Here is a 288,358-nt window from a genome sequence, read left to right as displayed (position 1 = left end):
AAGACCCTATACAATTGCAGTAAGACCTTCCTGCTCCTATACTCAAATTCCCTAGCTATGAAGGCCAACATACCATTTACCTTCTTCACCGCCAGCTGCACCTGCATGCCAACTTTCAATGACTGATGAACCATGGCACCCAGGTCTCATTGCACCTCCCCTTTTCCTAATCTGCCGCCATTCATAGAAACATAGAAACATAGAAAATAGGTGCAGGCCCTTCTAGCCTGCACCGCCATTCAATGAGTTCATGGCTGAACATGCAACTTCAGTACCCCATTCCTGCTTTCTAGCGATACCCCTTGATCCCGCTAGTAGTAAGGACTGCCTCTAACTCCTTCTTGAATATATTTAGTGAATTGGCCTCAACAACTTTCTGTGGTAGAGAATTCCACAGGTTCACCACTCTCTGGGTGAAGAAGTTCCTCCTCATCTCGGTCTTAAATGGCTTACCCCTTATCCTTAGACTGTGTCCCCTGGTTCTGGACTTCCCCAACATAGGGAACATTCTTCCTGCATCTAACCTGTCTAACCCCGTCAGAATTTTAAACGTTTCTATGAGGTCCCCTCTCATTCTTCTGAACCCCAGTGAATACAAGCCCAGTTGATCCAGTCTTTCTTGATAGGTCAGTCACGCCATCCTGGGAATCAGTCTGGTGAACCTTCGCTGCACTCCCTCAATAGCAAGAATGTCCTTCCTCAGGTTAGGAGACCAAAACTGTACACAATACTCCAGGTGTGGCCTCACCAAGGCCCTGTACAACTGTAGCAACACATCCCTGCCCCTGTACTCAAATCCCCTCGCTATGAAGGCCAACATGCCATTTGCTTTCTTAACCGCCTGCTGTACCTGCATGCCAACCTTCAATGACTGATGTACCATGACACCCAGGTCTCTTTGCACCTCCCCTTTTCCTAATCTGTCACCATTCAGATAATAGTCTGTCTCTCTGTTTTTACCACCAAAGTGGATAACCTCACATTTATCCACATTATACTTCATCTGCCATGCATTTGCCCACTCACTTAACCTACCCAAGTCACTCTGCAGCCTCATAGCATCCTCCTCGCAGCTCACACTGCCACCCAACTTAGTGTCATCCGCAAATTTGGAGATACTACATTTAATCCCCTCGTCTAAATCATTAATGTACAGTGTAAACAGCTGGGGCCCCAGCACAGAACCTTATGGTACCCCACTAGTCACTGCCTGCCATTCTGAAAAGTCCCCATTTACTCCTACTCTTTGCTTCCTGTCTGACAACCAGTTCTCAATCCATGTCAGCACACTACACCCAATCCCATGTGCTTTAACTTTGCACATTAATCTCTTGTGTGGGACCTTGTCAAAAGCCTTCTGAAAGTCCAAATATACCACATCCCTTGTCCACTCTACTGGAAACATCTTCAAAAAATTCCAGAAGATTTGTCAAGCATGATTTCCCTTTCACAAATCCATGCTGACTTGGACCTATCATGTCACCTCTTTCCAAATGCACAGCTATGACATCCTTAATAATTGATTCCATCATTTTACCCACTACCAATGTCAGGCTGACCGGTCTATAATTCCCTGTTATCTCTCTCCCTCCTTTTTTAAAAAGTGGGGTTACATTGGCTACCCTCCACTCCATAGGAACTGATCCAGAGTTAATGGAATGTTGGAAAATGACTGTCAATGCATCCACTATTTCCAAGGCCACCTCCTTAAGTACTCTGGGATGCAGTCCATCAGGCCCTGGGGATTTATCGGCCTTCAATCCCATCAATTTCCCCAACACAATTTCCCGACTAATAAGGATTTCCCTCAGTTCCTCCTCCTTACTAGACCCTCCGACCCCTTTTATACCCGGAAGGTTGTTTGTGTCCTCCTTAGTGAATACCGAACCAAAGTACTTGTTCAATTGGTCCGCCATTTCTTTGTTCCCCGCTATGACTTCCCCTGATTCTGACTGCAGGGGACCAACATTTGTCTTTACTAACCTTTTTCTCTTTATATATCTATGGAAACTTTTGCAATCCGTCTTAATGTTCCCTGCAAGCTTCTTCTCGTACTCCATTTTCCCTGCCCTAATCAAACCCTTTGTCCTCCTCTACTGAGTTCTAAATTTCTCCCAGTCCCCGGGTTCGCTGCTATTTCAGGCCATTTTGTATGCCACTTCCTTGGCTTTAATACTATCCCTGATTTCCCTTGATAGCCACGGTTGAGCCACCTTCCCTTTTTTATTTTTACGCCAGACAGGAATGTACAATTGTTGTAGTTCATCCATGCGGTTTCTAAATGTCTGCCATTGCCCTTCCACAGTCAACCCCTGAAGTATCATTCGCCAATCTATCCTAGCCAATTCACGCCTCATACATTCAAAGTTAGCCTTCTTTAAGTTCTGGACCATGGTCTCTGAATTAACTGTTTCATTCTCCATCCTAATGCAGAATTCCAACATATTATGGTCACTCTTCCTCAAGGGGCCTTGCACAACGAGATTGCTAATTAATTCTCTCTCATTACACAACACCCAGTCTAAGATGGCCTCCCCCCTAGTTGGTTCCTCGACATATTGGCCTAAAAAACCATCCCTTATGCACTCCAGGAAATCCTCCTCCACCGTATCGCTTCCAGTTTGGTTAACCCAATCTATGTGCATATTAAAGTCACCCATTATAACTGCTGCACCTTTATTGCATGCACCCCTAATTTCCTGTTTGATGCCCTCCCCAACTGTTTGGAGGTCTGTACACAACTCCAACTAATGTTTTTTGCCCTTTGGTTTTCTGCAGCTCTACCCATATAGATTCCACATCATCCAAGCTAATGTCCTTCCTAACTATTGCCTTAATCTCCTCCTTAACCAGCAATGCTACCCCACCTCCTTTTCCTTTTATTCTATCCTTCCTGAATGTTGAATACCCCTGGATGTTGAGTTCCCAGCCCTGATCATCCTGGAGCCACGTCTCTGTAATCCCAATCACATCATATCTGTTAACATCTATTTGCACAGTTAATTAATCCACCTTATTCCGGATACTCCTTGCATTAAGACACAAAGCCTTCAGGCTTGTTTTTTTAACACCCTTTGTCCTTTTAGAATTATGATGTAGTGTAGCCCGTTTTGTTTCTTGCCTTTGTTTACTCGGCCTTCCACTATTAACCTCCCTGTGTGCAGTCTCATCTGTGTTAGGAACACAATAACTGGTCATGAGTAGACGAATCCAATGCAAAGATGCAGCAAACTGTGGGCATCCTGGAGAAGTTCTTGGAGGGTGAGGACTGGAAAGCCTATGTTGAGCGGCTAGACCAGTACTTTGTAGCCAATGAGCTGGACGGAGAAGGAAGCGCTGCAAAATTGAGAGCGGTCCTCCTCATGGTCTGCGGGGCACCGACCTACAGCCTCATAATGAATCATCTAGCTCTGGTGAAACCCACAGATAAGTCGTATGAGGAGCTGTGTACATTGGTTCGGGAGCATCTTAAACCAAGGGAGAGCGTGCTGATGGCGAGGTATCGGTTCTCCACGTGCCAGCGATCTGAAGGTCAGGAAGTGGCAAGCTACGTCGCCGAGCTAAGGCGACTTGCAGGACAATGTGAGTTTGATGGCTACATGGAGCAAATGCTCAGAGAATTTTTTGTACTGGGCATTGGCCACGAGACCATCCTACGAAAACTTTTGACTGTTGAGACACCGACCCTCAGTAAGGCCATTGCAATAGCACAGGCGTTTATGTCCACCAGTGATAACACCAAACAAATCTCTCAGCACACAAGTGCTAGCATTGTTCATAAATTAACTGGAACTGTGTTTGTGAGCAGAAATGTACAGGGCAGAAACCTACAGGGCAGAAACCACGAGTCTGCAACTGCCAGCAGGCCTCAGGTGACCCTGATGAATCAGAGTCCACAACAAAAGCAAGGCAATTCGCACCTTGTTGGCGTTGTGGAGGCTTCCATTCAGCCTATTCATGCTGCTTCAAAGGGTATGTTTGCAAGAGCTGTGGAACAATGGGGCACCTCCAACGAGCTGCAAGCTCTGCAAGACCTGTTAACCACCATGTGGCAGAGGAAGATCGGTCCATGGTGGATCAAAGCAATGTCGAGCGTCAGAGAGAGGAGGCAGATGCTAAAGTGCACAGGGTGCACACATTTTAGGCAAAGTGTCCACCTATAATGCTAAATGTAAAATTGAATGGCTTACCTGTAGCCATGGAACTGGACTCTGGCGCTAGCCAATCCATCATGAGTAAAAAGATGTTTGATAGACTGTGGTGCAACAAGGCACTCAGACCAGCGCTGAGCCCTATGCACACGAAACTGAGAACATACACCAAAGAGTTCATCACTGTCCTGGGCAACGCCATGGTCAAGGTCACCTATGAGGGCACGGTGCATGAACTGCCACTCTGGATTGTCCCGGGCGATGGCCCCACACTGCTTGGAAGGAGCTGGCTGGGTAAAATCCGCTGGAACTGGGATGACATCCGAGCGCTATCACATGTCGATGAGGCCTCATGTACCCAGGTTCTCAACAAATTTCCTTCCCTTTTTGAGCCAGGCATTGGAAACTTTTCTGGGGTGAAGGTGCGGATCCACTTGGTCCCAGAGGCACGACCCATTCACCACAAGGCGCGAGCAGTACCTCACATGATGAGGGAGAGAGTGGAAATCGAGCTGGACAGGTTGCAACGCGAGGGCATCATCTCCCCAGTGGAATTCAGCGAATGTTCCAGCCCGATTGTTCCAGTACTCAAAAGTGATGGCACTGTCAGGAATTGCGGCGATTATAATGTAACTATTAATTGTTTCTCGCTACAGGACCAATACCCGCTACCTAAGGCAGACGACCCAGTGGCTGCGAGAGGCGGCAGCAGATCGGAGGCAGGAGCTCAAGGTTCATGTTGAGGCCTACAAAAGGCGCAGCGGCTGCAAGAGGCGGTGGCAGATTGGAGGAGGGAGCTCGAGGTGCGTGGTGAGGCCTATACAGGCCCAGAGCCGTGCTTGTGCAGCTCCAGCCGGGAGAAAAAGTGAAAAAGAAGTAGAAAGGAATCAAAAGGTGACGTCACAGCCAAAGGGGTAAGTGATTGGCTGGTGATTGGTGAGTAGCTTTTCTTTTTCCTTTTTATATCAGTAAGTAACCTGTTAACATTGTTGTCGCCAAATTAAGTGTATCTAAGGGTTAAGTCATGGCAGGAGAGCTCGGTCACGTGATATGCTCCTCCTGTACCATGTGGGAACTCAGGGACGTCTCGGAGCGGGTGCGGGACATTCTGAAAAGGGAGGGAGAACAGCCAGTTGTCATGGTGCACATTGGTACCAACGACATAAGTAAAAAAAAGAGATGAGTTCCTATGAGACGAATTTAAGGAGCGAGGAGCAAAATTAAAAAGTAGGACCTCAAAAGTAGTAATCTCGGGATTGCTACCAGTGCCATGTGCTAGTCAGAGTAGGAATTGCAGGATAGCGCAGATGAATATGTGGCTTGAGCAGTGGTGCAGCAGGGAGGGATTCAAATTCCTGGGGCATTGGAACCGGTTCTGGGGGAGGTGGGACCAGTACAAACCGGACGGTCTGCACCTGGGCAGGACCGGAACCAATGTCCTAGGGGGAGTGCTTGCTAGTGCTGTTGTGGAGGAGTTAAACTAATATGGCAGGGGGATGGGAACCAATGCAGGGAGACAGAGGGAAACAAAATGGAGACAGAAGCAAAAGACAGAAAGGAGATGAGTAAAAGTGGAGGGCAGAGAAACCCAAGGCAAAAAACAAAAAGGACCAATGTACAGCAAAATTCTAAAGGGTTAAAGTGTAATAAAAAGGCAAGCCTAAAAGCTCGGTGCCTCAATGCGAGGAGTATTCGGAACCCAGGAGAGGGCTCTGAGCTAGTTAGAGTGGGTGAGAGCGCAGATGTACAGGACCCCAAGAAAGAATGCAAAAGGCAGGAGGCAACAGAGCAGAGTCGCACTGAGGTAAGTGTAAACCACAAGGTGATAGGAAGGGACAATATGTATGAATATAAAGGAGCTGCAGGAGGGGTCAAAACTAAAAATCATGGTTTAAAGCTCGTATTAAAACACTTTAACTCAATGCACGCAGCATGCGAAATAAAGTAAATGAGTTGACGGCACAAATCATTACAAATGGGTATGATTTGATGGGAATTACAGAAACGTGATTGCAGAGTGGCCAAGACTGGGAATTAAACATACAGGGGTTTCTGACAATTCAGAAGGATAGACAAGAAGGGAAAGGAGGTGGGGTAGCTCTGTTAATAAAGGATGATATCAAGGCAGTTGTGAGAGACGATATTGGCTCTAATGAATAAAATGTTGAATCATTGTGGGTGGAGATTAGATATAGTAAGGGGAAAAAGTCACTGGTGGGCGTAGTTTATAGGCCCCCAAATAATAACTTCATGGTGGGGCGGACAATAATCAAGGGCATAATAGAGGCATGTGAAAAAGGAATGGCAGTAACCATGGGGGATTTTAACCTACATATCGATTGGTCAAATCAAATCGCACGGGGTAGCCTGGAGGAGGAATTCATAGAATGCATATGGGATTGTTTCTTAGAACAGTATGTTACAGAACCTACAAGGGAGCAAGCTATCTTAGATCTGGTCCTGTGTAATGAGACAGGAATAATAAACGATCTCCGAGTAAAAGATCCCTCTGGAATGAGTGATCACAGTATGGTTGAATTTGCAATACAGATTGAGGGTGAGGAAGTAGTGTCTCAAACAAGCATACTATGCTTAAACAAAGGGGACTACAGTGGGATGAGGGCAGAGTTAGCTAAAGTAGACTGGGAACACAGACTAAATGGTGGCACAATTGAGGAACAGTGGAGAACTTTTAAGGCCCTCTTTCATATTCCAGTGAAAAAGAAGGGCGGTAAGAGAAGGGATAACCAGCCGTGGATAACCAAGGAAATAAAGGAGACTATCAAATTAAAAACCAATGCATTTCAGGTGGCCAAGGTTAGTGGGAAACTAGAAGATTGGGAAAATTTTAAATGACAGCAAAGAATGACTAAGAAAGCAACAAAGAAAGGAAAGCTCGATTACGAAAGTAAACTTGCGCAAAACATAAAAACAGATAGTAAAAGCTTTTATATAAAACGGAAAAGAGTGACTAAAGTAAATGTTGGCCCTTTCGAAGATGAGAAGGGGGATTTAGCAATGGGAACTGTGGAAATGGCTGAGATCTTAAACAATTATTTTGCTTCGGTCTTCACAGTGGAAGACACAAAGACCATGCCAAAAATTGCTGGTTACGGGAATGTCGGAAGGGAGGATCTTGAGACAATCACTATCACTAGGGGGGTAGTGCTGGACAGGCTAATGGGACTCAAGGTAGACAAGTCCCCTGGTCCTGATGAAATGCATCCCAGGGTATTAAAAGAGATGGCGGAAGTTATAGCAGATGCATTCGTTATAATCTACCAAAATTCTCTGGACTCTGGGGAGGTACCAGTGGATTGGAAAGCAGCTAATGTAACACCTCTGTTTAAAAAAGGGGGCAGACAAAAGGCAGGTAACTATCGGCTGGTTAGTTTAACATCTGTAGTGGGGGAAATGCTTGAAGTTATCATTAAAGAAGAAATAGCGGGACATCCAGATAGGAATAATGCAATCAAGCAGACGCAACATGGATTCATGAAGGGGAAATCATGTTTAACTAATTTACTGGAATTCTTTGAGGATATAACGAGCATGGTGGATAGAGGTGTACCGATGGATGTGGCGTATTTAGATTTCCAAAAGGCATGCGATAAGGTGCCCACACAAAAGGTTACTGCAGAAGATAGAGGTATGCGGAGTCAGAGGAAATGTATTAGCATGGATAGAGAATTGGCTGGCTAACAGAAAGCAGAGAGTTGGGATAAATGCGTCCTTTTCAGGTTGGAAATCGGTGGTTAGTGGTGTGCCACAGGGATCGGTGCTGGGACCACAACTGTTTACAATATACATAGATGACCTGGAAGAGGGGACAGAGTGTAGTGCAACAAAATTTGCAGATGACACAAAGATTAGTGGGAAAGCGGGTTGTGTAGAGGACACAGAGAGGCTGCACAGAGATTTAGATAGGTTAAGCGAATGGGCTAAGGTTTGGCAGAAGGAATACAATGTCAGAAAATGTAAGGTCATCCACCTTGGGGAAAAAAACAGTAAAAGGGAATATTATTTGAATGGGGAGAAATTACAACATGCTGCGGTGCAGAGGGACCTGGGGGTCCTTGTGCATGAATCCCAAAAAGTTAGTTTGCAGGTGCAGCAGGTAATCAGGAAGGCAAATGGAATGTTAGCTTTCATTGCGAGAGGGATGGAGTACAAAAGCAGGGAGGTCCTGCTGCAACTGTACAGGGTATTGGTGAGGCCGCACCTGGAGTACTGCGTGCAGTTTTTGTCACCTTACTTAAGGAAGGGTATACTTGCCTTGGAGGGGGTACAGAGACGATTCACTAGGCTGATTCCGGACATGAGGGGGTTACCTTATGATGATAGATTGAGTAGACTGAGTCTTTACTTGTTGGAGTTCAGAAGGATGAGGGGTGATCTTATAGAAACATTTAAAATAATGAAAGGGACAGAGAAGATGGAGGCAGAGAGGTTGTTTCCACTGGTCGGGGAGAATAGAACTAGGGGGCACAGCCTCAAAATACGGGGGAGCCAATTTAAAACCGAGTTGAGAAGGAATTTCTTCTCCCAGAGGGTTGTGAATCTGTGGAATTCTCTGCCCAAGGAAGCAGTTGAGGCTAGCTCATTGAATGTATTCAAATCACAGATAGATAGATTTTTAACCAATAAGGGAATTAAGGGTTATGGGGAGCGGGCGGGTAAGTGGAGCTGAGTCCATCGCCAGATCAGCCATGATCTTTTTGAATGCCGAAGAGGATCGAGGGGCTAGATGGCCTACTCCTGTTCCTAATTCTTATGTTCTTATAACCTATTTGCGACGCTGGCAGGAGGCAAGACGTTCACCAAGCTCGACCTGACATTGGCCTACATGACGCAGGAGCTGGAGGAGTCTTCGAAGGGCCTCACCTGCATCAACACGCACAAGGGACTGTTCATCTTCAACAGATGCCCGTTTAAAATGCGGTCGGCTGCAGTGATCTTCCAGAGAAACATGGAGAGCCTACTCAAGTCAATACCACGCACGGTGGTTTTTCAGGACGACATATTGGTCACGGGTTGGGACACCAATCGAGCACCTACAAAACTTGGAGGAGGTCCTCCAGCAACTGGATTGCGTAGGGCTGCGGCTGAAGAGGTCGAAATGTGACTCCATGGCAACAGAAGTGGAGTTTTTGGGGACAAAGATCGCGGCGGATGGCATTCGGCCCACAGATGCCAAGACAGAGTCTATCAGGAACGCGCCCAGGCCACAGAACATCACAGAGCTGTGGTCGTTCCTGGGACCCCTCAACTATTTTGGTAACTTCCTACCGGGGTTAAGCACCCTCTTCGAGCCCCTACATGTGTTATTGCCTAAAGGTGAGAACTGGGTATGGGGAAAAAAACAAGTAATTGCTTTTGAGAAAGCCAGAAACATTTTATGCTCCAACAAGCTGCTTGTATTGTATAATCCGTGTAAAAGACTTGTGCTAGCATGTGCTGCGTCATCGTACAGAGTCGGGTATGTATTACAACAAGCTAATGTTGCGGGGAAGTTGCAACTTGTTGCCTATGCCTCCAGGAGCTTGTCTAAGGCCGAGAGGGCCTACAGCATGATTGAGAAAGAGGCATTAGCGTGTGTGTACGGGGTAAAGAAAATGCATCAGTATCTGTTTGGCCTCAAATTTGAGCTGGAAACCGATCACAAGCCCCTCATATCCCTGTTCGCTGAAAACAAGGGGATAAATACTAATGCCTCAGCCCGCATACAAAGGTGGGCACTCGCGCTATCAGCGTTTAACTATACCATCCGCCACAGGCCAGGCACTGAGAACTGTGCGGATGCTCTCAGTCGGCTACCATTGCCCACCACGGGGGTGGAAATGGCGCAGCCTGCAAACTTGTTAATGGTCATGGAAGTGTTTGAAAATGATAACTCACCTGTCACGACCCGCCAGATTAGGACTTGGACCAGCCAAGATCTTCAGCTGTCCTTTGTAAAAAACTGTGTACTGCATGGGAGCTGGGCCAGCATCCCCGTTGAAATGCAAGAGCTAATCAAGCCTGTCCAGCGGCGAAAGGATGAGCTGTCCATTCAGGCAGACTGCCTGTTGTGGGGTAACCACGTAGTGCTACCCAAAAAGGGCAGGGAAACGTTCATCTCGGATCTCCACAGCACACACCCGGGTATAGTAATGATGAAGCGATAGTGCAAGGGGGGGTGAGGGGTGTTTGGGGTGTGTTGTGGTCTCTATGAGGGGGTCAGGTTCCTATTCTGACCAACTTGAGCAGTTTTGAATCGCTCCCACTCCCTTGGGTTCTGTACTCTGGATTTATTTGGGGGGTGCGACAAAAGTGCAGAGGACACTGGTTTGATGCAAAGAACTTTGGTTTTATTCCAGTCAAAGTAATACAGGCTTATTACTCTAGTCAGAAAATATATGGCCTAACTTACAATCACTCTAACAAAGAACAATAGAAGGAAAGGTACAAGGTCAAACTTATAATCACTCTAATAAAGTACCATACACTACACATTTAAATGGGGGTTGCAGCAAAATTATACCTCCCACCTCCAAATACCTAATTCTAGCTAGGATAGTCTCCAGGGCAGGGACTTATGCTTACCAATCCTTTTGATAGTTAATGGTAGATGGTGATGTTCTTCCTTCCTTCAGGACTTCAAGACTTCAAGGCTGGAGGAGTTAGTTTTACAACTGTCACGTTGGTTTCTCTCCTTGTCTTGATGAGGTATTGGTGACTACCTCTCTTCCCCACTAACCTCTCTCGAAAACAGGGGCAGTTATACGATTTCAGTGTTCTAATCTTGCCACCCAATCTGTTCACAATCCTTTGTATAATTTTGGCGGACTTGGTTCTTTGTAATATTTTGTCGGGCTCATTAAAGTTGATATGTCTTGGGTGGATTGATCTTCGAAAAACTGTTTCCTGATGGAAATATCAGTTGGGTAATTGCAATGTCCTTTTGTGCTTAGTCTTTCGCATACAGGCTGGATTGGGCCTCTTTGTGATGTATATGCTGAAAATGGTTTCTCCACACCCATGTTGATGGGGAGCTATCTCTAGGTGACACTGTGATGGTAATGGCTCTTGTGGAGAAAGATTTCCAAATACTGATTCTTCCAGACAGGTTACCACAGTCCTCACAAACAGAGAGTTCCAATAATCAAGTGGGCTGCCCTTGTTCCCTAGGTCCGCCCACAGACTTGAATTTGTCTTGTTAAAGTTCATAACTCTATTAAAGTTCGTAGTTTCTTCCATATGTACTTTAGAGTTCCAAATTTTTCAGTTGATAGTCCCAAATTAAATTTCCTTTCGAATGAGCCCAAACACAGGGCAGGGTTCGGGTGAATTTTGCTCTCTGCAGTCCCCTCTATTGACACTCTACACTCCTTGAGTGTCAATCAAGGTAAGCAAAATTCCTGCTCCCGAGAGTCAACCTTCCCTGCATTTATACTAGCTAAACATTACCCTGCATCCCCCGTTGAAATGCAATGCAATATACAGGTGAATACAGTCGTTACAATTCAGTTATAGCATAGAGGGGGTATGATGTTCCTTTTTTCCTCGGTTTTCACAGTAAAATGACGGTATACAGTCATGCACAACTTTGAGTAAAGTAAAACAAAGCAGACAGTCGAAACACATTCTCAAATCGCATAAAAGGTTCATAGTCAAACACGTTTTAAGTTCAGTAAAATAAAGGTACATAGTCAAAACATTTAAGTAACACTCTTACAACACTCACGATGTTGCGGTTTACAGCAGGTAAAATCAAACACAAATTAAACATGGTAGTATAGTGTCACCCCTCCCTGCGCGACTCCCAAGTTCGGTCAAGGAGCGTAGCACCCTTTGGTGCCTAACCTGACGGCCTCTGCGTTTCACTCGGCAAGTGAGACACCATAAGTAAGGTATAATCGCGAGTTGACAAATAACTAAAGTGTGAGAAGCGATTCGGATCCAGACTGGGACCTCTATATTTCTGAAAAGGTCCCACCAAGGTGGAATGGTGATCTCAAGAATCTTTTTCCCTATCTCAATGGTTTTCTGTTCTAGAGTATAGAAGTGTTTTTGTGAGATAATTACAGCTTTTAGCAGAGCGGTAAGATGTTCGGGTAGAGGGGGAATTGCATAGCCAAAATGGACAACATAATCCTGCAGGTTTGTAATGTTTTCCTTCACAGTGAGGTGGACAGTGGAGGGTTCAGGAATGGGGACAATCCGTTCCTGGACCACTTGAACTGATGCCTCAGGTTTGAAGCAAAAACTGCTGTCACTCACCGGACACCAGACGTGTCCATGTTGGTAGTGGGGTGCACTGGTGGTGACACAATATGTCCCTCCCCCCTATGTATATTACCTGTGGAGGGACCTGGTCTTGTGCCATTACCTCCATGGTACAGTTAATAGGCTGTGCACCAGCAGCTTTAAACCCACACTGTGACTTTGAATGGGCACTCAAGTACTGGGGACACAGTATTATGTGTGCATCCCGGTTCCGGCACCTGGAAAGGTCAGTACCCGTTACAGCGTGCTCCCACTTTATGACATAGGGTGGGACTGCTGTGAAATGAATGTGTGTACCTCCCTGAATAACTCCAATGTTTTCCACCTGATATACTGGTGCAGGTCGGGCTGCCCCACCCATGATCAGCATCCTTAACACTATCCCCATAATAGTGTGGTTATATTTCCCACAGTCTACTGGGACAGGGTAGGCTTCAGAGGCTAGGCGGAGCTGGCACGGGCTTAGTGAATTGCTGTACGGGTAGAGGGCTGCGAGGTGCTTGTTCCTGATCCAAGAGGGGACTACACCTTGTTTTAAATCCTCCAGGTTGTTGCGGCCACTATTTTCCAGCTCAGCAACTATTTCTTTTAAATGGACAGTCATAGCCTGGTGCTCGTGTAGTTCTGATCCTACTACGGTATTCTCCTGTTTCAGGATTTTTCTCAATTGAGTCCTTAAACTGTTTATATGTGTTTGCAGTTCTATGTCATCTAGGCTATTTATTTCAGAGAATGCTGTATTGTAGGCAGTGAAAACGTCATTTATGATTCCCCTTCTAGGTCTTCCTGAGCCCATGGTGTCCCTAGCATTTAGGGTGTATAGGTCTGCTTTGTCTACATTTCCAAAGTCTAACTCATAAAATTTCTTGAACATGTCTCTAAGTAGGGCCTGGTATAGCAGCTCTGTTTCCTTCGGACACCATGCAGGTAGGTGTAGTTCGGTAAGGTTTAAAATTACTGAAGCTACTGCATAATGTACCCCCTGGTATAACACCTTTTCGGTCGGTACCAATACTAATCCGTTCCCAGGTCCCTTGGTGGTGGTAGGACACCTTTCTATTACTGTGCGTATTGGCGGGGTTGTGGGCAGGGGTTTCTAATATGTGCTCTTAGTTCGGTGGCGTTAGTTGGGAGTGGGGAGTGTGGGACCACGCACCCGTGTAGGCTAGAGTCCCACCCCATCCCTTCCCCTTCATCTTGCCATTGCCTGGCGAAGGTGATCGGTATGCCTGCGGGACAAATACTCTCTGATCCCCACATGCAAACATAAATTCCTTGTTCGGATTCCCACCATTTGTCCCAACACACTTTTACTCCCCCCCGTGTCCCCGTGATGGTGCGGTATGTATCATTACCGAGTCTTTCCCAGTCCGATTCTTAGTCCCATGCGTCCTTGCTGAGTTTTCTGAGCCACCACCATCTTCCCAGGGGAATGTTCCCTTTGCAAGTCAAACACACACGCTTTCCCTCTGTAACACTGACTCGGGCAGTGATGATCCGCATCCGGGGGCATGGAAGTGAGGCCTCCCCATCGGTAAAACCTTCCTGGCTGGAGTAACGGGTAGAATTAGATCCCAGCCACCCTGACCATCTTCCCTCGTGGGCGTAAACGCTGAGTTCTTCCACGTCACGGGGGCCACCCCCGGCAGTTACAATCGGTGCTCTTCCTCCTGAACACCCGTAAATGAGGGATTCTTCCACGTCTTCTTGGTCGCTGCTGCTCATCCTGATCAGGGCGAGCAGGAACAGGATCCTTCTCATGCTGCTCTCTTTCCTGTAGGGGCACATAAAACAGATTGTCTAGTCCTGAGAAAGCTCTCTGGATTGACAAAGGTGACTGAGTTCCAAATTGGGCTCATAGTCTTTAATTGACTGGCTGTTTTATTCAGTTGCTTGTGGACTGATTGCCTTTAACCTTATCTCACAGTCGTTCTGCTTGTTATCTCACCGTTGCTTCCTTAATAACCATACCGGTAGATACTTCTTACTCCCGGGGATTATCCGGCCTGTGCCTCTCTTAACAGCTGCACAGGTCGATTCTTTTCCTTACCCCAGTTAACTAATACATATATACTTATCATTACACAGATAAATCTTACACTATTCTAAACTTATTCACTAAACATACTTAAATTCATATTGCTAAACATCCTTAAATTCACATCGCTATATATATATACATCTGCCACCCATCTCCGGGTGGCCAGGTTAATTCCTGCCTTCTCTCTTTCTTCTTCTTCCGCTGGGTGTCCAGCGAGGTAGGTGATAGGTCGGTCTGCATCGCCTAACCCCAAGTACCCTGACCGGATGTGGGTTTGAGTCCCACAATATCGGGGGAACGTCCCCTCTGGTGCTGCAGCACACCGCTCCTTTGGGGGTGGCTGCCTGGTTCCTTTCTTCCCCTAGGGGTTCTGCCTGGTTGAGGGCTACAGGCTGGGGACTCTCACTTGGTGGCTGGTCCACCGCTATCCCTTCTGGGGGTCCCTCATTGCCCGAGGCTACTGGCTGGGTGTCCCTGCTCGTGGGCTGGTCTCTGACCTTAGGTGCCTTTTTGCGGCTGGTCCCTTTCCCGGGGCTGAACCATTCAAATTGGAGCGCTGGTGACCACGGTGTCTTTGGCCGTGGCGTGCGGGGAGTCCTTCTTAAAGTTCCGGTTGCTGGGGTGTGTCCGAGTTCCAAATGATTGGGGGGATAGCTCCTCCAGTAACACAGTCCACCGCCCCTCTAGGTGCAGTCTGTGGGTCTGCCACATCCCCTGTGGGATTTCCAGGGGCTGTTGGCTGGGGGTCCCTGTCTTTTGTGCGGTTTACAGTTTTTGGCTGTCCCTTACGTTTAGCAGCTGCCCTGGGGTTGAAAAGTTTGTACTGATTTATGTGGAACCACTTTGTTCGGCGGGAAAATTTTATGGCAGAGACCATGGGGCTTGCCTTGTCGACAACGTGGTACAGTCCCATGTACAATGCCTCAAAGACCCCTACTCGAGCGTAGTTTCTCACCATAACCTGGTCCCCTATCTCCCACTCATGGTGCTTGCGGGGTTCTAGCAGCAGTCGGTTGCTCCAATGCTGTTTTCCCATGTTGTTAGCAGCCTGCCAGTGAATCTGTTTAAAGTGTTCAAACAGATTCCTGACAATGCTGTCCAGGTTCGCTTCCCTAAGCTGACCTTCCGTGAGTCCCGGCGCTAACACATGGGTGGGGGTTCACATGGCTCCGCCGGTCATGAGCTCGTATGGGGAGTACTCCGTGCTCTTTGACTGGCTGGCCCGGATCCCCTTGAAGACTAGTGGTAGGACCTCTACCCACCCCTTGGGTGAGTCCCCTGTCTCTTTGCGCAGCCTTTCTTTGATGGTACGGTTTAAACACTCCACAGGCCCGGATGACTGCGGGGTGTGAGCGACATGCCATTTCCCTTTGATGCCAAGTACCTTAAGGGTCTCCTGCATCACCTGCCCGGTGAAGTGACTCCCTTGGTCGGACTCCATGTATTGTGGTAGTCCCCATCGAGAGAACACTTCTCTGACCAGGATCCTAGCTGTTCCCAGGGCAGTGGCTGTTCGGCATGGGAAGGCTTCCACCCGTTTGATGAAAACATCCACCAATACTAGGCAGTACTTGTAACTTCCCTGGGCAGTGGGTAGGGGCCCGATGTTATCGATTTGGATCGACTGCCAGGGTCCCTCTACCCTTCTGATATGTCCCATAGACACCTTTCTTTTCTGGGGGTCGGGGTTGTTGGCCGTGCACACCAGACAGCTAGCACAGAACTCGCGGACATCTTCCCCAAGTCCTGGCCACCATCCAGCCTGTTCCACTCATTGCCACGTAGTCTCAGGTCCGGTGTGTCCTGCTCCTGGACCCTCATGGGCCAGCTGGAGGAATTCTCTCCGGTGTTGTTGCGGTACTACCCATTGCTCCCCCCTGAACAGCATGCCTTCTTTAATGGCAATTGCTGCGGTGCCATACGGGCCGTCTATCCTTTCCCCTTTAGCTAGCGTGTTCAGGACAGTTTTGAGGACGGGGTCTTGGGTCTGGACTATTTTTAGGTCCGGGGGCAAAGCTATCCCTGCCTTCCCTGCCGACCCTATCCTGCCCCTGACTGCCGCTATGGGTCCTGAATTGTACGAATCCCAGAGCTTGCCCGTGCGGGCACCCTGCTTGGCTAACATGTCAGCCTGCTGGTTTCCCTCGCTACAGGGTTCAGTGGTGGAATGTGCCTTCACCTTATGTATGTAGATATTCCCTTCCTCCCCTACGGCTTTCATGATCTTTTCCAGTAGGGACTTAATTGCCAGGGGTCTCCCGTCTGCGGATATGTATCCGCGACAGGACCAGATATTCAGGTACTCCACTTACGAATTGTATGTGAACATACTGTCCGAGCAAATTGTGTATGGGGTAGGGAATTCTTCGGAGTGTGTGACTACATACACCACTGCAGACAGTTCAGAGTGCTGGGCGCTCATAGTACTGGGGAGTTTAATCGCCAGGGCAATGCCTGCATCGGGGTCATAAACTCCGCAGCCTGTGAGTTGTTCACCCGCAGATACCGTGCTTGAACCGTCCACATAGATCTCTCGGCCTTTGGGGTGTAACCCAGCCTGAAAACCAATGTTAATTTCCCATACCCCTTCTATCGAACACCGGTGGGCTGTCCCTGGATAAATCATGTTGCTTGCGAGTCTTGGCTCGCAGAGACCCTTTACCCTTAGGTCCATTTGGGAGAGGAGCAGGGTCCAGCGAGCAATGTGAGCACTGCTCACTGTCCCGTCCTTGATTCTCCCGTCCAGGAGCATTTGGGTAAGGAGTGTGATAGCGGACCCCCCTGTGAAGATCAGTGATCTTTTCACAGCCCAGTGAGTGGCTCGGATGTGCCACTCACAGTTGGAGTATCCCTTTTCCACGTCCGTGAGTATCCTGGCTGCCACCTCCAGGAAAAACTCTTTACACCCATCGATGGCTCTTACATCTGACGCAGTCTGCAGGTCTTTCTTGAGTTGGATAAATGCTGCCTCGCAACCTTTGTCCTATTCCTACTCCACTCCCTTGTGTCGGAGTCGGAACAGAGGGGCTGCTGTGGCTGCATAATCCTCAATGAAATCTCTGCAGTACCCAGTTAGCCCTAGAAAGATCTTACTCCTGTTACTGTGTTGGGGGCGGGTAACTTCTGCACTTCTTCCCTTCTAGCTTTGTCAATGGCCCTTTCCCCAGCGCGCACAGCCAGTCCTAGGAATTTTACTTCCTTCAGGCCGATCTGTGCCTTTTTGGGGTTTACTTTAAATACTTCTTCTTTCAGCAGTTCCAGCAGTTCAGCCAGCAGTGGGCCATGCTCCTCCCCCTCATCGGTGAACAGGAGCAGGTCATCTACATACCGTACTAATTGCTGGGGTCTGCTGAAACTCTTTAAACAGTTGGCCAAACACTGATGGAAAATACTGGGGCTGTTGTGGAAGCCCTGAGGGAGACAGTGTATTGCTGTCCTTTAAAGGTAAAAGCAAACTTGTACTGGTCTTCCCTTCTTATGGACCAGAACCCGTTGGAAATTTCCAGCACCATGAAGGTGGTCGCGGAGGCTGGGATACTTCCAATGAGGTTGGCGACAGTAGCAATGGTGGGTGCACAGGCGGGGATGTTATGGTTGATTACTCGATAGTCCACCGTGGCTCTCCAGGAGTTGTCCGGTTTCTTAACCGGCCACAATGGAGAGTTCACATGGGTAACTATTGGTCTCAATACCCCCTGTTTAACCAGCGAACCCAAGGCTGTTTCCATGTCTGCCTCCGCCTCCCTGGAGAAGTTGTACTGTTTCTGTGGTCGGGTCATGGGGTCCCCATCTATACTAACCTCGACCTCATTTATTCTCCCGCAGTCATGTTTGTGAGTGGCAAAAGCTGTAAGGTTTTTCCTCACATACTCTTGATATTCTATCGGGGTGTTACTGACCAGTGATTCAAGGTCATAACCCTCCCTTGGCTTCATGGTGCACAACGTCCCTTTTCCCTGTTTTCCCGGGACAACCATCACCTCACTCTCCTGTCCCATACAGACTGACCCCCAAAGACAGTGGTTTCTTAAATCCACCAGGATCCCGTGGCCTAGGATGAAGTCAGCCCCCAGGATCCCTCTCCCTTCCTGTTCCCACTTCATCAGGACACAAGTCCACTTAGTGTGGAGTGTACCTAAATGAATGGAGAGCGGAACGGAGAATGAGTCAGTCTGTTCAGTGCCTGTGAAACCCACCAAGCTGTACGGGACCCCGTTAGACAGAGGTGAGGCGGCGGGGTTAGCTGCATAGACAAGGGTGCTTGAGGCACCGGTGTCCAGCAAGTAAGTCCCTTTCACCTTTTCTACTTCCATCTGTACGGTTGGTCTCCCCTATGCATCATACTCGAGGGCACACAGGTGGACAGGCTGCGCCTGTCCTAGTCACGGTTTTGGTTGGGAGGGGGCAGATGGGATTTCGGCACGGGTGGCGGTGACGACCTTCCCAGGGCCATCTAACATGGCTTGGAGCGCAGTTAAAAAGGCATCAAACAAGTGGGGAGGGACTGGCTTATCTGTCTCGGTCTTTTGGGCAGGGGCTGGAGAATTCTTTCCTGTGCTATTTTTCCAAGGATTTTTAAATCCCTTCTCCAGTGCCCACTCTTTCCGCACCCAAAGCAGGTACGTTTTGTATCGGAGGAGTTGCCCCCCTCGTGGCGCCATTCCCTCTTATCTTGGTTAGGTCGGATTTCGTGAACCCTTCCCTTTTGTGGATGCTCTTCTGTCCCTCTGCCGTTTCTGTAAGCTAGGGTCAGCTGCCTAAGCACTCCCTGTCCTGTGGCTTGGGGATCTCTGGGGTCGAACCAGGCCTCAGCCTTGGTTCTTATTCTGGACAAACTGTTAGCTACTAGGCTTCGGAGCCAGTGTGCTAATTCGCCCGGATTTAAGTGATCGCTGTCTATGTCCCCACTACAGGCGCTTTTGTACACCGGCCACAGTCGGTCTGCGAAAGCCTGTGGGGTTTCTCCTGAGAGCTGCACCGTTTTCTCTACTCTAGAGAAGGGACTCCCGTCATTGCAGCCCATAGCTTCTAAAATGTCTTCTGGATGGCAGCAAGTGTTTTCTGTCCTCTTTTTCTCTCAGTAGAGAGGGACTGGTACAGTTTGCTGTCTAGAGATAGGAGAAGCATCTTTGCCATTTCTGCATCATCGCCCACCCATTAATATCCCCTGCCTATTCGACTTCCACAAAGTGAACCGAGGGGTCTCCCTTTGGAGTTAGCTTTCCCAAGTGGCTTATCATAGCCCTAAGCTGGTGGGGAGTGTGGGGGACCACAAACTGACTTTCCAGGGGCACTGGACCCCCATTAAGGGTGGGCGGGCCAAACTTCTGTTGCCGGACTGGGCACATTGGCCCTGGTTCTGGCTCTCCCTGTTCTCACTCGCCTCCCTCTCCTCCCTGTGGCCAAGTCGAGCTGAAACTCAGTGCTACAGGTGGTGGTGGTTCACTGTCCCTGTCCGACCCGCAACTGATTTGCCTCTCCTGCTGCTGAACCGGTGTAGTCACCGGTGCCACAGACAGTGGCCAGGTAGTTTCTTCCTTCTCTTCCAGGTTTACCTGGGGTGTACCCAGGTTTATTGGCTTGGACAGAGCAAGGTTTAAACTTTTAATTTGTTGCTGGCAGGGACCGTGGTCTCCCAATTCAAACCCATTAGTGCTAGTTACTTTATACGCTGCTTGCACGTTTTTTAATCATTCCTGGAGCTCTTTTACTTGTAGGGTGAGGCGAGTGCTTTCCTCCCTCAGTGACTTTTCATTACTTTTGGCCTCGGTAACCTGACATTGAAAATAGTCCTGACTGTTTTTAAACCTTTCCATTATTTGGGTCCTTTCCTGTTTTAGCTTACGAAGTTCTCCTGATAATCTTTCTTCTGACATAACCCTTTCCTGGTAGCTCTCTGCACATTCCCATAACCCTGCCTGTAATGTTTCATTCATTCTGTCTAGCTTTCGGACCTGTCGCTGTAGACAAACCAATCAAATTGCTTTCTCTACTGCTTCTTTGTGATCTTTACTTGCTGTCCACTGGGCTGCAGCGTCAGCTGGACGCTCAGCGCGCAATAGGCTAAGCACCCATTCTTTAGTTACATCGACCTTATTATACACATAGGAGGAAATCCCCTCTTCCATTTTGATTCTTTGCCCCAAACCAGCACTCTCCACATCGCACCTCGTCTACCAGAGTCGTGCCACGATCACCATTTTTGTAAGGGGGGTTGTTTGGGGTGTGTTGTGGTCTCTATGAGGGGGTCAGGTTCCCTTCTGACCAACTTGAGTGGTTTCGAATCGCTCCCCCTCCCTTGGGTTCTGTACTCTGGATTTATTTGGGGGGTGTGACAAAAGTGCAGAGGACACTGGTTTGATGCAAATAACTTTGGTTTCATTACAGTCAAAGTAATACAGGCTTATTACTCTCGTCAGAAAATACATGGCCTAACTTACAATCACTCTAACAAAGAACAATAGAAGGAAAGATACAAGGTCAAACTTATAATCACTCTAATAAAGTACCATACACTACACATTCAAAGGGGGTTGCAGTAAACTCATACCTCCCACCTCCCAATACCTAATTCTAGTCAGGTTAGTCTCCAGGGCAGGGACTTATGCTTACCAATCCTTTTGATAGTTAATGGTAGATGGTGATGTTCTTCCTTCCTTCAGGACTTCAGGACTTCAAGACTTGGAGGAGTTAGTTTTACAACTGTCACGTTGGTTTCTCTCCTTGTCTTGATGAGGTAGTAGCGACTACCTCTCTTCCCCACTAACCTCTCTCGAAAACAGGGGCAGTTATATGATTTCAGTGTTCTAATCTTGCCGCCCAATCTGTTCACAATCCTTTGTATAATTTTGGCGGGCTTGGTTCTTCTTTGTAATATTTTTTCAGGCTCGTTAAAGTTGATATGTCTTGGGTGGATTGATCTTCGAAAAACTGTTTCCTGATGGAAATATCAGTTGGGTAATTGCAATGTCCTTTTGTGCTGAGTCTTTCGCATGCAGGCTGGATTGGGCCTCTTTGTGATGTATATGCTGAAAATGGTTTGTCCACACCCATGTTGATGGGAGCTATCTCTGGGTAACACTGTGATGGTAATGCCTCTTGTGGAGGAAGATTTCCAAATACTGATTCTTCCAGACAGGTTACCACAGTCCTCACAACCAGAGAGTTCCAATAATCAAGTGGGCTGCCCTTGTTCCCGAGGTCCGCCCACAGGCTTGAATTTGTCTTGTAAAAGTTCATAACTCTATTAATGTTCTTAGTTTCTTCCATATGTACTTTAGAGTTCCAAATTTTTCAGTTGATAGTCCCAAATTAAATTTCCTTTCGAATGAGCCCAAACACAGGGGGAGGTTCGGGTGAATTTTGCTCTCTGCAGTCCCCCCTATTGACACTCTACACTCCTTGAGTGTCAATCAAAGTAAGCAAAATTCCTGCTCAACCTTCCCAGCATTTATACTAGCTAAACATTATCCTGCATCCCCCGTTGAAATGCAATGCAATATACAGGCGAATACAGTCGTTACAATTCGGTTATAGCATAGAGGGGGTATGATGTCCCTCTTTTCCTCGGTTTTCATCGTAAAATGACGGTATACAGTCATACACAACTTTGAGTAAAGTAAAACAAAGCACATAGTCGAAACACATTCTCAAATCGCATAAAAGGTACATAGTCAAAACATTTAAGTAACACTCTTACAACACTCGCGATGTTGCGGTTTACAGCAGGCAAATCAAACACAAATTAAACATGGTAGTATAGTGTCACCCCTCCCTGCGTGACTCCCAAGTTCGGTCAAGGAGCGTAGCACCCTTTGGTGCCTGACCTGACGGCTTCTGCGTTTCACTCGGCAAGTGAGACACCATAAGTAAAGTATAATCGCGAGTTGACAAATAACTAAAGTGTGGGAAGTGATTCAGATCCAGACTGGGACCTCTATATTTCTGAAAAGGTCCCACCAAGGCGGAATGGTGATCTCAAGAATCTTTTTCCTTATCTCAATGGTTTTCTGTTCTAGAGTATAGAAGTGTTTTCGTGAGATAATTACAGCTTTTAGCAGAGCGGCAAGATGTTCGGGTAGAGGGGGAATTGCATAGCCAAAATGGACAACATAATCCTGCAGGTTTGTAATGTTTTCCTTCACAGTGAGGTGGACAGTGGAGGGTTCAGGAATGGGGACAATCCGTTCCTGGGCCACTTGAACTGATGCCTCAGGTTTGAATCAAAAACTGCTGTCACTTACCGGACACCAGAAGTGTCCATGTTGATAGTGGGGCACACTGGTGGTGACACAATATGTCCCAGCCCCTATGTATGCTCCCTGTGGAGGGACATGGTCTTGTGCCATTACCTCCATGGTGCAGTTAATAGGCTGTGCGCCAGCAGGTTTAAACCCACACTGTGACTTTGAATGGGCACTTAAGTACTGGGGACACATTATTACGTGTGCACCCCAGCTCCAGCACCCGGAGAGGTCAGTACCTGTTACAGCATGCTCCCACTTTATGACATAGGGTGGGACCGCTGCAAAACGAATGTGTGCACCTCCCTGAATAACTCCAATGTTTTCCACCCGATATGCCGCTGCAGGTCGGGCTGTCCCACCCATGACCAGCATCCTTAATACTATACCCATAATAATGTGGTTAGATTTCCCACAGTCTACTGGGACAGGGTAGGCTTCAGAGACTAGGCGGAGCTGTCACGGGCTTAGTGAATTGCTGTACGGTTAGAGGGCTGCGAGGTGCTTGTTCCTTATCCAAGAGGGGACTACACCTTTTTAAATCCTCCAGGTTCCAATAATCAAGTGGGCTTCCTTTATTCCCTAGGTCCGCCCACAGGCTTGAATTTGTCTTGTAAAAGTTCATAACTCTATTAAAGTTCGTAGTTTCTTCCATAAGCACTTTAGAGTTCCAAACTTTTCGGTAGATAGTCCCAAATTAAATTTCCTTTTGAATGAGCCCAAACATAGCGGGGGGTTTCTGGTGAATTTTGCTCTCTGCAATAGCCAGATCCCATATGTGGTGGCCCGGTATCGACTCTGACTTCGAGTCCTGTGTATGGCAATGCAGCGTGTGTGCTCAGTTGAGCAACGCACCCAAAGAGGCACCACTAAGTTCGTGGTCCTGGCCCTCCAGACCATGGTCGAGGATCCATGCCGACTATGCGGGCCCATTTCTCGGTAAAATGTTCCTGGTGGTGGTGGATGCTATTTCAAATGGATTGAATGTGAAATAATGTCGGGAAGCATTGCCACCGCCACCATTGAAAGCCTGAGGGCCACGTTTGCCACCCACGGCCTGCCTGACTTACTGGTCAGTGACAACGGGCCATGTTTCACCAGTGCCGAACTTAAAGAATTCATGACCCGCAATGGGATCAAACATGTCATCTCAGCCCCGTTTAAACCAGCCTCCAATGGGCAGGTAAAGCGGGCAGTACAAACAATGAAACAGAGCCTCAAACGAGTCACAGGAGGCTCACTCCAAACCCGCCTGTCCCTAGCATTGCTTGGCTACCGCACGAGACCCCACTTGCTCACAGGGATGTCCCCGGCTGAGCTACTCATGAACAGGACACTTAAAACCAGACTCTCGTTGGTTCACCCCAACCTGCATGATCAGGTAGAGAGCAGGCAGCAGCAACAAAATGTAAACGATAGTCGCGCCACTGTGTCACGGGAAATTGATCTGAATGACCCTGTGTATGTGCTAAACTATGGACATGGTCCCAAGTGGATCGCGGGCACGCTGATAGCTAAAGAAAGGAGTAGGGTGTTTGTAGCCAAACTAGACAATGGACAGATTTGCAGAAAGCACCTGGAGCAAACGAGGCTGCGGTTCACAGACTGCCCTGAACAACCCACAGCAGACACCACCTTTTTCGAGCCCACAACACACACCCAAAGGATCAACGACACCACCCCGGACCAGGAAATCGAACCATCACGCCCAACAACCCAGCAAGGCCAGGCTCACCCAGCAGCCCTGCAGGGCCAACAACACGCCAGCCCAGCGAGGGCACAGCCAACACACCCGAACAGACATTTGTACCGAGGCAGTCCACCAGGGAAAGAAAGACTCCCGACCGCCTCACCTTGTAAATAGTTTTCACTTTGATTTTGTGGGGGAAGGATGTTGTGTATCTGTAAAGCATGCACTCCCATGTTCCGCCACCAGGGAGCGCATCCCCTGAAGTCCCAAGGGATCCCAGCATCCCTTGGGAGCACTGTATATAAACCGGCCCCTAAGGCCTGTTCCTCACTCTGGAGTGTCTTATTAAAGACTGAGGTCACTGTTACTTTAACCTCCCTGTGTGCAGTCTCATCTATGTTAGGAACACAATAGAATGCATTCAAAATAGTTTTCAAGATCAGTATGTCAACGAACCAAATAGGGAACAGGCTATTTTAGATCTAGTATTATGCAATCATCATAAGCAGTCCCTCGGGATCGAGGATAACTTGCTTCCACTCTTAGCATGAGTTCTTTTATGTGGCTCTACAGTCCAATACGAGAACCACGGTTTCTGTCACAGGTGGGACAGATAGTAGTTGAGGGAAAGGGTGGGCAGGGAGCCTGATTTGCCGTATGCTCCTTCCGCTGCCTGCGCTTGATTTCTGCTTGCTCTCGCCGACGATACTCGAGGAGCTCAACGCCCTCCCGAATGCACTTCCTCCACTTAGGGCGATCTATGGCCAAGGACTCCCAGGTGTCAGTGGGGATGTCGCACTTTATCACGGAGGCTTTGAGCGTGTCCTTATAACGTTTCCTCTGCCCACCTTTGGCTCGTTTGCCATGGACGAGTTCCGAGTAGAGTGCTTGCTTTGGGAGTCTCGTGTCTGGCATGTGAACTATGTGGCCTGCCCAGCGGAGCTGATCAACTGTGGTCAGTGCTTCAATGCTGGGGATGTTCGCCTGGATGAGGATGCTAATGTTTGTGCGTCTGTCCTCCCAGAGGATTTGCAGGATCTTGTGGAGACATCGCTGGTGGTATTTCTCCAGTGACTTGAGGTGTCTACTGTACATGGTCCACGTCTCTGAGCCATACAGGAGGGCGGGTATTACTACAGCCCTGTAGACCATGAGCTTGGTGACAGTTTTGACGGATTGATCTTCAAACACTCTTTTCCTCAGGTGGCCGAAGGCTGCACTGGCGCGCTGGAGGCGATGTTGGGTATCATCATCAATTCCTGCTCTTGTTGATAGGAGGCTCCCGAGATAGGGGAAGTGGTCCGCGTTGTCCAGGGCCACGCCATGGATCTTGATGTTTGGGGGGCAGTGCTGTGCAGCGAGGACAGGCTGATGTAGGACCTTTGTCTTACTGATGTTTAGCATAAGGCCCATGCTTTCATATGCCTTGGTAAATACATCGACTATGTCCTGGAGTTCAGCCTCTGTGGGTGCACAGATGCAGGTGTCATCCACGTACTGTAGCTCGATGACAGAGGTTGGAGTGGTCTTGGACCTGGCCTGGAGATGGCGAACGTTGAACAGCTTCCTACTGGTTCTGTAGTTTAGCTCCACTCCAGCAGGGAGCTTATCAACTGTGAGGTGGAGCATGGCAGCGAAGAAGATTGAGAAGAGGGTTGGGGCGATGACGCAGCCCTGCTTGACCCCAGTCCGGACATGAATTGGGTCTGTGATGGACCCGTTGGTAAGGATCACGGCTTGCTTGTCGTCATGGAGCAGGCGGAGGAGAACGCTCCATAGACCCTCATGGTTGACAGTGTCAAAGGCCTTTCTTTGTAAGATCGAAGAAGGCCATGTATAAGGGCTGGCGCTGTTCCCTGCATTTTTCCTACAGCTGTCGCGCTGCAAAAATCATAGCCGTTGTGCCCCGGAGGGGACGAAATCCGCACTGCGACTCTGGGAGGAGCTCCTTGGCCACGGGGAGAAGACGACTGACTTTCCCAGTGGTTGATAGCAGGGAGATTCCTCTGTAATTGCCGCAGTCGGACTTGTCCCCTTTTTTAAAGATGGTCACGATCATTGCATCTCCAGGATCTCCCGTCATGCTTTCCTGCCTCCAGATGAGAGAGATGAGGTTGTGTATTCGCGCCAGTAGTGCCTCTCTGCCATACTTCAGTGCCTCAGCAGGCATTCCATCCGCTCCCGTTGCCTTGTTGTTTTTTAGCTGTCTTATGGCCTTTTCTACCTCGTGCAGTGTTGGAGTCTCATTGAAGTGGTGGCGGGTTGCATGCTGCGGAATGAAGTTGAGAACACTCAAGTCAAAGGCAGAGTCTCGGTTGAGGAGATCTTCGAAGTGTTCCTTCCAGCGGGCCCTGACAGCCTCGGTGTCCTTGAATCTTCGCACATCATGGCTGTCGGCCAGCTGCTGTATCTGCTTTGCTTTCTCCATCTACCACCTGTTCTTTAGGTCCCGGGTTTTTTGTAATGAGACAGGGTTAATTAATAACCTTGTAGTAAAGTAGCTTCTGGGGAAGAGTGATCGTAATATGATGGAATTTTATATTAAGTTTGAGTGATTTAGTTAAATCTGAAACTAGGGTCTTAAATCTAAACAAAGCAAACTATGTAGATATAAGATAGATTGGAAAATAAGATTAAAAGATATGACAGTACTTAAGGGATCCGGTGAGCAGAAATTTAAAACGTCAAACGGAAAGGAGAAGGCTAAAGTGCAGGGTAGCGATAGAGGTAATGATAACCAGAGTGTGACAGAAAGGGACAGAGCGTATACACATAAGACAAAATTAAAAGCTCTATATCTGAATGCACAAAGCATTCATAACAAGATAGATGAGTTGATGGCACAAATAGAAATAAATGGATATGATCTGATTGCCATTAGAGAGATGTGGTTGCAAGGTGACCAAGGCTGGGAACTGAATATTATGGGGTATTTGCGATTTGGTAAGGATAGGCAGAAAGGAAAAGGAGGTAGAGTACCTTTGATAATAAGGATGAGATCAGTGCAGTTGTGAGAAATGATATTGGCTCAGAATATCACAATGTAGAATCAGTTTGGTTGGAGATAAGAAATAATAAGGGAAATAAATCACTGGTGGGAGTGGTCTACAGGCCCCCAAACAGTAGCCACACTGTAGGACAGAGTGTAAATCAAGAAAAAATGGAGACTTGTAAGAAAGGTACAGCAATAATCATAGGCGATTTTAATCTTCATATTGATTGGACAAATCAAATTGGCAAAGGTAGCCTGGAGGAAGAGTTCATAGAGTGTATGTGGGATGGTTTCTTGGAACAATATATTGTGGAACCAACCAGGGAGCAGATTATTTTAAATATGGTAATGTGCAATGAGTCTGGATTACTTAATGATCTTGTAGTGAAGGAACGTCTGGCAAAGAGTGATCATAGCATGGTAGAATTTCAAATTAAGTTTGAAGGTGAGAAAGGTAGGTCTCAAACTAGTGTCCTGAACTTAAGTAAAGGTAATTACAAAAGTATGAAGGCAGAGTTGGTTAAAGTGGACTGGGAAAATAGATTAAAAGGTAAGACTGTGAAAAAGCAGTGGCAAACATTTAAGGAGATACTTCATAACTCTCAGAAAAGTGCATTCTAATAAGAAAGACTCAAAGAGAAGGATGAACCACCCCTGGCTAACTAAGGAAGTAAAGGATGGTATTAAATTGAAAACAAAGGCATACAATGTTGCGAAGAACACTGGAAGGCCAGAGGATTGTGAAATTTTTAGAAACCATCAAAGGCTGACTAAAAAAATTATAAAGACAGAGAAGATAGCTGGAGAGTAAACTAGCAAGAAATATAAAAACAGACAGTAAGAGCTTCTACAGGTATATAAAAAAAGGAAACGAGTAGCTAAAGTGAATGTTCCTCCCTTAGAGGATGAGACTGAGGAATTAATAATGGGAAACAGGGAAATGGCAGAGACTTTGTATCATCTTCACGGTAGAAGGCACTAAAAACATCCCAATAATTGATAATCAAGGAGCTATTGGGGCGGGGGGGGGGACAATCACTATCACTAGAGATAAAATATGAGGAAAACTAATGGGACTAAATGTGGACAAGTCCCCTGGACCTGATAGCCTGCATCCTCGGGTCTTAAAAGAAGTGGTTGCAGAGATAGTGGATGCATTAGTTGTAATCTAGCAAAATTCCATGGATTCTGGAGAGGTCCCAGCGGACTGGAAAACCACAAATGTAATGCCTTTATTTAAGAAAGGAGGGAGACAGAAAGCAGGAAACTATAGACCAGTTAGGCTAACATCTGTCATTGGGAAAATGCTGGAATCCATCATTAAGGAAGTAGTAGCAGAACATTTAGAAAATCATAACGTAGTCAAGGAAAATCAGCATGGTTTTATGAAAGGGAAATCAAGTTTGAAAAATTTGCTGGAGTTCTTTGAGGATATAACGAGCAGGGTGGATAAAGGGAAACCAGTAGATGTCGTGTATTTGGATTTCTAGAAAGCATTCAATAAGGTGCCACATAAAAGGTTACTGCACAAGATAAGAGTTCACGTGGTTGGGGGTAATATATTAGCGGGATAGAGGATTGGCTAACTAACAGAAAACAGAGAGTAGGGATAAATGAGTAATTTTCAGGTTGGCAAACTGTAACTAGTGGGTGCCAAAGGAATCAGTGCTGGGGCATCAACTATTTACAATTTATATTAATGACTTGGATGAAGGGACTGAGTGTAACATAGCCAAATTCTCAAACCAGTGTCCTAAGCTTAAATAAAGGAATCTACAAAGGTATGAAGGCGGGGTTGGCTAAATAGGACTGGGAAAATAGATTAAAGTGTGGGACAGTTAATGAGCAGTGATAAACATTTAAGGAGCTAGTTCATAACTCTCAACAAAAATATATTCCAATGAGAAGGAAAGAATGTAAGAGAAGGGATAACCATCCGTGGCTAACTAGGGAAATAAAGGAGGTATCAAATTGAAAACAAGGGCATACCAAGTAGCAAAGACTAGTAGGAGGCCAGAGGATTGGGAAACTTTTAAAAGCCAACAAAGAACGACTAAAAAAAATGAGGGGGAAGATAGATTATGAAAGGAAACTAGCACGAAGTATAAAAACAGATAGTAGTAGTTTCTACAGGTACATAAAAAGGAAAAGGGTGGCTAAAGTAAATGTTGGTCCCTTAGAGGATGAGACTGGGGAATTAATAATGGGGACACGGAAATGGCAGAGACTTTGAACAAATATTTTGTATTAGTCTTCACGATAGAAGACACTAAAAACATTTTAATAGTGGATAATCAAGGGGCTATAGGGAGAGAGGAACTAAAACAATCACTATCGCTAAAGAAAACGTAGCTGGTAAAATAATGGGACTAAAGGTGGACAAGTCCCCTGGATATGATGGCTTGCATCTGAGTGTCTTAAAAGAAGTGCCTGCAGAGATAATGGATGCATTGGTTGTAACGTACCAAAATTCCCTGGATTCTGGGGAGGTCCTAGCAGATTGAAAAACTGCAAATGTAATGCCCCCATTTAAAAAAGGAAGCAAACAGAAAGCAGGAAACTATAGACCAGATAGCTTAACATCTGTCGTTGGTAAAATGCTGAAGTCCATTATTAAGGAAGACGTAGCAGGACATTTTGAAAAGCATAAATCTGTCAAGCAGAGTCAGCATGGTTTTATGAAAGGGAAATCATGTATGACAAATTTGCTGGAGTTCTTTAAGCATGTAACGTGCAGGGTGGATAAGGGGGAACCAGTGGATGTGGTGTATTTGGATTTCCAGAAGACATTCGATAAGGTTCCACATAAAAGGTTACTGCATAAGATAAAAGTTCACGGGGTTGGGGGTAATATATTAGCATGAATAGAGGATTGGCTAACTAACAGAAAACAGAGAGTCGGGACAGAAATGAAGTCAGAAATGAGGAGGAATTTCTTCTCTCAATGGGTCGTGAATCTTTGGAATTCTCTACCCCAGGAAGCTGTGGAGGCTGGGTCTTTGATTATATTTAAGGACAATTTTTTGAATAATAAGGGAGTCAAGAGTTATGGGGAACGGGCAGGGAATGCAGTTGAGGCCAGGATCAGATCAGCCATGATCTTATTAAATGATGGAGCAGGCTCGAGGGGCCACATGGCCTACTCATGTTCCTATTTCTTACAATCTCAACAATGGCAAACATTTAAAGAAACAATAATTCACAACAAATATAGATTTCCTTAAGGAATAAAAAACCCCACGGGATGATTGGTCCAACCGTGGCTAACAAGAGAAGTTAAAAATAGTATTGGATTGAAGGAAAAGGCTTATAATGTTATCAAAAAGAGGAGTAAGATTAAGGATTGGGAGGATTTTAGAATTTAGCAAGGATGACCAAGAAATTGATAAAGAAAGAATAATGATAATATGGGAGCAATCTAGCAAGAGACATAAAAACAGATTGTAACAGCTTCTATTGGTATGTAAAAACGGAGAGATTAGCAAAAGTAAATGTGGGTCCTTGACAGGCAGAGACAAGAGAATTTATAGATCGCTGAGGCCGGCATTGGTGACATGTGAGGAACGCACTCCCGGCTCCAGCCCATCCTCTCAACACAATCTTACGTTAATAGGACGTGTTAAGCCTGCCCAGCGAGGCTCCCGGTCAATTAACTGTAAACGGCTCTGATGATATCATATGATGATGGGTCATCAGCCGGTTTCCTTAAAAGGGACAATGACCAACTTTTTTTGATGGTTGTGCTGTCAGTGTTCTACAGCATTGAGGTGCTGCAAACACTGACAAACACTGCACAAAGGTGCACGGCTGCACCCAGGCTCTTCCATGACTCCCTCCAGATGGTTTTGGTGGGAGTCACAGCATGCAGGGAGGTTCTCTTCCGTTCCAATGGAGGAAGAGACCTCCCTGTATTTTATAGGGCTAGAACCTCCACTTTTGTGCCTATCGCCCAGCATGGGCGGTAAAAAAGGGTTTTCAGATCGCCGGATTCTCGCCCATTCTCAAAACACCTCGCTTACATTTTTGAAAATGGGCGTTACTGTGAGTGGTATCAAATGGGCGGTAGCATTAAATTTTTCTGACCTTCTGCCGTAAAGTGTGTCTGTCCTTCGCAACAGCAAGACAACGCTCGATTCCCACGATTCTGGAGGTCAAGGGTCACCATGACATGCGCAGAAGAGGAGACAGGGAGCTCAGAGGGACTGAAGGCGTGGCTGGGTGTGATGTGGCTGCTTTGGGAGGAAGGAGGGAGACTTTAAAGCTTCACAGCAAGTAAGCAAACAAAAAAACGAATTTGGCCTATAATGGAGGGAGAGGAGGAGGCATCACAGTACGCTGTGGAGACTGATACTGGAGAGAGCAATGAGGTGGGAGAGGAGCACATTGGAGGCCGCAAAACAGCCAGGAGCTTCTCGGATGAGGCCTCCCTCCTGCAGGAGGTCAAGTCACGCTCGGGTGATTTGACACAGGGAGGGCGTGGGAAGCCCACACTAAAGGCCGACCAAAGGATATGGACCGAGATAGTAGAGGTGGTCTGATCGGCGACCAACCGTCGGCGAGGGCAACCAATGCTGCAAATGATGGAATATTGATTTACATGTACTTATGTATTTATATAATTTGATTTGTAACAGTCATGAGTGACTATCAGCAGATGTGAGGTCTTGCACTTTTACCGGGAATGTTTTACTCAAAGCCTGCGGTCACAGTGTACGTCTTCAGGTAAAGAATGATAATCATCATAATAATCATGATTACATCTGTCGGTTATGTGTTGTATCAGTCTCTGTGACAGTACCTAGCAAGGATATCACGCAATGATCTCATGCCATGTCATCCTGTCACCTTTTACAGAAGAAGCTATCGATGATGAGGTCCTTACAGAGGCGAACGGGTGGGGGGCCACCAGTCCCCAGTGACATCACAGAAGTGGAGGAGTAAGTGCTCGCACTCGTGGGGAAGCATCCCCGGACAGCCACGGATGCATCTGCAGACCCTGAAGTGATGCCATGTGAGTAAACCTTACACCATTGCGTGATGTAGTCAATAGATGCCACATCAACTCATATCCGAACAATGGTATATGATAGATGATTTCTAAAAGTGTCATAGAAATAATGCTGGTCTAATGAAAATCATTGCAATGCACAATGTGTTGATGGTCGTGAAATGTGCTGTCTGCAATGATTTTGAGAGTATTGGTACTTTTGTCGTGCATATGCTGTGTGTAGCGCTGGACTCACCTTGTCACCCTAGCACTCCCTTCTCCTCTAATAACCTCATTTGTGTTTTGCAGCTCAACCAGCAGCACGGCCCCAGGCAAGGCCACAGTGGCTAGAAGGTGGGGGCGCGGGGCAGGAGTCGGCGGACGATCCTACTACATCTGGTGCTGAGGAGCTCCGATTGTCGCCCGCCAATCCGCTGGGTCTGTTCTCGATGGATGAGAGCGTGGACTTCGAAGAACCTGCATCCCAAGGCTCCAGAAGGCATTCCACCCCAAGGCCATCTAGTGGTTCTCCGGTCATTCCCGCCTCCACTCTTGTGGTACCGGCCCCAAGCATCTCACCACAGGACACCCCATTTGTCCCCAGGATGGCGCCGACCCCACGGAGGCCTCGTGGATGCAGCAGGTCTGTTCCACGAATGCCACATGACAGCAGAGAGATGGTACAGTTGTCCAGGAGGACTGTAGACATTGGTGACCAGCTCATCGAAGCATTGGGGGGCATATCCCGACACCTGGCCACCATGACCGAGTACATTCCATGCATGGCGGAGTCCTTGGATGCGATAGCAAGGAACACTATTACCACAGGCCTCCCAGTGGTCGCAGAGCACGGCACTCCACCCCTAGGCTCTGCACCACCACTGCGAATGACAGATGAGAGCAAGGACCAAGATCTTGCTTCTGTATCAGAGAATGTTGCCCTCTCAGCATCTCCCTGCTCCTGTACCCGTGCAACCTGCATTTGCCTTCATCCCCCCCAATGAGGCACCACCTGAGGTGCTCCTCGGCCAGACACCATGGAGTAAGGAGGGGCAGGGGTAGAGGTGGGGAGAAGGAGAGGGGGGGAAGGAAAGTGAGGTGCATGTGCGCGGGTGATGGCTGTGTTATATCTCCATCTGGGTGTATGCAATTTGTTGCAATGTATGGGGGCTGGGGAACACGCTCCTGCTTTGCCTTTGTATTTGTGCTGGTAGATATGTTGAACATGTGACTTATGTCAATGGTGGAAAAAGTGGGGTGTAAGCGGGGGTTGAGTGTTATTGGCTATGATACTTATGATTTCAGACCAATGTTGGTATTAAACTTTTGTTATTGAACATAACCTTGTTGCGCATTGTCTTAGATAGCTGGACCATTACACACTGGTGATTCCTTACCATGAAAGGGTTAAATACAACTTAACATCAATCAACATAAACTTTAACTGGCACCAAGGTGATGGGCACCATTGATGTCTGAGCTGCACAACACAGCAGTGTGTCAGCGTTGTCATTTACATCAACGCTCTTTCAGGCAAATCTTTCCGATATCAGCTCCTCACGTAAGAGTGGGATTTAACAGCCACACCGCTGGCGTTCGTTCTGGTTAGTTCCATTTTTTGGGTGGTTTTTTGAGCGAGCGATATTGTGGGCGATATGTGTACGAGGTGGTGAAATTGACGATGGGCAATCTTCATGGCCGCTAGTTTGGGTAAATATGCTCTTTATGACAAAAAACAGTGTGTGAGTGTTTATATTGAATCTCGGCGGCGTTAATTCCGTGCAAAAAGTAATGCTGGGCGATATTATGGGCTTTGATTTCGCCCATTCTGCTGATTTCCCCCCCCCCCCAAAAGTGGGCATGCGGTAATATTTTTTCCAGGTGTTAAGCCTATTGGGAAAATAGCGCTCGACTATAAGTCTCCTAAAAAAGCCCATCAGTTTCCATTTTGTGCCAAAATGGGTGAAATATGGGCGTTATACGTCATTTCAGTGGTAAAATGGGCATTAAGTGGGTGTTAAGAATGCAAAAAAAAGTGGAGGTTCTAGCCCATAGTCTCTTGAACACTCTTGAACACTCTTAGTTCAACTTAACGCTATTTATTTGGGAGATCTCAGACAGCCATGTGGAGCTTTAAGATGGCATTCCTTCACAGATCCTCTCACTCAATCCAGCTCCCTATACCTCCTAGCTAGAGGGCGCTATACATTATATTGACACCTCCTACCTGGACAGCACTATGCATTATCCAACTTAACTCTATTTATGTGGGATCACACAGACAGCCATGTGCAGCTTAAGATGGCCTTCCTTCACAGACCTCTCTCTCAATCCATCTCCCTGTACCTCCCAGCTAGAGGGTGCTATACATTATATCGATATCTCCTAGCTAGAGGGCACTATACATTATCTCATTACACTCCCCAGGATATACATGCAGCCTGGTTGCATAATGCACAGGAGGAAACAAGCAGGGATGTCATCAGAAGGACCTAGCTGCAGTGGCGCAAGCCTTTCAATTATCTGAGTAGATCATGAAGCCACACTTAAGCTAATCCTGCTATGCCACTTATCACATCCCCATCTCCATTATCTACCCTACTCTGCACATCCTTACCCTCACCAACTGACCTTGCACCTCCACCTATCTCTCTATATCTACATTATCACTTCCCCATCTCATGAGCCATCCCTCGCACTCATCCTCAACCTTATCCAATCATACTAACTAACATCACATAAGGGTAGACACTTGGGTGTTTTAGCCAATATACATGTAGAGTTTCTGCTAATGCATTGTCAAACATTGAAACATTTATTTTGATCACTTTGGGCTAGAACCCCCACTTTTGTGCTTATCATCCAAAAATGGGCACTATTTCTGGCGTGGGCGGTAAAAAAGGGTTTTCAGATCGCCGACTTCTCGACCATTCTCAAAACACCTAGTTTACATTTTTGAAGTTGGGTATTACCATGAGCAATATCAAATGCATTACATTTTTTTGACCATCTGCCATAAAATGTGATCGTCCTTAGCAACGGCATGGCAACACTCAATTCCCGCGATTCTGGAGGTCAAGGGTCACCATGACATGCGCAAAAGAGGAGACAGGGAGCTCAGAGGAACTGAAGGCGTGGCTGGGTGTGGTGTGACTGCTTTGGGAGGAAGGAGGGAGACTTTAGAGCTTCACAGCAAATAAGGAAACAAAAATTAGCTGTTACCAGCCACATATTTGCCCGAATTTGGCCTATAATGGAGAGAGAGGAGGAGGCATCACAGCACGCTGTGGAGACTGACGCTGGAGAGAGCAGTGAGGTGGGAGAGGAGCACATTGGAGGGTGCAAAAGAGCCAGGAGGTTCTCAGATGAGGCAAATTTCTCCCTCCTACAGGAGGTCGAGTCATGCTGGGGTGAGGGAGCTCAGAGGCACTGAAAGTGTGTGTGGCTGTGGTGTGTGCTTGTTTGGATGTTGTGGGACGCACAAGGGAGATTCACCAGCAGCAAAAAGCCCACTAAGCACCAAGAACATAGTTGGCACCGAGTTTTTGTCCAACAAATAACATATAAAATGGAAGGGATGGAGGAGGCCCTGGAGCTGGTAGCCAGGAACACTGGTGGCAGAGGGCTCCCAGTGGTCCCGGAGCACCACACTGCACCCCAAGGTGACGCACCCCCATTGCCAACCACACATGAGAGCCAGCTGCAACATCTTGGTTATGGCTCGGATCACGCTCCCACCTCGGGACCGCTTCAGCCGTCACCCTCCCTGCCCCGCCAATGAAGCATTGCCTGAGGACCTCCTCAGCCAGGTGGCTTGGAGTCAGGAGGGTAAGGGAAAGGGTTAGAGGTGGGGAGGAGAAGCAGTGGGTGGGGGCGGGGGGGGGAAGGATTGGTTTGTACAGAAATACTGATGATTTCAGACAAATGTTCAGTTTAAGTGTTTTTTATTTAACAAAACCTTGCAGTACAATGGCTCAGATAGCTGCACCATTACATGCTAGTGATTCCTTAACATCAAAGGGTATAATCACACTTAACTTCAATCAACTTAAACTTTAACTGTCACCAAGGTAATGCCCACCATTGATGTATGACCTGCACACCCAGCAGTGTGTCAGCCTTGTAAATAACACCAACGTTCTTTCAGGCAAAGTGATCATTGATGAGCTCCTGACGTAAGGCTCTTGAAGCTATCATGCCACCATGGGCCCTTTCATGCGGCCTATAGGGGGCGGAGGCATGGCTTCTGACTGTCTGGGCTGATGTCAGCGTCCACTCCTCATCCTCCTCTTCCTCTCTCTAGTGGGGTGGACTGTAAGACTCATCAGGCAATTTTTGTCCCCTCCAGATAGCCAAGTTGTGTAGCATGGAGCAGACCACCACAAATTGAGCTAACTGCTCAGGGTGGTATTGGAGCTCGCCTCCTGAGTGGTCCAGGCATCTGAAATGCTGCATCAGCACACCAATTGTTTTCTCGATGATATTGCGAGTTGCTCTATGGCTCTCGTTGTATCACCACTCGGCCTTGGTGTGGGTGTCACGCAGGGGGGGTTATCAGCCAGGTGGCAAGGCTATATCTTTCGTCCCCAAGCATCCAGCATTGGCCTTGTGGCTCAATATTAAATAAGTCAGATACAGTGCTCTCACGCAGGATGTGCGCATCATGGTAGCTGCCCGGAAATTGAGCATTTACTGCCAGTATAATTTGCTGGTGGTCAACAACCAGCTGGACATTCAGGGAGTGGAATCCCTTGCGGTTCCTGAAAACCTCAACATCCTGAAAAGGTGCCCGCATCGCGATGTGCGCACAGTCTATTGTTCCCTGCACCTTGGGGAGGTTTGCAATTCTGGAGAAACCTAGAGCCCTCTCACTCTGTGCCTCCCTGATCATAGGGAAGCTGATCAAGTCCCTCCTGTGTGTGTGCAGTGACCTGTCTAATGCAGTGATGTGTAGCATGCTGAGAAAGTTGCAAATGTCGCCAACTTGTGGCCTGAAAAGAACCCGAGGCACAGAACAACAGTGCCGCGGAGACTTTGACCTCGACGGACAGTGCAGTTCTGATGGTGCTGGCAGGCTGCAGGTCTGCCCTTATCAGCTGGCATACCTCAGTGATAACCTCTTTGTGGTAGCGCAGACTCTGAAGGCAGGCGGTGTCTGGCAAGTCGAGGTAAGAATGCTTCTTCTTGTAATTGCGGGGAGTGTAACGTCTGGTCCTCCCCATCTGTCTGTCACTTCGTACATTGGGCACATAATGCAGTGGAGCATTCCTTCGGCAATGTCGAGTCTGCTGCATGTATTTGCTACTGATTGCACACAAACAAGGTGATATGTCCTTACTATACAGTATAAATGCACACGAGGCCCATACTTGAGAGAAGGTCACTCTGTGACCAGTTACCTTTATTACCAAGACCTCAAGTGATGAAGTGGGTGGAGCTCCCACTTTTATACCTGAAAGTCCAGGTTAGCAGTGTCTCCCACAAGTTCACCACCTAGTGGTCAATGTTCTCAAGGTGTACAACTTAGGTCAGTTTATACATGGGTTAAAATGATAGTTGAATACATGACATCAACTCCCCCCCAAAGTCTTATTGGGATCACAGGTTAAGTCTCTCTGGTGGTTTACGCTGCCTGAAAGAGCGCCTGAGTTGGGGCTCCGGTTGTTGGGTGCTGGCCTGAGTTTCTGCTGTTTGCGGTGCCTCAGGCCTGTCTGGACTGTCCACAGTGACTGGACTCTCCTCCACTTGGTTCCGGTGTTCGGTCACCTGTGGTGGAGTAAACTCTACGTCGTGTTCTTCCTCTGCTTCTTCCATGGGGTTGCTGAACCTCCTTTTAATTTGATCTACATGTTTGCGGCAGGTTTGTCCACTGCTAAGTTTAACTACCAAAACGTAATTTCCCCTCTTTGGCAATCACAGTGCCTGCAAGTCATTAGGGCCCCTGCAGCATAATTAAGGACAAAAACAGGGACATTGACATCAATATATCGCGCCCTCACATTCCTGTCATGGCAGTCACATTGTGATGACGCTTGCTCTCAACAATTTATAAGGGATAACCTGGTTTTGAGTGTCCTTTTCATTAGCAACTCTGCGGGTGGAACCCCTGTGAGCGAGTGTGGTTGGGATCTATTGGATAACAGGAGGCGTGATAAGCAGCTGTGTAGGGAGCCCCCTTGGATTCTGAGCATCCCCTGTTTGATTATCTGCACTGCTCGTTCCGCCTGGCCGTTTGAGGCCGGCTTGAACGGTGCCGTTCTGACATGGTTGATTCCATTGCCTGCCATGAAGTCCTGGAATTCAGTGCTTGTGAAGCATGGGCCATTGTCTCAGACCAAGACATGGTCGACCATGGGCGGCGAACATTGCCCGTAGACTTTCTACCATGGCAGAGGATGTGTTTGCATTTAAAATGGCACACTCAATCTATTTGGAGTAGGCGTCGACTACAACCAAAAACATTTTTCCCATGAAAGGACCTGTGTAGTCCACATGGATGCGTGACCATGGCTTGGCGGGCCAGGACCAGGGGCTAAGGGGGGGCTTCCCTGGGTGCGTTGCCCAGCTGGGCACATGTGTTGCACCTGCGAACACAAAGTTCCAGGTCTGCATCTATCCCTGGCCACCAAATGTGTGACCTGGCAATTGCCTTCATCATGATAATGCCTGGGTGCTCATTGTGAAGTTCTCTGATAAACACCTCTCTGCCCTTCTGGGGCATGACTACTCGGTTTCCCCACAGTAGGCAATCGGCCTAAATCAAGAGTTCATCCATGCGCCTATGAAACGGTTTAAATTCCTCAGGGCATGCCCCGTACGTGGCTGCCCAGTCCCCATTCAGGATACATTTCTTAACTAAAGACAGTAGCGGGTCTTTATTTGTCCAGACTTTAATCTGACGGGCTGTCACAGGTGAGCCTTCACTTTTGAAAGCTTCAACAGCCATGACCATCTCAGCATCATGCTCAGTTGCCCCTTCAGTGGTGGCTAGTGGGAGCCTGCTGAGTGCATCGGCACAGTTTTCAGTGTCTGGTCTGTGTCGAATTGCGTAGTCATAGGCGGCTAACATAAGTGCCCACCTCTGTATGCGGGCCGATGCATTCGCATTTACGGCCTTGTTGTCGGCCAAAAGGGACGTTAGGGGTTTGTGATCTGTCTCCAGCTCAAATTTCCTGCCAAACAGATACTGGTGCATTTTTTTTACTGCATATACACATGCTAGCACTTCCTTTTCTACCATCCCGTAGCCCCTTTCTGCCTGGGACAGACTTCTGGAGGCATAAGCTACCGGCTGTAACTGACCATTGGCATTCACATGCTGCAACACACACCCAACCCATTAGGTTGACGCATTGCACATTAACACAAGTTTCTTACATGGGTCATACAACGTTAACAATTTGTTGGAGCATAACCAATGACGTGCTCTATCAAAAGCCCTTTCCTGGCTGTCCCCCAGACCCAATCGCGACCTTTGCGTAGGAGCACGTGTAGCAGCTCTAACAGCGTGCTCAATTTGGGAAGAATGTTGCCAAAATAGTTCAGGAGCCCCAGGAACGAACGCAGCTCCGTCGTGTTACGGGATCTGGGTGCTCTCTGGATTGCTTCCGTTTTGGACGCAGTAGGTCTGATCCTGTCTGCTGCTACCCTCCTCCTCAGGAATTCTACCTCTGAGCTAAGAAGACACACTTCGCCTTTTTCAGTCGCAGCCCTACCCGGTCCAGTCTGCGTAGCACCTCCTCCAGGTTGTGGAGGTGTTCTTCAGTATCGCAACCCGTGATAAGGATGTCGTCTTGAAAAACCACCGTCCTTGGAATCGACTTGAGGAGGCTTTCCATATTTCACGGAAAGATCGCAGCGGCCGAACAAATCCCAAACGGACATCTGTTATACTCAAACAACCCCTTGTGTGTTGTGATGGTGGTCAGCTTCTTCGACTCACTCGTCAGCTCCTGGGTCATGTAAGCTGAGGTCAGGTCCAATTTTGAAAAAGGTTTGCCACCGGATAGCGTCGCAAAGAGGTCCTCCGCTCTCGGTAGAGGGTACTGGTCTTGGAGTGACACCCGATTGATGGTGGCCTTGTAATCACCACATATCCTGACCGGCCCATCCGCCTTGAGCACCGGTACGATCAGGCTCACCCAGTCACTGAATTCGACTGGCGAGATGATGCCTACCCTCAGCAGGCGGTCCAATTCGCATTCTATTTTTTCCCGCATCACATACGGCATCGCTCTGGCCTTGTAGTGTACTGGCCTGGCATCCGGATTTATGTGAATCACTACTTTGGTCCCCATGAAAATGCCGATGCTGGGTTCAAATAATGAGTCAAATTTGTCCAGGACCTGTGAGCATGATACTCGCTCCACAGAAGAAATTGCATTGACATTGCCCCATTTCCAATTCATGACAGCAAGCCAACTCCTCCCCAGTAGTGCGGGACTATTCCCCAGGACAATCCAGAGTGGCAACCTGTTCTCCGAATCTTTGTGGGCCATGACTACCGTGGTGCTGCCTAGCACCGGAATGATCTCCCTTGTATATGTCCGTAGCTGTGCGTCAATCAGCAATAATTTTGGTCTCCTGGCCTTGGACACCCACAATCTTTCGAACTGTTTGATACTCATCAGGGACTGGCTGGCCCCTGTGTCTAGCTCCATTAATACTGGGATGCCATTGAGGAGCACTTTCATCATTATCAGTGGCGTCCTGGTATATGAACTGTATATGTGCTCCACATGAACTCGCTGAACTTCAGCTTCCAGCGATTTCCCCCAGTATTCATTTGGCCTCATAGGGCTTACATCGGGCCCGTCCTCCTCGTACATCAACCTGGCTGCAGGCTTCCTGCACATACGCGCCAATTGACCGCTGACATTGCAGTTTCTGCAGGTATATTGCTGATACCTGCAAGCTCTGGCTGGGTGTTTGGCTCCACACCTCCAGCATGAGCTGGAGGTCCCGTTGTTGGAAACAAAAGGTCCTATACCAGTCGATCGTCTTTGACTGTCTCTGTAACTGTCCTTAAGCGCACCATTAACACTTGTTGACGGCCCCATTACTGGCCGCATTGTCCAATGCAATGGCATGAATTGCCGTTCAGCTAGCCATTGTCTCTGTTGAGTTCCCCCTTTGGGGTCAACTACATGCTGGGGCATGTCCGATTGCCCTTGTCTGCCTAGAGAACTGTGTGCCGCGTTAACAATGTTGACACCCTGGTCATTTACTGCATTTGAGCCAAGATTTTTGTCATTCATCATTCTGGTCTCTTCCTCCCCTGAGATAAATGTCTGGGTTATCAGAGTCGCCGCTTCCAAGGTCAAGTCTTTGATCTCAATCAGTTTCCTGAAAACCCCAGCGTGCCTGATGCCCTCAATAAAAAAGTCTTGCAGCATCTCTGCTCTGCATGCATCTGGGAACTTACAGTCGGCGGAGATCTGCCACGAAGTCTCGAACGCTTTGCCCTTCTCGCCGCTGGTGTGTGTAAAACCAGTGTCTCGCTATGTGCACGCTGGTCGCCGGTTTAAGGTGTTCCCCGATCAATTTACTGAGCTCTTCGAATGTCTTGTCCGCTGGCTTCTCTGGCGCTAGAAGGTCCTTCATCAGGGAGTACATCAGGAGATGAGCCCTGCGTTTGTCAGCCGAATCCTGTCCCATCCATTCCTTAGTGACAAAACTTTGCTGTAGTCTCTCAATAAAGTCGTCCCAATCATCACCAACACAGTACCTCTTTTCTGTGCTGCTAGTGGCCATGCTCGCGTGGTTGAAATCCCAGTTTCTCATCGCCAATGATATGTCCTTACTATAGAGTATAAATGCACACGAGGCCCATACTTGAGAGAAGGTCACTCTATGACCAGTTATCTTTATTACCAAGACCTCAAGTGATGAAGGTGGGTGGAGCTTCTCCTTTCATACCTGAAAGTCCAGGTTAGGAGTGTCTCCCACAAGTTCATCCGCTTGAGGTCAATGTTCTCAAGATGTACAACTTAGGTCAGCTTATACATGGGTTACAATGATAGTTGAATGCATGACACAAGGAATGTCCCGACGAGCACACCTCTTCAATTCCAATCGGTCACAGTGTGGTCAAGATGTTTTCAGAGTTGTTCACATCAATTCCAACGACCTGCAGAGTACATCCAAACTCCGCCGAGGTTGAAGCACTGCAGCCTTTAAAGGGACGGGACATGTGATCTGCAACATGGTATCCATAACGCTGTGATTCATTCTGGTTGGTTCTACTTTTTGTGGACGGTTTTTTGAGCGCGTAATATTGTGGGTGATATGTGTACGAGGTGGTGAAATTGACAATGGGTGATCACCATGGCCGCTAGTTTGGGTAAATATGCTCTTTATGACAAAAAACAGTCGGCGGACGCTAATATTGAATCTCAGCGTTAATTCTGTGTGGAAAGTAACGCTGGGCAATATTATGGGTGTTGCATTCGCCCATCCTACTGATTCCGCTCAAAAAAAGTGGGCGGGCGGTAATATTTTTTCTCGCCATTAAGCACATGGGGAAAGAAACGCTCGGTGATAAGTTTCCAAAAAATACCACCAGTTTCAATTTGGGCGATATCTGGGCGTTATACGTCATTTCAGCGGTAAAATGGGCATTAAGTGGGCATTAAGCAGGCAAAAAAAGTGGAGGTTCTAGCCCTTTGTGTTCTTGGACAGCTTTGTGTGCACCTTTGGAAGTGACTTAGTGAGTTGTCGTAAATGGTTAGACATAAGGGTACCCTGCACAATGGTGATGAGTGTGAAAGGAATGAATTGGGCATTGCAGGGATGCTTTATGGTGCTGGTGTGGGGTGGTACAACCTGACATTGTGTAGCAACCAGGATGCACAGCTTCAAGTGAAGGAAATGTGACCATGGTGAGGCCATCCCTGGCCTCCTGGACATCAACGTGGTCAAGTGCTGATACTCTGTGTTCTGTGCAGCATCAGAGGATTACAGAGAAGGTTGGCATTGGTAATACTGCTGCGTTTAGTAATGTTGGTGTTGGGGCTGATCGTGGTGGGATTCTGAGGAACAAGGTGAGAGTTTTTTTCAAGGGCACTGATGCTACTGGTGTAAGGGGTGGTTTTCAGGGGGTCAGCTTTCCCTTCTGACCTTATATGAGCGGTTCTGAATCGCTCCCATACACTTGGTTCTAGACACTGGAATTATGAAGGGACTGTGACAGACTTGGACAGACAATCGGTTTCAAGGTAGGAAGCAGGTATGGCTTTATTGTGTTTAAAAAGAAGTAAAAGGCACACCTTTAATAACACACACAGACCAATACACACTGAGGGGTACAACACATTGAATAAAATGTCAACTTACAGCCTGTGAGGAAAAGAATACAGCTTAAACTCTAAATGGGGTAAAGAAGAGAATGCAGATACATTTACACAAGTTATCCCAGCCTCCCCCCTCCCAATAACCCTAACTAACTAAGTTATAGCTCTGAGGGTTCAGGGGCTATGCTCAACAATCCCTTTAGACAGTTGCTGGTGAATTGCGGTTTCGGGGTTCGCTGCCTTCTAGGCGAGCCACACCCCGGACGGAGGAGAGGACTTCGGACTGCGTAGTCTTCAGTTGGGGTGCGTCCGTTGATGCGGTAGTTGCGTTTTGGATGTATGGGGTAAGTACCCACTTTCTTTGGTTAGGAATAGTTTTAGTTAGTCCCTTTTGGTAATTTCCCACCCGTTGGGTCGTTCAGAAGTAGATTGTAGAGTGGTTGTCAATTTGGTTGCTGACAACCTTCCGTTTCGTGGGCCTCGTGTTCGATCAGTTCTTGATGAGTTCGGGTAATTTCCTTCACTATTCCATTTCTTCACTGTAGCAGAAGCAGGCTGCTTGTGTCTGTGTCTGTATTCCAGTCTGTGTCCTTGTTCGAGTCTGTGTTCTGTTAGTTTTTCCTTGTAAAACTGGGGGATAGATATATCCCAAAAAAGCTTCCTTATCTCCCCCCCCCCCCCACCACCCACCCCCGAATCTTGCCCAGCTCTTTGTTTCGATTGTCCAGCCCAGCTAACTGAAACTTGATTAAGTGGTTTTAATCTGCCGTTAATAGGCTTTTCGAAGTTGATCAGCTCTCGTCCATTGTGCTAGTCTGGCCTGAGCCAGATATTTCTATGCCTGTTGAAAAGGTGTTGGAATATGTATGTGACATTTGGGTCCTCTGGGTGGGGTGAAACTGTTTCTTCCATTGTTTGAATGCTAATATTTTCTAGGGGCAAGTTTTCGAGAGTAAACAGTTCCCAGACAATTTGATTAGCTCCAATGTCCAAACTGGCCCTTGAGAGATGGACCCCACCCCTTTTCTTGCCGACCCAACATCCATCTTTTAAAAATCCCAAATTTGATTAAAGTTCATAGTTTCTTCCATGTGCACTTTAGGATTTCAAACTTTCTGGTAGATAGTTCCAAATTAAATTCCCTTTCCTATAAGTCCAAACACTGGAGGGGAGGGGGGGGGGGGTCTCCATGAATGCATTTTAAAAGTCCAGAAAGGGGTTCTTCTCCTCTGCAGGGGAAAGGTACCAGGAATCTTTGCGAAATATTGGTAAATTCTACACTGGAATAGATGGCAGGTGAGGTTGAGATGGAGAAGCAATCCATCAATGGTGAGAGAGGTTGCTCCGAGGAGGTGACAGTGAATACAGAGTTCACTGCAAATACTTACAAACTGCATACAGCTCAAAAGTTTTTTCCAAATCCTGAAGGCTTCAGCTTCTGAAGTTGAAAAGTGAACAGCTGTGAAATCGTAGCTTTTACACTACTTCTGTAACTGTCAACTAGCCAAAGCAATGGAGTCACTGAGAACCCTACACACTTATCTGGCGTGAAACCCAAGGGATGGTTAACTCATTGAAAAATTAGTAAAATGATAAGTGCCTGTGTAAAATCCTTTTAAATACCTTTAAATTACCTCTTAAGCATTCTAATTGAGTGGCCTGCCACTTACTGTTGGGCCTGTGATCCACATGCAGATCCAACAGTTGAGAAACTAACACGAAGATGGGTTCAGAGCGGACTTCTGACCCGCTGTCAATCATGGCCATTTTGACAGCGGGGACACCTTCAAACCCGCAGGGCTGGGAAGATTCCAGAAATACTAGGGGACAGAGTATCTAGCGCGAAGGAATAAGTGAAGGAAATCCTTATTAGTCAGGAAATTGCATTAGGGAAATTGAGGGGATTGAAGGCTGATAAATCCCCAGGGCCTGATTGTCTGCATCCCAGAGTACTTAAGGAAGTGGCCCCAGAAATAGTGGATGCATTGGTGATCATTTTCCAACAGTCTATCGATTCTGGATCAGTTCCTATGGACTGGAGGGTAGCTAATGTAACACCACTTTTTAAAAAAGGAGGGAGAAAAGGAGGAATTATAGACCGGTTAGCCTGACATCGGTAGTGGGGAAAATGTTGGAATCAATTACTAAAGATGAAATAGCAGCGCATTTAGAAAGCAGTGACAGGATCGGTCCAAGTCAGCATGGATTTATGAAAGGGAAATCATGCTTCACAAATCTTCTAGAATTTTTTGAGGATGTAACTAGTAGAATGGAAAAGGGAGAACCAGTGGATGTGGTGTATTTGGACTTTCAAAAGACTTTTGACAAGGTCCCACACAAGAGATTAGTGTGCAAAATTAAAGCACATGATATTGGGAGTAATGTATTGACCTGGATAGAGAACTGGTTGGCAGACAGGAAGCAGAGAGTCGAGATAAATGGGTCCTTTTCAGAATGGCAGGCAGTGACTAGTGGGGTGCTGCAGGGCTCAGTGCTGGGACCCCATCTATTTACAATATACATTAATGATTTAGATTAAGGAATTGAGTGTAATATCTTCAAGTTTGCAGATGACACTAAGCTGGGTGGTGGTGTGAGCTGTGAGGAGGATGCTAAGAGGCTGCAGGGTGACTTGGACAGGTTAGGTATTGGGCAAATGCATGGCAGATGCAGTATAATGTGGATAAATTTGAGGCTATCCACTTTGGGGGCAAAAACACGAAGGCAGAATATTATCTGAAAGGCGGAAGATTAGGAAAAGGGGAGGTGCAAAGAGACCTGGGTGTCATGGTACATCAGTCATGAAAGTTGGCATGCAGGTACAGCAGGCGGTGAAGAAGGCAAATGGCATGTTGGCCTTCATAGCAAGGGGATTTGAGTATAGGAGCAGGGAGGTCTTACTGCAGTTGTACAGGGCCTTGGTGAGGCCTCACCTGGAATATTATGTTCAGCTTTGGTCTCCTAATCTGAGGAAGAACGTTCTTGCTATTGAGGGTGTGCAACGAAGGTTCACCAGATTGATTCCCGGGATGGCAGAACTGACATATGAGGAGAGACTGGATCAACTGGGCCTATATTCACTGAAGTTTAGAAGAATGAGAGGGGATCTCATAGAAACATATAAAATTCTGATGGGACTGTACAGGTTAGATGCGGGAAGAATATTCCCAATGTTGGGGAAGTCCAGAACCAGGGGTCACAGCCTAAGGATAAGGGGTAAGCCATTTAGGACCGAGATGAGGAGAAACGTCTTCACTCAGAGAGTTGTGAACCCGCAGAGAGTTGTTGATGCCAGTTCATTGGATATATTCAAGGGGGAGTTAGATATGGCCCTTATGGCTAAAGGGATCAAGGAGTATGGAGAGAGAACAGGAAAAGGGTACTGAGATGGATGATCAGCCATGATCTTATAGAATGGTGGTGCAATTTCGAAGGGCCGAATGACCTACTCCTGCACCTATTTTCTATGTTTCTATGTTTCTATGTATCTGTCATAACAGAAGAAGACACAAAAAATTCTGGAAATAGTGGGGAACCAAATGTCTAGTGGGAATGAAGAACTTACAAAAATTAGTATTTGTAAAGAAATAGCGCTAGAGAAATCAATGGGACTAAAAGCCAACAAATCCTCCAGACCTGATTGCCTACATATTAGCATTTTAAAAGAGGTGGCAACAGAGATAGTGGATGCATTGGTTTTGATCTTCTAGAATTCCTTGGGTTCTAGAATGGTCCCTGCAGATTGACAGGTAGTAATGTAACCCTGCTATTCAAGAAAGGAGAGAGAGAAAAATCAGGGAGCTCTTCTCAGGCAGTCCCTCCAAGTCGAGGATGACTTTCTTCCACACTAATATAAGTTCTCAGGTGAGTCCAATGTGGGTCCGACAATTGGAGGGACGGGTATGTGGGGTGCTTGGGTTATCGTATGCTCCTTCCGCTGTTTGCGTTTGGTTTCTGCGTGATCCTGGCGAAGAGCCTCGAGGTGTTCGGCGCCTTCCCGGTTGCTTCTCCTCCATTTTGAGCGGTCTTGGGCTTGGGATTCCCAGGTGTCAGTGGGATGCTGTATTTTTTCCAAGGAGGCTTTGAGAGTGTCCTTGAAGTGTTTCCTCTGCCCACCTGGGACTCGCATGCTATGTCAAAGCTCTGAGTAGAGCGCTTGTTTTAGGAGTCTAGTATCGGGCATGAGAACGATGTGGCCCGTCCATCGGAGCTGATCGAACGTGATCAATGCTTCGAAGCTGAAGATGTTGACCTTAGCAAGAACACTGACATTGGTGCGCCTATCCTGCCAATGGATTTGCAGGTTCTTGCGGAGGCTGCATTGGTGGTACTACTTCAATGCTTTGAGGTACCTGCTGTACATACTCCATGTCTCTGAGCCATATAGGAGGATGGGTAGCGCTATTGCTCTGTTGACCATGAACTTGGTGCCGGGTTTGAGGTCCTGGCCTTCAAACAGCCTTTTCCTCAGGCAAATGAAAGCTGCACTGGCACAATGAAGGCAGTGTTAGACTTCGTCATCGACGTCTGCCCTTGTTGACTGTAGGCTACCGAGGTATGGAAAATGGTCCACGTTGTCCAAGGCCTCATCATGGATCTTGATAATCGGGGGGCAGTGCTATGTGGCAGGGGCAGGTTGGTCGAGAACCTTTGTCTTACGGATGTTTAGTGTAGGGCCCATACTCTCGTACGCTTCGGTGAAGGTGTTGACATGGTTTGGAATTTGACCTCTGAGTGTGCGCAAATGCAAGGATAGTCTGCGTACTGTAATTCAATGACAGAAAATGGGATGACCTTGGATCTGGACTGGAGGCGACGGAGGTTGAACAATTTCCACTTTGTTCTGTAGATTAGCACCCTCCAGCGGGGAGCTTTTTAAGGGTGAGTTGGAGCATTGCAGCAAGTAAGATCAAGAAGGAAAGAGAAGGAAATAGAGAGAAACATAGAAACAGAGAAACATAGAAACATAGAAAATAGGTGCAGGAGTAGGCCATTCGGCCCTTCTAGCTTGCACCGCCATTCAATGAGTTCATGGCTGAACATGCAACTTCAGTACCCCATTCCTGATTTCTCGCCATACCCCTTGATCCCCCTCGTAGTAAGGACTTCATCTAACTCCTTTTTGAATATATTTAGTGAATTGGCCTCAACTACTTTCTGTGGTAGAGAATTCCACAGGTTCACCACTCTCTGGGTGAAGAAGTTCCTCCTCATCTCGGTCCTAAATGGCTTACCCCTTATCCTTAGACTGTGTCCCCTGGTTCTGGACTTCCCCAACATTGGGAACATTCTTCCTGCATCTAACCTGTCTAACCCCGTCAGAATTTTAAACGTTTCTATGAGGTCCCCTCTCATTCTTCTGAACTCCAATGAATACAAGCCCAGTTGATCCAGTCTTTCTTGATAGGTCAGTCCCGCCATCCCGGGAATCAGTCTGGTGAACCTTCGCTGCACTCCCTCAATAGCAAGAATGTCCTTCCTCAGGTTAGGAGACCAAAACTGTACACAATACTCCAGGTGTGGCCTCACCGAGGCCCTGTACAACTGTAGCAACACCTCCCTGCCCCTGTACTCAAATCCCCTCATTATGAAGGCCAACATGCTATTTGCTTTCTTAACCGCCTGCTGTACCTGCATGCTAACCTTCAATGACTGATGTACCATGACACCCAGGTCTCTTTGCACCTCCCCTTTTCCTAATCTGTCACCATTCAGATAATAGTCTGTCTCTCTGTTTTTACCACCAAAGTGGATAACCTCACATTTATCCACATTATACTTCATCTGCCATGCATTTGCCCACTCACCTAACCTATCCAAGTCACTCTGCAGCCTCATAGCATCCTCCTCGCAGCTCACACTGCCACCCAACTTAGTGTCATCCGCAAATTTGGAGATACTACATTTAATCCTCTTGTCTAAATCATTAATGTTCAGTGTAAACAGCTGGGGCCCCAGCACAGAACCTTGCGGTACCCCACTAGTCACTGCCTGCCATTCTGAAAAGTCCCCATTTACTCCTACTCTTTGCTTCCTGTCTGACAACCAGTTCTCAATCCATGTCAGCACACTACCCCCAATCCCATGTGCTTTAACTTTGCACATTAATCTCTTGTGTGGGACCTTGTCAAAAGCCTTCTGAAAGTCCAAATATACCACATCCCTTGTCCACTCTACTGGAAACATCCTCAAAAAATTCCAGAAGATTTGTCAAGCATGATTTCCCTTTCACAAATCCATGCTAACTTGGACCTATCATGTCACCTCTTTCCAAATGCACTGCTATGACATCCTTAATAATTGATTCCATCATTTTACCCACTACCGATGTCAGGCTGACCAGTCTATAATTCCGTTATCTCTCTCCCTCCTTTTTTAAAAAGTGGGGTTACATTGGCTACCCTCCACTCCATAGGAACTGATCCAGAGTCAATGGAATGTTGGAAAATGACTGTCAATGCATCCACTATTTCCAAGGCCACCTCCTTAAGTACTCTGGGATGCAGTCCATCAGGCCCTGGGGATTTATCGGCCTTCAATCCCATCAATTTCCCCAACACAATTTCCCGACTAATAAGGATTTCCCTCAGTTCCTCCTTCTTACTAGACCCTCCGACCCCTTTTATATCTGGAAGGTTGTTTGTGTCCTCCTTAGAAAACAGGGAACTACAGACCAGTTAGCCTGACAACAGTAGTAGAGAAAATTGTAGAATCTATTATTAAGGATGTGATAATAGGGCACTTGGAAAATTAAAATATAATTGGGCAGAGTCAACACAAATTTAAGAAAGGAAAATCATGTTTGACAAATCTGTTTGGTGTTGATACAAAGCTAGGTGGAAAAGTAAATTGTGAGGAGGATACAAAGAGGCTACTAAGAGATATAGGCAGGTATAAGCGAGTGGGCAAGAACATGGTAGATGGGATATAATGTGGAGAAATGTGATGGTAGCCACTTTGGTAGGAAAAATAGAAAAGCAGAATATTTTTTAAACGGTGGAAGATGTTGGTATTCAGATGGACCTGGGTGTCATTGTAATCACAGAAAGTTAACATGCAGGTACAGCAAGCAACTAGGAATGCAAATGTTATGTTAGACTTTATTACAAATTGATTGGAGTATAAGAATAAATAAGTCTTACTATAATTATATAGGGCATGGTGAGACCACATCTGGAGTACCGTGTCATCATCATCATCATCATCATCATCATCATCATAGGCAGTCCCTCAGAGTCGAGGAAGACTTGCTTCCACACCAGGAATGAGTTCTCAGGTGACGGAAGAGTCCAAAGCGGGGCCTACAGTTTCTGTCACAGGTGGGACAGTCGGTGGTTGAAGGAAGAGGTGGGTGGGGGGCCTGGGTTGCCGCGTGCTCCTTCCGCTATCAATGCTTGGCTTCAGCTTGCTCTCGGCGAAGAGACTGAAGGTGTTCAGCGCCTTCCCGGATGCTTTTCTTCCGTTTTGGGCGGTCTTGGGCCAAGGATTCCCAGGTGTCTGTGGGGAGGTAAAATTTTTTCAAGGCGACTTTGAGGGTGTCCTTGAAATGCTTCCTCTGCCCACCTGAAGCTCGCTTGCCGTGTCGGAGGTCTAGGTATGGGCGCTTGTTTTGGGAGTCTCGTGTCAGGCAAGCGGGTGAAGTGGCCCATGCAGCGGAGCTGATTGAGCGTGGTCAGTGCTTCGATGCTGGAGATATCGGCCTGAGGAAGGACACTGACATTGGTGCACCTATCCTGCCAATGGATTTGCAGGATCTTGCAGAGGCAGTGTTTTGAGATGCCTGCTGTACATGTCTCTGAGCCATATAGGAGGGCGGGTATCACCACTGCTCTGTAGACCATGAGCTTGGTTCTGGGTTTGAGGCCTGATCTTCAAAAACTCTATTCCTCAGGTGACCGAGGGCTGCACTGGCACACTGAAGGCGGTGTTGGACCTCATCGTCATTATCTGCCCTTGTTGATAGTAGGCTCCCGAGGTATGGAAAATTGTCCAAGGCCTCGTCGTGGATTTTGATAACCGGGGGGCAGTGCTGTGTGGCGGGGGCAGGTTGGTAGAGGACCTTTGTCTTATGGATGTTTAGTGAAAGGCCCATACTCTCGTACGCCTCTGTGAAGGTGTTGACGATGGCTTGGAGTTTGGCCTCCGAGTGTGCGCAGATGCAGGCATTGTCTGCATACTGTAGTTCAATGACGGAGAATGGGACAACCTTGGATCTGGCCTGGAGGCTGCGGAGGTTGAACAGATTCCCGTTTGTCCTGTAATTTAGCTCCACTCCAGCGGGGAGCTTGCTGAGGGTAAGATGGAACATTGCAGCAAGAAAGATTGAGAAGAGCGTTGGTGCGATAACTCAGCCTTGCTTGACCCCGGGCCGAATGTGGAATAGGTCTGTGATGGATCCGTTGGTCAGGATCATGGCTTGCATGTCATTGTAGAGCAGGCGGAGAATGGTGACAAACCTTTGAGGGCAGCCGAATCTGAGGAGGACTCTCCATAATCCCTCATAGTTGACAGTGTCGAAGGTTTTTTGTGAGGTTGAAGAAGGCCATGTACAGGGATTGGTGCTATTCTCTGCATTTCTCTTGTATCTGTCGAGCAGTGAAGATCATGTCCATTGTGCCCCTTAGTGGGTGGAATCCGCATTGCAACTCTGGGAGGAGTTCTTCAGCCACAGGAAGAAGGTGATTCAGGAGGATTCTTGCAATGACTTTCCCGGTAGTCAACAGCAAGGAGATTCGTCTGCAGTTACCGCAGTCGGACTTGTCATCTTTCTTGAAGATGGTCACGATTACAGAGTCTCTGAGATCTCCTGGCATGATCTCCTCCTTCCAGATAAGAGAGATAAGGTCATGGATCTGCGCCAGTAGTGCTTCTCCGCCATGTTTTAGTGCTTAGGCGGGGATTCCATCGGCTCTTGATGACTTGTTGTTCTTCAGTTGTCGGCTGGCCTTTTCAACCTCGTGCCGGGTTGGGGTTGTGCTGAGATGGTGGCGGGTGGCATGCTGTGGGATGGAGTCAAGGACACTCACGTCGAAGACAGAGTCTCGGTTGGGGAGATCCTCGAAGTGCTCCTTCCAGTGGGCACTGCCTACTTCTCTGTCCTTGATGAGCACCTCTCGATTCTTGGCCAGTATTGGGGTAGGGCCTTGGGTGCTTGGGCCATAGGTCGTCTTGATTGCACTGAAAAATCCTCACACATCGTGGTTGTCAGCTAGCTGTTGGATTTCTTGAGCTTTCTCCATATACCATTTGTTCTTTAAGTCACGGGTTTTCTGTTGAACCTCAGCCTTCAGATGTCTGTAGAGCTGCTTTCTTGCCCTCCAGTTGTGTTGCTGCTTCCAGTCCAAGAATGCCTTGCGCTTGCGGCATATTAGCTCCTGGATCTCCTGGTTGTTCTCATCGAACCAGTCTTGGTGTTTCCTGGTCGAGTGACCAAGCGTCTCTTCGCAGGTGCTGATTATGGAAGCCTTGAGGGTTACCTAAGGAAGGACATACTTCCCTTAGAGGGAGTGCAATGAAAGAAAAAAATAAAGACTTGCATTTATATAGCGCCTTTCATGACCACTGGACGTCTCAAAGTGCTTTACAGCCAATTAAGTACTTTTGGAGTGTAGTCACTGTTGCAATGTAGGAAACGTGGCAGCCAACTTGCACACAGCAAGCTCCTACAGACAGCAATGTGATAATGACTGGATAATCTGTTTCTGGTTATGTTGATTGAGGGATAAATATTGGCCAGGACACCGGGGACAACTTCCCTGCTCTTCTTCGAAATAGTGCCATGGGATCTTTTACGTCCACCTAGACAATGAAGGTTCACTGGACTGATTCCTGGGATGGGGGGATTGTCCTATGAGGAGAGATTGAGTAGATTAGGGCTGTATTGCAGAATGTTTAGAAGAATGAGAGGTGATCTTATTGAAACGTATAAAATTCTTAAGCGACTTGACCAGGTAGATTCTGGGAGGATGTTTCCCCAAGCTGGAGAGTCTAGAATGAGGGGCCACAGTCTCAGAATAAGGAGTTGACCATTTAGGACTAAGATGAGGTGAAATTTCTTCACTCAGAGGGTTGTGAATCTTTGGAATTCTCTACCCTAGAGGGCTGTGGATGCACAGTCATTAAGTATATTCAAGACAGAGATCGCTAAATTTTTGGATATTAAGGGATATGGGGATAGTATGCGAAAGTGGGTATAAGATCAGCCATAATCTTATTGAATGGCGGAGCAGGTTTGAAGGGTCATACGGCCTACTCCTGCTTATATTTCTTATGTTCTTATGTGTGGTCTAACCAGAGTTTTGTAAAGCTGCAGCATAACATCTGCCCCCTTGTATTCTAGTCCTTTATATATAAAGGCCAGCATTCCACTAGTCTTTTTGATTATTTTCTGTACCTGTCCATGACATTTAATGATCCATGTACATGGACTCCCAAGTCTCTCTGGTCTCCACTGTTGCTAGCTTTTTACCATTCAGAAAGTACTCTGATCTATCCTTTATAGATACAATGTGGATGACCTCACACTTGCCTATATTGAAATCCATTTGCCACAAATTTGCCCATTAATATCTCTTTGTAATTTTATGCTTCCATCTACACTACTGATAATGACCCTTTTTGTGTCATTGACAAATTTGGATACGTGGCACTCTATCGCATCCTCTAGAAGTCATTAATAAATACGGTGAATAGATGAGGCTCTAACACAGATTCATGTGAGACACACTAGTCACATCCTGCCAATTAGAGTACCTGCCATTATTTCTACTCTGTATCCTGCCGCTCAGCCAACTTCCTAATGAGGTCAATAATTTGCACTCGGTTCCATGTGCTTCATCTTTAGCTAACAGTCACTTATGAGGGACATTATAGAATGCCTTCTGGAAGTCCATATAAATAACATCCATGTTATTTTTCTGTTCAATAATGCCTCAAGATTCCCACAAGCTATAAAGTCATCGATTTCCTTCTAAATACCAGATAAACAGTAATGCCTGTAATGAAAAGTTAGTTGTAGAAATGAAACTCTGAAAAGAACACCCAATTAAGTAGATGGCCAACTTCAGGTAAAGCAGATCTGTATCATAGCCTGCAAACAGTGCTGCTTCCTGCAGCTTATGTTCCCATAACAGAGGAAGAGCAGAAGAATTAGGAGGAGTAGGACATACGACCCCACGAGCCTGCTCTGCCATTCATTAAGATCATGCCTGATCTTCGACATCAACTCCACTTTCCTGCCATATCCCCATATCCCTTGAATCCCCTGGTGTCCAAAAATCTATCTATCTCAGCCTTGAATATACTTAACGATTCAGCATTTACAGCCCTCTGGGGTAGAGAATTCTAAAGAGTCACAACCCTCTGCATGGAGAAATTCCTCCTCATCTCAGTCTTAAATGACCGAGGTGGGGGGGGCGGTCAATGACCAGGGGGTATAGATTTAAAGTAATTGGTAGGAGATTTAGAGGGGACATGAGGGGATATTTCTTCACTCAGAGGATGGTGGGGGTCTGGAACTCACTGACTGAAAGGGTGGTAGAGGCAGAAACCCTCACCACATTTAAAAAGTACTTGGATGTGCACTTGAAGTGCTGTAACCTATAGGGCTACGGACCAAGAGCTGGAAAGTGGGATTAGGCTGGATAGCTTTTTGTCATCCAGCGCGGACACGATGGGCTGAAATGGCCTCCTTCCGTGCTGTAAATTTCTATGATTCTTTATCCTAGTTCTCGACTTTCCAGCAACAACAACCTTTCAGCATCTACCCTGTCAAGCCCCCTCAGTGTCTTATCTGTTTCAATGAGATTGCCTCTCATTCTTCTAAACTCCAGAATGAATAGGCCCAATCTACTCAATCTCTCCTCATAGGACAACCTTCTCATCCCAAGGATCAATCTAATAAACCTTTGTTGCACCGCCTCAGATAAGGAGACCAAACTGTGCCCAGTACTCCAGGTGCAGTCTCACCAAAGCCCTATACAGTTGCAGCACGACCTCCTTACTCTTGTGCTCCAACCCGCTTATAATAAAGGTCAATGTGCCATTTGCCTTCCTAATTGCTTGCTGTACCTGTATGCTAACTTTCTGTGTTTCCTGTACAAGGACACCTAAATCTCTCTGAACACCAACATTTAATAGTTTCTCACATTTTTAAAAATATTCTGTTTTTCTATTCTTCCGATCAAAGTGAATAACCTCACATTTGCACCCCTGCCCCCCTCATTATACTCCATCTGCCACTTTATTGCCCACTCACTTAGCCAGTCTATGTCCCTTAACAGGCTTTTTGTGTCCTCCTCACAGCTTACTTTCACACCTAGCTTTGTATCATCAGCAAACTTGGATACATTGCACTCGGTCCCCTCATCCAAGTCACTAATATAGATTGTAAATAGCACTGATCCTTGTGGCACCCCACTAGTTACAGCCTGCCAAATGGAAAATGACCCATTTATCCCAACTCTCTGTTTTCTGTCCATTAACCAATCCTCTATCCATGCTAATACATTACCCCCAACTGCATGAGCCCTAATCTTATTTAGCAATCTTTTATGTGGCACCTTATTTAATGCCTTTTGGATTGGAAATCCAAATATACTACATCTACCGGTTCCCTTTTATCTACCCTGTTAGTTACATCCTCAAAAAACTCTAAGTTTGTCAAGCATGTTTTCCCTTTCATAAAACCATGTTGACTCTGTCTAATCATATTGTGATTTTCTAAGTGCCTTGATACCAGTTCCTTAATAATGGACTTTAGCAGTTAGCCATCCTAGGTTGTAGGCTGTCAGGTCCAGGGGATTTGTTGGCTTTTAGTCCAATTAGTTTCTCAAGTACTTTTTCTACTACTGATATTTATTACTATAAGTTCCTCACTCTCATTAGCCCCTTGGTTCCTCCCTATTTTTGGTATGCTTGTTGTGTCTTCTACTGTAAAGACTGATACAGAATATTTGTTTAATGACTGCCATTTTCTTGTTCCCCATTATAATTTCTCCTGTCACAGCCTCAAAAGGAACACTCCTTACTTGTGCTACTCTTCTTTATTATATACTTGTAGATGCTCTTACAATCTGCTTTTATATTTTTTGCTAGTTTAAACTCATATTATATTTTCTCCCCTTTTATCAAATTTTTGGTCATCCTTTGCTGATTTCTAAAGCTCTCCCAATCCTCAGGCTTATTACTATTCTTTGCAACATTATAAGCCTCTTCTTTTAATCTAATACTATCCTCAAATTCTTTAGTTAGCCACAGATGGATTACTTTTCCCATGGAGTTTTTATTTCTTAATGGAATGTATATGCGTTGAGAATTTTGGAATATTTCTTGACATGGTTGCCATCTTCTCATCATCATCTTCCTCTTAGGGTGCCAGGGCCTGTTGCTGGTCTTCACCTTTGTTGGAAAATTGACCCAGGTTTATTCAGCTTCTGAAAGGGTTCATATTTAATTCATTCGATAGAGGGAAAAAATGTGGTTCATATCATTAGAGTGAGAGAGAAACTAACAGATTTCACTTGGCAAAAGCTGGTGATTTACGACCAACCAGCCTTCGATATTCATAATACTTACTTTCTCCTCTTCCCTTACTCTTGTCCCTTTTCCTTTCAGATACCCAGGAACTGCAACCTGACCAGGCAGTGAAGGAATAGAATCATAGAAGTTTACAGCACGGAAGGAGGCCATTTCTGCCCATCATGTCTGTTGTGTATGGAGAAAGAGTCAAACTGAACATTGTGAGCTCAAAGTAAAGTGTGACCTTAGTCTTTTATTGCAGGTCTCCAGAGTGCCTGTCCAACCTGTGAAGCCTCCTTAAACACCTGTGCTCCCAGGGGATGAGCCCTCTGGTGGCTGTAGAGTAAATACAAGTATACATATATAACAACACTCCCCCGCAATGTCAATAGTGTAACTATTTACAATGTGAGTCGATCTGGGCACTTCTTGCTCTGGTTGATCATCTCGGTGTGAAAGCTGGTGTTGTTGAATCATTTGTTGGGCCCTCACTGGGCTGCTGTGCAGCTGGCCTTGCTGGGCTGCCTGATGTGTTGGGATTTGCTGGGCTGCTGTGGATGATAGATTCTGCTTCGTGGTCAACCTTGGTGCCGGTTGCCACTGGTGTGTATGTTGGGGGAGCAAAAAAAGTAGGGTCCAAGGTGGGTTGCTCAGGATAGTCCGTAATTCTGAGTTGGATTTGGTCCAAGTGGTTCCAATGAATGAGTCCAGTTGAAAGTTTGACCCGAAACAGCCTGCTCCCCTCTTTGGCCACGACAGTGCCGGGAAGCCAATTGTGATCTTGTCCATAATTTATTACAAATACAGGATCATTGATTTCAATCTCGCGTGGTACATTTGCGCTATCATGGTATGCACTTTGTTGAAGCCGCCTTCTCTCTACCTGTTCATGTAGATCAGGGTGAACTAACGAGGTCTTTGTCTTAAGTGCCCTTTTCATGAGCAGTTCAGCAGATGGGATCCCAGTGAGTGACTGGGGTCTCGTGCGGCCGCTAAGCAGGACTTGGGATAGGCGAGCCTGCAGTATGCCTTCAGTTACCCTCTTCAAGCCTTGCTTGATGGTTTGCATTGCTCTCTCTGCCTGGCCATTGGGCATGGTGTAAACAGGGCAGATGTGACATGTTTGGTCCTGTTACAGGTCATGAATTCTTTGAACTCAACACTGGTAAAACATGGCCCGTTGTATCTCACCAGGACATCAGGTAGGCCGTGTGTGAAAAACATGACCCGCAGGCTTTCAGTAGTGACAGCGAACGTGCTAGCCGACATTATTTCACATTCAATCCACTTGGAGTACACGTCTAAGAACAGAAGAACATAAGAATTAGGAACAGCAGTAGGCCATCTGGCTCCTCGAGCCTGCTCCGCCATTCAACAAGATCATGGCTGATCTGGCCGTGGACTCAGCTCCACTTACCCGCCCGCTCCCCATAACCCTTAATTCCCTTATTGGTTAAACATCTATCTATCTGTGATTTGAATACATTCAATGAGCTAGCCTCAACTGCTTCCTTGGGCAGAGAATTCCACAGATTCAAACCATCTCGGAGAAGAAATTCCTTCTCAACTCAGTTTTAAATTGGCTCCCCCGTATTTTGAGGCTGTGCCCCCTCATTCTAGTCTCCCCAACTAGTGGAAACAACCTTTCTACCTTTATCTTGTCTATCCCGTTCATTATTTTAAATGTTTCTATAAGATCACCCCTCATCCTTCTGAACTCCAACGAGTAAAGACCCAGTCTACTCAATCTATCATCATAAGTTAACCCCCTCATCTCCGGAATCAGCCTAGTGAATCTTCTCTCTACCCCCTCTAAAGCTAGTATATCCTTCCTTAAGTAAGGTGATCAAAATGCACGTAGTACTCCAGGTGCAGCCTCACCAATACCCTATACAGTTGCAGCAGGACCTCCCTGCTTTTGTACTCCATCCCTCTCGCAATGAAGGCCAACATTCCATTCGCCTTCCTGATTAACTGCTGCACCCGCAAACTAACTTTTTGGGAGTTTCATGCACAAGGACCCCCACGTCCCTCTACACCGCAGCATGTTGTAATTTCTCCCCATTCAAATAATATTCCCTTTTACTGTTTTTTTTCCAAGATGGAAGACCTCACATTTTCCGACATTGTATTCCATCTGCCAAACCTTAGCCCATTTGCTTAACCTATCTAAATCTCTTTGCAGCCTCTCTGTGTCCTCTACACAACCCGCTTTCCCACTAATCTTTGTGTCATCTGCAAATTTTGTTACACTACACTCTGTCCCCTCTTCCAGGTCATCTATGTATATTGTAAACAGTTGTGGTCCCAGCACCGATCCCTGTGGCACACCACTAACCACCGATTGCCAACCTGAAAAGGACCCATTTATCCCGACTCTCTGCTTTCTGTTAGTTAGCCAATTCTCTATCCATGCTAATACATTTCCTCTGACTCCGTGTACCTTTATCTTCTGCAATAACCTTTTGTGTGGCACCTTATCGAATGCCTTTTGGAAATCTAAATACACCACATCCATCGGTACACCTCTATCCACCATGCTCGTTATATCCTCAAAGAATTCCAGTAAATTAGTTAAACATGATTTCCCCTTCATGAATCCATGTTGCGTCTGCTTGATTGCACTATTCCTATCTAGATGTCCCGCTATTTCTTCCTTAATGATAGCTTCAAGCATTTTCCCCATTACAGATGCTAAACCAACCGGCCTATAGTTACCTGCCTTTTGTCTGTCCCCTTTTTTAAACAGAGGCATTACATTAGCTGCTTTCCAATCTGATGGTACCTCCCCTGAGTCCAGAGAATTTTGGTAGATTATAATGAATGCATCTGCTATAACTTCCACCATCTCATTTAATACCTGGGATATATTTCATCAGGACCAGGGGACTTGTCTATCTTGAGTCCCATTAGCCTGTCCAGCACTACCTCCCTAGTGATAGTGATTGTCTCAAGGTCCTCCCTTCCCACATTCCCGTGACCAGCAATTTTTGGAATGGTTTTTGTGTCTTCCACTGTGAAGACCGAAGCAAAATAATTGTTTAAGGTCTCAGCCATTTCCACATTACCCATTATTAAATCCCCCTTCTCATCTTCTAAGGGACCGACATTTACTTTAGTCACTCTTTTCTGTTTTATATATCGGTAAAAGCTTTTACTATCTGTTTTTATGTTTTGCGCAAGTTTACTTTCGTAATCTATCTTTCCTTTCTTTATTGCTTTTTTAGTCATTCTTTGCTGTCGTTTAAAATGTTCCCAATCTTCTAGTTTCCCACTAACCTTGACCACCTTATACGCATTGGTTTTTAATTTGATACTCTCCTTTATTTCCTTGGTTATCCACGGCTGGTTATCCCTTCTCTTACCGTCCTTCTTTTTCACTGGAATATATTTTTGTTGAGCACTATGAAAGAGCTCCTTAAAAGTCCTCCACTGTTCCTCAATTGTGTTACCGTTTAGTCTGTGTTTCCAGTCTACTTTAGCCAACTCTGCCCTCATCCCACTGTAGTCCCCTTTGTTTAAGCATAGTACGCTCGTTTGAGACACTACTTCCTCACCCTCAATCTGTATTACAAATTCAACCATACTGTGATCACTCATTCCGAGAGGATCTTTTACTAGGAGATGGTTTATTATTCCTGTCTCATTACACAGGACCAGATGTAAGATCGCTTGCTCCCTTGTAGGTTCTGTAACATACTGTTCTAAGAAACAATCCCGTATGCATTCTATGAAGTCCTCCTCAAGGCTACCCCGTGTGATTTGATTTGACCAATCGATATGTAGGTTAAAATCCCCCATGATTACTGCTGTTCCTTTTTCACATGCCCCCATTATTTCCTTGATTATTGTCCGCCCCACTGTGAAGTTATTACTTGGGGGCCTATAAACTACGCCCACCAGTGACTTTTTCCCCTTACTATCTCAAATCTCCACCCACAATGATTCAACATTTTGTTCATTAGAGCCAATATCGTCTCTCACAACTGCCCTGATATCATCCTTTTTATTAACAGAGCTATCCCACCTCCTTTCCCTTCTTGTCTATCTTTCCGAATTGTCTCCAACCACAAGGAACATTTTACCCAAGAACGGGCCTGCATAGTCGATGTGTACCCTAGACCACGGTTTGGAGGGCCAAGACCATAAACTTAGCGATGCCTCCCTGGGTACATTGCTTAACTGCGAGCATGTATTACATCCGTGAACGTAGGACTCTAAGTCCGCAACGATACCGGGCCACCACACCTGGGATCTGGCTATCGCTTTCATCATTACGATGCCTCAGTGGGTATTGTGGAGTTCATTGATGAAGGTGTCTCTGCCCTTCTTGGGGACTCAATTGCCCCACAGAAGACAGTCTGCCTGTATAGACATTTTATCTTTGTGCCGCTGGAACAGCTTTAGCTCTTCCTGCATTTCCACTGGGACACTGGACCAGCTCCCGTGAAGCACACAACTTTAGACTAGAGATAATAAGGGGTCCTGGCTTGTCCAGGTTTTGATCTGTCAGGCAGTGACGGGCCATTGTTCACTCTCAAATGCTTCCATAACCATGGCTAGATCTGCAGGCTGCGCCATTTCCACCCCCGTGTTGGACAATGGGAGCCTACTGAGAGCATCGGCGCAATTCTCTGTGCCTGGCCTGTGGCGGATGGCCTAGTTGTACGCGGACAACGTGTGTGCCCATCTCTGGATGCGGGCCGATGTGTTGGTATTTAACCCTTTACTCACGGAGAACAGGGATATAAGTGCCTTATGGTCAGTTTCCAATTCCAATTTTAGCCCAAACAGGTACTGTTTCATTATTATCCCATAGACACATGCTAACGCTTCTTTCTCAATCATGCTGTAGGCTCTCTCAGCCTTAGACAGACTCCTGGATGCATAAGCAACCGGTTGCAATTTCCCGAGATCATTAGCTTGTTGCAATACACACCCGACGCCATATGACAACGCATCACATGCTAGTACCAAACGCTTACACGGATCATACAACACAAGCAATTTGTTTGAGCATAACAATTTTCTCACTTTTAAACGGGCATTTTCTTGGCTTTGGCCCCAAACTATTCATCCCCTTTTCGTAGTAAGACATGCAGTGGTTCCAACAGTGTGCTGAGACCACTGTAAGAAGTTACCAAAGTAATTCAGGAGTCCCAGAAACGACCGCAGCTCAGTCACGTTCTGTGGCCTCGGTGCATTCTCAATTGCCTCTGTCTTCGCGTTGGTGGGTCTGATGCCGTCCGCCGCAATTCTTCTTCCCAGGAACTCCACTTCAGGCACCAGGAAAATGCACTTCGAATGGGTTCTGCAGATGCTCGACAGTGTTCCAACCTGTGACCAAGGTGTCGTCCTGGAAGACCATGGTGGCAGGACCGACTTCAGTAAGCTTTCCATGTTTCTCTGGAATATCGCCGCCGCCGATCGGATTCTAAACGAGCATCTGTTATAAACGATAAGACCCTTGTGCGTGTTGATGCAGGTGAGGGCCTTCGATAATTCCTCCAGTTCCTGCGTCATGTAGGCTGAAGTCAGATCTAGCTTTGTGAACATCTTTCCACCCGCCAGCGTTGTAAAGAGGTCGTCGGCCCTTGGTAGTGGGTATTGGTCCTGCAGGGAGAAACAATTGATAGTTACTTTGTAATCGCCACAGATTCCAATGGCGCCGTCTCCCTTGAGGACTGGGACGATAGGACTGGCCCACTCGTTGAACTCAATTGAGGAAATGATACCCTCTCTTTGCAGCCGGTCTAGCTCAATCTCTACTCTTTCTCTCATCATGTACGGTACTGCTCTCGCCTTGTGATGGATGGGTTGCGCCCTCAGAATTAGGTGGATCTGCACTTTTGTTCCTTGGAATTTCCCGATGCATGGTTCGAACAGTGAAGGAAATTTGTTTAAGACCTGGGCACACGAAGTGTCGTCAGCGGGTGACAGCGCTCGAATGTCGTCCCAGTTCCGGCGTATCTTTCCCAGCCAGCTCCTGCCAAGCAGCGTGGGACCATCGCCCGGTACCACCCAGAGTGGTATCTTGTGCACCACTCCATCGTAGGAGACCTTTACGGTAGCACTGCCAATTATAGGAATCAGTTCTTTCGTGTAAGCTCTTAGTTTCGTGCGAACTGGAGTTAAGACTGGCCTTGAGGCCTTGTTGCAACACAACCTTTTGAAAGTCTTTTTGCCCATGATAGACTGTGTCCAGCTCCATTGAAACCAGGAGTCCGTTTAGTTCAACATTCAGCATTATCGGGGGGCAATTCGTGGTGAATGTGTGCACCCCACATACCTCTGCCTCCTCGATCTGAGGCTCTGGTTCATCGTGATCCTCCATGGATCTGCAACATGGTGGTTTGCAGGTTTAGCAGGCTTTGCAGCTCACCTGCACACTTGTTGGAGGTGTCCCATTGTTCCATAGCCCTTGTAAACGTACTCTTTGAATCGGCATGAATGGAAACGATGATCACCCCCGCAGTACCAACAAGGTGTTAATGGCCTTGCATTCATCACCCTTGATGGTGGACTCTGAGACATCTGCGGACGTGTAGCTGCAGGTATGTATGACCTGCCCTGTACATTACAATTCGAAAACAACATCACTTTGTTCACAGTACTTGTCGCCACACTTGTGTGCTGAGAGATTTGCTTCATATGGTCACTGGTGGCAATGAACACCTGGACTATCGCTATGGCCTTACTCAGGGTTGGGATCTCTACAGTCAAAAGTTTGCGAAGTATGGTTTTGTAGCCAATGCCAAGTACGAAAAAGTCTCTGAGCATGTGTTCCAAATGTCCTTCAAATTCGCAATGTCCTGCTTAGCTCAGCGACATAACTCGCCACTTCCTGGCCTTCAGACCTTTTGTCGGTGTAGAACTGGTACCTCGCCATCAGAACGCTTTCCTTCAGGTTCAACTGCTCTCGGACCAGTGTGCACAAATCGTCGTATGATTTCTCCATGGTTTTTGCTGGAGTGAGCAGATTCTTCATGAGGCCATACGTTGGTGCCCCACAGACGGTGAGGAGGACCGCCCTTTGTTTGGCAGCGCTCTCTTCCCCATCTAGCTCGTTGGCCACAAAGTATTGATCGAGTCGCTCCACAAAGGTTTCCCAATCATCTCCCTCTGAGAATTTCTCCAGGATGCCCACTGTTCTCTGCATCTTTGGGTTCGCTATCTGTATCTCATCGCCAGTTGTTGTGTATGGAGAAAGAGTCAGACTGAACACTGTGAGCTCAAAGTAAAGTGTGACCTTAGTGTTTTATTGCAGGTCTCCAGAGTGCCTCTCCAACCTGTGAAGCCTCCTTAAATACCTGTGCTCCCAAGGGATTATGGGATCCCTTAGGACTCCAGGGGATGAGCCCTCTGGTGGTTGTACAGAGTAAATACAAGTATACATATATAACAGTGTCCATGCCGGCCAACAAGAGGCTATCCAGCCTAATCCCACTTTCCAGTTCTTGGTCCATAGCCCTGCAGGCTATGGCACTTCAAGTGCACATCCAAGTACGTTTTAAATGTGGTGAGGGTTTTTGTCTCTACCACCCTTTCAGGCAGTGAGTTCCAGAGCCCCACAACCCTCTGGATGAAGAAATTTCCCCTCTAAACCTTCTACCAATTACTTTAAATTTATGCCGCCTGGTTGTTGACCCCTCTGCTAAGGAAAATAGACCCTTTCTATCGACTATATCTAGGCCCCTCATAATTTTATACACCTCAATGAGGTCTCCCCTCAGTCTCCTCTATTCCAAGGAAAACAAACCCAGCCTATCCAATCTGTCCTCATAGCTATGTTTCTCCATTTCCAGCAACATCCTTGTAAATCTCCTCTGTACCCTCTCCAGTGCAATCACATCCATCCTGTAATGTTTAGACTAGAACTGCACGCAGTTCTCCAGCTGTGGCCTAACTAGTGTTTTATACAGTTCAAGCATAACCCCCCCTGCTCTTGCATTCTATGCTTCAGCTAATAAAGGCAAGCATTCCGTATGCCTTCTTAACCACCTTATCTACCTGGCCTGCTACCTTCAGGGATTTGTGGACATGCACTCCAAGGTCCCTTTATCCTCTACACTTCTCAGTGTCTTACCATGTAATGTTTATTCTCTTTCCTTGTTAGCCCTCCCCAAATGCATTATGTCACACTTCTCTGGATTAAATTCCATTTGCCATTGTTCTGCCCACCTGACCAGTTGATTGATATCTTCCTGCAGTCTGTAGCTTTCTTCTTCATTATCAACCACACAGATGATTTTAGTATCATCTGCAAACGTCTTAATCATATCCCCTATGTTCAAGTCTAGATCATTGATGTATATCACTAAAAGCAAGGGACCTATTATGAGCCCTGGGGAACCCCACTGGAAACATCCTTCCAGTCATAAAATCACCCATCAACCATTACCCTCTGCTTCCTGCCTTTGAGACAATTTTGGATCCAACTTTGCCCTGGATCCCATGGGCTTTTACTTTCAGAAGAGCAAGAAGACAGTGATGATGAAGACACACCATCACTCGATCTTACACCTATAGCCACCAGGTCAGATACTGACACTACGCATAATCTAGAGGATAGTATAAAGCCGGGATCTGCACGTGGTGAGATGCTGGGCACAAGTGCTCTGCAGCTAGGGCAGGGGGAAAAGCTAGTGCAGGGTGAGGTCACACACTAGTTCTGCTGCAGAGGACTTAGATGATGACTTCAATGGGCCAGGCTACAGAAGAAAGCTGATGGGTGTACACACCCAAATGCTTGGTGCACTGGAAAGCCTGCGTTCAATGACAAGGAACACGGAGCAATCCGACACCAACTTGGCACAAGACTTTGCGCAGAACTTGAAGCCCATCCTTTCCAAGATGGAATGGATGGCCACAACTGTGGAACTAACCACATGCAGCATCTGAATACCGATGTCTCAGCTTCCATTGCAGTACAAGCAGCGTCCATGCAACATCTGAGTGCCGCAGTGAAACCTCAGCTTGCTGCCATGCAAGCTCAGACTGCGTCACAGCACTCCAGAAATCCATTCTCCAACAGATATGCTCCCTAAAGACCCTCTGCGGATATAGCCTTCTGCTCAGGGCCTTTTTTCTCCCTCCTCCTTCTCCTCCCTCCAATAGTAGCTTATCCGGCTCTGTGTGCCCTCTGTTCATTCTCCCAGTCATGTTCAATGCCAAGAGGAAGTTCTACTAGGCCACCTATGTAAACAACTGGTTTGTGCACAAGCCTTTAAGTCACCAGAAAAGTACGTCAGCAGCAGCCAGACCATTCCCTGCGGACTACTGAAACTTTTAACCAGAATGGAAAAGCACCTAACATGCATATAAGTTCAGCAACAGCCAGAAGAAATATTTAAACAACTAACCTGTAGTTGTTGATCCCTTTAGACACATGTTCAGCTGCAGGAGGTAAGCTGCTGAAATGTGGAACTCCAAAATGGCAGCGCTGGCATTAGATCAGCATTACACATTGACTGACATCATGCTCTGCCTGCTCGGTATGCTACTGGTGGTTGCTAGGTGCGCGCGCTCGAACCCCTTTACAAATTTGACGTCCGGCGCACTTCCCATTGGAAGTGTGCATGCGTGTGGCATACGCTATTTCGGTAGTTCAAGAGGCTTTGTAGCACCTAAAGAACGGGCGCTAGAGAGCCTAATTTCTCCCCCATGGGCTATACACTGTTAGCCTTAGCAAGAAGTAAGAAAATGAAACTGCCAAGGCTTGTCTTTTGTGTTTCAAGGTGGGGAAATGTTAGGCTGTGTGATTAACTGCTTACATTTATAGATAGGTTGCATTATAGTCATCTTAATTCACATTTGATGCTACTTTTAAACATTCATTTTGTAAATAGAAAAATACAGTGCAAATAACTCTAATTTAGTTTTATCTGCCAAAAATTGGAGTTGGCAAACACCTATAATGTGTAATTACAATAAAAAGATACTTTCTATGGGAACTCTCAACTCAAAAAGTGCTTACTAAGTGCAGATTCAAATTCAGAGGTTGTTTTCCCTTTGATGTTTGGAAATGGGGAATAATAGGCATGTATACAACATTTTGAAGGCGGCTGGTTAACTAAACAGAGAAAGTATGACATTAATATCCCAGTAAACTAAATAATGCATTTATGACATTAACAGAATACCAAATAAAAAATATTGAATTGGAAATGGACATGGTATGTCAGGCTTTCCTTTACAAGAGGGAACAAATTGGATTTTCTTTGAATTCCTCACAATATTTAGGTCAAGCCCATAGATGCACAGCCTCATAATCAGTTGCATCGACCCCTGTCACAATATTTATTGTTTGTTGAATATACATACATTTTTGACAATCACATTGAAGTATCATTGTCATTATAACTCAGACATGACAGAAGTCATTTGACAAGGTGCCACATAAAAGGTTACTGCACAAGATAAAAGTTCACGGGGTTGGGGGTAATATATTAGCATGGATAGAGGATTGGCTAACGAACATGAAACAGAGAGTCGGAATAAATGGTTCATTCTCGAGTTGGCAATCAGTAACCAGTTGGGTGCCGCAGGGATCAGTGCTGGGATCACAGCTATTTACAATCTATATTAACGACTTGGAGGAAGGGACTGAGTGTAACGTAGCCAAATTTGCTGATGATACAAAGATGGGAGGGAAAGTAATGTGTGAGAACATAAAAAATAGACAAGCTAAGTGAGTGGGCAAAAATTTGGCAGATGGAGTATAATATTGGAAAGTGTGAGGTCATGCACTTTGGCAGGAAAAATCAAGGAGCAAGTTATTATCTTAATGGAGAAAGTTTAATATGCAGGTACAGCAAGTGATCAGGAAGGCCAATGGAATCTTGGCCTTTATTGCAAAGGGGATGGAGTATAAAAGTAGGGGAGTCTTGCCACAGTTGTACAGGGTATTGGTGAGGCCACACCTGGAATACTGCGTGCATTTTTGGTTTCCATATTTACGAAAGGATATACTTGCTTTGGAGGCAATTCAGAGAAGGTTCACAAGGTTGATTCCAGAGATGAGGGGGTTGACTTATGAGGAAAGGTTGAGTAGTTTGGGCCTCTACTCATTGGAGTTCAGAAGAATGAGAGGTGATCTGATTGAAACATATGAGATTATGAGGGAGCTTGACAAGGTGGATGCAGAGAGGATGTTTCCACTGATAAGGGAGACTAGAACTAGAGGACATAATCTTAGAATAAGGGGCTGCCCATTTAAAACTGAAATGAGGAGGAATTTCTCTGAGGGTTATGGATCTGTGGAATTCGCTGCCTGAGAGAGCTGTGGAAGCTGGGACATTGAATAAATTTAAAACAGAAATAGACAGTTTCTTAAACGATAAGGGAATAAGGGGTTATGGCGAGCGTGCAGGAAAGTGGACCTGAGTCCATGATCGGATCAGCCATGATCGTATTAAATGGCGGAGCAGGCTCAAAGGATCAGTAAGCACTCACCTCTCGGTTGGAGCCGAAAGGCCGCCATTTTGAAAATTGCCCTCATGGATTTTCCCGGCGGAGAATGTCTCCACTCCACCCGTGTGTAAAGTCCTGTCCCTGCAGTACAGACTCACACGAGGCACATACTGAAGTGAAGGTCACTCAGGACCTGCACCTTTATTACACAGCTCTCGAATGCCACACTTGCCTGAGACCTGTCCTTATATACCTGTCTGGGACAGGTATCCAGTGTCTCCTGCTAGTCCACCCCTGGTGGTAAGGTAAGCTCGTGGTTACAGGTCATCTCTAGTTACAGTCATGTATAGCATGGTAAGATACAGTACAGTTATGTACAGTAGTGTGAGATACATGACATCATCCTCCCCCAAGGTCTTATTGTCTTTATAGGTTCAGTCTCTCAGGTGGTCTACGCTCTTGCGTCGAGCGTCTTAGTTGTGGTTCAGTTGTTTGCCTTGGTGCCTGTTTTTCTATCGGTGTGATTGCTGGTATCTAGCCTGGGCTGTCTGTTTCATTCAGTATGATTGTTGGTGTCTCGCCTGGGCTGTCTGTTGGGATTGTCCTTTCCTCAGGTTGTTCCCTCTGTCTGTCCACCAGGTGTGGTGTGAGTTCCACATTGTAGTCTGCTTCTGGTTCAGCAGTGTTGTTGGTAAATCTACTTTTGACTTGGTCTACATGCCTCCGGCAGGTTTGGCCATTGTCCATTTGTACCACCAGTAGCCTGTTTCCTTCCTTGCCTGTTACTGTCCCTGCAAGCCATTTGGGACCCCTGCCATAGTTTAGTACAAACACTTTGTCCCCTATCTCATTCCACCTCCCCCTCGAATTTCTGTCATGTTACTCAGTCAGCTTACGGCGCTTTGCCTCAATGATTTCGTGCATGTCTGGGAGGATTAATGAGAGCCTTGTCTTTAAGGTCCGTTTCATCAATAGTTGAGTGGGGAGAACTCCAGTCAATGAATGCGGACGAGATCTGTATGCCAGCAGCAGTCGCGACAGGCGGCCCTGCAGCGTGGGACCTTGGATTTTGAGCATGCCTTGTTTAATGATCTGCACTGCTCGCTCTGCCTGGCCGTTGGAGGCCGGCTTGAACGGTGCCGTCCTAACGTGATTTATGCCGTGGTCACTCATAAAATCTTGGAATTCTGCACTGGTGCAGCACGGACCATTATCACTGACCAATATGTCAGGAATTCCGTGTGTTGTGAACAAGGTTCCAAGGCTCTCCACAGTAGTGGAGGTGGTGCTCGAGTTTAAAATGGTGCATTCGATCCACTTTGAAAATGCATCTACAACTACGAGGAATATTTTGCCCATGAATGTGCCGCATAGTCTATGTGCACCCGCAACCACGGTTTGGTGGGCCAGGGCCAGGGGCTCAGGGGAGCCTCCCTGGGGGCATTACTGAGTTGGGCATAAATGGTGCACCATCGGACGCAGAGCTCCAAGTCCGCGTCAATGCCAGGCCACCAGACGTGGGATCTGGCTATGGCCTTCATGAGAACGATCCCCGGGTGCTCGCGGTGGAGCTCCCGGACAAATGCCTCTCTGCCTCGCAGAGGCATAACTACTCGGCTGCCCCACATCAGGCAGTCTGCTTGTAGTGACAGCTCATGCATGCACCAATGGAAAGGTTTGATCTCCTCGGGGCAGGCATCATGAGCCTCTGCCCAGTCACCAGTTAAGACACATCTTTTTACTAGGGATAACGTGGGGTCGCTGGTCTGATTTGGCGAGCCGTCATGGGCGACCCTGTGGACTCAAAGGCATTGATTGCCATGACTATCTCACAGTCCTGTTCGTCAGACCCTTCCGTGGTCGCCAGGGGTAGCCTGCTAAGCGCGTCGGCACAGTTGTCTGTGCCTGGTCTGTGTCTTATGGTGTAATCGTAAGAGGCCAGCATGAGTGCCCACCGTTGAATGCGCGCCGAGGCGTTGGCGTTTATTGCCTTGCTCTCGGATAGTAGGGACGTGAGGGGCTTGTGGTCGGTTTCTAATGCAAACTTGACCCCGAAAAGGTATTGGTGCATCTTTTTGACACCGTACACGCAGGCGAGCGCCTCCTTCTCCACCGTTCCGTACCCGCGCTCCGCCCGCGAAAGTGACCTGGAGGCTTAAGCTATGGGTTGTATAGCTATTGACATGTTGTAAAAAGCACCCGACCCCGTACACTGACACATCACATGTAAGAACGAGCTTTTTACCTGGATCAAAGAAAGCCAAAACACTGTTGGAACACAGAAGGTTGCGTGCCTTATTGAAGGCGCGTTCCTGGGCGTCCCCCCAAAACCAATTGCACCCCTTCCTGAGTAGCACGTGGAGAGGCTCCAGCAGCGTGCTTAAGTTCTGCATAAAGTTCCCAAAGTAATTGAGTAGCCCGAGAAAGGCGCGCAGTTCTGAGACATTCCGGGGCCTGGGTGCCAGACGAATTGCTTCAGTTTTGGACTCTGTTGGGCGGATTCCGTCAGCGGCAATCCTTCTGCCCAAAAATTCAACCTCGGGCGCGAGAAACAGGCACTTGGATTTCTTAACTCTTAGGCCTACCCGATCCAACCGCTTTAGTACTTCCTCCAAATTGCAGAGATGGGAGTCGGTGTCCCTGCCCGTGATAAGTATGTCGTCTTGAAATACAACCGTCCCCGGGATGGACTTGAGCAGACTCTCCATGTTGCGCTGGAATATAGCAGCCGCCGACCTGATGTTGAATGGGCATCGATTGTACATGAAAAGGCCTCGATGTGTGTTGATGGTGGTGAGTAGCTTGCACTCCTCGGTCAATTCTTGCGTCATATATGCAGATGTGAGATCTAGTTTTGAGAAAAGTTTTCCTCCAGCCAATGTGGAAAATAAGTCCTCCGCTCTGGGCAGCGGGTATTGGTCCTGTAGAGAGACTGTTTATGGTAGATTTGTAGTCCCCACAGATTCGTACGGATCCATCAGGCTTCATGACTGGGACGATGGGACTTGCCCAGTCGCTAAATTCCATGGGTGAGATAATGCCTTCCCGCAGAAGCCTGTCCAGTTCATGTTCAATCTTTTCCCTCATCACATAGGGCACAGCTCTAGCCTTGTGATGGACTGGTCTAGCATCCTGTGTGATGTAGATTTTGACTTTAGCCCCTTTGAAGGTGCCCACACCTGGCTGAAAGAGATGTTCAAATCGACTTAGAACTGTTGAGCAGGAGGTCCGTTCCTCTGACGACATGGCATGAACATCATCCCATTTCGAGTTTAGTTTTGCCAGCCAGCTTCTCCCCAGCAGTGCTGGAAGATCTCCGGGGACAATCCACAGGGGAAGTCAGTTCACTGTCCCTTTGTGTGTGACTGAGAGCATGGCGCTGCCAAGGACTGGGATGATTTCTTTGGTATAGGTCCTTAGTTTGGTGTCGACCCTTGTGAGCTTTGGTCTGTCTCTTTTGTGCGGCCACAGTTGTTCAAATTGTTGAGCGCTCATGAGAGATTGACTCGCTCCCGTATCCAGCTCCATGTTGACGGGTATCCCATTGAGTAGGACCCTCATCATTATTGGAGGCGTCTTGTTGTAAGAGCAGTGGCCATTGATTGTGTTGACTCGCTATACCTCGGTGTCCCGGGTACTGTCCCCACCATCTTCTGATCCACTTTCCGACCCTTCCAATTCGTATACCAGCTGAGCTGCCGTTTTTCTGCACATGCGGGCCAGATGCCCTGTATAGTCGCAGTTTCTGCAAACAGCATGCTGAAATCGACACCCCCTTGATGAGTGCCTTCCCCCACATCTCCAGCACAGATCCCTTCCATTGTTTCCAAAGGATGAGCTGCTTCTGGCTGATCTCTCGAGCTTCTCTCAGTTTGTAGTTGATTGCTCGCATTGTGGGTTGATGAGGTGCGAACGGTCGTTCATGTGGCTTTTGATGGCTTCTGGTGCCACTGCCTGCTGTTGAGGGCCTGCTCTCCTGCCTTTGTCTGTGTGTGGGGGTAGCGGCTTGTTTCACGCTGTGAACCCCTTGTTCCGATGTTTCGTTGTTGTACCCGCAGTGTAGATCAACCTCGTTTCTTCTTCTCCTGCCAAGAATGTCTGTGCAACCAGTGCTGCTGCCTCTAGGGTCACGTTCTTGGTCTCTATGAGTTTTCGGAATATGCCTGCCTGGCCTATTCCCTCAATAAAAAAGTCTCTCAGTACTTCTCTCCTTAGTTCATCGGAGAACTCACCAAAGCTAGCCAACCTCCGAAGTTCCGCCATGAAGTCGGGTATGCTCTGGCCCACACAGCGTCTGCAGTTGTAGAACCTGTGACTGGCCATGTGTAGGCTGCTCGCTGGCTTCTGGTGGTTTCTTACCAGTGTGCTCAACTCATCAAACGACTTGCTTGCTGGTTTCTCGGGTGCCAGCAGGTCCTTCATTAAGGCGTATGTTTTCGAGCCACAGCTGGTCAAGAGATGGGCTCTTCTTTTGTCTGCCTTATCGTCGCCTAACCAGTCTTTGGTTACGAAGCTTTGCTGGAGCCTTTCTATAAAGTCCTCCCAATTATCTCCAGCATTGTATTTTTCATCTGAGTCGTCGGTCGCCATTCTGTGGATTCTGTAATCCTGTAACTCGTCGCCACTGTAAAGTCCTGTCCCTGCACTACAAATTTACACGAGTCACATACTGAAGTCAAGATCACTCAGGACCTGCACCTTTATTACACAGCTCTCGAATGCCACACTTGCCTGAGACCTGTCCTTATATACATGTCTGGGACAGGTATCCAGTGTCTCCTGCAAGTGCACCCCTGGTGGTAAGGTAAACTAGTGGTTACAGGTCATCTCTCGTTACAGTCATGTATAGCATGGTAAGATACAGTTATGTACAGTAGTGTGAGATACATGACACCATGTTTCCGCCCTGTCGACCCATTACTGACCCCCTTTCTGCTCCACGTGAAAAATTGCCCTGCGGCAGCGGATTAGCCACCGGTCGGTGCCACTGACAGCTTTTCCTGGCGGGAAGCTTCTTGTGACTGGGCAGCACATTTGCCCTTAAAGGGAAGGGCGCACTGCCACGGCCACCATTTTATTTTAATTGTCGGCCGACTGCCAGGTTGACCCGAAATTGGTGGCCATTGGTTCGGCCGGGCCGCCAACAGGCAACCTGGTACCCCTCTTAAATACCGGGCCGTTGGCCCAGCTAAAACCCTCCCTGGTTGCCCAGTGCTTGCCACTAAAGTGTCTGCAGAGTTCGCAGCAGCCCTCCCCTTTAACTGAATAGGAGAAACGCTGTGATGCATCAGCACGGCGCTGATGACTTGGAGCAACGTCCATTCTGACCCGCCTGGACTTCCGCCCTTCTGACGATGACCGCTCCGCCCCGCTCAAAAAAAACCCCAAAGAATGGAACTTCCCCGGATTGTCTGTCCCATGCAATGGGGCAGACAGAACACTTAAAGATCGGTAGGTGTGCCCTGTTTCAGGCGGAGGGCAATTTCGGCCCCAGTATCTCAACTCTTAAAAAAATAAATTTTCACTCACTAAAAATAAATGTTGACATATCTTCTGTCCACTGGTCTGTAAACCAGCAACTCCAGAAGAAACCCTCATGATGATAAGTCACAGTCTACTGCTTCTGTAATGTCACCCAAAAGAGAAAAAATTAAGCCATTTACTAATTTGTAGATACAGGTATGCAACTCAAATTCATTGAAGTAATTATTATATCTATGTATTATTTCATTCATTTCAGTTAATTTATTTGCAGTCATTTTTCTTTCTAAAACCTACCAATCTCATTTTATAATGTAGGTTGATGCACTGTATAGTACAAAGTGAATTCATTAGTCACCAGATGGAGACTTTTTCCAATCCAAAGCTCAGTTTGTGGGACCAGGGCACTGTGAGTTTTTCACTCGTGCATTAGGAATACCTATCCCGCTGGCCACATTATATACTCGACCTGTTACAACTTGATTAAAGACACATGCAAAACATTCAGCCAACCGACAACTCTTTCGTAGCTTCACATACAATCTCCTGGTGCAGCATTGCAAGCTTTCTAACTGCAATGTAAAACTGGAACTGTTGTCTCATTGGCATTGGTTAAGGTGAGCCCCTAAAACAAGCTCCAACAAAATTTAGCTGCATGTTGTACATATCTACACAAGCTAGGATGCAGAGTGGACACGTGGGTGTCCTCTATGTCCTCTTTGAACTTCCAATATCACTACAATACTTCAATGCTTTCAGAAAACTATGCCACATAACAGGAAGGCCCTGCAATTTTAAGCCTTTCATTGATTCTGAAAGAGACCATTCTGAAAATGCGAGGGCCAGAAATAACAGATAGTAAGCGGATGAAGCAACAGCCCTCCCCACTTTCACAGCCTTTACTATCCTTTTCCTATTATTCTTTTTTCTCCTGTTCACTCACTCAGTTACACATATACACTCCAGAACATACTGAGGCATATGAAAGCATGGACCTTACGCTTAGCATCCTTAAGACAAATGTCTTCCACCAGCCTGTCACCACCGCACAGCACTGCCCTCCAATCATCAAGATACAAGGCGTGGCCCTCGACAACATGAACCATTTCTCATATCTCGGTAGCCTCTTATCAACAAAGGCAGACACTGATGCGGAGATTCAACATCGCCTCCAGTGCGCCAGTGCAGCCTTCGGCCGTCTGAGGAAAAGAGTGTTTGAAGACCAGGCCCTCAAATCTACCACCAAGCTTATGGTCTACAGAGCTGTAGTAATACCTGCCCTCCTGTATGGATCTGAGGCATGGACAATGTATAGAAGGCACTTCAAGTCGCTGGAGATATATCACCAACGATGTCTCCGCAAGATCCTGCAAATCCCCTGGGAGGACAGGCACGCCAACATCAGTGTCCTCATCCAGGCTAACATCCGCAGTATTGAAGCACTGACCACACTTGATCAACTTCACTGGGCAGGCCACATAGTTGGCAAGCCAGATATGAGACTCCCTTAGCAAATGCTTTATGCGGAGCTCCTTCATGGTAAACGAGCCAAAGGTGGGCAGCGGAAACGTTACAAGGACACCCTCAAAGTCTCCCTGGTAAATTGCTCCATCACCATTGACACATGGGAGACCCTGGCCAAAGACCACCCGAGGTGGAGAAAGTGCATCCGGGAGGGCATTGAGCTCTTTGAGTCTCAACGCTGAGAGCATGAAGAGGTCAAGCGCAGGCAGCGGAAGGAGTGCGCGGCAAACCAGCCCCACTCACCCCTTCCCTCGACGAATGTCTGTCCCATCTGTAACAGGGTCTGTGGCTCTCATATTGGACTGTTCAGCCGTCAAAGAACTCACTTTGGGAGTGGAAGCAAGTCTTCCTCAATTCTGAGGGACTGCCTATGATGACAGGAGCAGGCCATTCAGCCCTTCAAGCCCGTTCCGCCATTTAGTTAGATCGTAGCTGGGCTGTATCTCAACGCCACGCTTTTGACCTATATTGCATTAAACCCTTACCTGATAAAATTCTATTAAGCTCAGTCTTAAAAGCTTCAATTGAGCAAGCATCCACAGCTATGGCGAAGTTCAGATTCCTACTACCTTTTGTGAAAAGTACTTCCTGATTTCACTCCTGAATACCCTGGTCCTACTTTTTTAAGATTATACCCTCTTGTTCTGGATTCCCCCAGCACTACACTATCGAATCCCTTTTATCATTTTAAATATCCCAATTAGATCACTCCTCAGTCTTCTATACCCAAGGGAAAACCAGCCAAGCTTATGCAACCTGCACTCATAATTGAACCTTTAACCCACAGGACCATTCTGGTGAATCTGCACTGCACCACTCCAAGGACAATGTTTCCTGATGTGCGATACCTAGAACTGAACGCGGTACTCCAGATGGTGTAGACCAGGGCTCTATACAACTGATGCATCACTTCCTCCCATTTGCATTCCAGTCCCCTTAAAGATAATCTCCATTGGATTTGATAATTAGGGGGATAGATAGCATTTTCTGCAGTTGCAACCGAGAGTCCAGAAGGGTGTGTTGACTACCTGGTGTCAGGGTAAAGGATATCTCGGAGCAACTAGAGAGGAAAGATCCAGATGTTGTGTTTCATGATGGTACCAATTACATAGGGAAGAACGGGAAGGAGTTCCTGCTAACATATTAGTAGGGGACATTGACATGCATGTTGCCCCAGCTAAAAGGCCTGTTGATGCATCCTTGGACCCTTGTCCCGGCTTGCCGATGTGAAGCCGGGGCCATTTTAATTCCAGAACCTCTTATAAATAAGGTAGGCCCAACTTCTACCTCAGCCTGGTATCAATGGCATGGTGTCGGCGGAGGGGATCAGGCAGTAAAAAAACATTCAGGTCATTATCTCATTGCTGTTTGAGGGGCCCAGCTGTGCACAAATTGGCAGCTGTGTTTCCCTACATAGGAACAGTGACTTCAAATATACTTCAGTGGCTATAACGAGCTTTGGGACATTGTGAGGTCGTGAAAGGCACTATATAAATGCAAGTTCTTTTGTTCTTCTAATGCTATTACCATCAAAATAAAATGATAATGAAGTCTTTAGGCTTCTAAGATGAAATTCTGCCCGATTTATGCAAGATTATGTGATAAGAGTCTCCATCTAATTTCCCGGCTCATGTACTCTCATTCCATGCTGGTAAGAATAAAACCTGCCAACCAGAAATTAGGCTCATAGCTTTCATATTTCAGTAGGGCCACTCTATGATTCAAGGGTCAAAATTCCTGTCTATGCTAATTTTGCAAAAAAAAATAGAAAGGAGTAAAAGGTAGTATTCCACATTTACTTTCTTACTACGTTTAGCTTGGGCAGGAAATCCCCCCCTCATCATTTTGCAGATGGTGCAGTACCACATTTCACAGAAGTAGTAACTGGGAAGTGAGGTCCATGTCGTCGTGGGAAGTGGTCTCAATTCCCCTCTCTGCTTACTACTTGATTTCAATTGTGTCGATGTTGTCTGGCAACATGTCGACCAGGCACATGTTCACAAGTAAGGAGGGAGTGAGAGAAGAGAGCCTTCTACTGGGACAGTCTCGAATGTGCCCTAACAACCTCGACGGATGGTCAGTTGTGCAGGTTTGAGATGGCTACAGGTGCCATACAGTCTAGGGAGACCAATGGTAAGTAAATTAAAAAGGTAAGTAATGTAAAGAAAATTTAAATTGTTTAGATATAGAACTCACAAGATAAAAGAGTGACAAGCTGCCAGGCTTCTGTTTTGGCTTAGAATTACTTCTCTGTTGCTGGGCAATTGAATCATTTATCGGAAATGATTCTTGATTCATTCCAGTTGAATTCCCTGTTGCATTGGAATTTTCCTAAAACAGAAACATGTATTGCATTCAATTGAAATAATCCCTGATGCTCAGTTAGTCAGGATAATAAGTGTCTGAGCTCTACAGACCAGGATGATTCCAGCTTCGATCCCAATCTATAGCGTTCAGCAGTGGGGTTTCGCTATTTTCCTCTTCCTTGCTCCTAGTTTCCTCACTTTGCCTGCATTATCGGAACTATAACTGTACAACTGAAACATGCTAGATGAACTGCTTTAGCTTCATTCATCCATTTGTTATGGGCGTTCTTGGTATTAAGGATTGCTGAACCTGGATTTTGTTGGCTACAGGTTGTTTCTGGTGGTACAACATTTTCATGTCTCATCTCTTGAATCTGGTGCCCATTGCTACACCCCCAAAGTTCCTTCCCTCGGGCATCCCTCTCAACCTATCACAACAGTGACTACACTTCAAAAGTACTTCATTGCTGTAAAGTGCTTTGTGATAACCTGAGTTTGTGAAAGGTGCTATATAAATGCAATACGTTTTTCTTACCTCTATTTAGAGGAGGTGGAAGAAAGTGATGGTAATGATGAGGAAATGGAGAATGATCAGAGGGATTCAGATTGGTATGGTAAAATAGACGTCATTTGGTATGAATCCACCTACTGCACTATACCTGCAGACCAACGTGTTCATATTTCATCTTGTCAAGATTGTGATTTCCAAAGGAGGCAATAAGTGAGTCGTGCTGACTACTTATCCCAAACTTAGAGCTTTCAGTCACCCTTGCCACAGCACCAGGTGTGGTCGTTAAAATGGCAGTGCTACTCAATTGTTCTGCCATAGGTTCTTTTAGGCTACACTAGATTCACTGGGGGATATGTGCCACAGATGTCAATTGGCAGCCTAAGCATTAAGCAGGTGACAAAACCCCTGTTTCAGGGAGCTTCCCTCTTCATCTAGTTTCCTACAGATTTTGCGTAACAGCGGGAAGATCTATTTTCAAAAATTGGCAGGATTTCCTCAGGTCCAGGGGGAATTTGGCAGGACCCATGTAGCCATGTAGCTCTCTTGCAGAATCTAAGGGCGTGATTTTGCTGACTTCGGCGGGTGTGTGGCAGGCGACATTGGTGGTGGGTCCCGACCCCGCTGTGTCTCCATTCCGCTGTCTGAAATGAATTTACCTTGATTAGGCTTAAGCCCGCCCAATGCGTTTCCTGGCCAATTACAGGAAGCAGGTTCGGTGACATCATTTGATCATGCATCATCAGCCGGTTTCCTTAAAGGGACCATGGCCAACTTTATTTTGACATTTGTGTTGTCAGTGTGCGACAGCATTGAGGTGCTTCGAACACTGACAAGCACTGCACAAAGGTGCAGGGCTGCATCCAGGCTTTCCCAAGACTCCCTCCATATGCTTATGGAGAGAGTCACAGCAATCAGGGAGGTCCTCTTCCCTTCCAATAAGTGGAAGAGACCTCCCCAAGAAATCAATGCAGCCTGATTTCACATTGCAGGGGAGGGCACAAGCAGTGATGTGGTCAGAAGGGTGCAGTGCTACAAACATTTCAATTATCTCAGTAGATCACAAAACATTAGTACAAAGCTACACTCAACCTCATCCTGCTGTGTCTCTCATCACATCCCCATCACTCTGCCTTCCCTACCCTACTCCTGCACATCCTTACTCACACCAACTTACCTTGCATCTCTATCCATCCCTCTCTATCTATATTATCACATCCCCATCTCACTAGCTACTCATCACTCACTCTCATCCTAATGCAACCATACCAACTAACAACATGCAAGGATAGACAATTGATAAGTGGGTGTTTTATCCAATGTTCATGCAAAGTTTGTTAATGTTCATGTAAAGTTGACGTGGAGTCAAACAATGAAACCATTATTTTCAACACTTTACATTCTTGGACAGATTTGTGTGCACCTTTAGAAGTGGTTTAGTGAGTTGCAATGAATGATGAGACACAATGGTACCCCCCGCAATGGTGATGAGTGTGAAAGGAATAGCTTGGGCATTGCAGGGATGCTTTATGGTGTTGGGTGTGGGGACTGCTAACTTGCGGCATCATATGGCAGCCAAGATATACTGCATCAAGTGAAGTTAATCTGGCCATGGTGAGGCCATCCCTAGTCTCCCGGGCAGCAATGTGGTCGGCTGCTGATACACTCTGTCCTGTGCAGCATCAGTTGATTGTGAAGAAGGTTGGGGTTAGTGTTGCCTGGTGCTGCTGGTCATGGTGGGATTCTGAGGACCAAGATGAGACAGAATAAAGGACACCCATGCTGGTGAAATAGAGATGACAGAAGCGATCTGTCAATGGTGAGAGAGGTAAAGAGATCAGACTGGATGGAGAGTTGTGTATAGATTTGCAGCATGGTGAATCTGTTGTGGAAATGCATTGAGGAAGAGTTTGTGAGTGAGGGAAGGTATCTCTGTAAAGTGGGAGCTTTTACTTTACATTTGAAGCTGTCAACTCATCTGCTGATTCAATGGCCACTGACCTCCCACCTCAGCTTCACAGATGTGATTCCCGAGCAGTGAGGACCCATGGATGCAAAATCAAAAGGTGAGCTGAAATTTATTCTTAATGATCTCTAAACAAGGCCATAATTACTTGAATTAGGTCGCCTGCCGCTGTGTGTCGCGTATGCTCAGCATTGACAGACCTGACATTGGGAAAGGCAGGTGGTGCAAGTTCACAGCAGGGTCCCGACCACCCACTGCTTCAGGATCATCCGGGAGAGGAAAGATAACTTCCGGCTTCTTTTTTCCAATTCCAACCATTGCCTTAAAACCCTGTACAGGGAGAAAATTGAGTTCTTTGGCACTAAGATTGAGACCATCTGATCAACCATTCATTTGTGTTTTAAAATTATAATTGAGATCTATTGTACATCATAGGACCCCGATTAGCAAATTACAAGAGGCCTTCCACCTGAAATGGCTGGCCCCCCATCTCAGAACCCTACCCCTCATGATTACAGCCAAAGTGTCACCATAAACAGGACAGTAAGTGATCCAATGCCATTTTCAGGCTGCTACTGCTTTGTTCTCTTTGAATAGAGCAAGTTAAATTCGGCCCTGGAGCTTTCAACAATCCTGATGAACGCTGGGAAGACTGAAAGTTCATGGTAAGCATGCAGGTACTTTGGACAGCAGCTTTAGAACAAGGATTTTTTTTTAAATTAGCAGCTGGTTCCACTTAGCTCCAGAGTACATTCAGGCTCACCAAAGTCGAAAGGAGGGTCACATAGTCTGATCAAAATAAATGCCTGTGATAATTTAGGAGAGCCATCCTTATCTGTATTGTCTTGTTGATTTTATTTAAGGCTGGAGAAAGTGAGAGGAGTTTAATCACTAAGGTGCAGGTCTAGTTTTAATTAAGTAATTCAAATTTGGTTATTCTAAGCTCTCGATATATGTCCGTCTAATGGACAGATGCCAAAGAAAAAATGCTTACAATAAAATAAGTCAGGCAGGCTGATCAAGCATCGGAATGGGTGGGAAAAGGGGATCTTACTTTGGTAAATTGAATTTATGAAATATTATGTTCTTGACATCCAAACCAATGTTTAGAGAGAGAAGTTACACAAATTCAGAGAGACTTGAACAAGTTCACAAGGATGAAGAAAGTGACTTTTGAAGCAAGACTTCTAAGCAAGGAAATATTAAGAGTGAGACTTCAAATATATTTCATAAATTCAATTTAACAAAGTAAGATCTCCTTTTCCCACCCATTCCGATGCTTGATCAGCCTGCCTGACTTATTTTATTGTAAGCATTCTTTCTTTGGCATCTGTCCATTTGAATTACTTAATTAAAACTAGACCTGCATCTTAGTGGTTAAACTCCTCTCACTTTCTTCAGCCTTAAATAAAATCAACAAGACAATACAGATAAGGATGGCTCTCCTAGATTATCACAGGCATTTATTCAGCCAGACATAGGCTATGATTAAGTGTATCCCTTGTGTGTATAAGGCAAGCTTCTGAGAACAGGCAACAAGATAGGTCTAACAGGAAGTCACATTATTTGATGGTCAAAAGAATACACCTCATCATCATAGGCAGTCCCTAGAAGCGAGGATAACTTGCTTCCACACCAAAAAATGAATGAGTTCACAGGCGTTTCAATGAAGGATCTAATATTCCAGGTCCTGAACTACAACCCGAAGGATGGCAGTTGCCTGTGCGTGGATTTTTTTAACATGGGGTGGCCGTTGCACACCAGCCACCACATGGGCTTGACAGAGCTAGGTCTTGATCCAGTGGTAAGGGTTAACCAAGACAATTGGAGACCTGCTCTGCTGCACGGACCTAGTGTGCACACATAACACAGTGTGGGCTGCCTTGTGCTGCCCCTGGGCCCCTGGCCCCGAACTCACGCCTCTCCTGGGCCCCGATCATGTTCCTCTACAGTCTCTCGCCACTCCTTCGCCCCAATCGCGCCGCACCTTCTGTATCTGCCAATGCTCCAATCACCGACCTGGACCTTGATGACACCACTCTTCGCTGCCATCACCCTCCTGCACCAGCTTGCGCTGCTCGCTGAAGTAGTATGCCTCCACGCTGCTCCCGATGCCGCTCGCCGCTCCTTTTATGGCCCCGACCTGCCGCTGGTGTTCTCACGCAGGTCGGGGCCTCCACGCCTAGTAAGAATACACCTAATAGTGTAATGGCACCTCTATTATTTCTTGCCTCTACCAATATAAATTCTGTCCTTGACCCCACCAGGACATCCTCCCTCTTCAGCACTGTAGTATTCTCCTTATCCAATACTACCACACCATCTCCTATCTTTCATTCCATACCTTTCCTGAACACATAATCAGGAATATTTAATACCCAATCCTGCCCTTTTTTGAGCATCATATTCCCATGTAGCTATTTGTGCTTGCAGCTCACTTGCCTTATTTACTACGCTTTGTGTGTTCATATACATACACTGTAAATCCATTTCAGACCATCCTGTATTCTCTCTTAGTAGGACCACACCCAATACATCACTATGTCTTATTTAATGCTCTCTGCCTCTACCAATCCTTTGAGCACTTTATTTCCCTGTTCTAATGTTACATCCTGGTGCCCATCCCCTTACCAAACTAGTTTAAACCCTCGCCAACAGCACTAGAAAACCTTCCCATGAAGATATTGGTCCCAGCCCTGTTGAGCTACAACCCGTCTGGCCTGTACAGGTCCCACCTCCCCCAGAACTGATCCCAATGCCTCAGGAATCTGAAGCCCTCCCTCCTGCACCATCTCTCCAGCCACACATTCATGTGCTCTATCCTCCTATTTCTACTCACTTGCACGTGACACTGGGAGTAATCCGGAGATTATTACCTTTGAGGTCTTGCTTTTTAGTCTCTTTCCTAGCTCCCTAAAATCTACCTGCAGGACGTCATCCCTCTTTCTACCTATGACGTTGGTGTTATATATGTGGACTTGTATTTATTCTGTACAGCCACCAGAGAGCACATCCCCTGGAGCCCCAAGAATGTGTGTATCCCATGTACTTCTGCCTCCTGGGTCTGAGGCTCTGGTTTGTCGTGATCCTCCGTAGGTCTGTCCTCCTCTGCAACATGTGGTTTGCAGGTTTAACAGGTTTAGGCGAGAAAGCAGGAGTAGGGTACTGAAGTTGCCTGTTCAGCCATGAACACATTGAATGGCAGTGCAGGCTTGAAGGGCTGAATGGCCTACTCCTGCACTTATTTTCTATGTTTCTATGTTTCTATGTCTTACTACGAAAAGGGGGTGAATGGGTTTGGGGCAAAAGCCAAGAAAATGCCTTTGTAAAAGCGAGAAAATTGTTAAGCTCAAACAAATGGCTTGTGTTGTATGATCCATGTAAGCGTTTTGTAGTAGCATATGATCATTGTCATATGGCGTCGGGTGTGTATTGCAAGAAGCTAATGATTTCGGGAAACTTCAACCGGTTGCTTATGCATCCAGGAGTCTGTCTAAGGCCGAGAGAGCCTACAGCATGATTGAAAAAGAAGCGTTAGCGTGTGTCTATCGGGTAAAGAAAATGCATCAATACCTGTTTGGGCTAAAATTCGAATTGGAAACTGATCATAAGCCACTTATATCCCTGTTTTCCCAGAGTAAGGGGATAAATACCAACGCATCGGCCCGCATCCAGAGATGGGTGCTCATGTTGTCCGCATACAACTACGCCATCCGCCACAGGCCAGGCACAGAAAACTGCGCCGATGCTCTAAGTAGGCTGCCATTGCCCACCACGGGGGTGGAAATGGCACAGCCCACAGATCTAGCCACGGTTATGGAAGAATTTGAGAGTGAGCAATGACCCGTCACTGCTCGGCAGATCAAAACCTGGAAAAGCCAGGACCCTTATTACCTCTAGTCAAAAGCTATGTGCTTCACGGGAGCTGGTCCAGTGTCCCAGTGGAAATGCAGGAAGAGATAAAGCCGTTCCAGCGGCGCAAAGATGAAATGTCTATATAGGCAGACTGCCTTCTGTGGAGCAATCGAGTAGTGGTCCCCAAGAAGGGCAGAGACCCCTTCATCAATGATCCCCACAGTACCCACCCAGGTATCGTAATGATGACAACGATAGCCAGATCCCACGTGTGGTGGCCCGGTATCGTTGCGGATTTAGAGTCCTGCATTCACAGATGTAATACATGCTCACAATTAAGCAATGTACCCAGGGAGGCGCCGCTAAGTTTATGGTCTTGGCCCTCCAAACCGTGGTCTAGGGTACACGTCGACTATGCAGGCCCGTTCTTGGGTAAAATGTTCCTTGTGGTTGTAGACGCGTACTCCAAGTCGATTGAATGTGAGATAATGTCGGCTAGCACGTCCACTGCCACTACTGAAAGCCTGCGGGCCATGTTTGCCACTCATGGCTTACCCGCTGTCCTGGTGACCAGTGTTGAGTTCAAAGAATTCATGACCCGTAACAGGATCAAATGTGTCACATCTGCCCCGTTTAAACCAGCGTCCAATGGTCCGGCAGAGAGAGCAGTGCAAACCGTCAAGCAAGGCTTGAAGAGGGTAACTGAAGGCTCACTGCATACTCGCCTATCCCAAGTCCTGCTTAGCTACCGCACGAGACCCCACTCACTCACTGGGATCCCACCTGCTGAACTGCTCATGAAAAAAACACTTAAGACAAGGCTCTCATTAGTTCACCCTGATCTACATGAACAGGTCAAGAGCAGGCGGCTTCAAAAAAGTGCATACCATGATAGCGCAAATGTGTCACGCGAGATTGAAATCAATGATCCTGTATTTATATTAAATTATGGACAAGGTCCCAAGTGGCTTCACAGCACTGTCATGGCCAAAGAGGGAAGCAGGGTGTTTCAGGTCAAACTTTCAAATGGACTCATTCACCTGAAACACTTGGACCAAATCAAACTCAGATTCGTGGACTATCCTGAGCAACCCACCTTGGACCCTACCTTTTTTGATCCCCCAACATACACACCAGTGGCAACCGGCACCACGGTTGACCATGATGCAGAACCCATCATCCACAGCAGCCCTGCAAGGCCCAACACACCAGGCAGCCCAGCAAGGCCAGCTGCACAGCAGCCCAGCGATAGCCCAACAAATGATTCAACAACACCAGCTTTCACACCGAGACGATCAAGCAGGGCAAGAAGGGCCACAGATCGACTCACATTGTGAATAGTTACACCATTGAATTTGGCGGGGAGGGGGGGGCGGGAGTGTTGTTATATATGTTGTCTTATATTTACTCTGTACAGCCACCAGAGGGCTCATCCCCTGGCGTCCCAAGGGATCCCATAATCTCTTGGGAGCACAGGTATTTAAGGAGGCCTCACAGGTTGGAGAGGCACTCTGGAGACCTGCAATAAAAGACTAAGGTCACACTTTACTTTGTGCTCACAGTGTTCAGTCTGACTCTTTCTCCATACACAACAGTTGGTATCAATATGGGCCATGACCTCGAGCTGTTCACCCTCCCTCCTCAATGTTCTGCAGTCGTTCAGTGGCATCCTTGACCCTGGTACCAGGGAGGCAACATACCATCTATGAGTCATGTCTTTGGCCACAGAAATGCCTGTCTACTCCCCTAATAATCGAATCCCCAACCTCAATTGCTCTCCCACTCTTCTTCCTCCCCACACACCCCCCTCACCCCGCCCCATACAGCTAAGCCACCCGTGGTGCCGCAGACTTGGCTCTGGCTGTACTCCCCAGAGGAACCATCGCCCTCACCAGCACTCACAACAGAATACTGATTGAAGAGCAAGAAGCACTCAGGGGACTCATGGTCCTTATTTTCTGACTGGCGGTCATCCATTCTCTCTCTGCCTGCGCACTCCTTATCTGTGGGGTGACAACCTCCTAAAATGTACTATCCACGAAGGCCTCAGCCTCGTGACTGCACTGCAGTGACACCAGTTGTTGCTCAAGCTCTGAAACACAGAACCCGAGCTTCTCCAGATGACGACACCCCCTGCATATGTTGTCCAGGACATGGGAAGTGTCCTGGACTTCCCATATGGCGCTGGATGTGCATTCCATGGGACTGAGCTGCCCTGCCATGCCTTTATTTATTCGACTATTGACTAACTTACAGAGACTTAAGACTAAGATGTATCTGATTCAAGTTATTCTTATAAAATAAGTTACCAATTTAAGTAGTATTAACTGTTACTAATCTCCAAGTTTCTGCTCAATTCCTAGCCAGTTATTCAACCCCGGCCCCTAATTGAAGAGCAAAAAACCAATGTGAACCTTTACCAACCAATTAGTTACCAGCTATCCTGTGATGTCACTCCTGAATATTTTTCTCTTCTCCCCGTTCCTGACCAGGTTCGATGTTCTGAGTCTGGGGCTTCTCTCCGCCGCTCCCGATATCCCGGTCTCCTCCCCATTTCTGACCAGGTTCGCTACCTTATCAACACAATCCACATTGATATGAACCATCATCTGGAAAAATTTGGATTATGTATTCTCAAGTGACAGGAATGAGGGAAAATCTTTGGTACTTAATTAAACTAAAGGAAATATAGGTGAAGATGTTTTTCATGCACACATGTTGAAGACAGTCAGAGGTCTGCTGATACAATTGGTGGACGGGGCACTCAAGAGATGATCTCATTAACCTGGAGGTTCCGCAAGCTGGAAGAGATATCGCACATGATCAACTGGGCAGCAAATTTAAAGGGACCGCACACAAAAAAAGAGGGAACATTGGTGGCAAATACTTTTGACCCCTCCTCCTCTTTCTCTACTTGCATTGATTGCTCTGTGCTTCTGTATGCTCCATTTTAATTCTTCATTGGACATAAAGTTGTCAAGTATGCAGCACAACCTGATCATGCAGGACACCCGCTATTCTATCAAGGCATCGGAAGCACGACTCCAAGATGCCCATGGTTTGTTTTTTCCAGTTATGTGCACCTCATTGTATTTGTGCTCAGCAGCTGTTCACAGAGATGTCTATTGCCTAGAGCTCAAGAAGGTTGGCTTGACTTCAGAGAAACCAAGGGGGCTAAATTAGATAAGACACAAAAAGGGGCATAGGGATTGCAATGCACGATCTATCAGCGCCCATTGAAAGTAATGCAGTCAGCACGCGAAATTTGTGCTGCCTGCTCATTAACATGATTGAAGCACTGAGCCCAACACTAAATGCACTGGTTGGCTCAGCGGGCAACAAGGGACCCAATATTGTGGGACGTCTGCTCTGTATTTAAAGTTCGCCTGCAGAGTGAAAGGCTGTTTGCAATTCTTAAAGGGAGGTGCTTTGCGAGAGAAGAGCCTCATTTTCATTGGAGCGGGAAGTTAGAAATGCCACAACAGGGCGGAGAAAGGGCACCTCAGTTGTCCGATGCAGCACTGGAGGCCTTGGTACAGAGAGTTGCTTGGAGGAGAGAGGTCCTCTACCCGTAGGGGGACAGGAGGCCTTCCTGACACACTGTTCGAAGGCAGTGGGAGGGGATCGCTGAAGTGGTAAGTGTCACCAGTCTTGCCTTCAGGACCTGCATCCAGTGCCAGAAAAGTTTTAATGACCTCACATGTGTGGTCAAGGTGAGTGAATGCATCTTATCCCACCAACTGCACCACTAGCCTCACACATTGCTCAATGCACCCCATCACTCACCTACAAACAATCTCTAGCAATCATGACTCATACCTCACAATTATAACTTCACCTCAACCTCACACACTTACCACTGCTGTAAGCCTCACACCCACATCTTACACCTTGCACACAATGCCAGCGAGTGATGGGTGTGCCTGCTTCTCACTGTCTATCCTTGGTGTGATATTTGACAATGTATTTAAAGCTGTGCCTGCTGTTCACTTTCCTACTTGTTACATTAATTTTAAGAATCATCCTAAAAACTACTGCTCAAATACGAATTTTAATTATGAACCTTCAATTAAAAAAAGTGAAATTAGCAAAAGCCTCAATTTTAATTCAATGCTAAAGAGCTAAAGAAGTGAAATTAAAAAAGAACTCAAGACAAGTCTAGGAACAGTGCGGCATAAATAGAAACCAGGAAAGAAACACAAAGCGTGAGAATGGCCTTTTCCTTACACTATGTTCCGGGATTAGATTCCAACAGTAAATCAGTCTATGAAGATATAATTTCTTGGACAACAATCACTTGCAATCCATAGGTCTCCTAAAGTGTAGGAAGACATTTCAGAATGCTTTATAGCAAGGGAGAAAGGAATACAGTGGATAAGGAGCACCGAGAAAGGGGAAGGGAATGGAGAAACCTGGATGGGGAAACAAATATCTTTCGAAAGAAGGGTTTTGAGGTTTATGAAACTAGAGGGGCAGATGGCAAGACGAAGAGACTGGAATAGAAAATTCCAGAAGGCAAGCGTATTGTCTCTCCCAGGAGATCACATGGCTCTGGTTGGGGTGGAGTGTAGAATGTTTCAGTATAAGGGGTTTCGCAGTTGTGTGAGGCGGATTGGTTGGGCTGGGAGCTCTTTGCCTTTCCGTCATTGTTCATAGGTTTATATGTAACCTTTAGGGCTGCTGACCAAGGGCCGTGTGGCTCTTTGTCGGCCGGCATGGACACAATGGGCCGAAATGGCGCTGTAAATTACTCTGTTACCATGGGCCCAAGTTTCGGATCCCCGGTAGAACGGCACACCTCGGAGAGGCCCGCCTAATTTCTAGAACTGGAAAAGTGCCAAATATTTACCTCGCGATTCTCCGATATCTGTAGGCCCATTTGCAGCTCAGCGCGGTGCAGCAGGAGCTGCTGGAGGCGGAGCTACAGCCCTGCGCCAAAAAGAGTGCCGGCAGCTGCGCGCCTGCACAGTGGAGGCTGTGCGCATGCGCAGTAGCTCCTGACCCTCCCACCGCGTCCTGTCTCCGGGCGAGCCTATCCATGGCCGAAGGGACATCGCCCCTATCCCGGGCTGAGTGGCCTGCCTGCCCTTACCTCCTCGGCGGCGGGGCCCGCCCAACCAGCAGCTCTTCAGTGGCGGGCCCCGCCCGAACTCCTCCGCGGTGGCGGGCCCCGCCCGAGCACCTCATCAGCAGCGGGGCCCGCCCAAGCATCATCTCATCGGCGGTGGGCCCCGCCCGAGCAGCTCTTCAGCAGGCTGTTGGAGGGCTCCTGGTGCTGCAATCGGTGAGTAGAAACTTTTAATTTTTTATTTATTGATTTTTTAATTTTTTTTTATTTTAATTTTTTAATTTTTTTTGATTGATTCATTGGTTGGTTTATTAATTCATTTAACATTTATTATTGATGATGGCTCTTTATTGGTAAAAGTGAAGTGTTTATAATGCTTTGTAAAATCCCTTAACTTCCCTCTAACTTCCCTTCCCCCTCCCCCCCCCCCACCCACCCAGCCCCCATCTCTCGTTCCCTCTGCCTAATTTATAAAGTGTAGGCAAGGTTTTTCTGAGTGTCAACAAAAATTGACACTTACTCCGTTCTAAGTTAGTTTGAAGTAAGTTTTCGCTGCCTAAACTTTCAAAACAGGCATAAGTGGCTGGTAACGCCCCCTTTTGAAAAAAAAACTGCACTAAAACGAAACTATACTAACTAAATAGAATTGGAGCAAACTAAATGCCGAGAATTGCGATTTCTAAGATACTCCATACGAAACTAGTTGCTCCAAAAAAATAGGAGCAACTCCACCCAAAACTTGGGCCATGTTTCTAGTAGTTCAATGAACAGCTGCTGATGGTGGTGCAGGCAATTAGGAGCAAGAAATGTTTGATGTTGCAGAATATTTATAGATCTGTCAAAAGCTGTCAATAGTCAACCTTCTAGCATTCTAATTATATATCTGCTATTTATCCATTTAATTGTATTCTGCGCAATATGTTGTCACGGTATATGGAAACTACAAACTCAGTGCTGTTCTTATTGCATAAAACATAAATTATAGGTCGAGGTATTGTAATGCTTTTAGCTTATAATAACTGAAATAATTTCTCCACAGTATTAGTGTGCCCCTGCATTAATTCTAAACATGCCATCATGTGTCAGAAATTTTCATCATGTTTTTCTTCACAATAAGGATTCTCCGATTGAATTTTGCTTAAAATTAAGCTTTATGTTTTAAAACAAAGTGAATTCACATAGGTATAAAAAGAAATGTCACAGGCTGAGGACATTGGAGAATGTGTATTAAAGTGCATGATAGGGTTAGATGAAGTGGGGTGAGAGGATGTTTGTGTGGAGCATAAACACCAAGATGACAAGTTAGGCCGAATGGCCTGTTTCTGTACTGTATCTTCTATGTAATCTACAGGAGAATGCATTATCCCCATTGTGATTTCTTACCACTTGCATTCATGAGTTGACCTTATGGAATCAGGTCAAGCCTCCCTCTAGTGGTTGTGGAGGGAACAGGTGAGGGGAAATTTAGAAAGTTAAATAGAAAGAACAAGGCAATAGTGCAGGGTAGAGTTATGGGTAATGATAATCAGAGTGTGACAGGAAGGAAAAGAGCATACAAACATAAAAGAGCACACCAGCAGTAGGTAAAAATGGGAATGATAAAAAAGACAAAATTTAAGGTTCTTCATCTGAATGCACGCAGCATTTGCAACAAGATAGATGAATTGATGGCATAAATAGAAATAAATGGGTATGATCTGATAGGTGTTACAGAGACTTCATTGCAAGGTGACCAAGGCTGGGAACTGAATATTCGGGGGTACTTGACATTTTGGAAAGTTAGGCAGAAAGGAAAATGAGGTGGAGTAGCTCTGTTAATAATTGTGGCTTTCAAAAGAGAATTGGATAAGTATCTGAGGGGAAAAAAATTTGCAGAGCTACAGAGAAAGGACGGGAATGTGGGTCTAGCTGAAGTGCTCTTGCGGAGAGCTGGGACAGGCTCGACGGACTGAAAGGCCTCCTTCTGTGCTGCAATCATTCTATGATTCTATGATTATTTATTCAATAATGGGGAGAGAGATGTGTACAGACAGCACAACTTTCTAAAGATGAACGAAAATGAACTCAAATACATGAGTGTAGAGGGTGGGACTGCACCCCAATGAAAGACGAGAAGCTTGTACAGCAGCAGGTTAAATAATGTGACTACAAGCACAGGCATCAAAATGTCCAAGGTTCTGCAGACAGCTCAATAGGGATTCCAGGAAACAGAATCATTTCATCTTGCAATGTTAGCCCAAGAAACAGCCTAGAGTGGGCAGGATATCAGCCCTAGGACTGGTGATATAAGAGGATCACAAGCGTCTGCGTCAGGAGGGGGACGGATTATTCAGATGGCAGTTCATTTTAAGTTCAGATGTGCCCACACGGCAACACACAAGACCAGGAAAACGTGACCAGCAACTTCAAAAAAGCTGACAGAGCCTCAAAAGGCTGAGAACTCAGGAGTACCTGTAATTACAAGCCCAACATATGAAAACAACGTTATGTGGGCTGTATAACTTAAGTTGTTAGTATAAACAAAGAAAGAACTGGCATTTTTATAGTACAGTACCTTTAATGACATCAGGATATCTAAAGTGGACTGGGAAAATAGATTAATGGGTAAGATGGTATGGGGTACTAAAGTTGCATGATCAGCCATGATCATATTGAATGGTGGTGCAGGCTCGAAGAGCCGAATAGCCTTCTCCTGCACCTATTTTTTATGTTTCTATAAGCAGTGGCAGACATTTAAGGAAATATTTCATAACTCTCAGCAAATATATATTCCAGTGAGAAAGAAAGACTAAGAGAAAGATGAACCATCCGTGGTTAACTAAGGAAGTTAAGGATGGTATCAAATTAAAAACAAAGGCAGACAATGTTAAAGGATTGGGAATTTTTATGGCTCTCCCAGTTTGCTGGATTTCTGCTTTTCCTTGTATTTGTACAAGCCTTTTTTCACTTTATGCTGTCTAGTGCCTCATTGAGTACAGTCCAATTTACTATAACAAATCCCTTGGTAGCAGCAAAATATATTATATCAGGGCGTCCACTATAATGGGGTTTCGTGATTTGCTGCATCAGACAAAAGGACCATTATGAACATATTTTTATTCTGTTAAAAAAGAGCATATAGTACTTCACATTATTCATTCTTTTCTCAATGCACACAGTTTCTATCTTTTTAACCAGTCAATAAAGATCAGACAACGAATGTATACATCATGAAAGATTCGCACTACAATAGGTTCTCTTTCAATTAGGCTCATCTTGAATTCCATCATTGTATCCAAGTTCTGTTACATTTCCTATGCTGCCGTTATCTGTTTTTTCGTTATTATTTATATACTTGAAAAGGAAACTATTTGCAGGGCTATGAGGAAACAGCAGGGACGTTGTACTAATTGGACAGCTTTTTCAAAGAGCCACACAGGCACAATGGGTTGAATGGCCTCCTTGAATTATTTATCTATTTCCAGAGCTAACTGATTCACCTTTAATAGTAATTTGAATTATCAGATAGATTTAAATTGATTTATTTTCATTAATTACCATATTTTTATTCAATTTCAGGATATGGACGTCATTGACAAGGTCAGCATTTATTGCCCATCCCTGGTTGCCCTTGAGAAGGTACAGTGAAATTGCTCCCAACAATGCAATTAGATAGAGAGTTCCAGGATTTTGACCCAGCAATGATGAAGGAATGCTAATATATGTCCATCGGATTGATGTGTGACTTGGAGGTGATGGTGTTTCCATGCACCCTTGCTGTTTCTATATTATAGATTAAATGTTCAAGTCTCTCAAGTAGGGCTTGAACTTCTGACTTTCTGCTCAGAGCCAAGTGCCACCACTGAGCCAAGGCTGTCCGTGAGAGGAACAGAAAGTTTGGAGTTTTGGGGTTGTAGGGCTAGTGGAGGTCGCACAGATACAGAAGGGTGAGGCTATGAATAAATTTTAACATGAAGATGAGAATTTTAAGTTGGAAGCTTTGGGAGAGAGAGCTGTTGGCATATGGAACTCAGTTAATTCGGCTTCTGAAGGGTGTTCATGTTTAGTTCATTCTATATTGGGAAAAAAATGTGGTTGGTATTGTATCATTGGAGAGAGAGAGAAAGAGAGAGATTTCACTTAGCAACAGCTGATGTTTGCAACCAACCGGCCTTGGATAGAATAGAATGTTTAAATTAGAGATATTTTGTCAGGATGGGAAAATCTAGAGATTGGCAGGTACCACATCAAGACCACAATGTTTTTGTGCGCTTCTAACATTGTGGATATATGTTGAAGAACCCACTCCCCCACCCCCCTACCACTCCACTGCTGCCGATCCATCCTAAGTGCGTCATCAGAGCCCGCACCGCCGATGTTTCCCTCACCCCCCCCCCCCGCCGATGGCGAAATTCCGCGAATACATTTTGCTCCTGCCATGCAGTGCCAAAAGCTTTTTTTTTCTGCCGGTGCAGTGAGGTTGTAGTCCTTCTAAAATGGTGGTGCGGTTCCCATTAAAGGGGAGGACCTACTGCTGCTGCCGCCATGTTTTTTTTTCGTCCGACACTAATGTCCCCAGGTTTGCCCAGGCCGCCAACAGGCAGCCTGACACCCCTTCTTGGGGGCCAGGCTGCTGGCTCAGCTGAAACTCTCCCTGGTGGCCCAGTGGGCTGATCTTAAAAAATCGCACAGGTTCGCCCCTTTGAAGAAGAGAGCCGTGGTCACGTGGCACCGTGATGATGTCATCAGCGCTACGCTGATGAGTAACAACAGTGGACACTCCACCCACCGTCAACTTCCGGCCCCAACTTCTGCTTACTGCCTCCATTATGATTGACTTCCAGTCCACTGGCAAAAAAAAGCCAAAGAGCGGAATTTCGCTCAAGAGACCACCACATCCACCATGCTGGTAAAATCAACAGAAACAGAGTAGGTGCGCCCCGTTTCCAGCGGTGGGCAATTTTGGCCCTCTGCTCTTCTTCAAAACAGTGCCATGGAATCTTTTACATCCACCTGAGAGGGTAGACGGGGCCTCGGTTTAACATCTCATCCAAAAGACGGGACCTCTGACAGTGCAGTGCTCACTCGGTACTGCATTGGAGTGTCAGCCTAGATTTTACACACTCAATTCCTGGAGTGGGACTTGAACCCACAACCTTCTGAATCAGAGGTGAGGGTGCGACCAACCGAGCCACTGGCTGATGCCAAAACTATTCAGTTCTTGCCTTGCCTCTTTTTAAATTCTATTTTGAAGTGTGGTAGTTCTGTAATTTCCATACAGTGTTTTAAAGGTAGAGCAAATAATTGGAATAATTGACCATTTCTTCGCACCTACTTTCCTCTCTCCATCATCATCCCATCATCATAGACAGTCCCTCGAAACGAGGATGACTTGCTTCCACACCAAAAAAGGATGAGTTCACAGGTGTTTCAATGAATGATATTCCAGGTCCTGAACTACATCATCATAAGCAGTCCCTCAGAATCGAAGAGGACTTGCTTTCACTCCCCAAGTGAGTTCTTTGATGGCTGAACAATCCGATATGGGAGCCACAGACCTTGTTACAGGTGGGACAGACATTCGTCAGGGGAAAGGGTCGGTAGGGCTGGTTTGCCGCGTGCTCCTTCCGCTGCCTGCGCTTGGCCTCTTCATGCTCCTTGCGTCGAGACTCAAAGACCTCAACGCCCTCCCGGATGGACTTTCTCCACCTCGGGCGGTCTGCGGCCAGGGTCTCCCAGGTGTCAGTGGTGATGTCACACTTTACCAGAGAGGCTTTGAGGGTGTCCTTACAACGTTTCTGCTGTCCTCCTTTGGCTCGCTTACCATGAAGGAGCTCCGCATAAAGCATTTAATTAGGGAGTTTCGTATCTGATATGCGTACTATGTGGCCCGCCCAGTGAAGCTGATCGAGTGTGGTCAGTGCTTCAGTACTGGAGATGTTAGCCTGGTCGAGGACACCTGTCCTCCCAGGAGATTTGCAGGATCTTGTGGAGACATCGTTGGTGATATATCTCCAGCGACTTGAGGTGCCTTCTATACATCGTCCATGCCTCAGATCCATACAGGAGGGCGGGTATTACTACAGCCCTGTAGATCATGAGTTTGGTGGTAGATTTGAGGGCCTGGTCTTCAAACACTCTTTTCTGCAGGTGGCCGAAGGCTGCGCTGGTGCACTGAAGGTAATGTTGAATCTCCGCATCAATGTCTGCCTTTGTTGATAAGAGGCTCCCGAGATATGGGAAATGGTTCATGTTGTTGAGGGCCGCGCCGTGGATCTTGATGATTGGAGGGCAGTGCTGTGCGGCTGTGACAGGCTGCTGGAGGACCTTTGTCTTACGGATGTTAAGCGTAAGGCCTATGCTTTCATATGCCTCAGTGAATACATTGACTATATCCTGGAGTTCAGCCTCTGAAAGTGCACAGATGCAGGCATCGTCTGCATACTGCAGCTCAATGACAGAGGTTGGAGTGATCTTGGACCTGGCCTGGAGGCGGCGTAGGCTATACAGCTTTCCACTGGTTCTGTAATTTAATTCCACTCCAGCGGGGAGCTTGTTGATTGTGAGGTAGAGCATGGCAGCGAGGAAGATTGAGAAGAGGGTTGGAGCGATGACGCAGCCCTGTTTGACCCCGGTCTGGACGTCGATTGGGTCTGTAATGGATCCGTTGGTAAGAATCCCAGCCTGCATGTCATCGTGAAGCAGGCGAAGGATGTTGACAAACTTTTGGGGGCATCCGAAACGGAGGAGGACCCTCCATAGACCCTCATGGTTGACAGTGTCAAACGCCTTTGTAAGGTTGAAAAAGACCATGTATAAGGGCTGGCGCTGCTCCCTGCATTTTTCCTGCAACTGGCGCGCTGCAAAGATCATGTCTGTTGTGCCCAACTCGGGAGCTGCAAAACATTACAGATGGCTCAAGGCTCAGGTCCAACAAAAAACTTGGGACCTAACGAACAGGTGGTGGATGGAGAAAGCACAGGAAATACAACAACTGGCCAACAGTCACGATATGTGAGGATTCTTCACTGCAGTCAAGGCCACCTACGGTCCAAACTCCCAAGGCCCCACCTCACTCCTGGCCAAGAATGGGGAAACACTCATCAAGGACAGCGAGGCTGTCAGGGCCCGATGGAAGGAGCACTTTGAAGATCTCCTCAATCAAGTCTGCCTTTGACTCGAGTGTTATCGATTCCATCCCGCAGAATGCCACCCGGCACCAACTCAGTGAAACTCCAACCTTGCACGAGGTTGGCAAAGCCATAAAACTGCTTAAGAATAACAAGGCTATGGGTGCGGATGGTGTCATGTATTCAACTGTCATTGTAATCTATGTATAAACTGAGCTAAGTTGTACACCGTGAGAACACTGACCACTAGGTGGTGAACTTGTGGGAGACACTCCTAAACTGGACTTTCAGGTATAAAAGGGGAAGCTCCACCCATCTTCTCCACTTCAGTGCTGGCTAATAAAGGTTACAGGTCACAAAGTGACCTTCTCTCTCGTATGGGCCTCGTGTGCATTTGTACTGTATAGTAAGGACATAAACCATGAGATTTAAACCATGCAAACATGGCCACTAGCAGCACAGACGAGAGGTACTGTGTTGGTGATGATTGGGACGATTTTATTGAGAAACTACAGCAAAGATTCGTCACTAAGGAATGGCTGGGTCAGGATTCGGCCGACAAACGCAGGGCTCATCTCCTGACGGTTTGTGGATCCAGGACGTTCTCCCTGATGAAGGACCTTCTAGCGCCAGAGAAGCCGGCGGACAAGACTTTTGAAGAGCTCAGTAAGTTGATTGGGGAACACTTTAAACCTGCGAGCAGCATGCACATGGCAAGGCACCGGTTTTATACGCACTGGCGGCGAGAAGGGCAAAGCGTTCCAGATTTCGTGGCAGACCTCCGGCGACTGGCGAGCCTATATAAGTTCCCAGATGCATGCAGAGCACAGATGCTGTGAGACTTTTTTTATTGAGGGCATCGGGCACGCTGGGGTTTTCAGGAAACTGATCCCTGGCTGACACCTACTCCTGCCGATCCTCCAATCCCCATCCCCCCCGCCGATGCTCCAATCCCCACCCCCCCGCCGATGCGCTGGTTGAACCCCCATCCCCTCGCAATCCTCCACTGCTGGCTCCCGCGATTCACGATCCTCCATTGCCAACACCCTCGTAATCTGCCACTGCCGACCCCCCCACTGTTCCACGATCCTCTACTGCTAACACCCCGATAATCTGCCACTGACTTCCACCGCCCCCCACGGTGATCCCCGACTGCCGATTCCTGACCCTGCCCACCCCCCCCCTTGCTGCCCCCCATTCCAGTGACTCTTTTTTTTTTTGAAATTCGTAGCCAATCGTTCCAATTCTTTGTCAAATCACAAACGCCAGAGGTCACCTTGCACACGCCAAGGATCACTCTGCGCCAATGCTCTTAGCCAAAAGGCCTAGAGCCACTGCACCGTTCCTGGAAGTACTGCAATACCAGGTTCGTGCCATGGAGGTGGATGGGTCAGGTCCCCCACACACCTCCGTGGAGGTGGATGGGTCAAGCCACCCCACCCACCTCCTGTTTCCAAAAAAGCAAGCATATACCTTCCTCATCCGGGGAGAACCACCCGGAGGTCATGGTGGCTACTCCCCTGTCAGGTCAGTTACCAGTGACTCCTTGCTTCTACAGGCCTACTCACCTGCAGCTTACCAGCCTCCTAATCTGTTTGGTGAGTAATATAAACATAAAGGGGTAGAAATTCACCGCCGCCAGAAACGGGTCGCACCTACCGCTTTTATTATGTGGATGAGGTGGCCTTTTGCGCGAAATTTAGCTCTTTGTCATGTTTTTTGCGAGTGGACCAGACGTCTGTCATAATGGAGGCGGTAGTGCAGCTGTGAGCACACTCGAGGGGCAGAAGTGGAGGCAGAACAGAGTCTCCACCGCTGTCAGTCATCAGCGTAGTGCTGATGATGTCATGACGCTTGTGCGTCACCACGTCTGCCGCTGCCAACGCTGCGATTCTTTTAGTTAGGTTCACTGGGCCACCAAGGAGAGTTTCGGCCAGGCCAGCGGCTGAGCACCCAAGAGGGGGTGCCAGGCTGCCTGTTGGCGGCCAGGCCGAAACCAGGGGTATGATTGTTGGGCCGACCTGGCCATCGGCTGACAAAAAAATAAAATGGCGGACGTGGTAGTGCGCCCTCCCTTTGAATGGTCGCCGCACAGCTATGTCGCATACACAGTGCACCGACAGAAAAAACAGTCGGGGGCACCACTCGGTAGCCCGAAGATATTTTCCCCTGAATTTAGGTTGAGATGCGGGAGATTGGCGGTGCGTGCTTCGATGACGCACTTAGGAGTGATTGACAGAAGCGGGGACCACCGGAAAAAGCACCTTGGAGAATTTTGCAAGCGGCGACCATTCGACTCCAAATCGGTGGCCATTCGACTCCGCAGCGTGGCCGCCGCTTTCTGGCAATAAGAGGCATTATCAGGAGGCAGAACTTCGGTCTCTCGGTCTATTTTACTTGGACTATGAGTGCACAAATGAAGGAAATGGGTTTAGCATTAACAAGCAACAAGTCTGACGAGAAATGTTATCTAATTAATAACCCGAAAATCACGGAGGCCACAAATCGGACATGCTGACCTCGATGTCCACCTTTGCGATCTGCCCTCCCATTGAGCAAAGCTTGGCATCAGGATGAAAAATTAGAGTGCAATGTGCATATTTTGTATTAAAGAGCAGATCGTCTTGTGTACCTCTGTATGATGTTCCTTTGAGCAATGGACACTGGTGAAAAGTACGTGGGAATCCTAACTTATGATTATTGAAAAAAAAAACATGTCAATGCTCTTAGGTATTTTTCCAGACTTTATTGTGAAATTAAACTTTAAACAGACTTTTGTGTATATTTGCAATTTTTGCCAAACAGATAGTAAAGGAAAAAATTAAACAAAGGTACAAATTCACAATTTATATGTCCTCATGTGAAAGAAATGCCCTATGCTATTTGAAACAGCAAAATACATTTTGAAAATGAATCAAAAATGACCTAAAACAAGTGAATACACAATGAAAGTAAAATACAGGAACTTTTCATTCACAGTGGAAACATTTTATAAAATGACCTTTTCTTCAAAACATAACTGGTGCCAGCTACTTGCAGTGGAGTTGCTCCACGAATTACAACTTTTATTATTGAATATGCAAGAAATGTTAATACATTTTTAGTTCTACTGATACTTTTACAAAGCAGTATTTAATGCCAATCCCTGGCAGGTTTCCTTTCCTGAAGAATATTAATGCACCAGTTGGATTTTTACAACAGCCTTCGTGGTCCTTATTCTGGTGACAGTCCACAAATTAACAGATTTATTGAATTCCATTTCACAACTTACCAAGGAAGAATTTGGGCTTGTGACCTCTGTCAGTAGTCTAGTACCAAAACCACTTGACTTGTAAAATGAAAAATTAATGTCTCAAATATTAACTATTTATTTTGAAAACGAAGACAAAATTATGTTAAATTAAGTTATTTATTAAGATTTAAAAATGTAACTTATTTTAATATATTTCACTCAAACTTGATCATTTATGCTTATAAATTTTAAAAGTTTTATTGTCAGCTGTTCATCCTCATTTGTCCTCAGCTTCCTATGCTGACCATTTTTTGAGGTCTAATTGGTTTGTGGTAAACTGATGCCCTTTAAAGCATTATTGGTTACATGTTTACTAGAAATCAATCTGTGCTCAGCCTTCTTTTATTCACAGGTAGTTCCAATGTGGATCAACTGTACAAATGAGGCAGTACCTTTTTCTCGACTGCTTGCTCTGCCCCAACTTCTCCTCCTTGGAGTTATGTGGTGGGCAATCTGTCTAGGCCCATTCTTGCTCCCATCCCAATGCCAGTTCCAGCCTTTCAATCTGTACCAATTCTTTTAGAGCTCCAGGTCCCAATCTTCACTGCTGCCCATCCTCAATGGCAATCCCAGGACCCAAGCACTAGCATCACAGCTCCAGTGTCAACCTCAGTTCCCAGCCCACTACTCCATTGAATGTAGCCCTGAATCTCTCCTAGCCTAAAGCTTCATTCCCTCTCGGTCCCACCATCAACTTTCTCTCATTTATGTGTATTGTAGCAAGCTCATGGATGGGCCAATAGGGGTCTGGGCCACAACTCCTGATCCAGTGTAACAGCAAGAGGAAGTCTATCCTACTTGGGGTGGAAGTGCATCTAGACCAGGCAGAATGGAGAATAAGGAAGTAGAGAGAATGGGCAAAAAAAGAGAAACAGGATACCTGTTGGGTCTGCTCAGTGCTGACAGACCTGACATTGGGAAAGGTGCGCTGCTGCGGGTTGACGGTGGGTTAAATATATTTTTTTTTACATAAATTTTTGATTTAGATGTCTGATTTACTAGGAGTCGCTGGCTGCCCTAAGTGGAGGAAGTGCATCCGAGAGGGTGCTGAGCACCTTGAGTCTCATCGCCGAGAGCATGCAGAAATCAAGCGCAGGCAGCAGAAAGAGCGTGCACCAAATCTGACCTACCCTCCCTTACCCTCAATGACTATCTGTCCCACCTGTGACAGGGACTGTGGCTCTCGTATTGGACTGTTCAGCCACCTAAGGACTCATTCTAAGATTCCGAGGGACTGCCTATGATGATGATGATAATTAAAATAATAGGCGGCTATTATTACAATAATACTGGCTGTAATTTTCTGGGTTGTCAGCAGACGGGATCGATGGCAGGTCGGGTGGGAAAGTTTTTTTTTGACCATGGATCAGGAACCCTCTGTCAACCCGCTGCAGCGCACCTTTCCCAATGTCAGGTCTGTCAGCACTAAGCAGACCTGACAGGCAGCGGCAAGCAACCCGGTTAAACTTATTATAATTTTTTTTATCAGGCTTTTTTAAACTTACTTTTTAACTTTATCTTCATGGCCACGGGAACCACGCTATTCATGGGACCACATCTGACCCTGAACAGCGTGAGGCGGGAGTTCAGTGGCCATTGCTCCAGCTGATTACTTAACAGCTTCAAATGTACAATAAGAGCTCCCACCTGACAGATCATCACTTTCCTCAGCCACAAGCTGTTTCTCAGTCCATTTCCAGCACAGATCCTGCAGGCTTTCCAATTTCCAATCTCCATCCACTCTGACCTCATTGGAAGAACTCTCTCACCATTGACAGAATGCTCTGTCACCTCTACTTCACCTGCCATCTATTCCATCAACATAGGTGCCCTTTATACTCTCTCACCTTGGTCCTCAGCATCCCACCACCATCATCACCAGGCACACCAGCATCACCAACAACAACACCAACTTTCTCCGCAATCACCTGATGCTGCACAGGACAGAGGACATCAGCACACGAGCACATTGCTGCCCGGGAGACTAAATTTACTTCATTAGATGGAGGTTGGCACCACCCCACACCAACACCATGAAGCATCTATACAATGGCCAAGCCATTCCTTTCACACTCACTGTTATGTCTCACCATTCACTGCAATTCACTAAGCCACTTCCAAAGGTGCACACATATCTGTCCAAGAACAGAAAGTTTTGAAAATAAGGTTTCAATGTTTGACAGTCAGTAACAGAAACTTTACATGAACATTGGATAAAACACCCGTGTGTGTTGTTAGTTGGTATGATGGACATGGATGAGGGTGAGTGTGAGAGGTGGCTAGTGAAATGGGGATATGATAATGTAGACAGAGACAGAGGGATGGGTGGAGGTGCAAGGTAAGTTGGTATAAGGATGTACAGGAGCAGGGTAGGGAAGGCAGAGTGATGGGGCTGTGATAAGTAGCACAGCAGGATGAGGTTGAGTGTGGCTTTGTAGTAATGTTTAGTGATCTAATGAGATCATTGAAAGGTTTGCACCATTGCATCCAGATCCTCCTGACAACATCCCTGCTTGTGACCACCTCTGCAATATGCAACCAAACTGTCCTGGTCACCTGGGGAAGTCTCTTCGGTACATGGGAAGGGAAGAGGAGCTCCTGCATGCTGTGACTCCCTCCATAAGCCTCTGGAGGGAGTCCTGAGCCCTGCACCCCTATGCAGTGATTGTCAGTATTTGCAGCACTTCAATGCTTGTAGAACACTGACAGCACAAATGTCAAAAGTAAGATGGCCATGGTCCCTTTAAGGAAACCGACTGATGATACGTCATGAATGACATCACCAGACCCGTTTCCTCTAATTGGCCAGGAAACGCGCAGGGCGGGCTTAATAGACCCCATCAACATAAATTCATTTTCCCGAGCGGAATGGAGCCAGCAGCGGGGCGGCGACCCACCACCGTCCAGCGTGGATCTGCCGAAGTGAGCAAAATCCCGGCCATTGTGTTTGAATAAGCTATTCAAACATTATTATCGCAATAATCTTCCATTCCTTCAAGTAAGAGCTCGACCCGTTTCTGGCTGGGACAGAGATCAACTCCTACAAAAGGTAGGTACAGAATAAAATTTAGGGCAGAGTGAGCTCCTAGACTAGTTTCAATTGCCTAAAGGGGTCGGAGAGCAGTTAGCCAGAGTTTTTCCCAAATTGTCCTGGGTTTTTAATCTTTTTTTCACCTCTCTCAGGAGATCACATGGTTTTGGGTGGGGTGGAGAGTGTATATATTGTGATGCACAAGGTATAACAATTATGTGGGACATGCTGAATGGACCTGAGGGCCTTTTCCTGTCAGTCATTGTTCGTATGGCCCCGACCTGCGAGGGAACATCAGCGGCAGGTCGGGCCATAAAAGGAGCGGCGGCCATGGGCATGGTGGAGGCATGTCACTGCAAGGTATAGCGCGAGCTGGTGCAGGAGGGCGACATCATCAAGATCCAGGTTGGCGATTGGAGCATGGGCAGATACAGCAGTAGCAGCGAGAGGGGCGAAGGAGCGGTGAGAGACTGTGTAGGGACGTGATCGGGGTCCAGGGGCAGCACCGACAAGCCCACACTCCGATACATGTGCACACTAGGTCCGTGCAGCAGAGCTGGTCTCCAGTTGTCTTGGGTAATCCTTGCCACTGGACCAAGACCTAGTTCTGTCAAGTCCGCGTGGTGGTTGGCGTGCAAAAGCCACCCCACGTTAAAAAAAATGCACGCACAGGCATCTTCCACCCTTCAGGATGTAGTTCGGGTCCTTCATTGAAACACCTGTGAACTCGCCCTTTTTTTGGCGTGGAAGCAAGTCATTCTCGTTTCGAGGGACCGCCTATGATGATGATGATGATGAGTTCGTATTAACATAAGCATGCATCTGCTATTATTGCTGACTAATTTTTAGATTAATGCATCTTAACAATTTTATTAAAATACGGATATAAATGAGTTAATTTCAAACAAAGACTAAATCCACCCCATGAAAAGCTGAATCAGTAGAATTGAAAATATCAGGAGTGATTTTAACTCTGCAGGCTCAGAGAAACTGTGCAGATGGGCAGTTACAATCACCCAGATGATTTACCCGCTGGAACTCTATTAAGAGCTCACTGTTCCGAATTTAAACTGTTCTTCCGAGCCGGCAGCAAGGACACCCGCCCTAAGCTGGCAGGGTCTTTCTTTACACGTGCACGTCATTGGGAGCTGACTGATGGCCTGATTGGTGGCACCACTGTAGCCTTCCTACCAGGTGAAGACAGTGTGAAGAGTAGCCGGGGCCTTTGGTCCAGGAAGAGCAGGAGTGCTCCTCCAGGCACCAGAAATAAAGCCTAGGTCTCCCTTGCTGCAGACTTTAACCCAATGTTCCCTTTAATTTTTTTGGGGGGAGGGGAGTGCGACCCCTTTAAGAAGCTGCTTGGCCCATTCAAAATACCGCATATGTGAGGTTTTTCCCCATTTCAAAGCCGGTGAGCCAGCTGCACGGGAACTACAGAGCACAGCACGGCTTAAATGGAACATTGCTCTTAATCCCTCCCCCACTCCCAAACATGACACCATTGTCAAACGGTATCCAAAGTTGATCCCACCACCTACCTGCTGCCAGCGAGTGACCCCCCAGGACGCAATATTTTCCATCACTTAATGCCTGTTCTTGGCGCGAAGTCAGCCAGTGATTGAAATGAGGCCCAGACATTGAAATAGCCCGAACCTCATTTCTGGAGCGGCGGGTGAGTTTCTAACTCGCGCATCGCGTGGAGTTAAAATCATGGCCATTGTCTTATGTTTCTACTTCCATTTTATACATCTTTCCCATACCCTGTTCATTAGATTTTCAGCTACTGTTCAGAATAGACAAGAAGGACTTGGGCAAGTTTAATCAAATGAAAATAAATTAGATAGTGACAGCATAGCTAAAAAAACTGCTAAAAGGCAAATCAGAACAGCACAAACAAATGGGAGCTTTAACATTGGCCAACAGAAAACCACTATTGGATTTCAATGATTGTACCATGTTGAATAGTTGATGGTAAGAAAAAGCATAAATATAATTTGATGTCTGAAATTTTGTTATTAGAGCATAATTGGCTCCCATTCACACAACAGTAGACCATTTTGCATTTTGGGAGAATTTGTTTATGGCGCAGAATGTCACCAGAGCTGTATGGAATAGTTTATTGTCCTGGACACTCCATGCAAACTTTTTCAAGCACTCCGGATTAGATATAGAACAGTTAGGTGCAGAATAAAGCTCCTGCTTTGCAGCGTACCTCAGAAGCCCACTCAGAAGAGCATTTTTTTTTACAATATTAGTATGGCAATTCCATTTCCCACAAAGCCATCCTATAGGCTCGCTGAGTGAGATTGCCAAATTTGTGGCAAACTGGCACTCGTGATGTATTGGCTAGGACCTAGGTTGAGGCTGCCAAAGTCATCTTACAGAGAGATTAGATTTTTATCCTATTAGTTGAGACTAGATTCAGGATCAAAAGTCCCAAACATAAAAGAACAGTACCCTAAATAACTTCATCGCTGCAAATGTGATATGAGGAAAACATACGAGATACTGAATGGCTCATACAAGTTAAAATACACTTGGATTGAAATAACAATGCAGAAAGTTAGCAACAAACATGTTAGCATGTTCTTAAGAAATTCCTCTGTTCATTACTTTAAAGGAAAGTATTAACTGGTTTGAAATAAATGGGTTAACATCTTTGTTAAAATGTGTACATAAGAATTTCAGACTATGACATTAAAACATTGCTTACTAATATCAGAAACATTTATCATACAAGTGGTTCTGACGACACTCTAGGATAAATTCATTGATCCACGCTCCCAACGGGGAGCCATGCTCGAACAAAATGTGGGTTGGAGATAGGATGACAACCAATGTTCCCCCTTATTTTAAATTTGGGTGCGCGGTTCCTTTAACGGGCTACGTGGCTCAAAGTTTTGCTAATGCGGGCCTGGCAGACAGCTGCACGATAGCGCTGCTTAGTAGGAACGCTGGATACAGCAATATTCTGCAGATTCTCTGACCTGCACTCCCTTCAAATGGGGCATTTCACTGTGATAACAGGATTGGTGATTTTAACTTTACATTCATAAAAACAAAGCTGTACCAGTTTATGAACATCAGCAGCACTTTGAGATTATATTAGTATCTTGAACAAGTTTAAAAAAAAAACTTTTAGTGCACAATTGTGAATTACACAGAATAGGAAAATGACTGGTATCACAGACATGTATTATAGCTTTGTAGCAACATTTTGCGATAAACTATTGAGTACATTTTCCACACTTGTGCTCCTGCTACAAAGCTTTGTCTATTGAGAGTACATATTGGAAAATGATGCGCACAAAGCCAGGATTTTTTTTTTCTTCAATTAATTTAAATTTATGGAACAAAATATTGATTATTTTCTATATGTTAAATGTTGCTTTTATACTTTAAGGGATTAAAACTTAGCAGGAAGCAAACCCCCTGTAGTTCAACAAGGAAATGCAAAACGTGAATCATGCAGACTAAGAAATTTCTAAGTTTGATGCACAGTCTACACTGAGTAAGCTCTGTGACTGTAAAAACACTACCATTTATTTAACTTTGTGCTCTTGGGTTCATGCAGGGAAAAGGGTCTGGTTGCTGTCCAGTATTCACTGTGAAAATTGCACTTGTGTGGATGTCGGGTGAGGACAGGAGAACAGCCCATCAGCAATCATTATCTAGGCTCAAATGTGAAGAATAGCTATTGGGGTGAACAACAGCATATACCCATTTAACATGACTCCTGGAGAAATGGGGAGAAAATTTGGGGAAGGGGAAATCACAGCATGAGAATATGAAATATAATAGAAACAATCAGAAATCATCATCGCCAACTTTATCAAGTGGCATAGAATATGCTATGTTTTTTTTGTTTTGAGCAGCACGTCCAACTTGAAAGAAGAGTAAACCTGCAAATAAGCAAAAGAATACACCAACAGGAGCTGCCATGAAAGACCAACCAAATTGAACTTTAACCTTTGGATGTGAACATGATTTATTTGGTTCAATGATCTGGTCCATCACAGCAACAAGAGCTTGAATCCAATAGATGTACATAATAATGGAAAATGTGGAAAAAATACCTGAAAACAAAAATAATTGTAATTAGTGCTGTAGTTAGGCATATATATTTCCATGTTTCATCTCAATAAAGATTTCTAACAGGTATCTACCAGGTAAAGATTTGTTTTTGTAGCCCCCATTGAAAGCTAACTGGTTTTACTATGATTATAATACCAAAAAGTTCAATTTTTACTATTTTTTTTATATTTGTGAACAGACCCAGTACATATATCTACACATCTGCATACCAAAAATTTACTTTATAGCTTTTGAAAAAAATTGCTGACGATATGGTTCTGCATCTGTAATCTATTTTTTAGGTTGATTAAGTCGAACTAGTCATAATGGAGGCAAGATTTGTGTGATATTTTGTTAAGAAATAAATTAGCACTTAACTTCTGTGGCCTCTTCAGTCTTCAGAATAGCTTTCACTGATAGGGTGACCACAGTTCAAAGGCCATCAGGGTCCCATGGACATAATAGGGCCCCAATTTGCATTCATGTTATGAGGCACCGCCTGTTTTAGGTGGGAACCTTATCAACTGCCAAAAAGTACCGGAGAGCTAGTAATTCACCTTTTTAAAGTTCCCCCCTTCATTCGAGATCAGCATAACACCTGCAACATTTGAGCAAATGCTGCACCCATATCAGAAAATCTAGACTGCTGTATCTACATTTGATTGGATCTTTGCCAAAAAGGTGGTTAGAACAGTGGTTTAGAGACTATGCACCCAATAAACAAAGATTCCAGAGACGTGATTGCAAGGTGACCAAGGCTGGGATTTGAATATTCAGGGGTACCTGACAATCTGGAAGGATAGACAAAAAGGAAAAGGAGGTGGGGTAGCTGTGTTATTTAAAGGATGAGCTCAGTGCAGTAGCGAGAAATGATATTGGCTCAGAAGATCAAGATGTAGAGTCAGTTTGGGTGAAGATAAGAAATAATAAGGGGAAAAAGTCATTGGTGGGCATAGTCTATAGGCCTCCTAATAATAGCTACACTGTTGGACAGAGTATAAATCAAGAGATAATGGAGGCTTGTAAGAAAGGCACGGCAATAATCATGGGCAACTTTAATTTTTATATTGATTGGGCAAATCAAATTGGCCAAGGTAGCCTTGAGGAAGAGTTGATAGAGTGTATCCGGGAAGGTTTCCTTGAACAGTACATTGTGGAACCAACCAGGGAGCAGGCTATCCTGGATCTGGTACTGTGTAATGAGACAGGATTAATCAATGATCTCATAGTAAAGTATCCTCTAGGAAAGAGTAATCATAGCATGGTTGAATTTCAAATTCAGTTGGAAGATGAAAAAGTTGGATCTCAAACCAATGTCCTGATCTTAAATAAAGGCGATTACAAAGGTAGAAGGCAGAGTTGGCTAAAGTGGATGGCGAAAATAGATTAAAGTGTAAGATGGTTGATAAGCAGTGGCAGACATTTAAGGAGATATTTCATAACTTTCATAAGAATTAGGAACAGGAGTAGGCCATCTAGCCTCTCGAGTCTGCTCCGCCACCCAACAAGATCACGGCTGTTCTGGCCGTGGACTCAGCTCCACTTACCCGCCCGCTCCCCATAACCCTTAATTTCCTTATTGGTTAAAAATCTATCTATCTGTGATTTGAATATATTTAATGAGCTAGCCTCAACTGCTTCCTTGGGCAGAGAATTCCACAGATTCACAACCTCTGGGAGAAGAAATTCCTTCTCAACTCGGTTTTAAATTGGCTCCCCCGTATTTTGAGGCTGTGCCCCCTGGTTCTAGTCTCCCCGACAAGTGGAAACAACCTCTCTGCCTCTATCCTGTCTATCCCCTTCATTATTTTAAATGTTTCTATAAGATCACCCCTCATCCTTCTGAACTCCAACGAGTAAAGACCCAGTCTACTCAATCTATCATCATAAGGTAACCCCCTCATCTCTGGAATCAGCCTAGTCTCTGTCTCTGTACCCCCTCCAAAGCCAGTATATCCTTCCTTAAGTAAGGTGACCAAAACTGCACGCAGTACTCCAGGTGCGGCCTCACCAATACCCTGTACAGTTGCAGAAGGACCTCCCTGCTTTTGTACTCCATCCCTCTCGCAATGAAGGCCAACATTCCATTCGCCTTCCTGATTACCTGCTGCACCTGCAAACTAACTTTTTGGGATTCATGCACAAGGACCAATTGTGAAGCTGTGGAGGCGTGTCCTGCTCAGTTGGAGCTGTGAGCAGTGAGGGAAGCAGCTAGCAACTTGAGCTCCTGCCTGAAGAGCCCTGAGACCAGCCCAGGAACAGAAGGAAGGAAGGGGTTTCACCACCAACTTTACCCAGAGGGAGAGGAGGAGAACAGAAAACTTTGCAACAACTTCATCATTTCTGCAAAGAGTTGGAGAGAGGGGGAAAAGACAAACAACATCCAGTGTGGAAGGAGGGAGACTCAACATTTCTACAGGTGGGTGTGGGTGCATTTCCCCAAACAGACTTTGTTGTATCGGTGGGGGGAGGAAAGAAGACCACTGAGGGCCGGAACATCGCGGGGGGTGTGTGTGTGTGTGTGGTAGTGTGCGTGGGGGCCTTGCTTACAACTAGGCCCCCCCCCACAATTGGAACCCCCCCCCACCCCCCCCACATTTGCCTAGCCTGGGATAGCTGGAGCTACCAGGCTGAAGAGTCATTAATCACCCTATTGAGGATCGTTAGGAGTGCCTGGTGGCTCCAGCTACCCCAGGTGAAGACATCTTCTCCCCCCACCTGAAGACCACCTCAAAGACTTTTGTGTTTTGCCATCTGGGGAGTGCACCCACCCACAGCTGCGAGGAGAGACCTGCCCTCGCAGCCCCCCCCCCCTTCCCACCCCCCTCTCTCTTTTCTCTGCTACTCTGTTTCTCCCCTCTCTCTCTGAGAACCCTTTCCTTCCAAATTTAAAAAAAAAAAACAATTAAGACAACTGAGCAGAGGGAGCAAGGCCTCTCCCCAATTGTCAACGAGGGGAGAGGTGCCTCGTTAAGGGCTCCTCTGCTCAGTGAACATAAGAGGCCATTAAAGACCATTAAGGCCTGTGACTTTGGGGTGGGTGTAGCCCTTAAAGGGACCCCGTGATGGCGACCCCATCCACGCCGGTGGCAGGGCCAGCAAGGACGTATGCGCAGGTGGCAACCGCTTCCACAGCACCTCCTGCGCCACCCGCTGCCCTGCCACCATTTAGATTAATTACTAGAAAACACGGGGTCAAGAGCTACACTCACCCCACAATGAGCATTGAGGAGTGCGTGCGGGCGATGGCTGGGGTAGTCGGCCCCTCGGCCATTGTCGCAGCCTCCAAGATGTCTGGGAAGGCTGTTTTCTTCCTGGGGTCGGAGCGGGCGGTGTCCCTGGCCCTCGAAAAGGGGCTCACGGTGGGCGGGACGTTCCTGCCGGTGGATCCTCTCGAGGCCACCGCGCAGAGGGTCATCGTGTCGAACGTCCCGCCCTTTGTTCCCGCTGAGCTCCTCCTCCCTCACCTACAACAACTGGGGGAGGTAAGGTCAGGGATCAACCCCATACCGCTCGGCCTCAGGGAGAGCAGCCTGCGCCACGTGTTCTCCTTCCGCCGCCAGCTCTTTGTCCGGCTGGCGCGGGAGGACGTGACAGAAGGGCACTTTAATGTGGTGCACGAGGGGACTGCCTACCGCGTCTTCTGGACGTCGGACGGCGTGCGGTGCCATGCCTGCAGGGAGGTGGGGCACGTTCGTAAGAACTGCCCCGCCTCCAAGGCCGCCAAACCACCGAAGGCGGCCAAGGCTGGCGCTGCCGCCACCCCTCCCCCTAGTTGCGTCCGCGTGCCGGGAGCCATGGGTGCGCGGGCATCGTCGGAGGCCTTTGTTTTCAGGGCCTCCGGCGGGGGGGAGGGAGAGCGTCCGAGCGGAAAGAAGGCGCGGAAGAAGGAAAAACATCTAGAGGCGGGTCCCCTCGGTGCGCCGGAAAGTCTGACCACCGCGCTCAGCCCAACCCAGTCACCGGCGAGCGCGGGGTGCCCCGAGCCCGTGCCCGGGCCCTTGAATACCACCACAGAGGGGCCCAGGCGCGGGCAAGAAAAGGAAAAGGGGGGGGCGGAGCGGGAGGCCTCGGCAGACATGGAGGTCTCCCTGACTCCGCGCGCCCCCAGGAACAAAAAGAGGCACCGCCCCAATGAGGCGGAGGGGGAACAACATCCCTCCGCGGAGGAGGCGGTGCCCGCCGCGTGTCCCGCGTCCCCCACCAGCGCCCCCAAATTGCGCTGCAGGCGCGAGGAGTCTTTCCCCGGGGAGGGTGAGGCAGTTGAGGCTGCCCAGCCTCTGCCTCCCGGGGATGGAGTGGAAGATCTGCCTGTCGTGGGGGGCGTGGGGACCGCGGAGGAATGCGTAGCCGCCGGGTCGAGCGTCCCGGGGACCGAGGCGGGCGGGGCCGAAAAGGCCGAACCTGAGCCCGCCCAGCCAATACACAACTTACCCCGGGATTTGCTCGACCCGGCAGAGAATGAAACAATTGATTTTAATGATACTGTAGATGCTGGGCCGGGGGGTGGCAGCGGGGAGGGGGAGGAACACCCACCCTCGCCCCTTACTTTGGAGCTGGAGCACTTGGAGGGCCTGGGGATTTCCTATGGCCGGGTCTCTCCTTGTTCTCCGGTTCCTGGGGCGGAGGGGGAACCCCTTCCGCTGTCATTTCCCGACCCAGCACCATTTTTAAAAGAGCCCAGTGGGGACTCCTCTGCCGACGATCCTGGGGGTGGGATCGGGGCAGTGCCAGGGCCGGTTGGAGCGGCCGGTTCATTTGCCGTACCTTGTGCGGTCGATGGGCCGGCTGCTGGCGGCCACCTCCCGGAGGAGGACGGGGACTCGGTGGGGGACGCGGGTGAAGACCTAGAGACCACCGCCAGGGAGGCGGTGGATCTGCTCGCGGCCGCCGCTGAGGCCCTCCTCGTTCCTGCAAAGGAACTCCGGGACTTTTTGGCCCAGAGCCGGGGTCGCCGCGACCAAGCCCGACTGGCCCTGGAAAAATGGTCCGAGCCGGAGCTGATCAAGGGGTCCGTCCGCGCCGCCGTTAAAACCTTGGCCGCGGGCGGGCCCTTGACAAAGGAGCAGCACCTTGAGCTGCGCGAGCTCGAGGGACTCCTCGCTGGGCTGCGGAGGGAGCGGAGTTCAACAAAAGACTCCGCTCCCTCCCCCACAATAGGTTAAGGTAGAGGTTGCACTATGCTTTTGCCATGAAGATAACCATAGCCAGCCTCAACATCAACGGCGGCAGAGGGGCACGCCGTAGATTTGACAATTTTTCGCTCCTGCGGGAGGGGAAATATGCGGTGTGCTTCCTGCAAGAAACCCACACCGTTCCGGGAGACGAAGCCACGTGGCTCCTGGAATGGCAAGGAGAGGTCCGCATGAGCCACCTCACCGCCATTTCTAGTGGGGTGGCCATCTTGCTGGGCCCGCATTTTCAGCCGGAGATCTTGGGGGTCGAGGAGCCCGTGCCAGGCCGCTTGCTGCACGTAACGGTTCGCCTGGGGGACGTGCCGCTCCATCTCGTGAACGTGTACGCCCCTCATCCCGGCCCGCAGCAAACGCGCTTCTTTGAAGAGGTGTCCGCTCTTCTTGGCTCCGTCGACGTCGGCGACTGCATTGTCCTCGGGGGGGATTTTAACTGCACCCTCGAGGCGAGGGACCGCTCCGGTGCCCCGCAGTGCATGACGGCGATGGAGAAGTTGAGGGACCTGGTCGGGTCCTTCGACTTGGTGGACGTCTGGCGAAATCTCCACCCCGACTCCAGCGCCTTTACTTGGGTGAGGCCTGGAGTTGGATGGTCTAGAGTCGACCGCCTTTACGTGTCTCGGGCGTACGTTTCCTGCGTCCCGGCGGCCTCCATGCGGCCGGTGCCGTGTTCGGACCACCACCTGGTGTGGGCGGAGCTCGCTTCGCTCCGCGCGAGGACGGGGTCCGCGTACTGGCACTTTAACAACCGGCTGCTGGAGGACGTGCGGTTCCAGGACTCGTTCCGTCGATTCTGGTCCGACTGGAGAAGGAAGCAGGGGGGCTTCCCCTCCTTGAGGCTATGGTGGGACGTGGGCAAGGCTCACGTCCGCGTCTTCTGTCAAGAGTACGCGAGGGGGTCGACCAAGAGGCGGGCGGCCAGAGTCGGGCGCCTAGAAAAAGAGGTGCTCGACCTGGAAGCCCGTCTCGGTCAAGTCGTCCAGGACCCGGCCCTGCGGACGGTGTACGAAGCGAAGAAGGCCGCGCTGAAGGACCTGCAGCTCGTCGGGTCCCGAGGCGCGTTCGTGAGGTCGCGGATCCGGTTCCTGCGGGATCTGGACCGCGGCTCCCCCTTCTTCTACTCGCTGGAAAAAAGGCAGAGTGTCCGTAAGCAGCTCTTGACGCTGCTGGCCGACGACGGCTCTCTCGTCTCGGATCCGGAGGGCGTCAACAACAGGGTCCGTGAATATTACGGGGCTCTGTTCTCTCCGGATCCGTCCAGCGAGGAAGCGCGTAGAGTTTTGTGGGAGGACCTGCCGAAGGTCGGCCCGGAGGGCGCCGAAAATCTGGAAGCTCCGCTAAGCCTGGCGGAGCTGACCGGTGCCCTCGCCCGGCTCTCGAGGGGAAAATCCCCGGGGCTGGACGGGCTGACCGTGGAGTTCCACAGGGCGTTCTGGGACGTCCTGGGGGGCGACTACGCGCGGGTCCTGGGGGAAAGTCTGGCGACCGGGGAGATGCCCCTCTCTTGGCGCAGGGCAGTCATCGTCCTGCTGCCTAAGAAGGGCGATCTCCGCCTCCTTAAGAACTGGCGCCCGGTCTCCCTCCTCAGCACGGACTACAAAATCTTCGCCAGGGCGATGTCTGCTCGCCTTGGTGCCGTGCTGGACCACATGATCCACCCCGACCAGTCATACACGGTCCCGGGCCGGACAATCCACGATAACATCCATCTGGTCCGGGACCTCATCCATTGTTCCCAGGAGGCTGGTCTGTCGGTCGCCTTCCTATCCCTCGACCAAGAGAAGGCGTTCGACAGGGTGGATCACGACTATCTGCTCGGAACTCTGCGCGCTTTCGGGTTCGGGACGCATTTCGTCGCCCGGATCCGACTTTTGTACGCCGCCGCGGAGTGTCTGATTAAGGTTAACGGGTCCTTGACGGCGCCCCTTCGCTTTAGGAGAGGGGTGCGCCAGGGATGCCCCATGTCCGGCCAGTTATACGCCGTTTGCGTGGAGCCTTTCCTGCGCCTCTTGCGGACGAGGTTGACGGGACTGGCTCTGCAAGGGCCGGGCGTGGAGGTCGTCCTCTCGGCTTACGCCGATGACGTGCTCCTCGCGGTAGAGGATCCCGCTGACCTGCGGAGGATGCGTGAGTGCCAGGAGATTTACTCGGCCGCGTCCTCCGCCAGGATCAACTGGGAGAAATGTTCCGGACTCCTGGTGGGTCAGTGGCGGGTGGACTCCCTGCCGGAGGAGCTCAGGCCTTTTGCCTGGAGCACGACCCATCTCCTCTATCTGGGAGTCTACCTTAGCCCCGACGAGGAAGCCTGGCCGGCGAACTGGCAGGAGCTGGAGGCCAAGGTCGCCGCTCGCCTAGGGCGCTGGACAGGACTGCTCCGAGTGCTGTCCTACAGGGGTCGAGCGCTAGTCATAAACCAGCTGGTGGCCGCAATGCTGTGGTACCGGCTGGTCACTTTGACCCCTCCCCCTGCGTTTGTCGCCAAGATACAGAAGAAGCTGGTGGACTTCTTCTGGAACAACAGGAAGCACTGGGTCTCTGTCGCGGTCTTGAGTCTCCCGCTTGAGGAGGGCGGTCAGTCGTTGGTGTGCGTCAGCGCCCAGCTCGCGACTTTCCGTCTTCAGACCCTGCAGAGATACCTTTACGTCGAGCCCCCTCCTAGGTGGTGTGCTCTGGCGAGGTATTTCTTCCGCCAGCAGCTCGACCTCAATTATGACACGCAGCTCCTGTTTGTGAACTTGGGGGGTGCCAGGACCGCCCTCCGGGAGCTGCCTGTCTTTTACAGGGAACTCATCAGGGTCTGGAACAAAGTCTCCACCAAGCGCAGCTCTCCGCCGGCTGGAGTGGCGGCCGTCCTGCAGGAGCCGCTGCTCGGGAATCCGTACCTCCACGGCCGAGGCTTCATGTGGCGGTCGGAAGAGAGGGCTGTGGCTGGTGAGGTGACCAGGGTCAGGGACCTGCTCGATGGCGGAGGAGCGGGCTGGATGGCGCCAGTCACGCTGGCGCGGCGCCTAAATTCTGCCAACGTCCGCCGCGCGGCCGATGCCATCGAGTCGCTAAAAACAGCTCTGGGCCCTGACTCCGTTAGGTGTATCGAGGAGGCTCAAGCACGTGGGGAGATCCCGTCCGAACTGACCCCCGTCCGGACGGAATTCCTCATCGGCGCCAAACCCCGGAACCTCCCTCGGGGGCCGGCGCCTCACAACTTGAGCCGCCTCAGGGAAATCCCCTCCGTGCCTTTCAGTTCCGCGCGGAGGGGTTTCCTGTACGGGCTGCTCCTGCACACCCTCAACTTTGCCATCCTCGCCGGCCGTCCGGACACGCCATGGCGCACCATCTTGCCGTCCGGAGGAGGCGGGGGTCCCCGATGGAGGGCACTCTACGCAGGGGTCCTCCCACTATTCATCGGGGACTTGGCCTGGAGGGTGGTGCACGGAGCAGTGCCGTGCAACAAATTTTTAAGCCGGTTCACGGACTCCCAGGCCGCCTGCAATTTCTGCGGTCTGGAGGAGTCCGTGTTCCATGTTTTTATTGAGTGCACAAGGTTGCAGCCCCTGTTCCATTATTTGAAGGGGCTGCTCCTGAAATTCTGGCTGCACTTCAGTCCCACTCTCCTGATCTTTGGGCACCCTGTGCGGAGGGGAGCGGGTAGGTCCGAAGGCCTCCTCGTAGGACTGCTCCTGGGCACGGCCAAGGGTGCCATCAGCCGGTCCAGGCAGCGGGCGGTCGAGGGGGTCGTTCAACCTGACTGCCTGCCTCTCTTCCGCTCTTACATCCGGTCCAGGGTGTCCTTGGAGATGGAGCACGCGGTGTCCACCGGTACGCTCGCGGCCTTCCGCGAGAGGTGGGCACCGGAGGGACTGGAGTGCATCATCACGCCCGGCAACCAAATTTTAATTTGATTTTACGTTTTAAAGTTAATTTGTTTTAATTGCCGGTGCTTTTAGTGTCCCCTTCCCTTTTATAGGGGGCACTGGGGAAAAATTGTGATTTTAGTGCCCAAAAAAAAAAAACAAAAAAAAAAGGAAAAAAAAAAACAAAAAAAAAAAAAAAAAAAAAAAAAACAAAAAAAAAAAAAAAAAAGGGGGGAAAAAATGGGCCTTGTAAATGTCTGGATTGTCACCCAGGTCGGGTGGCACAGTTTAATGTTTATGTTTTCGCAGGTAGACTCTAAAAGAGTTTCATGCACAAGGACCAATTGTGAAGCTGTGGAGGCGTGTCCTGCTCAGTTGGAGCTGTGAGCAGTGAGGGAAGCAGCTAGCAACTTGAGCTCCTGCCTGGAGAGCCCTGAGACCAGCCCAGGAAGAGAAGGAAGGAAGGGGCTTCACCTTCAACTTTACCCAGAGGGAGAGGAGGAAAAAGCAGAAAACTTTAACAACTTTTATCATTTCTGCAAAGAGTTGGAGAGAGGGGGAAAAACCAACAACAAACCAGTGTGGAAGGAGGGAGACTCAACATTTCTACAGGTGGGTGTGGGTGCATTTCCCCAAACAGACTTTGTTGTATCGGTGGGGGGAGGAAAGAAGACCACTGAGGGCCGGAACATCGCGGGGGGTGTGTGTGTGTGTGTGGTAGTGTGCGTGGGGGCTGTGCTTACAACTGGGCCCCCCCCACAATTGGAACCCCCCCCACCCCCCCCCACATTTGCCTAGCCTGGGATAGCTGGAGCTACCAGGCTGAAGAGTCATTAATCACCCTATTGAGGATCGTTAGGAGTGCCTGGTGGCTCCAGCTACCCCAGGTGAAGACATCTTCTCCCCCCACCTGAAGACCACCCCAAAGACTTTTGTGTTTTGCCATCTGGGGAGTGCACCCACCCACAGCTGCGAGGGGAGACCTGCCCTCGCAGCCCCCCCCCCTTCCCACCCCCCTCTCTCTTTCTCCGTTACCCTCTGTTTCTCCCCTCTCTCTCTGAGGCCTCTTCCTTCCAAATTTGCAAAAAAAAAAACCAATTAAGACAACTGAGCAGAGGGAGCAAGGCCTCTCCCCAATTGTCAACGAGGGGAGAGGTGCCTCGTTAAGGGCTCCTCTGCTCAGTTAATATACGAGGCCATTAAAAGACCATTAAGGCCTGTGACTTTGGGGTGGGTGTAGCCCTTAAAGGGACCCCGTGATGGCGACCCCATCCACGCCGGTGGCAGGGCCAGCAAGGACGTATGCGCAGGCGGTGTCCACATCCACGGCACCTCCTGCGCCACCCGCTGCCCTGCCACCGTTTAGATTTATAACCAGGAAACACGGGGTCAAGAGCTACACTCACCCCACAATGAGCATTGAGGAGTGCGTGCGGGCGATGGCTGGGGTAGTCGGCCCCTCGGCCATTGTCGCAGCCTCCAAGATGTCTGGGAAGGCCGTGTTCTTCCTGGGGTCGGAGCGGGCGGTGTCCCTGGCCCTTGAAAAGGGGCTCACGGTGGGCGGGACGTTCCTGCCGGTGGACCCTCTCGAGGCCACCGCGCAGAGGGTCATCATTTCAAACGTCCCGCCCTTTGTTCCCGCTGAGCTCCTCCTCCCTCACCTACACCAACTGGGGGAGGTAAGGTCAGGGATCAACCCCATACCGCTCGGCCTCAGGGAGAACAGCCTGCGCCACGTGTTCTCCTTCCGCCGCCAGCTCTTTGTCCGGCTGGCGCGGGAGGACACGACGGAGGGTAATTTTAATGTGGTGCACGAGGGGACTGCCTACCGCGTCTTCTGGACGTCGGACGGCGTGCGGTGCCATGCCTGCAGGGAGGTGGGGCACGTTCGCAAGAACTGCCCCGCCTCCAAGGCCACCAAACCACCGAAGGCGGCCAAGGCTGGCGCCGCCGCCACCCCTCCCCCTAGTTGCGTCCGCGTGCCGGGAGCCATGGGTGCGCGGGCATCGTCGGAGGCCTTTGTTTTCAGGGCCTCCGGCGGGGGGGAGGGAGAGCGTCCGACCGGAAAGAAGGCGCGGAAGAAGACAAAACATCAAGAGGCGGGTCCCCTCAGTGCGCCGGATAATTTGACCACCGCGCTCAGCCCAACCCCGTCACCGGCGAGCGCGGGGTGCCCCGAGCCCGTGCCCGAGCCCTTGAACAACACCACAGAGGGGCCCGGGCGCGGGCAAGAAAAGGAAAAGGGGGGGGCGGAGCGGGAGGCCTCGGCAGACATGGAGGTCTCCCTGACTCCGCGCGCCCCCAGGAACAAAAAGAGGCACCGTCCCAATGACGCGGAGGGGGAACAACATCCCTCCGCGGAGGAGTCGGTGCCCGCCGCGTGTCCCGCGTCCCCCACCAGCGCTCCCAAATTGCGCTGCAGGCGCGAAGAGTCTGTCCCCGGGGAGGGTGAGGTAGTCGAGGCTGCCCAGCCGCTGCCTCCTGGGGATGGAGTGGAAGATCTGCCTGTCGTGGGGGGCGTGGGGACCGCGGAGGAATGCGTAGCCGCCGGGCCGGGCGTCCCGGGGACTGAGGCGGGCGAGGCCGAAAAGGCCGAACCTGAGCCCGCCCAGCCAATACCCAACTTCCCCCGGGAGACGCTCGACCCGGCAGAAACACAATTTACTGTTTTTAATGAAACTGTAGATGCTGGGCCGGGGGGTGGCAGCGGGGAGGGGGAGGAACACCCACCCTCGCCCCTTACTTTGGAGCTGGAGCACTTGGGGGGCCTGGGGATTTCCTATGGCCGGGTCTCTCCTTGTTCTCCGGTTCCTGGGGCGGAGGGGGAACCCCTTCCGCTGTCATTTCCCGACCCAGCACCATTTTTAAAAGAGCCCAGTGGGGACTCCTCTGCCGACGATCCTGGGGGTGGGATCGGGGCAGTGCCAGGGCCGGTTGGAGCGGCCGGTTCATTTGCCGTACCTTGTGCGGTCGATGGGCCGGCTGCTGGCGGCCACCTCCCGGAGGAGGACGGGGACTCGGTGGGGGACGCGGGTGAAGACCTAGAGACCACCGCCAGGGAGGCGGTGGATCTGCTCGCGGCCGCCGCTGAGGCCCTCCTCGTTCCTGCAAAGGAACTCCGGGACTTTTTGGCCCAGAGCCGGGGTCGCCGCGACCAAGCCCGACTGGCCCTGGAAAAATGGTCCGAGCCGGAGCTGATCAAGGGGTCCGTCCGCGCCGCCGTTAAAACCTTGGCCGCGGGCGGGCCCTTGACAAAGGAGCAGCACCTTGAGCTGCGCGAGCTCGAGGGACTCCTCGCTGGGCTGCGGAGGGAGCGGAGTTCAACAAAAGACTCCGCTCCCTCCCCCACAATAGGTTAAGGCAGAGGTTGCACTATGCTTTTGTCATGAAGATAACCATAGCCAGCCTCAACATCAACGGCGGCAGAGGGGCACGCCGTAGATTTGACAATTTTTCGCTCCTGCGGGAGGGGAAATATGCGGTGTGCTTCCTGCAAGAAACCCACACCGTTCCGGGAGACGAAGCCACGTGGCTCCTGGAATGGCAAGGAGAGGTCCGCATGAGCCACCTCACCGCCATTTCTAGTGGGGTGGCCATCTTGCTGGGCCCGCATTTTCAGCCGGAGATCTTGGGGGTCGAGGAGCCCGTGCCAGGCCGCTTGCTGCACGTAACGGTTCGCCTGGGGGACGTGCCGCTCCATCTCGTGAACGTGTACGCCCCTCATCCCGGCCCGCAGCAAACGCGCTTCTTTGAAGAGGTGTCCGCTCTTCTTGGCTCCGTCGACGTCGGCGACTGCATTGTCCTCGGGGGGGATTTTAACTGCACCCTCGAGGCGAGGGACCGCTCCGGTGCCCCGCAGTGCATGACGGCGATGGAGAAGTTGAGGGACCTGGTCGGGTCCTTCGACTTGGTGGACGTCTGGCGAAATCTCCACCCCGACTCCAGCGCCTTTACTTGGGTGAGGCCTGGAGTTGGATGGTCTAGAGTCGACCGCCTTTACGTGTCTCGGGCGTACGTTTCCTGCGTCCCGGCGGCCTCCATGCGGCCGGTGCCGTGTTCGGACCACCACCTGGTGTGGGCGGAGCTCGCTTCGCTCCGCGCGAGGACGGGGTCCGCGTACTGGCACTTTAACAACCGGCTGCTGGAGGACGTGCGGTTCCAGGACTCGTTCCGTCGATTCTGGTCCGACTGGAGAAGGAAGCAGGGGGGCTTCCCCTCCTTGAGGCTATGGTGGGACGTGGGCAAGGCTCACGTCCGCGTCTTCTGTCAAGAGTACGCGAGGGGGTCGACCAAGAGGCGGGCGGCCAGAGTCGGGCGCCTAGAAAAAGAGGTGCTCGACCTGGAAGCCCGTCTCGGTCAAGTCGTCCAGGACCCGGCCCTGCGGACGGTGTACGAAGCGAAGAAGGCCGCGCTGAAGGACCTGCAGCTCGTCGGGTCCCGAGGCGCGTTCGTGAGGTCGCGGATCCGGTTCCTGCGGGATCTGGACCGCGGCTCCCCCTTCTTCTACTCGCTGGAAAAAAGGCAGAGTGTCCGTAAGCAGCTCTTGACGCTGCTGGCCGACGACGGCTCTCTCGTCTCGGATCCGGAGGGCGTCAACAACAGGGTCCGTGAATATTACGGGGCCCTGTTCTCTCCGGATCCGTCCAGCGAGGAAGCGCGTAGAGTTTTGTGGGAGGACCTGCCGAAGGTCGGCCCGGAGGGCGCCGAAAATCTGGAAGCTCCGCTAAGCCTGGCGGAGCTGACCGGTGCCCTCGCCCGGCTCTCGAGGGGAAAATCCCCGGGGCTGGACGGGCTGACCGTGGAGTTCCACAGGGCGTTCTGGGACGTCCTGGGGAGCGACTACGCGCGGGTCCTGGGGGAAAGTCTGGCGACCGGGGAGATGCCCCTCTCTTGGCGCAGGGCAGTCATCGTCCTGCTGCCTAAGAAGGGCGATCTCCGCCTCCTTAAGAACTGGCGCCCGGTCTCCCTCCTCAGCACGGACTACAAAATCTTCGCCAGGGCGATGTCTGCTCGCCTTGGTGCCGTGCTGGACCACATGATCCACCCCGACCAGTCATACACGGTCCCGGGCCGGACGATCCACGACAACATCCATCTGGTCCGGGACCTCATCCATTGTTCCCAGGAGGCTGGTCTGTCGGTCGCCTTCCTATCCCTCGACCAAGAGAAGGCGTTCGACAGGGTGGATCACGACTATCTGCTCGGAACTCTGCGCGCTTTCGGGTTCGGGACGCATTTCGTCGCCCGGATCCGACTTTTGTACGCCGCCGCGGAGTGTCTGATTAAGGTTAACGGGTCCTTGACGGCGCCCCTTCGCTTTAGGAGAGGGGTGCGCCAGGGATGCCCCATGTCCGGCCAGTTATACGCCGTTTGCGTGGAGCCTTTCCTGCGCCTCTTGCGGACGAGGTTGACGGGACTGGCTCTGCAAGGGCCGGGCGTGGAGGTCGTCCTCTCGGCTTACGCCGATGACGTGCTCCTCGCGATAGAGGATCCCGCTGACCTGCGGAGGATGCGTGAGTGCCAGGAGATTTACTCGGCCGCGTCCTCCGCCAGGATCAACTGGGAGAAATGTTCCGGACTCCTGGTGGGTCAGTGGCGGGTGGACTCCCTGCCGGAGGAGCTCAGGCCTTTTGCCTGGAGCACGACCCATCTCCTCTATCTGGGAGTCTACCTTAGCCCCGACGAGGGAGCCTGGCCGGCGAACTGGCAGGAGCTGGAGGCCAAGGTCGCCGCTCGCCTAGGGCGCTGGACAGGACTGCTCCGAGTGCTGTCCTACAGGGGTCGAGCGCTAGTCATAAACCAGCTGGTGGCCGCAATGCTGTGGTACCGGCTGGTCACTTTGACCCCTCCCCCTGCGTTTGTCGCCAAGATACAGAAGAAGCTGGTGGACTTCTTCTGGAACAACAGGAAGCACTGGGTCTCTGCCGCGGTCTTGAGTCTCCCGCTTGAGGAGGGCGGTCAGTCGTTGGTGTGCGTCAGCGCCCAGCTCGCGACTTTCCGTCTTCAGACCCTGCAGAGATACCTTTACGTCGAGCCCCCTCCTAGGTGGTGCGCTCTGGCGAGGTATTTCTTCCGCCAGCAGCTCGACCTCAATTATGACACGCAGCTCCTGTTTGTGAACTTGGGGGGTGCCAGGACCGCCCTCCGGGAGCTGCCTGTCTTTTACAGGGAACTCATCAGGGTCTGGAACAAAGTCTCCACCAAGCGCAGCTCTCCGCCGGCTGGAGTGGCGGCCGTCCTGCAGGAGCCGCTGCTCGGGAATCCGTACCTCCACGGCCGAGGCTTCATGTGGCGGTCGGAAGAGAGGGCTGTGGCTGGTGAGGTGACCAGGGTCAGGGACCTGCTCGATGGCGGAGGAGCGGGCTGGATGGCGCCAGACACGCTGGCGCGGCGCCTAAATTCTGCCAACGTCCGCCGCGCGGCCGATGCCATCGAGTCGCTAAAAACAGCTCTGGGCCCTGACTCCGTTAGGTGCATCGAGGAGGCTCAAGCACGTGGGGAGATCCCGTCCGAACTGACCCCCGTCCGGACGGAATTCCTCATCGGCGCCAAACCCCGGAACCTCCCTCGGGGGCCGGCGCCTCACAACTTGAGCCGCCTCGGGGAAATCCCCTCCGTGCCTTTCAGTTCCGCGCGGAGGGGTTTCCTGTACGGGCTGCTCCTGCACACCCTCAACTTTGCCATCCTCGCCGGCCGTCCGGACACGCCATGGCGTACCATCTTGCCGTCCGGAGGAGGCGGGGGTCCCCGATGGAGGGCACTCTACGCAGGGGTCCTCCCACTATTCATCGGGGACTTGGCCTGGAGGGTGGTGCACGGAGCAGTGCCGTGCAACAAATTTTTAAGCCGGTTCACGGACTCCCAGGCCGCCTGCAATTTCTGCGGTCTGGAGGAGTCCGTGTTCCATGTTTTTATGGAGTGCACGAGGTTGCAGCCCCTGTTCCACTATTTGAAGGGGCTGCTCCTGAAATTCTGGCTGCACTTCAGTCCCACTCTCCTGATCTTTGGGCACCCTGTGCGGAGGGGAGCGGGTAGGTCCGAGGGCCTCCTCGTAGGACTGCTCCTGGGCACGGCCAAGGGTGCCATCAGCCGGTCCAGGCAGCGGGCGGTCGAGGGGGTCGTTCAACCTGACTGCCTGCCTCTCTTCCGCTCTTACATCCGGTCCAGGGTGTCCTTGGAGATGGAGCACGCGGTGTCCACCGGTACGCTCGCGGCCTTCCGCGAGAGGTGGGCACCGGAGGGACTGGAGTGCATCATCACGCCCGGCAACCAAATTTTAATTTGATTTTACGTTTTAAAGTTTAATTTGTTTTAATTGCCGGTGCTTTTAGTGTCCCCCTCCCCTTTTATAGGGGGCACTGGGAAAATTTGATTTTAGCGCCCCAAAAAAAAAAAACCAAAAAAAGAATTAAAAAAAAAAAAAGGGGCCTTGTAAATGTCTGGAGTGTCACCCAGGTCGGGTGGCACAGTTTAATGTTTATGTTTTGCAGGTGAACTCCAAAAGAGTTTCATGCACAAGGACCAATTGTGAAGCTGTGGAGGCGTGTCCTGCTCAGTTGGAGCTGTGAGCAGTGAGGGAAGCAGCTAGCAACTTGAGCTCCTGCCTGGAGAGCCCTGAGACCAGCCCAGGAAGAGAAGGAAGGAAGGGGCTTCACCTTCAACTTTACCCAGAGGGAGAGGAGGAAAAAGCAGAAAACTTTAACAACTTTTATCATTTCTGCAAAGAGTTGGAGAGAGGGGGAAAAACCAACAACAAACCAGTGTGGAAGGAGGGAGACTCAACATTTCTACAGGTGGGTGTGGGTGCATTTCCCCAAACAGACTTTGTTGTATCGGTGGGGGGAGGAAAGAAGACCACTGAGGGCCGGAACATCGCGGGGGGTGTGTGTGTGTGTGTGGTAGTGTGCGTGGGGGCAGTGCTTACAACTGGGCCCCCCCCACAATTGGAACCCCCCCCACCCCCCCCCACATTTGCCTAGCCTGGGATAGCTGGAGCTACCAGGCTGAAGAGTCATTAATCACCCTATTGAGGATCGTTAGGAGTGCCTGGTGGCTCCAGCTACCCCAGGTGAAGACATCTTCTCCCCCCACCTGAAGACCACCCCAAAGACTTTTGTGTTTTGCCATCTGGGGAGTGCACCCACCCACAGCTGCGAGGGGAGACCTGCCCTCGCAGCCCCCCCCCCTTCCCACCCCCCTCTCTCTTTCTCCGTTACCCTCTGTTTCTCCCCTCTCTCTCTGAGGCCTCTTCCTTCCAAATTTGCAAAAAAAAAAACCAATTAAGACAACTGAGCAGAGGGAGCAAGGCCTCTCCCCAATTGTCAACGAGGGGAGAGGTGCCTCGTTAAGGGCTCCTCTGCTCAGTTAATATACGAGGCCATTAAAAGACCATTAAGGCCTGTGACTTTGGGGTGGGTGTAGCCCTTAAAGGGACCCCGTGATGGCGACCCCATCCACGCCGGTGGCAGGGCCAGCAAGGACGTATGCGCAGGCGGTGTCCACATCCACGGCACCTCCTGCGCCACCCGCTGCCCTGCCACCGTTTAGATTTATAACCAGGAAACACGGGGTCAAGAGCTACACTCACCCCACAATGAGCATTGAGGAGTGCGTGCGGGCGATGGCTGGGGTAGTCGGCCCCTCGGCCATTGTCGCAGCCTCCAAGATGTCTGGGAAGGCCGTGTTCTTCCTGGGGTCGGAGCGGGCGGTGTCCCTGGCCCTTGAAAAGGGGCTCACGGTGGGCGGGACGTTCCTGCCGGTGGACCCTCTCGAGGCCACCGCGCAGAGGGTCATCATTTCAAACGTCCCGCCCTTTGTTCCCGCTGAGCTCCTCCTCCCTCACCTACACCAACTGGGGGAGGTAAGGTCAGGGATCAACCCCATACCGCTCGGCCTCAGGGAGAACAGCCTGCGCCACGTGTTCTCCTTCCGCCGCCAGCTCTTTGTCCGGCTGGCGCGGGAGGACACGACGGAGGGTAATTTTAATGTGGTGCACGAGGGGACTGCCTACCGCGTCTTCTGGACGTCGGACGGCGTGCGGTGCCATGCCTGCAGGGAGGTGGGGCACGTTCGCAAGAACTGCCCCGCCTCCAAGGCCACCAAACCACCGAAGGCGGCCAAGGCTGGCGCCGCCGCCACCCCTCCCCCTAGTTGCGTCCGCGTGCCGGGAGCCATGGGTGCGCGGGCATCGTCGGAGGCCTTTGTTTTCAGGGCCTCCGGCGGGGGGGAGGGAGAGCGTCCGACCGGAAAGAAGGCGCGGAAGAAGACAAAACATCAAGAGGCGGGTCCCCTCAGTGCGCCGGATAATTTGACCACCGCGCTCAGCCCAACCCCGTCACCGGCGAGCGCGGGGTGCCCCGAGCCCGTGCCCGAGCCCTTGAACAACACCACAGAGGGGCCCGGGCGCGGGCAAGAAAAGGAAAAGGGGGGGGCGGAGCGGGAGGCCTCGGCAGACATGGAGGTCTCCCTGACTCCGCGCGCCCCCAGGAACAAAAAGAGGCACCGTCCCAATGACGCGGAGGGGGAACAACATCCCTCCGCGGAGGAGTCGGTGCCCGCCGCGTGTCCCGCGTCCCCCACCAGCGCTCCCAAATTGCGCTGCAGGCGCGAAGAGTCTGTCCCCGGGGAGGGTGAGGTAGTCGAGGCTGCCCAGCCGCTGCCTCCTGGGGATGGAGTGGAAGATCTGCCTGTCGTGGGGGGCGTGGGGACCGCGGAGGAATGCGTAGCCGCCGGGCCGGGCGTCCCGGGGACTGAGGCGGGCGAGGCCGAAAAGGCCGAACCTGAGCCCGCCCAGCCAATACCCAACTTCCCCCGGGAGACGCTCGACCCGGCAGAAACACAATTTACTGTTTTTAATGAAACTGTAGATGCTGGGCCGGGGGGTGGCAGCGGGGAGGGGGAGGAACACCCACCCTCGCCCCTTACTTTGGAGCTGGAGCACTTGGGGGGCCTGGGGATTTCCTATGGCCGGGTCTCTCCTTGTTCTCCGGTTCCTGGGGCGGAGGGGGAACCCCTTCCGCTGTCATTTCCCGACCCAGCACCATTTTTAAAAGAGCCCAGTGGGGACTCCTCTGCCGACGATCCTGGGGGTGGGATCGGGGCAGTGCCAGGGCCGGTTGGAGCGGCCGGTTCATTTGCCGTACCTTGTGCGGTCGATGGGCCGGCTGCTGGCGGCCACCTCCCGGAGGAGGACGGGGACTCGGTGGGGGACGCGGGTGAAGACCTAGAGACCACCGCCAGGGAGGCGGTGGATCTGCTCGCGGCCGCCGCTGAGGCCCTCCTCGTTCCTGCAAAGGAACTCCGGGACTTTTTGGCCCAGAGCCGGGGTCGCCGCGACCAAGCCCGACTGGCCCTGGAAAAATGGTCCGAGCCGGAGCTGATCAAGGGGTCCGTCCGCGCCGCCGTTAAAACCTTGGCCGCGGGCGGGCCCTTGACAAAGGAGCAGCACCTTGAGCTGCGCGAGCTCGAGGGACTCCTCGCTGGGCTGCGGAGGGAGCGGAGTTCAACAAAAGACTCCGCTCCCTCCCCCACAATAGGTTAAGGCAGAGGTTGCACTATGCTTTTGTCATGAAGATAACCATAGCCAGCCTCAACATCAACGGCGGCAGAGGGGCACGCCGTAGATTTGACAATTTTTCGCTCCTGCGGGAGGGGAAATATGCGGTGTGCTTCCTGCAAGAAACCCACACCGTTCCGGGAGACGAAGCCACGTGGCTCCTGGAATGGCAAGGAGAGGTCCGCATGAGCCACCTCACCGCCATTTCTAGTGGGGTGGCCATCTTGCTGGGCCCGCATTTTCAGCCGGAGATCTTGGGGGTCGAGGAGCCCGTGCCAGGCCGCTTGCTGCACGTAACGGTTCGCCTGGGGGACGTGCCGCTCCATCTCGTGAACGTGTACGCCCCTCATCCCGGCCCGCAGCAAACGCGCTTCTTTGAAGAGGTGTCCGCTCTTCTTGGCTCCGTCGACGTCGGCGACTGCATTGTCCTCGGGGGGGATTTTAACTGCACCCTCGAGGCGAGGGACCGCTCCGGTGCCCCGCAGTGCATGACGGCGATGGAGAAGTTGAGGGACCTGGTCGGGTCCTTCGACTTGGTGGACGTCTGGCGAAATCTCCACCCCGACTCCAGCGCCTTTACTTGGGTGAGGCCTGGAGTTGGATGGTCTAGAGTCGACCGCCTTTACGTGTCTCGGGCGTACGTTTCCTGCGTCCCGGCGGCCTCCATGCGGCCGGTGCCGTGTTCGGACCACCACCTGGTGTGGGCGGAGCTCGCTTCGCTCCGCGCGAGGACGGGGTCCGCGTACTGGCACTTTAACAACCGGCTGCTGGAGGACGTGCGGTTCCAGGACTCGTTCCGTCGATTCTGGTCCGACTGGAGAAGGAAGCAGGGGGGCTTCCCCTCCTTGAGGCTATGGTGGGACGTGGGCAAGGCTCACGTCCGCGTCTTCTGTCAAGAGTACGCGAGGGGGTCGACCAAGAGGCGGGCGGCCAGAGTCGGGCGCCTAGAAAAAGAGGTGCTCGACCTGGAAGCCCGTCTCGGTCAAGTCGTCCAGGACCCGGCCCTGCGGACGGTGTACGAAGCGAAGAAGGCCGCGCTGAAGGACCTGCAGCTCGTCGGGTCCCGAGGCGCGTTTGTGAGGTCGCGGATCCGGTTCCTGCGGGATCTGGACCGCGGCTCCCCCTTCTTCTACTCGCTGGAAAAAAGGCAGAGTGTCCGTAAGCAGCTCGTGACGCTGCTGGCCGACGACGGCTCTCTCGTCTCGGATCCGGAGGGCGTCAACAACAGGGTCCGTGAATATTACGGGGCTCTGTTCTCTCCGGATCCGTCCAGCGAGGAAGCGCGTAGAGTTTTGTGGGAGGACCTGCCGAAGGTCAGCCCGGAGGGCGCCGAAAATCTGGAAGCTCCGCTAAGCCTGGCGGAGCTGACCGGTGCCCTCGCCCGGCTCTCGAGGGGAAAATCCCCGGGGCTGGACGGGCTGACCGTGGAGTTCCACAGGGCGTTCTGGGACGTCCTGGGGAGCGACTACGCGCGGGTCCTGGGGGAAAGTCTGGCGACCGGGGAGATGCCCCTCTCTTGGCGCAGGGCAGTCATCGTCCTGCTGCCTAAGAAGGGCGATCTCCGCCTCCTTAAGAACTGGCGCCCGCTCTCCCTCCTCAGCACGGACTACAAAATCTTCGCCAGGGCGATGTCTGCTCGCCTTGGTGCCGTGCTGGACCACATGATTCACCCCGACCAGTCATACACGGTCCCGGGCCGGACGATCCACGACAACATCCATCTGGTCCGGGACCTCATCCATTGCTCCCAGGAGGCTGGTCTGTCGGTCGCCTTCCTATCCCTCGACCAAGAGAAGGCGTTCGACAGGGTGGATCACGACTATCTGCTCGGAACTCTGCGCGCTTTCGGGTTCGGGACGCATTTCGTCGCCCGGATCCGACTTTTGTACGCCGCCGCGGAGTGTCTGATTAAGGTTAACGGGTCCTTGACGGCGCCCCTTCGCTTTAGGAGAGGGGTGCGCCAGGGATGCCCCATGTCCGGCCAGTTATACGCCGTTTGCGTGGAGCCTTTCCTGCGCCTCTTGCGGACGAGGTTGACGGGACTGGCTCTGCAAGGGCCGGGCGTGGAGGTCGTCCTCTCGGCTTACGCCGATGACGTGCTCCTCGCGGTAGAGGATCCCGCTGACCTGCGGAGGATGCGTGAGTGCCAGGAGATTTACTCGGCCGCGTCCTCCGCCAGGATCAACTGGGAGAAATGTTCCGGACTCCTGGTGGGTCAGTGGCGGGTGGACTCCCTGCCGGAGGAGCTCAGGCCTTTTGCCTGGAGCACGACCCATCTCCTCTATCTGGGAGTCTACCTTAGCCCCGACGAGGAAGCCTGGCCGGCGAACTGGCAGGAGCTGGAGGCCAAGGTCGCCGCTCGCCTAGGGCGCTGGACAGGACTGCTCCGAGTGCTGTCCTACAGGGGTCGAGCGCTAGTCATAAACCAGCTGGTGGCCGCAATGCTGTGGTACCGGCTGGTCACTTTGACCCCTCCCCCTGCGTTTGTCTCCAAGATACAGAAGAAGCTGGTGGACTTCTTCTGGAACAACAGGAAGCACTGGGTCTCTGTCGCGGTCTTGAGTCTCCCGCTTGAGGAGGGCGGTCAGTCGTTGGTGTGCGTCAGCGCCCAGCTCGCGACTTTCCGTCTTCAGACCCTGCAGAGATACCTTTACGTCGAGCCCCCTCCTAGGTGGTGTGCTCTGGCGAGGTATTTCTTCCGCCAGCAGCTCGACCTCAATTATGACACGCAGCTCCTGTTTGTGAACTTGGGGGGTGCCAGGACCGCCCTCCGGGAGCTGCCTGTCTTTTACAGGGAACTCATCAGGGTCTGGAACAAAGTCTCCACCAAGCGCAGCTCTCCGCCGGCTGGAGTGGCGGCCGTCCTGCAGGAGCCGCTGCTCGGGAATCCGTACCTCCACGGCCGAGGCTTCATGTGGCGGTCGGAAGAGAGGGCTGTGGCTGGTGAGGTGACCAGGGTCAGGGACCTGCTCGATGGCGGAGGAGCGGGCTGGATGGCGCCAGTCACGCTGGCGCGGCGCCTAAATTCTGCCAACGTCCGCCGCGCGGCCGATGCCATCGAGTCGCTAAAAACAGCTCTGGGCCCTGACTCCGTTAGGTGTATCGAGGAGGCTCAAGCACGTGGGGAGATCCCGTCCGAACTGACCCCCGTCCGGACGGAATTCCTCATCGGCGCCAAACCCCGGAACCTCCCTCGGGGGCCGGCGCCTCACAACTTGAGCCGCCTCGGGGAAATCCCCTCCGTGCCTTTCAGTTCCGCGCGGAGGGGTTTCCTGTACGGGCTGCTCCTGCACACCCTCAACTTTGCCATCCTCGCCGGCCGTCCGGACACGCCATGGCGCACCATCTTGCCGTCCGGAGGAGGCGGGGGTCCCCGATGGAGGGCACTCTACGCAGGGGTCCTCCCACTATTCATCGGGGACTTGGCCTGGAGGGTGGTGCACGGAGCAGTGCCGTGCAACAAATTTTTAAGCCGGTTCACGGACTCCCAGGCCGCCTGCAATTTCTGCGGTCTGGAGGAGTCCGTGTTCCATGTTTTTATTGAGTGCACGAGGTTGCAGCCCCTGTTCCATTATTTGAAGGGGCTGCTCCTGAAATTCTGGCTGCACTTCAGTCCCACTCTCCTGATCTTTGGGCACCCTGTGCGGAGGGGAGCGGGTAGGTCCGAAGGCCTCCTCGTAGGACTGCTCCTGGGCACGGCCAAGGGTGCCATCAGCCGGTCCAGGCAGCGGGCGGTCGAGGGGGTCGTTCAACCTGACTGCCTGCCTCTCTTCCGCTCTTACATCCGGTCCAGGGTGTCCTTGGAGATGGAGCACGCGGTGTCCACCGGTACGCTCGCGGCCTTCCGCGAGAGGTGGGCACCGGAGGGACTGGAGTGCATCATCACGCCCGGCAACCAAATTTTAATTTGATTTTACGTTTTAAAGTTAATTTGTTTTAATTGCCGGTGCTTTTAGTGTCCCCTTCCCTTTTATAGGGGGCACTGGGGAAAAATTGTGATTTTAGTGCCCAAAAAAAAAAACAAAAAAAAAAAGAAAAAACAAAAAAAAAACACAAAAAAGGGGGGAAAAAAATGGGCCTTGTAAATGTCTGGAGTGTCACCCAGGTCGGGTGGCACCGTTTAATGTTTTATGTTTTGCAGGTGAACTCCCAAAAGAGTTTCATGCACAAGGACCAATTGTGAAGCTGTGGAGGCGTGTCCTGCTCAGTTGGAGCTGTGAGCAGTGAGGGAAGCAGCTAGCAACTTGAGCTCCTGCCTGGAGAGCCCTGAGACCAGCCCAGGAAGAGAAGGAAGGAAGGGGCTTCACCTTCAACTTTACCCAGAGGGAGAGGAGGAAAAAGCAGAAAACTTTAACAACTTTTATCATTTCTGCAAAGAGTTGGAGAGAGGGGGAAAAACCAACAACAAACCAGTGTGGAAGGAGGGAGACTCAACATTTCTACAGGTGGGTGTGGGTGCATTTCCCCAAACAGACTTTGTTGTATCGGTGGGGGGAGGAAAGAAGACCACTGAGGGCCGGAACATCGCGGGGGGTGTGTGTGTGTGTGTGGTAGTGTGCGTGGGGGCTGTGCTTACAACTGGGCCCCCCCCACAATTGGAACCCCCCCCACCCCCCCCCACATTTGCCTAGCCTGGGATAGCTGGAGCTACCAGGCTGAAGAGTCATTAATCACCCTATTGAGGATCGTTAGGAGTGCCTGGTGGCTCCAGCTACCCCAGGTGAAGACATCTTCTCCCCCCACCTGAAGACCACCCCAAAGACTTTTGTGTTTTGCCATCTGGGGAGTGCACCCACCCACAGCTGCGAGGGGAGACCTGCCCTCGCAGCCCCCCCCCCTTCCCACCCCCCTCTCTCTTTCTCCGTTACCCTCTGTTTCTCCCCTCTCTCTCTGAGAACCCTTTCCTTCCAAATTAATAAAAAAAACCCAATTAAGACAACTGAGCAGAGGGAGCAAGGCCTCTCCCCAATTGTCAACGAGGGGAGAGGTGCCTCGTTAAGGGCTCCTCTGCTCAGTTAACATAAGAGGCCATTAAAGACCATTAAGGCCTGTGACTTTGGGGTGGGTGTAGCCCTTAAAGGGACCCCGTGATGGCGACCCCATCCACGCCGGTGGCAGGGCCAGCAAGGACGTATGCGCAGGCGGTGTCCACATCCACGGCACCTCCTGCGCCACCCGCTGCCCTGCCACCGTTCAGACTTATAACTAGGAAACACGGGGTCAAGAGCTACACTCACCCCACAATGAGCATTGAGGAGTGCGTGCGGGCGATGGCTGGGGTAGTCGGCCCCTCGGCCATTGTCGCAGCCTCCAAGATGTCTGGGAAGGCCGTGTTCTTCCTGGGGTCGGAGCGGGCGGTGTCCCTGGCCCTTGAAAAGGGGCTCACGGTGGGCGGGACGTTCCTGCCGGTGGACCCTCTCGAGGCCACCACGCAGAGGGTCATCATTTCAAACGTCCCGCCCTTTGTTTCCGCTGAGCTCCTCCTCCCTCACCTACAACAACTGGGGGAGGTAAGGTCAGGGATCAACCCCATACCGCTCGGCCTCAGGGAGAGCAGCCTGCGCCACGTGTTCTCCTTCCGCCGCCAGCTCTTTGTCCGGCTGGCGCGGGAGGACACGACGGAGGGAGATTTTAATGTGGTGCACGAGGGGACTGCCTACCGCGTCTTCTGGACGTCGGACGGCGTGCGGTGCCATGCCTGCAGGGAGGTGGGGCATGTTCGCAAGAACTGCCCCGCCTCCAAGGCCGCCAAACCACCGAAGGCGGCCAAGGCTGGCGCTGCCGCCACCCCTCCCCCTAGTTGCATCCGCGTGCCGGGAGCCATAGGTGCGCGGGCATCGTCGGAGGCCTTTGTTTTCAGGGCCTCCGGCGGGGGGGAGGGAGAGCGTCCGAGCGGAAAGAAGGCGCGGAAGAAGGAGAAACATCTAGAGGCGGGTCCCCTCGGTGCGCCGGAAAGTCTGACCACCGCGCTCAGCCCAACCCAGTCACCGGCGAGCGCGGGGTGCCCCGAGCCCGTGCCCGGGCCCTTGAATACCACCACAGAGGGGCCCAGGCGCGGGCAAGAAAAGGAAAAGGGGGGGGCGGAGCGGGAGGCCTCGGCAGACATGGAGGTCTCCCTGACTCCGCGCGCCCCCAGGAACAAAAAGAGGCACCGCCCCAATGAGGCGGAGGGGGAACAACATCCCTCCGCGGAGGAGGCGGTGCCCGCCGCGTGTCCCGCGTCCCCCACCAGCGCCCCCAAATTGCGCTGCAGGCGCGAGGAGTCTTTCCCCGGGGAGGGTGAGACAGTTGAGGCTGCCCAGCCTCTGCCTCCCGGGGATGGAGTGGAAGATCTGCCTGTCGTGGGGGGCGTGGGGACCGCGGAGGAATGCGTAGCCGCCGGGCCGGGCGTCCCGGGGACTGAGGCGGGCGAGGCCGAAAAGGCCGAACCTGAGCCCGCCCAGCTATTATCCAACTTCCCCCGGGAGTCGCTCGACCCGGCAGAAAAACAATTAAATAATTATGACACTGTAGATGCTGGGCCGGGGGGTGGCAGCGGGGAGGGGGAGGAACACCCACCCTCGCCCCTTACTTTGGAGCTGGAGCACTTGGAGGGCCTGGGGATTTCCTATGGCCGGGTCTCTCCTTGTTCTCCGGTTCCTGGGGCGGAGGGGGAACCCCTTCCGCTGTCATTTCCCGACCCAGCACCATTTTTAAAAGAGCCCAGTGGGGACTCCTCTGCCGACGATCCTGGGGGTGGGATCGGGGCAGTGCCAGGGCCGGTTGGAGCGGCCGGTTCATTTGCCGTACCTTGTGCGGTCGATGGGCCGGCTGCTGGCGGCCACCTCCCGGAGGAGGACGGGGACTCGGTGGGGGACGCGGGTGAAGACCTAGAGACCACCGCCAGGGAGGCGGTGGATCTGCTCGCGGCCGCCGCTGAGGCCCTCCTCGTTCCTGCAAAGGAACTCCGGGACTTTTTGGCCCAGAGCCGGGGTCGCCGCGACCAAGCCCGACTGGCCCTGGAAAAATGGTCCGAGCCGGAGCTGATCAAGGGGTCCGTCCGCGCCGCCGTTAAAACCTTGGCCGCGGGCGGGCCCTTGACAAAGGAGCAGCACCTTGAGCTGCGCGAGCTCGAGGGACTCCTCGCTGGGCTGCGGAGGGAGCGGAGTTCAACAAAAGACTCCGCTCCCTCCCCCACAATAGGTTAAGGTAGAGGTTGCACTATGCTTTTGTCATGAAGATAACCATAGCCAGCCTCAACATCAACGGCGGCAGAGGGGCACGCCGTAGATTTGACAATTTTTCGCTCCTGCGGGAGGGGAAATATGCGGTGTGCTTCCTGCAAGAAACCCACACCGTTCCGGGAGACGAAGCCACGTGGCTCCTGGAATGGCAAGGAGAGGTCCGCATGAGCCACCTCACCGCCATTTCTAGTGGGGTGGCCATCTTGCTGGGCCCGCATTTTCAGCCGGAGATCTTGGGGGTCGAGGAGCCCGTGCCAGGCCGCTTGCTGCACGTAACGGTTCGCCTGGGGGACGTGCCGCTCCATCTCGTGAACGTGTACGCCCCTCATCCCGGCCCGCAGCAAACGCGCTTCTTTGAAGAGGTGTCCGCTCTTCTTGGCTCCGTCGACGTCGGCGACTGCATTGTCCTCGGGGGGGATTTTAACTGCACCCTCGAGGCGAGGGACCGCTCCGGTGCCCCGCAGTGCATGACGGCGATGGAGAAGTTGAGGGACCTGGTCGGGTCCTTCGACTTGGTGGACGTCTGGCGAAATCTCCACCCCGACTCCAGCGCCTTTACTTGGGTGAGGCCTGGAGTTGGATGGTCTAGAGTCGACCGCCTTTACGTGTCTCGGGCGTACGTTTCCTGCGTCCCGGCGGCCTCCATGCGGCCGGTGCCGTGTTCGGACCACCACCTGGTGTGGGCGGAGCTCGCTTCGCTCCGCGCGAGGACGGGGTCCGCGTACTGGCACTTTAACAACCGGCTGCTGGAGGACGTGCGGTTCCAGGACTCGTTCCGTCGATTCTGGTCCGACTGGAGAAGGAAGCAGGGGGGCTTCCCCTCCTTGAGGCTATGGTGGGACGTGGGCAAGGCTCACGTCCGCGTCTTCTGTCAAGAGTACGCGAGGGGGTCGACCAAGAGGCGGGCGGCCAGAGTCGGGCGCCTAGAAAAAGAGGTGCTCGACCTGGAAGCCCGTCTCGGTCAAGTCGTCCAGGACCCGGCCCTGCGGACGGTGTACGAAGCGAAGAAGGCCGCGCTGAAGGACCTGCAGCTCGTCGGGTCCCGAGGCGCGTTCGTGAGGTCGCGGATCCGGTTCCTGCGGGATCTGGACCGCGGCTCCCCCTTCTTCTACTCGCTGGAAAAAAGGCAGAGTGTCCGTAAGCAGCTCGTGACGCTGCTGGCCGACGACGGCTCTCTCGTCTCGGATCCGGAGGGCGTCAACAACAGGGTCCGTGAATATTACGGGGCTCTGTTCTCTCCGGATCCGTCCAGCGAGGAAGCGCGTAGAGTTTTGTGGGAGGACCTGCCGAAGGTCAGCCCGGAGGGCGCCGAAAATCTGGAAGCTCCGCTAAGCCTGGCGGAGCTGACCGGTGCCCTCGCCCGGCTCTCGAGGGGAAAATCCCCGGGGCTGGACGGGCTGACCGTGGAGTTCCACAGGGCGTTCTGGGACGTCCTGGGGAGCGACTACGCGCGGGTCCTGGGGGAAAGTCTGGCGACCGGGGAGATGCCCCTCTCTTGGCGCAGGGCAGTCATCGTCCTGCTGCCTAAGAAGGGCGATCTCCGCCTCCTTAAGAACTGGCGCCCGCTCTCCCTCCTCAGCACGGACTACAAAATCTTCGCCAGGGCGATGTCTGCTCGCCTTGGTGCCGTGCTGGACCACATGATTCACCCCGACCAGTCATACACGGTCCCGGGCCGGACGATCCACGACAACATCCATCTGGTCCGGGACCTCATCCATTGCTCCCAGGAGGCTGGTCTGTCGGTCGCCTTCCTATCCCTCGACCAAGAGAAGGCGTTCGACAGGGTGGATCACGACTATCTGCTCGGAACTCTGCGCGCTTTCGGGTTCGGGACGCATTTCGTCGCCCGGATCCGACTTTTGTACGCCGCCGCGGAGTGTCTGATTAAGGTTAACGGGTCCTTGACGGCGCCCCTTCGCTTTAGGAGAGGGGTGCGCCAGGGATGCCCCATGTCCGGCCAGTTATACGCCGTTTGCGTGGAGCCTTTCCTGCGCCTCTTGCGGACGAGGTTGACGGGACTGGCTCTGCAAGGGCCGGGCGTGGAGGTCGTCCTCTCGGCTTACGCCGATGACGTGCTCCTCGCGGTAGAGGATCCCGCTGACCTGCGGAGGATGCGTGAGTGCCAGGAGATTTACTCGGCCGCGTCCTCCGCCAGGATCAACTGGGAGAAATGTTCCGGACTCCTGGTGGGTCAGTGGCGGGTGGACTCCCTGCCGGAGGAGCTCAGGCCTTTTGCCTGGAGCACGACCCATCTCCTCTATCTGGGAGTCTACCTTAGCCCCGACGAGGAAGCCTGGCCGGCGAACTGGCAGGAGCTGGAGGCCAAGGTCGCCGCTCGCCTAGGGCGCTGGACAGGACTGCTCCGAGTGCTGTCCTACAGGGGTCGAGCGCTAGTCATAAACCAGCTGGTGGCCGCAATGCTGTGGTACCGGCTGGTCACTTTGACCCCTCCCCCTGCGTTTGTCGCCAAGATACAGAAGAAGCTGGTGGACTTCTTCTGGAACAACAGGAAGCACTGGGTCTCTGTCGCGGTCTTGAGTCTCCCGCTTGAGGAGGGCGGTCAGTCGTTGGTGTGCGTCAGCGCCCAGCTCGCGACTTTCCGTCTTCAGACCCTGCAGAGATACCTTTACGTCGAGCCCCCTCCTAGGTGGTGTGCTCTGGCGAGGTATTTCTTCCGCCAGCAGCTCGACCTCAATTATGACACGCAGCTCCTGTTTGTGAACTTGGGGGGTGCCAGGACCGCCCTCCGGGAGCTGCCTGTCTTTTACAGGGAACTCATCAGGGTCTGGAACAAAGTCTCCACCAAGCGCAGCTCTCCGCCGGCTGGAGTGGCGGCCGTCCTGCAGGAACCGCTGCTCGGGAATCCGTACCTCCACGGCCGAGGCTTCATGTGGCGGTCGGAAGAGAGGGCTGTGGCTGGTGAGGTGACCAGGGTCAGGGACCTGCTCGATGGCGGAGGAGCGGGCTGGATGGCGCCAGTCACGCTGGCGCGGCGCCTAAATTCTGCCAACGTCCGCCGCGCGGCCGATGCCATCGAGTCGCTAAAAACAGCTCTGGGCCCTGACTCCGTTAGGTGTATCGAGGAGGCTCAAGCACGTGGGGAGATCCCGTCCGAACTGACCCCCGTCCGGACGGAATTCCTCATCGGCGCCAAACCCCGGAACCTCCCTCGGGGGCCGGCGCCTCACAACTTGAGCCGCCTCGGGGAAATCCCCTCCGTGCCCTTCAGTTCCGCGCGGAGGGGTTTCCTGTACGGGCTGCTCCTGCACACCCTCAACTTTGCCATCCTCGCCGGCCGTCCGGACACGCCATGGCGTACCATCTTGCCGTCCGGAGGAGGCGGGGGTCCCCGATGGAGGGCACTCTACGCAGGGGTCCTCCCACTATTCATCGGGGACTTGGCCTGGAGGGTGGTGCACGGAGCAGTGCCGTGCAACAAATTTTTAAGCCGGTTCACGGACTCCCAGGCCGCCTGCAATTTCTGCGGTCTGGAGGAGTCCGTGTTCCATGTTTTTATTGAGTGCACGAGGTTGCAGCCCCTGTTCCATTATTTGAAGGGGCTGCTCCTGAAATTCTGGCTGCACTTCAGTCCCACCCTCCTGATCTTTGGGCACCCTGTGCGGAGGGGAGCGGGTAGGTCCGAAGGCCTCCTCGTAGGACTGCTCCTGGGCACGGCCAAGGGTGCCATCAGCCGGTCCAGGCAGCGGGCGGTCGAGGGGGTCGTTCAACCTGACTGCCTGCCTCTCTTCCGCTCTTACATCCGGTCCAGGGTGTCCTTGGAGATGGAGCACGCGGTGTCCACCGGTACGCTCGCGGCCTTCCGCGAGAGGTGGGCACCGGAGGGACTGGAGTGCATCATCACGCCCGGCAACCAAATTTTAATTTGATTTTACGTTTTAAAGTTTAAATTTGTTTTAATTGCCGGTGTTTTTAGTGTCCCCCTCTCCTTTTATAGGGGGCACTGGAAAAATTTGATTTTAGCGCCCCAAAAAAAAACCAAAAACCAAAAAAAAAAAGGGGCTTGAAAATGTCTGCTGTGTCACCCAGGTCGGGTGGCACAGTTTAATGTTGTTTATGTTTTGCAGGTAGACTCCTAAAAGAGTTTCATGCACAACGGGCCGCCGCCTCACAACTTGAGCCGCCTCGGGGAAATCCCCTCCGTGCCTTTCAGTTCCGCGCGGAGGGGTTTCCTGTACGGGCTGCTCCTGCACACCCTCAACTTTGCCATCCTCGCCGGCCGTCCGGACACGCCATGGCGTACCATCTTGCCGTCCGGAGGAGGCGGGGGTCCCCGATGGAGGGCACTCTACGCAGGGGTCCTCCCACTATTCATCGGGGACTTGGCCTGGAGGGTGGTGCACGGAGCAGTGCCGTGCAATAAATTTTTAAGCCGGTTCACGGACTCCCAGGCCGCCTGCAATTTCTGCGGTCTGGAGGAGTCCGTGTTCCATGTTTTTATTGAATGCACGAGGTTGCAGCCCCTGTTCCACTATTTGAAGGGGCTGCTCCTGAAATTCTGGCTGCACTTCAGTCCCACTCTCCTGATCTTTGGGCACCCTGTGCGGAGGGGAGCGGGTAGGTCCGAAGGCCTCCTCGTAGGACTGCTCCTGGGCACGGCCAAGGGTGCCATCAGCCGGTCCAGGCAGCGGGCGGTCGAGGGGGTCGTTCAACCTGACTGCCTGCCTCTCTTCCGCTCTTACATCCGGTCCAGGGTGTCCTTGGAGATGGAGCACGCGGTGTCCACCGGTACGCTCGCGGCCTTCCGCGAGAGGTGGGCACCGGAGGGACTGGAGTGCATCATCACGCCCTGCAACCAAATTTTAATTTGATTTTACGTTTTAAAGTTTAATTTGTTTTAATTGCCGGTGCTTTTAGTGTCCCCCTTCCCTTTTATAGGGGGCACTGGGGAAAATTGTTATTTTAGTGCCCAAAAAAAAAAACCAAAAAAAAGAAAAACACAAAAAAAAAAACCAAAAAAAAAAAGGGGGGAAAAAAAGGGCCTTGAAAATGTCTGGAGTGTCACCCAGGTCGGGTGGCACCGTTTATTGTTTTTATGTTTTCACAGGTGAACTCAAAAGAGTTTCATGCACAAGGACCCCCCCAGGTCCCTCTGCACCGCAGCATGTTGTAATTTCTCCCCATTCAAATAATATTCCCTTTTACTGTTTTTTTTTCCAAGGTGGATGACCTCACATTTTCCGACATTGTATTCCATCTGCCAAACCTTAGCCCATTCGCTTAACCTATTTAATCTCTTTGCAGCCTCTCTGTGTCCTCTACACAACCCGCTTTCCCACTAATCTTAGTGTCATCTGCAAATTTTGTTACACTACACTCTGTCCCCTCTTCCAGGTCATCTATGTATATTGTAAACAGTTGTGGTCCCAGCACCGATCCCTGTGGCACACCACTAACCACCGATTTCCAACCGGAAAAGGACCCATTTATCCCGACTCTCTGTTTTCTGTTAGCTAGCCAATTCTCGATCCATGCTAATAATTTCCTCTGACTCCGCGTACCTTTATCTTCTTCAAAGGATATATTACAGTGAGAAGGAAAGACTTTAAGAGAAGGGAATATCATTTATGGCTAACTAAGGAAGTTAAGGATGGTATCAATCTGAAAACAAGGGCATACAAAGTGGCCAAGATTAGTGGGAGGACAGAGGATTGGGATTTTTTTTTAAACCAACAAAAGATAACTAAAAAAATAATAATGAGAGGGAAGATAGATTATGAGAGTAAACTGCCAAGAAATATAAAAAAAAAATAGTAAGAGCATCTACAGGTAAAGGAAGAGAGTAGCTAAAGTAAATGTTGATCCCTTAGAGGGACAGGGAAATGGCAGAGACTTTGAACAAATATTTTGTATTGGTTTTCACTGTAGAAGACACTAAAAACATCCCAATAATGGATAATCAAGGGGAGGGAGGAACTTAAAGCAATCATCATCACTAAAGAAAAAGTACGCGGTAAAATAATGGGACCAAAGGTGCACAAGATCCCTGGACCCAATGGCTTGCATCCCAGGGTCTTAAAAGAAATGACTGCAGAGACAGTGGATGCATTAGTTGTAATCTACCAAAGTTCCTTGAATTCTGGAGAGGTCCCAGTGGATTGGAAAACCACAAATGTAATGCCTCTCTTTAAAAAAGGAGGCAGACAGAAAGCAGGAAACTATAGACCAATTATCCTAACATCTGTTGTTGGGAAAATGCCAAATCCATTATTAAGGAAGCAGTAGCAGGACATTTGGAAAAACGTAATACAGTCAAGCATCATCATAGGCAGTCCACCGGAATCGAGGAAGACTTGCTTCCACTCTAAAAATGAGTCCTTAGGTGGCTGAACAGTCTAATACGAGAGCCACAGGTGGGACAGATAGTCGTTGAGGGTAAGGGAGGGTGGGACAGGTTTGCCACATGCTCTTCCCGCTGCCGGCGCTTGATTTCTGCACGCTCTCGGCGATGAGACACGAAGTGCTCAGCGCCCTCCCGGATGCACTTCCTCCACTTAGGGCGGTCTTTGGCCAAGGACTCCTAGTTGTCGGTGGGGATGTTGCACTTTATCAGGGAGGCTTTGAGGGTGTCCTTGTAAATCTGCACATTTTTGGTTCGTTTGCCGTGAAGGAGTTCCGAGTAGAGCGCTTGCTTTGGGAGTCTTGTGTCTGGCATGCGGACAAGGTGGCCTGCCCAGCGGAGCTGATCAAGTGTGGTCAGTGCTTCAATGCTGGGAATGTTGGCCTGGTAGAGGACGCTAATGTTGGTGAGTCTGTCCTCCCAGGGGATTTGTAGGATCTTGCGGAGACATCGTTGGTGGTATTTCTCCAGCGACTTGTGGTGTCTACTGTACATAGTCCATGTCTCTGAGCCATACAGGAGGGCAGGTATTACTACAGCCCTGTAGATCATGAGCTTGGTGGCAGATTTAGGGGCCTGGTCTTCAAACACTTTTTTCCTCAGGCGGCCGAAGGCTGCACTGGCGCACTGGATGCTGTGTTGAATCTCGTCATCAATGTCTGCTCTTGTTGATAAGTGGCTCCCGAGGTATGGGAAATGGTCCACGTTGTCCAAGGCCGCACCGTGGATCTTGATGACTGGGGAGCAGTGCTGTGCGGCGTGGACAGGCTGGTGGAGGACCTTTGTCTTACGGATGTTTAGCGTAAGGTCCGTGCTTTCGTACGCCTCAGTAAATACGTCGACTATGTCCTGGAGTTCAGCCTCTGTATGTGCGCAGACACAGGCGGCATCCGCATACTGTAGCTCGACAACAGAGGTTGGGGTGGTCTTGGACCTGGCCTGGAGGCGTCGAAGGTTGAACAGGTTCTCACTGGTTCTGTAGTTTAGTTTCATTCCAGCGAGGAGCTTGTTGACTGTGAGGTGGAGCATGGCAGCGAGGAAGATTGAGAAGAGGTTTGGGGCAATGACGCAGCCCTGTTTGACCCCGGTCTTGACGTGGATTGGGTCTGTAATGGATCCATTGGTAAGGATCACGGCCTGCATGTCATCGTGGAGCAGATGGAGGATGTTGACGAACTTTTGGGGGCATCCAAAACTGAGGAGGATGCTCCATAGACCCTTGCGGTTGACAATGTCAAAGGCCTTTGTAAGGTTGAAGAAGGCCATGTATAAGGGCTGGCGCTGTTCCCTGCATTTTTCCTGCAGTTGTCGCGCTGCAAAAATCATGTCCGTTGTGCCCTGTCCGGGACAAAATCTGCACTGTGACTCTGGGAGGAGCTCCTTGGCCACAGGGAGAAGACGGTTGAGGAGGACTCCAGTGACAATCTTCCCAGTCAAGCGGAGTCAGCATGGTTTTATGAAAGGGAAATCATGTTCGACAAATTTGTTGGACTTCGTTGAGAATGTAACGAACAGGGTGGATAAAGGGGAACCAATGGATGTGATGTATTTGGATTTCCAGAAGTCATTCGATAAAATACCACATAAAAGGTTACTGCAGAAGATAATATATTAGCATGGATAGCGGACTGGCTAACTAACAGAAAACAGAGAGTCCAGAGAGTCGGGATAAGTGTGTCATTTTCAGGTTGGCAAATGGTAACTAGTGGGGTGCCACAGGGATCGGTGCTGGGGCCTCAACTATTTACAATCTATATTAATGATGGATAAAGGGACTTAATATAATGTAGCCAAGTTTGCTGATGATACAAAGATGGGTGGGAAATAAAGTTGCGAGGAGGACTCAAAGAATCTGTAAAGGGATATAAATAGGCTAAGTGAGTGGGCAAACATTTGGCAGATGGAGTATAATGTGGGAAAGTGTGAGGTTATCCACTTTGGCAGGAAAAATAAAAAAGCAAATTATTATTTAAATGAAAAGAAATTACAAAATGCTGCAGTACAGAGGGACCTGGGGCATGAAACACAAAATGTTAGTATGCAGGTACAGCAAGTAATCAGGAAGGTAAATGGAATGTTGGCCTTTATTGCAAGGGGGATGGAGTATAAAAGCAGGGAAGTACTGCTGCAACTGTACAGGGTATTGGTGAGACCACACCTGGTGTACTGCAGACAGTTTTCGTCTCATTTTTTTGAGGGATATACTTGCATTGGAGGCAGTTCCGAGAAGGTGCACTCAGTTGATTCCTGAGGTGAAGGGGTTGATTAATGAGGAAAGGTTGAGGGTTGAGTAGATTGGGCCTATACTCATTGGAGTTTAGTAAAATGAGAGGGGATCTTATTGAAACTTATAAGATACTGAGGGGGCTTGACAAGGTAGATGCAGAGAGGATGTTTTTACTCTTGGGGGAATCTAGATCTTGGGGGCATAGTTTAAGAATAAGGGGTTGCCTATTTAGAACTGAGATGAAGAGGAATTTCTTCTCTCAGAGAGTTGTAAATCTGTGGAATTCTTTGCTGTGGAGGCTGAGTCAGTAAATCTATTTAAGGTGGAGATAGATAGATTTTTGAGTGATAAGGTAGTGAAGGGTTATGGGGAGTGGGTAGGGAAGTGGAGCTGAGCCGAAGATCAGATCAGCCATGATCTTATAGAATGGCGGAGCAGGCTTGAGGGGCCGAATGGCCGACTCCTGCTCCTATTTCCTATGTTCCCAGATTATAAAGTTCAGAACAGCAGAAAGCCAAGAATATTTTTTGCAAAAACTCCACTTTTATGCCTTACATAATTTAGCCCAAAAAATTATATATACCTGAAAAATAGCCCCAAATTTCTATTTTCCAAGCTAGTGGGGTATTTTGGCAACTATACCACTGGCCTCTTCATGTGAGCTTGTTCCCAAATGGGATTGTCTACTTGTTTGAGAATGCTGCATTTTCAACTTTCAAATTGTGATAGATGACTAATCTCATTAGTATATCTTCACTTCAAGTGTAGGTAAAAGCTGTGAATTTTCTGTAATGTATCACTGTGTCAAACTATCAGACCCAAGCCAGGAATTTCTTCAGAGTTGCTCCTTCTCACTGCCTTAATTTTGCTAAGGTGCAGCAGAAACCCCGTTTATACAAGAAAAAGGAACTTTATTGAGCTATGTGAATAGGTTCCCTGCACAGTCCATATATCTGGAGACTCAATTTGTAGTCTCACACTGTCCCTTAAAGTTCTATCTCAGCAATCTGTGAATTGTGAAGAAAATATATTTCTAGCAGAACATGCTGGAAAGGAAATGCAATAGAATTCTAAGGAAGTGCCTTTGGAAATATGTAAAAATATTCAGACACTTTTTTGTTGAAAATTTACAACTGTCATAACATGCACACCTTCATTGACTGACAGTTTACAGTCCCTCCCAACCCCCCCACCGCCGCCCATCTCCACCATTTTAGTCAGGACTATTGCAGTGCATCCAGCAGAAACATAAAACCATAACAGAAGTTAAAGATTGAAAAGTGTTTTTTAATTTGTTTACCCAACTTAGAGGCAGAGGAAAGATAAGGATAATTGTTGGAAATCCCGTGTTGTTTGTCGGACATCTTGGAGAGTTAATGATTAACAGTCAAACTTCTTTGTATCGTGGAGCAACAGACTTTCCAAGATAAACAGGATGGCTTTGAAGTGTCATGAGAAGAATGTATAGCTTGCCTTGTGCTTTTAGAGTCTTAAGTGTTATAGACGAAAAGTGCTGTGCATGGAAATACGTGAAATAGAATAGTGCAGCACAGAAGGAGGCAATTCGACTCACAGTCTGTGCTGGCTCTTTCAAGGAGCAATCTAGTTAGTCCCACCCCCTACTCTTTATCCATATCCCTGCAATTTTTTTCTCCTTCGAGTAATTATCCAATTCCCTTTAGAAGGCTAATATTGACTCTGTATCCACCACCTTATCAAGCAGTGCATTCCAAATCCTAACTACTTGTTGCGTAAAAAAGTATTTTTTCATGTCGCCTCTGGTTCTTTTGCCAATCACTTTAAATCTGTGCGTTCTCGACCTTTCAGCTGTTGGAAACAGATCCTCTTTATTTACTCGATATAAATATTTCATGATTTTAAACACCTCTCCTCTTAGCCTTCTCTTCTCCAAGGACCAGCTTCTCTAGTCTATCCACATAACTGCAATCCCTCATCCCTGAAACCATTCTAGTAAATATATTCTGTACCCTCTCCAAAGCCTTTATGTCATTCCTAAATTATGGTGCCCAGAATTGGACACAATGCTCCAACTGGGGCTGAATGAGTGTTTTATATAGATTTAGTATAACTTCCTGGCTTTTGTAAGCTATGCCTCTATTTATAAAGCCCAGGATCCTATTGGCTTTAATAACTGCTTTGTTAACCTGTCCTACCCCCAGGTCTCTCTCTTGCACCCCTTTTAAAATTGTACCATTTAGTATGTATGGTCTCTCCTCATTCCTCCTACCAAAATGTATCACCTCATTGAATTTTATCTGCTATGTATCTGCTCATTCAACCAACCTGTCTGTCTTCTTGAAGCCTATTACTATCTTCCTCATTGTTTATTACACTTCCAAGTTTCATGTGATTATTAAATTTTGAAATGTAGCCCGGTACCCCCAAGTCCAATTCATTAATGCACATCAAATACACCAGTGGTCCAAGTACTGAACCCTAGGGATTGCCACTGTACACCTTCCTCCAGTCCAAAAAACAGCCATTCACCACAACTATCTGGGGTCGAAATTGCCCAGTTTTGAATTACCCATTAGCTAACAGGACGTGAAACTGTTTTAAATAAAATCTGTTCCTTATACTCCACCACCAAGTGCTTACTCGAAGTGTGTTATGAACCAGAGAAGGAAGGAGGTTGAACGATAACAATCATATTAGAAATAAAACAAAACAAATAAGTTCTATTGCTTGTGATGATGAACTGCCATTTCATGAACAGAATCTTTCAGTTACTTTTCCTATTTACAGTTCAATGTGTAGAAACCAAAATTTCACGTACCAGCCACAACTAAAAATCCTCCTCCTAGTATGTACAGGAAGTCACGCCCTTGGAAAGCTTCATAAACAACGAGCCCAAATCCAATTACAATAGTGAGTACAGACAACACGATCAGCACACTCCAGGAATGGCGATAACCTACAAAAACAGCAACAGTTAGACATATCAGCATAGCTATCAAACAGAATGATCAGAGGCTGAAAGTTACCAGTTAAGCAATATAGTGATTTATGTTCTTAGGGCATAAACCAAGTGATTTTATTAAAATAAGGTCACAATGGAGTCCTGTATGATCCCAGAGAAATCCTAGAGACATGTGGACAAATGGAATGTACAGTTTAACATGAAGTTCAAAGTGAGCTACAATAACAGGCCAACTCTCATTGGCAAAGACTGGTTGAGAAAGTTAAAACTAGACTCGAAAAACGTCTTCAGTGCAGATGCTTCAAAGAAACGACTCAACACAATGCTGAACAAGTACGAAAGCATGTTGACAGACAGTTATGAGGGCATCACTGGATAAGATATGCGTATCCACATCAAGTCCAATTTGAAGCCTGTCTATTGTAAGGCAAGGCCAGTCCCCCATGCACTGAAAAGTCAGGTGGAATAAGAGCTAGTGAAGCTCAGAGAGAATGGAGTGTTAGCAAAAACTGACAAAAGTGAATGGGCTATCCCAATTGTGGTAGTGCCCAAAGCAAACAAAACTGTACGTGGTGACTACAAAGTTTCTATTAACCAAGCAGTTGACAATGAGCAGTACCCATTACCTACAACACAAGATTTGCATGCAGCACTCTCTGGGTCAAAGGTTTTCTCTAAGCTTGACCTGTCACACGTTTATGCTTAGCTGAATGTTGACAAAGAGAGCCCAAAATTCAGTACCGCTGGAAAGCTGGTGCTGCCCCCACCTTTTTGTGGCCATTAGCGGCGAAATTTTTTCGTGGCTGGACCACCCCATATTCAGCTCCAAAAGTGAACAAATGGATTCCAGCGCTAATGAACACTTCTAAAGTGGATTTTTCAGCGGTGTGGCTGTCTTAATTTGAGCGTTATCACCACTGAGAAATTCAGCATGCAGGTAAGGGTTTCTAATGAGCTAGCTACTCCCTGGCCTTTTGAAAGGTCAGGGATCGCAGCAATGCCCTGAGCGGGGGGAAAAGAGGTTGGAAGGATGGCTGGTGTAAGAGGTGCAAGGAGAGCCAACAGGTTCACTGATATGGAGCTGGAGACACTGATGGATGGTGTGGAGGACAGAGGAAGAATACTGTTTCCTGACGTGAGGAGACCTGGCAGACAGGCAGTACATAATGCATGGAGGGAGATTGCAGGGGAGGTGTCAGGCACCTCCATATATGGGAGGACGCACCCACCCAGGAGGATGCTGGCCAGACTGCACCCGGCCCTTTCAGGGTGGCGATGGGTTGACGCCTCCTAGCTCTGAGGCGACGGGGATCCTCCTCCTCCTCCTCGGGTGGTACTGCTGGCTCAACCTCCAGCAGCTGTCCCCTCATGATGGCCAGGTTGTGTAGCATGCAGCAGACCACGACAATTATGGAGACATGTTGAGGAGAGTACTGCAAGGTGCCACCAGAGCGGTTCAGGCACCGGGATCTCTGCTTAAGGATGCTTATGCACTGCTCGATGATGCACCTGGTGGCACAATGAGCGTCATTGAAGGCATACTCTGGCACTGTCCTGGGGTTCCGCAGAGGAGTGAGCAGCCAAGTGGACAGGGGATATCCCTTGTCCCCCAAGCAGCCAACCATAATCCTGATTCGGGCTGATGAAGGCGGTGGGCACACTGGTCTGGCGCAGAATGAACAAGTCATGGCTGCTGCCTCCCTTGTCCTGTGCCTGTCTGCACGTGCCGCCCTGCTTCTGAGCAGGTGTCACCCTCCCAACACTCCTCCCATCCTCAGGGTGAACCCTGCCAAGCAGGTCTCTGCAGCACACAGGACTCCACTAAAGAGTCAGACCTGAAAGTTGTATAAAAGTACAGAGGTATGTGCAAATGGAGGCAAAACAATGACTAAAACTATATCAAAAGATAAATACTGCGGATGCATGTTGGAAAATGAAATAAAAACAATAAGTATTAAAACTATTTACCTACCAAAGGGCCCCAGCGGTGTCGCATTCAAGCACCACATTGAAAACCTCGTGGGGGCACTGCCGGGAAAAGTCCTTCCTTTTTCTCGGTGAATTTTGCTGTCCTGGTGGCTTTCCAGCGGCCTGCACGCTGCTTCCCTCTCTGTTGGAAGCCTTCCTTTACAGCGGCTTCTCCGCGCCGTTTCCGGCGCAAGTGAACACTGCCTCAAATCATTCCCAAGCTGAATCCCCCTCAGGCAGGGGAAAGTACCCGACAGCGGCAGCTGTCCCTTCGGGGATGGTGAATTTCGGGCCCAGAGAGTCAACAGTATCTCACCATTGACACACACAACGGACTACTCATACACCAAGCTGTCATATGGTGTAAAGTCCTCCCCCAAAATCTTCCAGCTACGATGGATAAGATTTTGCAATGAGCTCCAAATTGCTTATGCAATCAAGACGAGGTGCTGATCGCAACAATCAGCGAGGAAGAAAATCTAGAAGTGCTTTAAAGGTTGAATGCCCACATGTCAAATTGAAAAGGAGCAAATGTGCTTTTATGCAGCCCAAGGTTATGTACCTTGGTTTGAAAGTTGATGCAAATGGCTTGCAACCAGTGAAGAAAAAGGTTGAAGCTGTTATCAATGCTCCAAAGCAACAGAACATGTCTCCGAGTTAAGATTTTTCCTTGGAATGGTCCAGTACTACACATGATTTTTACCTGAGTTAGCAACCATGATAGTTCCATTGCACGAGCTCTTCAAGAAAGGTATCCAGGGGAGGTGCAAATTTCTTGAAGTACAGAACTACACCGCACATTACAACTGGACATACCCCAGCAGATGAAGAGAAAATTGAAAATACAAATTTGGCATCAACAGTTGAACAGAAAGTTGAGCCAGAAAGGTTACTATGACACCAATCAGACAGAATGCAATTTCAAACAAAATGATTGTGTTCGTGTTCTCAGTCCCCCTGGCAAGGTGAGGTTCAGGAACCACAGTAGAGGTTGGTGGAACCAAGAGGTATTTGGTTGAAACTGGTCTCTGCCAAAGATAAACCAAGATATGATCGTGAAACACTTGATCATGAACACACACATGACTCAGTTTAGACTTCAGTAACTGAAGTACCAGGTTCAAACAAGTGTAAGGAGATCAGGAAGGCCCCTCAAACCTGTTATTCAACTGGATTTGTAGTTCATGTGTATGATTTATAGTTAATTTAAAAGAAAAAGCAGTTAGAGGGTGAAATTCGATGCAGTGGCGCCTCCCATTAGCGCCTCCGGTGGGCGTTAACGTGGCACAAATACATTACCGACAGGAGCGGTGGGACAGATAGTCGTTGAGGGAAAGGGTGTGTGGGACTGGTTTGCCTCACACTCTTTCTGCTGCCTGCGCTTGATTTCTGCATGCTCGCGGCGACGAGACGTGAGGTGCTCAGTGACCTCCCGGATGCACTTCCTCCACTTAGGGTGGTCTTTGGCCAGGGACTCCCAGGTGTCGGTGGGGATGTTGCACTTTATCAGGAGGCTTTGAGGGTGTCCTTGTAATGTTTCCTCTGCCCACCTTTGGCTCGTTTGCCGTGAAGGAGTTCCGAGTAGATTGGTTGCTTTGGGAGTCTCATGTCTGCCATGTGAATAATGTGGACTGCCCAGCAGAGCTGATCAAGTGTGGTCAGTGCTTCAATGATGGGGATGTTGGCCTGGTCGAGGATGCTAATGTTGGTGCGTTTGTCCTCCCAGGGGATTTGTAGGATCTTAGAGACATTGTTGGTGCTTTTTCTCCAGCGACTTGAGGTGTCTACTGTACATGGTCCATGTCTCTGAGCCATACAGGAGGGTGGGTATTACTACAGCCATGTAGACCATGAGTTTTGTGGCAAATTTGAGGGCCTGGTCTTCAAACACTCTTTTTCTCAGGCGGCCGAAGACTGCACTGGCGCACTGGAGGTGGTGTTGAATCTCGTCGTCAATGCTCTTGTTGATAAGAGGCTCCCGAGTTGTGGACAGGTTGGTGGAGGACCTTTGTCTTACAGATGTTTAGTGTAAGGCCCATGCTTTCGTACATCTCAGTAAACACATTTACTATGACTGGGAGTTCAGCCTCTGTATGTGCACAGAAACAGACATCGTCCACATTCTGTAGCTCGATGACAGAGGTTGGGGTGGTCTTGGACCTGGCCTGGAGACGACAAAGGTTGAACAGGTTCCCACTGGTTCTGTAGTTTAGTTCCACTGCAGCAGGGAGCTTGTTGACTGTGAGCTGGAGCATGCAGCGAGGAAGATTGAGAAGAGGGATGTGGCGATGACACAGCCCTGTTTGATCCCGGTCCAGACATGGATTGGGTCTGTAATGGATCCATTGGTAAGGATCACGGCCTGCATGTCGTCATGGAGCAGGCAGAGGATGATGACAAACTTGTGGGGCAATCCAAAATGGAGGACGACGCTCCACAGACCCTCACGGTTAACAGTGTCAAAGGCCTTTGTAAGGTCGAAGAAGGCCATGTATAAGGGCTGGTACTGTTCCCTGCATTTTTACTGCAGCTGTCGCGCTGTAAAAATCATGTCCGTTGTGCCCCGTAAGGGACGAAATCCGCATTGCAACTCCAGGAGGAGCTCCTCAGCCACAGGGAGAAGACGGTTGAGGAGGACTCTGGCGATGACTTTCCCAGTGGCTGATAACAGGGAGATTCCTCGCTAGTTGCCGCAGTCAGACTTGTCCCCTCTTTTAAAGATGGTCACAATCACTGCATCTCCTAGCAAGCTCCTGTCCCTCCAGATGAATGAGATGAGGTTATGTATTCGCTACAACGGTGCCTCTCCACCATACTTCAGTGCCTCAGCGGGGATTCCATCCACTCCTGTAGCCTTGTTGTTCTTAAGCTGTCTTTTGGCTTTTTCTACCTCTTGCAGTGCAGGGGTTTTACTGAGATGGTGGCGGGTAGCATGCTGCGGGATGGAGTCGAGAACTCTCGAGTCAAAGGCAGAATCTCGATTGAGGAGATCTTCGAAGTGCTCCTTCCAGCAGGCCCTGACTGCCTTGCTGTCCTTGATGAGTGTTTCCCCGTTCTTGGCCAGCCGTGAGGTGGGGCCTTGGGTGTTTGGACCGAAGGTGGCCTTGACTGCGATGAAGAATCCTCGCACATCATGGCTTTCAGCCAGCTGCTGTATCTCCTGTGCTTTCTCCATCCACCATCTGTTCTTTAGGTCCCGAGTTTTTTGTTGGACCTCGGCCTTAAGCCGCCTGTAATGCTGCCTTGCTGCTCCCGAGTTGGGTTGTTGTTTAAGGCTCAGAAATGTCCTGCACTTGTGATCTATTTCCTCTTGGATCTCCTGGTCATTCTTGTCATGTATTCAACCAGCATTGTAACCCATGTATAAACTGACCTAAGTTGTACACTGTGAGAACAATGACCACTAGGTGGGAGACACTCCTAACCTCGGCCTTCAGGTATAAAAGCGGAAGCTCCACCCACCTTCATCACTTGAGTGCTAGAAATTAAGGACAGGTCACAGACTGACCTTCTCTCAAGCATGGGCCTCATGTGCATTTATACTGTATAGTAAGGACGTATCAATGGCGACGAGAAACTGGGATTTAAACCACGCGAGCATGGCCACTAGCAGAACAGACGAGAGGTACTGTGTTAAGGAATGGTTGGGACAGAGATTCAACATTGTTAAAGCAGCACACAGTTCTCCAGGCAGACAAAGGCAATTGGGCATGCCCCAACATGTAGTCGAACAGAGGGGGAGTTCGACAGAGACAATGGCAAGCTGAACGGCGATTCACGCCATTGCAAGGGACAATGCGGCCACATATGGGGGCCTTCAACACCTGTCAAGGAACCTTTTGTTTCAAACAATAGCTCATGTTGGAGGCGTGGAGGCACACACTCAGACGGAGTTTGCAGAGATGAGCAAAATACCTGCAGAAATTGCAGAAGTGAACGCTGGGGGAAATCGCTGGAAGCTGAAGTTCAGCGAGTTCATGTGGAGCACGTATACAGTTCATACACCAGGACGCCACCGATAATGATGAAAGTGTTCCTCAATGGTATCCCAATATCAATGGAGCTAGACACGGGGGCCAGCCAGTCCCTGATGGGTATCAAACAGTTCGAAAAGTTGTGGGCATCCAATGCCAGGAGGCCAAAATTATCGGCGATTGACACACAGCTACGAACTTACACAAAGCAGATCATTCCGGTGCTAGGCAGCACGGTAGTTGTGACCCACAAAGATTCGGAGAACAGGTTGCCACTCTGGATTGTCCCAGGGGACGGTCCCGCACTACTGGGGAGGAGTTGGCTTGCTGTCATGAACTGGAAATGGGGCGATGTCAATGCAATTTCCTCTGTGGAGCGAATATCATGCTCACAGATCCTGGACAAATTTGACTCATTATTTCAACCCGGCATCGGCACTTTCATGGGGGCCAAGGTAGTGATTCACATAAACCTGGACGCCAGGCCAGTACACCCCAAGGCCAGAGCGGTGCCGTACGTGATGCGGGAAAAGATAGAAGGCGAATTGGACCGCCTGCTGAGGGAAGGCATCATCTCGCCAGTCGAATTCAGTGACTGGGCGAGCCCGATCGTGTCGGTGCTCAAGGCGGATGGGTCGGTCAGGATATGTAGTGATTACAAGGCCACTATCAATCGTGTGTCACTCCAAGACCAGTACCCGCTACCGAGAGTGGAGGACCTCTTTGCGACGCTATCCGGTGGCAAACTTTTTTCAAAATTGGACCTGACCTCAGCTTACCTGACCCAGGAGCTGGCGAGTGAGTTGAAGAAGCTAACCACCATCACGACACACAAGAGGTTGTTTGAGTACAAAAGATGTCCGTTCGGGATTCGCTCGGTCATCGCGATCTTCCAACGAAATATGGAAAGTCTCCTCAAGTTGATTCCAGGGACGGTGGTTTTTCAGGACGACATCCTCATCACGGGTTACGATACTGAAGAACACCTCCACAACCTGGAGGAGGTGCTACGCAGACTGGACCGGGTAGGGCTGCGACTGAAAAAGGCGAAGTGCATCTTCCTAGCTCCAGAGGTAGAATTCCTGGGGATGAGGGTAGCAGCAGACGGGATCAGCCCTACTGCGTCCAAGACGGAAGCGATCCAGAGAGCACCCAGACCCCGTAACACGACGGAGCTCTGTTCATTCCTGGGCATCCTGAACTATTTTGGTAACTTTCTTCCCAAATTGAGCACGCTGCTAGAGCCGCTACACATGCTCCTACCCAAAGGTCGCGAATGGGTCTTGGGGGACAGCCAGGAAAGGGCTTTTAATAGAGCACGCAATTTGTTATGTTCCAACACTCTGTTAACACTATACGACCCATGTAAGAAACTTGTGTTAACGTGCGATGCGTCGTCCTATGGTGTCGGGTGTGTGTTGCAGCATGTCAATGTCAAGGGTCAGTTACAGCCGGTAACTTATGCCTCCAGGAGTCTGTCCCAGGCAGAAAGGGGCTACGGAATGGTGGAAAAGGAGGCGCTCGCATGTGTATATGCTGTAAAGAAGATGCACCAGTACCTGTTTGGCAGGAAATTTGAGCTGGAGACAGATCACAAACCCCTAACGTCCCTTTTGGCCGACAACAAGGCCATAAATGCAAACGCATCGGCCCGCATACAGAGGTGGACACATACATTAGCCGCCTACGACTACACAATTCGGCACAGACCGGGCACCAAAAACTGCGCCGATGCACTCAGCAGGCTCCCACTAGCCACCACTGAGGGGGCTACCGAGCATGCTGCTGAGATGGTCATGGCTGTTGAAGCTTTTGGAAGTGAAGGCTCACCCGTGACAGCCCGTCAGATTAAAGTCTGGACAAATAGAGACCCGCTATTGTCTCTAGTCAAGAAATGTGTCCTGAATGGGGACTGGGCAGCCACGTACAGGACATGTCCTGAGGAATTTAAACCATTTCACTGGCGCAGGGATGAACTCTCGATTCAGCCCGATTGCCAACTGTGGGGAAACCGTGTAGTCATGCCCCAGATGGGCAGAGAGGTGTTCATTAGAGAACTCCACAATGAGCACCCGGGCATTGTCATGATGAAGGCAATTGCCAGGTCACACGTTTGGTGGCCAGGGATAGACGCAGATCTGGAACTTTGTGTTCACAGGTGCAACACGTGTGCCCAGCTGGGCAATGCGCCCAGGGAAGCCCCCCTTAGCCCCTGGCCATGGCTCGCCAAGCCTTGGTCACACATCCATGTGGACTACGCAGGTCCTTTCATGGGAAATATGTTTTTGGTTGTAGTAGACGCCTACTCCAAATGGATCGAGTGTGTCATTTTAAATTCAAGCACATCCTCTGCCACGGTAGAAAGTCTACGGGCAATGTTCGCCGCCCACAGTCTACCGGACGTCTTGGTCAGCAACAATGGCCCGTGCTTCACAAGCACTGAATTCCAGGACTTCATGGCAGGAAATGGAATTAGCCATGTCAGAATGGCACCGTTCAAGCCGGCCTCAAATGGCCAGGCAGAACGAGCAGTGCAGATAATCAAACAGTGGATGCTCAGAATCCAAGGGGCTTCCCTACAAACCTGCTTATCACGTCTCCTGTTGGCCTATAGATCCCGACCACACTCGCTCACAGGGGTTCCACCCGCAGAGCTGCTAATGAAAAGGACGCTCAAAACCCGGCTATCCCTTATGCACCCCACCATGAAAGAAATTGTCGAGAGCAGGCGCCAGCCACAATATGACTACCATGACAGGAATGCAAGGGCGCGATGTATTGATGAAAATAATCCTGTTTTTGTCCTCAACTACGCTGCAGGGCCCAAATGGCTCGCAAGCACTGTGATTGCCAAAGAGGGAAATAGGATTCTGGTAGTTAAACTTACCAATGGAGAATACTTAAAGGGGAAAGCAGAGTAATGTATTATCACATTGTTTATCATATGGTTTGTTATGAGCATGCTCAGTTCGCTCTGACCTAATTTTAATAAGCACATGGACAAGCAATTCATCGTGTCTCTGTCCTTCATTTGTTCTGACCAAGGATATTACAGTTGCTATTTCCCAATTGGTATCCTAACATCAGTTATTTGCCCCATTTAATTTCCCAGAAGTAAATGAAGCATTGATTTCCTTTATGGATTAGAAAGACACTGGCCGGAATTTTACCTAACTGTGCGGTCTGGTGCAGGCGGCGTCCGTGGTGGGTCGCAAATCTGCTGTTGGCTCCATTCCACTGTAGAAAATGAACATGCCTTAATGGGGCCTTTTAAGCCCGCCCAACGCATTACCTGGCCCAATGAGACAGAGGGGTCTGGTGACGTCATTCACGACACGTTTTCAGCTGGGATCTTTGAAGGGACCATGGCCACATTACATTTGGGTGATGAAATTGCCATTTTTTATAGTCCCATTAGCATCTCTGAGGGTTGCTAATGGGGCGCAATGAGGTTATCGCTTGGGGAAAGGGGTTGATAGCACCTCCGGGGAAATTACCCGGAGGTTTGTGGTGTATTGTGTCATTAGCACTGCGCCCCGGGCCTCCATGGCGATGAAATCATCGGCGTGCACGTCGAACTCTCACTGCCCCACGCTGACCCCTTTGCACTCCATGGAGGAAATTGCCCCGCGGGTCGCGAGGTTGGCACCAGCAGATGTCACGACATCCGTCGCCAGGGCAACCTTTAAAGGGGAGGCCGTTTGCACTGTGGGCCGCCACATTTTTCTGTCTGCTGACTGTTCTGTCAGCCCGATAATGGCGGCCCTCGCCTCGACCAGGCTGCTATCCTGCAGACCGACACGCTGTTTTGGGTGTTGGGCTGTTGGCCCGTTTGCCGGCATCCTTGGTGGCCCAGTGACGGTTGCCTTTAATTGTAGGGGAGGCGTATTTAGCTGCATCAGGCGGAGCATCCACTTAGCGCTGATGTGGCTGGGCTCTGGAGCGCGGCACTGGACTCAGCGCCGATCTAATACCCTGGGAGCACCCCTCCACAGACGCGGAGCATCTTCGATAGTGTTCTTCCTCCATTGCGGCGCAGAAGGTCTGAATTTCACGCTGGGGCAGAACCTCAGGCCGGGCAATAAATGTCCCAGCCCCGAAACAATACCCTGTACTGTTGTCGAACCTCCACTTTTTTTGCATGCTTAACACCCACTTAACGCCCATTTTACCGCTGAAATGACGTACAACGCCCAGATGTCCATTTTTAGGAAACTTATCAGCGAGCGTTACTTTACCCATGTGCTTCACGTCGGGAAAAAATATTACCGACCGCCCACTTTTTTTGGGCGCAATCATCAGAATGGACGAAATCATCGCCCATAATATCGCCCAGCTTAATTTATGCACTGATTTAACACTGAGATTCAATAATATCACCCACCCACTTTTTTTGTTGCAAAAAAGAGCATATTTACAATGAGTTCGCCCAGCGTCACTTTCACCACCTCGCACACATATCGCCCACAATTCCACAATATCGCTCGCCCAAAAAAACGCCCACAAAAAGTGGAACTGTTCTGAACGAACGCCAGCGGTGTGGCTGGCATTTTTTAAATCTCACTCTTACATAAGGAGCTGAGATCTAAACGACTTGCCTGAAAGAGCGTTGATGTAAGTGACAATGTTGACACACTGCTGTGTGTGTGCAGCTCAGACATCAATGGTGCCCATCAACTTTGTGCCAGTTAAAGTTTACGTTGATTGATGGTAAGTTGTATTTAACCCTTTGATGTTAAGGAATCACCAGTGTGTAACGGTGCAGCTATCTGAGACAATGCGCAACAAGGTTATGTTCAATAACAAAAATTTTATACCAACTTTGGTCTGAAATCATAACTTTCACAGGCAATAACACCCAACCCCACCCACACCACACTTTTTCCACCATTGACATCACATGTTCAACATGTCCAGCAGCACAGAATACAAATGCAAAGCAGGAGCGTGGTCCCCAGCCCCCATACATTGCAACCAATTGCATAAGTCTCGATGGAGATATAACACAGCCATCACCTGCACACATGCACCTCACTTTCCTTGCCCCCTCCCCTTCTTCTCCCCACCTCTATGTCTTCCCCTCCTCGCTCCACAGCACCTGGCGGAGGAGCTCCTCAGGCGGTGCCTCATTGGGGGTGATGAAGACAGATGCGGGCGTTGCACGAGTACGTGAGCGGGCGGTGCCGAAGGGGCAACATTCCCTGATGCAGAAGCTGGATCTTGGTCCTTACTCTCATCTGTCGTTCACAGTGGTGGTGCAGAACCTAGGGGTGAAGTGCCGCGCTCGGGCAGCATTGTTCCTGGCTATCGCACCCAGGGCCTCCGCCATCCGCAAAATGTACTCAGTCATGGTGGCCAGCTGTTGGGATATGCCCCCCCAATGCTTCGATGAGCAAGTCATCGATGTCTACAGTCCTCCTGGACAACTGTACCATCTCTCCGCTGTCATGTGGCACTCGTGGAACAGAACCGTCGCGTCCACGGGACCTCCGTGGGGTCGGCTCCGTCCTGGGGACAAATGGGGTGCCCTGTGGCGAGGTGCTTGGGGCCAGTACCTCCAGAGTGGAGGCGGGAATGACCAGAGGACCACTAGATGGCCTTGGGGTGGAATGGCTTCTGAAGTATGGTGATGCAGGTTCCTCGAAGTCCGCGCTCTCATCCGTTGAGAACAGACCCAGCGGATTGACGGGCGACAATCGGAGCTCCTCAGCACCAGATGTAGGATCATCCGCCGACTCCTGCCCCACCCCCCCACCTTCTGGCCTCTGAGGTCTTGCCTTGGGACGCGCTGCTGGCTGATCTGAAAAACACAAATGAGGTTATTAAAGAAGGGGGTGCTAGGGTCACACGTGAGTCCAGCACGACACACAGCATATGCACGACCAAAGCACCACCGCTCTCAAAATCATCGCAGACATCACATTTCATGACCATCAACATATTTGCATTGTAATGATTTTCATTAGGCCAGCATTATTTCTATGACAATTTTAGAGATCATCTATCATATATGATTGTTTGGATATGAGTGGGTGTGGCATCTATTGAATTTACATCATGCAATGCTGTAAGCTTTACTCACGTGGCATCATTTCAGGGTCTGCAGATACATCCGTGGCTGTCCGGGTGTGCTACCCCACAAGTGTGTGCACACACTCCTCCATCTCTGTTATGTCCCTGGGGACTGATGGCCCCCCACCCGTTCGCCTCTGCATGAACCTCATCGTCGAGAGCTTCTTCTGTAAAAGGTGACAGGATGACATGGCATGAGATCATTGCATGATATAAATGTTAGGTACTGTCACAGAGACTGATACAGCACATAACCGACAGATGTAATCATGATTATTATGCAAATTATCATTCTTTACCTAAAGAGGTACACCGTGACCGCAGGCTTTGAGTAAAACATTCCCGGTAAAAGTGAAAGACCTTACATCTGATGATGGTCACTCATGACTGTTGCAAATCAAATTATATAAATACATAAGTACATGTAAGTCAATGTAATACTTACCTCTTGCGGATCCCACAAGGTTGTTCCATCGTTTGCGGCATTGGTTGCTCTCACGCACCTCGTTGGTCACCGATGAGACCACCTCTGCTATCTCGGTCCATATCTTCTGGTAGGCCTTGGGGTGGACTTCCCACACCCTCCTTGGGTCAAATCACCCCAGCATGACTCGACCTCCTGCAGGAGGGAGGCATTTGCCTCGTCCGAGAACCTCCTCGCTCTTTTGCACCCTCCAATGTGCTCCTCTCCCACCTCACTGCTCTCTCTACTGCCAGTCTCTACAGCGTGCTGTGATGCCTCCTCCTCTCTCTCCATTCTAGGCCAAATTCAGGCAAATATGTGGTTGGTAACAACTACTTTTTGTTTGTCTACTTGCTGTGAAGCTCTAAAGTCTCCCTCCTTCCTCCCAAAGCAGCCACACCACACCCAGACACGCATTTAGTCCCTCTGAGCTCCCTCTCTCTCTGTGTCGCCTCTTCTGTGCATGTCATGATGACCATTGACCTCCTGAATCGCAGGAATCGAGCGTTGCCATGCATTGCAAAGGATGGCCATACTTTGCGGCAGAAGGTCAAAAAAATTTAACGCTACCGCCCATTTTATATCGATGGCGGTAACACCCATTTTCAAAAATGGAAACCAGATGCTTTGAGAATGGGCGAGAAGCTGGCGATCTGAAAACCCTTTTTGAACACTCATGCCGGAAATTATGGGGTGATAACCACAAAAGTGGAAGTTCTAGCCCATGGTGTTGCTGTGAGGTGGTGCCAATCCGGCGTATCGTGTGACAGCCATATTGGTATACAGTGTAAAGTTAACTAAATCTGGCCATGATGAGGCCGTCCCTGGCCTCACGGGCAGTAATGGGCTCAGATGCTTATGCCCTATGCAGCATCAGGTGATTGCTGATGGTGTGTTAATGCTGCTGGTGTTGGGGCTCATTGAGGTCTGATTCTGAGGACCAAGGTGAGATACTGTAAATGGCACCCATGTTGATGGAATATATGGCAGGTGAAGTAGATGCATTCCGTCAATGGTGAGAGAGTTCTTCCAATGAGGTGACACTGGATGGAGACTTTGCTGAAAATACTTGCAGCCTGCAGAATCTGTGCTGGAAATGGACTGAGCAATAGCTTCTGCCTGAGGGAAGTAATTGTCGGTCAGATGGGAGCTTTAACAGTACATTTGATGCAGTCAAATAATCAGTTGCAGCAATGGCCACTGAACCCCCGCCTTAGGTTGACAAATGTGGTTCCCGAGCTTTGTGAATCCCGTGGCCATGCGGGTAAGTTTATAAAGTAAGTGAAAAATGGCTCTTAAGTGCCTGTAAACTACCTTATAATTATTTCAATTGGGTCACCCGCCGCTGCTGGTCGGGTCGGCTCCACGATGATATACTCGCCTGGGGGAAAGGTGCATGAGTGCGGGATAACAGCCAGTTCCCAACCCGCTGTCAAAAATAACAACTTTCCCACCCAACCCGTCACCAATCACGCTCACTACCACCCTGGAAGATTCCGGCCCCGATCTAGGAATCATTCTAAAAAGCAATACCCATTTTGGCCACATGCATTACCTTTGTGCTGACAGACGATAGGATGACTGGAATGGGAAATAGTTAAATGTCATATTGGAGCGGTAGAGAATCTTTTTGTCTAGAGGATGAGGCAAATTGTTGGAACAGAGTAGCAGAAGTTTACTATGCGTTTAGTGTGTTATAACTATTGTTACACATTGTCAATTAGTACACTTTTTGCAATGGAGTCTCTGAAGTTATGCAAGGTCAGGCAGGAGCCCATCAAATGGCATATAAATGGTTCACATTGATTTTTTAAGAGACCTCAATGCAAATTATTTGGTGTTCCTGACTTTGCAGAGCTATAGGGCCCAAGTTTCGGGACGCGCCTAAAACGACGCAGCCCAGACCTGGACGCCCGTTTTTCGCGCCAGAAAGTGCGCCTAAAAAAAACGTTACTATTCTCTGGCTCCCAGCAGCACGAGCTGTTGGGGGCGGAGCCAGGTCCCTGCGCCGAAAACAGTGCCGGGACCTCTGCACATGCGCGCTACAGTTGGTGTGCATGTGCAGTAGCTCCAGGTGCTCAAAACTGTGTGGGAGGGGCCCGAAGCACACAGACCCCTAGCCCTGGCTGAATGGCCTCACTGGGGCTGCGTGAATAAGGCTCCTCCCACGCCCAGCTCCTGCTTCCTCCCGACCCGACTCGACTCCCGCAACACCCCCACCGGCGACCCGACCTCCGCGACTCTCTCTCCTCCACCCCCCCCCCCCCGGACCTCTGCGACTCTCCCCCCCCCCCCCGCCCCGGACCTCCGCGACTCTCTCCCCCGCCCCCGACCTCCGCGACTCTCTCTCCCCCCCCCCCGCAGGATCTCCGCGACTCTCTCACCCCCCACCCTCCCCCCCCCGGACCTCCGCGACTCTCTCACCCCACCCCCCCCCCCCGCCTCCCGGACCTCCGCGACTCCCCCCCCGCCGAGACCCGATGCCACCTACCTGTAAATCTAGCCCGAGGTCTTGGGCCCGGCCATTCAGCCTCCTTCTCTCTCTCCTCCCCGCCCCTCTCTCCTTCCCTCCCTCCATCCTCTCTCCTTCCCTCCCTCCTCTCTCCTTCCCTCACTCCTCCCTCCTCCCTCCTTCCCTCCGTCCTCTCTCCTTCCCTCCCACCTTACATCCTCTCTCCTTCCCTTCCTCCCTACATCCTCTCTCCTTCTCCTCCCTCCTCTACCTCCCTTCTCCCCCTCCCCCCCCACCTCCCTTCTCTCCCCCCCCACCTCCCTTCTCCCCCCCCCCCCACCTCCCTTCCTCTCCCCACCCCCTCGCTGTCAGAAACACAGACACTGACAGAGAGTGAGAGACACACACACAGACAGACAGATAGAGACACTGACAGAGACACACTGGGGGGACCGTCCCAGCACGATGTTGGAGGACTCCCGGTGCTGCAGTCGGTAAGTAGAAAATGTTTTATTTATTGATTTTTTTTTTAAAAATGTATTTTTTATTATTTTTTTTTGATTGATTTATTGGCAGATTTATTGATGTATTTATCATTTATTATTGATGATGGCTCTTTATTTGTAAAACTGAAGTGTTTAATGTTTGTAAACTTCCCTTTCAACTGCCCCCCCCCACAATCCCTACACCTAATTTGTAACCTATGCCTGATTTTCTAAAGTGTAGACAAGGTTTTTTCGAACGTACAAAAATCTTCACTTACTCCATTCTAAGTTAGTATGGAGTAAGTTTTCACTGCCGAAACTTTGAAAACAGGCTTAAGTGGCCGGACACGCCCCCTTTTGAAAAAAAAATTCTGTTCCAAAGTGAAACTGTTCTAACTGACTAGAACTGGAGCAAACTAAATGCCGAGAATTTGAATTTCTAAGATACTCTGTTCTACACCAGTTGCTCCAAAAAATCAGGAGCAACTGAGGCCGAAACCTGGGCCCATAGAGAGCATGTATAAAAAATGCAATTCAAAAAGGATGCACAGCTTTTCCTCTGACCTGGGAGTGTTTGATGATGATATATTTCACATCTCCAAACATTTGTGATTTTTCAGAATGTTTGTGCATGTATACCAAGTGCCCCTCAAGTAATCTTAATGATTTTAGGAATGAGAGCTTGTTAAGACTGGAAAATAAAAGAGCATTATCTCAAAGGTTAGGCTGCACCCATGTGAAAAGCTGCTAAATCCATACATTCAGTAAACGATAGTACAAAGGATTTGTGCACAACAACAATTGGAGCCCCCTTAGTAAAGTGGATTTGTCGAATGCTTACCAATAATTAGAGTTAGTTTCTCAATTCAAACCATATGTGCTCATTAATATTTAAGAAGTTCTCGATCAGTGCCACAGGCTGCTGTATGGAGTCGCAAATGCACAGTAATGTTTCAAGCAGTCGTGGATCAGCTATTGCAGGGTCTTAACCAAATGGTGTGTTTTCTCAATGACATTATAATTACTGGCAGTTCAAAAAAGAAACAGCTTGAAATTTTCTATGTGGGACTTTCCAGCCTCGAGCACCATGAAGGTTGCGTGAAGCTGGCAAAGTGTCAGTTTATGCAACAAAGAGTGGAAACTTTAGATAGATGTCAAACTCGACCAATTAAAAAGTTGCAGCAATTGAAAAGGCACCCACACCTAAAAACCTGTCCGAATTCAGATCTTTCTTGGGCTTTTAAAGGATAATTTTTGTCCAATGTCTCCAACACCCTGAACCCACTACAGGAACTTCTGAAAAGAAAAAGAGAGACGCTGATCTTGGCTGAGAAAATGCAATGAATATTTTTCGGATGCATATTATGTTACAGAACAGAGTAACAGTGCAATATTTCACACAGAAACCACTACAACTAGGCTGGAATCTTCACAGCCCTGCGAATGCGGGTTTGGAGGCGGGCCCGCTGTCAAAATGGCCCTGATTGACAGCGGGTCGGAAGTCCACATTTCCGATCAGCCATGATCTTATTAAATGGTGGAGCAGGCTCGGGAGTCAAATGGCCTTCTCCTGCTCCTATTTCTTATGAACCTGTCTCCATGTCAGTTTCTCAACTGTGGGTTCTGCATGCGGATCGCAGACCCGACACCAAGCGGCGGGCCAATCAATTAAAATGCTTAAGCAGTAATTTAAAGGTATTTGAAAGGATTTTACCTAGGCACTTACCATTTTACCTAGGCACTTACCATTTTACCAAGTTTTCAATTAGTTTGCCATCCCTCGGGTTTCACGCCAGGGTTCTCAGTGACTCTGCATTGCTTTGGCTAGTTGACAGCTGCAGAAGTAGTGTAAAAGCTACCATTTCATAGCTGTTCACTCTCCAATGTCAGAAGCTGAAGCCTTCAGGATTTGGAAGAAACTTTTGAGCTGTATGCAGTTTGGAATTGTTTGCAGTGAACTCTCTATTCACTGTCACTTCCTTGGAACAATCTTTCTCACCAGTGACAGATCGCTTCTGTCATCTCAATCTCACCTGCCATCTATTCCAGGAGCATCGGTACCTTTGAAAAAATTTCACCTTGGTCCTCAGAATCTCACCATGATCAGCCCCAACACCAACATCACTAAACACACCAGCATCACCACCAGCAACATCAACCTTCGCCGCAATCATCTAATGCCGCACAGGACACAGGGCATCAGCACCTGACCACATTGCTTCCCAGGAGGCCATGGCCACATTTACTTCACTTGGCGCTGTACACCCTGGCTGCCACATGATGTGCCAGGTTGGCACCACCACACTAGCTCCATAAAGCATCCCTGCAATGCACAAGCCATTCCTTTCACAGTTGTGCACCACCATTGTGCAGGGTATCCATTCACAACAACTCACTAAGCCACTTCCAAAGGTGCACACAAATCTGTTCAAGAAGGCGAAGTGTTGAAAGTAAAGATTTTAATTTTTGACAATCTATTAGCAGAAACTCTACATAAACTTTGGCTAAAACACCCAAGTGCCTATCCTTGTGTGTTATTAGTTGGTATGATTGGACAAGGATGAGGGTGAGTATAAAGGGTGGCTAGTGATATGGGGAAGTGAAAATGTAGTTATAGAGAGAGAGGGATGGGTGGAGGTGCAAGGTCAGTTGGTGTGCATAAGGATGTGTAGGGTTAGAGTAGGGAATGCAGATTGATGGCGATGTGATGAGTGGCACAACAGGATGGGGTTGAGTGTGGCTTTGCAGTAACGTTTCATGATCAACTGAGAGAATTGAAAGGATTGCATCACTGTAGCCAGGTCCTTCTGATGACATCGTGGCTTGTTTCCTCCTGTGCAATGTGCAATCAGGCTGCGTTGGGATAGAAACATAGAAAATAGGTGCAGGAGTAGGCCATTCGGCCCTTTGAGCCTGCACCACCATTTGATAAGATCATTCCCTCAGTACCCCTTTCCTGCTTTCTCTCCATACTCTTGATCCGCTTACCCGTAAGGGCCATAGCTAACTCCCTCTTGAATATATCCAATGAACTGGCATCAACAACTCTCTGCGGCAGGGAATTCCACAGGTTATTAACTCTCTGAGTGAAGAAGTTTCTCCTCATCTCAGTCCTAAATGGCCTACCCCTTATCCTAAGACTGTGTCCACTGGTTCTGGACTTCCCCAACATCGGGAAAATCTACCCACATCTAACCTGTCCAGTCTCGTCAAAATCTTGTATGTTTTTATGAGATCCCCTCTCATCCTTCTAAAGTGCAATGTACAAAGGCCCAGTTGATCCAGTCTCTCCTCATGTCAGTCCTGCCATCCCGGAATTCAGTCTGGTGAACCTTTGCTGCACTCCCTCAATAGCAAGAATGTCCTTCCTCAGATTAGGAGACCAAAACTGAACACAATATTCCAGGTGAGGCCTCACCAAGGCCTTGTACAACTGCAGTAAGACCTCCCTGCTCCTATACTCAAATCCCCTAACTATGAATGCCAACATACCATTTGCCTTCTTTACTGCCTGCTGTACCTGTATGCCAACTTTCAATGACTGATGAACCATGACACCCAGGTCTCGTTGCACCTCCCCTTTTCCTAATCTGCCACCATTCAGGTAATATTCTGTCTTCGCGTTTTTGCCTCACATTTATCCACATTATACTGCATCTGCCATACATTTGCCCACTCACCTAACCTGTCTAAATCACGTTGCAGCCTCTTAGCATCCCCCTCACAGCTCACACCGCCACCCAGTTTAGTGTCATCTGCAAACTTGGAGATATTACACTCAATTCCTTCATCCAAATCATTGATATATATTGTAAAGAGCTGGGGTCCCAGCACTGAGCCCTGCGGCACTCCACTAGTCACTGCCTGCCGTTCTGAAAAGGACCCGTTTATCCCGACTCTCTGCTTCCTGTCTGCCAACCAGTTCTCTATCCACGTCAGTATATTACCCCCAATACCATGTGCTTTGATATAGCACATCAATCTCTTGTGTGGGACCTTGTCAAAAGCCTTTTGAAAGTCCAAATACACCACATCCACTGGTTCTCCTTTGTCCACTCTACTAGTTACATCTTCAAAAAATTCCAGAAGATTTGTCAAGCACGATTTCCCCTTCATAAATCCATACTGACTTGGACCGATCCTGTCACTGCTTTCCAAATGCGCTGCTATTTCATCCTTAATAATTCATGCCAACATTTTCCCCACCACTGATGTCAAGCTAACTGGTCTATAATTGCCCGCTTTCTCTCTCCCTCCCTTTTTAAAAAGTGCCATTACATTAGCTACCCTCCAGTCCATAGGAACTGATCTTGAGTCGATAGACTGTTGGAAAATGATCACCAATACATCCACTATTTCTAGGGCCACTTCCTTAAGTACTCTGGGATGCAGACTATCAGGCCCCGGGGATTTATCGGCCTTCAATCCTATCAATTTCCCTAACACAATTTCCCGCCTAAGAAGGATATCCTTCAGTTCCTCCTTCTCATTAGACACTCGGTCCCCTAGTACTTCTGGAAGGTTATTTGTGTCTTCCTTCGTGAAGACAGAACCAAAGTATTTGTTCAATTGGTCTGCCATTTCTTTGTTCTCCATTATAAATTCACCTGAATCTGACTGCAAGGGACCTATGTTTGTCTTCACTAATCTTTTTCTCTTCACATATCTATAAAAGCTTTTGCAGTCAGTTTTTATGTTCACGGCAAGCTTCTTCTCGTACTCTATTTTCCTCCTCTTAATTAAACCCTTTGTCCAACTCGACTGAATTCTAAATTTCACCCAGTCCTCAGGTTTGCTGCTTTTTCTGGCCAATTTATATGCCTCTTCCTTGGATTTAACACTATCCTTAATTTCCCTTGTTAGCCACAGTTTAGCCACCTTCCCCGTTTTATTTTTACTCCAGACAGGGATGTACAATAGCTGAAGTTCATCCATGTGATCTTTATATGTTTGCCATTGCCTATTCACCGTCAACCCTAAAAGTATCATTTGCCAGTCTATTCTAGCCAATTCATGCCTCAAACCATCGAAGTTACCTTTCCTTAAGTTCAGGACCCTAGTTTCTGAATTAACTGTGTCACTCGACATCCTAATAAAGAATTGTACCATATTATGGTCATTCTTCCCCAAGGGGCCTCGCACAACAAGATTGCTAATTAGTCCTTTCCCATTACACATCACCCAGTCTAGGATGGCCAGCTCCCTGGTTGGTTCCTCGACATATTGATCTAGAAAACCATCCCTAATACACTCCAGGAAATCCTCCTCCACCGCATTGCTACCAGTTTGGTTAGCCCAATCTATATGTAGATTAAAGTCACCCATGATAACTGCTGTACCTTTATTGCATGCATCCCTAATTTCTTGTTTGATGCTGTCCCCAACCTTATTACTACTGTTTCGTGGTCTGTACACAACTCCCACTAGCGTTTTCTGCCCCTTGATATTCGCAGCTCTACCCATACCGATTCCACATCATCCAAGCTAATGTCCTTTCTTACTATTGCATTAATTTCCTCTTCAACCAGCAATGCCACCCCGCCTCCTTTTCCTTTGTCTATCCTTCCTAAATGTTGAATACACCTGGATGTTGAGTTCCCAGCCTTGATCACCCTGGAGCCATGTCTCCGTGATGCCAATTACATCACACCCGCTAACTGCTATCTGCGCAGTTAATTCGTCCACGACATTGTCCAGCACTCTGCCGTTACCACCCCTCTTGCTCCGTTTAGTGCTCCAAGGGAAGTGGTAGTGCTTGATTTAGCTTCCTTCCTGAAGCGTTAAACCAGAAGTTTGTGTCCAATTGAATTGTATAGCTCCCAGTGATACCTTTGCGCTCCCGCAAAAGTTATCGCCCAAATGGGGTGCTACACAATTTATTTATTTATTTTACTTTTCCCTCCTCCTTCCCCAAAATTGAGATGTACATAAATGTTTTGACTGTAACAAACAAATCCTGGTACAACTACGGTGACATTACAGTGCTCCCAAGAGATGCTGGGATCCCTTGGGGCTTCAGGGGATGCGCTCCCTGGTGGCGGAACATGGGAGTGCATGCTTTACAGATACACAACACTAAGGATAAGGGGTAAGCCATTTAGGACTGAGATGAGGAGAAACTTCTTCACTCAGAGAGTTGTTAACCTGTGGAATGCCCTACTACAGAGAGTTATTGATGCCAGTTCACTGGATATATTCAAGAGAGAGTTAGATATGGCTCTTATGGCTAAAGGGATCAAGGGGTATGGAGAGAAAGCAGGAAAAAGGTACTGAGGGAATGATCAGCCATGATCTTATTGAATGGTGGTGCAGGCTCGAAGGGCCGAATGGCCTATTCCTGCACCTATTTCCTATGTTTCTATGTTTCTCACAATTCCAGAGGTTAACAACTCTCTGAGTGAAGAAGTTTCTCCTCATCTCAGTCCTAAATGGCTTACCCCTTATCCTTAGACTGTGACTCCTGGTTCCGGACTTCCCCAATATCGACAACATTCTTCCTGCATCTAACCTGTCCAGTCCTGTCAGAATTTTATATGTTTCTATGAGATCCCCTCTCATTCTTCTAAACGCCAGTGAATACAGGCCCAGTCGATCCAGTCTCTCCTCATATGTCAGTCCTTCCATTCCAGGAATCAGTCTGGTGAACCTTCACTCCACTCCCTCAATAGCAAGAACGTCCTTCCTCAGATTAGGCACCAAAACTGAACACAATATTCCAGGTGAGGTCTCACCAAGGCCCTGTACGACTGCATTAAGACCGCCTTGCTCAAATACTCAAATCCCCTAGCTATGAAGGCCAATATGCCAATTGCCTTCTTCACCGCCTGCTGTACCTGCACGTCAACTTTAAATGACTGATGAACCATGACAACCAGGTCTCGTTACACCTCCCCTTTTCCTAATCTGCCACCATTCAGATAATATTCTGCCTTCGTGTTTTTGCCACCAAAATGGATAACCTCACATTTATCCACATTATACTGCATCTGTCATGCATTTGCCCACTCACCTAACCTGTCAGTCGAGGAGGCGGGAGCTCGGAGCAGTGCGAGTTCGGGGTCGGCGAGAGGCCTATAAAGGCCAGCGGGAGTCGGGCAGTTCGAGCAGTCAGTCGAGGAGGCGGGAGCTTGGAGCAGCGCGAGTCCGGGGTCGGCGAGAGGCCTATAAAGGCCAGCGGGAGTCGGGCAGTTCGAGCAGTCAGTCGAGGAGGCGGGAGCTCGGAGCAGCGCGAGTCCGGGGTCGGCGAGAGGCCTATAAAGGCCAGCGGGAGTCGGGCAGTTCGAGCAGTCAGTCGAGGAGGCGGGAGCTCGGAGCAGCGCGAGTCCGGGGTCGGCGAGAGGCCTATAAAGGCCAGCGGGAGTCGAGCAGTTCGAGCAGTCAGTCGAGGAGGCGGGAGCTCGGAGCAGCGCGAGTCCGGGGTCGGCGAGAGGCCTATAAAGGCCAGCGGGAGTCGAGGAGGCGGGAGCTCGGAGCAGCGCGAGTCCGGGGTCGGCGAGAGGCGTACCGGTGCAGCTACAGGGAGAAGGCAAAAAAACAAAGGTGACGTCACAGCCTAGGGGGTAAGTGATTGGCTGGTGATTGGTGAGTAGTTTTTCTTTTTCTTCTTATATTGGTCAGTAACTTTTAACATTGTTATTACCAGTTTAAGTGTATCTAAGGGTTAAGACATGGCAGGAGAGCTCGGTCGGGTGTTATGCTCCTCCTGTACCATGTGGGAACTCAGGGACGCTTCCAGTGTCCCTGACGACTACGTGTGCGGGAAGTGTATCCGCCTCCAGCTCCTGACGGTCCGCGTTACGGAATTGGAGCTGAGGGTGGATTTACTCTGGAGCATCCACGATGCTGAGAATGACGTGAGTATCACGTGTAGTGAGTTGGTCTTACCGCAGGGAAAGGGTCCACAGCCAGATAGGGAATGGAAGACCAGCAGGAAGAGTAGAGCAAGGAATGTAGTGCAGGGGTCCCCTGCGGTCATCCCCCTGCAAAACAGATACACCGCTTTGGGTACTGTTGAGGGGAATGACTCATCAGGGGAGGGCAGCAGCAGCCAAGTTCATGGCACCGTGGCTGGCTCTGCTGCACAGGAGGGCAAGAAAAAGAGTGGGAGAGCGATAGTGATAGGGGATTCAATTGTGAGGGGAATAGATAGGCGTTTCTGCGGCCGCAACCGAGACTCCAGGATGGTATGTTGCCTCCCTGGTGCAAGGGTCAAGGATGTCTCGGAGCGGGTGCAGGACATTCTGAAATGGGAGGGAGAACAGCCAGTTGTCGTGGTGCACATTGGTACCAACGACATAGGCAAAAAAAGGGATGAGGTCCTACGAAACGAATTTAAGGAGCTAGGAGCTAAATTAAAAAGTAGGACCTCAAAAGTAGTAATCTCGGGATTGCTACCAGTGCCACGTGATAGTCAGAGTAGGAATCGCAGGATAGCGCAGATGAATACGTGGCTTGAGCAGTGGTGCAGCAGGGAGGGATTCAAATTCCTGGGGCATTGGGACCGGTTCTGGGGGAGGTGGGACCAGTACAAACCGGACGGTCTGCACCTGGGCAGGACTGGAACCAATGTCCTAGGGGGAGTGTTTGCTAGTGCTGTTGGGGAGGATTTAAACTAATATGGCAGGGGGATGGGAACCAATGCAGGGAGACAGAGGGAAACAAAAAGGAGACAAAAGCAAAAGACAGAAAGGAGATGAGGAAAAGTGGAGGGCAGAGAAACCCAAGGCAAAGAACAAAAAGGGCCACTGTACAGCAAAATTCTAAAAGGACAAAGGGTGTTAATAAAACAAGCCTGAAGGCTTTGTGTCTTAATGCAAGGGAGTATCCGCAATAAGGTGGATGAATTAATTGTGCAAATAGATGTTAACAAATATGATGTGATTGGGATTACGGAGACGTGGCTCCAGGATGATCAGGGCTGGGAACTCAACATTCAGGGGTATTCAACATTCAGGAAGGATAGAATAAAAGGAAAAGGAGGTGGGGTAGCATTGCTGGTTAAAGAGGAGATTAATGCAATAGTTAGGAAAGACATTAGCTTGGATGATGTGGAATCTATATGGGTAGAGCTGCAGAACACCAAAGGGCAAAAAACGTTAGTAGGAGTTGTGTACAGACCTCCAAACAGTAATAGGGATGTTGGGGAGGGCATCAAACAGGAAATTAGGGGTGCATGCAATAAAGGTGTAGCAGTTATAATGGGTGACTTTAATATGCACATAGATTGGGCTAGCCAAACTGGAAGCAATACGGTGGAGGAGGATTTCCTGGAGTGCATAAGGGATGGTTTTCTAGACCAATATGTTGAGGAACCAACTAGGGGGGAGGCCATCTTAGACTGGGTGTTGTGTAATGAGAGAGGATTAATTAGCAATCTCATTGTGCGAGGCCCCTTGGGGAAGAGTGACCATAATATGGTGGAATTCTGCATTAGGATGGAGAATGAAACAGTAATTTCAGAGACCATGGTCCAGAACTTAAAGAAGGGTAACTTTGAAGGTATGAGGCGTGAATTGGCTAGGATAGATTGGCGAATGATACTTAGGGGGTTGACTGTGGATGGGCAATGGCAGACATTTAGAGACCGCATGGATGAAGTACAACAATTGTACATTCCTGTCTGGCGTAAAAATAAAAAGGGGAAGGTGGCTCAACCGTGGCTATCTAGGGAAATCAGGGATAGTATTAAAGCCAAGGAAGTGGCATACAAATTGGCCAGAAATAGCAGCGAACCTGGGGACTGGGAGAAATTTAGAACTCAGCAGAGGAGGACAAAGGGTTTGATTAGGACAGGGAAAATGGAGTACGAGAAGAAGCTTGCAGGGAACATTAAGGCGGATTGCAAAAGTTTCTATAGGTATGTAAAGAGAAAAAGGTTGGTGAAGACAAACGTAGGTCCCCTGCAGTCAGAATCAGGGGAAGTCATAACGGGGAACAAAGAAATGGCGGACCAATTGAACAAGTACTTTGGTTCGGTATTCACTAAGGAGGATACAAACAACCTTCCGGATATAAAAGGGGTCAGAGGGTCTAGTAAGGAGGGGGAACTGAGGGAAATCTTCATTAGTCGGGAAATTGTGTTGGGGAAATTGATGGGATTGAAGGCCGATAAATCCCCAGGGCCTGATGGACTGCATCCTAGAGTACTTGAGGAGGTGGCCTTGGAAATAGCGGATGCATTGACAGTCATTTTCCAACATTCCATTGACTCTGGATCAGTTCCTATGGAGTGGAGGGTAGCCAATGTAACCCCACTTTTTAAAAAAGGAGGGAGAGAGAAAACAGGGAATTATAGACCGGTCAGCCTGACCTCAGTAGTGGGTAAAATGATGGAATCAATTATTAAGGATGTCATAGCAGTGCATCTGGAAAATGGTGACATGATAGGCCCAAGTCAGCATGGATTTGTGAAAGGGAAATCATGCTTGACAAATCTTCTGGAATTTTTTGAGGATGTTTCCAGTAAAGTGGACAAAGGAGAACCAGTTGATGTGGTATATTTGGACTTTCAGAAGGCTTTCGACAAGGTCCCACACAAGAGATTAATGTGCAAAGTTAAAGCACATGGGATTGGGGGTAGTGTGCTGACGTGGATTGAGAACTGGTTGTCAGACAGGAAGCAAAGAGTAGGAGTAAACGGGTACTTTTCAGAATGGCAGGCAGTGACTAGTGGAGTGCCGCAAGGTTCTGTGCTGGGGCCCCAGCTGTTTACATTGTACATTAATGATTTAGACGAGGGGATTAAATGCAGTATCTCCAAATTTGCGGATGATACTAAGTTGGGTGGCAGTGTGAGCTGCGAGGAGGATGCTATTAGGCTGCAGAGTGACTTGGATAGGTTAGGTGAGTGGGCAAATGCATGGCAGATGAAGTATAATGTGGATAAGTGTGAGGTTATCCACTTTGGTGGTAAAAACAGAGAGACAGACTATTATCTGAATGGTGACAGATTAGGAAAAGGGAAGGTGCAACGAGACCTGGGTGTCATGGTACATCAGTCATTGAAGGTTGGCATGCAGGTACAGCAGGCGGTTAAGAAAGCAAATGGCATGTTGGCCTTCATAGCGAGGGGATTTGAATACAGGGGCAGGGAGGTGTTGCTACAGTTGTACAGGGCCTTGGTGAGGCCACACCTGGAGTATTGTGTACAGTTTTGGTCTCCTAACTTGAGGAAGGACATTCTTGCTATTGAGGGAGTGCAGCGAAGGTTCACCAGACTGATTCCCGGGATGGCGGGACTGACCTATCAAGAAAGATTGGATCAACTGGGCTTGTATTCCCTGGAGTTCAGAAGAATGAGAGGGGACCTCATAGAAACGTTTAAAATTCTGACGGGTTTAGACAGGTTAGATGCAGAAAGAATGTTCCCAATGTTGGGGAAGTCCAGAACCAGGGGTCACAGTCTGAGGATAAGGGGTAAGCCATTTAGGACCGAGATGAGGAGAAACTTCTTCACCCAGAGAGTGGTGAACCTGTGGAATTCTCTACCACAGAAAGTAGTTGAGGCCAATTCACTAAATATATTCAAAAGGGAGTTAGATGAAGTCCTTACTACTCGGGGGATCAAGGGTTATGGCGAGAAAGCAGGAAGGGGGTACTGAAGTTTCATGTTCAGCCATGAACTCATTGAATGGCGGTGCAGGCTAGAAGGGCTGAATGGCCTGCTCCTGCACATATTTTCTATGTTTCTATGTTTCTATGTCCAAGTCACCCTGCAGCCTCTTAGCGTCCTCCTCACACCACCTCCCTGTTTAGTGTCATCTGCAAACTTGGAGATATTACACTCTATTCCTTCATCTAAATCATTAATGTATATTGTAAAGAGCTGGGGTCCCAGCACTGAGCCCTGCGGCACCCCACTAGCCACTGCCTGCCATTCTGAGAAGGACCCGTTTATCCCTACTCTCTGCTTCCTGTCAGCCAACCAGTTCTCTATCCATGTCCATACATTACCCCCAATACCATGTGCTTTAATTTTGCACACTAATCTCTTGTGTGGGACCTTGTCAAAAGCCTTTTGAAATTCCAAATACACCACATCCACTGGTTCTCCCTTGTCCACTCTATTTGTTATGTCCCCAAAAAATTCTCGAAAATTTGTCAAGCATGATTTCCCTTTCATAAATCCATGCTGACTTGGACTGATCCTGTCACTGCTTTCCAAATACGCTGCTATTTCATCTTTAATAATTGATTTCAACATTTTCCCCACTACTGGTGTCAGACTAACCGGTCTCTAATTCCCCGTTTTCTCTCTCCCTCCTTTTTTAAAAAGTGGTGTTACATTAGCTACCCTCCAGTCCATAGGAACTGATCCAGCTGTTGTAAAATGATTACCAATGCATCCACTATTTCTCGGGCCACTTCCTTATGTACTCTGGGATGCAGACTATCAGGCCCTGGGGATTTATCGGCTGTCAATCCCATCAATTTCCCTAACACAATTTCCTGACTAATAAGGAGTTCCTTCAGTTCCTCCTTCTCGCTAAAGCCTCGGTCCTCTAGTATTTCCAGAAGGTTATATGTGTCTTCCTTCGTGAAGTCAGAACCAAAGTGTTTGTTCAATTGGTCTGCCATTTCTTTGTTCCCCATTATAAATTCACCTGAATCTGACTGCAAGGGACCTACGTTTATCTTGACTAATCTTTTTCTCTTCACATATCGATAGAAGCTTTTGCAGTCAGTTTTTATGTTCCCAGCAAGCTTTCTCTCACACTCTATTTTCCCCCTCCTAATTAAACCCTTTGACCTCCTCTACTGAATTCTAAATTTCTCCCAGTCCTCAGGTTTGCTGCTTTTTCTGACCAATTTATATGCCTCTTCCTTGGAATTAACACTATCCCTAATTTCCCTTGTTAGCCACGGTTGAGCCACCTTCCCAGTTTTGTTTTTACTCCAGACAGGGATGTACAATTGTTGAAGTTCATCCATGTGATCTTTAAATGTTTGCCATTGCCTATCCACTGTCAACCCTTTAAGTATAGTTCGCCAGTCTATTGTAGCCAATTCACGTCTCATACCATCGAAGTTATCTTTCCTTAAGTTCAGGACCCTAGCCTTTGAATTAACTGTGTCACTCTCCATCTTAATAAAGAATTCTACCATATTATGGTCACTCTTCCCCAAGGCGCCTCGCACAACAAGATTGCAAATTAGTCCTTTCTCATTACACATCACCCAGTCTAGGATGGCCAGCCCTCTAGTTGGTTCCTCGACACATTGGTCTCAAAAACCATCCCTAATACACTCCAAGAAATCCTCCTCCACCGTATTGCTACCAGTTTGGTTAGCCCAATCTATATGTAGATTAAACTCGCCCATGATAACTGCTGTAACTTTATTGCATGCATCCCTAATTTCTTGTTTGATGCTGCCTCCAAACTCACTACTACTGTTTGGTGGTCTGTACACAACTCCCACTAGCGTTTTCTGCCCTTTGGAATTCTGCAGTTCTATCCATATAGATTCCACATCATCCAAGCTAATGTCCTTCCTTACTATTGCGTTCATTTCTTCTTTAACCAGCAACGCTACCCCACTTCCGTTCCTTTCTGTCTATCCTTCCTGAATGTTGAATAACCCTGGATGTTGAGTTCCCAGCGTTGGTCACCCTGGAGCCATGTCTCCGTAATGCCAATTATATCATATTCGTTAATAGTTGCCTGCGCAGTTAATTCGTCCACCTTATTACGAATACTCCTCGCATTGAGGCACAGATCCTTCAGGCTTGTCTTTTTAACACACTTTGCCCCTTTAGAATTTTGCTGTAATGTGGCCCTTTTTGATTTTTGCCTGGGGTTTCTCTTCCCTCCACTTTTACTTTTCTTCTTTCTATCTTTTGCTTCTGCCCCCTTTTTACTTCCCAATGTCTCCCTGCATAGGTTCCCATCCCCCTGCCACATTAGTTTAACCCCTCCCCAACAGCACTAGCAAACATTCCCCCTAGGACATTGGTTCCGGTCCTGCCCAGGTACAGATCGTCCGGTTTGTCCTGGTCTCACCTCTCCCAGAATCGGTTCCAATGTCCCAGGAATTTGAATCCCTCCCTCCTGCACCACTCCTCAAGCCACGTATTCATCTTAGCTATCCTGCAATTCCTACTCTGACTAGCATGTGGCACTGGTAGCAATCCTGAGATTACTACTTTTGAGGTCCTACTTTTTAATTTAACTCCTAGCTCCCTAAACTCAGCTTGTAGGACCTCATTCCATATTTTACCTATATCGTTGGTACCTATATGCACCACAACAGCTGGCTGTTCACCCTCCCCCTGCAGAATGCGCTGCAGCCACTCCGAGACATCCTTGACCCTTGCACCAGGGAGGCATCTTGGAGTCTCGTTTGCGGCCACAAAAATGCCTACCTATTCCCCTTACAATAGAATCCCCTATCACTATTGCTCTCCCACTCTTTTTCCTGCCCTCCTGTGCAGCAGAGCCACCCATGGTGCCATGAAGTTGGCTGCTGCTGCCTTCTCCTGATGAGTCATCCCCCCAACAGCACCCAAGGTGGTGTATCTGTTTTGGAGTGATATGGCCGCAGGGGACCCCTGCACTACCTTCCTTCCACTGCTCTTCTTGATGGTCACCCATTCCCTATCTGCCTGTGTAACCTTTACCTGCGGTGTGACCAACTCACTAAACATGCTATTCACAACATCCTCAGCATCGTGGATGCTCCAGAGTGAATCCATGCGCAGCTCCAGTGCCGCAATGCGGTCTGTCAGGAGCTGCAGCTGGATATTCTTCCCACATATGTAGTCGTCAGGGACACTGGAAGCGTCCCTGGCTTCCCACATAGCACAGCTGGGCTCTCCTGCCATGACTTAACCCTTAAATTACTTAATTTGGCTACAAGGTCAAAGGTTACCTACTGATAAGGAAAAAATTATTAAATACTCACCAATCCACCAGCTGTGACGCCACCCTTCGATTTCTTTTTACTTCTTTGTTTTACCTTCGGCCTCGATCTCCCGCTCTCGCTGTGATCTCGGTCCTCGGCTCCCCGCTCCTTTCATCCCCGCTGCTCAGGTCCCACTCTCACTGTGATCTCGGGCCTCGGCTCCCCGCTCCTTTCATCCCCGCTGCTCAGGTCCCACTCTCACTGTGATCTCGGTCCTCGGCTCCCCGCTCCTTTCATCCCTGCTGCTCAGGTCCCACTCTCACTGTGATCTTGGGCGTCGGCTCCCCGCTCCTTTCATCCCCGCTGCTCAGGTCCCACTCTCACTGTGATCTTGGGCCTCGGCTCTCCGCTCCTTTCATCCCCGCTGCTCAGGTGCCACTCTCACTGTGATCTTGGGCCTCGGCTCCCCGCTCCTTTCATCCCCGCTGCTCAGGTCCCACTCTCACTGTGATCTTGGGCCTCGGCTCCCCGCTCCTTTCATCCCCGCTGCTCAGGTCCCACTCTCACTGTGATCTTGGGCCTCGGCTCACCGCTCCTTTTATCCACTCTGCTAAGGACCCGCTCTCGCTGTGATCTCGGGCCTCGGTTCGCCGCTCCTTTTATCCACTCTGCTAAGGACCCGCTCTCGCTGTGATCTCGGGCCTCGGCTCCCCGCTCCTTTTATCCACTCTGCTAAGGACCCGCTCTTGCTGTGATCTCGGGCCTCGGCTCCCCGCTCCTTTTATCCCCGCTGCTCAGGTCCCACTCTCGCTGTGATCTCGGGCCTCGGCTCCCCGCTCCTTTCATCCCCGCTGCTCAGGTCCCGCTCTCGCTGTGATCTCGGGCCTCGGTTCGCCGCTCCTTTTATCCACTCTGCTAAGGACCCGCTCTCGCTGTGATCTCGGGCCTCGGCTCCCCGCTCCTTTTATCCACTCTGCTAAGGACCCGCTCTTGCTGTGATCTCGGGCCTCGGCTCCCCGCTCCTTTTATCCCCGCTGCTCAGGTCCCACTCTCGCTGTGATCTCGGGCCTCGGCTCCCCGCTCCTTTCATCCCCGCTGCTCAGGTCCCGCTCTCGCTGTGATCTCGGGCCTCGGTTCGCCGCTCCTTTTATCCACTCTGCTAAGGACCCGCTCTCGCTGTGATCTCGGGCCTCGGCTCCCCGCTCCTTTTATCCACTCTGCTAAGGACCCGCTCTTGCTGTGATCTCGGGCCTCGGCTCCCCGCTCCTTTTATCCACTCTGCTCAGGTCCCACTCTCACTGTGATCTTGGGCCTCGGCTCCCCGCTCCTTTTATCCACTCTGCTAAGGACCCGCTCTCGCTGTGATCTTGGGCCTCGGCTCCCCGCTCCTTTCATCCCCGCTGCTCAGGTCCCACTCTCACTGTGATCTCGGGCCTCGGCTCCCCGCTCCTTTCATCCCCGCTGCTCAGGTCCCACTCTCACTGTGATCTCGGGCCTCGACTCCCTGCTCCTTTTATCCCCGCTGCTCAGGTCCCGTCTCGCTGTGAGAAGGCTGCACTGGATAGTTAAAGTTGACGACTCCGATTTGTCTGCTACTTTTTCAATCCTGATAATTGTAAAAGGTTGCCCTGCACTTTGTGGAAGATTTTGGGGAGTGAGAAAATCGCAGGAAAAAGGTAAAGATTTTTTCTTTCATTGCAAGCTGACATTTATCATCGCAGGAACAGCATTAATGGTAAGTTTACATTTATTTCTATTTTTATACTTGCCTATAGTTATTGTTTGCTTTTTAAATTCCCTAAAAATTTATTTATACGAGACAGGGAGTCCCTTTGGCCGGGGATAGGAGCAGGCCAGCGTGAATTTTCTGCAGGTAAGGGTTTTCCGATGGTGCTTCAAGGGTCTGTGCGCGGTTTTAAAAATTTTGTTGGTGGGGAAAGTTTGCCTTATGCACAGAAATGGAGCGCAACCTTCTTTTACAGGTACACCAGTGCCAGAATGTATGGTGCCAAACATTCTGGCGCTGGTAGTAGACGCCGGCGCCCCAACACTGGGCAATCTTTGAACTGGGCTTCGGCGACAAAAAACTCACTGGGCGCCGAATAAACGGCGCAGTGCTGGGCAAACTTGGGCCCAATATATATGGTTGAGTCCACATTACCTACATATTGAGTGTTTGTCCAACTAAAATATCATATTTCATATGCAGTCATGCAGCAGTTTTACATTTATATCAGTAGTTTGAATAAAACTTATTTTCATCGACAGTACATTGTTTGATACTACACTTACCGATCACAGAGTCATAAGCAGAGCTGTTATGGTTCAGTCTTGTTGGAAATGGGAGATGGTAAGCTGCGATACAGCTTTTTGAGACAGCTTGTTCAACTAGATAATACAGAAGATTAAAAATATAAGCAACATCTACTCAACCCAAATACATTGTTTTACAGAAGTGCAAACATTAAACAGTGTTAATAAAAATCTGCAGTATATATGTCAAGGTTTCTTATGCATCTACTGTTAACTTTGTTTTCGTTTCACTCATGGCTCAGTCAGTAAATGCGCTGCAAAGTGTGATACCAGGCAAGTCCTTGATTCAAACCTTGATTTGTCAAAATTTGCCAATCTCAGTACTACAATAGTCTAGGGAGCAGGAACAAAAAATACAGAGAATATAAATGGCGCTTATCACTGGGCATTGACACCTGATGGAAGTGCATGTGCCTGATAGCAGAAAAAGATGAAGTCATGATAACCCTGGGGGATCAAAGAGTCCACTGACACTCACTGTCCAGGCTTCCATATGAGGAATGGCCACTTGGGCAAAGTAGTGGAAGGCTGCTAGCATCAATAGAACTATCACTCATGATGAGGATTGACAAGGAAAGAATCAGAGGAACAAAACTAATTGTTTTCATCCAATGAAGTCCCATACTATAACATCACTTCAGACTATCCTCAACTTCAGAGCCCTGGCAAAAATTATACCTGTATATTTTTGAACCCTGCCTTCAATGCTCACTCACATAACATGTCATCTTGACACTAAATATGAACAAAATTTATCGAATTGACAATTCCATTAAAATAAAGTCTACCCTCCCCGACTTCTGGTGATCTGTATGGTTTAGCAACACAACATGATTGTTTCCCCCACTTCGTATCGCTTTTAAACTCTTTGTCACTTTTGAACAATTTGTCAATGTTTAAATATTTAACTGTATCAATTTGATTGGTGCAACAATGCTGTGTTAATCTCTTTCATCCTGCTTGAATGTCGCTGAGGTCAATATATCTCATTTGCACAGAATAGAATCAAGCACCTCATTGTTGGTTCTTCTCTATGGGTTGTAGTTAGTCAACAGGTGAGCATGGGCAACGGTACTTAGGGAGACATACATAAATCACATACTAGGGACAGGCAGGCACTGGGATACATGAAAGGAGGTAAATCTATAAACTGTGTCTACATGTATGCAAGATGCATTAGAAATAAGATGCCAGAGCTGAAGATTGTTGTGGCAGTAGGGAATTACAATGTACTGGGAATAACAGCAACATGGTTAAATCTAAAGAATGGAAGCAAAGTTAACATTTTGAAAAGACAAAACAGACAAAAAAGTGTTGTTGCCTTATATATCAGGGACACCTTGGAGATAAATAAAGGTGAACCTGTGGGGTCTCAACACTAACCTGGACACAATCTGACAGTGTCTATTACAATATTCTACCATCCACATCCCCACCCACCAAACTCATATTATGGGATCAACATTAAAGATCAAAGAAACATGTTCTTCCTCAACTCCAATTCCAATCATGGTTAATGGGACTCAATGGCCAACTGAAAGGTTAGTAAAGAATAGGTTATAGATAAACTGAAAGGATTAAGTATCCACAAAGCTCCTGAGCCAAATGGGATACATCCTGTAATCTCAAGAAATTAAAGGACAATTTGTAAATTGTGCTTTAGCTGATAACTTTAAGAGCTCCATAAATACTGGAGTAGTACCCAAGGACTGGAGAACAGCAAATGTACTTCCAATATTTAAAAAAGGAGCAAAAGACAAACCTGATCATTTCAGGTTGGTTAGCCTAGCATCCATAGAAAAAATTCAAGGGCATTCTACAGGATAAAGAAATAACTTGCATTTATATAGTGCATTTCATATCCTCAGGATGCTACAAAGCACTTCACATCCAATGAATTACTTTTAAGTGCAGTCACTCTGTTTTGTAGGCAAACACAAGAGCCAATGATATAAATGAGCATTTAAACAATTCTGATTTCATAAAGGAGCAGGCAGCATGGCTTTAGAAGTAATAGGTCCTGCTCTACAAACCTATTGGAATTGTAACTAAGATGGTGAATGAGGTAATAATTTCACGAGGAAATAGCCAGCTTATTGTGCATATTAATATCCATCAAGTTTCAGCATTTCATCGGTTCTGCACTTTGCATTCTATCTGCAATAAATTGTTTAAGCCCAATGTATGCTAAAAGGGTCAGTTCACTCACAAAACATGTATGTTGAAAAACTGTCGTCAACATGTCGTACTTGCATTTCACAACTCCAGAAGAAACCCTCATAGTGAAAAGTCTTCACAGATGCCTGAGGAGAAACAACTGCAACTTCATTTAAGATAATAAAAAATATATATTAAGCACTGGAAGTTGAATTTTCTTGAACTACTTTTCCATCCTTAATTTAATATAAATAATTTTTCACTTGATTATCTTTTGAATTAAAATGAAAAGGTACATGAGATTAAAATAAATCCACAATTGAACAGAAAACCTCATCGTTAAAAAAAAGTGAGAGAATGTAACATTTTCTATTTTGGCAACTCAGTATCATCAAGCATTGCAAAGGTCAGGTGTGGCACAGGCTGGAAAAAAGGCAAGCTCCCTCACTTGCCCAACAATATGCCTTAAGCACCAACCTCAGATGAAAATTGGAGCAGTGAGAACAGTCGTGTTTGCCCCACCAGCCTCTCTGAGTGAAATTTATTGCTAAATTGTGCTGTGGACCCATACCCAATGAGAAATAGGTTAACACGAACCAAACTCATTTCGTATACAATTCTTATAAATCAGCTGAAAAGAGACTCTGAAATAATCCCAGCAGTTTAAGCTAAACAGGCTGAAATAATAAAGTCTGAATAGATGTGTAAAGCTAAATCAACGCATATTTGAACTTATTCAGAAAAAGCTTTTTAGTTGTCAAGCTAGCTGGAGCAGATCTTTTAAAACCAAATTTTTCTATAAGAGATAACATGCAGATCTTTTGATGGATATTTGAATTCTTCACTTTATTGTTTCTCCATTTTCAGTTGAAGTAGCGTTATCATATTCAATAATTCAAAAGCTGATGATTGCAAATACACAATTAAATCAAGTCATATTTATAGTTTTGCAATTTATTGGCTACAGTGACTATAAAATATGATCAAAATAGAATTTTGATCAGACTAAATGTGTACATCTTGTTTAAAAGTGGTGCTAACCCAGTTCTAAAATCATTCCCAAGCACTGCATTAAAATCTGAAATGGCTGCTTGCAGGCAGGGGGCAGTGGAATTTCCAGGAGTAGGTTGTCACAACTGATAATACCGTTTTTCTGGGGCTTCCACTGAAATTACAGCAGACAATCGGCAGAACCCCTGCGGAACTTCTATCCCAGTGTCTGCATCATAGGCCCAAAAAACGAAAGAAGAATTAATCAAACTAAAGGGTATCTTTGAAGGGAAGAGCGATTTCAAATGCTAATTCAGTGGCTGAAAGCAGGCAGCTTTAGTCAGCCCCCACATTGTGAATATAGCTCACCTATAGAGCAGGCTCTCACAATTCACAGCCAAAGGAGATCTCTGGGGTCACCAGAATTCCAGTAGAAACCCCATCGCCTGATAGTACACTTGCTTCTCCACAAAAGGAATAAATTAGAAGGAATGGTGGGTTAGGAGTCACACATCTTGAACTCAAGCTCAACATTCACAAACTAGAGAAAGCAACTGCACTTCACTTGATTTGAATATTGTGCTGAGATCATCCAAAACTCAGCTGCTTGTATCCTAACTCGCATCGTCCCATTCTCCCATCACCTCTGTGCTCGCTGACCTACATTTGGCTCCTGGTCCAGCATCACCTCAAATTTAAAATTCTCATTCTTTTGTTCAAATCTCTCCATAGCCTTGCCCACCCTATCTCTGTAATCTCCTCCAGCCCTACAACCCTCCAAAAACTCCGTGTTCCTCCAAATCTATTGTGCATCACCAATTTCCTTAGCCCACCATAGGCGGTCATGACTTCAGCAGGCCCAAGCCCTGGAATTACCTCCTTAAACCTCTCTACCTCTCTCTCCTCCTTTAAGACACTCCTTAAAACGCACCCCTTTGACCATGCTTTTGGTCCCCCAACCTAATATCTCCTTACATGACTTGATATCAAATTTTGTCAGATAACGCTGCTGTGAAGAGCCTTGGGATGCTTTATTACAATAAAGGTGCTATATAAATGCAATTTGTTGTGGTTGACTACAAGGTATGATCACAATATCGCAGGAGCTAAGCTTCAATGGCCTAGAAATTCAAGAGCGCTGGGAATCTGCGGTGGCAGTTAACGACCGCTGAAATGAATGACGCTAGCAGCACCAATGATGCTATATTGTTGTTGCATGCTAATTAACATTAGCACAACGCTAAATTCACTGTGCAAGCCCAGTTTTCGTGGCGGTAGTCTCAGCAGGAGCCCCAATGTAGCATGGCCGTTGTATCATTGGAGCAAGTACAGCCTTTGGAGCAGTTACCGCCACGAAAACTGGGCTTGAACAGTGAATTTAGCGTTGTGCTAATGTTAATTAGCATGCAACAACAATATAGCATCATTGGTGCTGCTAGCGTCATTCATTTCAGCGGTCGTTAACTGCCACCAGCAGATTCCCAGCGCTCTTGAATTTCTAGGCCATTGAAGCTTAACTCCTGCGATATTGTGATCATACCTTGTAGTCAACCATAACAAAAAGCAAGGCTGTCATTTCAGAGAGCAGTGTATTCACTTAAAGGGGAAATGCCTTCTAAAATGAAAAAAAAAATCATTTAAACATAGGCAGTTTTTAGCACTTAGAGCTTAACTGCCTTCTGAAAAAATATTAACATTAAAAAGAATCCCTAAAGAAAATGAGGAAGTTAGCACTTACATAAATGTCTCAGCAAGCCAGGGAAGGGCACCCAGAATCTCCAGCTTTGTGCAAGGGGTCAACACTGCAAGAGAGGTCCTCTATCCAAAGGGCCATGAGGCCCTCCAGAAAGAACAATGTGGTACCAGAATAGTGAGGTCGTCGCTGCCAGCGGTGTAACCCCCACCTTCTGGCTCCCATGCACAAAGAAGCTTCATGACCTCAGACCAGTGGTCAAGGTGAGTGAATGCATCTTCAAAAGCTGTCTCCTACCAACTGCACCACTAACCTCACACACAGCTCAATGCACAACTCCCCTACACCCCACTCCCACACCCCCCACCAATCACTCATCTACCAACAATCTGTACACCTCCCATTCCTAGCTTCATCTCACCCCCTTGGAGGAGACGGTGCAGGTCATTCTTGGAAGGGGCATGGCTGAGCCCTTGACCAGCGACGGGGCTGAAAGGATACAAGATGCTGGTATCCTCATACATTATCCTCCTTCTCACAAGCACCTCTTGCTTTCCTGCCCTCCTTTCACCACATCTCCACCCTTGTGCCTTCCTCATTTCACACATCCAAATCCTGCAACAAATGTACAGGGTATTGGTGAGACCACACTAAGAGTACTGCGTACAGTTTTGGTCTGCTTATTTAAGGAGGGATATACTTGCGTTTGAGGGAGTTCAGAGAATGTTGATTCCTGAGATGAAGGGGTTGACTTATGAAGAAAGATTGAGCAGGTTGGGCCTATACTCACTGGAGTTCAGAAGAATGAGAGGTGATCTTATTGAAACATGTAAGATACTGAGGGGGCTCGACAAGGTAGATGCAAAGAGGATGTTTCCACTTGTGGAGGTATCTAGAACTAGGGGGCATAGTTTAAGAATAAGGGGTCATCCATTTAGAACTGAGATGAGGAGGAATTTCTTCTCTCAGAGGGTCGTAAATCTGTGGAATTCTTTGTCCAGAAAGCTGTGGAGGTTGGGTCATTGAATATATTTAAGGTGGAGATAGACAGATTTTTGAACGTTAAGGGAGTGAAGGGTTATAGGGAGCAGGCAGGGAAGTGGAGCTGAGCCCAAGGTCAGATCAGCCATGATCTTATAAAATGGCGGAAAAGGCTCGAGGGGCCAAATGGCCTACTCCAGCTCCTATTTCTTATGTTCTTATTTTCTTAAATGCAGCCAGCGGTTGTTCAAGAAGAGGGAGAGGAGAGTAAAGGAGAAGAAACACTGTGACTCGATTTCACAGCCATGGTCCCAGTGGCTGCAGCATGGTTGGTGGACGGCTGCTAACTCTCAGTGGTAAATAATGCAAATGCCCTTGCAGGACAACCTTGAGGACCTGGTGGCTGGGAGTGTGAAATCAAGTGACAGTGTTTCTTTCTCACCAAAATGGCCCTCACCAAAATGGCCATTTTTTTTCCTGATTTCTGGCACGAACGGGTTGTGGTAAGGTATCCAATTTTTCTTCCAATGACAACAGATTGTATTTGAAAAACTAAATCAGGAAAGTGTAGGACAAAACAATTTGTGCATGGCTACTTGACAGAAGTGGCTTGCCCTTTTAGAAATAGTATAACTGTGACATTTCTTGCAATGTATCTGCAATTAATGTTTTGGTCACTGGCCCAATTGGCTCCCTTTATTTCAGGCCAATATTGCTATTTGTACCAGCCTGGACCCCTTCCCCACACCCTGCCCCCTCCCTGTGCACCCCCCCACCCCCAAACGAAGGAGGCACAATTTTCAATACTCGAACAATCTGGACGCCAAACTGATTCAAGCTTGCAGATCGCTTGGTGTTAGAGAGGCCTAGGCCAAAAAAATCCCAGTGTGGGAATGTCATACCCCAGCCCTGCTGGCGTCTCAGAAACTACTGGCCTGGGACCAGGAATACCAAGGTCCCAGGTAATTTCCTAATAGTCACACAGCACGATCCCACAGTTTACAGCAGAAATATGTCATTGGCCTCATGAAAATTTCAGGGTCTGTATTTTATTTTTACAACTTACTTTCTGCTTTCAGGAATAGAAGGTAAGCTGAATTCTCCTTAAAATTACTCTTCACAATATTTGGAAAGTGCTTTAATTTTGTCACAATAAAGTTATTGAAATAAATAGATGTATTTCAGTCATCTCCATTGCTATAGTTTAACTGCTTATAGCTGCCAGTGATATACTGGGGCTTCATCTCTTCCAAAAATTCATTTTAATATCAGGATATGTTTCATTATGTAGAGTAGAGGGAAGCTATTTCAGAATCATCGTAAGTAGACTGTTTTAATTTGTAACTCAATTCCAAAAATGATCACCAATGTAATAATAGTTTTTTACAATGCTAATTAGTTCTTACTTTGTTGAATAAGCTCATTGATCCAGGAAAATGTTTATGTTTTTTCAAAGTTTCCGCAATACTCCGTCTTTGAATGAGTCCTTCAAATGTCTCTCCATGCTCACTTCGATTCCACGGCTTCTGTGGCTGGTTACTTATTTGATCTAATATTTGAATTGGTTTAATTTTTGTCCCAATTTGAGCTTCCTGGAAGGGAAATATAAATTGACTCGGATTATATTTCAGCACAATAAAAAAATGAACAGATCCAGTCATTCTAAGTTTTTACTTTCCCCCGAAATCTCTTCACCAAAGGGTCTCTAAACATCCATTTAATCCATTGTGAAATAAAAATAGAAAATGCTAGAAATACTCAGCAGGTCAGGCAGCATCTGTGGAGAGAGAAACAGAGTTAATGTTTCAGGCCAATGACCTTTCAGCAGAACTAGAAAAGTTGGAGATGTAATGGATTTTAAGCAAGTGCAGGGGCAGGGAATGGGGGAGGGGAGGGAAGAACAAAAGGGAAAGTCTGTGAGAGGCTGGAAGGCAGAAGTGATTAAATGACAAAAGGTATGATAGTTCAAAGCAAAAGGAGATGGTAATGAGACAAATAAAAACACAAAAGATGAATCTAGAGGAGGTGTAAATGGGAATGTCGGAATCATCTTAGGAAGGATATATTGGCCTTGGAGGGAGTGCAACGCAGGTTTACCAGGATAATATCTGGACTCTAAGGGTTAAATTACGAGGAGTGATTACACAAACTAGGGTGGTATTTCCTGGAATTTAGAAGGTTAAATGGTGATTTGATCAAAGTTTTCAAGATATTAAGGAGAACAGATAAGGGGTAGATAGAGAGAAACTGTTTCTGCTGGTTGAGGATACTAGGGGGCATAGTCTAGAAATTAGAGCCAGCCTTTCAGAAGTAAAGTTAGGAAACACTTCTGTACACAAAGGGTGGTAGAAGTTTGGAACTCTTTTCGGCAAACAGCAATTGATGCTAAATCAATTGTTAATTTTAAATCTGAGATTGCTAGATTTTTGTTAAGCAAAGGTAATAAGGAATATGGGGCAAAGGTGGGTATATGGAGTAAGCTTGCAGATCAGCCATGGTCGCATTGAATAGTGAAACAGGCTCGAGGGGCTAAATGACCTACTCCTCCTGTTCCTATGTTCCCAAATCCTCAGAGATCAGCTCTTCCTAATTATCATATGCATGCCATACTGTAGCAGGCCACTTTATTGCGGTCACTTAAAAGCAATTGCTGCTACATGACCATTTGGAAAGATAATTGTACAAATCAAATATACTACACCACTAACCTATATGATGCAAGTGGCCTACGCGCTCTTCTAATTTCCAACACTTCACAGATTTTTTGGTTGTGGGGCAAAATTACTCAGAACAGAAAACAGAAGCGCTAAACCAGAGCAGCCCAGACCTCTCTCAGAGTATAAACAGACCGCACTGGGCTTGATTCAACCAGAGAGTATAGATGTGGACTATGGGGAAGTTCAAGAGCTCCAAGGATACAGTTAATGCCATCCTTTCCTTGTTACCCCTCCCTACATTATTCACTCACTCACATACATACTCTGCAACAAAACACTAGAAAGACAATATTAGCTATGTAAACTCCGTTGCATGGGTTGTTTCTCAGCTGTCATTATAACATGACTCTTTGTTTCTATAGAGCCCTTAAAGAAGCTGTAGGCCCTAATGACAGCCCCAAAGTCAATACTTCACAGTATTCTACGTCATCCACGAAAGCCATAGTAAGTACCAGCACAGGCACATCTTTGCTGGGAGATTTAGGTAGGCAGTGTGAATCAAGTTCACTGGGTGAAGCAGAGCGTGTGTCAGTAGAAACTGGTGGTGGAGGCAAAGATTGAGCAGAACCGATTGGTTGCAGGGCTAACTCACATCTACCCTCATTCATAGAGTCTTGGGATCCCAACTTCATAGGGCCCATACTTAAGAGTGAGGCTGTTTGATCACCAACATTTTTTAGTCATTAAAGAGTGTACCAAGCACCTTTCGAGATCTAATGTATATTGCACAGAAGTCCTCTACCTGCATCTATGCAGTTGTACATGACCACTTATCTAAAGGCACTCCACTATGGAGTGTATGGCCACCCAAGGAGATCTGTAAGAAGGAAATAACTTGCAGTTGTATAGCGGCTTCCCCATCCTCGGGACAGCCCAGAGTACTTCACAGCCAATGAAGCAGTATGGAAGTGTCGTCTCTGTTGTAGTGAAACACAACAGCCGACTTGTGCACAACAAGGTCCCATAAACAGCAATGAAATAAATGGCTAGATAATGTTTTGGTGATGTTAGTTGAGGGATAAATATTGGCCAAAACACCAAGAAAATCCCCCGCTCATCTTCAAATAGTGCCATGGGATCTTTTACATCCACTTGAGGGGGCAGATGAGACATCAATTTAACATCTCATCTGGAAGACACCAACTCCAACTCCACTGAAGTGTCAGCCTAGATTATGCTGTAAGAACACTGGGGGATCCCGACAAATATATGCCAAGGAGCCAGACGAATGCTTAACCCCTTCACTTTAACTCCTCACTGCAAACGTTTTGGGGTTTACCACCCAGCTTAGATCGAGAAATTAATTATGCCTAAATTGGTTTACCAAACTGTATCACGCAGTTCAAATTGGATTTGAGTTCACCTTCCTCCCTCAATTAGGATATTTCCAAGCTACAGAGTGAATTAATTAACCCTTTCTTGCCAAATCATCAAGTCAGATAACAAGTCATGCACTAACAACTATTTATTGACTACAAAATCCTAACTTAAGCTTAAATATTGAGCATTCAAAACAGTTAACAGATATAAATAGTTATAGTCAGGGTCTCTTAGCAGTTTGAATAACATAATTAATAGAGAGTTACTTAACAAATTGAATAACAGAGATTGTAAAAGCAGCTCACGTATCACTGTAGTTCAGCATTAACTGAATCACTGACTATTAAATTATTGTTGAGATCAGTGTCTAAGGTTACTGCAAATTGGTACAGTTAGTGTAAATCCTTAAATTAACAGCTAGTCAATAGAATAGAGTCGGTGTGCTGGTGGTGAACAATGTCTCCAGGGCTTATACATCTTTGTCTATATGAGCGGTGTGTCTTCCTCATCTGGGACGATGGCATTAGCTTCTGAAACATCGAATCGATGTGCCTTCGATGGCGGGATTATATGTTCCACTTGGATCCTCTGGTTGGGCTGAACTTACCATATGCACAAGTGACTGTGCCTTTCCCCATTTGCTTAACACTCACCTTTCTCGATCATAGACAACATGTACAGTTAGGTGGCACATGTATCTCTGCTGTAATTGAGTGATGTAGCCATATAATGTGACATATATAACCTCTTGTTCTCTGTCCTGAATATACTTTGGACTAGAAATTTGAATCATTTGCTCCTTCTGTTACACCCTGGAGGGCACCAACGGGGCGCAAATGAGTTGCTGACCTGATGTGGCGCTGTTAACGACTCCTGCCATGTTGGGCGGGAGTTTAGCAGCGGCACTACGGCTTTGTGCCCCAATTTCCTCTCCTGCACTCAGAGATCAAGATGTCATCATTGAACACATCGCCCCATTAGCGCCCCGGCCCCGAAATTCACTTTCGCCCCCTGCAGCAATGCTAACTAAAAACAACGGCAGCTGCAGGAGGCACGGATCAGGTGGCCGGCTGCTACCGGGGTAATAATTAAAGGCTAGATGGCTGATGGAAAATGCAAAAATAACTTAATTTTGTTGTCGCGCCACTGCTCCATTTTCTTCGTTGTGTCCTGGCCGCGATTGCTCAGTCAGGCCGACTGCGTAGAATCCCTGCTCCATGGTGGTACAGGTAGGACCCTTTTTCTTTTGCAGAGCCTGCAGCGTGGGCCGGTCCCTCTAAGGGAGGGAAGGGCCCACTGGACATGACCACACAGCACGGCACAGTGCGCAGCGCTGCTGAGGTGTCTATCCCATTAGCGCTCCATAAAGGAAGTGGAGCGCTTGATTTAGTGCTCCAATTCCTTCTGGGGCTGTAACCCGAATTTTTGGAAAGGGGCAAGACATCTGCACCTGGCGCTAAATTTTGCGCCTCCTAGCTGTTATAGCCCCCAAACGGGGCGATAATGAATTCCATCCCCTTTGTACTTATGGTATCCTTCTAAATCTGTTTGGTAAAGAGAACGACAGAAGAAGACGAAAAAAAACAAAGAGAATTTTCTGCTAATTATCAAGAGAAACTACATCTAAAGCGTGATAAAGGGAATCTAAGGCCCAGAAATTCGGTTGCGGTACTACTCACGAGGCACGAGACTTTGCGCCAGGCGTAGAAGTCTCGCCTCTCAAGAAATTGGGGTTACCGCCCCCGAAAGGAAGTGGAGCGTTAAATCCAGTGTTCCACTTCCTTTCTAGGGTGGTAGTGGGGCGAACGGTGCAGCAGCGCTACACACTGGGCCGCGTAGCGTGCTGCGTAGGAGGGATTCATCCCTGATTTAAAGGGAAGGGCCCAAGCTGCATAACCCTGCAGAACAGGTACCCACCTAGCTGGACCACTGGGGGGTGGGGGTGCCGCGCGATCAGCCAGGCACTCAAGCAGATTAGGCTGGAGCTCTTTGTTGGCCAGCACGGACACGAGGGGCCGAATGTCCTCCTTCTGTGCTGTAAATTTCTATGATTCTATGAATCTATCAAGCAGAGTACCGGGCTCATAGATTCATAGAAATTTACTGCACAGTCCATTTCGGTCCATCGTGTCCATGCCAGCTGACAAACAGCTATACAGCATAATCCCACTTTCCAGCTCTTGGTCCATAGCCTTGAAGGTTATGGCACTTCAAGTGCACATCCAAGTACTTTTTAAATGCTATGAGGGTGTCTGCCTCTACCACCTTTTCAGGTAGTGAGTACCAGACCCCAGCACCCTCTGGGTGAAAACATTTCTGCTCAAAACCCCTCTAAACCTCCAATCACTTACTTGAAATCTATGCTCCCTGGTTATTGACTCCCTTGCTAAGGGAAACAGGTCCTTTCTATCCACTCTATCTAGGCCTCTCATAATTTTATATACCTCAATTAGGTCTCCCCTCAGCCTCCTCTGTTCCAAAGAAAACAAACCCAGCCTATCCAATCTTTCAGTGTCCCTGACGACTACATGTATGGGAAGTGTATCCAGCTGCAGCTCCTGACAGACCGCATTGCGGCACTGGAGCTGCATATGGATTCACTCTGGAGCATCCGCGATGCTGAGGATGTCATGAATAACACATTTAGTGAGTTGGTCACACCACAGGTAAAGGTTACTCAAGAAGATAGGGAATGGATGACCATCAGGCAGAGCAGTGGAAGGAAGGTAATGCAGGGGTCCCCTGAAGTCATCCTCCTTCAAAACAGATACACCGCTTTCAGTATTGTTGGGGGGGATGACTCTCCAGGGGAGGGCAGCAGCAGCCAGGTTCATGACACCATGGGTGGCTCTGCTGCATAGGAGGGCAGGAAAGAGAGTGGGAGAGCTATAGTGGTAGGAGATTCTATTGTAAGGGGAATAGATAAGACGTTTCTGTGGCCGCAATCGAGATTTCAGGATGGTATGTTGCCACCCTGGTGCAAGGGTCAAAGATGTCTCGGAGCGGCTGCAGCACATTTTAGAGAGAGGGTGAACAGCCAGTTGTCGTGCTGCATATAGGTACCAATAATATAGGTAAAAAACGGGATTAGGTCCTACAAGCTGAATATAGGGAGCTAGGAGTTAAATTAAAAAGTAGGACCTCAAAGGTAGTAATCTCAGGATTGCTACCAGTGCCACGTGCTAGTCAGAGTAGGAATTGCAGGATAGCTCAGATAGCTCAAAGTAAATGAGTTGACGGCAAAAATCATTAAAAATGGGTATGATTTGGTGGCCATTACTGAAATGTGGTTGCAGGATGGCCAAGACTGGGAATTAAACATACAGGGGTATCTGACAATTCAGAAAGATAGACAAGAAGGGAAAGGAGATGGAGTAGCTCTGTTAATAAAGGATGATATCAGGGCAGTTGTGAGAGACGATATTGGCTCTAATGAACAAAATGTTGAATCATTGTGGGTGGAGATTAGAGATAGTAAGGGGAAAAAGTCACTGGTGGGCGTAGTTTATAGGCCCCCAAATAATAACTTCACGGTGGGGCGGACAATAATCAAGGGAATAATGGAGGCATGTGAAAAAGGAACGGCAGTAATCATGGGGGATTTTAACCTACATATCGATTGGTCAAATCAAATTGCACAGAGTAGCCTTGAGGAGGAATTCATAGAATGCATACGGGATTGATTCCTAGAACAGTATGTTACAGAACCTACAAGGGAGCAAGCTATCTTAGATCTGGTCCTGTGTAATGAGACAGGAATAATAAACGATCTCCTAGTAAAAGATCCTCTCGGAATGAGTGATCACAGTATGGTTGAATTTGTAATACAGATTGAGGGTGAGGAAGTAGTGTCTCAAACGAGCGTACTATGCTTAAACAAAGGGGACTACAGTAGGATGAGGGCAGAGTTGGCTAAAGTAGACTGGAAACACAGACTAAACGGTGACACAATTGAGGAACAGTGGAGGACTTTTAAGGAGCTCTTTCATAGTGCTCAACAAAAATATATTCCAGTGAAAAAGAAGGGCGGTAAGAGAAGGGATAACCAGCCGTGGATAACCAAGGAAATAAAGGAGAGTATCAAATTAAAAACCAATGCGTATAAGGTGGCCAAGGTTAGTGGGAAACTAGAAGATTGGGAAAATTTTAAACGACAGCAAAGAATGACTAAGAAAGCAATAAAGAAAGGAAAGATAGATTATGAATGTAAGCTTGCGCAAAACATAAAAACAGATAGTAAAAGCTTTTACCGATATATAAAACAGAAAAGAGTGACCAAAGTAAATGTTGGTCCCTGAGAAGATGAGAAGGGGGATTTAATAATGGGAAAATGTGGAAATGGCTGAGACTTCAAAGAATTATTTTGCTTCGGTCTTCACAGTGGAAGACACAAAAACCATGCCAAAAATTGCTGGTCACGGGAATGTGGGAAGGGAGGACCTTGAGACAATCACCATCACTAGCGGGGTAGTGCTGGACAGGCTAATGGAGCTCAAGGTAGACAAGTCCCCTGGTCCTGATGAAATGCATCCCAGGGTATTAAAAGAGATGGCGGAAGTTATAGCAGATGCATTCATTATAATCTACCAAAATTCTCTGGACTCTGGGGAGGTACCATCGGATTGGAAAACAGCTAATGTAATGCCTCTGCTTAAAAAAGGGGGCAGACAAAAGGCAGGTCACTATAGTATAGGCCGGTTAGTTTAACATCTGTAGTGGGGAAAATGCTTGAAGCTATCATTAAGGAAGAAATAGCGGGACATCAAGATAGGAATAGTGCAATCAAGCAGACGCAACATGGATTCATGAAGGGGAAATCATGTTTAACTAATTTACTGGAATTCTTTGAGGATATAACGAGCATGGTGGATAGAGGTGTACCGATGGATGTGGTGTATTTAGATTTCCAAAATGCATTCGATAAGGTGCCACACAAAAGGTTACTGCAGAAGATAAAGGTACGCGGAGTCAGAGGAAATGTATTAGCATGGATCGAGAATTGGCAGGCTAACAGAAAGCAGAGAGTCGGGATAAATGGGTCCTTTTCGGGTTGGAAATCAGTGGTTAGTGGTGTGCCACAGGGATCGGTGCTGGGACCACAACTGTTTACAATATACATCGATGACCTGGAAGAGGGGACAGAGTGTAGTGTAACAAAATTTGCATGTGACACAAAGATTAGTGGGAAAGCGGGTTGTGTAGAGGACACAGAGAGGCTGCAAAGAGAGTTAGATAGGTTAAGCGAATGGGCTAAGGTTTGGCACATGGAACACAATGTCAGAAAATGTGAGGTCATCCATCTTGGGAAAAAAAAACAGTAAAAGGGAATATTATTTGAATGGGGAGAAATTACAACATGCTGCGGTGCAAAGGAACCTGAGGTTCCTAGTGCATGAAACTCTTTTAGGCTACTGCACCTGGTATTCCCTGGCAGTCTCCCATCCAAGTACTAACCAGGCCTGACTCTGCTTAGCTTCCAAGCTCAGACAAGATCGGGCATTTTCAGACTAGTGCAGCCGTTGTGCATGAAACTCTTTTTGAGTTTATCTGTAAAACAAAACATTAAACCGTGCCACCCGAACTGGGTGACACACCAGACATTTACAAGGCCCCTTTTTTTCATTTTTTTTTCGGCACTAAAATCACAATTTTTCCCCAGTGCCCCCTATAAAGGGAAGGGGGACACTAAAAGCACCGGCAATTAAAACAAATTAAACTTTAAAACGTAAAATCAAATTAAAATTTGGTTGCCGGGCGTGATGATGCACTCCAGTCCCTCCGGTGCCCACCTCTCGCGGAAGGCCGCGAGCGTACCGGTGGACACCGCGTGCTCCATCTCCAAGGACACCCTGGACCGGATGTAAGAGCGGAAGAGAGGCAGGCAGTCAGGTTGAACGACCCCCTCGACCGCCCGCTGCCTGGACCGGCTGATGGCACCCTTGGCCGTGCCCAGGAGCAGTCCTACGAGGAGGCCATCGGACCTACCCGCTCCCCTCCGCACAGGGTGCCCAAAGATCAGGAGAGTGGGACTGAAGTGCAGCCAGAATTTCAGGAGCAGCCCCTTCAAATAATAAAACAGGGGCTGCAACCTTGTGCATTCCATAAAAACATGGAACACGGACTCTTCCAGACCGCAGAAATTGCAGGCGGCCTGGGAGTCCGTGAACCGGCTTAAAAATTTGTTGCACGGCACTGCTCCGTGCACCACCCTCCAGGCCAAGTCCCCGATGAATAGTGGGAGGACCCCTGCGTAGAGTGCCCTCCATCGGGGACCCCCGCCTCCTCCGGACGGCAAGATGGTATGCCATGGCGTGTCCGGACGGCCGGCGAGGATGGCAAAGTTGAGAGTGCGCAGGAGCAGCCCGTACAGGAAACCCCTCCGCGCGGAACTGAAAGGCACGGAGGGGATTTCCCCGAGGCGGCTCAAGTTGTGAGGCGGCGGCCCGTTGTGCATGAAACTCTTTTGAGTTTACCTGTGAAAACATAAAACATTAAACGGTGCCACCCGACCTGGGTGACACTCCAGACATTTACAAGGCCCTTTTTTTCCCCCCCCTTTTTTGTGTTTTTTTTTGTGTTTTTCTTTTTTTGGTTTTTTTTTGGGCACTAAAATCACAATTTTCCCCAGTGCCCCCTATAAAAGGGAAGGGGGACACTAAAAGCACCGGCAATTAAAACAAATTAAACTTAAAAACGTAAAATCAAATTAAAATTTGGTTGCCGGGCGTGATGATGCACTCCAGTCCCTCCGGTGCCCACCTCTCGCGGAAGGCCGCGAGCGTACCGGTGGACACCGCGTGCTCCATCTCCAAGGACACCCTGGACCGGATGTAAGAGCGGAAGAGAGGCAGGCAGTCAGGTTGAACGACCCCCTCGACCGCCCGCTGCCTGGACCGGCTGATGGCACCCTTGGCCGTGCCCAGGAGCAGTCCTACGAGGAGGCCTTCGGACCTACCCGCTCCCCTCCGCACAGGGTGCCCAAAGATCAGGAGAGTGGGACTGAAGTGCAGCCAGAATTTCAGGAGCAGCCCCTTCAAATAATGGAACAGGGGCTGCAACCTTGTGCACTCCATAAAAACATGGAACACGGACTCCTCCAGACCGCAGAAATTGCAGGCGGCCTGGGAGTCCGTGAACCGGCTTAAAAATGTGTTGCACGGCACTGCTCCGTGCACCACCCTCCAGGCCAAGTCCCCGATGAATAGTGGGAGGACCCCTGCGTAGAGTGCCCTCCATCGGGGACCCCCGCCTCCTCCGGACGGCAAGATGGTATGCCATGGCGTGTCCGGACGGCCGGCGAGGATGGCAAAGTTGAGAGTGTGCAGGAGCAGCCCGTACATGAAACCCCTCCGCGCGGAACTGAAAGGCACGGAGGGGATTTCCCCGAGGCGGCTCAAGTTGTGAGGCGGCGGCCCGTTGTGCATGAATCCCAAAAAGTTAGTTTGCAGGTGCAGCAGGTAATCAGGAAGGCGAATGGAATGTTGGCCTTCATTGCGAGAGGGATGGAGTACAAAAGCAGGGAGGTCCTGCTGCAACTGTATAGGGTATTAGTGAGGCCACACCTGGAGTACTGCGTGCAGTTTTGATCACCTTACTTAAGGAAGGATATACTAGCTTTGGAGGGGGTACAGAGACGATTCACTAGGCTGATTCCGGAGATAAAGGGGTTAACTTATGATGATAAATTGAGTAGACTGGGTCTTTACTTGTTGGACTTCAGAAGGATGAGGGGTGATCTTATAGAAACATTTAAAATAATGAAAGGGATAGACAAGATAGAGGCAGAGAGGTTGTTTCCACTGATCGGGGAGACTAGGACTCGGAGCTCAGCCTCAAAATACGGGAGAGCCAATTTAAAACAGAGTTGAGAAGGAATTTCTTCTCCAGAGGGTTGTGAATCTGTGGAATTCTCTGCCCAGGGAAGCAGTTGAGGCTAGCTCATTGAATGTATTCAAATCACAGATAGATAGATTTTTAACCAATCAGGGAATTAAGGGTTATGGGGAGCGGGTGGGTAAGTGGAGCTGAGTCACGGCCAGATCAGCCATGATCTTGTTGAGTGGCGGAGCAAGCTCGAGGGGCTAGATGGCCTACTCCTGTTCCTAATTCTTATGTTCTTATGAATACGTGGCTAGAAGAATGCAGCAGGAGGGAGGGATTCAAATTCCTGGGACATTGGGTCTGGTTCTGGGGGAGGTGGCACCAGTACAAACCAGACGGTCTGCACCTGGGCAGGACTGGAACCAATGTCCTAGGGGGAGTGTTTGCTAGTGCTGTTGGGGAGGGGTTAAACTAATATGGCAGGGGGATGGGAACCTATGCAGGAAGACCGAGGGAAGTAGAATGGGGGTAGAGGCAAACGATAGAAAGAAGAAAAGTAAAAGTGGAGGGCAGAGAAACCCAAGGCAAAAATCAAAAAGGGCCACATTGCAGCCAAATTCTAAAGGGGCAAAGTGTGTTAAAAAGACAAGCCTGAAGGATCTGTGCCTCAATGCGAGGAGTATTCGTAATAAGATGGACGAATTAACTGCACAGGCAGCTATTAACGAATATGATATAATTGGCATTACGGAGACATCGCTCCAGGGTGACCAAGGCAGGGAACTCAACATCTAGGGGTATTCAACATTCAAGAAGGATAGACAGAAAGGAAAAGGAGGTGGGGTAGCGTTGCTGGTTAAAGAGGAAATGAACGCAATAGTAAGGAATGAGATTAGCTTGGATGATGTGGAATCTATATGGGTAGAGCTGCGGAATACCAAAGGGCAGAAAACGCTCGTGGGAGTTGTGTACAGACCACCAAACAGTAGTAGAGAGGTTGGAGACAGCATCAAACAAGAAATTAGGGATGCTGCAATAAAGTTATAGCAGTTATTATGGGTGAGTTTAATCTACATATAGATTGAGCTAACCAAACTGGTAGCAATACAGTGGAGGAGGATTTCCTGGAGTGTATTAGGGATGGTTTTCGAGACCAATGTGTCGAGGACCAACTAGAGGGCTGGTCATCCTAGACTGGGTGATGTGTAATGAGAAAGGACTAATTTGCAATCTTGTTGTGCGAGGCGCCTTGGGGAAGAGTGACCATAATATGGTAGAATTCTGTATTAAGATGGAGAGTGACACAGTTAATTCACAGACTAGGGTCGTGAACTTAAGGAAAGGTAACTTCGATGGTATGAGACGTGAATTGGCTAGAATAGACTGGCGAATAATAATTAAAGGGTTGCTGGTGGATAGGCAATGGCAAACATTTAAAGATCACATGGATGAACTTCAACAATTGTACATCCTGGCCTGGAGTAAAAATAAAACGGGGAAGGTGGCTCAACTGTGGCTAACAAGGGAAATTAAGGATAATGTTAAATCCAAGGAAGAGGCATACAAATTGACCAGAAAAAGCAGCAAACCTGAGGACTGGGAGAAATTTAGAATTCAGCAGAGGAGTACAAAGGGTTTACTTAGGAGGGGAAAATACAGTATGAGAGGAAGCTTGCTGGGAACATAAAAACTGACTGCAAAAGCTTTTATAGATAAGTGAAGAGAGAAAGATTAGTGAAGACAAAAGCAGGTCCCTTGCAGTCAGAATCAGGTGAATTTATAATGTGGAACAAAGAAATGGCAGACCAATTGAACAAATACTTTGGTTCTGCCTTCACGAAGGAAGACACAAATAACCTTCCGGAAATACAAGGGGACCGATGGTCTAGTGAGAAGGAGGAACTGAAGAAAATCCTTATTAGTCAGGAAATTGTGTTAGGGAAATTGATGGGATTGAAGGCCGATAAATCCCCAGGGCCTGATAGTCTGCATCCCATAGTACTAAAGGAAGTGGCCCTAGAAATAATGGATGCATTGGTGATCATTTTCCAGCAATCTATCGACTCTGCATCAGTTCCTATGGACTGGAGGGTAGCTAAATGTAACACCATTTTTTTTAAATGGAGGGAGAGAGAAAACAGGGAATTATAGACCGGTTAGCCTGACATCAGTAGTAGGGAAAATATTGGAATCAATTATTAAAGATGAAATAGCAGCGCATTTGGAAAGCAGTGACAGGATTGGTCCAAGTCAGCATAGATTTATGAAAGGGAAATCATGCTTGACAAATCTTCGAGAATTTTTTGAGGATGTAACTAGTAGAGTGGACAAGGGAGAACCAGTGCATGTGGTGTATTTGGATTTTCAAAAGGCTTTTGACAAGGTCCCACACAAGAGATTGGTGTGCAAAATTAAAGCACATGATATTGGGGGTAATGCACTGACGTGGATAGAGAACTGGTTGGCAGACAGGAAGCAGAGAGTCAGGATAAACGTGTCCTTTTCACAATGGCAGGCAGTGACTAGTGGGGTGCCACAGAGCTCAGTGCTGAGACCCCAGCTATTTACAATATACATCAAAGATTTAGATGAAGGAATTGAGTGTAATATTTCCAAGTTTCCAGATGACACTAAGCTGGGTGGCAGTGTGAGCTGTGAGGAGAATGCTAAGATGCTGCAGGGTGACTTGGACAGGTTAGATGAGTGGGCAAATGCATGGCAGATGCAGTATAATGTGGATAAATGTAAGGTTATCCACTTTGGTGGTAAAAACACGAAGGCAGAATATTATCTGAATGGCGGCAGATTAGGCAACGAGACCTGCGTGTCATGGTACATCAGTCAGTGAAAGTTGGCATGCAGGTACAGCAGACGGTGATGAAAGGCAAAAGGCATATTGGCCTTCATAGCTAGGGGATTTGAGTATAGGAGCAGGGAGATCTTACTGCAGTTGTACAGGGCCTTGGTGAGGCCTCACCTGGAATATTGTGTTCAGTTTTGGTCTCCGAATCTGAGGAAGGATGTTCTTGCTATTGAGGGAGTGCAGCGAAGGTTCACCAGACTGATTCCCGGGATGGCAGGACTGACATATGAGGAGAGACTGGATCAACTGGACCTGTATTCACTGGAGTTTAGAAGGATGAGAGGGGATCTCATAGAAACATATAAAATTCTGTCGAGACTGGACAGGTTAGATGCAGGAAGAATGTTCCCGATGTTAGGGAAGTCCAGAACCAGGGGACACAGTCTAAGGATAAGGGGTAAGCCATTTAGGACCGAGATGAGGAGAAATCTCTTCACTCAGAGAGTTGTTAACCTGTGGAATTCTCTACTGCAGAGAGTTGTTGATGCCAGTTTGCTGGATATATTCAAGAGGAAGTTAGATATGGCTCTTACGATTAAGGGGATCAAGGGGTATGCAGAGAAAGCAGGAAAGGGGTACACTGAAACATAGAAACACAGAAAGATAGGTGCAGGAGTAGGCCATTCGGCCCTTCGAGCCTGCACCGCCATTCAATAAGATCATGGCTGATCATTCCTTCAGTACCCCAGCGAATTCCACAGGTTAACAACTCGCTGAGTGAAGAAGTTTCTCCTCATCTCAATCCTAAATGGCTCTGGACTTCCCCAACATCGGGAACATTCTTCCCGCATCTAACCTGTCCAGTCCCGTTAGAATCTTATATGTTTCTATAAGATCCCCTCTCATCCTTCTAAACTTCAGTGAATAAAGGCCCAGTTGATCCAGTCTCTCTTCACATGACAGCCTAGCCATCCCTGGAATCAGTTTGGTGAACCTTCGCTGCACTCCCTCAATAGCAAGAACGTCCTTCCTCAGACTAGGAGACCAAAACTGAACACAATATTCCAGGTGAGGCCTCACTAAGGCCCTGTACAACTGCAGTAAGACCTCCCTGCTTCTCTCTTCAAATCCCCTAGCTATGAAGGTCAATATACCATTTGCCTTCTTTACCGCCTGCTGTACCTGCGTGCCCACTTTCAGTGACTGATGAACCATGACACCCAGGTCTCATTGCACCTCCCCTTTTCCTAGTCTGCCGCCATTCAGATAATATTCTGCCTTCGTGTTTTTGCCCCAAAAATGGATAACCTCAAATTTATCCACATTATACTGCATCTGCCATGCATTTGCCCACTCAGCTAACCTCTCCAAGTCACCCTGCAGCCTTTTAGCATCCTCCTCACAGCTCATACCGCCACCCAGTTTAGTGTCATCTGCAAACTTGGAGATATTACACTCTATTCCTTCATCCAAATCGTTAATGTATATTGTAAAGAGCTGGGGTCCCAGCAGTGAGCCCTGCGGCACTGCACTAGTCACTGCCTGCCATTCTGAAAAGGACCTGTTTATCCCGACTCTCTGCTTCCTGTCTGCCAACCAGTTCCCTATCCACGTCAGTAACTGAGGTGAATGATCAGCCATGATCTTATTGAATAGTGGTGCAGGCTCGAAGGGCCGAATGGCCTACTCCTGCAACTATTTTCTATGTTTTCCTCATCGCTAAAATTCTCCAGTCCAGGCAACATCCTCATAAATCTCTTCTGTACCCTCTCTAGTACAATCACATCTTTCCTATATTGTGGTGACCAGAACTGCATGTAGTACTCTAGATGTGGCCTAATTAGTGTTTTATACAGTTCAAGCATAACCTCCCTGTTCTTATATGCCTTCTTAACCACCTTACCTACCTGTCCTACCACCTTCAGGGATCTGTGGACATGTACTCCAAGGTCCCTCTGTTTCTCTATACCTCTCAGTATCCTATCATTTATTGTGTATTCCCTTTCCTTGTTAGCCCTCCCCAAATGCATTCCCTCACATTTCTCTGGATTAAATTCCATTTGCCTCTGTTCTGCCCACCTGGCCAGTCCATTGATACCTTCCTGCAGTCTACAACTTTCTTCTTCATTATCAACCACACAGCCAATTTTTGTATCATCTGCAAACTTCTTAATCATACATTCAAGTTCAAATCATTGATATATACTACAAAAAGCAAGAAATCTTGTACTGAGCCCTGCGGAACCCCACTGGAACCAGCCTTCTAGTCACAAACACACCTGTTGACCACTTCCCTTTGCTTCCTGCCTCTGAGCCAATTTTGGATCCAACTTGCCACTTTGCCTTGGATCTCATGGGCTTTTACTTTCGTGACCAGTCTGGCATGTGGGACCTTATCAAAAGCCGTGCTAAAATCCATATAGAGTACAACAAATGCACTACCCTCATCGACCCTCCTTGTTACCTCCTCAAAAAATTCAATCAAGTTAGTTGGACACTTAACAAATCCATGCTGACTGTCCTTGATTAATCCGTGGCTTTCTTAATGAAGATTTATCCTGTCACTCAGAATTTTTTCCAATAATTTTCCCACCACCGAGGTTTGACTGACTGGTCTATATTTACTCAGTCTATCCCTTCCTTCCTTTTTACAACGTTAGCAGTCCTTCAATCCTCCAGCACCACACCTGTAGCCAGAGAGGATTGGAAAATGATGGTCAGAGCCTCTGCTATTGCTTCTCTTAACAGCCTAGGATACATTTCATCTGGGCCTGGCGATTTATACACATTCAAAGATGCTAAACCCCTGGTGGTCATGGATGACCCATGTGTTGTTAAGTGGAAGTCCTTCATTGCATGAGGGCAAAGGAATTGTATTCATAAGGCTACATGGATGTCATCAAAGATGCTCTGCAAAATACAGAGCCTTCTCATTCTGCTGCGAGTTTCTCATGGAGAAAATGATGAAAGCATTTACTATGATGAACAATGCATCAGGTAATTGCTTGATACACCTGTAAACTGCAGATTGACTGATGCTCCTGATGGCCCTGGGACTGCTTGAAATGAGCCACAGGCAAAAAGAATTGTGCCAACCATGACAGCTACGAGCAGTGCTATCAGTATGATAGAGATTATCCAGAGGTAACCTAACCTCCAGAGATAGCTAACCTCCAAAACTGCCTGTTGAGTAGAGTACAGCCTACAAAGTCAATTTTCTTTGAATATTCCAAAGTAGATGCACCTGTGTCAGTAGATACTGTTATGTTCAGAATAAATTCACAGGACTATATCACAAGCTCAAACTGTTGTGACCTTGGTCTCTTTAGTCAGACTCTAGAGTGAGGAAGCAACATGGTGAATCACCTTTTTCCCCTGCTTGCCCCAGGGTGCACAGGTGACCCTTAGGTCTCTCACAGGTGTGCCCCCTAGTAGCAAGTCTTACATTTGGGTAAGGTCTACATACATACATTACATCACTCACACCCAAAGTCTTATTGTGCCAGTTATTTGCAAGCTGAGGCGATCTGGCGCCCCACGGCCCCGGGTCGATCACCTGGGTTGAAATTCTGACATGATGGGTTCACTCTCGTGGTTGACGGCGAAGTTGATCGTGTTAGTGGGTCACTGGGGGCCAGGTCCTATTACAATGGTTTCTGGTTATCTGTCGTTCGCAGTTTGGACTTCTCCAACTGCCTTACTAGTTAGCCCAGTACATGGTTTCACAATCAAACGCACCGTTTTCATCACATACACTCCATTCCCCCCGCTTCGCTAATACGGTGCTAGCGGCCCAACTGGGGCCCTGATCATGGTCTGCATCATTTATTCTGATGTCGCGTTGAGGGGCCGTATAATTATGGTGCATTCTCTGCTGATGGCATGCAGAAACATAGAAACATAGAAAATAGATGCAGGAGTAGGCCATTTGGCCCTTCTAGTCTGCACCGCCATTCAATGAGTTCATGGCTGAACATGCAACTTCAGTACCCCATTCCTGCTTTCTCGCCATAACCCCTTGATCCCCCTAGTAGTAAGGACTTCATCTAACTCCTTTTTGAATATATTTAGTGAATTGGCCTCAACAACTTTCTGTGGTAGAGAATTCCATAGGTTCACCATTCTCTGGGTGAAGAAGTTACTCCTCATCTCGGTCCTAAATGGCTTACCCCTTATCCTGAGACTGTGACCCCTGCTTCTGGACTTCCCCAACATTGGGAACATTCTTCCTGCATCTAACCTGTCTAAACCCATCAGAATTTTAAACGTTTCTATGAGGTCCCCTCTCATTCTTCTGAACTCCAGTGAATACAAGCCCAGTTGATCCAGTCTTTCTTGATAGGTCAGTCCCGCCATCCCGGGAATCAGTCTGGTGAACCTTCGCCGCACTCCCTCAATAGCAAGAATGTCCTTCCTCAGGTTAGGAGACCAAAACTGTACACAATACTCCAGGTGTGGCCTCACCAAGGCCCTGTACAACTGTAGCAACACCTCCCTGCCCCTGTACTCAAATCCCCTCGCTATGAAAGCACATGCCATTTGCTTTCTTAACCGCCTGCTGTACCTGCATGCCAACCTTCAATGACTGATGTACCATGACACCCAGGTCTCGTTGCACCTGCCCTTTTCCTAATCTGTCACCATTCAGATAATAATCTGTCTCTGTTTTTACCACCAAAGTGGATAATCTCACATTTATCCACATTATACTTCATCTGCCATGCATTTGCCCACTCACCTAACCTATCCAAGTCACTCTGCAGCCTCATAGCATCCTCCTTGCAGCTCACACTGCCACCCAACTTCGTGTCATCCGCAAATTTGGAGATACTACAGTTAATCCCCTCGTCTAAATCATTAATGTGCAGTGTAAACAGCTGGGGCCCCAGCACAGAATCTTGCGGTACCCCACTAGTCACTGCCTGCCATTCTGAAAAGTCCCCATTTACTCCTACTCTTTGCTTCCTGTCTGACAACCAGTTCTCAATCCATGTCAGCACACTACCCCCAATCCCAAGTGCTTTAACTTTGCACATTAATCTCTTGTGTGGGACCTTGTCGAAAGCCTTCTGAAAGTCCAAATATACCACATCAACTGGTTCTCCCTTGTCCACTCTACTGGAAACATCCTCAAAAAATTCAAGATTTGTCAAGCATGATTTCCCTTTCACAAATCCATGCTGACTTGGACCTATCATGTCACCTCTTTCCAAATGCGCTGCTATGACATCCTTAATAATTGATTCCATCATTTTACCCACTACCGATGTCAGGCTGACCGGTCTATAATTCCCTGTTTTCTCTCTCCCTTCTTTTTTAAAAAGTGGGGTTACATTGGCTACCCTCCACTCAATAGGAACTGATCCAGAGTCAATGGAATGTTGGAAAATGACTGTCAATGCATCCGCTATTTCCAAGGCCACCTCCTTAAGTACTCTGGGATGCAGTCCATCAGGCCCTGGGGATTTATCGGCCTTCAATCCCATCAATTTTCCCAACACAATTTCCCGACTAATAAGGATTTCCCTCAGTTCCTCCTCCTTACTGGACCCTCTGACCTCTTTTATATCCGGAAGGTTGTTTGTGTCCTCCTTAGTGAATACCCAACCAAAGTATTTGTTCAATTGGTCCGCCATTTCTTTGTTCCCCGTTATGACTTCCCCTGATTCTGACTGCAGGGGACCTACGTTTGTCTTTACTAACCTTTTTCTCTTTACATATCGATAGAAACTTTTGCAATCCGTCTTAATGTTCCCTGCAAGCTTCTTCTCGTACTCCATTTTCCCTGCCCTAATCAAACCCTTTGTCCTCCTCTGCTGAGTTCTAAATTTCTCCTAGTCCCCGGGTTCGCTGCTATTTCTGGCCAATTTGTGTGCCACTTCCTTGGCTTTAATACTATCCCTGATTTCCCTTGATAGCCACGGTTGAGCCACCTTCCCTTTTTTATTTTTACGCCAGACAGGAATGTACAATTGTTGTAGTTCATCCATGCGGTCTCTAAATGTCTGCCATTGCCCATCCACAGTCAACCCCTTCGGTATCATTCGCCAATCTATCCGAGCCAATTCACGCCTCATACCTTCAAAGTTACCCTTCTTTAAGTTCTGGACCATGGTCTCTGAATTAACTGTTTCATTCTCTATCCTAATGCAGAATTCCATCATATTATGGTCACTCTTCCCCAAGGGGCCTCGCACAACGAGATTGCTAATTAATCCTCTCTCATTACACAACACCCAGTCTAAGATGGCCTCCCCCCTAGTTGGTTCCTCGATATATTGGTCTAGAAAACCATCCCTTATGCACTCCAGGAAATCCTCCTCCACCGTATTGCTTCCAGTTTGGTTAGCCCAATCTGTGTGCATATTAAAGTCACCCATTATAACTGCTGCACCCTTATTGCATGCACCCCTAATTTCCTGTTTGATGCCCTCCCCAACTTCACTACTACTGGTTGGAGGTCTGTACACAACTCCCACTAACGTTTTTTGCCCTTTGGTGTTCTGCAGCTCTACCCATATAGATTCCACATCATCCAAGCTAATGTCCTTCCTAACTATTGCATTAATCTCCTCTTTAACCAGCAATGCTACCCCACCTCCTTTTCCTTTTATTCTATCCTTCCTGAATGTTGAATACCCCTGGATGTTGAGTTCCCAGCCCTGATCATCCTGGAGCCACGTCTCTGTAATCCCAATCACATTATATTTGTTAACATCTATTTGCACAGTTAATTCATCCACCTTATTACGGATACTCCTTGCTTTAAGACACAAAGCCTTCAGGCTTGTTTTTTTAACACCCTTTGTCCTTTTAGAATTTTGCTGTACAGTGACTCTTTTGTTCTTTGCCTTCGGTTTCTCTGCCCTCCAGTTCTGAGTGATTCCATTTGGTGACTGCGTAGCACCCAGGATAGCCAGGTCTGCAGGGAGTCTACCGTGACATGCATCGTGCTAGGTTTAGTGAATGAGGTGCTGACCCTGAGGTCTGGCAAGCCCAAGATGGCCGCAATGGCCTTGAGACTTTCGGTAGTGGCGGGAGGCTTAGTGGTACCCGTGGACCTTGGGCCATAGTATGGGGGCCCCGAACCACCGACTGTGTGTAGCCGCCCTGCCTTGCTTTGCAATGTTGGGATGGGTCTATCATCTGTGCGACGGATAGGTTGCCACATCCCATCTAGCAGTTCACCTTTAGCAGGCGGTAACATGGGATCCTGGCTGGTCCAGGTCCTAAGCTGGGGGGGCGGTTACGGTTGACCCCTCGCTTTCTAGCACTTCCACGACCGCGAGTGGGTCTGCAGGCTGCACCGTTTCCACCCCGGGGTGGGCAACGGTGGCCAACTGAGAACATAGGTGCTACTCTCTGTGCCTGGCCCATGGCGGATCATGTTACAGTGCACAGACAGTGTTGGACATTCTTGAAACAACACATCGATAATGGTGCCTCTGCTCTCCCAAGCTTGTGGGATGAGCAGTTTGTCTGACTCGAGCACTCATTGGGACACTCTTTGATACATCTCTTTGGTCCTGTGAACACAGGCTGCTGCTTTGTTTAACTTATTTGATACATGTTCAATCATTTGGGGCTCGCTCACTACTTTTGCTTGCTGCACAGCACTCCCGATCCCGTGTGAGAACACATCACTTGTTACAAATACTTTGTCAGATACATATATGACCGCTTGGTGTTCGCCCGCTACTTTGGCTTGTTGTAAGGTACCCCCAACCCCATACAATGGTACATCACTGGCCGCGAAAGACCACTCGCAAGGGTTACATGGTGCACACAATTTATTTGAGCGTAGTGGGTCCTGCCCTTCACCGCGGCCACCCCTTTACCTTTGACCCAAACCCAGTCATCTTCCTTGCTGGGAGACACATTTCTCCATTCCATTGCGGCGACCTTCCGTGGTCTGGACACTCTCTCGTCTCGTGGTCTGGACACTCTCTCGTCTCGTGGTCTGGACGCTCTCTCGTCCCGTGGTCTGGACGCACTCTCGTCCCGTGGGCGTGGACGCCTTCTCATCCCATGGTCTGGGCGTCCTCTCGTCCATGTCCGTGATGCCGACTGCCGTGAACTCCCTCCCCAGGTATTTTGCCTCTGGCGTTGGGAAGACGCATTGGGGTCATTTCGGTCGGAGTCCCACTCCGCATGGTCGACCTGGAATCTATTCCATTGTCGCGAAGGGGTTGTCGGCTTTGGGTGGTGGGTACTGCGCCTGTACCGCTGCTCGGTTGAGCTTTACCTCCTCGTGGGTGTGATGAGCGGCCTCGAGGATCTGCAAATGGATCTACACTTCGATGCCTGGTTAAGCTGGAAGTGGGGGTTTGCTCGGCTTTTGAGAAAGGGAAATCTCGTTCGCCGGAGAAGGTACGCAGAGGTCTTCCCAGTTCCATCGAATCTTCCCCATCCACCTTCTGCCAAGCAGCGTTGGCCCATCACCTGAAACAATCCACAGTGGTAAATCATGCACTGCTCCCTCATGGAATACTCTTATGTCTGCACTACCAATAACTGGTATCAGTTCCTTGGTGTAGGTGCGCAGCTTTGCCTGAATCGGGATCAGCTCGGGTCGCTGTGCTTCGTCGCTCCACAGCCTCTCGAAAACCTTCTGGCTCGTAACTGATTGACTCGCTCCTGTGTCTAGTTCCATGGAGACTGGATTGCCGTTAAGTTCAACTTCTAACATTGTCAGAGGGCTTTTGGTGGTGAAGGTGTGTATCCCATATATCTCCTCTTCATTCTCAGGTTCAGTTGCTTCTCCTGCTCGTTCAGCGTGATCCTCGCTGGATCGGTCGTCCTCTCCTGACTCTGCCACGTGGTGAGTCAGAGATCGTTTGCACATTTGCTGGAGGTGTCCCATTGTTCCACAGCCCTTGCACACATAGGGCTTGAATCTGTGGGAGCACAGTCCCGCATTTCTGAACTCGTTGCTTCAGCATGCAGTCTGAAGTTTAGATTAAGAAAACAGGAAGATTGAAGTTTGGATTAAAAAACAAAAAGGTTGGAAGTTTGGATCGAAAAGAGACTGTTAGACAATGTGGTACCTTCCAGCCATTGAGATGACTGACTGGTCATGTCTGGATGTTAAATATTTGAGTACGTTGTTACGGTGGGAATAATGGACATTCATAACTAAACAATTTGATGATGTCTGTATGTTAAGTATTTGATTGTACCTTTGTTATTATTTAATGACATCTGTAGGTTAAACAAGCAATGTTAAGTATTTGAGTACCTTGTTACAGTGGGAATAATGGTCTGTATGTTAAACGATTCAGAAAGCTGCTATTCTTTGCATTTAGACAATCATGACTAAGATTTCAAAGGCTTTTTAGATATAAAAGATGGAACTGGCTTTTGTCACACAGACTCTTATGGACTGTAGACCCAACTCCAGAAGAGTATGCAAAACCTGCTCCTGCTGCAGTCGATGGGGGTCGATGTCGCGGAGGAACTCCAAGAGGTGAAGGGCCAGCAAGCCTCGCTCTTTGCCTCAGAGTCCTCCAAAATCATCTTCAGAGTCCGCTCCGTCGAGCAGGATGAGACGTGTTCGCGTTTCTTCTTCCAAAAGGTGCACAGGGGGAGCTCTGTGATCACTAGCCTAAAGGAAGAAGATGGTTCTGTGACGTCTGCACAGCCTGACATGCTGAGGATCATCAAATCCTTCTATGCCGGGCTGTACGACGCCAAGCCCACAGACCGCGCGGCCTCCCAGTCTTTCCTGTCGTCTATCTCAGAGGTCTTAGACGACAGCGAGCAGGAGAGTCCGGACCACCCGCTAACTCTGGATGAGCTGACAAAGGCTGTCCGGTCCCTCGCAATGAGTAAAACTCCCGGAAGTGACGGCTTACTGGTCGAGTTGTATTCGGCTCTGTGGGACTGGATGGGCCCAGACCTGCTGGAAATGTACGGGGGTATGCTTCTGGCTGGCAGTATATCAGAATCAATGAGGAAAGGCATCATCACCCTCATCTACAAGCAGAAAGGGGAGAGGGAGGAAATCAAAAACTGGCGGCCCATTTCGCTGCTCAATGTGGACTACAAGATCCTGTCAAAGGTCATCGCAAACAGGGTCAAGTCTGCTCTGGAGCTGGTGATCCACCCAGACCAGACCTGCGCTGTCCCCGGCAGGAAGATCTCTGATAGCCTCGCGCTACTCAGGGATACGATTGCCTACGTGCTGGACAGGAGGGTGGACACCTGTTTAATCAGCTTGGACCAGGAGAAGGCCTTTGACAGGATATCGCACATGTACCTGATGGACGTGCTCTCCAAGATGGGGTTTGGAGAGGGTATCTGCAATTGGATCCAACTGCTCTACACAAACATCAGTAGCACAGTTCTAATCAACGGGTGGGAAACTGAAAGCTTTCCGATCAGGTCTGGATTCAGGCAAGGCTGTTCCCTCTCCCCTGTCTTGTTTGTGTGCTGTATCGAGCCCTTTGCCGAGTCCATCAGGAAGGATGCGGGCATTAGAGGGGTGACGATCCCAGGCAGCGGAGGCGCTCAGGTCAAGACCTCCCTGTACATGGACGACGTCACCGTCTTTTGCTCGGATCCGCAGTCGGTCCGCGGATTGCTCACAATCTGCGACCGGTTTGAACTGGCCACGGGAGCGAAGGTAAACCGCAGCAAAAGCGAGGTCATGTTCTTTGGAAGCTGATCCGACTGATCCTTTAATTCCTTCACCGTGAAGTCAGATTACCTGAAGGTTTTGGGAATATGGTTCGGAGCGGACGGGGCGTGTGTCAAAAACTGGAAGGAGCATATCGCTAAAGTGAAACAAAAACTGGGATGGTGGAAGCTGCGCTCACTCTCCATTGCAGGAAAGACCCTGGTCATCAGGAGTGAGGTGCTCTCAGTGTTGTTGTACGTGGCGCAGGTCTGGCCCATACTCCGCTCCTGTGCCGTGGCAGTCACCCGGGCCGTCTTCCACTTTATCTGGAGATCGAAAATGGACCGTGTCCGCAGAGACACGATGTACAAATCTCTGGACAAAGGGGGAAAGGACGTTCTGAACGTGGCCCTCATCCTGATGGCCACCTTTGTGTGCGGCTGCTTCAAGCTGTGCATAGACCCTTCGTACACAAACACCAAGTGTCAGTACGTGCTGAGATTCTATCTGTCCCCGGTGTTGCGAAGGATGGGTCTGGCCAGGTCCAACACCTCAGCACCTGTCCTTCGTGGAAAAAATTTTCAAGAAAAACACCTTTGACCACAGGGCAATAAAGCAGTGGTCGTCACGCAAGGTCCTGGATGCCCTACAAAAGAAGGAGATGATGGATCCTGTCGGGCAGTTCCCCGAGCAGACTATCGAACTCGTTTGGCAGAATGTCTCATTGCCAGAACTTTCACACAAGCATCAAGACGTAGCTTGGTTGGCAGTGAGAAGGGCCCTACCCGTCAGATCCTTCATGCACAGCCGGGGTTTCAGAGACACGGCACTCTGCCCCCGAGTTGGCTGTGGTGCGGACGAGACTGTCATCCATCTCCTTTGGGACTGCTCCTTTGCAAGGCAGGTCTGGAAGGAGATGCAGTGGTTGCTGTCGAGGTTCATCCCAAGCAGCTCCGTAACACAGGACTCTGTGCTGTGCGGACTGTTCCCAGGGACACACACCGAGACAGACATCATCTGCTACTGGAGAGCCATCAACTCGGTGAAAGACGTACTTTGGTCTTCCTGAAACTTGCTGGTCTTCCAGAGCAAGGAGACATCCACGACCAAGTGTTGCAGACTCGCGCAATCCAAGGTCCAGGAGTACATGCTGAGGGACGCACTAAAGATTGGTGCAGTCGCCGCAAAGGCATGATGGGGAAGAGCCACAGTTTAAGGTCCTCCCGCTAGGGGATGGAATCAGACCACCCTCGGGCTGTACTTGTTAATCTGCTTGTATACATAGAGCACCATGTACTGAAAAACACCTGTGTTGTGCCATGTACAATGAAAGTCTCTGCACTGTTTAGTAACTTGTAAAGAAATGTAAATGTATCCCCGTCCAGTCCGTGTACTGGATTCATCTGCATAGTGCTACATGTAACGAAATGCGTGATCGGTATTGAAATGTACCCTGGAATCTAATGTAAACCTGTTCTCATCTGCTCTATGTAATACCCTCATTTGCACAGTATTACATGTAATGTGACTAATGGATTGTACTAAACTGTACCTTGAAATGAAATGCACGCGAGTGCATTGTATGGAACTGCTGTCAGCATCCAAACAAACTGTATGGAATTGCTGATCGCAAGGTACTGAGCTATTTTCCAATGTATTGTGAAAATGTTATATGAATAAAGTATATTTTTGGAAAAAAAAGACACTGGAATCTCGAAAGGTGTGTAACTTCTGGAAGAGCTGCCTTTGCAAGCAGTGTTGTTGGCTTGTGAATGTCTGAATGTCTAAATAAAGATCCAGCCATTACTACAACTGAGTGTGTGCGGGTAATTCGACGTTAAAAGCAACAAAGCGAAAAGAGCAACACAGCCATTTACAACATATTGGTGACCCTGACGTGATGGTCAAAAGTTTGTTGGCTTATTCGAAGACCCCGATGTGAAGCAGAAAGTTGGCTGAGTTGTTCAAAGATCCCGACATGATTTTCAAAGTTCGTTGGCTGAGTTTTTCGAAGAAGTATTTCCCACACATCAGTTTGAGGGGTGAGCATTCTCTTAGTTGTCGTGACTTAAAGGGATCTCCAGCTAGTAATGGGAGGATTAGAGAATATTCCAGATGAGGTCCGGTCATTCCTTAATGAGTAGATTGAGTCGAAAGGGGGACCTTATGGGATAAGGCAGGAAACAATGACAGGAAGATAGAGAGAGACATGGAGATAGAGAGAGATAGTGGAGAGTGTCCAGTTAAAAAAGATTAAAGTGTTTGGGTTAAAAAGTGATAAAAAAAGAGAAAAGCATTCGTGTTACAGTGTCTAATGCTGGGGATTCAAAAGTTAGGAGAAGAGGCTGAGGCTAGAAATAGGGAAGTCTCAGAACTCAGAGAGCAGCTAACAACAGTGAGTAAAGAAGTAGAGAATTGGTGATTTCAGGCATTCGGTGCAGCCAGGACTGTTCTAACGCTGGATCAGCATCTTGCTGATGAACAGAACTGTAATCAAGATCTAGAGAAAGGAATATCTAAGCTGCAGCAGATGGTAGTATTAGGTTGCCCAACGGGGACAGCAATTGATAAAGCTGGGTGGCATTCGGAGGATTCCCCAGGTCTGAGAGTTGAAAAAGGTATTAAGGGACAGGGAGAATGCTCACCATTCCCGTCCGCAGCTCCTTTGTCTTCTCTGACTTTGGAGCCTCGAACCCGTGTGGTTCATGTGGCAACGTTAGGTGTGGAGACAGAGCAGTTAGATGCCTGTTCGGTTCCTCAGACGCTTCACATTCCACAACATTACACACAACCTTCCGGTAATGTGGAGAGTGGGGGAAGCATGTTCGGGTGGACAAGGTAACAACAGGATGATTCCTCTACTCCCTATGGAGCTTGTGAAGGGAAGACTACCTTAAGTGATTTTGGGGATTTCTGGTATGAATGAGGAGGAGTAAAGTTACAGGTCATGAGAGCTATCCTTAGTGAAATGGGACCTGCATCCTTTCGGGACTTTAATAAGTTTGCCCAATGGTGGTGTAATATTCTGAGATGGTGGCAGTCAGAGAACATATCAGAGAAACCAAGAGTTCACTTGATTCTGCAAGCTTTAGGGAATCACCGGGGAAAGGTAGTAGGTTTTGAAACAACTTCTAGGTCCCTGCTTGGTAGAATAATAGCTGCAATCTTTGGTGCTCACTCAGGGCCACAGTTAATAAAGCGGCTTGCATTATTACCAGGGGAAGGACCCAGGGAAGCGGGGGAACATGTATTCCAGTTGTGTAAAAGTTTGGGAAGTAATTGGATTGATATCAGTCATTACGGGGATGATACACATAGAGAGATCATTTTGACTCTCCTACCCGCTTCAATAGTTCTGGAAGTAGATGCCTGGGGCGGGGACGATAGTTTGGGTAAATGGTTGGCAAGGGTAGAAAGCTTGTATCAGAGAGCTGCAGGTATCCCAGTCATGGAAGTGAGGCAGGTGTTACAGCGATGGAAGGCAGAAGGGCCTGAGTGGATAAATTCCAGGATGAGTCGTATGAGAGGAGCAGAATCGGGTGGTGCCGGCATACCAACTCGGCAGTTGATAAGAGGACAGGGATAGACTGGCTAAAGAATTGGATAAGTTAAAAGAAACATTGAAGAATCAGGAAAGAGAAGCTAGAGTCACAACAGGAATGATACCTCGGTTTAGTTGGTGAGGTCAGGGGCAGATTCCCCAAGTGAGGGAAGATTGCTATAGGGATGCCGCGCCTCAACCACACATGTCATTCCCTTAGGACCCTTATTATAGGATAGGCTTATCAAGGCTTGTTTGGAAGGGCAGCAGGTAATTGACACCGGGTCTGCCGGACAAATGAAGGTTGAGGTGCTCCTGGAGGAAGGGGATTCCCGTCTTCAGAGACAGTACCCCAACACCCGAGATGCACGAGGAGCAGTTACTGAACAGTCAGAGATGAAAGCAGTGTGAGATGCTTGTCCAGAAGCAATTAAAGTTTCTTTAGAAACGGGCTGTCTCAGAACTGATGAGATGTTCAGTGAAAAGCTCAAATGTGGGAGTTACAAACATGATCTTAAAGGATGTGAAATAGAAGTTGCAGCGTTGTAAACGTCGAGAGAGGGAATGACAGTAGTTCCGAAGGGTGAACTGAGAGAAGGACTGGTCTCTCGACTGATTATTCAGCATTTCCGTCATCTTTTACTCTATGTTGTTACACTTCTCCCACAAAGCAGAGGAAATTGTTAAAAACTGTGCAGAAGGCAACCGATTTGGTCGAAGACACCGATTGCGAGTTTACATTTCTGAAGGTAAACAGCATGGAATTCAGTCGCAAACATTAAAAATTGAAAGCTGACTTTTAAGTGAAAATGGATAGACCAACAGATTTTAAAATGGCATCCTGAGAATCTGAGTCTACAGCAACCCTACTTTGACCACAAGTGTGCTGCTATTTGGAAGAAGGAAATGCGGAAATGGAATACAAAACTTCAACAGCTACAGAGTTTGAATCAAGCAATTGTTGTGGACATTAACCATCACGCTGTGGAAATTGAGAATGTTCGCACAACTTTGGACCAGATTGGACATGTAAGCTGGTGGGAGTCACTGTTCGGATGGAGCCCGACGGCAACAGACGTGACGAACACAATGATATACCCTGTCCTTATGCTGGTGCTGTTTCAGCTGATCGTGCTGGTCATTTTGATTTACTGCGGATGTCGAGTTTGAAAACAAGGATTACAACTGGACAATGCTGCTGAACAAGCTCGAGCGACCACGCAAATATATGTTACCCAGATAAGACCTGCAGAGAGGTGAGGAGAAGAAGTGGGGGAATGTGGGAGCACAGTCCCACATTTCTGAACTCTTTGCTTCAGCATGCAGTCTGAAGTTTGGATTAAAAAACAAGAATATTGGAAGTTTGGATCGAAAAGAGACTGTTAGACAATGTGGTGCCTTCCAGCCATTGAGATGACTGACTGGTCATGTCTGGATGTTAAATATTTGAGTACTTTGTTACGGTGGGAATAATGGAAATTCATGACTAATCGATTTGATGATGTCTGTATGTTAAGTATTTGATTGTACCTTTGTTACTATTTAATCATCATCATCATCAATAGGCAGTCCCTCAGATTTGAGGAGGACTTGCTTCCACTCCCAAAGTGAGTTCTTTGATGGCTGAACAGTCCGATACGAGAGCCACAGACCCTGTTACAGGTGGGACAGACATTCATCTCGGGAAGGGGTCGGTGGGGCTAGTTTGCCGAGCGCACCTTCCGCTGCCTGCGCTTGGCCTCTTCATGCTCTTTGCGTTGAGACTTGAAGAGTTCAACGTCCTCCCGGATGGACTTTCTCCACCTCAGGTGGTCTGCGGCCAGCGTCTCCCAGGTGTCAGTGGTGATGTTGCACTTTACCAGGAAGGCTTTGAGGGTGTCCTTATAACATTTCTGCTGTCCTCCTTTGGCTCGTTTACCATGAAGGAGCTCCGCATAAAGCATTTGCTCAGGGAGTCTCGTATCTGGCATGCGAACTATGTGGCCTGCCCAGCGAAGGAGATTCAGCATCGCCTCCAGTGCACCAGTGCAGCCTTCGACCGTCTGAGGAGAAGAGTGCTTGAAGACCAGGCCCTCAAATGTACCACCAAACTCATGGTCTACAGCACTGTAGTAATACCCGCCCTCCTGTATGGATCTGAGGCATAGATGATGTATAGAAGGCACCTCAAGTCAACTATTTCATGACATCTGTAGGTTAAACAAGTAATGTTAAGTATTTGAGTACCTTGTTACGGTGGGAATAATAGTCTGTATGTTAAACGATTCAGAAAGCAGTTAGTCATGATTGTCTAAATACAAAGAATAAGATTTCAAAGGCTTTTTAGATATAAAAGATGGAACTGGCTTTTGTCACACAGACTCTTATGGACTGCAGAGACATTGGAATCTCGAAAGGTGTGTAACTTCTGGAAGAGCTGCCTTTGCAAGCAGAGTTGTTGGATTGTGAATGTCTGAATGTCTAAATAAAGATTCAGCCTTTACTACAACTGAGTGTGTAAGGGTAAACATTAAAAGCAACGAAGTGAAAAGAGCAAGACAGCCATTTACAACAGAATCTACATTGATGAGCTCTATGGCTGCCCCTGCAGTGCCAACATGGTGCTCATGGATACATATTCATACCCCACAGCGGACTCAGTCACTCTAGGCCTACGTCTGGCCTCTGCAATCGGGTGGGCCCTGCCCTGTGCCATTCATCCTGCTGCAAACATTATTTTGTGCACGGTGCTTGCCGGTGAGCTCCGATTCATGAAGATATCTGTTTCGTGTTATCGCTCGTGGATATAAAGGCTTGGGCTATAGTGATGGCCTTGCTCAAATCTAGGGATTCGGCAGACAGCAGTTTGTGTAGCGGGGAAAATGCTTGAAGCTATCATTAAGGAAGAAATAGCGGGACGTCGAGATAGGAATAGTGCAATCAAGCAGACGCAACATGGATTCATGAAGGGGAAATCATGTTTAACTAATTTACTTGAATTCTTTGAGGATATAACGAGCATGATGGATAGAGGTGTACCGATGGATGTGGTGTATTTAGATTTCCAAAAGGCATTCGATAAGGTGCCACACAAAAGGTTACTGCAGAAAATAAAGATATGCAGAGTCAGAGGAAATGTATTAGCATGGATAGAGAATTGGCTGGCTAACAGAAAGCAGAGAGTCGGGATAAATGGGTCTTTTTCGGGTTGGAAATCAGTGGTTAGTGGTGTGCCACAGGGATCGGTGCTGGGACCACAACTGTTTACAATATACATAGATGACCTGGAAGAGGGGACAGAGTGTAGTGTAACAAAATTTGCAGATGACACAAAGATTAGTGGGAAAGCGGGTTGTGTGGAGGACACAGAGAGGCTGCAAAGAGATTTAGATAGGTTAAGCGAATGGGCTAAAGTTTGGCAGATGGAATACAATGTCAGAAAATGTGAGGTCATCCACCTTGGAAAAAAAAACAGTAAAAGGGAATATTATTTGAATGGAGAGAAATTTCAACATGCTGTGGTGCAGAGGGACCTGGGGGTCCCTTGTGCATGAAACTCTTTTAGAGTTTATCTGTAAAACATAAAACATTAAACCGTGCCACCCGCCCTGGATGACACAGCAGACATTTACAAGGCCCATTTTTTTCTTTTTTTTTGTTTTTTTTTTGGGGCACTAAAATCAAATTTTTTCCGGTGCCCCCTATAAAAGGGAAGGGGACACTAAAAGCACCAGCAATTAAAACAAATTAAACTTTAAAACGTAAAATCAAATTAAAATTTGGTTGCCGGGCGTGATGATGCACTTCAGTCCCTCCGGTGCCCACCTCTCGCGGAAGGCCGCGAGCGTACCGGTGGACACCGCGTGCTCCATCTCCAAGGACACCCTGGACCGGATGTAAGAGCGGAAGAGTGGCAGGCAGTCAGGTTGAACGACCCCCTCGACCGCCCGCTGCCTGGACCGGCTGATGGCACCCTTGGCCGTGCCCAGGAGCAGTCCTACGAGGAGGCCTTCGGACCTACCTGCTCCCCTCCGCACAGGGTGCCCAAAGATCAGGAGAGTGGGACTGAAGTGCAGCCAGAATTTCAGGAGCAGCCCCTTCAAATAATGGAACAGGGGCTGCAACCTTGTGCACTCAATAAAAACATGGAACACGGACTCCTCCAGACCGCAGAAATTGCAGGCGGCCTGGGAGTCCGTGAACCGGCTTAAAAATTTATTGCATGGCACTGCTCCGTGCACCACCCTCCAGGCCAAGTCCCCGATGAATAGTGGGAGGACCCCTGCGTAGAGTGCCCTCCATCGGGGACCCCCGCCTCCTCCGGACGGCAAGATGGTACGCCATGGCGTGTCCGGACGGCCGGCGAGGATGGCAAAGTTGAGAGTGTGCAGGAGCAGCCCGTACAGGAAACCCCTCCGCGCGGAACTGAAAGGCACGGAGGGGATTTCCCCGAGGCGGCTCAAGTTGTGAGGCGCCGGCCCCCGAGGGAGGTTCCGGGGTTTGGCGCCGATGAGGAATTTCGTCCGGACGGGGGTCAGTTCGGACGGGATCTCCCCACGTGCTTGAGCCTCCTCGATGCACCTAACGGAGTCAGGGCCCAGAGCTGTTTTTAGCGACTCGATGGCATCGGCCGCGTGGCGGACGTTGGCAGAATTTAGGCGCCGCGCCAGCGTGTCTGGCGCCATCCAGCCCGCTCCTCCGCCATCGAGCAGGTCCCTGACCCTGGTCACCTCACCAGCCACAGCCCTCTCTTCCGACCGCCACATAAAACCTCGGTCGTGGAGGTACGGATTCCCGAGCAGCGGCTCCTGCAGGACGGCCGCCACTCCAGCCGGTGGAGAGCTGCGCTTGGTGGAGACTTTGTTCCAGACCCTGATGAGTTCCCTGTAAAAGACAGGCAGCTCCCGGAGGGCGGTCCTGACACCCCCCAAGTTCACAAACAGGAGCTGCGTGTCATAATTGAGGTCGCGCTGCTGGCGGAAGAAATACCTCGCCAGAGCACACCACCTAGGAGGGGGCTCGACGTAAAGGTATCTCTGCAGGGTCTGAAGACGGAAAGTCGCGAGCTGGGCGCTGACGCACACCAACGACTGACCGCCCTCCTCAAGCGGGAGACTCAAGACCGCAGCAGAGACCCAGTGCTTCCTGTTGTTCCAGAAGAAGTCCACCAGTTTCTTCTGTATCTTGGCGACAAACGCAGGGGGAGGGGTCAAAGTGACCAGCCGGTACCACAGCATTGCGGCCACCAGCTGGTTTATGACTAGCGCTCGACCCCTGTAGGACAGCACTCGGAGCAGTCCTGTCCAGCGCCCTAGGCGAGCGGCGACCTCGTCGGGGCTAAGGTAGACTCCCAGATAGAGGAGATGGGTCGTGCTCCAGGCAAAAGGCCTGAGCTCCTCCGGCAGGGAGTCCACCCGCCACTGACCCACCAGGAGTCCGGAACATTTCTCCCAGTTGATCCTGGCGGAGGACGCGGCCGAGTAAATCTCCTGGCACTCACGCATCCTCCGCAGGTCAGCGGGATCCTCTACCGCGAGGAGCACGTCATCGGCGTAAGCCGAGAGGACGACCTCCACGCCCGGCCCTTGCAGAGCCAGTCCCGTCAACCTCGTCCGCAAGAGGCGCAGGAAAGGCTCCACGCAAACGGCGTATAACTGGCCGGACATGGGGCATCCCTGGCGCACCCCTCTCCTAAAGCGAAGGGGCGCCGTCAAGGACCCGTTAACCTTAATCAGACACTCCGCGGCGGCATACAAAAGTCGGATCCGGGCGACGAAATGCGTCCCGAACCCGAAAGCGCGCAGAGTTCCGAGCAGATAGTCGTGATCCACCCTGTCGAACGCCTTCTCTTGGTCGAGGGATAGGAAGGCGACCGACAGACCAGCCTCCTGGGAACAATGGATGAGGTCCCGGACCAGATGGATGTTATCGTGGATTGTCCGGCCCGGGACCGTGTAGGACTGGTCGGGGTGGATCATGTGGTCCAGCACGGCACCAAGGCGAGCAGACATCGCCCTGGCGAAGATTTTGTAGTCCGTGCTGAGGAGGGAGACCGGGCGCCAGTTCTTAAGGAGGCGGAGATCGCCCTTCTTAGGCAGCAGGACGATGACTGCCCTGCGCCAAGAGAGGGGCATCTCCCCGGTCGCCAGACTTTCCCCCAGGACCCGCGCGTAGTCGCCCCCCAGGACGTCCCAGAACACCCTGTGGAACTCCACGGTCAGCCCGTCCAGCCCGGGGATTTTTCCCTTGTGCATGAATCCCCAAAAAAGTTAGTTTGCAGGTGCAGCAGGTAATTAGGAAAGCGAATAGAATGTTGGCCTTCATTGCGAGAGGGATGGAGTACAAAAGCAGGGAGGTCCTGTTGCAACTGTATAGGGTATTGGTGAAGCCGTACCTGGAGTACTGCATGCAGTTTTGGTCACCTTACTTAAAGAAGGATATACTAGCTTTGGAGGGGGTACAGAGACGATTCACTAGGCTGATTCCGGAGATGAGAGGATTACCTTATGATGATAGATTGAGTAGACTGGGTCTTTACTCGTTGGAGTTCAGAAGGATGAGGGGTGATCTTATAGAAACATTTAAAATAATGAAAGGGATAGACAAGATTGAGGCAGAGAGGTTGTTTCCACTGGTCGGGGAGACTAGAACTAGGGGGCACAGCCTCAAAATACGGGGGAGCCAATTTAAAACCGAGTTGAGAAGGAATTTCTTCTCCCAGAGGGTTGTGAATCTGTGGAATTCTCTGCCCAAGGAAGCAGTTGAGGCTAGCTCATTGAATGCATTCAAATCACAGATAGATTTTTAACCAATAAGGGAATTAAGGGTTACGGGGAGTGGGCAGGTAAGTGGAGCTGAGTCCACGGCCAGATCAGCCATGATCTTGTTGAATGGCGGGGCAGGCTCGAGGGACTAGATGGCCTACTCCTGTTCCTAATTCTTATGTTCTTATGTATGACCTCGTGGCCAATTCCAATCACGAAAAAGTCCCGCTACATTTCCCCCAAGGATCCTGCAAAGTCGCACTGCCCGCAAGGTGTCTTAGGTCAGCGACAAAAAAAAACTCCACGTTCTGGCCCTCGGAGCGACGGTGCATATAAAAGCGATACCTGGACATCAGGATGCTCTCCTTTGGCTTGAGGTGTTCCTTAGCCAGCGTACACAGCTCTGCGTAAGATTTGTCCGTTATATTGACCGGTGCTAGCAAATCTTTGAGGAGGCCATATACCGGTGACCCACATACGGTGAGGATAATCGCCCTGCGCTTGGTCGCTGTCTCAGCCTTATCCAATTCGTTGGCCAAAAGTACTGGTCGAGGCGCTCTACGAAGGCTTCCCAATTGTCACCCTCAACAAATCTCTCAAGAATACTAACGGCAGCCATTACTGCATGAAAGTTCTTGATCCGTTACTCATCACCAATTTGTTATGTTCAGAATAAGTTCACAGGACTATATCGCAAGCTCAAACTGTTGTGACCTTGGTCTCTTTATTCCGACTCCAGAGTTAGGAAGCAGCATGGTGAATCACCTTTTCTACCTGCTTGCCCCAGGGTGCACAGGTGACCCTTAGGTCTCCCACAGGTGTGCCCCCTACTGGCAAGTCTTAATTTGGGTAAGGTCTACATACATACATAACAGATAAGAGTCTATGGGCAACAGGGGGTGCAAACTGACTGTCTCATCTGTCAGACATCCCTTTTACCCTGGGGGAAGAATCTATAATACATTCAACTTTGAGGAAGATGATGATCTCGTACTGGACATAATAATGAATTAGCTTAACAGGTACTGCAACCCAAAATGAAAAGTGATGTATAAAAGGAACAGATTACTGAAATGTGTAAGAAATAGGAGAAAATGATGATGGCATGCAACTAATGTGGTAAAGTAATAAAATTAGTAACAAAAAAACATAATCCTTTGGGAAATACCAGAAAATTCGCTCAAGAAAGACTACTGTAAGAACAGGATCTGACACAGCAAAACCGTGAAAGAGGAACCAAAGGAGCTTCACAGCTTTACAGTGACAAAAATGAAACAATTGAAGAGACAGACCAAAAATATTTCAAAACCACAGAAATTTGGGCTGGAATTTCCCCAAAGCCCACTAGCGCCCGATTGCCACCCAGAAAACCATTCAGACTGGGAAGATTATCGCCACCGAAAACTTCCCGAAAAATTTTTTTTAAATCAGCTAAAAATATGGACCTTGCAACCCCAATCTGGACAGAAAAGTGCAATTTCTGCTAGATTGGGTGGTGCCTAAAGAAAATGGGAGAAAAATGAAAAAATCTATAAAAATTTACACCGAGGCTGCGGGTTGGGCCTAACACCAAAAAAAGAAAAATAATTTTTTAAAAAACCTAACTAAAAATTCCCCAAAACATTCTCAAGACACGTTTAAATTAAATCACCCCAACAGATTTTGAAAATAAATGGTAAAAAAACAATCACTTACCTTTTTCTTGCAGACCGCTGATCTTTGTGGGCGATTTAAAAATGTATTTTAATACTTACCTACCGGTCCCCGCTCAGCCAAAGATCACACCAGGGTGATTTATGGACAGTGCACACTGACGGTCCGCTCCCCAGCAGGGCTTCGAAACCGCTGGCGTGCCTCAATTGGGGAACTGTTTGCCGACCTGGTTCTCGCCCAAAACGGCCAATACCGTCGAGAAACCGGGTGGTGAAACAGTGCAGATTCTAGCCCAGAAGAAATCTGAAAAAAGATCTATCACATATTAAACAGAAAATGATGTAGATGCTGGGGAATATAACCTAGAACTAATAGCTCCTTAGCCATTGAGAAAGCAAACATAAAATGTAATAAAATAATTACTATGCAGGCTGCTGAAAATCACAATCAGGAAAATGCAGTGGAGGGAAACTTGATTGAGGATTTATATTTGAATGCTGTTGTTGTAAATCAAGCAAAGAGAGTTATGATGTTATTATTAATAGTGAATCAAGGAATAACATGATTAAACTTGACACTGGAATAGAAATGAATGTTCCATCCAAGCACGCTTACAAGAGATTACAGTGTAAAACTAAGCTCAAAGTGATGGGATACTTGGAAGAAGTCACAGCAATGAAAGGAAGCTGTATTGTCCATTGATACAGTACTAAAAGAGTTGAGAAGGTCAGATTTATGAACATTGGGGTCCGGCAGAATTGAGAAAGGCATTGGGTTGGGGCACATACACATGCTTTGATTGGCTTATAAATCCAGGCTAAGGGATTCTGCTTATCTAGCCACCCCTGCCCCACCCCCACCCCCACCACCCCAAAAACATATGGATGTATTGGCTGTCTATGTAGGATCTCTTTATACATCCTGAGTGTAAGTGTACATCTGAAACTGCTTGCTAACTGTGCTGTTATTCATGCTGGCTTGTGCCAATAAACCTTCTTAAATATGTCTGTCTATATAACATACGTATCTGGGTCTCATTGTGTTTGTTTAATGGTCACAACATTGCATAAGAGCAACGGGCCCTCAGTCCGATCCGACACGGGACCTAAAGATAATCTGGAAGACTGCTCCTACAGTTGTACAGGGCCTTGATGAGGCCACACCTGGAGTATTGTGTACAGTTTTGGTCTCCTAACTTGAGGAAGGTCATTCTTGCTATTGAGGGAGTGCAGCGAAGATTCACCAGATTGATTCCCGGGTTGGCGGGACTGACATATCAAGAAAGATTGGATCAACTGGGCTTGTATTCACTGGAGTTCAGAAGAATGAGAGGGGATCTCATCGAAAAATTCTGTTTAAAATTCTGATGGGTTTAGACAGGTTAGATGCAGGAAGAATGTTCCCAATGTTGGGGAAGTCCAGAACCAGGGGTCACAGTCTAAGGATAAGGGTAAGCCATTTAGGACCGAGATGAGGAGAAACTTCTTCACCCAGAGAGTGGTGAACCTGTAGAATTCTCTACCACAGAAAGTTGTTGAGGCCAATTCACTAAATATATTCAAAAAGGAGTTAGATGAAGTCGTTACTACTAGGGGGATTAAAAGGTATGGCGAGAAAGCAGGAATGGGGTACTGAAGTTGCATGTTCAGCCATGAACTCATTGAATGGCGGTGCAGGCTCGAAGGGCCGAATGGCCTACTCCTGCATCTATTTTCTATGTTTCTATGTAGATGGAGACAGGTCCTGTAGTATAGTGTGACACGGTGCTATAACAACACTGAATACAAGTTGTGATTTGAAGTGCCAAAAGAAGAAAGAAAACAACAACTTGCATTTATACGAAAGCAAAATACTGTGGGTGCTGTGAATCTGAAATAAAAACAGGAAATGGTGGAAATACTCAGCAGGTCAAAAAACATCTGTGAAGAGACAAACAGAATTCAGACCGATGACCTTTTGTGAGATGTGAAAGTCTCAGCTGCTAAGCATGCGCCTCATCCACAATGCAAGAAACATGGTTTAGGAATTCCAGGAATGATTCACTGCCAGAAAATATACTAAATCTTTCAGCAAATGTATTTCCTCCTAGAAATCTTAAAATAGACTATTGAGTGGAACTGAAATCATGAACAGGAATTAGCAATATCAAAACTTAGAGAGACTGTTCATACAGGAGCATGGGAACAAGAGTAGGCCATTTAACCCCTTGAGCCTGTTCCGCCATTCACTGAGATCATGGCCAATCTGTAATCTAATTCCATATACCTGCCTTTGGTCCATATCCTTTAATAGCTTTGGTTAACAAAAATCTATCAATCTCAAGATTTAAAATTAATAATTGATCGAGCACCAATTGCCAGCTCGGAGGTTTTTCAATTCTGAAAGACTAAAAAAATATAAGCTGGTATATCTTGAGTCAGGACTAAGGGCCATCCTGCTGGAAAAAGTACAATGATTGGAGGCAAAATGTTGCATACACATTACATTGATTGATTGATATGGAAACCAGATATACACAAATGAACAGATATTGAGCATTACACATGCTTGTGAAAGTTTCAAATTGTTTGCACAATGCCATGCTGTTGAAATGTATCAGAGCCCTCTAACTGCTCTAAATGTTTGAATGTATGTCCTTCGCAAATACAAAGCTTGATGATCAGATGTCAGAAGTATGACCAAATGGTGTCATGCACACTGGAAAAATAATCTGAGTGGCTGCATTATCAGAAGTGAACCCGATTGCAAAGGCCAAAGGAAAAGCTGATGAATATATTTAAGTTATATTTACATTGTGGGTTTGCCAGTGTCTGACCAGAAGATGAAGGTATTTAGAACTGAGACTGAGACGGAGACGGAGAGGATGAGACATTTCAGACCCTCAAAAGGTGCAATAATAGAAGGATGGCGAGAAGTAAAACAAAATTGCTCTTCAGAAGTTCAAGATTACTGGATTTTCACCTGGACTTTATGAATAATTCTGATTTTCAAAAAAATGTAGAGATTATTTCAAAAATCTGTCATGGGGAATTGCTTAGACATATTCAGTCGTACAAAAAATTGTGCATGTGTTTTTAAAATGTGGTTTTGTTCATCTCCAGAGGTTCCTATACTAGCGAGCAAATGACTGTACTACTGTTACAAAGTACAGTAATGTAGTTGTTATGATTATAGATTAGTCAACCAGAAGTTGCAAATTCAAAAGCAACCATGGCAATTTGTGAAACAGTAAATCTGGTAATTTATGTACTCGAGCAACCATGAAAGCTGTTGGCTTTTAGCAAAATCCTGACAGGAAAAGAAAGCTATCACTCCTATCTGGTCCACATGTGACTTCAGTTGCACTCTACGTGGCCAAAATTGGTTGACATACTGCTGCATACCGCCCGCATACCACTGACATACCGCTCAAAATTACAAAATTCGGCAAAAAACACCTACATACCGCCCGGCGGAAAATTCATCAGTGACATAGCACCGGGCGGTATGCATACCGCCTGCCCATACAGATCACTGACATACCGTCCAAGTTACAAAATTCGTGACATACCACCGACATACCACCGGAGCTGCAGATCGTCCTGGAAAAGGTGGTTTTAAGTTGATCTTCAGTGTCTTGTGTATCTGTAAAGCATGCACTCCCATGTTTCGCCACCAGGGAGCACATCCCCTGAAGTCCCAAGGGAGCATCCCTTGGGAGCACTGTATATAAGCCAGCCCCTAAGGCTTGTTACTCACTCTGGAGCGTCTTAATAAAGACTGAGGTCACTGTTACGTTAACCTCCCTGTGTGCAATCTCATTTGTGTTAGGAACACAACAACTGGCGATGATTACACGAATCCAATGCAAAGATGCAGCAAACTGTGGGCATCCTGGAGAAGTTCTCGGAGGGTGAGGACTGAGAAGCCAATGTTGAACGGATAGACCAGTACTTTATAGCCAACGAGCTGAACGGAGAAGGAAGCGCTGATAAAAGGAGAGCGGTCCTCCTCACGTTCTGCAGGGCACCGTCCTACAGCCTCATGAAGAATGTTCTGGCTCTGGTGAAACCCACAGATAAGTCGTATGAGGAGCTGTGTACACTGGTTCAGGAGCATCTTAACCCGAGGGAGAGCGTGCTGATGGCGAGGTATCAGTTCTATACGTACCAGCTGAAGGTCAGGAAGTGGCGAGCTAAGGAGACTTGCAGGACAATGTGAGTTTGATGGCCACCTGGAGCAAATGCTCAGAGACATTTTTTGTACTGGACATTGGCCATGAGACCATCCTACGAAAACTTTTGACTGTAGAGACACCGACCCTCAGTAAGGCCATTGCGATAGCAGAGGCGTTTATGTCCACCAGTGATAATACCAAACAAATCTCTCAGCACACAAGTGCTAGCAATGTTCATAAATTAACTGAAACTGTGTTTGCGAGCAGAAATGTACAGGGCAGAAACCACTAGTCTGCAACTGCCAGCAGACCTCAGGTGAACCAGATGATTCAGAGTCCGCAACAAAGTATGAATGCAAGGCAATTCACACCTTGTTGGCGTTGTGGAGGCTTCCATTCAGCCTATTAATGCCGCTTCAAAGGGTATGTTTCTAAGAGCTGTGGAACAATGGGGCATCTCCAACGTCTGCAAAACCTGCTAACCACCACGTGGCAGAGGAAGGACCAAAGCAATGTCGAGCCTCAGAGAGAGGAGGCAGATGCTGAAGTACACGGGGTGCACACATTTTCGATGAAATGCCCACCTGTAATTCTAAACGTAAAATTGAATGGCTTACCCGTAGCCATGGAACTGGACACTGGCGCTAGCCAATCCATCATGAGTAAAAAGATGTTTGAGAGACTGTGGTGCAACAAGGCACTCAGACCAGCCCTGAGCCCCATCCACATGAAAGTGAGAACGTACACCAAAGAGCTTATCACTGTCCTGGGCAGCGCCATGGTTAAGGTCACCTACGAGGGCATGGTGCACGGACTGCCACTCTGGATTGCCCCGGGCGATGGCTCCACACTGCTTGGAAGGAGCTGGCTGGACAAAATCCGCTGGAACTGGGATGACATCCGAGCGCTATCACATGTCGATGAGGCCTCATGTACCCAGGTTCTTAACAAATTTCCTTCCCTTTTTGAGCCAGGCATTGGAAACTTTTCCGGGGCGAAGGTGCAGATCCACTTGGTCCCAGAGGCACGACCCATTCACCACAAGGCGCAAGCGGTACCTCACATGATGAGGGAGAAAGTGGAAATCGAGCTGGACAGGCTGCAACGCGAGGGCATCATCTCCCCAGTGGAATTCAGCGAGTGAGCCAGCCCGATTGTTCCAGTACTCAAAAGTGATGGCACGGTCAGGATTTGTAAAGTAACTATTAATCGTTTCTCGCTGCAGGACCAATACCTGCTACCAAAGACAGACGGCCTATTTGTGACGCTGGCAGAAGGCAAGACGTTCACCGAGCTCAACCTGACTTCGGCCTACATGACGCAGGAGCTGAAGGAGTCTTCGAAGGACCTCACCTGCATCAACACGCACAAGGGACTGTTCACCTACAAAAGATTTGGAATTTGGTCGGCTGCAGCGATCTTCCAGAGAAACATGGAGAGCCTATTCAAGTCGGTACCACGCACGGTGGTTTTTCAGGACGACATATTGGTCACGGGTCGGGACACCGTCGAGCACCTACAAAACCTGGAGGAGGTCCTCCAGCGACTAGATCGTGTAGGGCTGCGGCTGAAGAGGTCGAAATGCGTCTTCATGGCAACAGAAGTGGAATTTTTGGGGAGAAAGATCGCGGCGGACGGCATTCGGCCCACAGACGCCAAGACAGAGGCTATCAGGAACGCACCCAGGCCACAGAACGTCACGGAGCTGCGGTCATTCCTGGGACTCCTCAACTATTTTGGTAACTTCCTACCAGGGTTAAGCACTCTCTCAGAGCCCCTACATGTGTTACTATGTAAAGGTGAGAACTGGGTATGGGGGAAAAAAAACAAGTAATTTTGAGAAAGCCAGAAACATTTTATGCTCCAATAAGCTGCTTGTATTGTATAACCCGTGTAAAAGACTCGTGCTAGCATGTGATGCATCGTCGTACGGAGTCGGGTGTGTATTACAACAAGCTAACATTGCGGGGAAGTTGCAACCTGTCGCCTATGCTTCCAGGAGTTTGTCTAAGGCCGAGAGGACCGACAGCATGATTGAGAAAGAGGCATTGGCGTATGTGTTCGGGATAAAGAAAATGCATCAGTACCTGTTTGGCCTCAAATTTGAGCTGGAAACCGATCACAAGCCCCTCACATCCCTGTTCACTGAAAACAAGGGGATAAATACTAATGCCTCAGCCCGCATACAAAGGTGGGCACTCGCGATATCAGCGTATAACTATACCATCCGCCACAGGCCAGGCACCGAGAACTGTGCAGATGCTCTCAGTCGGCTACCATTGCCCACCACGGGGGTGGAAATGGCGCAGCCTGCAAACTTGTTGATGGTGGCGCAGCCCGCCGACTTGTTGATGGTCATGGAAGCGTTTGAAAATGATAAATCACCTGTCACGGCCCACCAGATTAGGACTTGGACCAGCCAAGATCCTCTGCTGTCCCGAGTAAAAAAACTGTGTACTGCATGGGAGCTGGGCCAGCATCCCCGTTGAAATGCAAGAGCTAATCAAGCCGTTCCAGTGGTGAAAGGACGAGCTGTCCATTCAGGCAGTCTGCCTTTTGTGGGGTAACCGCATAGTGCTAACCAAAAAGGGCAGGGAAACGTTCATCTCGGATCTCCATAGCGCGCACCCAGTTATAGTAATGATGAAAGCGATAGCCAGATCCCAGGTGTGGTGACCCGGTATCGACTGACTTAGAGTCCTGTGTACGGCAATGCAGCGTGTGTGCTCAGTTGAGCAACGCACCCAGAGAGGCACCACTAAGTTTGTGGTCCTGGCCCTCCAGACCGTGGTCGAGGAGCCATGTCGACTGTGTGAGCCCGTTTCTCGGTAAAATGTTCCTGGTGATGGTGGATGCTTTTTCAAAATGGATTGAATATGAAATAATGTCGGGAAGCACCGCCACCGCCACCATTGAAAGCCCGAGGGCCATGTTTGCTACCCACGGTCTGCCTGACATACTGGTCAGTGACAACGGGCCATGTTTCACCAATGCCGAATTTAAAGAATTCATGACCCGCAATGGGATCAAAATGTCACCTCGGCCCCGTTTAAACCAGCCTCCAATGGGCAGGCAGAGCGGGCAGTACAAACAATCAAACAGAGCTTCAAACAAGTCACAGAAGGCTCACTCCAAACCCGCCTATCCCGAGTACTGCTCAGCTACCACTCGAGACCCCACTCGCTCACAGGGGTGCCCCCGGCTGAACTACTCATGAAAAGGACACTTAAAACCAGACTCTCGCTGGTTCACCCCAACCTGCATGATCAGGTAGAGAGCAGGCGGCAGCAACAAAATGTAAACGATGGTCACGCCACAGTATCACGGGAAATTGATCTGAATAATCCTGTGTATGTGCTAAACTATGGACATGGTCCCAAGTGGATCGCGGGCACGGTGATAGCTAAAGAAGGGAGTAGTGTGTTTGTAGTCAAACTAGACAATGGACAAATTTGCAGAAAGCACCTGGACCAAATGAGGCTGCGGTTCACAGACTACCCTGAACAACCCACAGCAGACACCACCTTTTGAGCCCACAACACGCACCCAAAGGATTAACGACACCACGCCGGACCAGGAAATAGAACCTGTGATGTATGTAGCACTCAAATCACTGAGTCCACACAGTCTGGTGTTGTTGTAAGTGCTGTGACCTTAGTCCTTTATTGTGTAACTCCAGAGTGATCCTCAGGTGTGGTGGGCAGCCTTTTATACTCTGTCTTGCAGGTACTTTCAGGTCTCCCACCAAAGTGCCTCTTGTGGCGCACCATTGTAACTATACATTTAATGTACATGGACAATACATAACAGAACTCATCACGCCCAACAGCCCAGCAAGGCCAGGATCACCCAGTAGCCCTTCAGGGCCAACAACACGCCAGCCCAGCGAGAGCACAGCCAACACACCAGAACAGACGTTTGTACCGAGGCGGTCCACCAGGGAAAGAAAGGCTCCCAACCGCCTCACCTTGTAAATGGTTTTCACTTTTACTTTGGGGACGAGTGATTTGTGTATCTGTAAAGCATGCACTCCCATTTTCCGCCACAAGGGAGGGCATCCCCTGAAATCCCAAGGGATCCCAGCATCCCTTTGGAGCACTGTATATAAGCCGGCGCCTAAGACCTGTTACTCACACTGGAGAGTCTTAATAAAGACTGAGGTCACTGTTACTTTAACCTCCCTGTGTTCAGTCTCATCTGTGTTAGGAACACAACACTGTGGGCGGTATGTACCCAGTCTCACTCACCCACCCACCAACCCCCCAGTCTCATACCCCCGCCCCCATTTCTCTTCCCCCCCCCACAGCAATCTCTTCCCCCTTCCACAGCGATCTCTCCTCCCCCCGCAGTGATATCTCCTCCCCCGCAGCGATCTCCCCCCACAACCCCGCAGCGATCTCCCCCACACAGCGATCTCAGGCTACCTCACAATGTCATGAGTAGTGGAGAGAGTAGAGAAACATTGATGCACTCTGCCTCTGACCTTTCAGAGGATTGTCTGGTCAATGGGAGATATACAAATAATGGACACACAATAAGGACCAACTATGGATGTTACGTTATACAAAGTAGGACCAGACACCAACGTGCTGTCGTCCTCCAGGCATTGAAAGCACATTCAGTATTTAAATAAGTAATAATTTGGAGAATGAGCAGTATTATCTAGCAATATAAATTGTGAAACAATGGTTACAATAAGTAGAAACAAGTCGCTTTCCAACAGTATTGCAGTTATTGTTGTAATTTTGTATAGTGCCCCGTGGATGAAGGCGCCACCACCCCCCTCATAAGAACATAAGAATTAGGAACAGGAGTAGGCCATCTAGCCCCTCGAGCCTACTCCGCCATTCAACAAGATCATGGCTCATCTGGCCGTGGATTCAGCTCCACTTACCCGTCCGCTCCCACAACCCTCAACTCCCTTATTGGTTAAAAATCTATCTATCTGTGACTTGAATACATTCAATGAGCTAGCCTCAACTGCTTCCTTGGGCAGAGAATTCCACAGATTCACAACCCTCTGGGAGAAGAAATTACTTCTCAACTCGGTTTTAAATTGGCTCCCCCGTATTTTGAGGCTGTGCCCCCTAGTTCTAGTCTCCCCGACCAGTGGAAACAACCTCTCTGCCTCAATCTTGTCTATCCCTTTCATTATTTTAAATGTTTCTATAAGATCACCCCTCATCCTTCTGAACTCCAACGAGTAAAGACCCAGTCTACTCAATCTATCATCATAAGGTAATCCTCTCATCTCCGGAATCAGTCTAGTGAATCGTCTCTGTACCCTCTCCAAAGCTAGTATATCCTTCTTTAAGTAAGGTGACCAAAACTGCATGCAGTACTCCAGGTACGGCTTCACCAATACCCTATACAGTTGCAACAGGACCTCCCTGCTTTTGTACTCCATTCCTCTCGCAATGAAGGCCAACATTCTATTCGCTTTCCTAATTACCTGCTGCACCTGCAAACTAACTTTTTTGGGGATTCATGCACAAGGGAAAAATCCCCGGGCTGGACGGGCTGACCGTGGAGTTCCACAGGGCGTTCTGGGACGTCCTGGGGGGCGACTACACGCGGGTCCTGGGGGAAAGTCTGGCGACCGGGGAGATGCCCCTCTCTTGGCGCAGGGCAGTCATCGTCCTGCTGCCTAAGAAGGGCGATCTCTGCCTCCTTAAGAACTGGCGCCCGGTCTCCCTCCTCAGCACGGACTACAAAATCTTCACCAGGGCGATGTCTGCTCGCCTTGGTGCCGTGCTGGACCACATGATCCACCCTGACCAGTCCTACACGGTCCCGGGCCGGACAATCCACGATAACATCCATCTGGTCCGGGACCTCATCCATTGTTCCCAGGAGGCTGGTCTGTCGGTCGCCTTCCTATCCCTCGACCAAGAGAAGGCGTTCGACAGGGTGGATCACGACTATCTGCTCGGAACTCTTCGCGCTTTCGGGTTCGGGACGCATTTTGTCGCCCGGATCCGACTTTTGTACGCCGCCGCGGAGTGTCTGATTAAGGTTAACGGGTCCTTGACGGCGCCCCTTCGCTTTAGGAGAGGGGTGCGCCAGGGATGCCCCATGTCCGGCCAGTTATACGCCGTTTGCGTGGAGCCTTTCCTGCGCCTCTTGCGGACGAGGTTAACGGGACTGGCTCTGCAAGGGCCGGGCGTGGAGGTCGTCCTCTCGGCTTACGCCGATGACGTGCTCCTCGCGGTAGAGGATCCCGCTGACCTGCGGAGGATGCGTGAGTGCCAGGAGATTTACTCGGCCGCGTCCTCCGCCAGGATCAACTGGGAGAAATGTTCCGGACTCCTGGTGGGTCAGTGGCGGGTGGACTCCCTGCCGGAGGAGCTCAGGCCTTTTGCCTGGAGCACGACCCATCTCCTCTATCTGGGAGTCTACCTTAGCCCCGACGAGGGAGCCTGGCCGGCGAACTGGCAGGAGCTGGAGGCCAAGGTCGCCGCTCGCCTCGGGCGCTGGACAGGACTGCTCTGAGTGCTGTCCTACAGGGGTCGAGCGCTAGTCATAAACCAGCTGGTGGCCGCAATGCTGTGGTACCGGCTGGTCACTTTGACCCCTCCCCCTGCGTTTGTCGCCAAGATACAGAAGAAGCTGGTGGACTTCTTCTGGAACAACAGGAAGCACTGGGTCTCTGCTGCGGTCTTGAGTCTCCCGCTTGAGGAGGGCGGTCAGTCGTTGGTGTGCGTCAGCGCCCAGCTCGCGACTTTCCGTCTTCAGACCCTGCAGAGATACCTTTACGTCGAGCCCCCTCCTAGGTGGTGTGCTCTGGCGAGGTATTTCTTCCGCCAGCAGCGCGACCTCAATTATGACACGCAGCTCCTGTTTGTGAACTTGGGGGGTGTCAGGACCGCCCTCCGGGAGCTGCCTGTCTTTTACAGGGAACTCATCAGGGTCTGGAACAAAGTCTCCACCAAGCGCAGCTCTCCGCCGGCTGGAGTGGCAGCCGTCCTGCAGGAGCCGCTGCTCGGGAATCCGTACCTCCACGAGCGAGGTTTTATGTGGCGGTCGGAAGAGAGGGCTGTGGCTGGTGAGGTGACCAGGGTCAGGGACCTTCTCGATGGCGGAGGAGCGGGCTGGATGGCGCCAGACACGCTGGCGCGGCGCCTAAATTCTGCCAACGTCCGCCACGCGGCCGATGCCATCGAGTCGCTAAAAACAGCTCTGGGCCCTGACTCCGTTAGGTGCATCGAGGAGGCTCAAGCACGTGGGGAGATCCCGTCCGAACTGACCCCCGTCCAGACGGAATTCCTCATCGGCGCCAAACCCCGGAACCTCCCTCGGGGGCCGGCGCCTCACAACTTGAGCCGCTTCGGGGAAATCCCCTCCGTGCCTTTCAGTTCCGCGCGGAGGGGTTTCCTGTACGGGCTGCTCCTGCACACTCTCAACTTTGCCATCCTCGCCGGCCGTCCGGACACGCCATGGCGTACCATCTTGCCGTCCGGAGGAGGCGGGGGTCCCCGATGGAGGGCACTCTACGCAGGGGTCCTCCCACTATTCATCGGGGACTTGGCCTGGAGGGTGGTGCACGGAGCAGTGCCATGCAATAAATTTTTAAGCCGGTTCACGGACTCCCAGGCCGCCTGCAATTTCTGCGGTCTGGAGGAGTCCGTGTTCCATGTTTTTATTGAGTGCACAAGGTTGCAGCCCCTGTTCCATTATTTGTAGGGGCTGCTCCTGAAATTCTGGCTGCACTTCAGTCCCACTCTCCTGATCTTTGGGCACCCTGTGCGGAGGGGAGCGGGTAGGTCCGAAGGCCTCCTCGTAGGACTGCTCCTGGGCACGGCCAAGGGTGCCATCAGCCGGTCCAGGCAGCGGGCGGTCGAGGGGGTCGTTCAACCTGACTGCCTGCCACTCTTCCGCTCTTACATCCGGTCCAGGGTGTCCTTGGAGATGGAGCACGCGGTGTCCACCGGTACGCTCGCGGCCTTCCGCGAGAGGTGGGCACCGGAGGGACTGGAGTGCATCATCACGCCCGGCAACCAAATTTTAATTTGATTTTACGTTTTAAAGTTTAATTTGTTTTAATTGCCGGTGCTTTTAGTGTCCCCTTCCCTTTTATAGGGGGCACCGGAAAAAATTTGATTTTAGCGCCCCAAAAAAAAAACCAAAAAAAGAAAAAAAGGGGCCGTGTAAATGTCTGCTGTGTCATCCAGGGCGGGTGGCACGGTTTAATGTTTTATGTTTTACAGATAAACTCTAAAAGAGTTTCATGCACAAGGACCCCCAGGTCCCTCTGCACCGCAGCATGTTGTAATTTCTCCCCATTCAAATAATATTCCCTTTTACTGTTTTTTTTTTCCAAGGTGGATGACCTCACATTTTCCGACATTGTATTCCATCTGCCAAACCTTAGCCCATTCGCTTAACCTATCTATATCTCTTTGCAGCCTCTCTGTGTCCTCTACACAATCCGCTTTCCCACTAATCTTTGTGTCATCTGCAAATTTTGTTACACTACACTCTATCCCCTCTTCCAGGTCATCTGTGTATATTGTAAACAGCTGTGGTCCCAACACCACTAACCACCGATTCCCAACCTGAAAAGGACCCATTTATCCCGACTTTCTGCTTTCTGTTAGTTTGCCAATTCTCTATCCATGCTAATACATTTCCTCTGACTCTGCGTACCTTTATCTTCTGCAGTAACCTTTTGTGTGGCACCTTATCGAATGCCTTTTGGAAATCCAAATACACCACATCCATCAGTACACCTCTATCCACCATGCTCGTTATATCCTCAAAGAATTCCAGTAGATTAGTTAAACATGATTTCCCCTTCATGAATCCATGCTGCGTCTGCTTGATTGCACTATTCCTATCTAGATGTCCCGCTATTTCTTCCTTAATGATAGCTTCAAGCATTTTCCCCACTACAGATGTTAAACTAACTGGCCTATAGTTACCTGCCTTTTGTCTGTCCCCTTTTTTAAACAGAGGCGTTACATTAGCTACTTTCCAATCCAATGGTACCTCCCCAGAGTCCAGAGAATTTTGGTAGATTATAACGAATGCATCTGCTATAACTTCCGCCATCTCTTTTAATACCCTGGGATGTATTTCATTAGGACCAGGGGACTTGTCTAGCTTGAGTCCCATTGGCCTGTCCAGCACTACCTCCCTAGTGATTGTCTCAAGGTCCTCCCTTCCCACATTCCCGTGACCAGCAATTTTTGGCATGGTTTTTGTGTCTTCCACTGTGAAGACCAAAGCAAAATAATTGTTTGAGGTCTCAGCCATTTCCACATTTCCCATTATTAAGTCCCCCTTCTCATCTTCTAAGGGACCAAAATTTACTTTAGTCAATCTTTTCCGTTTTATAATATGGTAAAAGCTTTTACTATCTGTTTTTATGTTTTGCGCAAGTTTACTTTCATAATCTATCATTCCTTTCTTTATTGCTTTCTTAGTCATTCTTTGCTGTCGTTTAAAATTTTCCCAATCTTCTAGTTTCCCACTAACCTTGGCCACCTTATACGCATTGGTTTTTAATTTGATACTCTCTTTTATTTTCTTGGTTATCCACTGCTGGTTATCTCTTCTCTTACCGCCCTTCTTTTTCACTGGAATATATTTTTGTTGAGCACTATGAAAGAGCTCCTTAAAAGTCCTTCACTGTTCCTCAATTGTGCCACCGTTTCGTCTGTGTTCCCAGTCGACTTTAGTCAACTCTGCACTCATCGCACTGTAGTCCCCTTTGTTTAAGCATAGTATGCTCGTTTGAGACACTACTTCCTCACCCTCAATCTGTATTACATAGAAACATAGAAAATAGGTGCAGGAGTAGGCCATTCGGCCCTTCTAGCCTGCACTGCCATTCAATGAGTTCATGGCTGAACATGCAACTTCAGTACCCCATTCCTGCTTTCTCACCATACCTCTTGATCCCCTTAGTAGGAAGGACTACATCTAACTCCTTTTTGAATATATTTAGTGAATTGGCCTCAACAACTTTCTGTGGTAGAGAATTCCACAGGTTCACCACTTCTGGGTGAAGAAGTTCCTCCTCATCTCGGTCTTAAATGGCTTACCCCTTATCCTTAGACTGTGACCCCCTGGTTCTGGACTTCCCCAACATTGGGAACATTCTTCCTGCATCTAACCTGTCTAAACCCATCAGAATTTTAAACGTTTCTATGAGGTCCTCTCTCATTCTTCTGAACTCCAGTGAATACAAGCCCAGTTGATCCAGTCTTTCCTGATAGGTCAGTCCCGCCATCCCGGGAATCAGTCTGGTGAACCTTCACTGCACTCCCTCAATAGCAAGAATGTCCTTCCTCAGGTTAGGAGACCAAAACTGTACACAATACTCCAGAGGTGTGGCCTCACCAAGGCCCTGTACAACTGTAGCAACACCTCCCTGCCCCTGTACTCAAATCTCCTCGCTATGAAGGCCAACATCCCATTTGCTTTCTTAACCGCCTGCTGTACCTGCATGCCAACCTTCAATGACTGATGTACCATGACACCCAGGTCTCGTTGCACCTCCCCTTTTCTTAATCTATCACGATTCAGATAATAGTCTGTCTCTCTTTTTACCACCAAAGTGGATAACCTCACATTTATCCACATTATACTTCATCTGCCATGCATTTGCCCACTCACCGAACCTATCCAAGTCGCTCTGCAGCCTCATAGCATCCTCCTCGCAGCTCACACTGCCACCTAACTTAGTGTCATCCGCAAATTTGGAGATACTACATTTAATCCCCTCGTCTAAATCATTAATGTACAGTGTAAACAGCTGGGGCCCCAGCACAGAACCTTGCGGTACCCAACTAGTCACCGCCTGCCATTCTGAAAAGTACCAATTTACTCCTACTCTTTGCTTCCTGTCTGACAACCAGTTCTCCATCCATGTCAGCACACTACCCCCAATCCCATGTGCTTTAACTTTGCACATTAATCTCTTGTGTGGGACCTTGTCGAAAGCCTTCTGAAAGTCCAAATATACCACATCAACTGGTTCTCCCTTGTCCACTCTACTGGAAACATCCTCAAAAAATTCAAGAAGATTTGTCAAGCATGATTTCCCTTTCACAAATCCATGCTGACTTGGACCTATCATATCACCTCTTTCCAAATGCGCTGCTATGACGGCCTTAATAATTGATTCCATCATCTTACCCATTACCGATGTCAGGCTGACCGGTCTATAATTCCCTGTTTTCTCTCTCCCTCCTTTTTTAAAAAGTGGGGTTACATTGGCTACCCTCCACTCGATAGGAACTGATACAAAGTCAATGGAATGTTGGAAAATGACTGTCAATGCATCCGCATTTCCAAGGCTACCTCCTTAAGTGCTCTGGGATGCAGTCCATCAGGCCCTGGGGATTTATTGGCCTTCAATTCCATTAATTTCCCCAACACAATTTCCCGACTAATAAGGATTTCCCTCAGTTCCTCCTCCTTACTAGACCCTCTGACCCCTCTTATATCCGGAAGGTTGTTAGTGTCCTCCTTAGTGAATACCGAACCAAAGTACTTGTTCAGTTACAAATTCAACCATACTGTGATCACTCATTCCGAGAGGATCTTTTACTAGGAGATCGTTTATTATTCCTGTCTCATTACACAGGATCAGATCTAAGATAGCTTGCTTCCTTGTAGGTTCTTTAACATACTATTGTAAGAAACAATCCCGTACGCATCCTATGAATTACCCCTCAAGGCTACCCCGTGCGATTTGATTTGACCAATCGATATGTAGGTTAAAATCCCCCATGATTACTGCCGTTCCTTTTTCACATGTCTCCATCATTCCCTCGATTATTGTCCGCCCCACCATGAAGTTATTATTTGGGGGCCTTTCAACTACACCCACCAGTGACTTTTTCCCCTGACTATCTCTAATCTCCACCAACAATGATTCAACATTGTTCATTAGAGCCAATATCGTCTCTCACAGCTGCCTTGATATCATCCTTTATTAACAGAGCTACCCCACCTCCTTTCCCTTCTTGTCTATCTTTCCGAATTGTCAGATACCCCTGTATGTTTAATTCCCAGTCTTGGCCACCCTGCAACCACATTTCAGTAATGGCCACCAAATCATACCCATTTGTAATGATTTGTGCCGTCAACTCATTTACTTTGTTTCGAATGCTGCGTGCGTTTAGGTAAAGTGTTTTAATACAAGTTTTTAAACCATGATTTTTAGTTTTGACCCCTCCTGCAGCCCCTTTATATTCATACATATTGTCCCTTCCTCTCACACCACCAATGTTTTGTTAAAAATTAGTATTTTGAGTGTCACTCACACACTTTTTAACCTTGTTTTCTATGATTATCATTTACTCTTTGAATGTACAGTTTGGGAATTTCTTCTAAAAAAGATTTCACTGTAGTTTTATTTTGAAAATAATGTTATAAATGGAAACAATAGCACTTGTTGCTGTAAGATTTTACATTAAGAGCAATGCATTTAAGGTTGTTCCTGCAGAATTTCTGAACTCACACCTGTATATCAGGAACTCCAAACAGCTTCTGTCGTCGGTGCCTCTCGGGGGGCGGAGCTTCACAGCAGCATGCGCGTGTTTACAACTCGGGAGCCAAAGATTCCTGAGTGAAAAGGCCTCTCTGCCACTCCCGCCTGATGCACTCCGCTCGGCTTACCACCCAGAAAAAATTGATGAAATTCCCGCCCACTCCGCCCCAGTGGTACCAGGCGGTAAAAAACAACGCACTGCCCGCAGACCGCCAAAAAACGGGCGGATCATCTGTTCCACCAATTTCGGCCCCTATGTGGTTGATTCTTGATGCCCTGAGGGCAACTAAGGATGGGCAATGAATGCTGAATTGCCCACATCCCAAGAACAAAGAATATAACGGCAGAAGTGGAATAGCCTTGGTTAATCAAATGGCGAATGTTGCTTCCGCTGCCACTACTTCACTGAAAACAAAGTAAAAACTTGCCATTTTACAAATCTTTGCCAAAGCTTCGGAAAATGTAAGTGGGGGAAAACATTAACCACACAGCAAAAAAAACTTCTTTCCTGTATGCATAAACTACAGTTAAAAGTGTTTCCAATAATGCTGGAATGCAATCCAAACTGAGGTCTTAATAGACAGTTCAGAAGAGGAACCCACCAGGCCATGTAATGAAATTGGCCCGGATTTTACAATCAACGGTTATGTGATGCACCGCCACTGACCTCAAAGCTGCCCACAAAGATCTAGTGGCGGGATTTCACCTTTCCCGACATTAGTTTGATTCTGCTGCCATGTCTAGAGTGATGTCATCAAGTCGGCTAAGCAGCCAATCACATTGAAGAATTCTCACAGACAGCAAACCAGGAAGTAAAATGCACTGATTATCCTTCATGTTTTATAAATTGTACAGAGAGCAAAATAAAGATTGGGACATACACATGAGATTAAGGCAGAAGCTGAAATATCATAAACAACCTTTATTTTAAAAAATTATTGCAGTAAAACCCCATGGAAATAAAACCCCTTTGGAATTTTTATCATAATGGAGAAATTTGACATTCCACAAATCTAAAATTAGTTTTTCTGGACCAGAGTGATTGTTCAGCAGTAGTTATGATATGACATAGTACACCATAAAAAACTCAGTTACACCTCATTCAACAAGGCTTAACTTTTCGGAGGTTTTTACAGTGATATTGCGGCATAAAAGCAGAAGTTCACATCACTTCAAGTGATTTTGAAAGATTGCCATCTGTGGGAACTTCAACAGCGAACCCTGTATAGGAGCAGGGAATCACTGACAGCAACTTCTGGATTTCCACTTTTAATTGCGCATGAGCAAAAGCCAGAAGTTGCTGTCAGTTTCACAGAGTAATGACGGCGAATGCAAAATCCAGGACATGAGGTTCTTAAAGGGATTGAAAATCCTATGAGACCTGCTAGCATCCACACCTGAATTCTCATACATACTCCTTACTCAAGAAGTGCCATTTCAGCATTGAGAGATTGTAAAATTTATCTTAGTGTCCCCAAATGTTTTATCCATTGAAAAACAGCATATTCTATTTGTGTACTGAGGAACAAATGAAGAATGGAATAAAAACAGAAAATGCTGGAAATACTCAGCCGATAAGACAGCACCTGTGGAGAGAGAAAAAGAGTTAACGTTTCAGGTCGATGACCTTTTGTCAGAACGGAGGGTCATCAACCTTCTGACAAAAGGTCATCAACCTGAAACGTTAACTCTGTTTCTCTCTTCACAGATGCTGCCTGACCTGCTGAGTATTTCCAGCATGTTCTGTTTTTATTTCGGATTTCCAGCATTTGCAGTACAGGTTGGACCTCATCGCCGAGTGCATGCAAAAAACAAGCGCAGGCACCGGAAAGAACGTGCGACAAACCTGTCCCATCCTCCCTTACCCTCAACGACCTGTGGCAGGGAATGTGGCTCTCGTATTGGACTGTTCAGCCACCTAAGGACTCATTCTAAGAGTGGAAGCAAGTCTTCCTCGATCCTGAGGGACTGCCTATGATGATGATGATGATGATGATGGACCTCCCTATCTGGCACCACCTCTCGTCTGGCACGATTCAGGTGGCCGGGGGCGCATGCGCAGAAGGCGGCCAACCTCCACCCCGACATTGGGGCCGTGCTGACACTCGGCCCACAGAGAGCCCGCCGACACTCGGCCTGCTGGGGGCCTGCCGACACTTCGCGGCCCACCGAGGGCCGTACATAGGGCATACAAAGTGGCCAAAATATTGGGAGGACAGAAGATTGGGAAGCTTTTAAAAGCCAGCAAAGAATGACTTAAAAAAAAAATGATTAAGAAAGGGAAGATAGACTATGAAAGTAAACTAGCACGAAATATAAAAACAGATAGCAAGAGTTTCTATAGGTACATCAAAAGGAAAAGAGAGGCAAAAGTAAATGTTGGTCCCTTAGAGGACAAGACCAGGGAATTAGTAATGGAGAACATGGAGATGGCAGAAACTCTGAACAAATATTTTGTATCAATCTTTACGGTAGAGAACACTAACAATATCCCAACAGTGGATAGTCAAGGGACTATGGGGGGGGAGGAACTTAACAGAATCACAATCACGAAGTAGGTGCTACTCAGTAAGATAATGGGACAAAAGGCGCATAAATCCCCTGGACCCGATGGCTTGCATCCTAGAGAAGTAGCGGCAGGGATAGTGGATGCATTGGTTGTAATTTACCAACATTCCCTGGATTCTGGGGAGGTCCCAGCAGATTGGAAAACTGCAATTTAAAAACGGAGGCAGACAAAAAGCAGGAAACTATAGACCAGTTAACCTAAAATCTGTGGTTCGGAAAATGTTGGAGATTATTATTAAAGAAGCAGTAGCAGGACATTTGGAAAAACATAATTCAGTCAAGCAGAGTCAGCATGGATTTATGAAAGGGAAGTCATGTTTGACAAATTTGCTGGAATTCATTGAGGATTTAACGAATAGGGTGGATAAAGGGGAACTAGTGGATGTGGTGTATTTGGACTTCCAGAATACATTTAATAAGGTGTCACATAAAAAGTTACTGCACAAAATAAAAGTTCACGGAGTTGTGGGTAATATATTAGCATGGATAGAGGATTGGCTAATTAACAAAAAACAGAGAGTTGGAATAAATGGTTCATTCTCGCATTGGCAATCAGTAACTAGTTGGTTGCCACAGGGATCAGTGCTGGGACCCCAACTATGTACAATCGATATTAATGACTTGGAAGAAGGGACCGAGTATAACGAAGCCAAGTTTGCTGATGATACAAAGATAGGAGGAAAAGCAATGTGTGAGGAGGACACAAAAAAATCTGCAAAAGGACATAGACAGGCTAAGTGAGTGGGCAAAAAATTGGCAGATAGAGTATAATGTTGGAAAGTGTGAGGTTATGCACTTTGGCAGAAAAAAATCAGAGAGCAAGTTATTATTTAAATGGAGAAAAATTGCCAAGTGCTGCAGTACAGCCTGGACCTGGGGCTACTTGTGCATGAAACACAAAAGGATAATATGCAGGTACAGCAAGCGATCAGGAAGGCCAATGGAATCTTGGCCTTTATTGCAAAGGGAATGGAATATAAAAGCAAGGAAGTCTTGCTACAGTTATACAGGGTATTGGTGAGGCCACATCTGGAATACAGCGTACAGTTTTGGCTTCCATAATTAAGAAAGGATATACTTGCTTTGGAGGCAGTTCAAAGAAGGTTCTCTAGGTTGATTCCAGAGATGAGGGGGTTTGACTTATGAAGAAAGGTTGAGTAGGTTGGACCTCTACTCATTGGAATTCAGAAGAATGAGAGGTGATCTTATCGAAACATGTAAGATTATAAGGGGGCTTGACAAGGTGGATGCAGAGAGGATTTTTCCACTGATGTGGGGAGACAAGAACTAGGGGGCATAATATTAAAATAAGGGGCCGCCCATTTAAAACTGAGATGAAGAGGAATTTCTTCTCTCAGAAGGTTGTCAATCTATGGAATTCGCTGCTTCAGAGTGCTGTGGAAGCTGGGTCATTGAATGGATTTAAGACAGAGATAGACAGTTTCGTAACCAATAAGGGAATAAGGGGTTATGGGGAACGGGCAGGGAAGTGGACCCGAGTCCATAATCAGATCAGCCATGATCGTATTAAATGGCGGAGCAGGCTCGAGGGGCCTTATGGCCTACTCTTGCTCCTATTTCTTATGTTCTTATGACCTCCTCCCCCCTCCCCGATCTCGGGCCGCCTCCTCCTTCCTCCTCCCCCCTCGGGCTAACCTCCCTTTATCTGACAAAATCCCTTATCCGGCACAGGCTAGGCCCTGAGGGTGCCGGATAAGAGAGGTTCAACCTGTATTTTGCATTTGTAAATGAAGAATGGATTTTATTTAGTGTGCAAAGTGTGCTCTACTGCATTTTATTCTATATTTGCAATTTATTATTTGTTAGTTACAATTACAAAACAGTTTCAAAGTAGCAAAAATAACATGAGTGAACAACTAACGACTTAGGAAGTCTTTGTGAGCAATGGTAAAGTTAATCCAGAACCATATTATGGAAATATAAACTGTATGCCGTGGGTCCTTTTATGTGTACATGTAAAATTTAGCTACAAAGAAATGAGGAAATAATGATATTTAAAGAGCTTGTACCATAGCGTGATGAGAGAAAAAATATATACACAGGAATGTGAAATCAACACAAGTGACCACATCAATTTCTCAATGTTCTAGTTATTCTACTCCAGTGAAACCTTGACACAACTGCATTTTGTCCCTTTGCTAAATTCACGTGTTGAACTATATGTAACACTTTAGGCAGTGGGATTATTTACAGAATAAGCACAACTGGTTACTTAATGCAGTTTCCAATTTCAGTCATTGGATTTTTTTCAACATATATTCATTCCAGTTAAATTATAAAAAGCTTTCCAAAATAAACACTGCCTTGAAAAGAGCACTGCAAATAGACTCCCCTAAATATACTGCTTAACACTCTGTGGAGAAACATGTCACTTACTACTCTGTAAATAAATACATCACTTGGTGCTCTCTGGGTAAACATCTGTGTTTATGATTAAACAGTGTCCATTTTACTGGACCCCCTCTGTCCTGATGCTAAGCAGGAGCACCTAGGCTTGCTCCTATTTCTTGTTCTCGGGCTTTAAATGGCCTGGGGGCATCCTCAGTGCAGCACCAGTCCCTGGCAGGGCCTAGCGCTAGAAATAAAGGCAAGAAAATCAGAGGCAGCTGTAAGCCCTGCAGGCCTGTAGCTACCTCACTGGCCTCAATGATTAGGATCTCCTTCAGCAACCAGAAGGCTCTGATTAGCCCTTAAATCTCTGTGTGGCACAATTACAATTACCAAGGTTTGCATTTAGAATATTGGCCTGCCCTGGGGTCCCCACTGATTTGCTGAAAAACAGCGGTTCGGGATATAGGTCACAGCGCCAACTTTTTCTGGATGCCCTGTGCTTCGATGCCCAGCAAGTGTTATCATTGGGAAATCTGAATCAACAACCCTTTTCCCTGAGCCTTGTGCCTTGGGAAAGATCAGCTCCCAGGCACAAATGCCAGGAAAATAGCCCTAATGTGTTATCTGACACCCTTCATGCAAATGTGTCACCTGGTACTTTGTGGGTAAATGTTTCACCTAGTGCTATGTAAGTACATACCTAGAGTAACAATAACGTAATAGATCTGGAGCTCTCTGTAGATCACTTTCTGTGTCAGTCATGTTCACACCAGAACTCGGTCTGGAAAATATCCTCCAATTCCACTGAGCCTTGCACCATCTGCAAGTGGGTGACTGGCTATCAGTCCTCAGTGTTACTATTATGAGGTACACAAATACAATGAGGAAAACAAAGCAAGAATTAATTTACTCAAGAATGCTCAGTGAGTTCCAGACACGTGCTACAAGGCAGTACATTGACATCGCTGCAAAATTTATTGGTGGAAGAGCTGGTGCAGTGGGAGTGGCTGGTTCCAGTGTCGGTATTGGAACAGTTTTTGGTAGCCTTATTATTGGCTCTGCCAGAAGTCCTGAAGCAGCAGTTGTTCTCGTGTGCTATCCTTGGATTTGCCCTGTCTGAAGCCATGGGACTCTTCTGTTAAACGGTCCCTTTCTTGATTTTGTCTGCTGTGTAAAATTTGCTGATAAAGAGAATAACCTAATCAAGTACAAATGTTATGAATATTTCACTGGCTCACACAAATATTGTGTCATGGGAATGTACATTTCCTTAGTCTGTTGTCAAAGGTTCCAATCAATCCTAATACAAGAAATATTAGGCAGCAACAGGAGTGGGGGGGCAGAAAACCGCAAGGCCAGCCTTTTGCAGAGAAATCCAACATCTGTAAACAAAGATCCCATCCCAACACCCAGCCAGCTGCAGCAGCGCCATGATATAGCCAAAAAGAACAGGTCCCATAAGATGGACATACATTACATTAGATCTGTCTGTCCACGGTCAAGGGCTGGCCAAGGAGTGAATCTGACATAATAATTTGGCCAGCATTTGAATACACCGAATAACCAATGCTTTTGTAATTTAAAAAGAAATCAATGCTGTAAAATCACTATCATTTTATGCATACATCATCATAGGCAATCCCTCGGAATCGAGGAAGACTCGCTTTCTCTCTTAACGTAAGTTCTTGGGTGGCTGTACAGTCCAATACCAGAACCACAGTCTCTGTCACAGGCGGGACAGATAGTTATTGAGGAAAAGGGTGGGTGGGACTGGTGTGCCGCACGCTCTTTCCACTGTCTGCGCTTGATTTCTGCGTGCTCTCGGCGACGAGACTCGAGGTGCTCAACGCCTTCCCGGATGTACTTCCTCCACTTAGGGCGGTCTTTGGCCAGGGACTTCCAGGTGTCAGTGGGGATGTTGCACTTCATCAGGGAAGCTTGGAGGAAGCTTGGAGGGTGTCCTTGTAACGTTTCCACTGCCCACCTTTGGCTCGTTTGCCGTGAAGGAGTTCCGAGTAGAGCATTTGCTTTGGGAGTCTTGTGTCTGGCATGCGAACTATGTGGCCTGCCCAGCGGAGCTGATCAAGTGTGGTCAGTGCTTCAATGCTGGGGATGTTGGCCTGGTCGAGGACACTAGGATCTTGTGGAGACATCGTTGGTGGTATTTCTCCAGAGACTTGAGGTGTCTACTGTACATGGTCCATGTTTCTGAGCCATGCAGGGGGGTGGGTATTAATACAGCCCTGTAGACCATGAGTTTGGTGGCAGTTTTGAAGGCCTGATCTTCAAACACTCTTTTCCTCGGGCAGCCGAAGACTGCCATTGCGCACTGGAGGCGGTGTTGGATCTCATCGTCAATGCCTGCTCTTGTTGAGAAGAGGCTCCCGAGATAAGGGAAGTGTACATACTGGAGGGATTCCCATTTTGTAAATTTCATCATAGCTATAGTTCAATTAATTGTCAGAAGATCCTGGTACAGAATCAATACAAGGGGGCAACAATAATTTAGATGTTCTTATGTGGGGATCCATGATTACTAATCTAGTTCAAAAAGGGTCATTCAACAAAACGGTTTGAGAACCACTACAGAAGATGGATCAAGAGAGGCAGTGATGAGGTAGAGTTGGGTATCATCAGCATATATATGAAAGCAGACTTCTTGTCTGCAGATGATATTGCCAAGGGGAAACATATAGATGAGGAAGAGGAGGGGGCATGGTTGAATCTTTTGATGATTCTTGAGGCAACAGTGTAGGGGCAAGAAGTGATACCATTGCTGGAGATGTTCTGGCTATGATCGGATAGATAAGAATGGAACTAAGTGACAATGAAGGAGGATCGTGTGATTGACCATGCCAAAGATTACAGAGACATCAAGGAGGGATAATGCACCATGGTGACAATCAGAGAGCAGGTCATGAACTACTTTCATTAGGACTGTTCAGTGCACCTAGTGCTATGAGCAAATCTAATCAGCTGGTGCTCTGTATAAAAGTGTCTGTCATCTGTGGTTCCACAGGCAAACTTGTCACCGAGTTCTCTGAGGGTAAGCATTTCACCTGGTACTTCAGGAGTAAATGTGCAACCTGTTGCTCTGTAGCTGATTGTGGAGCGACGTGATCGGGGCCCAGAAGAGGCGTGAGTTTGGGGCCCAGAAGAGGCGAGGGCCTAGGGGCAGCACGGGCCAGCCCACACTGCAATATATGTGTGCACTAGGTTCGTAAAGCAGAGCTGGTCTCCAGTTGTCTTGGTTAATCCTTGCCACTGGACCAAGACCTAGCTCTGTCAAGCCCGAGTGGTGGTTGTTGTGCAACGGCCGCCACACATTAAAAAAATCCACGCACAGGCATCTTCCACCCTTCAACATGTAGTTTGGGACCTGGAATATTAGGTCCTTCGTTGAAACACCTGTGAGCGAATTCCTTTTTGGTGTGGAAGCAAGTCATCCTCGATACGTGGGACTGCCTATGATGATGGTGATGTTGGTAAGTAAATTTGTTCTCTGTGGGTAAATGTGCAATCTTATGGCACAGATCCACCATGGGAGTAGAGAAAGATGAAACCAAATACAGGGCCTAGTACCATCCTGCCTGTTGTGTCTTGTTTTGTTTCTCTTCTCACTCACATATACACATTATGTAGTATTTTGCAAAACAATCTCTAGTTGAAGGTGTTTCCCCCGCTTTTGCTATTGTAGGGCTTTAAATCAACAAGATAGCAGCATCATTTCCGTTTTCGATTGTGTTGCCAAACAGCATGGGACTACATTGATCTTATCGTTCTGAGCTCAGAGCTGCAATTCAACTTTGGATTATAAGCAGCTCTTTTATGGCTTTCAATTATAACTGGCTTTCCAGCTTTTTTGCAGACAATGTTCAGCTGTTTGTGTCATTATGTAAACATTCCATGCATGTCCTCCTCCAAGTCACACACCATCCTGACTTGGAAATATATTGCCATTCCTTCATTGTCGGTGGGTCAGAATCCTGGAACTCCCTCCCTAACAGCACTGTGGGAGTACCTTCACCACAAGGACTGCAGTTGTTCAAGATAACGGCTCACCACCCACCACCTTCTCAAGGGCAATTAGGGATGGGCAATAAATGCTGACCACATCCCAGGAACAAATAATTAAAAAAATGTTCTGATGCTAAAATAGCAATAAAAGGATTCGAGGAAACAGCACTAAATGCTATGAAATAATGAAAATTAATAAAATCACAGAAAATAACATCCCCTTTTCAGACACAATGGCCTGCATTTTGCAGTTAGTGGTGAATGAAGACCACTAGCCATTCATTGAGCCTGAATTCGTGCTCCACACTGGCACGTATGAAGTGCGCACGAGCCCGTGGGGTCCCCGCAAGTTCCGGGTTTAGGCATGCGAAGTGCATGTGCCTAAACCCGGAACTTGCGATCTGACAGATCGCATGCCTCCAAAACTGAAGGGCCTACACAGGCGGAGAGTTGGAATATTTGCTTAACTCCTGCCCAGTGAATGTCCTTCAAATTTTTACTTCTGATAAAAGCAGGCATAAGGCGTAAGACTTTTAAAGCATAGAATAATTTTTTTCAATAATTTAAACATTTAAAATCCTATAAGGTAAGTTTATTTTTAGACCCTTTAAAATATATAAACTTATTTTTTAAAAAATGTAATTTTTGTTTTAAGTAATTAATTAAATTCCATTTTGATTAATTTGAAATATGTGATGTTGTTTATTTTTTTGTTTATTTTAATTTATTTTCCGTGTTTTTGTATTTTGGGGGGTATTCCCATTCATACATATGGTGGTTCTGTATTTGGGGAATCACCATATGTATGAATGGGAATGCCCCTACTCTGATAGGTTGGGCTGGCCCACATGACCCCAGTGATGCGTACAAAGCCCATACTCTGCTGGGATACGTGGGCCTCTCCGAAAGTTTTCGCATAGAGACCCAAGAACACAAGTCTCCGAATCTTCGGGACCAACAGGTACTTCTGTAGAAATTTCTGTCGAAATAATAGTCTCACCGTTATTAGCGCGCACCGTTCATTTTTACCTCAAAATCCAGGCTATAGCTTCCCTTTTATCCACAGTGCGCTCCCATTCTAACTAGATGGAAAATTGTGTAAGGGGTCAGTTGAATTAATTTTAAGATTTAGAATGAAGCTCTCACACAGAAAGCACAATTTTACAAATGCATGCTACCAGCAGTGTCGTGGAGTATTACAAAGATACTCAACACAAGTCTGTTTTGGAGAAAAGAATCGTTTATTATAAAGTACTCGATCGAGGGAGAGACAGCTTCTAGATGAGTTCAGTAACTCAGTGACCCAAACCCCCAGCCATTCTCTTTGAACAATTGTCGGGTTACTGGTTTTATACAGTCAAAATACATACAAAATCATGAAACTACGCGCAGAAGTGTTCCATTGGTTGTTTGCCACATGTCCTCGCCCACCTACTGTGATTACATTGGTCCATACAATTGCAATGATTTCATTGGTTCATATAGTTACAGCAAGTTTATCCCGGGCGGCCCTTATCAAATGAGTTACATGCTACATCATTTCTGTGAATTCCTTTCCCAGGCTCATTGATCCTGTGTGCTCGGTCGTTCTTGATGAGGTTTGATAAATACAGCTGGATGTCTCAAAGAGACTTTATCTCGTTATAAATCCTGTTATCCTGTTATCTCGTATAACCCAAGGTGGCCAGTAGCAGTTTGTTATTTTACGAGCACTGTCTCCATTAGCGGCCATTTGTCTTGGTATACTACTATTGCTGTTTGTCTGTTCTCAGGCATGTGCTAGATACTATCTCCTTGAGAATTCTTTGACCTCAGCCACAATCCCTTCTAAGACGCATCCAGCTGGGTTTTGTAACCTCTGTTCTTTGTTTTAGCCCTGATAGCAGCAAAACACATTCTGTTCTTAGATTAATGAGTTCAATAGGGAGTCAGCAGTTAGTTACTGGAATGCAGAACTCAGCTATTTTACCATGAACACGTGTATGTCTTTTCTACAGCCTTTCTTGCCTAAGATTTTAACTTTACTAAATTAATTTGCCCCCTGATTAATTTGTTCTTCTACAAGCAGGTAACCTTGCCTACCAGCTACACACATTGGGAATTGAATGGCACCTCAGACCTTCACATGTGATTTGTAGTTCCAGCAAGTTAAGGGCTTTGTTCGCACCCAGGTAGTCCTGGTGAAGGAGCATGCGGTATCCACCAATACGCTTGAGGTCTTCCGCGACTGGTGGGCACCGCAGTGACTGGAGTTATTTAGTAGACAAGGTAATAGTATTATTATTTAATTTGACAAGCTTCCTTTGTGTTTTTATGATTTGTTATCTCTTAGTTGTGCCCCTTTAAAAGGGGGCACCTGTGTTTGATGACACTGGGGCAACCAATATCTCATCATTGTAATTAAAAGAGGCATCCCACCAGCAGCATGTACTCATAAAGTCACTTCTTATATGCTTGGCCAGCGGGCAAGACTTTCTGCTAGTAGCACGCATTTATAAAATCAGCTCTAAAGTGCCTAACATTGCTTAAGACTCTCTTAAAATCTAGCTGCACCTAATTTGCCATCTTTGCTCAGTTTACACCACCAGTATCAACCCTGTCGACTGGAAAATCTATCCTTTGATATACTGGCACTGTCTCCATTCAGAAACTAGGGTATATGGTTACTACATCGGATAGTTCTCGTGCAGGCAGAGTATCTGAAACTGCCATGAGTATCATGTTTTAAATTGTGGGCTGAAGCTCCCGTTATTTTGGTTGTTAGTGTAATTTGGCACTTGAGCAGGCATAGCAGGTTGCTCGAAATACTTTTGGGAGTGCATTTTGTTTGCCAAGACCTTAGCATTAAATGTTAAATTGCTTGTAAATTCCATCAGTCAATAATGCCTTTAAACAGAGAGACTGAAATGACTAGATCTAGACAAGTCCAATGCTGACATTATAACATCCATAACAGTTAATCCAGCATTCCTATTTGGAAGAGGGAACTTTTCACTCAGTAACGAACACTCATTTTACTCTGAGATTAAGCAAACAGACGTGTCCAAGATTGCTTGATAATTATGTTGGCTGAACGTTATTCATTAACTTAAAAAAAAACTTTCTAAACCTGGATACATTTTTACGGATGATGTTTTAAAGTTTTTGTTTTTACAAATTACACAAAACATCCCCCTCAGTACTTAGGTCATCTAAATTAGTTATTAACCACTATATTCGGATCAGAAATTCTACTTTTAAACTCATTCGTGATTCAATTATCATTTGCTTGTGTACCAATGAATGGGGTTTATTTGTCATAACTCTGGCCTGATGGGGGCGATCTGCACCCTTGAGCCACGATTTCCCTTACCTCAGCGGGTCTGTGGCGGGCGAGGTTGGTGCTGGGTTCCGACCCTGCTGCTAGTTCCAGCCTGCTGTATAGACTGATTTTACGTTGATTGGGCTTGTTCAGCCTGCCCAGGCTGTTGTTGGCCAATTGAAGGAAGCGGGTCTGATGACATCATTTGATGATGCGTCATCAGTCGGTATCCTTAAAGGGAATTTATTCTGACATTTATGCTGTCAGTGTTCTACAGCATTGAGTTGCAGCAAACACTGACAAGCACTGCATAGAGGTGCACAGCTGTACCCAGGCTCTCCCGTGGCTCTTGCCATATGCTCATGGAGGGGGTCACAGCATACACAGAGGTTCTCTTCCCTTTCAATGGTTGCACATGGCACAGGAGGACACAAGCAGGGATGTTGTCAGGAGGACCAGGCTGCAGTGGCGCAAACCTTTCAATGATCTCAGTAGATCACGAAACGTTACTGCAAAGCCACACTCAACCTTATTGTATTGTACCACCCATCACATCCCCATCACTCTGCCTTCCCTACCCTACTGCTGCACATCCTTACACCAACTTACCGTGCATCTCCACCCATCCCTCTCTATCTACATTATCACATCACCATCTCACTAGCTATCCCTCACATTCACCCTCATCCTAGTGCAATCATGCCAACTAACAACACACAGGGTAGGCACTTGGGTTTTTTATGCAATGTTCATGTAAGATTTCAGTTACTGAGGTGTCAAACATTTAAACCTATATTTTGAACAGTGTGTGTTCTTGGACAGATGTGTGTGCACCTTTGGAAGTGACTTAATGAGTTGCAGTGAATGGTGAGACATAACGGTTAGCCCACAATGGTGATGAAAGGAAAGGCTTGGGCATTGTAGGGATGCTTTATGATTTTGGTGTGGGGTGGTGCCAACCTGGTGCATCATGTGGCAGCCAGGGTGTACAGCATCAAGTGAAGTAAATGTGGCCATGTCACCATTCCTGGCAGCAATGTGATTGGGTGCTGATAGCCTGTGTCCTGTGCAGCATCAGTTGATTGAAAAGAAGGTTGGTATTGTTGTTGATGCTACTGGTGAGCCTGGTGCTGCTGGTGTTGGGGCTGATCATGGTGGGATTCTGAGGACCAAGGTGAGATAGTTTCAAGGACACCAATGCTGCTGTAATAGATGGCAGGTGAACTTGAGATGACAGAAGTGATGTCAATGGTGAGCGAGGTTGTTCCAATGCAGTGACACTGGATAGACAGTTTACTCCAAACACTTGCAACCTGCATGAAGCTCAATCTCGCTTCAAATTCAGTAAGCAACTGAGCTTGGAAAGTGAACAGCTGTGAGATTGGAGCTTTTATAGCACATTTGCAGCTGTCAAATAATGAGATGATTCCATGCTCGTACAGCTCCCGGCCTCCTTATCTGACGCGATCCCTGTGGACCCAATGGGTGACCTCGTAAAATGTAAAGGTGAGCTCAAAATACTTCTTAATGGTCTGTTAACAAGGTCATAATGACCTGAATTGCCTCCCCTGCCGTTGCATATCGAGCCTGTTCAGCGCTGACAGATCCGACATCTGGGAAAAGCGCGAGGCGGCAGGTTGACAGTGGGTCCCGATCTGCTGTCAAAAAAAAAATCCCACCTGACCCGCCACCAAATGCATCGGCTAACGCCCCCACCCCCCGGAAAAATTCCCCCCTTGGTATCGACCTGTTTTCTTTCTTCTCTCAGGCTTTTGGGCCTACTCCACTTACCAGTTTTTCGTACTTCCATGTTGTTATGTATGTAAACCTGTAAATACCTTGTTTAACCACCAGAGGGATCATCCCCTGGAGTCCCAAGGAATCCCACAATCCCTCTACATAAGGAGGCCTCACAGGCTGGAGAGGCATTCTGGAGACCTGTAATAAAGGACTACGGTCACACATTACTTTGAGCCTACAGTATCTGGTCAGATTCTTTATTCAAGACAAAACAACGAGCAACGAGATACAGATGACGAACCTCACCGCAATAATGCAGAGAACAGTGGGCATCCTGGAGAAATTTTCGGAGGGAGATGATTGGGAAACCTTCGTGGAGCGACTCGACCAATACTTCGTGGCCAACGAACTGGAAGGAGAAGCAAATGCTGCCAAACGAAGGGCGATCCTCCTCACCATTTGCGGGGCACCAACGTATGACCTCATGAAAAATCTGCTCGCTCCAGCAAAACCCAGAGAGAAGTTGTATGATGATTTGTGCACACTGGTCTGGGAGCATCTAAACCCGAAGGAAAGCGATCTGATGGCAAGGTACCGGTTCTACACGTACAAGAGGTCTGAAGGCCAGGAAATAGCGAGTTATGTCGCCGAGCTAAGGCGCCTTCAGGACATTGCAAATTTGAAGGACACTTGGAGCACATGCTCAGGGATTTCTTTGTACTTGACATTGGCCATGAAGTAATACTTCGCAAACTTTTGACTGTAGAGACACCAACCTTGAGTAAAGCCATAGCGATAGCCCAGGAGTTCATCGCCACCAGTGACAATACCAAACAAATCTCTCATCACATGAGTGCTGCTGCAAGTTCTGTGAACAAAGTAATGTTGTTTTCGAAGCGTAACGTACAGGGCAGGACTCACATGCCTGCAGCTGCATGTCTCAGAGTCCACCATCAAGGGTGGTGAATGCAAGGCCATTAACACCTTGTTGGCGCTGCGGAGGTGATCATCGTTTCCATTCATGCCGCTTCAAAGGATACGTTTGCAAGGGCTTTGGAACAATGGGACTCCTCCAATGTATGTGCAGGCGAGCTGCAAACCCTGCTAATCCTCCAAACCACCATGTTGCAGAGGAGGACAGATCCACGGTGGATCACGACGAACCAGAGCCTCAGACTGAGGAGGTAGAGGCAAATGGAATGCATACATTTACCACAAAGTGTCCCCCGATAATGCTGACGGTTGAATTAAATTGACTCCCGGTGTCAATGGAGCTGGACACGGGCGCGAGCCAGTCAATAATGAGCAAAAAGACTTTCGATAAATTGTGGTGCAACAAAGCCTCATGGCCAGTCCTGACTCCCATTCGTTCTAAACTGACAACGGATACAAAGGAACTGATTCCCGTAATCACAGTGCTCCTACGATGGAGCGGTGCACAAGCTACCACTCTGGGTGGTACCGGGCGATGACCCCACACCATTCGGCAGCAGCTGGCTGGGAAAGATATGCTGAAACTGGGACGATGTCAGAGCGCTCTCATCCATCGACAACACTTCATGTGCCCAGGTCCTAAACAAGTTCCCCTCGCTATTCGAACCGGGCATCGGGAAGTTCCAAGGAGCAAAAGTGCAGATCCACTTGATTCAATGGGTGCGACCCATCCATCACAAGGCGAGAGCGGTACCGTACATGATGAGAGAGTGAGTGGAGATCGAGCTGGACCGGCTGCAAAGAGAGGGTATCATTTCTCCGATCGAATTCAACGAATGGGCCAGTCCGATTGTTCCAGTCCTCAAGGGAGACGGCACCGTCAGAATCTGTGGTGATTACAAAGTAACTATCAATCGTTTCTCCCAACAGGATCACTACCCGCTACCAAAGGCAGACGATCTATTTGCGACGCTGGCGGGAGGAAAAATGTTCACAAAGCTGGACTTGACCTCGGCCTACATGACACAGGAGCTGGAGGAATCATCGAAGGGCAGCACCTGCATCAACACACACAAAAATTTCTTCATTTACAACAGATGCCCATTTGGGATTCGATCAGCCGCGGCGATATTCCAGAGGAACATGGAAAGCTTGCTGAAGTCGATCCCGCGCACCATGGTCTTCCAGGACGACATCTTGGTTACAGGTCAGGACACCGTCGAGCATCTGCAGAACCTGGAGGAGGTTCTTAGTCAGCTTAATCGTGTGGGGCTCAGGTTAAAACGCTCGAAGTGCGTTTTCCTGGCGCCTGAAGTGGAGTTCTTGGGGAGAAGAATCGCGGCGGATAGCATCAGGTCCACCGATTCGAAGAAGGAGGCAATCAAAAACGCACCAAGACCACAGAACGTGATGGAGCTGCGGTCGTTTCTAGGACTCCTGAACTACTTTGGTAACTTCTTACCGGATCTTAGCACACTGTTAGAACCACTGCACTCTTTACTGCGTAAAGGAGATGAATGGGTATGGGGTAAAAGCCAAGAAAATGCCTTTGAGAAAACTAGGAAACTGTTATGCTCAAACAAATTGCTTGTGTTGTTTGATCCATGTAAGCGTTTGGTACTAGCATGTGATGTGACGTCATATGATGTCGGGTGTGTATTGCAACAAGCTAATGAATCTGGGAAATTGCAACCAGTTGCTTATGCATCCAGAAGGCTGTCAAAGGCTGAGAGGACCTACAGCATGCTCAAAAAAGCGTTGATGCATTTTCTTTACCCCATAAACACGCACTAATATCTGTTTGGACTCAAATTTGAATTGGAAATCGACCATAAGCCACTTATATCCCTCTTTTCTGAAAGTAAGGAGATAAATACGAATGCATCGGCCCGCATCCAGAGATGGGCGCTCACATTGTCCGCACACAACTATGCCATCCACCACAGGCCAGGCACAGAAAACTGTGCCAATGCTCTCAAGTAAGCTGCCATTGCCCACCACAGGGGTGGAGATGGCACAGCCCGCAGATTTAATTATGGTAATGAAAGCATTCGAGAGTGAGTAATCACTTGTTACCGCCCGACAGATTAGAACCTGGACGAGCCAGGACCCCTTACTGTCCTTAGTAAAAAACTGTGTGCTCCACGGGAGTTGGTCTAGTGTCCCGTTAGAGATGCAGGAAGAAATAAAGCCGTACCAACGGCACAGAGATGAAATGTCCATACAGACAGACTTCCTCCTATGGGGTAATTGGGTAGTGGTGCCAAAAAAGGGCAAGGACACTTTCATTAGTGACCTTCACAGTATCCACCCAGGCATTGTAATGATGAAAGCGATAGCCAGATCCCACGTGTGGTGACTTAGAGTCCTGCGTGCACAAATGTAACACATGTTCACAGTTAAGCGATGCACCCAGGGAGGCGCCACTAAGTTTATGGTCCTGGCCCTCCAAACCGTGGTCCAGGGTCCATGTCGACTATGCAAGCCCATTATTGGGAAAAATGTTCCTTGTGGTTGTAGATGCGTACTCCAAATGGATTGAATGTGAGATAATTTCGGCAAGCACGTCCGCTGCCATCATTGAAAGCCTGCGGGCCATGTTTGCCACGCACGGCTTGCCTGATGTCCTTGTGAGTGACAATGGGCCGTGCTTCAGCAGTGCCGAATTCAAAGAGTTCATGACCCACAATGGGATCAAACATGTCACATCGGCCCCATTTAAACCAGCGTCCAATGGTCAGGCAGAGCGAGCAGTGCAAACAATCAAGCAGAGCTTGAAGAGGGATAACTGAAGGCTCACTGCAGATTCACCTATCCCGAGTCATGTTTAGTTACTGCACAAGATCCCACTCACTCACTGGCGATCCCCCCACTGAACTGCTCATGAAAAGAGCACTTAAGACAAGGCTCTCGTTAGTCCACCCTGATCTATATGAACAGGTAGGGAGCAGGCGGCTGCAACAGAATATATAGCATGATCGCGCAAATGTGTCACGCGAAATCGAGATTAATGATCCTGTATTTGTGTTGAACTATGGACAAGGTCCCAAGTGGCTTCCCAGCACTGTCATGGCCAAAGAGGGGAGTAGGGTGTTTCTGGTCACACTTTCAAATGGACTCACCTACAGAAAACACTTGGACCAAACCAAACTCAGATTCATGGGCTATCCAGAACAACCCACAATAGACCCAGCGGTTGACCACGAAGCAGAACCCATCACTTGCAGCAGCCCAGCAGCACTCACCACACCCAGCAGCCCGGCCAAGGCCAGCTGCACAGCAGCCCAGCGAGGGCTCAACAAATGACTCACCAAAACCAGCATTTGCACCGAGACGATCAACCAGGGAAAAGAAGGCCCCGTATCGACTCACATTGCAAATAGTTACACTATTGGCTTTGGGGAGGGAGTGTTGTTATAAGTAAACCTCTAAATACCTTGTGTAGCCACCAGAGGGCTCATCCCCTGGAGTCCCAAGGGATCCAACAATCCCTTGGGAGCACCTCTACATAAAGAGGTCTCACAGGCTGGAGAGGCACTCTGGAGACCTGTAATAAAGGACTATGGTCATACATTACTTTGAGCTTACAGTATCTGGTCAGATTCTTTATTCAAGACATAACACATTTCTACCTCACTTACCCCACCACTACTTCAGTATTCACACATTCTCACTGTCTCCTAAATGCTTTAAAAAAATCTCTCTCTATACCTCCTGCAGTCTTGTTAATATCACTTTAGTCATTTAACCATCACTTGTTTTTATTGAAGCACTTTATATTCTTTCTATTTCGTTGTATGTGCATGTTTTCCTTCCCTTTGTCTTGCTCATTTGTAATATCTTCCAGTTCTGAAATGTTACCATACCTGTTCCTCCCACAGATGTTCCCTGACTTGCTGAGTGCTTCCAGCAGTTTCTGTGGGTATTTTTTTTTGCATGCCAATCAATGTTTTTCAATTATTAACACTCCTGTTACAGCAAGCTAGCACTGTTTAACATTAAACATTTCTCTTTCCCGTTGATTTGATAGGCGGTGGGCAAGCCAGGAAACGTGAGGCGACAGCTGAAGAAAATGAGTGAGTGGAAGAGGCTAGCTCAGCACAGCGCCCAGGGAGTGTTGTTATAAGCTTGATGGGCCATCCGCCACAATTCCAGATACGAGCAGGGAATGACGCAGCTGGAAACTGACACCTCCCATTTGTTTTTTTTAAAGCATGAAATAGTTGAACAGAATCTACAGCTAAACAACTGTAAACTAAGACCCGATTTCCATTTTTTTGTTTTGATGTGTTCCTTTTTTGTTTAGACTGAATATCTGAATCTAGCTATCATAGATTTTTTAGTTTTAGACATTTAGTTTTTTTTCGCACAAGTTACGCGTGTAGGTTACACACAAGAGAAATTGTAAGTCACTAACCTGTCCGAAATCCCGCTCTGTGCTATTGCTTGGTTGAGTACAAGTCTGGGTAGCCAGCAGCCAGCAATTGGTGCAGAAAGTCAACAGTGAAAAAATAACCCCCAGAATACTAAGTAATCTGGCGACAGCTATAACTTTTGACTTCGACGTTCTCATGATTTCCGAGGGATTGAAGAAAACAAGCGAGAGTCTCCACACAGTCTTTGCCCCCAGTGAAGAGTGATTCCAACTGAATGGATCTTTGCCTAGCCCTGCCTATTTTTAGATCAGTAACGACAGTTTCGAGATTGCTAAGCTACATGTGGTCTTTTTGGTGTCCAGCCTATTAATAATTATATATATAAAATGCTGAGTTTGCGTTTGACGATTTTAAAGGTTATATCTGTTTTGGCAAGAATGGAAGGAAAAGCTATGCAGCAACATTGTGCACTAACTCATTGACGTTAAAGAGCATTATACAGAATAATGGAATTGGGATTGCCGTTGTCATCTCCTTCCCATTATCTGCTCTTGCTCTCCTTGAGTTCTGTGCCCTCCTACATTTCAGAACGGCGTTGTTCCCTCCAGCAGACCTGTCCACATTTTCCACTAATGAACTTCTTAGTTTGGAGCTAGAAGTCTCTTGATGGTGCCTGGCCATTTAAGCTACTGCAGGGGTTTAAAGGCTTGCAGCTGCCTATTATATCCTGCTTTAAATGGAAAGGCTTCAATTCAGAATTGTTTCTGATGCCTGGAGCCCATTCATAATATTCTCAGTAAGCTGATCCTGGAAAGTACAGTGGGGACTATTGTGTATGGAGAAAGAGGCAGACTGAACACTGTGAGCTCAAAGTAAAGTGTGACCTTAGTCTTTTATTGCAGGTCTCCAGAGTGCCTCTCCAGCCTGTGAAGCCTCCTTAAATACTTGTGCTCCCAAGGAATGAGCCCTCTGGTGGCTGTACAGAGTAAAAATAAGTTTACATATATAACAGGGACAACATTACCAAGTTGGGCAAAAGTTCCACTCCTCCACATGGTGAAGAAAATCCAGGGTCTAAAGTCCTATTAATATCGGATGAAATTGGTTAACAATTAAGAGAAGCGTAGGCTACTCAAAGTGAGCATAGATTTGTGAAGGTCAGGTCATGCTGGATGAACTGAATTTAATGTTTTTAGGAAATTAGGGTGCATGGGAATGGGGTGGACATTTTATAGCTAGTTTTTAGAAGTTGTTTAATATTGGCCACAAGGAGAGAAAGAGATTGGTAGTGACAGAAAGCAAAGAGTGGGAGTGCACATATTTTTAATTTGTTTTTAGGATGTGGGCAACACCACTAAGCCAGTATTTATTACCCATCACTGGTTACCCTGAAAGCATTGAGACAACTACACAGTGTGGGACTGGAGTTACATATCAGCCAGATAAGCTCGGGGTGGCATGTTCTCTTCCATGAAGGACGTTGGTGAACCATTTGGGTTATCGCAACATTCCCAGCTGCTTTTATGATCAGGTTTCTAATGCCAGCACACAAATGACCAGATTTATTGAAGTCAGCTTCACCACCTGCCATGGTAGAATTTTAAATCACAACTCTGAGTTGCTAGTCTAGTACCATAACCACTAGGGTACTGTAACTACACCATTACTAACATGTTGTCAATCTTTTTTTGTTTATAATTTGACATTAATAAACTATTTGCAACCCATAAGCTGTGGTTAGGATCTGTTGGATCCAACACCTGTTGGGTTGAGTTTCTTAAGCAGGCAGTAATCTAGGAATTAGTTGCATCAAAATGTATAATAATGGATGAGCAGTAAATATATAAATGAGTTCAGTGGCAGTATTTAATCACAAACTCCTTGTGAAATTCCAGACTCGCACGTAATAAAAATACAATTTGACTTATTGAGTTGGTATTGCTACTGGAAGATGGTTGGGCCATGATGCCTACCTATTATCTTAGTTTGCAAGAAGGGCGACTGATGGTGCCTTTGCTGTAGGGAGGAAGCCCACCACTGCCAACAAGCAGAACACGGCATCAGAAGGGGGGGGAGCCGACATTAGAGGAGGCAGATGTGGCCCGAAGATTGCATTCTTCATTTGAAGGAAAACAAAGTTGTTCATAATTTTTTGGTAGGGGGTAACTTAGACAAAATCAATCATGGGAAAAGGACTAGTGTTTAATTTTTTAAAAGGTTACAATAAGTGTATTGCAATTTGCAGAGAGTTGGAAATAAAACTGGGCGAACTGGAAGTAACATTTTACAGGAAGATCTAGATTTATTAGATTTAACAGAAACCTCCTTGCAAACTGGACCAGAATGGAAAATAAAAATATTCAGCTATAATTAGGAGGTTTCAAAAATGTTTTAAATGGGGCAGTGTGATATGGAGCTTCCCCTTTTATACCTGAAAGTCTAGGTTAGGAGTGTCTCCCACAAGTTCACCCACCTTCATCACTTGAGGTCTTGGTAATAAAGATAACTGGTCACAGAGTAACCTTCTCTCAAGTATGGGCATCGTGTGCATTTATACTGTATAGTAAGGACATATCATTTGGGTGGAGCTTCCCCTTTTTTACCTGAAAGTCCAGGTTAGGAGTGTCTCCCACAAGTTCACCCCATTGTGGTCAATGTTCTCAAGGTGTGCAACTTAGGTCAGCTTATACATGGGTTACAATGATAGTTGAATACATGACACAGTGTGCTAGTTGAAGGTTCCTCTATCATTCCTGTTTAGCAGGCACCACAGGTGGTTCAGCTGCACAGGGCGGGGAGGGACAAAGAATAAAAGAGCTGTAGTGGTAGGGGATTCAATAGTTAGGGGAATAGAGAGGCATTTCTGCGGCCATAGATGTGACTCCAGGATAGTATGGTGCCTCCCTGGTGCCAGGGTCAAGGATGTCACAGAGTGAATGCAGGACATTCTGGGGGAGAGAGTAAACAGCGAGAGGTCATGATCCATATCGGGATCAATGACATCGGTAGAATGAGGGGTTTAGGTCCTGCAAGGCAGAATTTAGGGAGTAAGGAAAAAAATTAAAGGTTAGGAGCTCAAAGGTAATCATCTCCTGGTTACTACTGGTGCCACGTGCTAATGAGTAAAAGAATAGGATAGAGAAGATGAACGCGTGGATGGAAAGTTGGGGTAGGAGGGAGGGTTTTAAATTCCTGAGGCATTAGGACCGCTTCTGGGGGAGATGGGACCTGTACAAACTGGACGGGTTGCACCTCAACAGCACTGGGACCAATATCCTCACGGGGAGATTTGCTAGTGCTGTTGGGGAGAGTTTAAACTAGGTTGGCAGGGGCTGGGAACCTGAGAACAAATTCAATAGGAAAGGAAGTAAAGCTGAAATTGGAAAGCAAGAATGTAGAAAGTGAATCTGTAAGAGAGAGGAAACATGGGTTAGTAAGTAATAATCAAGGAAGTCTTCCTGTGCTAAATGGTATAAACTTCAATGAAAGGAGTATAACGAATAAGGCGGATGAGCTGAGAGCACAGGTAAGCACTTGGGAGTATGACATTACAGCTATTACAGAGACATGGTTGAAAGAGGGGCAAGTTTGGCAGCTAAATATTTCTGGTTACAGGATTTTTAGACAAGACAGAGAGGGGGGTAACATTGGAGGGGGGTGGTCACAGTATTGATTAAATAAACTATTACAGCTGTGAGGAGGGATGATATGTTTGAGGGATCATCAAATGAGGCCATATGGGTCGAACTGAAAAATAAAAAAGTGGAGATCACACTGCTGGGCGTGTATTATAGACCCCCAAACAGTGGGAAGGAGATAGAAGAGCAAATATATAGGCGCATTTCTGTGGAAATCAAAAACAATAGGGCAGTGATAGTAGGGGATTTCAACTATCCTAATATTGATTGGGACAAATATAGTGTGAAGGGTATAGAGGGTGCGGAATTCTTAAAATGCATTCAAGAGAACTTTTTTAGTCAGTATGTAGTAAGCCCAACACAGGAGGGGGCGGTTCTGGATTTTGTTTTGGTAATGAAGCTAGGCAGGTGGAAGGGGTATCAGTGGGAGAATACTTGGGTGCCAGTGACCATAATTCAGATTCAAGGTAGTTATGGATAAGGACAAGAATAGACCCAGAATAAAAGTCCCAAATTGGGGAAAAGCTAACTTTGCTAAGTTGAGAAGTGATTTGGCCACAGTTGACTGGAAACAGCTACTTGTGGGTAAATCAGTGTCGGAACAGTGGGATGCATTCAAGGAGGAGATCCGGAGGGCTCAGGCAAAACATGTGCTCTTAAAGAAAAAGGGTGGGAATAACAATTCTAGAGTCCGCTGGATGTCTATGGACTTACAGGGGAGGATAAAGAAAAAAAGGGAAGCGTATGTCATATACCGACGGCTAAATACTGTAGAATTTTTGGAGGAATATAGAAAGTTCAGAAGTAAAATTAAAAAGCATATTAGGAATGCTAAGAGAGAGCATGAAAAATTCTTGGCAAGTAAAATTAAGGAAAACCCAAAGATGTTTAATAAATATATTAAGAGTAAGAGGTTAACTAAAGAAAGGGTAGGGCCTATTAGAGACCATGAGGGTAATCTCTGTGTAGAGACAGAAGATATTGGTATGGTTCTTAATGAATACTTTTCGTCTGTTTTCACAAAGGAAAGGAGCGATGCAGATACTGCTATCGAGGAAGTGTGTGAAATTCTGGATGAAATAAACATAGTGAGAGAGGAGGTATTGTGGGGTTTGGCAGCTTTGAAAGTGGATAAGTCCCCAGGCCTGGATGAAATGCATCCAGGCTGTTGAGCGAAGCAAAAGAGGAAATAGCAGAGGCCTTGACCATTATTTTTCAGTCCTCTTTGGATTCAGGCATGGTGCCAGAGGACTGGAGGACTGCTAATGTGGTACCCGTGTTTAAGAAGGGAGAAAGGGACAGGCCAAATAATTACAGGCCTGTAAGCCTAACCTCAGTTGTGGGAAAATTACTGGAACAAATCCTGAAGGACAGGATAAATCTACATTTGGAAAGGCAAGGATTAATCAGGGACAGTCAGCACAGATTTGTTAAGGGAAGATCATGTTTGGCTAACCTGATTGAATTTTTCGAGGAGTTAACCAGGAGGGTCGATGAGGGTAGTGAGTACAATGTGTATATGGACTTTAGCAAAGCTGTTGATAAGGTCTCACATGGCAGATTGGTCATGAAGGTTCAAGCCCATGGGATCCAGGGAAAAGTGGCAAGTTGGATCCAAAATTGGCTTGGAGGTAGGAAGCAAAGGGTAATGATTGATGGATGTTTTTGTGACTGGAAGGATGTTTCCAGTGGGGTTCTGCAGTGCTCAGTACTGGTTCCCTTGCTTTTTGTGGTATACATCAATGATCGAGATTTGAAGAGTCTCCCGAAGTTTTAAAAGTTTCTCCAAGTTGTTTAAAAGTTTTCCAAGTTGGTTAAAAGTTTAAAATGAGAGTTAATAATAAGTTACTTCCTTTGCTATTGTTCCATGGGTGCTGCCAGCCCTCTGCAGCTGTACAAGGCCCTGGTTTGACCACACCTGGAATATGTGGGGAAGTAGAGGCCCAGTCGTCTCTGAAGGAGGGGGAAAGGCCAACCGCCATCGTGGAAGAGGAGGAGGCCCAAACGTCAACGTGGAGGAGAGGCACAGCTGTTGTCACTGAAGGGGATCCGGTCGCCGCTGGGGAGAGGTCTGGACACCGCCAGAGGCTCGAACGCCAGGTCGTCGCTGGGGGCCCGAACACCTGGTCGCCACTGGAGAGGCCTGAACGCCTGGCCGGATGCTCACCTAGCTCGCCGGGCACCGCCGAGGGTCAGGGATCGGGTGGAGGAGGAGGTCGTCGAGGTGGTGGGGGGGGGAGAATGGTCCAGGTTGAGGCTGCAGAAGGCACGGATGTCCGAGTCATCGCTGATGGGTGGTTTGGAGCAGACGTAGGCCCGGATTTTGGGACAGCAAATTTGTTCCGTATACTTAGGTTGTAACACATGACTTGAACAAATTAAATCTATTCTTTAATGCTTCCAGTGGTTGTTGCCTTTTGCAGGATACCCGGCACTTGTACAAGGTATCTCTGCCCCAGCCAGAAACGGGTCCCGTTCGCGCCTGTTTGGAGTGTTTTATTAGCATCACGACAACGCCTGGCAAGCAGGTGAACCTCCGACCAGGCGACCGGGACATCACCCCCCCCCATCCTGCGGCGGGCCTTCATCCCTCCAGCGGCGATCGGGCCTCTCCTCGTCGATGGCTGGACCTCTCCTTCCCCACTGGTGACCTGGCCTCTTCTACTGGTAAGCATCACGGCTATGACTCTTCTACCCTCCCACTCCTTGTTGACTTCCCACTCGGAACTCCAGCAGACAACTGACCTTCCTAATGCTTGCCCCCAACCAAGCACGGACTACCTACCATCAAGGGTGCTACTCGGCACCGAGCTTGCGGCCAACATCTCGCCGAAGGCAATTAGGCTCGTACAGCAGTGCCTGGTCTCCAGTCCTCTTGGACCCCCTTGCCACTGGACTAAGACCTTGCTCAGCTAAACCCGTGTGGTGGCCAGTGTGCAAGGGCCACCCCACATTAAAAGAACTCAAGCACAGGCATCTTCCACTCGGTTAACATGAAGTTCGGGACCTGGAACGTCAGGACCCTCATGGATAATTTCAACAGTGACAGGCCGGAATGCCTCATCGCCATAGCTGCCCAGGAACTGAGAAGCTTTGACATCGACATCGCTGTCTTAAGCGAGACACGGCGGGCAGGGGAAGGCTAGCTCAAGGAATAAGGTGGAGGTTTTCTGAAAAGGAAAACCAGGGGAAGAACGCCACCTTCACGGAGTTAACTTTGCCATCAAAAATGAGCTGGCCAACCGCCTCAAAGATTCTCCCTGCGGGGTTAACGAACATCTCATGACTCTTTGACTCACTCTATCCCGGAACCAATGCACCACAGCCATAAGTGCGTACGCCCCAACACTCGATGCAATGGATGAGACCAAAGAGGGTTTTTACTCCAATCTCGAAAAATCCCTGTCCCGTGTCCCCAAGGGCGACAAACTGATTCTCCTAGGTGACTTCAACGCCAGGGTCGGCAAAGATACAGCCCTCTGGGGAGGCGTGATTGGCAGAGAGGTGGTAGGAAAACCCAACCCCAGCGGTACGCTACTCCTGACAAAATGTCTAGAACATGAACTTCTCATCACTAACACTTTGTTCCACCAAAGGGACAAACACAAGACATCGTGGCAACATCCTCGCTCCAAACACTGGCACTTGCTCGACTATGTCATCATCAGGGATCGCAAGGATGTGCGCATCACCCGCGTCATGACAGGAGCTGACGACTGCTGGACGGACCACTGCTTAATCCGATCCATCATCAACAGCAACATAGCCCCAAAGCGAAGGGGACAGCAGAAGCAGTGCCACAAAAAAGTCAATGCTGGGGCACCTAAGACCCAGCTAAGAGAGCCCTATAAAGCCAGCGCCTCACAGCTAACCTGGCGTGCCTTGATGACCCTGAGATGCAGAATGCCCACAGTGCTTGGTCTGCCCTCCAGGCCTCCATAACCAGTGCATGCGAAGAGACACTTGGTCACTCAGCCAGAAAACACCAGGATTGGTTTGATGAGAATGATCAGGAGATCCAAGAACTAATATGTTATGTATGCAATAAAGGTTCAAACTGAGTACTGTTTAACTAAGCAAGGTACGACCTTTGCTCTGCTTTATTTAGGCCCAAAATGCCTGACTCTCAAATTGGCTGGCCTTTCAGACCTGAGCAGCACCATGTGCGTGCTGCTCAGTGGCCTCCAACAATGAGGCCATCTGGTTGCTACAAACAGAATGTACATACATGACAATACCCCTCTCTGAGATCTTATCACAATCTTTCACAGGTTGACGGTCCGATGCTTTGTGCTCCCGGGTTGACCGTCTCAGTTCGATTCCAGCCATGGGTGAGTGTGCAGGGTCTGTTGAGGCTAATGGCTGGATGACTGACTTGTTGGGGGTGGCAGTGGCCATGTCAGGAATTGCAAGTCCATTTTTATTGAACAGGTCCATGATGGAAATTCCGGGTTCACTGATGATCCTTGAGTCCTCTGAAGACTGCTGGTAGGTTGGTTGGTCGTCGATGGTTTCTTCGTCTGACTGTTCTGGCTCATCTGTATGTCTCAGCTTTGTCTGATCCATGTGTTTCCTGCAAGTTTGCCCATTCTTGAGCTTAATAACGAATACTCTGTTGCCCTCCGTGGCCATGACTGTACCAGCGATCAATTTGGGACCCTGAACATAGTTCAACACATAAACAGGATCATTAACAGAAATCTCGTGTGACTTAGTTGTGCGATCATGGTACTCTTGTTGAGTTTGTCTTCTGTATTCAACATGATTATTTAAATCCTGGTTTACCAGTGATAGCTTGGTCGTAGACCTCTTTTCATCATGAGTTCAGCAGGCGAGACCCCTGTGAGTGTGTGGGGTCTTGTCCTGTAACTCAGCAGTATGCAGGACAAGCGAGTCTGCAGTGACCCTTGGATTACTCTCCTCATACTTTGCTTGATAATTTGTACTGCACGTTCAGCTTGCCCGTTGGACATAGAAACATAGAAAATAGGTGCAGGAGTAGGCCATTCAATGAGTTCATGGCTGAACATGCAACTTCAGTACCCCATTCCTGCTTTCTCGCCATACCCCTTGATCCCCCTAGTAGTAAGGAGTACATCTAACTCCTTTTTGAATATATTTAGTGAATTGGCCTCAACAACTTTCTGTGGTAGATAATTCCACAGGTTTACCACTCTCTGGGTGAAGAAGTTTCTCCTCATCTTGGTCCTAATTGGCTTACCCCTTATCCTTAGACTGTGACCCCTGGTTCTGGACTTCCCCAACATTGGGAACATTCTTCCTGCATCTAACCTGTCTAAACCCGTCAGAATTCTAAACGCTTCTATGAGATCCCCTTTCATTCTTCTGAACTCCAGTGAATACAAGCCCAGTTGTTCCTCTCTTTCTTAATATGTCAGTCCCGCCATCCTGGGAATCAGTCTGGTGAACCTTGCCTGCACTCACTCAATAGCAAGAATGTCCTTCCTCAAGTTAAGAGACCAAAACTGTACACAATACTCCAGGTGTGGCCTCACCAAGGCCCTGTACAACTGTAGTAACACCTCTCTGCTCCTGTACTCAAATCTCCTCGCTATGAAGCCAACATGCCATTTGCTTTCTTAACCGCCTGCTGTACCTGCATGTCAACTGATGTACCATGACACCCAGGTCTCGTTGCACCTCCCCTTTTCCTAATCTGTCACCATTCAGATAATAGTCTGTCTCTCTGTTTTTACCACCAAAGTGGATAACCTCACATTTATCCATATTATACTTCATCTGCCATGCATTTGCCCACCCACCTAACCTATCCAAGTCACTCTGCAGCCTCATAGCATCCTCCTTGCAGCTCACACTGCCACCCAACTTAGTGTCATCCGCAAATTTGGAGGTACTACATTTAATCCCCTCGTCTAAATCATTAACGTACAATGTAAACAGCTGGGGCCCCAGCACAGAACCTTGTGGTACCCCACTAGTCACTGCCTGCCATTCTGAAAAGTACCCATTTACTCCTACTCTTTGTTTCCTGTCTGCCAACCAGTTCTCAATCCATGTCAGCACACTACCCCCATTCCCATGTGCTTTAACTTTTCACATTAATCTCTTGTGTGGGACCTTGTCGAAAGCCTTCTGAAAGTCCAAATACACCACATCAACTCGTTCTCCCTTGTCCACTCTACTGGAAACATCCTCAAAAAATTCCAGAAGATTTGTCAAGCATGATTTCCCTTTCACAAATCCATGCTGACTTGGACCTATCATGTCACTTCTTTCCAAATGCGCTGCTATGACATCCTTAATAATTGATTCCATCATTTTACCAATACTGATGTCAGGCTGACCGGTCTATAATTCCCTGTTTACTCTCTCCCTCTTTTTTAAAAAGTGGGGTTACATTAGCTACCCTCCACTCCATAGGAAGTGATCCAGAGTCTATGGAATGTTGGAAAATGACTGTCAATGCATCCGCTATTTCCAAGGCCACCTCTTTAAGTACTCTGGGATGCAGACCATCGGGCCCTGGGGATTTATCGGCCTTCAATCCCATCAATTTCCCCAACACAATTTCCCAACTAATAAGGATTTCCCTCAGTTCCTCCTTCTTACTAGACCCTCTGACCCCTTTTATATTCGGAAGGTTGTTTGTGTCCTCCTTAGTGAATACCGAACCAAAGTACTTGTTCAATTAGTCTGTCATTTCTTTGTTCCCCGTTATGACTTCCCCTGATTCTGACTGCAGGGGACCTACGTTTGTCTTTACTAACCTTTTTCTCTTTACATATCTATAGAAGCTTTTGCAGTCCGTCTTAATGTTCCCAGGCTTGGATGCAGGCTTGAACGGTGCCGACCTTACATGTTTTATGCCATAAATTTCACAAAGTCCTGAATCTCCTGACTGTTGAAACACGACCCATTGTCGCTCACCACTATGTCAGGCAAACCATGTGTCGCGAACATGACATTGAGATTATCTATGGTTGCCGTGGATGTACTGGATGATATGATTATGCATTCTATCCACTTCGAATAAGCATCCACCACCACTAAAAACATCTTGCCCAGGAAGGGACCTGCAAAATCTACATGGATCCTGGACCAAGGTTTGGACGACCACGACCACAGACTCAGCGGCAATTCCGCTGGTGCTTTGCTGAGCTGCATGCAAGTTGTTATATATGTAAACCTGTAAATACCTTGTGTAACCACCAGAGGGCTCAGCCCCTGGAGTCCCAAGGGATTCCAGAATCCCTTGGGAGCAACTGTACTTAAGGAGGCCTCACAGGCTTGAGAGGCACTCTGGAGACCTGTAATAAAAGACTATGGTCGCACTTTACTTTGAGCTCACAGTATCTGGTCAGACTCTTTATTCATACATAACACAAGTGTTGCACTGATGCCCGCATGCTTCCCGCTCAGAATCAATTCCTGGCCACCGTACATGGGACCTGGCGATGGCCTTCATCATCACTATACCAGGATGTATGCTGTGTAACTCACGCCCGAACTTCTCTCTCCCTTTCTTGGGCATTACAACGCGATTGCTCCACAAATATGCAATCTGCTTGAATAAACAGTTCGTCCTTGTGATGAATGAATGGTTTGGCCTCCTCTCACATTTGCTTAGGTATGGCAGACCAATCGCCTTTAAGGATGCAACCCTTTACCACCGATATAATCGTGTCCTGGCTGGTCCAGGTCTTATCTTGTTGAGCCGTGACAGGGGTTCCTTCACTCTCAAAAGCATCCATGATTAACATTACGCCAGTTGTGGCGTTTCCACCTCCTGTGTGGGCAACGGCAACCAGCTCAAAGCATCGGCACAATTCTCTGTGCTAGGTCTGTGGCGAATGACATAATCATAGGCAGATAATGTCAGCACCCACCTTTGGATGCGGGATGAAGCATTGGTATTGATACCTTTGCTCTCGGAAAATAACAAAATGAGCGGCTTGTGATCAGTCTTTAATTCGAACCTCAGACCGAACAGATATTGATGCATCTTTTTAACACTGTTAACACATGCTAAAGCTTTTTTTTCTACCATGCTTTAGACAAACTTTTGGATGCATACGTGACAGGTTGAAGTTTCCCCGACTCATTGGCTTGTTGGAATACGCAACCAATTCCAGATGACGATGCGTCACAGGCCAAAACTACATAAGAACATAAGAACATAAGAATTAGGAACAGGAGTAGGCCATCTAGCCCCTCGAGCCTGCTCCGCCATTCAACAAGATCATGGCTGATCTATCATTTACATGGGTCATAATGTATCAGCAGCTTGTTCGAGCAAAGCCGATTGGTGGCTTTCTCGAAAGCTCTGTCTTGCGATGCCCCCCACACCCAGTTGTCGCCTTTTCTCAATAGCATGTGCAGTGGTTCTAGTAAGGTGCTCAATTTAGGTAGGAAGTTACCAAAATAGTTGAGTAGACCCAGGAACGAATGTATGTTCTGCACTTGGGTGTATTCTTGATGGCCTTGGTTTTCACGTCAGTAGGTCTGATGCCATCAGCGGCGATTTTCCTCACGAGCAATTCGACCTCTGGTGCCATGAAGATGCAATACAAGCGTTTCAGTCTGAGTCCCACTCTATTCAAACGCAGTAGAACCTCTTCCAGGTTGTTCAGATGTTCCTTGGAGTCATGACCGATGATCAGGATGTCATCTTGGAACACGACAGTTCTGGGAACGGACTTCAATAGACTTTCCATATCCCTCTGGAATATTGCTGCAGCCGAGCGAATTCCGAAAGGACACTTGTGGTAGATAAACAGTCCTTTGCGCGTGTTAATGCACGTAAGTCTCTTCGACGTCTCGACCAACTCCTGTGTCATGTAGGCCGACGTCAAGTCCAGTTTTGTGGCCGACTTCCCTCCGGCTAGCATTGCAAACAAGTCATCAGCCTTCGGTAACGGGTACTGACCTTATTTCGAAACCGTGTTGATCGTAGCCTTGTAGTCTCCACAGATTCTGACTGTGTCAACACTTTTCAGCACAGGAATAATGGGGCTGGCCCATTCATTAAATTTGACCGGTGATATGATCCCTTCACGCTGGAGTCTGTCCAGTTCAATTTCGACCTTCTCCCTCATCATATACGGCACTGCCCGAGCTTTATGATGGACGGTTCTTGCATCTGAGTCTACGTGGATCTGCACCTTGGCTCCCGTGAGGTTGCCGATACCCGTTTCGAACAGCGAGGGGAGCTTGCTCAATGCTTGGGCACATATATCTTCCTCTGATGACAACGCCTTTATGTCATTCCCATCGCATCTGATTTTCTCCAACCAGCTCCTGCCGAGCAGCGTTGGGCCCATTGCCTGGAACAATCCACAACGGTAACTCGTGAACTACACCGTTATTGTCATGTATCTCACACCACTGTATATAACTGTATCTTACCATGCTATACATGACTGTAACTAGATAAGACCTATAACCACAAGCATACCTTACCACCAGGGGTACACTTGCAGGAGACATTGCACACCTGTCCCACACAGGTATATAAAGGCCGGTCTCAGGCAAGTGAGGCATTCCAGAGCTGTGAAATAAAGGTGCAGGTCTTGAGTGACCTTGACTTCAAGATGTGCCTCGTGTAAGTCTGTACTGCAGGGTCAGGACTTTACAGTGGCGACGAGTTATGGGATCACAGAATCCACAGAATGGCTACCAATGGCTCAAATGAGAAATACAATGCTGGAGATAATTGGGAGGACTTTATAGAAAGGCTCCAGCAAAGCTTTGTAACCAAAGACTGGTTGGGCGACAATAAGGCAGACAAGAGAAGAGCCCATCTCTTGACCAGCTGTGACTCGAAACATATGCCTTAATGAAGGACCTGCTGGCACCCGAAAAACCAGCAAGCAAGTCGTTTGAAGAGTTGAGCACACTGATGAAAGACCACCTGAAGCCAGCGCGCAGCCGACACATGGCCAGAGACGCTGTGTGGGCTAGAGCATACCCGACTTTGTGGCGGAACTTTGGAGGCTGGCTAGTTTATGTGAGTTCTCCGATGAACTAAGGAGAGAAGTACTGAGAGACTTTTTTATTGAATGAATAGGCCACACAGGCATGTTCTGAAAGCTCATAGAGACCAAGAACTTGACCCTAGAGGCAGCAGCACTGGTCGCACAGACATTCTTGGCAGGAGAAGAAGAAACGAGGTTGATCTATACTGCGGGTACGACAACTAACGAAACATCGGAACAAGGGGTTCACAGCGTGAAACAAGCCGCTACCCCCACACACAGACAAAGGCAGGAGAGCAGGTCTTCAAGAACAGGCAGTGGTGCCAGAAGCCATCAAGGGTCACATGAACGGCCGTTCACACCTCATCAACCCACAATGCGAACAATCAACTACAAACTGAGAGAAGCACAAGAGAGATCAGCCAGACGCAGATCATCTTCGGAAGCAATGGAAGCGGTCTGTGCTGGAGATGTGGGGGAAGGCACTCATCAAGAGGGTGTCGATTTCAGCATGCCATTTGCAGAAACTGCAACTATATAGGGCATCTGGCCCGCACGTGCAGAAAAACAGCAGCTCGGCTGGTATACGAATCGGAAGGGTCGGAAAGCGGACCAGAAGACGGTGGAGGCAGTGCCCGGGACACCGAGGTACAGCGAGTCAACACGATCAATGGCCACTGCTCTTACAACAAGACGCCTCCAATAATGATGAGGGTCCTACTCAATGGGATACCCGTCAACATGGAACTGGACACGGAAGCGAGTCAATCTCTCATGAGCGTCCAACAATTTGAACAGCTGTGGCCGCATAAAAGCAACAGACCAAAACTCACAAGGGTCGATACCAAACTAAGGACCTATACCAAAGAAATCGTCCCAGTCCTTGGCAGCACCATGCTCTCAGTCACACACAAAGGGACGGTGAACCGACTTCCCCTGTGGATTGTCCCCGGAGATCTCCCAGCATTGTTGGGGAGAAGCTGGCTGGCAAAAATAAATTGGAAATGGGATGATGTTCACGCCATGTCGTCAGAGGAACGGACCTCCTGCTCAACAGTTCTAAGTCATTTTGAACATCTCTTTCAGCCAGGTGTGGGCACCTTCAAAGGGGCTAAAGTTAAAATCTACATCACACAGGATGCTAGACCAGTCCATCACAAGGCTAGAGCTGTGCCCTATGTGATGTGATGAACATGAACTGGACCGGCTTCTGCGGGAAGGCATTATCTCACCTGTGGAATTTAGCGACTGGGCAAGTCCCATCGTCCCTGTCATGAAGCCTGATGGATCCGTCCGAATCTGTGGGGATTACAAATCTACCATAAACAGAGTCTCCCTACAGGACCAATACCCGCTGCACAGAGCGGAGGATCTATCTGCCACATTGGCTGGAGAAAAACTTTTCTCGAAACTAGATCTCACATCTGCGTATATGACGCAAGAACTAACCGAAGAGTCTAAGCTACTCACCACCATCAACACACATCGAGGCCTTTTCACGTACAATCGATGCCCATTCGGTATCAGGTCGGCAGCTGCCATATTCCAGCGCAACATGGAGAGTCTGCTCAAGTCCATCCCGGGGACGGTTGTGTTTCAAGACGACATACTCATCACGGGTAGGGACACCGACTCTCATTTCCGCAATTTGGAGGAAGTACTAAAGCGATTAGATTGGGTAGGCCTAAGAGTTAAGAAATCCAAGTGTCTGTTTCTCGTGCCCGAGGTTGAATTTTTGGGCAGAAAGATTGCCGCTGATGGAATGCGCCCAACAGAATCCAAAACTGAAGCAATTCGCCTGGCACCCAGACCCCGGAATGTCTCGGAACTGCGCGCCTTTCTCGGGCTACTCAATTACTTTGGGAACTTTATGCAAAACTTGAGCACGCTGCTGGAGCCTCTCCACGTGCTACTCAGGAAGGGGTGCAATTGGTTTTGGGGGGATGCCCAGGAACGCGCCTTCAATAAGGCACACAACCTTCTGTGTTCCAACAGTGTTTTGGCTTTCTTTGATCCAGGTAAAAAGCTAGTTCTTACATGTGATGCGTCAGCGTACGGGGTCGGATGCGTTTTACAGCATGTCAATGGTGCGGGTAAATTACAACCCATTGCTTATGCCTCCAGGTCACTTTCGCAGACGGAGCATGGGTACGGAATGGTAGAGAAGGAGGCGCTCGCGTGCGTGTACGGTGTCAAAAAGATGCACCAATATCTTTTCGGGGCCAAGTTCACATTAGAAACTGACCACAAACCCCTCACGTCCCTGCTATCCGAGAGCAAGGCAATAAACGCCAACGCCTCGGCGCACATTCAATGGTGGGCACTCATGCTGGCGTCTTAGGACTACACCATAAGGCACAGACCAGACACAGACAATAGTGCCGACGCGCTTAGCAGGCTAACCCTGGCTACCCCTGTCCGACGAACAGGACTGTGAGATGGTCATGGCAATCAATGCCTTTGAGTCCACAGGTTCGCCCATGACGGCTCGCCAAATCAGAGCCTGGACGATTAGCGACCCCACGTTATCCTTAGTCAAAAGATGTGTTTTAACTGGTGACTGGGCAGAGGCTCGAGATGCCTGCCCTGAGGAGATCAAACCTTTCCATAGGCGCATGCATGAACTATCACTACAGGCAGACTGCCTGATGTAGGGCAGCCGAGTAGTCATGCCCTTGCGAGGCAGAGAGGTGTTTGTCCGGGAGCTCCACCGCGAGCACCCGGGGATTGTTCTCATGAAGGCCAAAGCCAGATCCCACGTCTGGTGGCCAGGCATTGAAGCAGACTTGGAGCGCTGTGTCCAACGGTGCACCATTTGTGCCCAACTCAGCAATGCCCCCAGGGAGGCCTCCCTGAGCCCCTGGCCCTGGTCCACCAAACCGTGGTCGCGGGTGCATGTAGACTATGCGGCCCCATTCATGGGCAAAATGTTCCTCGTAGTCGTCGATGCATTTTCAAAGTGGATCGAATGCACCATTTTAAACTCGAGCACCACCTCCACCACTGTGGAGAGCCTTAGAACCATGTTTGCAACTGACGGAATTCATGACATATTGGTCAGTGATAATGGTCCGTGCTGCACCAGCGCAGAGTTCCAGGATTTTATCGTTGTCCATGGCATAAATCACGTTAAGATGGCACCGTTCAAGCCGGCCTCCAATGGCCAGGCGGAGCGAGCAGTGCAAATCATTAAACAAGGCATGCTTAAAATCCAAGGTCCCACGCTGCAGAGCCGCCTGTCGCGGCTGCTGCTTGCATACACATCTCGTCTGCATTCGTTGACTGGGGTTCCCCCCGCACAACTATTGATGAAACGGACCTTAAAGACTAGGCTCTCGTTAATCCTCCCAGACATGCATGAAATTGTTGAGGCAAAGCGCCGGAAGCTAACTGAGTACCATGACCGAAATTCGAGGGGGAGGTGGAATGAGATAGGGGACAAAGTGTTTGTGCTAAACTATGGCAGGGATCCCAAATGGCTTGCAGGGACAGTAACATGCAAGGAAGGAAACAGGCTACTGGTTGTACAAATGCACAATGACCAAACCTGCCGGAGGCATGTAGACGAAGTAAAAAGTAGATTCACCAACAACACAGCAGAACCAGAGGCAGACAACAATGTGGAACTCACACCACACCTGGTGGACAGACAGAGGGTACAACCTGAGGAAAGGGCAGTCTCAACAGACAGCCCAGGCGAGATACCAGCAATCACACTGAAAGAAAAACAGGCACCAAGGCAAACAACTGAACCACAACTAAGATGCTCCACGAGAGAGCATAGACCACCTGAGAGACTGAATCTATAAAGACAATAAGACCTTGGGGGAGGGTGATGTCATGTATCTCACACCACTGTATATAACTGTATCTTACCATGCTATACATGACTGTAACTAGATATACCTGTAACCACAAGCATACCTTACCACCAGAAGTGCACTTGCAGGAGACACTGCACACCTGTTCCACACAGGTATATAAAGGCCGGTCTCAGGCAAGTGAGGCATTCCAGAGCTGTGAAATAAAGGTGCAGGTCCTGAGTGACCTTGACTTCAAGATGTGCCTCGTGTAAGTCTGTACTGCAGGGTCAGGACTTTACAGTTATATGGCACTTTAATTTGTGCACTGCCAATCACCTTTATCTGTTCTTTGGTGTACGTGTGCAGCTTGGCATTACCAGGGCTCTGCCTCTGCCTCACAGTCTTAGTATCCCAAAGCTTATTAAATGCCCTCTTGTTCATGATCGATTGACTCGCCTCTGTGTCCAGTTCCATTGATACTGGTATCCCGTTAAACTTCACGTTAATTAAAATTGGTTTACTCTTGGTTATGAAGTAATACAGTCCATACACTTCATCCTCTGGCATCTCAGATTGCGTATCCGGATCCGCGCTAATCTGACTCTCATCCTCCACGTGGTGTGTCGCAGCTCGCTTGCTCATCTGCGGACACTTACGCTGGAGATGCCCCACTCTCAGACAGCCTTTGCAACTATATTGCTTAAATCAGCACTGCTGGTGCCGATGATTGCTCCTACAACACCAACACGGAGAAGTCGGATACATTCCCGCTGACGGACTTTGGGCAGCCACAGGTTTTGCGAACGCAGCCAGATAGGCCCTGCCATGTGCCCGTGCGCCGAACGCCGAATCAATTGCATTTACAGTACTTGCCGAGGTTTGGTTCTTCACCGCTATTTGCTTTAGACTCCTGTTCGTCGTCATACGTGATTGAGCGATCTGGATGGCCCTTTTTAAATCCAACTCCTACACTGCCAGAAGTTTGTGCAGGATCACCTCGTGGTTGATACCAATAACAAAGAAGTCCCGCAGCATGTCTGCCAACACCGTCCTGAATTTGCACGGTTCCGCTAGACGTCTCAGGTTGGCAACGAATTCTGCCGCACTCTGGCCCTCTGATCGAACGTGTATAAAACCTGTTCTCAAGATGATGATGCCGTCGTCTGGCTTGACGTGCTCCCGTACCAGTGTATACAACTCCTTGTACATTTCCTCTGTTGGATCACTAGGCATGAGTAGATTCTTTATCAGACCCTAGGTCATTGAACCACACACAGTGAGGAACATGGCCTGACGCCGATCTGCATCGTCGACCCCCTTCATTTTGTTGGCCACGAAGTACTGGTTCAAACAGCTCACAAAGTCTGCCCAATCTTCTCCCTCCACGAATCGCTCCAAAAATCCAATCGTACTCATTTTACAACAAAGGTTCTTGTATTCTCGTCGCCAAATATTATGTATGCAATAAAAGTTCAAACTGCGTACTGTTTAACTAAGCAAGGAACAACCTTGGCTTGGCTTTAATTAGGCCCAAAGTGCCTGACTCTCAAAATGGTTTGCCTTTTATACCTGAGCAGCACCATGTGCGTGCTGCTCAGTGGCCTCCAACAATTATGCCACCTGGTGGCTACAAACAGAATGTACATACGTGACATAATAGATCGCAAGCACAGAGCATTTCTGAGTCTTAAGCAACAACCCAACTCGGGAGCAACAAAGCAACATTACAGGCGGCTCAAGGCTGAGGTCCAACAAAAAACCCGGGACCTAAAGAACAGGTGGTGGATGGAGAAAACACAGGAGATACAACAACTGGCCGTCAGCCATGATGTCTGAGGATTCTTCATCGCTGTCAAGGCCACCTACGGTCCAAACTCCCAAGGTCCCACCCCCCACTGCTGGCCAAGAATGGGGAAACACTCATCAAGGACACCGAAGCAGTCAGGGCCCGCTGGAAGGAGCACTTCGAAGATCTCCTCAATCGAGACTCTGCCTTTGACCCGAGTGTTCTCAACTCCATCCCGCAGCATGGGACCCGCCACTTCAGTGAAACTGGCAACGTTGCACGAGGTTGGAAAAGCCATAAGACAGTCAAGAACAACAAGGCTATGGGAGCGGAGGGAATCCCTGCTGAGGCGCTAAAGTATGGCGGAGAGGCGCTGTTGGCGCGGATACATGACCTCATCTCTCGCATCTGGAGAGAGGAGAGCATGCCGGGAGATCTCAGAGATGCAGTGATTGTGACCATCTTTAAAAAAGGAGACAAATCCGATTGCGGCAACTACAGAGGAATCTCCCTGCTATCAGCCACTGGGAAAGTCATCGCTAGAGCCCTCGTCAATCATCTTCTCCCCGTGGCCGAGGAGCTCCTCCCGGAGTCACAGTACGGATTTCATCCCCTATGGGATACAACGGACATGATCTTTGCAGCGCGACAGCTGCAGGAAAAATGCAGGGAACAGCACCAGCCCTTATACATGGCCTTTTTCGACCTTACAAAGGCCTTTGACACTCTCAACGCGAGGGTCAATGGAGCATCCTCCTCTGTTTCGGCTGCCCCCAAAAGTTCGTCAACATCCTTCGCCTGCTCCACGTCGACATGCAGGTCATGATCCTTACCAACGGATCCATTACAGACCCAATCCACGTCCGGACCGGGGTCAAACAGGGCTGCGTCATCGCTCCAACCCTCTTCTCAATCTTCCTCATGGCCATGCTCCACCTCACAATCAACAAGCTCCCCGCTGGAGTGGAACTAAACTATAGAACTAGTGGGAAGCTGTTGAACCTTCGCCGCCTCCAGGCCAGGTCCAAGACCACCCCAACCTCTGTCGTCGAGCTACTGTATGCGGACGATGCCTGCGTTTGCGCACATTCAGAGGCTGAACTCCTGGATATAGTCGACGTATTTACTGAGGCATGCGAAAGCATAGGCCTTACGCTAAACATCCGTAAGACAAAGGTCCTCCACCAGCCTGTCCTCGCCGCACAGCACTGCTCCCAGTTATCAAGATCCATGGCGCGGCCCTGGACAACATGGACGATTTCCCTTACCTCGGGAGCCTCTTATCAACAAAAGCAGACATTGATGAGGCGATTCAACACCACCTCCAGTGTGCCAGTGCAGCCTTCACCCGCCTGAAGAAAAGAGTGTTCGAAGACCAGGCCCTCAAATTTACCACCAAGCTCATTGTCTACAGGGTTATTGTAATACCCACCATCCTGCATGGCTCAGAAACATGGACCATATACAGTAGACACCTCAAGTTGCTGGAGAAATACCATCAACGATGCCATCGCAAGGTCCTACAAATCCTCTGGGAGGACAGACGCACCAACATTAGCATCCTCGACCAGGCCAACATCCCCAGCATTGAAGCACTGACCACACTTGATCAGCTCTGCTGGGCAGGTCACATTGTGCACATACCAGATAGGAGACTCCCAAAGCAAGCACTCTACTCAGAACTCCTTCATGGCAAACAAGCCAAGGGTGGACAGAAGAAATGTTACAGGGACACACTCAAAGTCTCCATGATAAATTGCGGCATCCCCACCAACACCTGAGAGTCCCTAGCCAAGGACCGCCCTGATTAGAGGAAGTGCATCCGGGAAGGTGCTGAGCACCTCGAGTCTCATCGCTGAGTGCGTGCAGAAATCAAGCGCAGGCAGCGGAAAGACCGTGTGGCAAACCTGTCCCACCCTCCCTTACCCTCAACGACTATCTGTCCCACCTGTGACAGGGTCTGTGATTCTCGTTTTGGACTGTTCAACCACCTAGGGACTCATTCTAAGAGTGGAAGCAAGTCTTCCTCGATTCCGAGGGACTGCCTAGGATGATGATGATGAGATTTGAATATCGGGGGTATGATTAAGAAGTTTGCAGATGACACTAAAATTGGCTGTGTGGTTGATAATGAAGAGGAAAGTCATAGACTGCAGGAGGATATCAATCTACTGGTCAGGTGGGCACAACAGTGGCAAATGGAATTTAATTTGGAGAAGTGTGAGATAATGCACTTGGGGAGGGCTAATAAGGAAAGGGTATACACATGAAACGGTAAGCCACTTAGAAGCAGAGATGAACAAAGGGACCCTGGAGTGCTTGATCCCTGAAAATAGCAGGCCAGGTGGATAAGGTGATTAAGAAGGCATACAGAATGCTTGCCTTTATTGGCCGAGGCATAGAATACAAGAGCAGGGAGATTAAGCTTAAACTGTATAATACTCTGGTTTGGCCACAACTGGAATACTGCGTGCAGTTCTGGTCGCCATATTATAGGAAGGGTTAAGGTTAAGGTTAGGATGATTGCACTGGAGAGGGTGCAGAGGAGATTTATGAGGAAGCTGCCTGGAATGGAGAATCTTAGCTATGAGGACAGATTGATTAGGCTGGGTTTGTTCTCCATTGAACAGAGGAGGCTGCGAGGACAAAGACAGGTTAAGTGAGTGGGCTGCAAAAGGACATAGACAGGCTAAGTGAGTGGACAAAAATTTGGCAGATGGAGTATAATGTTGGAAAGTGTGAGGTCATGCACTTTGGCGGAAAAAAAATCAACGAACAAGTTAGAAACATAGAAACACAGAAAATAAGTGCAGGAGTAGGCCATTCGGCCCTTCTACCTGCACCGCCATTCAATGAGTTCATGGCTGAACATGCAACTTCAGTACCCCATTCCTGCTTTCTCACCATACCCCTTGATCCCCCTAGTAGTAAGGACTTTATCTAACTTCTTTTTGAATATATTTAGTGAATTGGCCTCAACAACTTTCTGTGGTAGAGAATTCCACAGGTTCACTATTCTCTGGGTGAAGAAATTCCTCCTCATCTCGGTCCTAAATGGCTTACCGCTTATCCTTAGACTGTGTCCCCTGGTTCTGGACTTCCCCAACATTGGGAACATTCTTCCTGCATCTAACCTGTCTGAACCCGTCAGAATTTTAAACGTTTCTATGAGGTCCCCTCTCATTCTTCTGAACTCCAGTGAATACAAGCCCAGTTGATCCAGTCTTTCTTGATAGGTCAGTCCCGCCATCCCGGGAATCAGTCTGGTGAACCTTCGCTGCACTCCATCAATTGCAAGAATGTCCTTCCTCAGGTTAGGCGACCAAAACTGTACACAATACATAGAAACAAAGAAACATAGAAAATAGGTGCAGGAGCAGGCCATTCAGCCCTTCTAGCCTGCACCGCCATTCAATGAGTTCATGGCTGAACATAAAACTTCAGTATCCCCTTCCTGCTTTCTCGCCATAACCCTTGATCCCCCGAGTAGTAAGGACTTCATCTAACTCCTTTTTGAATATATTTAGTGAATTGGCCTCAACTACTTTCTGTGGTAGAGAATTCCACAGGTTCACCACTCTCTGGGTGAAGAAGTTTCTCCTCATCTCGGTCCTAAATGGCTTACCCCTTATCCTCAGACTGTGACCCCTGGTTCTGGACTTCCCCAACATTGGGAACATTCTTCCGGTATCTAACCTGTCTAAACCCGTCAGAATTTTAAACGTTTCCATAAGGTCCCCTCTCATTCTTCTGAACTCCAGTGAATACAAGCCCAGTTGATCCAGTCTTTCTTGATAGGTCAGTCCCGCCATCCCGGGAATCAGTCTGGTGAATCTTCGCTGCACTCCCTCAATAGCAAGAATGTCCTTCCTCAAGTTAGGAGACCAAAACTGTACACAATACTCCAGGTGTGGCCTCACCAAGGCCCTGTACAACTGTAGCAACACCTCCCTGCCCCTGTATTCAAATCCCCTCGCTATGAAGGCCAACATGCCATTTGCTTTCTTAACCGCCTGCTGTACCTGCATGCTAACCTCCAATGACTGATGTACCATGACACCCAGGTCTCGTTGCACCGTCCCTTTTCCTAATCTGTCACCATTCAGATAATAGTCTGTCTCTCTGTTTTTACCACCAAAGTGGATAACCTCACACTTATCCACATTATACTTCATCTGCCATGCATTTGCCCACTCACCTAACCTATCCAAGTCACTCTGCAGCCTAATAGCATCCTCCTCGCAGCTCACACTGCCACCCAACTTAGTGTCATCCGCAAATTTGGAGATACTGCATTTAATCCCCTCGTCTAAATCATTAATGTACAATGTAAACAGCTGGGGCCCCAGCACAGAACCTTGCGGTACCCCACTAGTCACTGCCTGCCATTCTGAAAAGTACCCGTTTACTCCTACTCTTTGCTTCCTGTCTGACAACCAGTTCTCAATCCACGTCAGCACACTACCCCCAATCCCATGTGCTTTAACTTTGCACATTAATCTCTTGTGTGGGACCTTGTCGAAAGCCTTCTGAAAGTCCAAATATACCACATCAACTGGTTCTCCTTTGTCCACTTTACTGGAAACATCCTCAAAAAATTCCAGAAGATTTGTCAAGCATGATTTCCCTTTCACAAATCCATGCTGACTTGGGCCTATCATGTCACCATTTTCCAGATGCACTGCTATGACATCCTTAATAATTGATTCCATCATTTTATCCACTACTGAGGTCAGGCTGACCGGTCTATAATTCCCTGTTTTCTCTCTCCCTCCTTTTTTAAAAAATGGGGTTACATTGGCTACCCTCCACTCCATAGGAACTGATCCAGAGTCAATGGAATGTTGGAAAATGACTGTCATTGCATCCGCTATTTCCAAGGCCACCTCCTTAAGTACTCTGGGATGCAGTCCATCAGGCCCTGGGGATTTATCGGCCTTCAATCCCATCAATTTCCCCAACACAATTTCCCGACTAATAAAGATTTCCCTCAGTTCCCCCTCCTTACTAGACCCTCTGACCCCTTTTATATCCGGAAGGTTGTTTGTATCCTCCTTAGTGAATACCGAACCAAAGTACTTGTTCAATTGGTCTGCCATTTCTTTGTTCCCCGTTATGACTTCCCCTGATTCTGACTGCAGGGGACCTACGTTTGTCTTTACTAACCTTTTTCTCTTTACATACCTATAGAAACTTTTGCAATCCGCCTTAATGTTCCCTGCAAGCTTCTTCTCGTACTCCATTTTCCCTGCCCTAATCAAACCCTTTGTCCTCCTCTGCTGAGTTCTAAATTTCTCCCAGTCCCCAGGTTCGCTGCTATTTCTGGCCAATTTGTATGCCACTTCCTTGGCTTTAATACTATTCCTGATTTCCCTAGATAGCCACGGTTGAGCCACCTTCCCTTTTTTATTTTTACGCCAGACAGGAATGTACAATTGTTGTAATTCATCCATGCGGTCTCTAGATGTCTGCCATTGCCCATCCACAGTCAACCCCCTAAGTATCATTCGCCAATTTATCCTAGCCAATTCACGCCTCATACCTTCAAAGTTACCCTTCTTTAAGTTCTGGACCATGGTCTCTGAATTTACTGTTTCATTCTCCATCCTAATGCAGAATTCCACCATATTATGGTCACTCTTCCCCAAGGGGCCTCGCACAATGAGATTGCTAATTAATCCTCTCTCATTACACAACACCCAGTCTAAGATGGCCTCCCCCCTAGTTGGTTCCTCAACATATTGGTCTAGAAAACCATCCCTTATGCACTCCAGGAAATCCTCCTCCACCATATTGCTTCCAGTTTGGCTAGCCCAATCTATGTGCATATTAAAGTCACCCATTATAACTGCTACACCTTTATTGCATGCATCCCTAATTTGATGCCCTCCCCAACATCCCTATTACTGTTTGGAGGTCTGTACACAACTCCTACTAACGTTTTTTGCCCTTTGGTGTTCTGCAGCTCTACCCATATAGATTCCACATCATCCAAGCTAATGTCTTTCCTAACTATTGCATTAATCTCCTCTTTAACCAGCAATGCTACCCCACCTCCTTTTCCTTTTAATCTATCCTTCCTGAATGTTGAATATCCCTGAATGTTGAGTTCCCAGCCCTGATCATCCTGGAGCCACGTCTCCGTAATCCCAATCACATCATATTTGTTAACATCTATTTGCACAATTAATTCATCCACCTTATTGCGGATACTCCTTGCATTAAGACACAAAGCCTTCAGGCTTGTTTTTTTACTCCAGGTGTGGCCTCACCAAGGCCCTGTACAACTGTAGCAACACCTCCCTGCCCCTGTACTCAAATCCCCTCGCTATGAAGGCCAACATGCCATTTGCTTTCTTAACCGCCTGCTGTACCTGCATGCCAACCTTCAATGACTGATGTACCATGACACCCAGGTCTCTTTGCACCTCCCCTTTTCCTAATCTGTCACCATTCAGATAATAGTCTGTCTCTCTGTTTTTACCACCAAAGTGGATAACCTCACATTTATCCACATTATACTTCATCTGCCATGCATTTGCCCACTCACCTAACCTATCCAAGTCGCTCTGCAGCCTCATAGCATCCTCCTCGCAGCTCACACTACCACCCAACTTAGTGTCATCCGCAAATTTGGGGATACTACATTTAATCCCCTCGTCTAAATCATTAATGTACAGTGTAAACAGCTGGGGCCCCAGCACAGAACCTTGCGGTACCCCACTAGTCACTGCCTGCCATTCTGAAAAGTCCTCATTTACTCCTACTCTTTGCTTCCTGTCTGACAACCAGTTCTCAATCCATGTCAGCACACTACCCCCAATCCCATGTGCTTTAACTTTGCACATTAATCTCTTGTGTGGGACCTTGCCGAAAGCCTTCTGAAAGTCCAAATACACCACATCAACTGGTTCTCCCTTGTCCACACTACTGGAAACATCCTCAAAAAATTCCAGAAGATTTATCAAGCATGATTTCCCTTTCACAAATCCATGCTGACTTGGACCTATCATGTCACCTCTTTCCAAATGCGCTGCTATGACATCCTTAATAATTGATTCCTTCATTTTACTCACTACCGATGTCAGGCTGACCGGTCTATAATTCTCTGTTATCTCTCTCCCTCCTTTTTTAAAAAGTGGGGTTACATTGGCTACTCTCCACTCCATAGGAACTGATCCAGAGTCAATGGAATGTTGAAAAATGACTGTCAATGCATCCACTATTTCCAAGGCCACCTCCTTAAGTACTCTGGGATGCAGTCCATCAGGCCCTGGGGATTTATCGGCCTTCAATCCCATCAATTTCCCCAACACAATTTCCCGACGAATAAGGATTTCCCTCAGTTCCTCCTCCTTACTAGACCCTCCGACCCCTTTTATATCCGGAAGGTTGTTTGTGTTCTCCTTAGTGAATACCGAACCAAAGTACTTGTTCAATTGGTCCGCCATTTCTTTGTTCCCCGTTATGACTTCTCCTGATTCTGACTGCAGGGGACCTACGTTTGTCTTTACTAATCTTTTTCTCTTTACATATCTATAGAAACTTTTGCAATCCGTCTTAATGTTCCCTGCAAGCTTCTTCTCATACTCCTTTTTCCCTGCCCTAATCAAACCCTTTGTCCTCCTCTGCTGAGTTCTAAATTTCTCCCAGTCCCCGGGTTCGCTGCTATTTCTGGCCAATTTGTATGCCACTTCCTTGGCTTTAATACTATCCCTGATTTCCCTTGATAGCCACAGTTGAGCCACCTTCCCTTTTTTATTTTTACGCCAGACAGGAATGTACAATTGTTGTAGTTGATCCATGCGGTCTCTAAATGTCTGCCATTGCCCATCCACAATCATAAGTTTACTTGGATGATTCCGGGGATGAGGGAGTTGACTTATAAGGAAAGGGTGAGCCTCTATTTATTGGAATTCAGAAGAATGAGAGGTGATCTTATCGAAACGTATAAGATTATGAGGGGGCTTGACAGGGTGCAGAGAAGATGTTTCCACTGATGGGGGAGACTCGAACTAGAGGGCACGATCTTAGAATAATGGGCTGCTCATTTAAAACAGATGAGAAGAAATTTCTTCTCTCAGAGAGTTGTGAATCTGTGGAATTCGCTGCCTCAGAGAGCTGTGGAAGCTGGGACATTGAATAAATTTAAGACAGAAATAGACGGTTTCTTAATCGATAAGGGGATAAGGTGTTATGGGGAGAGGGGGAGGGAAGTGGATCTGAGTCCATGATCAGATCAGCCATGATCTTATTGAATGACAGAGCAGGCTCAAGGGACCGTATGGCCTACTCCTGTTTCTATTTCTTATGTTGTTATGTTCTTATGAGACCTCATTGAGGTATATAAAATTTTGAGGGGCCTCGATATAATGGATAGTAAGGGCCTATTCCCTTGGTGGAGGGGTTAATTACGAGGGGGCATAGTTTTAAAGCGGTTGGTGGAATGTTTAGAGGTGATTTGAGGGGAAGCTTCTTCATGCAGAGGGTTGTGGGGGTCTGGAACCCACTGCCTGGAAGGGTGGTAGAGGCAGAAACCTGCATCACATTTAAAAGGTGCTTGCCTCGAGTCTCATCACCGAGAGCGTGCAGAAATCAAGCACAGGAAGCGGAAAGAGCGTGCGGCAAACCAATCCCACTCACCCTTTCCCTCAACGTCTATCTGTCCCACCTGTGATAGGGACTGTGATTCTCGTATTGGACTGTTCAGCCACCTAAGGACTCATTTTAAGAGTGGAAGCTAGATTCTGTATTATGAATGATGATGATGGATGGATGTGCACTTGAAGTGCTGTAACCTGCAGGGTTATGGACCTAGAGCTAGTAAGTGGGATTGGACCGGGTAACCTCTTATTGGCTGACGCAGATACGATGGTAAGTACTTGAGGGAATTGAATACGGTCAGAGTGATCTCCTGGTCTTGTTTCACTCACCTAGATGGGTCGGAGAAGAATTTTCCCAGATTTTCTTTCCCCAATTGGCCTAGGTTTTTATCTATTTTTTTGCCTCTCCCAGGAGATGGCATGGCTCCAGGTGTGAAATGTTGCGATAGATGGGGTATCGCAGTTGTGTGGGGCGGACTGGTTGGGTCGGATGCTCTTTACCTTTCCGCCATTGTTTATTGTTCATACGTTTATATGTAACCTTCAATGCTGCTGACTGAGGGCCGTGTGGCTCTTTGTCGGCCAGCACGGACACGATGGGCCGAAATGGCCTCCTTCTGCGCTGTAGATTTCTTTTTTTCTATGTAGTCCTGTGTTGCGGCTTCCCCATTTGGCACCTCATTTTTAGGTACACCTAGTGCTGCCCCTGGCATGCTCTTCTGCCCTCCTCATTGAACCAAGGTTGGTCTCCTGGCTTGATGGTAATGATAGAGTGAGGGATATGCTGAGCCATGAGGCTGTAGATTGTGGTGGAATACAATTCTGCTGCTGCTGATGGCCCACAGCACCTCGTGGATACCCAGTTTTAAGTAACTAGGTCTGTTCTGAATCTATCCCATTTAGCACGGTGGCAGTGCCACACAACATGATTTAGGGTGTCCTCAGTGTGAAGACGAGACTTCGTCTCCACAAGGGCTGTGCGGTGGTCAGATGCATCTGCGACAGGTGGATTGGTGAGGATGAGGTCAAGTAGGTTTTTCCCCCATGTTGGTCCTCTCACCATCTGCTGCAGGCCCAGTCTGGCCAGCTCGGTCAGTAGTGGTGCTGCCGAGCCACTCTTGGTGATGGACTTGAAGTCCCCCATCCAAAGTACTTTCTGTGTCCTTGCTACTCTCAGTACTTCTTCCAAGTGGTGTTCAACACGGAGCAGTACTGATTCATCAGCTGAGGAAGGGCGATAAGTGGTAATCAGAAAGGGGTTTCCTTGCCCCTGCTTGACCTGGAACCATGAGACTTCATGAGTCCGGAGTCAATGTTTAGGACTCCCAGGGCCACTCCCTCCCGACTGTATACTACTCTGCCGCCACCTCTGGTGGGTCTGTCCTGCCGGTGGGACAAGACATACCCAGAAATGGTGATGGAGGAGTCTGGCAAATTGGCTGAAAGGTATGATTCTGTGAGTATGTCAGGCTGTTGCTTGACTAGTCTGTGGGACAGCTCTCCCAATTTGGGCTTACTGGGAACATTGTTGGTGGATCATGAGTTAGTGTAGGTCAACAAGCACAGGGGTGATGAGTGAATGGGACATGCTGCACGTTAGGATACCTGCAGCAGAGTTTTGGATGAGCTCAAGTTAATTGAGGTCTTCTCGTCCCTCCCTCCCCCTCCTTTAGACGTGCATCATGTACTTCCCCCCTCCCCACTGTTCTCACCATGTTCCCCCCCAACGAGTCCCTGACCTTCTCCCCCAGAGTCCATGAACTTCTCACCCCCAAGTCCCTGACCTCCACCTTGAATTCGTGACCTTTTCCCACCCCATCCCGAGTTCCTGACCTTCTCCCCCCGAGTTCCTGACTTTCTACTTCCAGGTTACCGACTTTCTCCCCCCGAGTCCCTGACCTTCTCCCCCCCCCCCCCCGAGTCCCTGACCCTCTTCCCTCCTCCGAGTCCCTGACCCTCTTCCCTCCCCTGAGTTCCTGACCTTCTCTCCTCCCCCCCCCACCAGTTCCGGACATTCCCCGCCCCCCTCCCCACCGAAGTTCCTCACCTTCTTCCCCTCCCCAAGCTCATGACGTCCCCCCACTCACATTCCTCACATTCTCACCCCCGAGTTCCTGACCTTCCCCTCTCCGAGCTCCTCTCTCTCCCCGCGAGCTCCCCTTTCCCCACCCACCTCTCCAAGATCCTATCTCCCCAACCTCCTCTCCTAGCTCCTCTCTCCCCCCGCGAGCTCCCCTCTCCCCATCCCCCTCTCCAAGATCCTATCTCCCCAACCCCCTCTCCAAGCTCCTCGCACCTCCTGCGAGCTTCTCTCTTCCGACCCTGCTCTCTGAGCAAGCTCCTCGCTTCCCCCCTGCCCCTCTCTTTGGCAGCTCTCCTCTCCCCCCCTCGCCCCCCCCCCCCCCCATATTGAATCCCAGGAATTCTCCACAGGGAGCCGAGGTAAGCATGCTGGTGCAGGCTGCAGCTCCTGCAATAATGGGTGTGCATGCAAGATCGGATGATAGGCATCATCTCGTGCCCGACGACATTCATATTTTTAAGTTGCTACACGTTCTAAGAATAAATGGGAGTGTTGATTTTAGTGTCTATTACTCACAGTTTAGGGCTGCAAGTGGCCTGTAATGGACAGTTTCAACTGTGGCTCAATTGGTAGCAAGTCAAAAATTCCAGTCCCACTCCAGAGAATTGAGCACATAATCCAGGCTGATGATCCAGTGCAGTACCGAGAGAGTGCTGCACTGTCAGAGGTGCCATCTTTCAGATGAGAAGTTAAACCGAGGCCCCATCTCCCCGCTCAAGTGGCCGTAAAAGGTCCTTTGGCACTATTTGTATAAGAGCAGGGAAACTCTCCCTGGTGTCCTGGCCAATATTTATCCCTCAACTAACATCATTAAGAAAACAGATTATCTAGTCATTATCACAGTGCTGTTTGTAGGAGTTTGCTGTGCCCAATTTGGCTGCTGCGTTTCATACACAGACTACACTTCAAAAGTACTTAATTGGCTGTTAAGTGCTTTGGGACATATTGAGGTCGTGAAAGGTGCTATATAAATGCAAGTTCTTGCTTTCTTATAATAGTGAGTGGAGTGGAAATCAGTAGTTCCTGATTTCTAGTAGTTCTTAAATCAGTCATATTTTCTCAATGCCCTTTGGGGTGGGCAATGATAACTCACATCGGAAATACGCGAGAACTTTATAAATACATGCAAATAATCATAATCATCATAGGCAGTCCCTTGGAATCGAGGAAGACTTGCTTCCATTCCTGAAGTGATTTCTTTGGTGGCTGAACAGCCCAATACGAGAGCAACTATGGCAGTGCGGCATTCCAGCATGTCGCTGTTGGGGTTGTCCATGAGGGTCCTGACGTTCTAGGTGCCGAACTTCATGTTAACAGAGTGGAAGATGCCTGTGCGTGAGTTCTTTTAACGTGGGGTGGTCGTTGCACACCGGTTATCACATGAGCTTAGCTGAGCGAGGTCTTGATCCATTGGCAAGGCGGTCCAAGACGACTGGAGACCAGGCACTGCTGTATGGGCCTAGTTGCCTGCGGCAAGATGTTGGCCGCAGGCTCGGTGCTGGGTTGCGCCCTTGGTGGTAGGTGATCCGAGGCCTGTTTGGGGACAGGCATTGGGAGGGTCAATGGCCCACCGGGGTTCAGGGTGGGAGGGCAGGGGGGTCACAGCCATGGAACTCACCACGTGTTAGAGGTGAAGAAAAGGCCAGGTCGCCGGTGGGGAAGGAGAGCTCCAGTTGTCGCTGAAGGAGAAGTGGAGGCCAGTCGCCGATGTGGGTGAGTGGGCCCCAGTGGTCCTTGAGGAGGAGGGGATCTGTCGTCACGGGTGGTCCAGCCGTCATCAAG

General features: G+C 48.2%; 1 protein-coding gene and 2 long non-coding RNA genes across 3 annotated transcripts; 1 reads left to right on the top strand and 2 right to left on the bottom strand.

The window, feature by feature from the left end:
* Positions 1 to 99,153: 99,153 nt before the first annotated feature.
* LOC139275102 (transmembrane protein 182-like) lies at positions 99,154 to 256,965 on the bottom strand. The gene is made up of 6 exons (XM_070892100.1): positions 256,749 to 256,965; positions 184,953 to 185,138; positions 179,935 to 180,028; positions 177,705 to 177,800; positions 145,014 to 145,151; positions 99,154 to 106,809 (listed from the first exon to the last, which is right to left on the bottom strand). Exons 1-6 carry the CDS (start codon positions 256,902 to 256,904, stop codon positions 106,541 to 106,543), a joined length of 939 nt encoding a protein of 312 aa, XP_070748201.1. The 5' UTR covers positions 256,905 to 256,965; the 3' UTR covers positions 99,154 to 106,540.
* Positions 156,866 to 157,857, bottom strand: LOC139274799 (uncharacterized). Its single transcript, XR_011595611.1, has 3 exons — positions 157,617 to 157,857; positions 157,182 to 157,338; positions 156,866 to 156,899 (listed from the first exon to the last, which is right to left on the bottom strand). It is a non-coding gene; the product is annotated as an uncharacterized lncRNA (long non-coding RNA).
* On the top strand, positions 255,888 to 256,441 carry LOC139274798 (uncharacterized). Its single transcript, XR_011595610.1, has 3 exons — positions 255,888 to 255,927; positions 256,213 to 256,249; positions 256,362 to 256,441. It is a non-coding gene; the product is annotated as an uncharacterized lncRNA (long non-coding RNA).
* Positions 256,966 to 288,358: the final 31,393 nt, after the last annotated feature.

Source organism: Pristiophorus japonicus, chromosome 10 (genome assembly GCF_044704955.1).
Source record: "Pristiophorus japonicus isolate sPriJap1 chromosome 10, sPriJap1.hap1, whole genome shotgun sequence".
Lineage (NCBI taxonomy): Eukaryota > Metazoa > Chordata > Chondrichthyes > Pristiophoridae > Pristiophorus > Pristiophorus japonicus.
The sequence above is the reverse complement of the archived record's forward strand: the minus strand, read 5'-3'. Positions and strand labels throughout refer to the sequence as shown.

What these genes read in the sequence shown, in the direction of transcription:
- LOC139275102 (XM_070892100.1), bottom strand. Translation starts at nt 256,904, where the DNA reads ATGAGAACGTCGAAGTCAAAAGTTATAGCTGTCGCCAGATTACTTAGT. An exon ending in CAGAGCGGGATTTCGGACAG is followed by an intron (nt 185,139 to 256,748) that starts GTTAGTGACTTA and finishes TTTCCCTTCCAG; the next exon opens with GAAGCTCAAATTGGGACAAA. An exon ending in CAATGAGCTTATTCAACAAA is followed by an intron (nt 180,029 to 184,952) that starts GTAAGAACTAAT and finishes GTTTCTCCTCAG; the next exon opens with GCATCTGTGAAGACTTTTCA.